General features: G+C 37.9%; 1 protein-coding gene and 1 non-coding gene across 5 annotated transcripts; both read right to left on the reverse strand.

Annotated features, from left to right (window-relative positions):
• Window positions 1-10941: 10941 nt before the first annotated feature.
• Window positions 10942-204384, reverse strand: BCKDHB (branched chain keto acid dehydrogenase E1 subunit beta). Of its 4 annotated transcripts, XM_036413219.2 has the most exons (11): window positions 204129-204383; window positions 195837-195914; window positions 194679-194747; window positions 167720-167853; window positions 167347-167502; window positions 165077-165185; window positions 137032-137129; window positions 134495-134605; window positions 73279-73365; window positions 12679-12823; window positions 10942-11237 (listed from the first exon to the last, which is right to left on the reverse strand). In XM_036413219.2, the coding sequence occupies exons 1-10, from the start codon at window positions 204322-204324 to the stop codon at window positions 12683-12685; spliced, it is 1179 nt and encodes a 392-aa protein (XP_036269112.1). In that variant the 5' UTR covers window positions 204325-204383; the 3' UTR covers window positions 10942-11237; window positions 12679-12682. The 4 variants fall into 4 exon arrangements, with proteins under 4 accessions (XP_036269112.1, XP_036269116.1, XP_036269115.1 ...); XM_036413223.2 differs by lacking the exons at window positions 10942-11237; window positions 12679-12823 and adding an exon at window positions 69165-69570 and having other exon boundaries at window positions 204129-204384; XM_036413222.2 differs by lacking the exons at window positions 10942-11237; window positions 12679-12823 and adding an exon at window positions 69622-69863 and having other exon boundaries at window positions 204129-204384.
• LOC118706276 lies at window positions 108419-108521 on the reverse strand. The gene has a single exon (XR_004983981.1). It is a non-coding gene; the product is annotated as a U6 spliceosomal RNA (small nuclear RNA).
• Window positions 204385-236246: the final 31862 nt, after the last annotated feature.

Consider the following 236246-nt stretch of genomic DNA (forward strand, 5'->3'; position numbering starts at 1 on the left):
GGGAAGGGAGGCCCCGGCCAGCAGCTGGAAGGCCCTGATCAGCCCTGATCACTGGCCAGGCTTAGGGACCTTACTTGTGCATGAATTTTGTGCACCGGGCCTCTAAAATACACACACACACACACACACACACACACACACACACACACTAATGACAGCCTTAAATTAAGAAAAGGATGATGTGAGAAAAATGCAAAGATTTTTTTTAAATTGGCCAAATAAATAAATAAATAAATAATGTATAAAAGGTTAAAAGATTAGGTTAAGGAAATACCCCAAAAAGTCTGACCAAGTGACAAATTCTGAAAGAAATAATAAGAGACAAGTGTGAAAAGTAAAGTATGCAATATCTTAACTATCCTGAAACAAAAATGTTTCTTAGCCTAAAGTTTTACACGCAGCCAAACCATTAGTCACGGGTGAGAGTACAGCCATTTTCTGACATGAAGGGCTCAGAAAACATGTGTCCCATGAAGGCCTTCCAAGTAATCTCCTGGAGGATGTTTCCTGAGAGACGAAAGGGAAAAGCGTGGGCCCAGGGAAGAGAGGGAGCTGGCAAACAGCACAAGGAGCAGCCGCCTGGCCCTGGGCACGGGCTGGGAGCACAGCCAGCCCCAAGTTCTGCAGGAAGACAGGACACACACAGCATCGCTGCGAATACAGGGCATAGATGCTCTGCCATAACTTTTTCTCAAAGGATCTACACTTTTCATTGGCTTAAAAAATAGTAAGCTTGCAGTTAAACTAGTATCTCCCTGGTGGCCTACTATGACTTGGGGTCCCTTGGCTGGTTCTTCTCCCTTAGCCCTCTAAATCCATCTCCACCCTTCTTTGCCCTGCTCTGTCTCAGGAGAGGCTGCCTTCTAGGGCCTGCCTCACCAGGCTGCCTTGGCCTCTGGGCTTGAAATAGGGTTTTGTCAATGGGCCCACTCCTCTCCCTCCCCATGCTAGTCCAGCCACTCTTTCGTTTCTCTGTGGCCACACCTGTCCAGCAGTGCTGCCTCCATGGCTATGGCTGCCACCAGGCTCCAGACCACACCTCCCCACCCCTGCTCCTTCAGGTGAGGGATGGCTATGAATTCCCACAGTTGCCAGTTCCTAGGTGCTCCACCCTTCCTTCCCAGTCTTCTATATCTGACATACTTTTGTAAATTGTCACTTTGTTAAACTCTTTTCAATTAAAACCTTTAAATGTGACATCTTACTAGTACTTTCTGCTGTGACCCTAATAAATGTATACATCTTAAAAGAAAGAGTCAAACTTTTACAAAGGTAATACTACAGTACTGTAGAAGATGATTATTTCTTTTTAATCTTCCCTTCTGAGATTATCTAACAAATCATTCACAATGAGAGAGAGAGAGAGAGAGAGAGAGAGAGAGAGAGAGAGAGAATGAGAACAAGAGATAGGAGGGGGAAGAACATATGGGGGGAAAGTTTAAGAGAGAGAGAAAGAAAAAACATTTTATTTTGGGTTCTTGCAGATATACAAAAACATTATTTAGTGTTGGTGCTCAGGGGCTGTTTGAAAGACTAGGCAGGCTGAAACGGGTATGGTTCAGTAGATAGAGCATCAACCTGAGGACTGAAGGGTCCCAGGTTCGATTCCAGTCAAGGGAATGTACCTTGGTTGCGGGCACATCCCCAGTAGGAGGTATGCAGGAGGCAGCTGATCGATGTTTCCCTCTCATCGATGTTTCTGACTCTCTGTCCCTCTCCCTTCCTCTCTGTAAAATATCAATAAATTTTTTTTTAAATCAACAAAATATATTTAAAAAATAAAGACTAGGCAGGTTACACAATGCTTAACACTTGCTAACAGTTAAGTATATATTCCATATTTTATTACTTTAAAAAAACAAACATGCTAAGGAAGACAATCTTTTTTTATGATATGTCCTCTCTCTCACAGTGCTATCATGGTCTCTATTCCTATGCAAGAAAATCTTAAGTAATAATAGTTGTAATTATATACATATAATTTTGCATCCTGATTTTTCCACTTAAAAGTATATAATGAGCATGTTGCTAAATAATTTTCATAATCATTACTTGCAAATTCCACACTGTATCTGAGCATACGGATGTACCATTAATCACAAACCACAGCTGTTCCATTTTCTCTAGGCAATTTTCCCATAATCTATATGAAAATGTTTACTGTGCACAAAGTAACATCAAAGAATCTGACAGCCATGAGGTCTTTCTTTAGAAGAGTAAACCAAGTTAGGACTAACGTGTACTTGCTGGGAGATGCGCCTGGCCTGCAGGAGCGGCAGGGGTGGGCCAGTGGTCTGTGTGTGGAGAAAGAGGAGCCTGTGGGGAAACCGTCTCCAAGAAGGTGAAGCGGGGCCCCTGGCTCAGCCCCAGGCAGGGACAGAGGTTCTGAGTACCACTGGTCGTCACCGTGGCCTGTCTCACCAGATACCCAGGAGACGCCGGGGGCACGCAGCCACACTATTCCGGGATCCACAGATGTCAATGGCAGATAAATGCTTCCTGCTCCAGGGAGGACACAGGGCACGTCACCGATTCAGGGGCCCAAACACAAACAGCTTCAATGTCATCCACACCTACCCTAGTCCCTGTGGGAGCTGAGGGCTTCAGGGCAGGTGCCTTCCAGAGCTGCAGACAGCAGACACATCTGCAGGAAGCTGGAGCTGCAGCCGAGCACCCTGGACTCCCCGTGGCTGTTCAAATGACTGTTCAAAAATAACCAATGGACACAAACAGTAGGGGGGTGAGGGCATGTGCTGAAAGGTGGGAGCAGCTGGGGAGAGATCAATAGGGGAAAAAGAAGATATATGTAATACTTTCAACAATAAAGAATTTAAATTTAAAAAAAAAAGCAACCCTCTAGCAATTCCCCCAAATAATTAGGGAAACTCTGTGAGGCTGTCTGGCAATTGGGACAGGATTTTTTCCAAAAACACTACTTGTTACTATTAATGGAGCTTTCCATTTTTCCTCTAAGTGAGGGTAGTCTAGGCAAGATAAATTATATATTCCAATGTTCGTTAGGTACATAAACATTCATGTTGTTCTCTAACCTCTTTGAAAACTATATATATAAAAGCCTAAGTGATCATTCAACCAGTCACTATAATGCACCCTGACCACCAGATGCTCAATGCAGAAGCTGTCCCTGGTGGTCAGTGCAATTCCTACAGTGGGAGCACTGCTCAGACACTGGGCTCACAGCTGGCAAGCACAGCTGCTGCAGCACAAGCCTCTTCTGCAGACACTTCTCCTACACGTCTCTCTCCCATCAGGACCGGGACCAGGATTGGGACTGGCATCAGGGCTGACTGGGCACAAGCCCGCAGCCTCTTCTCAGTCATGGGCACTCCAGTAATGCCCCAGGATGGGAGCGCAGAGACCACAGCGGAGCAGCAGTGAGCCTGTCGAGTGGTGGCGGTGGCAGGCACAACAGGGCCAGGATGAGCGGGAGCAGCTCCCCGGCCACCTGCCGCTTCACACACTACCCCATCCCTCAGGGGATGCTGGACTGCCACTTTCAGCCCGAATCCCACAGGCCATGCCATGGGACCCCACCGGTGCATGAATCCATGCACTGAACCTCTAGTTCAGCGTTTTTCAACCACTGTTCCGCGGCACACTAGTGTGCCGCAAGATGTTGCCTGGTGTGCCGTAGGTGCAGACAAGACAAAAATTTTATAATTTTTCACTATTTTGTTTACTTAATATTTCATAATAAAGTAATTATAAAATACTTTCTTTGTGTTTATTTGATTCCTATTCAAGAGAATTACTTTATATATAGTCAATATAGGCACAGAGTTAAATTTTTTAACATTTTCTAATGGTGGTGTGCCTCATGATTTTTTTCATGAAACAAGTGTGCCTTTGCCCAAAAAAGGTTGAAAAACACTGCTCTAGTTGTTCACATAAAAGATAAAATAAGGGTGAAAGTAAATCTATGCTTCAACAAAAGGACGGTAAATATGGGGAATTTACACAAAGTATTACACAAAGTATTCTCAAAGAAAAACTTGCTCTTAGACTGAAAACAGGCATATTAAACTTCTTTGAAAAAGAAACTCCCAAGGGCTGCTTTTCAGCTACATGGGGAAGTTTAACAACAGTTGTAAGGTCTTAGGACTTCATTAAGAACTTTATAGGAACAAGCCCTCCAGAGGCACCTGTGGAACTGTTCATTCTCCTGCCCCAGGAGGAGGCTGCCAGCACTCAACGATCAGGCAGGAAGTGTAAATTCATTCTTTTGATGGCTAAGACAGTTGACATTAACCCAATATCTGTAGCTAATTTGCATGTCATAGATAAGGAAAAAAAAATATCAAGCATAATATATAGAACAATCTCAAAGGTGAAAGGTTTTCCTTGAGTATTTTAAAAACAGGTGGACTTTCTTCTTTCAAATTGAATATATTCGTAAGCATTTAGAATAATTGAATTACGATGCTTTGGGTTGTGACAGAAATCCAACTTGAACAAAGAAAAAGATAGTTTATTGGAAGGATCCTGGGGTAGTTCCTCAGAGAAGGAGAAGGAGAATGAACAGCTGAGGTTTCCTGTGTCAGACCTGGAGCTGATTGTGGTGACTCCAGAGATTAGAACCTGGACTGACTAAGTCCTGCACTTCAGTTTTGCTCTTTCCTCGGTGAACTGGTTCCATTCTTTTCCAGAAAAAGATGGCCTTCCTCAGTAGGAAAGGTGACCATAGCTCCCTCCACAATAGCATTTTTAAAAATCTATTTGTTTGAAAAATTCTGAAGATTCTGACTGACCCAATTTTGGTCACCTTCCATCCATCAACCAGTCATTGTGGCCAAGGGGATGGAGTCCTACCTCTAGCCCAGTCTGAAGTCTGCAGATTCTACCAATTGGGGAAGTAGCACAGATAGGGCCACTGGGAGGTTACTTTGAGTCAAGTTGGCTCTCCATTGGTGACTGAGAACAGAGTCTAGGAGGATAATGAAAAATGACCACCAATTGCACCATCCTCAAATTAAGAGTTTTGAATGAGCATTTTTGCTGGGTTTGTCCGTTTGCATATATATGCATATTAACGTACAATATTGTCATAGAGCCACTTTAAAAAATACATGGTTTTGATTTCTATAATATTTGAAGAAAGAGGCCAAAAAAACACAAAAACAATGCTCATCTCTTGGGAATCCTAGCCCTACATAAAGGGCTGTTTCTGTTCCTGATATCAATTACTATCAAAGCACCACTTTAAATATCTACAAAGTGGGCTCTATCTACCTGCTTTTCTGGTACAAGGTCTGATTCAAGTACAGGCCTGCATTTCCTTTCACCTGTTTGTTCAGAAACACAGAGAATGTCTCTGTGGACCAGGCACTGTCCCGGGCACTGTCCCGGGCTCTGCAGAATTCAGAGCAGACAAACAGACCAAAACCCCCTGCCTTTTTGGAATAAGTAAAACATTGTGGATAAAGAAAAAACAATTTCAGGATAGTAATAAGTAGGAAGATGAACCAAGAGATCGACATGACATTTTAAACCTCATTATTCTAATTCTTTAAAGTCACCATATCTTTAAAAAAAAACAACTATTTTTTTATTGATTTCAGAGAGGAAGGGAAAGGGAGATAGAAACATCAATGATGAGAGAGTATCCTTGTTTGGCTGCCTCCTGCATGCCCCCTACTGGGGATCGAGTCTTCAAACACGACCATGTGCCCTTGATTTGAATAGAAGCTGGGACCTTCCAGTCTGCAGTCCAATGCTCTATCCACTGAGCCAAAACAGCTAGGGCTAAAGTCACCATATCTTATGAAAACTCATAGTAAGTAAAATACTTAGAGTAGCCAAGTAAGCCTCAGCAAGAAAACAGGATTTTTAGCAAAACGAGACCTTAATAATTATTTCTTAAAATGATGTAATAAAATATCCTACTAATAAAGACCTCTGCTTATCAATACTTCCAATAAATGTTTAGGTTTTGCTAAATAACTTCCTCCCCTCAAACAAAGGGACCTTAATGATATTAGCTGATGCCATCATTGAGGGGCCTTTCTTTGGTGGTATCATGATCACATATAAGCATAGCACCATTTTCACAGGACACAGGCATCCTATATGATAAAAGGCTAATATGCAAATCAGCCAAACTGCAGAAGGACCAATTGCTATGATGCACACTGACCACCAGTGGCAGACACTTAATGCAGGAGCACTGCTCAGCCAGAGGCCAGGCTCACAGCTGGGAACACAGAGATGGTGGCAGGAGCCTTTCCCACCTCCATGGCAGCACTAAGGATGTCCAACTGATGGTTTAAGGGAGCGGGCGTAAGCCATCAGTCAGACATCCCCAAGGACTCCCCAACTGTAAGAAAGCACAGGCTGGGCTGAGTGATACCGCCCCCCCCCCAGCCCCGAGTGCATGAATTTCATGCACCAGGCCTCTAGCTATAAATAAAAGGAAAGTTTTCATTTTTATAAAAATATTTATCTTACAGTTTATTCTCATTTGGAACTTTCTGCTTTTAACTTTTTTCTTTCTTCTGTGCTTCCTCGTCTTTATTCTTACATTCTTGTATTTTCAGTTTTTATTTTTGTAAGATTTAAAGTCTACGAATTTGCCTCTGAGGAAAACCCTGGCAGAGGCGCATCAGTGATCCTATGTTATAAATATTCTATAATTGTTTTACATTTCCTCCGTGGCTCCACAGTTATGAAGCTGGGTGCTTTTTTACTTCTAAGTAGTTGAATATATGTCATTAATTTGGGATGTGGTCAGAAAATGTGCCTTTTAATACTCTTTGAGGAATTTACTGCGCGTTTGTGTTTTTGGTAACTTAGTGTATGATCCTTTTCTTAACTGCTCATGCATACTTTAAAATGTAATTATTCTATGTTCATGGAGGCACAAAGTTTAAAATATATTTCTACGGACCCAACCCTATTACTTATGATTGTCCACTTTATCTAGCAAAGTGAAAGCAGGATGACAAAGCCTTGTACAACTTTTCTGTACATATCTTCTGTATTCATAAGTTTTGTTTACATTTTACTATTACACATTTACAATATAAAGAATTTAACTATGACATATTCCTTTGCCAAATGTGGAACATTTGTTACATAAAAGTTTATATATGGAATTTAAGAAACTGAACTACCAAGCATAATAGAGACAGACTCAGAGAGCAGGCTGACAGCTCTAGTGTGTGTGTGTGTGTGGGGCGGGGGGGATAGTTGGGGAAAGTGGAGGGAGAGGTGAAGAGGTTGAGCAAAAAAGAAGAAAAAGAGAACTCATGGACATAGATAACAGTGGTGATTGTGGGGTAGAAGGGAGTGGGGGCAGGGGAGGTGGAGGAGGGCATATAGAGGATAAATGCTGAAGGAAAAAATAAAAAAATAAAAAGTGTATTCAATAAAATTATTTAGATGTATCATTTTGTTCCCATTCTTACATCTGATCCTTTCTAGCTGTGATTTCCTCATCCTTGTTCTAATTATTTCTCATTTTCTAGGCAAATATCTTTAATTACCATATTGAGGGGGGTATCAGATATCAGGATTTCAAAATCTTTGCCCACATTTGAATATTTTCTATTTCTTTCCAAACTAGGTGGGCTAACAAAGCATATCAGAGACTCCAAACTTCACATCTCTCTGGAAATTCCTACATGTTCCTGACCCCAAAGAATTTCTGCTGTAGGTTAATGCTGTGTGACTAGCTGGTTCATACCTATCAGTTGTATTCTCAGTGACCTTAGAACAGGTAAGGTTTGAGGCACAGTCTTGTAGAATTCAGTGTTGTTGACAAGACCGAGCCTGCTTCTTGGGTCTTCACCGGTCACCTGGCTTTCTATGCTGAGGTCCTCGCTGGAGCCTGGGCCAGGGCCATCCCTGTGGCCAGTGCTGGTCGGCACTGGGGTTGGCAGCCCCTCCAGAGCCACATGCGGTGGGGAGAGGGGGTTCTCCAAACAAACAGCAGCGCTGTTACTAGAAGGTGGGGCAGGGATGCCAGGCAGCCAGAGACCACACGTGTCCACCACAAGCAGGCTGATGGGAAAGGGATTTCACTAAACCGAATGGAATGTCTATGGGATTCCCAACAAGACTTTGTAGATTATGTGACTTAACCCTGAGGGACTGGACTGAGGTCATTTCTGGACCTTGTGCATTTCTTTTGCTAATGTACACAGGTCTGTTTACTCTGGGTGGATATCTATTAGTTGTACAGAATGTAAATGTTATATTTTTTTCCAAACAAAACTGTATAACTTTGAGCTACAGAAGATTATATTCACTTATATATCCACGTTCTCACAGGAAGCAGACTTATTACTCAGCACAGGCCAAGTGTGGGGGATTCTGGCTTTGGCGTTCATTTAACATCTCTGATGTGTCTTCTTCTCATCAGAAATTGTTTAAAATACATTTATTTACTTGAAACAAATGTTCCTTATTGTGAAAATAAGAAAATCTCTCATCAGAAGAAGACACATCAGACATTTTCTTATTTTCACAATAAGGAACATTTGTTTCAAGTAAATAAATGTATTTTAAACAATTTCTTAGATGCATATGCACATCTTGTGCAGACTGAGCTCAGAATTAACCAGAAGAGAAGGAGTATTTACTGCTGGGGACTGTGGGGCTAACTGGAGGGGAAAATGCTTTCAAGCTCAGGCAGTTACTGCAAAGATGATCCCCACAGTTGTCTCATGCTTGTTATTTCAAAAACAACACTAAAATAACATTGAAATACCTACAGGAAAATTGTACAATACCAAGTAAGTTTAAAAAAAAAAAAAGTATTAAACAATTATCAATGGCAACAAAACTTTAACTAAAATCATAAATAATAGCCACTAAAAAAAATAAGTTCAACTAAAACAAATATGTTCAAACAGAACCCACTGTAGGCCGAGATGTGGTTGACTACTGCATATTTTCTGCTCTGTGGGCTGACCGTGTGAGTGCGAACCTCCCAGCGAGGGCACCTGAGCCTTCCGAGGGAACAGAGACCAAAGCCAAAGTCCATACTGAGTTTTGGTGCCTTACACTCAGAAAGTCCTGGACAGCAAGCCAAATGGATTCCCTAAATCCTTCCCCAACGTGTTGCTGACAAGTACATCTTTCCCACCCTACACTACACAGGTGTTCCTATTTTTAAACCAAGGGCAGGCCTGCATTTTTACCCCTAACAAATGCTTTGGTTCTTCATTTCAGCCCACTGCTCTCTGGAATCTGCATTTAAGTGCCGTTCCTTTATCTCCAAATTTGTGGCAATTGATAAATGTTACTTTCGTATTCTCCTCCAAATTTCTGATAAAAATAAATAGGACACTTTTAAAACTGCAGTTTTAATATGACATATACATCTGTAAGTCTAAGAAAATGTCCGCTTTTTTCAATGTTTATAGAGCAAGAAAACACTCTATCACCCTGTTTCTCTGCTGTTTGGGAGGGTGGAACTTTCTGCTAAGCTGATGGTAGGGGGGCCAGATAACAGCACACCCCTGAGGACAGGGTCAAGGCTGAGCATTTTACAAAGGGACTCCTTGGCAGGTCAGGCCTGTCTAAAACTGTGAAGAAAGGCAGAAGAGGCAAAAGAAGATAAAGAGGTCCTGGCAAAGTCCCCAACAAGAAGGCTTCCTCCTCCAATTTGAGCCTTTTGTTGTTGCTAATGTTTTTCTTTTCAGCTATACTCTATATAATAAAAGCCTCATACACAAATTGACCAGATGGTAGAATGACAATAGGAATGACTGGTCACTATGACGCACACTGACCAGCAGGCAGCAGACACTCAACACAGGAGCTACCCCTGTGGTCAGTGCACCACAGGGGGAGTTTTGCTCAGCCAGAAGCCAGGCTCACGGCTGGCGAGCGCAGCAGAGGCAGCACTAAGGAGCAGGAGCAGGCGGGTGGACACCCCCTGGAGGGGTCCTGGACTGCCAGAGGGTGCAGGCCGGGCTGAGGGACCTCGTGCCTCGGCCTGGGCCTCTAGTAATAATATGAAGAACAGGGGGGAAATATTTACTTTGTAACATCACGGCAAAAAAGTATGACGACAGCCAAAGCTTGGCTCTTTTATAACTAAGACAGGCACATGCTTTCCGTGAAGAGAGGCAGCATGGCTGATCCTACCTCCATACTGGGGGAAGAGTGAGCACGCCCATCCGGGCCTTGTGAGGCAAGAGGGAAGATGAGGAAAAACATCCCAGAAGTGCTATCAATATACAAACATCCATCTTAGCCGTAAAAAAAAACAAAAAAACTAAAGTTGAAAAGTCAGCATTTCTAAACATTTCATTTTACTCAGATCTAATTAGCAGGTTAACAATTAGTCTGTATGAGGGCTAAAAAAAATATTAATACTTTCCCTCACATCTTATAAGTTCATCTGGCTGGGCTAATAATCAAGTGAAGAGAAACAAATTAAAGGAGTAAAATCAAAGTTTTAATACACATGCATGGAAAATTCACATAGGCATGAAGATCCCATAAAGATTTCAAAGACAGCGAGGCAACATTTGGTATGTAAAACACTTTTGGACAAAGGGAAAAAGGGAGGAACAGGGTCTTAGATTTCAGAAGAGACAAAGGGCAATCTGCATGTAGCTGAGGAAGTGGGGAACAGACATGGCAGAAAAATCCTTGCTAGACCACACAGAAACAGTGGGACACAGGGTATCCAGCTAACAGGCATCTGCCTGAGTCCTCCTTGTTTACCATATCAATTCAAGGTAGGCTATGGGAACATCCCAAGGTCTTCCTGAAGCAGGTTACTCTGTCTGAATCTCTGAGGCAGGAGGAAGGAGGATGGGGAGGGCCAAAGGCTCCCTGAGTCTTATTTCTTAATAAGCAGCTTAAAATCAATTTCTTAAAAGAGCAATTTCAGGGTAGGAGAATTTTGGTTCCTTTCATCTGCAACAAAAATTCTTATTACTAATGGGGAAAAAAAGACACACAATCTGAAGACCAATCTGATTTTGCTTTATTGAATATTTTCCCCCATACCCAATATTTACAGATGTAAATAAGTGGAATTTATGACTATCATATAAACATTTAAAAAAGTTAATCTAAAACACTCTTAACGGAAATAAATTCATGTGTGTTAATACAATAACTAATTCAAATTTTTAGCCAATATCCATCATGCTTCATTTCATAAAAATTCTATTTTCAAGGAGAGATAAATCTGAGAAAATGTAAAAAAATTCAGAAAAATATTTCCGTATCTAGTCACAATCTTCCAGTTTTTCTGTAAAAGAAATCAATAACAATTATAGACATATGGGCTACTGTGAATTAAATTAAAAAATTTCTTAATTGAATAATTACTTTCTTTAATGCCATATTTAACTTTTAGATTAGAAAACTTTATGCATCTTTTATCATATTTTCATAATAGGCTAATATCTTTTGTTGTTTAAAAGGACATACATACCCAAACTTAAAACCACCACCTAAGTATTACCTTCAAAATGGCTACAAGGCATATATGAGGCTACCTTGACTCTCCATTATGATGGTCCATAGGAGGGAACAAGATGGACAACAAAATGAGGGAGTCTCCTAACCAGTCTTCATGCTGCATGCTCTAGAAGCCAGCTGCTTTCACAGACATGAAGAGGACATCAGAAATAAAGCATCCCCCTCTGCATGTCTGAGAGATGCCGGGATATGGGGACTAATGAACCTAACTTAATAGTATTCTCAGAATAGAACTCCAAACCCTTTGGTGTGGAGATCAGTGAGAAAGGAGGAGGACATTATTTTCTCTATCTGCACAAATTAAGGTTTCTCTCTCTGGTTCAGGAGAGCTAGCTTTACTACCCGAATACAGTATTTCTTACCTTTAAAAAGTATGGCTGTGTTATTACAGCATTTAATTCCTTCCTACGCATTTTTGAATAATTTCAAAATTGCCAAAGACAAAATAAGTCAGTATGTCATAGTGACAGCAACTTCTATAGTATTAAAAACCCTAAAAACTCACTTAGCAGTGTTTAATGGTATTCTTTGTTGCTAGACTAACATGCTGAAGAAGCATATAAGCACAACTTAGAAAATCATAGTGAATAAATATTGTTTATTATCCACAATGTAAAAACATCCACTTGCCAAAAAAATCCTTGTAATGGTGGTTGTGCTGAATATTTTATTGTGTGTGTTTTTTTTAAGTAAAAATTTACCTTATAGACAATTTGTAGGTTTCCTGTTCAACAAAGTTATTTTTTCAAGTAATATAAAGGCAAATTTCAGAATGTTATGTAAGGGTCACCAGAGTCCAAATCACTATAGACCAAATTGATGACGCTTAAAGGGCCATTTTAAAATAACAGAAATTACCCCTATTGGTGAAAAGTCTAAATAGCTAATAAAAATATAATAGAAATGAGGGTAAAAATTAGAACACAGGGTGTTTTTGCAATTAAACCATGGCAGAGAACCCTCATCTAGTGCCTATTCAATGTTAACAAATTCAAGCATCTGTTTTAGAGAAATCAGACAATACACATGCTTACTATGTCTCCATTAAATGCAAATATACTATGGATTTAATTTTTTTTAAGTCCACATTTTGTTCTGGTATTTGCCATTCACCAAAACACAACACAATGATGGCCACTGATATTTAGGCAACAGAATATTATGGTCGGGGGCACATGCTAGCTTTCTCAAAATGCAGGGCTGACTTACCTTGTGATCAATAATTGATCATCTTTCGAAGGGCATCATAGCATTTCCATTTGTCTGGGATATAGAATGGCTCAAAAATGTGAGGAAAGGGTGTGTCATACCCACATACTCTGGATATAGGAGCCTCCAGGTTCAGAAAGCATTCTTCCTGCAGATATGAATACAGGTGGTTAACTTCAAGAAGATATCTTTTTTTTCATTTACAGAAATGAAACATTCCAACTTAAAATACAATTGCATCCAAGGGCATTAAAATAAATCTATTGTAATGTGACAATAGCAAGTTAAAAAAAGGTCACAAATAGCATGTTCGCCATGATCCCAGTTTTACTTAAAATGTTTTCATATATGTATATGCATTTCATGCCTAGATACATATCTATTGTTCAAGCCAAACGTGGACTATACCAAACATGCTGTTCTACAAATACAAATGTAAGGCATGACAATCAGAACAATATGTTCACAGTAAACTCTGTAGCTTGAAATTAGTGAGCATATGCTTTCTCATTTCCTGACTTTTTTAAGTTTTATATATAATAAACATAATATTATCATAATAAATGTTTATAATTATTCTATGCAGCCACACTGAACTTCCACCGGTTACTTGACTTTGTTCCAGTCTCTCACTAGCGGGCTTCTGTAGATCCCTTGACCCTTGGCCACTGAGCTCCTAGGACCATTGCTCTTTGCCTGACTAATGAGCAAATATTCTCAGGTATCACTTAAGGAGCCGTCTCTGCTGGGAAGTCTTTCTGACACCACCCCAGCCCTGCACCACCACCAACAAAGGAAGGACTTCTGCCCTGGACTACAGCACTGCACTCAGCACAGTCAACGGCAGCTGCCTAACTGTCTGTCTCCTCGGAGACCATGGACTCTGTGAGGCTAGCAGCCTGGTGAAAAACTATAGAGTCTCAGCTACAGAAAAATCCTGTAGTAAATTATCTTCAGGGGAAAAAACATGTTATAACAGTGACAAATTCAAATTTGAAAACAGAATTTTTAGAGCATTAAAAAAAAAGTCTAAAAGAGAGATATATAAAACCTTTGGGTTTTGTTTTATATATATATATATATATATATATATATATATATATATATATATATATATATATATATAGACACACAAACACACACACTTGATTTTTACATTGCTTTCCTTCACAAAGGATTTGCGGAGAACCACATTTTCTTACATATTTTGCTAACTGTATTTTCACATTAAATTCGAGGGGAAAATTTTACATTAAAGAATCCTGATGCTTGATGCATAATCCCTACCCTCTGTGCATATTTCTTCTGGTGACAAGTATATCAGAGCAGAAAGGCCACAGAAACAGGGCAAATTAGATCCAAAGAGCACCAATTGGCCATTTGCATACCCCCACTGCCTCCAGTAAGCATGGTGACTTACAGTATCCAGCACTAAATAAGTGTTAGCTTCTCCTAGCAACAGGAAATCTCAGTATCAACTTGAGAACCTTACATACATATGATTTAAAGAGTCACCTAAGAAATTCTACTACTAATAAGCTTAAAAGAAATGACAGATTGAGTGGATTGTTTCTTGATTTCGACAAGTAATTTTAAAAGGATTTAAATTGTCAATTTGGGATTAACTCAGTTTTATTACATTAGTTGACACGGGCTGATTTTCCATTTTCCCTGAATACTGCACTTTTCATACACAAACTATCCATGGATACTGCAAAATACAGAAAATCAAGGGCCTAGTCCTGGGAAGCTGGCATATAACAAAATAATCTGTATTTGTGAAAATCACTCCTTTTAGCAAAAGGACTAAAATCATCAAACCAAAATGTTTTTCAAATAGCAATGCTTCTAATTCCCCAAGAATGAGAATCACTTTTTATAAGAATGCATCTATGGTTACGTGGGCGTAGAAAAAGGTCCACAAGGTCATACTTCAACTATAAACAGTGTTTACCCTTTGACACTGGGAATGGCAGGAGGTGAGAAAGGACTTCACTTCGTACTTTGAAAGTATTGTTGGAGATTTTATGACACAGTATTATTTTTGTAATTAAAAGGACTAAAATAAAGGGAAAGAGTAAAGTGATGAGTTAGCTTTTATGTGAATAATAGTTCCTATTTTATATAATTAACAAACACAAATTTGTTATTTTATATACAGCACTTCCTTAATTTGAAAACAATTACTGTAAATTATATGGAATTAAATGATTATAACACATTATGTAGAAGCACGTAAAAATTATAGAAGATAATTCAAGGACATGGAAGACTGTGATTAATTTTATAAGGCTATTCCCCTGAACAAACCAAAAGTTTAAAATTTTAACACTTTGCTATAACTAAAATGTATTAAAGAGATTTAAATGTTTTCTTCCACAGACTTCTATTAAACTTCCTTTAAAGCAATTGTAAATACGATGTTTGGTCAGCAGCTGTACAGTTACTTCCCAGTGAACTGGTGCGTGTACAAATGATTTATGTGTGTGTAGTCTTTCTTTGTTCTGCATTCGTTTTGTCTTCATACAGAAGCTGTACACACAGGAAAACACCCACACTCACACACTCTTAGAAAAGTGTTGAATCTCATTGGCAGATTTGTAGATCAATGTACCCGATTAATCCTCCTCAAAGTATCTCTCGCTTTTATATACCACGGTATGACACCATAACTATAGAAACCATGTGCTCTATAGTTTCCAAACAACCCAGATTAATTGTTCTTCTTTTCCATTAATCATATTCTTCTTTGTATTCCATAACACACTCATATTTTAAAAACTGCATTTGATGAGTTTTGATTCAGAAATAGTAATCCATAGAAAACTGGGAAGAAATAATTACCTAGCCCACTAGTTCTTGTGAGGATTACAGGTGTATCCTGCACAGGAGTTAAGATGGGGATTATCAGTTGCTGGCTCTCTCCCAGGGGAGCTTGACATGGAAAACACTGACAGATGTGACGGCGAGGTTCCAAAGCAGATCACAGTGGAACATGTAACCAGGGGCAACAGGAGAGAACTCAGAGGAACTTCTCTCCAGCCACTTGTGGTTCAAAGTTTCACCTGATTCTGGTTAAAAGGACTGAAAGTGAACCCTAAGCCAGTTAGGTAGTAACACCTACATATATTTTGTTGTGCTGTGTGCTTTTGAATAAATAATTAGGTATTTAATGAAAAAGCAGATATTCCTTCCAAAAGCCCCTTGCATGGCATTTTATGTATGGTATTTGAATTTACTGCTATGTCTAATTATGAGAATTTTCTTATAAGAATAGTGACCAGTACACTTTATGATATAATAGACATGGTGCTAAATGAGTTCTGTTTTAACCTATTTAATCATTTTGTAAATCCTTGAGGTAGGTTCTAAATTTCATTTCACAGATAAGGAAACCAAGGTAATGGAACTTGCCAAGGTCAAGTAGCTCCATACTTAGCCAAGTAAGAGTCCAACAAAGCCCATGTTCTTAGTCACTCTTCTATAGTTTTGAAGCACTACTGTTGAGAATAGCAATATTAAGAAAAATAAAACAGGAATAAATATAAGAACAGTGACATGTAAGGCAGAATGGGATTAAGGCTTTGCAAGAGAACCTCGAGAGGCATGATGGGTTAAGTAAAGACACTGAAAACATACTTCAGCTTGAAGGAAAGACCTGAGAGCAACAAGCTGATGGGCCTGCTATCAAGAACCTTTTAGGCCAGTGATTGGCAAAACTCTTTGGTCAACAGAGCCATATATCAACAGTACAACGATTGAAATTTCTTTTGAGAGCCAAATTTTTTAAACTTAGACTTCTTCTAACTTCACTTCTTCAAAATAGACTCGCCCAGGCATTTTGTGCAAGAGCCCCACTCAAGGGGCCAAAGAGCTGCATGTGGCTCGCGAGCCGCAGTTTACCGACCATCTAGGCCATCCTAAATGATTCCAAGAAGCACATCTCAAACTGTTTACACATCAGCCATCTGGCTTGCTGTGCATATTATAACCAGGAAAGGAAGAAGATAATGTGGAAGAACAATTTCAAGTCATAAAAATAATAGACTTAGGCAAAATCAATTCTTTATTGGCCCATTTTCTGTAACAAAACAAATGAATTAGTATCTCACTGAAATAGAAAAGGACAGGGATCTATAAAGTAAAAATAAAATATGATCCATTATTGTTTTAAGATAAATATCACAGATACGCTTTAAAAAATTAATTGTATTGCAATTATTTCTGTTTTGGTGAATATAATGTAGGTTATACGTATATGTATGTGCATGTAAAGGCACCCATATGAGGGCTTCTGTGGGATCACTCAGGATCACTCAGCACTTAACCCCATCTCCCATCGAAGTTTGAAGTACATCAACCCTAAATTCTCCTGTCACCACGTCACAGGAGTTACATCACTGAAATCAGTCTCAGGCATTCCACACTGTGGCTTCAGTCATCCTCAACAAATCTTTTTGTTTTTATGGCAGGGCTGATAATATAATTGATACAGCATGGGATTTGGAATTCTGTCTGAAGGGAATCTATGCTCTACTGTGATTTAACCTCTCCTAGCCTCAGATTACTCAACAGCAAAATAGAAGTATTAGGAATTCTGCTATAGTATCTTCCTACTGTTGTGTGACACTATTGTCCCCTTACCTGTTTGCTTCCCTAGATTGTGAAGTAGCCTATGAGAAGCACCTAGTTGCATGCTTGACACATCACAGTGACTCAATAACTGTGAGGTGTTGGTTTTTCTCTTAAGACTTTCCAAGTTATAGCAAACACAAGGTATCGGAAATGACAGAACAAGTCATCATTAAAGACAAGACTCTGGTACACAGAAGAATCAACGGTGAGAAGTAATATCTCTTACAAGCACAGATCCTGAACAGCTACCATTTATTGGACACTTACTAAGCCTTTTAAAAATGTAAAGAAATATCAAAACTAAGTTTCAGTGTTGTATGAGTAAGGAGGGTGGTAACCACTGAGAGTCTGTGGGGCTGCTCTCAGGCCCAGTGCTGCCCCCTGGTGGGAAGCAGGGACCTAGACATTAATTACCAGTTCCTGAGACTATAGTTAAGAGCTATGGAAACGGTTTTAAAATTTCCTCTAAAAAGAACATAATTTCTAATAGTGCTACTATAGAAAAATAGCCTCTCAGTAAGCTACTGGAAGGTTACAAGTAAAAGTAGATAAAAGAATGTAATCAAGACATACATACATCAAAAAATTGAATCAAAAATAAAGACCATAAAATATTATTTTTTTTAAAAGCAATCATTTCACTTTTTTTTTAATTGAGGCAATTCCAGATTCATGTTTATTTCTAAGAACAATTTTAGAATAATTTTTATTCAGGTCTTCAATGACATAAAGTTGGAGATAGCCCACTTTGTAAGAATACATGCATATGATCTTAAATTGAAATTATGAAGTTTAAAGTGAGATAGAAAAATTTAGGTCTTTTATGTGTGTTTCTCCTTTCTTAAAGATGACATTGGCTGATGAAATTCCTTTCCCTGAAAAAATATTGAATGAATTTTTCTAAACATTTAATGGAAAGGCAGAAAAGCAGGACACTGTAATGAGAAACACATCACAAGTCAAAATAGACACGCACAGCCTATGGGATTACTGAATAAATCAGGATTTTATGATCCTCCTTGGATCAACAAGAAATATCAGTCCACAACTTATTCTTGAAGTAATAACTCAAAAACTGATTTTTAAATTACTTTCAAACAAAAAGATCCAGGTTTTACCACATAATTGTTATTATGCCACCATAAACTCTGAGAATATATTTTTGTTTCCAAGAGGGGGATCTGGGAGGGTAAATTAAGCTGTAAATGTAATGAGCATTGAACAAGATATATAGATTATAAAGTGATTTCTTCTCTCGGAGAAAACATTAAGAGCTTTTAATTACTTGTGAAAGTATTTTTAAAAATTAAATTCCAATACTGCTTGGTACTTGTCTATTATTAACAATAAAACAATAGAGACTTTGCTTCTAAATGTAATTAGATGTCCAGATGTCATAATGAGCACTCAAAGAGGTGAACTCTAAAACTATGAGAAAAATGAATATACTATAATAAAAATATTTGATAGCTTTAAAGTTCATGAACTTAGAAACTTATTTTTTATTAAAAGTTGATTAGTCCTAATTATTTATGTAAGGTTAGACTTCCCCCAGCTTCCAAATATTATCAGAGAATATTTGTTTTAAATTGGTTTTAAATCTGTCATGAAAACTTCCCATAGCCTAAACATGAGTTGTAGCACATACGAAAAAATGATTCTGGTGTCTTAAATCATACTTTCTCAGCGAAAGAGTCAAAGAAACCTGAAAGGCATTCTGTCAGCAATTCCAAACTACTTTCATTTACTGAATTAAGTAAATATAATTTTATTCATGTATTTTTCATTTAAGCAAATTATTTAAATATTATATGTCATATTTTGAAAAAGCTTAAAACAAATTAGTTCATACCTTTCTCTGGAGCACAAGCTTATGAAATTAATTCTTCAGACAGCAGAGTCCCTAATCTACCCCCAAACTAACAGAATGCTCCCAAACATTAGAACTATGTTTATTTTATTTTTCTAATATCACTCACATGAGCTTTCTTCAGCAAACACTTGTTGATATGAGGTATCTCACTTTTAAAACACAAATGAACTTTTATAACCAAATAAAACAGTATATGACTAATATAATTTTATCCAGATTTGTAGAATACCTGAATCATTACAGTCAAGCCAAACTATTTCAGCAAAACTTCCATGTAAAATCATAATCTTGACTAAATTAAAAGCTGAGATCTCTATTACTCAGCTTCAATGGACTGTATTCAATGCCTGCTGACTTTTTTTTTTTTAATCCATTTTTTTCTCTTCAATGCAAATTATTGACAAATTAGGTACAATTGTTGTTTTCTAAGTTTTTTTCCAGTAATTAAAGAATGAAACTGAATTCTAAATAGAATTTTCATTTAAATTCCAATTCCATTTTTAAAATGGAAGCTTATTTTCGAAGTTAGAAATACTACTTCTGATCTAAACAGGTCTCTCTGGATATAGTCTAGCTGTCTAAAACAAAGTTGAAATATGATATTAAAATATGTGTAGAAATGATTTGTGGTGCAAATTCAATCCTCATGTCAGAACACAAGCATCTTAATGTAGATTTATCTATGAATCTCAATACATCAACTGTTCAAATTGAAATAGAGCAAATTTCAATATCAAAACATTAAAATTAGTAATTTACTATATAATATAGATTGCTTTCTTTTCAAAATGATAGCTTTATAAATTTCATTATTTTTAAAATCTGAAATGAATGAAAGCAAGTGACAAGTTTCTAGATATTATCTTACCTAAAGTCACTTAAAAATAACAGTGCTCATTATGGTCTAGGAATGATACTAAATGTTTTATAAATATTAATTCATTTTAATGTTCATAAAAACTAAATTAGCAATCACAAAGGTAAAACCAGCACCCCATCCAAACCACTGTGGTTTTCCAGGTAAACCTATAAAAGCGTGGTTCTGCTTTCAAAGGTTCCCCTAGCTACAGCCTTGAGCTATGATCCAAAGCTGCCTCACAATGAAAACAGTGTCTAAAATAACCATTTCTTCATTAAATCTTTCTACAACACATTTGTTTATTTGCTGCAATCAAGTCTCCAACAATGTTCTGATATTTTAAAAGTTTAAAGTATAAAGTTGATGTTTTTTTAACTATACTATGTGCAAACTTGACATTTAACATGTACTGTGGCTCCATTGCTTTTGTTAAAATAATTTATATTCAATATAGTAGGAAAAAAAACGGCAATGCTCTCAAATTTCCACAGGCCCTGAAGCTTCTTAACTTTTACCATTCCAAGTCTTCCTATAGAAACAGCATGAACGGCAGCAAAGCTCGAAAGTGAAATTGCTTTCGAATGTGGATGCATAACGATAAACATAGCCACTTGCAGCCTTGAGTCATCGCATGAACAAATCGCTCTCTGTAAGGTAGGATTTTTTCTTGGCTGGGCACCAGGAAATTCAAAATACTCAGGCAGAGCAACATTTGAGGATCCTACAAAGCATTCACTTTTTCTGCTTGTTTTTTTCCATGAAATTCTTCATTTAGCATTCCAACACCACTACATGGTGCTCGGAAGGCAGAAATGAATCCTGGCTAAAGCAACCTGACGGTTCCTTTGTCTCATGACATGGAAAGTACGTTCTCTTAGAATTTGGGAACTGAACCTGCACTAAACATTTCTGTTAGGAATTGTCAGTCTCCCAATTTTGCAACCTGTTTTTAAGTTTCAAGACTAATTATAAAACGAAACTACTAGAATAATGATTTCCCCCTATTGGGCACCATCTTTCTAAAAAGTTTGAAAAGCTGAATTGAAAACATATTGCTAAAATATTTTCTATTTTAAAAATAATATGTTTTTGTTGTAATATAGGCTTTTATTGCTTTTCCTTCTATTTAAAAATGTTTGATTTCTAGTTTGTCTTAATTTATGTTTAAAAGAATTCTTGTTAAATAAGTTAAGAAAAAGGGGAAAATCAACTTAATGCCAAAGAGATGTGTCAATGTTTTTACTGATATTAAGCATATTTTTTAAAGTTAATCTTGGGTATCATAGCAACACAGACTTCAAGCTTGCTTTTGCTGAGTGAATAAATCATATTATTTTCAGCAATTTAATTTGGTCACTGGATCACTGCAATTTTACTAGGAAAAGCATAGCAGAAATAAATGTACTAGGCTATCATCAATAATTACGGAGATGTGGTCAAAACCCGTTAATTGAATCCCAGTAGTAGTTGCACTTCCAAAGTTTAATAATGGAACAAATTAACAATGCAAACAAGTTTCTGGCAGCAACCTGATATAAGTAAGGAAAGGCTTATAAATGCTCTCATTATTTATATGAGGATGGTATTCGCTAACATAATGAATTTGACCTATTCATTAAGTCTTGCAATTGTAATTACTGTCTGTATCAAATTAAAATAAAATGCAGAATCCCAAGTAAAATTTCCTCTTTACTATATTTATATATCTATGTTTCTACTTGCAAAGGTGGTTAACATTTCTTACAAAGAATTTGTTCAGATTGAATGTCAATGCATTTGCATAAATATATTTTCATATTAGAATTTCAAGAATGGAGAGATATTTCAGAATTAGAGGGTTAAATATAGATGCCTCTCTTTTTGCTCCCAATATTGGGTAAACTGTGTGCTAATCAGAACCCAAGTCTTCACTTATTGAATGTTATGTATGGTCAAATTTCTATTAAGTCTGATAAAACCACAGATATATTTGCAAAGGGTGGTTAGGGAGTGGACCTAGCTCAGGGTACTTTTATAGTTAAGTGTACTATTTATTGCCTAAAGGTACTATTTATTAATAAATTTAGATAAACTAAACTTATAGCTCATATAAAATGGTAATGTTTACATAATTTATTTAGACAGACCAGAGCACTGATGTGCTATTCTTTTATTTACTTATTTGAGTCTGAACTATATCAATTCAATCAGCTCCCACAATTAGGAATCAGACGCTAACACACACAGCACTGACTCTCTGAAAGAGACTGCAGGAATTTCCCTATGTGTCATATAACACACACGATGATGTGCATCACACACATGGACATAAACAAGCAATTCTGTGTTCAATCAACATATTCTGGCGAATATCCACGTGGCCTACAGGAAAAGAAATGTTTGTCCATATGCCTATGGGTTCAGAAAAAGGAGTATGGACATGCATACAAGAGAACAGAAAAGCCAGACATTCACTAAACAGTAACCAAGAAGATGCTCTTATTTAGTGATTAAACAAGTGTAATTATTTGTATAATCTCAATCCTTTCAACAACTCTGTGGTGGCACAAGAGAAGCGCTGATTCTGGCCAAGTTTAAGGTGCTCCAGTTTTGTTGGTATTTAAACCAGCTATCCTAGTTAATCTCTAGTGTACTGATATTTAAGATGAAATAGTGGACCAAAGAGTCTTTCTTGAATACACGATAATATTTGTATTTAGCATTATCATTATATCTGTGAAAGAAAAACTGTTTGAACTGTCTTTATATTTGTCAGGTCCAATCAAGCCTTTAAAAAACTTTAACGAAAAGCTTTAAAAGCCTTTGCTACATCGCTGGTTAAGCTGTATGCCTTGTACGCTAGACTGGAAATACAATAACTTATAGGCTACAAAAAATAAGGGTGGGCTAAATTTGGGCCATGGCCAGAATTTGCTAGCCCTTGCCTTTCAGTAATCATATAAAAGTACGAGTTACTCCTTTTTTAGAAGGCATGGACTAGAATTAAGGTGAAAGTAACACAACTTTAAATATATTTCTAGAATTCTTTCTCTTGTTTCACAAGAGCCATGGAGCTCTCCCTTTCTCTGCTGTGTAGGTTTTTAGGAGACACATGGGCAAAAATAAAAACAAACAAACAAACAAAAAGCTATAAACAGTTTAGTACCTCTTTCTTGAGGTGGGGCAGAGGAGAAATGGGTCTTTTAAATTAGGATTACAGTAGGTTAGGCTCAGATTTACGTATGCTCCTTTTAGGCACTGGCTGGGAAGATGTGCAAATGAGGGGGAGGGTGGACATGAGTGGACTTGTTTTTGTTTTATTACTAGCAGCTTGCTGGAGTGCAAGGCGTGAGCTGTCACTTTGAGTCCTGAAGCAGTGAAGTCTCAAGAAAACGGGTGTTCAACCAATGGTGGGCTCTAAGTTTAAATAAAAGAATCAAAGTGTGCCGGAGCCGGTTTGGCTCAGTGGTAGAGCGTAGGTCTGAGGACTGAAAGGTCCCAGGTTTGATTCCGGTCAAGGACATGTACATTGGTTGCAGGCACATCCCCAATGATGTTTCTCTCTCATTGACATTTCTATCTCTTTCCCTTCCTCTCTGTAAAAAAATCAATAAAATATATCTTTAAAAAAAAAATCAAAGTGCTCCACTAGAAAATTTAATTTGCTCCCTTTCATTTATTTCCGTATCTATGATAGAAATTACATGATCGTAGGCAGCAATATAATCTGATATGAATGTGACACCTTTTTGATAGATTAAAAAAAATATTTTAAATGAACATAGGTTACAAATTTTATCCTAGCCTTAACTTAAATGGGAATATGAAACTCAATCCTCTTCTCCCATTAAATACTTATAGCTATTCCCATAGTTAACTCACTTTGTAGAATTCTAAAACCACAGAAGAAAATTTCTGAAGTATTTCAATAAATGTCTCTTAAGAATAAAATTCTTTTTATGCAGTTAAAACAACAGACAACAGGCAAGATATTGCAATTAAATTAATCTTAAATTAAGATGTATGTTTAAGTGCGGTATGTATTTCCCTGTCTCAGACTCTGCTTGCCAGCTTCGATTAGTGGTTATTGGCAGTCTCCACAGCTGCGCTGGGGTGTTTATTAATAGCTGTGGGTTCTCACATTATAAGTGCATAGCTAGTTACACACATATAAGTGCGGTCGTGGCTGTGCGCACATGGGCCCTCTCCGTGAACGTAAACAGATGGGTCCCAGTTGTCAGGACAAGCATTTCAGTCATCCCTGGGAAAGTATTGCTTTTAAAAGTGCAATTAAAAAAAACATGTAATATAACTGGGTTATGATGCGTTAGAATTTCACCATTTTCAATTCCCTTTTCCCTAAATGAGCATGTCTATACTTGACATACAAATCACCAACCCACAAGGATTTTCCTTGTGTTTCCTCAAATACTGATTATGTAGCAAATCTAATTAAATACATATGATTCACTTCAGCAGTAGGTGCTTCAGATACCTCAGAATTGCCAAAAGGGATCTAAAGTGTCTACTAGTATTCTCCCTCCAAAACAATCATGCTGTGCGCCAAACTGATACCATTCAACACAGCTGCAGAGCAAATGTGCAGTCTCGGTCCTGTAAACACAGTGTTCACACATCAAGCTGCCTGCGAGCAATTTCAACTACCGATGGCAGGTTTATATTACTGTTGTACAATTATTATACATGAGTATTAAGTCACTTAGCACATGTCTTTAATGCCACGACTTCCCTCTACCTCAGAACACTTGCTGAACTCTGAAACCCCAAATAATGATAAATACATTTGAAAGGCATCTTGTTGAATTAGTTTTCAAGTCTATAGATCACATGAAAATAGTAAAGGTTGTTTGTTTGCAAACGTATTTATGAAATAATTAACATGCAATATATTTAACCTCATTCTTGAAGAGAATCAAATATATTGTATTTATTATAAATGCTTTTATTTTCATTAAAGAAGGCGATTGTGCAAAACAAACCTATGGACAAATATGAGCTACAGAAATGGAACTACTGATTTATTTCAGTAAATCAATTTCCACGAAAGGAAATCCTTTTCAGAGGGGCTTTCCAAACAGGGTGGGTTGCCGATGCTTAAGGCCATGACCGCATTCCCTCGGAGACTGTTAGATTACTATGGCAACTCCCCTTTCCCTATCAATAAGCAACAGCTCTGAGCACTAATATTCAGGCAAAGGTTACTTTTCTGTGGCAACAACAATACGAACTAGTTTCAAGACTAAAACATATCACTTTTGTGTAAAACAAACAATATGTTTGCTAACTGAATTATTTCACTAGAATTCAGCTAGATAACAAATGCAAAATTAGTGAAACCAGTCATTGTATTCCAGTTTCAAAACAAGATAAAATGTGTGATGAAAGGAATCTAAGAATGTTACAGCCAGAGCGGGCTTTGTGTGTAGGTCCAGGCAGAAGAAGAAAATCTGTCTCCAGGGAGCAAATGACACATAAGAAGCAAAACTGACAAGAAAACAACATATGCTTCCACGCAGCTCTTGAGTTTCTTAAAAGAAACAACATTTTCAATGGTTATATTTATCTGTGGTTGTTTCCAGATATCTAAGTATTCCTGTGCAGAGTAATAAAGAAATTTATTACATTTATTAACTTAAATATACTTCCCTCTTCTTTCCCCTCCTATCCCCCCATTTAGAAAGACTTTTTTTTTTTGCCAGCTTTGTCTTCACTGGCTCAAGTATCAACAGGCTAATCTTTGAGTTGTATCTCAAGGTAGGTGTGCAAAACCAACATTGCAAAGTGTCATATACATTGGTTTCACAGCCCACTGCTTTAGGGGTATAATACCTGAAACAGAGTAGGCATCAATAAGCAATTGCTGACCAGATAACTCAAGTTTTGACTTCTGTTCAGATTCACTCTAGGGCATTAATGAGCTTAGTCGCTGATGAGGCAAAAAATCAGCAAGACAGAAAGTGGGGTGTGGAGATTTTTACCACTTAGCAATTACTGCACACTGTCTTATTCATCTACCAGACTCCACACTGTTACCATTGTGATCATGTCCCTCCCCTAATTAGAAGTTTTTCTTGGCTCCCCAAAGCTGCTTCTTTATTTATACCTACTTCCCTCACAACCCTGTACAGACATGCACAGACCTCCCTCCATTGCAAAGCTTACTTATTTTATAACATACTAAAGGCCCAGTGCATGAAATTCATACATGGAGAGGGAGGTGTCCCTCAGCCCAGGGATCCCTTGAGGACAGTCAGACAATCCCTCTCACAATCCAGGACTGCTAGCTCCCAACCACTTGTCTGCCTGCCTGATTGCCCCTAACCGCTTCTGCCTGACAGCTTGATCAACCCCTAACCATTCCCCTGCCAGCCTGATTGATACTTAACTGCTCCCCTGATGACCAAATTGGTCCTAACCACCCTCCTCTACTGGCCTGGTCACCCCTAACTGCCCTCCCCTACTGACCTGGTCGCCTCAAAGTGTCCTCCACTGGAGGCCTGGGTCCCCCCCAACCACCCTCCCTTGCAGGTCTGGTCCCCCACAACTGTCCTCCCCTAAGGCCTGGTCACCCCAAACTTCCCTCCTCTGCCAGCCCGATCACCTCTAACTGCCTTCCCCTACAGGCCTGGTCGCCCCCAACTGCCCTCCCCTGCTGGCCTGATCACCCCCAACTGCCCTCCCCTGTGGGCCTTGTCCCTCCCAACTGACCTCCCTTGCAGGCCTGGTCCCTCCCTTGCAGGCCTAGTCCCTTCCAACTGCCCTCCCTTGCAGGCCTGATTCCCCCTAACTTCCCGCCCCTCCTGGCCATCTTGTGGTGGTCATCTTGTGTCCACATGGGGGCAGCCATCTTGTGTGTTGGAGTGACAGTCAATTTGCATATTACCTACTTATTATATAGGAAAGCCTCTCTTCTCAAACTCTGATTTTCCTATCCCCTGCTATCTTCACAGGTCCATGCTTCAAATACAGCTCAAATGCCCTTTTTAGGAACCTTCAGGACCTTAATTTTGATTTTTCAAAATTCATTTATTCAACCATTTGCCAATTAAATATTTCAGAGCCCATAATGTCCCTACCTCCACAGAGTTCTATATTACAGTGGGTTAAAGTCCTAGAAAGGACATCCACAAATGTTTGCAGAAGACATAATAGCAAGCTCTTAGTAGTATAGAGTTCTCAGGGAAAGTGTTAAAATAAGTAGAAACACATGGAGGCAGAAAAGAACCTGATGTGATCTAGAGGTGGAGAGAAAGCCCTTGGACTTCAGCATAGACAGGAGGGGAGAGTGGACCACAAGGAGCAACAGAGCAATGAAAGGGAGAAGGAACAGCCAGGCAGCCAAATGGCCAACAGACCAGCCTGATAGGGATAGATGGTTTTCATATTTTATATATCTACTAGGGGGCTAGTGCACAAATTCGTGCACCTTGAAAGGAACTGTGGGCCTCAAGGTTGCAATAGGCACAGGGGTGCGTCTCGTCCCATCCTCTGTGCCCCCACCTTGCCTCTCCCTTCATGGCCCCTGGTCTCCTCTGCTGGCACTCCCACAAGTGTGGAGCAATTGGGGCCAGCACCGGAAGTGGGTATGAGCAGTGGCTCCGGTGCCAGCTGTTGGTGTGAGTGGGGCCAGCGCTAGCAGTGGGTGCAAGTGATGGCTTCAGTGCTGGCAGCAGGTGGGAGCGCCTGGCAGAACAGCAGTGTGTGGGAGCAAAGAATTTTCAGTAACCACCAGATGCTCACCCTGATGATAGAAACCTGTGCCCCACTTTGGTCTGGCATATCTGCTCAACTGCTCTACCATCCTGCCATCCACCATGTTCTGCATACACTCCCTAGTGGTCAGCACATGTCATAGTGACCTTTTGATTGTTCCTGTTGTTTTGCAGTTCAGTCTATTTGCATATTAGCCTTTTACTATATTGGATATGTAATAAAGCAGATGAAAGAGTGCCTACTACGAATTATAAGATTCTCCAGGTGAATCAGGCTCATTTACAGGAAATCCAATATATCTTTAGAGATGAATACCAGGGTTGATGAGGATCTCAGTGAGATAAGAAACAACATGGGGTTGAGGGTACTAAGTCACCAAGATGAGTGGATCACTTTTTTGTTTAATTTGGGGGAAATTATCATTGCACTAAAAAAAAAATGTTTTAAGGATCAACACCAAAATACCCATCTCTGAGGACGTTAGAAAAATAAAAATAGGGGCTTTAAAATTGAAGTACTTTACTATAGTTTGTAATTAACTGGAATCCTTTATTGGCTAGAGTTCAAATGTATTTCTTCTTCTAATAATCTATTTATTATCATATCCAGTGTCTTAATGATAATAACAATTTCCCATATATTCATATTACTGATTTCCTCTTCTTATTTCTTATCTCTGCATCTCTCTCAGGTATTTTTTTTTAATGATTATGTATTGTAAGAAAGGCTCAAAATTGAGTAGCCTAGCAACATGCACAAACATCCTATTTTTATAAATGGTATCTATTATTCCTTTGGTAAGGAGTAGGAATTCACTGCAGACTGGAACAGATTTTCATTTGCTTTATCTAGGGGCAATAGAGAAAAACCTCTCTCTCTCCTACCCCCAAAATAGCAAATTCTGAGCTAGTCCCAAAATAATTTTGCCACCCAGCAACTCAGGGTGATTGTCAGGGTAATCTAAAAATGAAGGCAAAATATAACTAGAAAATGTTCTAGATACCCAATTATACAAAGTGCAAATACTTTGTATAATTTTTTACAAATAAATGCTCTATTTGCTGAGCATTTATTCTAATACTGATTTATAAAATTTTGGATTGTTTGACAATTCCATCATTTGGAATCATTAATTGAAATCCCTACATACAGACTAATTTCTTAGAAAGTTGAAGTAAATTCTAATTAGTTATCTATTCATGCTGCGGGGGAAAAATGTTTCTTTTGTGAAATAAAATATGACAAAACATCTCGATTTTTTTGGTTTTCAGACTCATGCTATACAGGAAAGTAGAGGATGTGGGTCCTTGCCTGACTGTTATCAGCAGGGTAAGTGACAAGACAGCATGGCTCTAGCTTCCATTCAATCAGCCACACTGCCAGTGTGCATTGAGCAGCATGATAACAAAGGAAATCAAACTCCAGTCGCTGCAAAAGTAAATGCCTCCTGGCTCCTGAGAGCAGAAGTCGTCAGAGAATACAATGTCTGGCACAGCAGTAAGTCTGAGGTTGACCTGAAAACTTCCAGTTTTCACTTATCTTCATATTTCTCAAGCTGGGAGGAAGGCAAGGGTTTAATAATCATAGCCCTTCAATACTGATAACAGAAGCCAGCAGATTTTGAACAAAAATAATTTTACTTCTGAATTCCTGACAAAGCTTGAACTCAGGTGGTTGTCAGCTGATCAATTTGATACACAAATGGAAAAAAAATGATTAAATATAGTCACAAAACCAAAACAAAATAAACTCACAATAACAACACAGAAACTAAAAGAGAGTGAAACAAAGAAACAAAAGAAAGCCAAGGACCTTAAAAAGTCACAAAATGCTTTTTGTTTAAGGTTAATTATGAATAAATACTGAAAGGGGTAACTTCATAGTAATGAGATTAAAAAGTATATTAGACTTCCGATTAAGATGGACACATAGGTAAATGTGGTACTTCCCACAACTACATCAAATACTTGATCCTTCCACAATCACATCAACATTACAACTCAAGGGCAGAACAACCACCATTCAAACTGCATGAAATTGAACTGAATGGAAGTCCTACAACTATAGAATTAAAGAAGCCACATAGAGACTAGAAGAAGGGGCAGAGACTTGGAAAAGGCTGGTCCCACACATACGTGTTGAAGATTTATTTCATTTTATTAATTTTTACAGAAAGGAGGGATAGGGAGAGAGAGTTAGAAACATTGATGAGAGAGAAACATCAATCATTGCTTCCTGTACACCTCCTATTGAGGATGTGCCAGCAACCAAGGTACATGGCCTTGACCGGAATTGAACCTGGGACCCTTGAGTCCACAGGCCGAAGCTCTATCCACTGAGCCAAACCATTTAGGACCGTGTTGAGGACTAAAATCAGGAGATCCTGGCTGTGGAAGTCCCTCCTGAGGAGCAAAGGGTATAAGCCCCATACCAGACCTCCAATTTCAAATGTACCAACTTTCACATTAAGGTAGTGCTAGAAAGAGATGTCCCCATAACTTCTGGTTATAAAAACCAGTGGAGATTGTGGCTGAGTGAGATGGAGGACTGCTGGAGTCCCAAGCAGTTCTTCTTAAAGGGCCTTCAGATAAACTTATTCAGATACACTCCCTCTGAGCTCCAGCACTGGGGCAGCAGCTCAAAAGGCACCAGGGACATATGAGAAGGAACTAAAGTGCCTGGTATCAAGAACAGAGCTAGAGGGGCAACTTTCTGCTAGATATAAATGCTGGCAGATGCCATTATTCCTTCTGTGAGAGCTCTGCCCCACAGAGCCATTGGGAGGGTGGGGGTGGGCACTACATCTGAGTCTCCATCAACCTGGCTCACACTGTTCACCCCTCTCTAGTGATTCCCTGAGACCAGACCCCACCAATTTGCAAGCCCACCCAAGTTGTTTCCAATGGCTTTTCTATGTGAATAGCCTGTCTTGACTCATTCTTCAGACTTTCCTAAAATCCTATATAATAAAAGTCTAATATGAAAATAGTCCAAATGGCAGAACAACTGGTGGAATGACCAGTTGCTATGATGCACATTGACTACCAGGGGGCAGATGCTCGATGCAGGAGCTGCCCCCAGCCCACAGGCCCCGACTGGCAGCAGCGGCAAGGCCAGTGAACCAGTGGCATCAGGCCAGCCAAAGTGGGTACCAGCAGCCCTCCTTTGCCTCCCCCCCCCCCAATCATCCTGCCAGTCACCTCGTAAAAGGAGGCAACTGATGGCAGCGGTGGGGGCAGGGCCAGCAAGCAGGCGGCACTAGGCCAGCCATGGCAGGTGCAAGCAGGGGCCCTGATCACCCTGCTAGTCACCCTACAGATTGGCCCTGATCACTGGCCAGGCCTAGGGATCCTATCCATGCACAAATTTTTGCACTGGGACTCTAGTCTCAAATAAGCAACATCTGAACTCAGCAAGCCCCATACCTCTTGCTAAGTGATCCCAGGCCCTGCACTAGGAGCCACTGGCTTTGGCTGGCAGCTTGGTCTTGCCTGGGCACTTCCATGTCCAGCACAAGTAGCAGCATCTACAGATAGTTCTGTAGCTCATGCTGGGTGGTGCAGAGCAGAACACGGGCAGTGGATGAACTTGGTCTACACCTCTCAAGAGGCCCAGTGGAGCACAAATGACAGAATGACAGAATGTTGAAGGACCAACACAAGTGACACATTCAAGGGGTGGACTCAGCAGGCACCAGAGCCCCGCTGAAGTAAGTCCTGCTATTGGGATGGCTCCCTGCAAAGGTGATCCTCCACAGTGGTCCATGGTTACAGCCACTCATTGTAGCTGATTGACCTGGGGGTAAACCCCTCCCATCAAGGTGCCATCAGCAATCAAGGCTCAACTACAACATTAAGGTGTAGTTGACACAGCCCACATGAGAATGATGATGGTGGTGGCACCTGGAGTGCCCAGTTTGGGTGACTGAAAAGGCTATACCACTGGACCATATATCATAGAACACCTATACATAAGGCCACTCTACAAAGCTACAGAGGCACAGTAGCTCTACCTAATTAGAGAAATAAACAGAGAGGCTTTCAAAATGAGGATACAAATGTCCAATATAAAAGAACAGAACAACACTCCAGAAAAAGAGCTTAAGAAAATGGAGACAAGAAAACTACTAGATGCAGAATTAAAAACATTGGTTATAAGGATGCTCAATGAACTTAATGAGAACTTTCAAGAGCATAAAAAAAGAACATGGAAATCATAAATAAAAAATAAAAAAAACCAGCTGGTTTGGTTCAATGGATAGAGCATCAGCCTGCAGACTGAGGGGTCCCAGGTTTGATTCCAGCCAAGGGCACTTGCCTGGATTGCAGGACTAATCCCCCAGTTGGGGGTGTGCAAGAGGCAGCCAATCAATGATTCTCTCTCATCATTGATGTTTCTATCTCTCTCTCCCTCTTCCTTCCTCTCTAAAATAAAAAAAAAAATATATATATATATATATATATATATATATATATATATATATATATATAGAGAGAGAGAGAGAGAGAGAGAGAGAGAGAGAGAGGGAGAACCAGTCCAAAATGAAAGATACACTAACTGAAATGAAGAATAATTTATAGGGAATCAACAGTAGAGTAGATGAACCTGAGAATAGAATTGGTAATTTGGAATATATAAGAAAGCAAAAAAGAGCAGAAAGAAAAAAGAATCCAAAAAAATTGAAAGTAGGGTAAAGAGCCTCAGGGACAATTTCAAGTGTACCAACATTCACATTAGGGGGCTACCAAAGGGTAATCAGAGAGAGAAAGAAATTGAAAACCTACTTGAAAAAAATGACAGAAAAATTTCCTAACACAGTGAAGGAAATAGACACACAAGTCCAAAAAGTACAGAGAGTTCCAATAAGATGAACCCCGAAACACCCACACCAAGACACATCATCACAATTAAAATGCAAAAGGTTAAAGACAAAGAAAGAATCTTAAAAAGAGCATGAGAAAAGTTGTTACCTAAAGGGAGCTCCCATAAGACTATCAACTAATTTCTCAATAAAAACTGTGCAGGCCAAAAGGGAATGACAAGAAATATTCATGTACCTGCAACCAAGATTGCTCTACCCAGCAAAGCTATTATTCAGAATTAAAGGACAGATAAAGAGCTTTCTAGACAAGAAAAAGCTAAAGGAGTTCATCACCTGCAAACCAGTATGACATGAAATGATAAGAAAAAGATAAAACAGCTCTAGCTGGTTTGCTCAGTGGATAGAGCCTCAGCCTATGGATGAAAAGGTCCTGGGCTTGATTTCAGCTAAGAGCACATGCCCAGGTTGCAGGCTCGGTCATCAATGGGGAGCGTGTAGGAGGCAGCCAACCAATGATTCTCTCTCACCAGTGATGTTTCTTATCTCCCTCTCCCTTCCTTTCTGAAATCAATAAAAGAAATATATATATTTTTAAAAGTAAAAGATAAAACCTATGAACAATAAAATGGCAATAAGTGCAGACCTATTAGAATTGAATCTAAAAACAAAGTAAATGAACAAGCAGAACAGAAATAGACTCATAGATACAGAGAACATTTTAAAAGTTGAGGTGGAAAAAGTACACGAGAGCTGGCCATATTGGTGAAAATAATTGAATCATCATAAACAAAATGAACAGGAAAAGACATCCTCAAAAGTGTCAAAATCTCTATAATAGGGAGTGAAGGTGGGAAAACACTATTTCTTTTGTAATTAGAATCCAGAAAGTTTGACCCCTGAGGTTAAAAGGTAAAGGGAAAATCAGAACCTCTAGGAAATGGTAAGATTTACAGATTTAGTAAGGCCAGCAAAGGACAGACTGTAAGAAAATATTTGTAAACTATATATCTGACATATCATGAATCATAACATATGTAAACAATTCTTAAAACTCAACAGTTACAAAAAAGAAATGATCTCACTTGGAAAAGTAGGAAAAGACTGAAACATTTCACCAAAGAGGGGATAGATGACAAATAAGTACATGAAAAGATGTTCAACCTCATTAGCTATTAGGGAAATAAACATTAAAACCACAATGTGATATTACTACAGACCTACTGGAACAGAAAAACAATGATAGTGACAACACCAAGCTCAGGGAAAAGCATGGTGATCTCACATATATCACCGGAGGGAATGTAATATAGTACTGCCACTCTGGAAAATAACTTGGCAGTTTCTTATAAAACTAAACATGCACATACGTACCATATGACCCAGCAATTTCACACTCTTGAGTATTTATTGCACAGAAATAAAAACATATCTACACAAATATGTGCAGAAAAACAGCAGCTTTTCATAATGGCAAAAATTGAAGGTAACTAAATGTTCTTCAATGGGAGAATGTTAAAAAAAAATGTGGTTAATTCATACCTACCATGAAAACTTAATTAGCCATACAAAAAGAACAAACTTTTGACATAGACAAAATCTGGATGGAGTTGAAGGGCATTGTGCTTGGTTAAAAAAAAAAGTCTCAAAAAATAACATATTGTATGATTCCATATATATAAATACTTTTGAAATGACAGAACTATGGCGATGGAGGAAAGATTAATGATGTCCAGTGGATTGAAGGAGGGAGAGCATGAAACTATAAAAGGATGTTGTAAGGGAACAGTTCTATATCTTAATTGTGGTGGTGATTATTCAAATCTAAAACTGCATAAAATTACACACACATACACACAAATATATAAGTTAAACAAATGGTGAAAAGTATTGTAATCTAATTACTAGTACTGTACCAATGTTAATTTCCTGGTTTGATATTGTAATAGAGTTATGTAAGATGTCATTATGGAGGGAGACTGGGTGAAGGGTACACTGGACTGTAATTAATATTTCTGCAACTTTGTGAGTGCTTATAATTATTTCAAAAAGTTTAAAACTTAAAAAAGAAAATAGGTTAAAAATATCTTGATGGCCGAAACCGGTTTGGCTCAGTGGATAGAGCGTCAGCCTGCGGACTGAAGGGTCCCAGTTTTGATTCTGGTCAAGGGCATGTACCTTGGTTGCGGGCATATCCCCAGTAGGGGTGTGCAAGAGGCAGCTGATCGATGACTCTCTCTCATCGATGTATCTAACTCACTATCCCTCTCCCTTCCTCTCTGTAAAAAAATCAATAAAATATATATTTAAAAAAATATCTTGATGTACATCTTCTCATAACAAAGATGACAGAGACAAGGATGCAGAGAGTCCCGGAGTTGATGTGCACAGTCTCAGTGCACAGTTTGTCAGGAGGCATCTCTGTGGTTCTGGGAAAGTTCATTTCGTCTTCCGAGTCTCAGTTTCCCTCAGCTTATCTCACAGGCTTCTAAACACTGGAAGTATTAATTGTAGAGAATTCCAGTATATGCCTGGCACATTGTAAATATTAGTTTCCTTGTTTCTTAACCTACATCCACTATAGTGAAACTGACAGGCCAATAGACTGTCAAACAGGAGGTCAAAGACTCAGAATAAGGGTGTAAAAAGGCCAGATCTAAGGAGCACTACAGAGAAGACCTTAAACAACACAGGACTTCTGGCTTTAGTAGGCGGTAGCACCGAGGTTCTGTACCAGTTACTTTGAGGTAGAAATGCTTTCTTTTCTGCAAAATTTATCCCCAAATTTATAAAAATTACTTTAAAGATAGTATTAGATTAACAGAAAAATTGTGGAGACAGTAGAGAGTTCTCAAACATCCCATGGCCAGTTTCCACTGTTATTAACATCTCACATTAGTATGATAGACTTATCAAATTCACAAACCAATCCTATATAATAAAAGCCTAGTATGCTAAGTGTCTGGTTCTCCAGTTGTCAGTTCAACCAATCAAAAAGTAATATGCTAATGATATGCTGAGGCTCCTCAACTGCTCACTATGACGTGCACTGACCACTAGGGGGTAGAGAGTCAATCAGAAGGTTAGCTTGCTGTTGGGGTCTGGCTGATCATGACTGAGCAAGACAGACCAAACATGCCCTCCTCCTGTGGTCCTCCACCAGCTGGCTAACCTCCTGCATCTGTCTCCAGCCCTGATCATGCACCAGTGGGGTCCCTCGGCCTGGCCTGTGCCTTCTCACAATCCAGAAAATCTCAGGGGATGTTGGAGAGCTGGTTTTTGGCCCAATCATACAGGCCAGACTGAGGGACACCACTGGTGCACAAATTTGTGCACTGGGCTTCTAGTAATGATATAGTATCACTAACTAAAGTCCATCTTTTATTCACATTTCTTCAATTTTCCCCAATGTCCTTTTTCCATTCCAGAACCACCCTTCAGGATCCCACATTACATTTAGTCATCCTGTTTCCTTAGGATCTCCTTGGCTGTGACAGTTGCTCAGACTTGCATATGGTTTTGTATAACTCTGACAGTTAAGGAATACTAGTCAAGTATTCTGTAGAATATCCCTCTTTGGGGATTTGTCTAATGATTCTCTCATAATTAGATTTGAGTTATAGGGTTTTTTTCCCCTCAAGTATTTTTAATCCCAAACTTTAATTCTAAATTGAAGAGAAGATACTGAAGTCTCGCAATTTAAACTTCTAGAAACTAACAAGTAGTTTTCTATTCACTCTTCTGTTAAAAACAAAACAAAACAAAACAAAACTGTTCTGTTTCTTCTGATGGACATAATTATCACCACTAAACAGTTCAAATCAAAAGTGTGTCAATTATGACTATATACAAAATAGTCCTAAGAGTGATAGCTTTCTCTTAGTCTTCAAACATCTTATGAACAACCTCCTTTAATTCTATTTTGCTGGTGTATTTGACAGTCTTTTAAATATCTGATTAGCATGTGTTCAATTTTCTAGACAGAGAGTTTGCAGACTTTTAAAATGATACATCCAGTAACCACATTTTTCCATAAAATAGTAACCAGAAAAAGGACAGCTATGCATTTGCCTGATGATTTCCAGAAATACAATGACAGAGGCCAGATTCTGCCGCAAGACCAATGTTGTCAAGTAATAGGGTTTTCACATCAGTAAGACATGATGCAGATTGCTGTATGCTCAGTGTTTAAGTGAATAAATGATTTTGTTATATCAAATTATTATTTTTTATATATCACATGTTCTAATCACCACAGAAAGATTATTTTTTTCTGAGATATCTGATATTAGCAAAATACTATCACTAGTTTCCGTATGCCATTCAAAATATCCCCATAAAACAGTATCAATAATTTGTATATGTAAAATATTTCATTATACTGAGTCACTGTGGCATCTATCAATGTAGTTAGCAGAACTGGCTATCTATCCATAATGGTCAATTAATATTTGACAAAGGAGGGAAGAACATATAATGGAGTAAAGTCTCTTTAACAAATGGTACTGGGAAAACTAGACAGACACATGCAAAAAGATGAAACTAGACCACCAAGTTACACCATACACAAGAATAAACTCAAGGTGGATATAAAAGACGTAAATGTAAGGCATGAAACCATAAAAATCTTAGAAGAAAACATAGGCAGTAAAATCTCAGACATCTCACATAGCAATATGTTTATGAATACATTTCCTAGGGCAAATGAAAATAAACAAATGGGACTACATCAAAATAAAAGGCTTCCGAAAAAAAAAAAAAAAAAAAAAACTGCCATCAAATTGAAAAGGAAACTCACTGACTGGAAGAACATACTTGCCAATGATACCCTGATAAAGGGTTAATATCCAAAATATATAAAGTACTCATACAACTCAACAAAAAGAGGAAAAACAATCTAATTTTAAAATGGGCAGAAGACCTGAATAGATATTTCTCCAAAGAGGACATACAAATAGCCAAGGAACACATGAAAAAATGCTCAAAATCACTAATCATCAGAGAAATGCAAATTTAAACTACAATGAAATATCACCTCACACCTGTCATAATGGCTAACATCAAAAAAATCAACAAACAACAAATGTGGAGAAAACGGAACATTCATTCACTTCTGATGGGAATGCAGACTGGTGTAGCCACTTTGGAAAATATTATGGAGTTTCCTCAAAAAAATTATCCTTACACCTTTTACATTTAAATGATTAACTAATTAAATTTCTTGTCTGGTTTTAGGAGCCCCAAACTGAACTGTACAGAGAAAAGCTTCAACGGAAGGGGATAGAGGGTGACAGGGTAGTGGATTACTGCCCACACACCTACAACTGATGGGATTTGACTGTCATTTCTACAAAGTACAATGTATGCCCTGTCATGGAAATGAGGAAAGTTGCAGGCAGGATACTGGCCAGCTCACTGAGGACTCAGTGTGTCAAACATTTCAAAACAAGTCCCAGAGTTGCTGGAGGAAAGTAGAGGGAGAGATAGCCAAAAACCCTGTCTATCAAATAGAAGGGAAACAATGAGGTTGAGAAGCCCTGGTCTGGAGCGAGAGGCACTGGGTTGTGTGCTTTTAAAATGACTATATACTGGGCCCATTGTAATGTGGAAGAGGGGTGGGTGGTCTCCCCCAAATCCTCAGAATAATAGAAGAAAAAATCTCCACTCAAAAAAGAGGAAATTGTGGTAGGAAGAATACTTGCCTGAAAAATGCATAAGTCCTAAATCCCAGAAACTGTGAATATGTTATCTTTAAAGGCAAAGAGGCTTTGTAAAAATGATTAAGATTAAGAACCTTAAAATGGGAAAATTACCAGGGATTATCCAGGTGGGCCCAATCTAATTACATGTACCCTTCAATTTGGAAGCTCCCCAACTGTGGTCAGTAAAAGAGGAAGAGAGATGCAGGAGTTCTGGCTTTAAAGATGAAAAAGGCACCATAAACCAAGAAATGTATGCTGCCTCTTGAAGCTGGAAAAGACCAGGAAGATCCCCTGGAGAGTCCTCCAAAAAGGAACTCAGCCCTGTGACACCTTGGTTTTAGCAGTGAGACATGCATCAGACTCCAGCCCTACAGAACTGACAAGTAACTAATCTGTGCTGTGTTAAAGCACCAAGTTTGTGGTACCTTATTACGGCAGCAATAGAAAATTAATACAGGGAAATTCAAATCCTCGGTCAATTCTGCCCCCTGGAGGGTGGAGGGAAGAAAACTAAAGATGCATAGTGAGTGTGTGTGTGTGTGTGTGTGTGTGTGTGTTAAAAGCCCAGGCAGAGAGGAAGGTCAGCTCAAGGAAAGCTGAATGGAATAAAAAGACAACTTTTTAAAGAATTAGAGCAAGTCAAGAGAGAATGCCTAACAAAAGGTTGATATGGTAAATCTCGTTTATCTTTGGAGAAATGTTGTTCTAATTCTAAACTTCACCCCAAGGTTCTCTTCTGAGAAGCCTAATTTGAGCTAACTTAGAATGCCTAAAAGCAAACAGAATAAAAGCCACACTGTTCTGTGCTCCTAAATAGTGTCTGCCCTAGATTGCAAGCCAAGGTCAAGAGTAGTCTGTGTTTGAGATAGGGAGGTAGTATACAAAGCATTCTGCAACAAAGCTCCCAACTGGGCTTCAGAGAAACAATAGCTAGCCACTGAGGGGTTAATAAGATCACTTTCCTCTCATTTCTGCCAGTACTTCTAGGCAAAGAAAGCAGAAATCACAAGACAACAGTCAGTGATATGAGGCACTGTATTTTAAGAACTCGTGGGAAGTATCTTGATTTCATAATTTTCTCCATTAATTGAAGAGTAAATTAAAGGAAGAATGGACATCATAAACACATTAGCTTATGCTGCTACCCAGCCTATGGTAATGAGGTATAAACCTAGTTGTTGTTTGGAAAGGAGAGTGCTGATGGAAAGGAGTGTGCTTTCATCTGGAAAAGAATCAGACTAGTGACCAGGCAATGTGAAAACAGAGAATGATGCAGAATGAAAAAAAAAAGAAAAAAAAAAATTTGTGTTAGTTTCACTGAATATTTTGTCACATAATGGTACAGAACTAAAATTACATTTTTATATATAAATTAAATCATTATGATTTGAGGAAAACCTAGGACAATTATAGCTTATGTTCTTAAAATGACTGAACTCAATTAAAATATAATTCATTAAGGTTTGTAAATGTTTTAACATCTGTTTTATAATTCAACTGTCAAACTAAATTATCCAAAACTTGAGACTGCTAACCAAGCAGACTAGTTATTTTTACTGTTTTAGAATTTTGGAATTGGAGAATGTGAATAAAAACTTAGTCCAACAACTTGCCTGATGGGAACGATATCCCTAAAAGACACTTTCATTTCTCATTTCATTTTTCCTGATAGAATCTTCTACAGACCAGTTTATGCTCTAACTTGGGGGAGGGGAGGAAGTTTGGAGAGAGAAAGAGACTGAGAATGATGTGGTCATTTATTGTGTACCTACTTTATGTCAGATGTTCTGATAGGTGCTTTAGATATTTTTAAATAATTCACTCTATATCATTCCAGTAAAATACTATGAGCTACATTTTATAGATAAAAAAGGCCAAAATAGAGAATACTACTACTTCCTCTCTAAATAAATAACTAAATGTCAATGTTATAGAACAAGTAAATAATTTTTTAAATATTTTTAATAACGTTAATAAGGCTAACAAATGTATATGAGACAAAAATAGATTAAATGCATTCTTGATATTCAAATTTACTGTCAATAATCTATATTTAAATAGTAGACCAAAAGAAATATTTTTAAAATAATAAAATAATACTAAGATAAATAATAGCAGGTACACATTAAATTATCTTAATTTGGGTAAAATTATGAAAATCATGTTGTTATATACAGTATATGTATATATGTGAATGGAAAGCTAATTATAAAATCTACCTTTCAAAATTTAGTTTAAATAGTACTCTTTAAGATTAATATGTTAATATAATGTTAAATAGTACAACATAAAGGTCTAACTTTGATAGTAACAAATATCTTTAAATATATTCCATATAAAAATCAATGTTAGTGAAGTTTGCTCTTTCATTTCTGCTGAGGCTTGAAGTGGTGAATACATGAACTAAAAGGTCAACAATAGAAGACTATTTAAACTACTGGCATATGATGGCCATTAAACACTATTTCTTGAACATAATTAAGATATGAGATATGCTCATGATATAATCAATGCTAAGTGGAAAAAAAAACAGGAAACAAAAACACACATACAAAGCGCAATTGCAGAAGTGTAAAAATAAAATGACACACATATACACTTAGGTACACAGGGACACATATGATAATAGCCAGTGCTTTATGAACTTTATAGTTTTAGTGTAATCTTTTATTTTTTTAAATATGGTTCATCTTATTCAACTTCATATTTGATTTAATTTGTATATTTATTTTATTTCTATTAGACCATCCCTTACTTGCAATTATAGAGACCTTTGCTATATTTGGCATTCAAAAAATTTTGCTAGACTAAATTGAATGAAATGTAAGGTAAATATATCCTGTTGCCACAACCAACAGCTTCTTTTTATGAATAGAATTCCAGTCATATCAGCCCTACTGGTGTATCTACTTACTGATATTTCTCTCATAAGTATTTTTGTAGTTATTTAATGAACATATCTGGAGACTTAAGTTTCATTTTACTGAAAATTCAAGAGGCATGCTCCTTTTGTGATATGTGTGTGGGGAAAAAATGTAATGGAAAGTCATTAGGACAGAACACCACAGAAAGGGTATAGGGACATATAATATTAATACGGTCCAATTTTAGAAAATGTACAAAAATAAACAATTTGCTGCATTCCTATTATGTATTTAGCAATGCATTGGGCACTTTGCATATATTATCTTATGCAATCCTTTGTTATATTGCTGTCCTCATTTTACAGATAAGGAAAACATTACTAAAAGAGGAATAATTTCCCTAAGTAAATACAGCCTTACCTAATAGAGTATAACTTCAGACTGTCTAATTAAATAAAGCCTTTTTCTCCAAGTCCATTATGCCTCTGGGGAAAGAAAGTTGGTGGTGGAGACTAGTTGAAAGACTGAGAAGCCAGCCTCAGGACAAGCTGCTAGTTATGTAATTTAAGGTTCTCCTTCAAGAGCAGAGATGTTTTTCATGAAGAGACCTCAGATGGGTGGAGGTTGGCCTGATGAGAAATGCTTCTGGACAATAACCTTCACCTCACTAGTCTCATGGTAAACACCATTCAAAAATGTGTTGTGTTCACCTGTACCAGCCACTCACTCTGATTAGTGGGTGGAGCTGGGGCTAGTCTCCAGAAGGAGAGTCTCCAATGGGCATGGAGCCAGCTCTCAGGAGGAAGTTGGGTCAGGACAAAGAGAAGGGTCAGGATAAAGTGAGCACTCATGCCTGCAATCAGCCCACGGCTGCATGACTCCATGGAAAAATGCAAAGTTCTATTTCCATATGAGAACATGCTGTCATCACCTGATTTATTTGTTTCCATAAATTCCTGTATCATTTCCATTACTTAACCTATATTCTTTATCTGTGTCAGATGGTGTCTTTCTATCATCACATGTCCTGTTGCCACAACCAACAGCTTCTTTTTATGAATAGAATTCCAGTCATATCAGCCCTGCTGGTGTATCTGCTTACATGCTGAAGACACTTACTCATCTTCAGACCTCAGAGAAAGCCCCACATTCTTCATGCGTCTTCCAGACTCGATTTTCGTAGAATCAGGTGCCTTTTCTCTATGTTTATATTGTAGTGTGCACAAATTCCCATTATACTGGTGACTTAGTAATCATGTTGTTCATTGATAAATGTCTCTTTCCACTAGAGTGATACCTTTGACCTGAAAGTTTTTTAAACTCCAGCCTATAGTACAGTGTTCAATCGTTAACTAAACCTGCTATTTGTTGATGTTATCATATAAGATGTATATTGGTACCAACAATTTGACATCGAATTAAGCCTAATACGAAGTATTTTCAAAAGATGACACAAGGATTAAAGCATTTTTAGGAAAAGAATAACAGAAATAGTAATAGCTAATACTTCCTAAGAACTGTGTGCCCTACTTTTACATGTATTAATTCATTTGATCTTCACAATAACATTTTGCATAATGTACTACCATTTCCCGTATTTTCCAGATGAGAAAACTGAAGCAGAGGAAAATTAAATAACCAACTAGATCATACAACAACTAAGAGGTGAAGCTGGGATTCAAACCCAGGCAGTCTGCCTAGAGAGTAGTTTCTCTCTCTCTCTCTCTCTCTCTCTCTCTCTCTCTCTCTCTCTCACTCTCTCTCTCTCTCTCTCAATATATTGTATTGATTTTTTTACAGAGAGAAAGGGAGAAGGATAGAGAGTTAGAAACATTGATGAGAGGGAAACATCAATCAGCTACCTCCTGCACGCCCCCTACTGGGGATATGCCCGCAACCAAGGTACATGGCCTTGATCGGAATCGAACCTTTCAGTCCGCAGGTTCTATCAACTGAGCCAAATCGGTTTTGGCAAGAGTAGTTTCTCTTAACCACTGTCAGCAATAGTTCTTCCTGTGCTAGTGATTTCTTTTCATTCCATGGGTGAACATCCAGGCCCATGGGCAATATTATTTGGTCTGGCTTTGCCAAAGCAATTGCAGGCAGGACTTGAAGTTCAATAAATCTGGGAGTTTTTTTCAGAGCAACATCATTTTTAAGTTGATAATTTTGTATGGCCTGATAATGATGTTATAAATGTATAGATGGTTCTTGGCACATAAAAAGTTCTCCACCCCTGAGAGCAGTTCTATAAGACAGAAGGAATATACTATAATAGGAGGCCAAGTTGAACTGACTTGGTCTGGCCCCTGGGCTCTGCAGGTGAGTGAGCAGCAGGGCAGGTACAATGAGTGCTGTGTGTCTGAGTGCTTTGTGATAAGTACAAAGACAGAGACATGGATGCAAGCATTATCTACACTGGGATGATCCTACTATGCCAACATGTAACACATTATCCCTCATATAATCCTTCCTAATTAGAGTATTTTGAGCTCTTACTCTCCCACAACATTTTAGAATCAGCTTGTCAAATTTCAAGGAAAAAAAAAAAAGCCTGCTTGGACTTTGTTTAAAGTTGGACTGAATCTACAGATCAGTTAGACAACAACTTGCTATTGTAGTAAATTTCCCTATCAACAAACATAGTATTTTTAAAATAATCATTTGTTTTTTCATGATTTTAAGTTTTGTAATTTTTCCATAAAGGTCTTAAACTGGCCTACAGTTTTCTGTTCTTGAATTGTCTTTGTCTGGTTTTGAAGTTATAATAACTTCATAAAATGAGATGGGCCAGGTTCTCAATTCTATTTTACATAAGCATTTGTATATAAAATATTTAACCCCAGAAAAAGTTGCCTATAAAATAAATTGGGTCCAATGCTTTTTTAAAAGAAAATAAAGTTACTAGTTTAATTTCTTTCATATGAAACCATATTTAGTTTGGTTCTATTTTTTACTCATTCCCTTTTAAATTATTATTCCAACTTAAGGAAGATGTTAACCAAATTGCATGAAACAATACACTAAGTAAAGTTTGTGCCTATCTTAACTAAAATTGAGCATTAGGTTTTCATAAATGTTAATCATAAATAAAATTATAAATCTATAATATATGTGTCTGATATGTTTTAGTGACATCTCCTTAAAATTCTTGAAGAGAAGTGGGATAGAGTAAATAGACCTTCACCTAAGAAACTTGTGCTTTAAAAATTTTACACAACTCTAAAAAAGCAATCCCATTTACCAGTGCACAAAAAAAAAAATTTTAAGATACCTAGGAATAAACTAAACTAAGGAGGTAAAAGACCTATATGCGGAAAATTGCAGGACACTGAAAAAAAGAGATAGAGAAAGATGTAAACAGATGGAAGAATGTACTACCGTGTTTCCCCGAAAATACGACATCCTCTGAAAATAAGACCTAATTAGAGGTTTCCTTCTGAGTGAAATATAAGGCATCCCCCCGAAAATAAGGCCCCCCTAGGCTAAACATGAGAGATTTGGACTACTGATTCTAAAAGAAATGGAGTCACAAGAAATTCACCAGGAAATTCAGGAATTGGATTGTTATGATGATGTTCCAAAAGATGACGACATGATTGTCATTGAATAAATGGGTAAATTCTTGATACTGTAGGATTCACAGTTTGTCTGGTTTGTGTTGACAACTACTATACTACCATACCGTATACAGGTAATAAATTTCCTTTATTTTCATTTAATAATAATTGTGTACCGTATTCTTCTTCATGGAAAAATAAGACATCCCCTGAAAATAAGACCTAGTGCATCTTTGAGAGCAAAAATTAATATAAGACACTGTCTTATTTTCGGAGAAACAGGGTATGTTCATGGGTTGGTAGAATCAACATCATCAAAATGTTCATACTACCCAAAGCAATATATAGATTCAATGCACTCCTCATTAAAATACCAACAGCATATTTCAAAACCTAGAGAGAACTTGCCAAAAATTCATCTGGAATTAAAAAAAAAGACCCTGAATAGCTGCAATAATCCTGAGAAAGAAGAACAAAGTAGGTGGGAATCTCAATACCAGATATCTAGCTGTATTACAAAGCCACTGTTCTAAAAAATGCCAGGTACTGGCACAAGAACAGACATATAGATTAATGGAATAGTAAGTCGGTGGTCTAGTTTCATTTTCTTTGCATGTATCTATCCAATTTTTCCAACATCATTTATTGAAGATACTGTCTTGACTCAACTGTATGTTCATGCCTCCTTTGTCAAATATTAGTGGAGTCAAGACAGTATCTTCAATAAATGGACAGATACATGCAAAGAAAATGAAACTAGACCACCGACTTACACCATACACAAAAATAAACTCAAAATGGATAAAGGACTTAAACATAAGATGGGAAACCATAAAAATAACAGAAGAATCCACAGGCAGCAAAATCTCAGACATATGCCAAAGCAATTTCTTCACCAAGACCACTCCTAAGGCAATGGAAACTAAAGAGAAAATAAATGGGACTATATCAAAATAAAAAGCTTTGCACAGCAAAAAACAACAACAACAACAACAAACAAACAAACAAAAAACCAACAACAAGAAAGCCCACTGCATGGGAGAACATATTTTCCAATGTTATCACCCATAAGAGTTTAATCTCCAATATTTACATGGAACTCATACAATTTAACAAAAGGAAGATAAATAGCCCAATCAAAAAATAAGCAATGGACCCTAATGGATATTTTCAAAATAAGACAGAAGTAAGTCCAAGAGATATATGAAAACATGCTCAAAGTCACTAATTACCTGAGAAATCCAAATCAAAACGACAATACGGTACCATCTCACACCTGTCAGAATGGCTATCATCAACAAATTAATAAATGAAAAATGCTGATGAGAATGTAGAGAAAAAGGAATCCTTGTGCACTGCTGCTGCAAATGTAGACTGGTGTAGCCACTGTAGAGAACAGTATGGAGTTTCCTCAAAAAAATAAAAATGGAACTCTCATTTGACCTAGCAATCCCACTTCTAGGAATATATCCCAAGAAATTAGAAACACCAAACAGAAAGGATATATGCACCCTTATGTTCATAGCAGCACAATTTACAATAGCCAAGATTTGGAAACAGACTAAATGCCCATCAGCATTTGAGTGGATTAAAAACTGTGACACATCTACACAACGGAATACAATGCTGCGGTAAAAAAAAAAAGAGGGAATTCTTACCATTTGCAACAGCATGGATGGAACTGGAGAGCATTATGCTAAGTAAAATAAGCTTGTCAGGGAAAGATAAATATCACATGACCTCATTCATTTATAGAATATAATGTACAACATAAACTTATGAACAAAAACAGATCCAGAGACAGAGAAGCATCAAATCAGACCATCAAACCTCAGAGGGAAGGTAGTGGAGATTGGGGGAAGGGAGAGAGATCAACTAAAGGACTTGTATGCATGCATATAAGCCTCGCCAATGGACACAGACATCAGGGGGATGAGCGCATGAATGGGGAGGAGGGGGGGTAAAGGGAGATAAAGACACATATGTAACACCTTAATCAATAAAGAAATTTAAAAAAAAATTACACAGCATCACTCGTGACACCTCCAATTAACCCTCCCGGCTCCAAGTCTCACACTAGAGAACTGACCTGTTACCTTAAATATTTGTATGTCATAAGCGTCTATAGACACAAGCAGCAGACTTTTTTAAATTAAATTAAAAATATCATGGCTAAAGACTCATTTAGAATCTTGGAAGACAACATTACTGCTTGCTAAGTTTTCACAATGGCTTTCTTTAAGTGCAATCTGCTCATCTTTAAAACCAAGGTCAATTAAGTCAGTGGTCACATTGTGCTCCCAAACTTCTAAAGCAACTAAGAAGCCTCCAGAATGATACTTAACAATGGCCAATAAAATAATTACATTTTAAAGGCATATGGGAGAAAAGTCAATGTCTAGGAGGCTGTAGATAAGGAGAGCATTGGGAAGAGAGAGATCATGAATAGGGAGGAAAGAGGAAATAATAAATGACTGAATCTCAAAAGAATTCATGGATTGTGTTAAATTTCATGCAATTTTTCTTTAGCTGGAGGTCATGTCCAATTTTCTCACTCTGACATCTTAGATGTTCCTGTAACCTCTATCATCATGGTGCAGGTTGAAAAGATTAGCTGATAACCCTAAAACATCAGCCGAGGGAAATAGCCTAATCTAAGAATCACTATTTCCACACTTACTTCTCTCCACTTGCACAATTAATAGAAAATATAAATATGGCACAATAACAAGAGAATTAGGGCAATGGGAAGCTAAAAATAAAGCTGAGAATAAAAAAAACCTGAAGCAAGCAGCCAAATAGCTTCTTCCATGCCTAGAGGGGAATTTATCACTTCAGGCTGTAACAAGATCCTTTCCTTGGGAATAAAGTTATAAGCTCTCCCTGGGGCCATAAATCACCAATCCCAATGAATACAATGCCCCAAATAAAGTGAGATGCAATTTTACTAAAGGTTTTATGAATACTTCAAGTCAGTTCAACAACTAATTCAAATAAAATGATCACTACTAAAACTAAAACCGGACACATAATAGAAATCAGTTAGTGACTAGAAACTACTTGGCACAGAATGGGTAGTTTGCTTTTTAAATGTTCTTGTTAACGGAGTACTTTTAACTGAGTTAACAAAAGTAAAAAACATAAAATAAAAAATTATATATTCCTTTCCAAAGTATTTATATCATCACAATGAATCTTATCTGCCTGGTAGTTTTTGTTCATGGTTGTTGATAATGTAAAAACAACTTTTTAAAAAGTAGCAGTCAATTAACTTGTATTTCATTTTTATAGTTAATTTGAGGCCTGGTGAATGAATTTCGGGGTGGGGGTGTCCCTCAGCCCAACCTGCATCCTCTCCAATCTGTGACACCTTGAGGGATGTCCACTGGGATCGGGCCTAAACCAGCAGTCAGACATCCCTCTCACAATCCAGGACTGCTGGCTCCAAACTACTCACCTGCCTGCCTGATTGTCCCTAACTGCTTCAGCCTACCAGCCTGATCATCCCCTAACCACTCTCTTGCCAGTCTGATCAATACCTAACTGTTCCCCTGCAGGCCTGATCGCTCCCAACTGCCCTCCCCTGCTGGCCATCTTGTGGTGGCCATCTTGTGTCCACATGGAGGCATCCATCTTTGACCACATTGGGGGGCCATCTTGTGTGTTGGAGTGATGGTCAATTTTCATGTCACTTCTTTATTATATAGGATGTTGATTTTTAAATTCCTGCTTTATCGTTCTTCCAGAGCAAAGTAAAATAAAAATTTTAAAGGGTATTAAAATATAGAAAAGATTCCTTCAGTTATGTTTCTATTTTTTAAATGAAGATCTGGTTATCTTATAAAATAAGGTTATTATCTAATGTTGGGAAATGGCATTACAAGTTGAACATCAAACTAAAGATAAAAAATTTCACTTCTAAAGCTCACAACATATAGACATGTCATGTAACAATTAGTTATCTATATTTTTTGAAAAACTGTAAACTAAGAACTTACTTGCCAAATATTTTTTATGAGTAATATAGAAGTTTACTAGTATTTGAAAACTTACATTACAGATCTTTTAAAATTATTCTAGTTCTTAGAGAACAAAACAACAATATCACAAATATGATGTTACAAATAATGCATACTTATGTTTTAAAAACTGGCCCAAACTTATGATAAATAAAATATGGTACAATTTGATAATTGTATAAAGCTTGCAAAATTATCTTGCTAATTAAAAACAAAAAGAAAAACAAAAAGAAATCATTATTCAAGTAGGGTTATTTAAGTATTTGTTTTTCTATCAGTAAAACTGGTATTAGTCATGCATTAAAACAAACTAAAAATAAATTGTAAGACTAATACTAATGGTCCCTAAACATTCTCACAAATATTTTTTAATGTTTTATTGACTTTTTTTAGGAGAGGGAAAGAGAAAAACATCAATCAGAGAAAAAAATCTATTGGCTGCCTCCTACATGCCCCCTCCTAGGGATTGAATCTGAAACCCAGACATGTATCCTGAATCGGAATCGAATCACTGACCGCTTAGTAACTTGGGACAATGCTCAACCAACTGAGCTACAGACCAGAACTCTCACAAATATTTAATAGAAGTGTCTTAAACTTACTAGAGATACTTTTTCTGTTTTTCTATCACAGACAAATGTTAGGAGAACTTAGTCTGGAAATGGATGGCCAATGTTCAAATCTGTTACCTACTAACTGTGATATTAATCAAGTTGCTAAACTTTTCTGTGCCTGTTTCTCCATCTGTAAAATGAAGACGACAGTAGTTCCTATTTTATAGTATCCAATTGCCCATTTAGGCCCCATCTCATTGGACATCCCTCTCATAATCCAGGACTGCTGGCTGCAAATCATTCACCTGCCTGCCTGCCTGATTGCCCCTAACTGCTTCTGCCTGCCAGCCTGATCACTCCCCTAATTACTCCCCTGCCAGCCTGATCTACACTTAACTGCTGCCCTACTGGCCCGATTTCCCCTAACTGCCCTCCCCTAATGGCCTAGTCATTCCTAACTGGCCTCCCCTGCTAGCCTGGTCACCCCTAACTATCCTCTCCTGAAGACCTGATTGCGCCCAACTGCCATCCTCTACAGGACTGGTCCCCCCTATTTCCCTCCTCTGCAGGCCTGGTCCCCCCCAACTGCCCTCCCCTGCAGGCCTGATCATCCCCAACTGCCCTCCTTTGAAGGCCTGTTCCTGCCCAACTGCCCTCCTTTCCTGGCCTGATTTCACACAACTGGTGTCCTCTGCCAGCCATCTTGTGGTGGTCATCTTTTGTCCACATGGAGGCAGCCATCTTTGACCACATGGGGAGGCCATCTTGTGTGTTGGAGTGATGGTCAATTTGTATATTATTCTTTTATTAGATAGGATTCTGTTAATAGTTTTGTGTTAATAGTAAATATTTATGTTAATATGTCAATATGTAAATGAAATAACCCAGGTTAAGATATTAGAATGCTATCTGGCAAAACAAATGTTGGCTCTATGCCCTTTACCATATTTTTACTTTTTATATTCCCTATTTTCCCTAAACAAAACCAGTATCACATAGTTAAAAAAAAATGAGCAAAAAAGAAAAATAAAATACTTTAGAAAAAAAAAAGTATCTCTTTCAAATTAATTACCTAACTTAGACTTCAATGGCCCAATATTATCTGTAATTTAATTCCTTATTACTTAGCTACAATATTTTAAAAACCTTTAAATGTGTGTCATTTTTAAAAAATTACTGAAAAACTTGAACATTCTTAGAACACGCCTTTTAGGATAGGCTGTTCCTATTAGTAATATCTTGGAGATCCACTTAAATAGACCTGTTATTTGTGTAATAAAAAGGAGAGAAAAAATAGAGACACAGCCCTAAGAAGTTAAAGCATCTCTGTGACAATGAAAAAAGTGGCCCATGGCATCATCTTATGAATTGGTGCAATTTTCTAAATAAAGGCAAAGGAAGGGGTGATGGACATCAGGTTGATTTATTAACAAAAACATTAAAACAAAATTAACATAATTTGTAAGAATAAAAGAAGATGAACAAAATTACAGAATGAAAGATGTGGATGTTTGAAGAGTTTCTATTTTCATTAAATAAAGGGAGGGAAAGAAGAAAGTAGCAGAAGGGGGAGGGGAGAGAGACAGCACTCTTGCTGTTCTCTTTTTATTGTGGACTAGTTCTTTGAAAAAAGAGGTACAGGCAGCCTTGACTCTCTGTAGAGTCTTTTTAACTTGCTCTAGGCCTTGCTGATCCTTATGAAGAAGCCGCCGGTGTCTGCTCCATGTCAGGTTTGTGTGGCACACTCATTGGTATGCAAGACATCAGAACAGAGAAAGTAGAAAGTTGGGTTGGACAGTCTAAGATTTTTTTTTTTTCATATGTTTTGCCCTAATTCTTAGTTTCTTTTGTCTCTCTATCATCTATTTTTACCAGACTTATTCAGTTATAACTCATAAGTGGACTTAGTTAGTTTTAAAAATGCTTTGTTTTCTCCATCTGTCTGCTAGATTTATTACAGTAGCATTACCTCAACACTACAGGATCTTGACATAGGATTATGTAAATCCTACTAACTGAAGCCATAAGATACAGCAGAACTCCCCTCTGAGTAGGTAATATCATGTGGAGACTTTTCCCCTAAATGACTTGTACTTCCTAGTTTTAATAAAATAAAGAGCATTTCCTGCCATGCACAATAGAAATTCTGCCCTTTTAAGAGTGTCATCATCCCATTTACACTGACACTATGAATCTCAAACATAAATAGTGCTGCCACCCAACAGATGTTTTTTCTAAAAAAGACTGTTTTGTTCCATATGTTCCCATTATAATGTTTGTTTCACAGCATTGCTCATATTTCACTTTATTCCAGAATTTTGTTCCAGCACAACTTCATGTTATTTTCCTTTACACTGTAACTGAAAACTGTAAATCTACACTATAGTTTAAAGCTAAACAAATGTAAAAGCACAATTAAGGATAGAACTAGTCTTATCAAGGTCTGACTAGCTAGAAAATTCAAATAGGTTTACACTAACATATAACAGACAGGCCTAGTGCTAGTTAGTTATGCACACTGTAGGAGAAAATGCTTCTATTACCTGCTTGACAACATATGGCTTTGCCAGAAAAGTCAACATGTCAAACATTTACTCCTCAATATCCTTCATGATGATTACATCATGATTACAGAACTAAACATTAAACAAAATAAAAAGGTGTGTCGTATGTTTTTGGCATTTACAAGAGATCAGTTACATAATTCCTTAGAAAAATTCTAAGATTTGTTCTCAAAAATAAGTTGCTCTGTCTTTATGACAAGCTTCCTATTTAGGCACTACGTAATGGGAATTGTTCAAAATGGAATTAACTTTGCTTAATAGTTGGACAAACTAAGTGGTCTAACTTCCTACTTTCTATAGATCATTTCTCCTTAGCCTAACGTGGAAGCTGAAACTCTACAGTCACTTACTTTACATATCTGAACATTTCTTCTCTAGATAAATGTGTTCTAAGATATCAGCTCTATTTGCATACAGATGACCAAAAGCTTCATGAAAACCAATGCAAATAAGAAATCACACTTAAAATATGATCATACTCTACCTCTATGACAGCAAAAGGCAAAAGGAACATTCACTAATAAATAAGGACTTTAGATTTCATCAATGAAATTGTTATCAGTTATAAAATATTATAGACAGTAGAGAGACTTGGTTTCATAGTTGTAAAGAAAAAGGCTTGCAACAAACAAACTAGCATTCACCTGATAGGCCCACCACCTACCCTTCCCAATTATCTCAAGAGAAGCGCCTCTATTGCTACAACATGAAATTCTATCCTCTTGGAAAACATTACTTTAGAGGTTGTGTCCCCAAAGAAAACAAATTATTAGCTGGTAGCAAGTGAGCCAAGATTTGATACTTAAATAACCTATTTTAATAGAGGTAACACAATGCTGATATTAGAAACAACTTTGTTTCAGACCATTAATTAAATGCTTCTTCACTGATGAACAAATAATATTATGTTCCAATTTTAAGTAACAAAGAAAGCAGTAAGAAAAGTCATACAAAATAAACTTTTCAAGTACCTAGCAACTTTCTTCAAATAGCATAGCATTTCAAAATGGGATTTCTTTTTTTCTTTTTTTTTCTTTTTTTAGGACATTTGTTCTGAAGGGGGAAAAAATGAAAATTGGACTTATTCTTAGGAAAAATTATTTAAAGCTGTTTTATGGACCCCACTTTCTTTGCATCTTCATTTCAGATTTGGAGAATGTCTTTTAATTATGTGTCATAATAATCTCCCTCTTTTCAATTTTAGCAAATTATCCTCTAACAGCACCATTAAAACCACGGTTAGCGATGCTATTCCTGAAAGCAATTAACAACATAGCAGAAGTTCCATGTGTAAGACCTTATACTAGGGGTGTCGAACTCAATCAGAGAAGGGGCCAAAATCTAAAATCCAGCCTAAATCGCGGGCCGAATGGTTTACTGAACAGTCATAAACTGTCATTGTGATGGAAACGCAGCGGAGTGCAGTGATGACAGCGCGGTGCAGGCCACATTGCAAGGCCTGGCAGGACGGATTTGGCCCGCGGGCCTTGTGTTTGACACATGTGCCTTATACCATCACACCATTTCAAAAGAAATCAGTAAAAAAGTTAATTATTTGGAGGGAAACACAAACGTACACACTTCATATTGACAAATAATTCACCTTAAAAATGCTTTTCAAATGGTATTAAGTAATTCTATAACATTTTTGATCAACCATGTGAAAAAGAAAATATTTAACTACATCCAGCCTCATTCCTTTACTTTCTTCCAGTATTACAGGGTACTTCTAATTCTTGCCTACTAGAATGGAGAAGGCTTTCATAAACACAAACTACCTAGAATAATGCTAAGTTTGTCCAAGGTGAGAAGAGTTATAGTTTTGTTGTCAAGATTCACATGTTTGCTGATGCTAGCATAGAGAAAACTGTTAAGAAAGGTAAAGGAAAAGAGATGGAGGAAAGTGAGGAAGGAAAAGAGGAAAAAAATACCGCGGTTATCTGAAGCTAAAAAGGTATATAAGCTGCATGCTCACTAATAGGAGGACTTAGCTTCATCTATTGCAGTGGTTCTCAACCTTTCTAATACCGCGACCCTTTAATACAGTTCCTCATGTTATGGTGATCCCCAACCATAAAATTATTTTCGTTCTACTTCATAACTGTAATTTTGCTCCTGTTATGAATCATAATGTAAATGTCTGTGTTTTCTGATGGTCTTAGGTGACCCTGCTAACGGTTCTCAACCTGTGGGTCGCAAGCCTAAGACCATCAGAAAACACAGATATTTACATTATGATTCATAAGTAGCAAAATTACAGTTATGAAGTAACAACGAAAATAATTTTATGGTTGGGGGTCACCACAACATGAGGAACTGTATTAAAGGGTCTAAGCATTAGAAAGGTTGAGAACCACTGATCTATTGTTACTGTGGCTCCCATGACTCTGTAAAAACACAGGTTAGTCAAGGTCCAATTTTGTAAAATATATGGGTTTTATTAAAATAAATACTGAATTTAATTTAGCTGCATACATAATAAAACATTCCATCATATCAAAAGACTATTTTATCAACAATTGTATGGAGTACTTCATTATTTTATTGTACCTGAACTATTGTTTTTGGAACTGCCACAGGAAAGCTGGTTTTAATAAACTATAGGATTGTGTCATGTTGGAATATTATTCACAAAATTCAATTTGGTCTGCTATGCATACTTAGATAGAACTCAATGCCCAGAAACGTTCCTAGTTTAAAAAAAAAAAAAAAAAAAAAGCATAAATTTATTGTCAGGGTGCAGAGGCAGGATATTCTTCAGTGAGGAGTTATAAAGGTAAGAATATTTTGATTTACCTGCTAATATAGAGCTAAATAAAAGACTTTTATAATATTTAAAAGACTTTTGGAGTAAAGGGAAAAAATGGTGCTAGAAATTATAAAAATACAAGCCATCTCAGGGAAAACTGAGATTCTGTCTGAGTGGTTCAGAAAGCACCAAAGGATACAAGCATGATGAGTATTTTATACTATTCATATTTTAAGATGCAAACATAAAATCAATCCAGGAAAGAAATGCAGAAATGTACCAATGAAAAGGCAAACTAATCCTTTCAATAGATAAGAAATAATTACATTATCAGCAGTGCCTGGACCAGAATGGTTGTCAGTTGAAAACAGGCACTGACAAAAAAAATTATTTCTGCAGATTCATTTAAATTTTGAAAATGAATTGTATGGTAATAAACACTAATTTTATAATCAGTAAAAGTGTATATACACTTTTTGGGACACCCTGTAGTTAGATGCTCTTAAAAGAATAGTCATGAATTACACTTTTCACCTAAATAGTTTTGATAAAGACAAATAGATTCTTGGTGCTATCAGCAATAGAACTATCTTAATAATAAATATTATATGATACTCTTAAGGACTGAAACAGAAAAGTCTCTTCAAATGGATAAAAAATTAAAAATAAAGTGCCTTCTTCAACATTAACTTGAAAGAAAATCAAATATTCAACACTTCTCCAATCAAATGCTAATTTTCAGACATTTCTGCAAACTAAAACATCTTGAACACTTTCGTTAATATTGATAGATCTTAAAAACCAAAACAATTATAAACTAAATGGTTCCTGCTTACACCTTTCATTTTCAATTGCTCATTTTGGCATTAAGTGATGATTGTAACTTGTCTTAATTTTTACAAGTGTTTAGATTCAAATAGACCAGAAAATTCATTAGCAGTAGTTAATCTCTTTTAATCTGTTTTCAACTCAACAATGTTTTGGTAATCTGTGAACTCATTCATGAAAACAGATGATGACCCTTTAACAAAACCTAAACTAAGTTGGGATATAAATCTAATTATACTAAATTATATAAATAAAATGTGCTTTCAACAGCAGCAACTTTAATGCCCACAAAGATGCATGACAAACTAGCTGATAAAATTTAACTCTTGTCCCCAGGAGGCCAACCCAGTCCCTCACTGACTGTGAATACAACACTGACAATGCATGCCTACCATTTCTTTAAGAATTTAATGTGCTTCTCCATATTTGCCTAAAATGTTGTACTAAGATGGTGTCTAAGGTGTTGTACTTTGCCTCAGGTGGCCAAGAGGATTTGAAGGAGAATATAGGGGGTAACCTGGGGGGTAGGGGAAGGATAGCAATCTGAATCTATGCCAGTAACCAGTATCCTAATGCACATTCTCATTAGCTTATACTAATTAATTAAGTCATCGCCCCTTTCTGGGCAATAATCTGTTTTCCTAAATACTCCCAGTTTACAAGGACCACAAACCAAGAATTTAACAGCTTAGCCAGAGGGGAGATCATTGGCATCACCCAGGCCAGGCCTTTAGCTGTAATCTCACTTCCCCATTCTAACTAATTTAGGTAAGGATGAAAATGCCTACCACAAAAGCCCGGAAGTTAGGAAACAAAGAATTTTAGGAATATATATAAGGAGTAATCTCATTGTATAAGTTGTTCAGGCTTTGGAGCTTTAAATACCCTGAGCCAGCAGCACTGCTTTAAATAAAGGTTTCATTTTTGTTTTTCTTTTTTGTTTACTTTCCTGAATCTTCTGAATATCCCTTGTGTGTTTTCCAGTCACCTGATAAGTTCTGCCACAGAATGGCAACTCATTGGACACAGGCTCTCTCATTTATAATATTTTAAATAAACTTATTATAGTTTAAAAAACTTTAAAACAAGGTTATACATTTTTTAAAAATATTTTGAAATATTTCACACCAAATAAGAGAATGAAACATTTTAAACCAATTATACTTAATTTTCTTTGAGAATACAGCCAGATGTTCAAGAACTCTGAGAGGAAATTATAACTCTTTAGGTACTAGAATACAATTTAAAGGTATCAAATTATAGAAACCACTAACTTTTTATTATTTTTATTTATTTATTTATTTATTTATTTTTATTTTATTTTATTAGAAATCACTGACTTTTTAAAGAAAGTTATATTTTCCATCATTTTACTCATTCATTCTATGAAACTTCATTGGCAACTATGTAAGATTTAGCCTCACTAGAGAAATATGAGGGAAAAAGCAATAATCACTTTGAAAGAAATAACACTTTGTCAAAATGTAAAGGATAAGAGCATATATAATAATATCAGTAACTTTACACACAAAAAAATGTATTTTTATTTTTGGTAAGCATATTGAAGTGGTGGTGTATAAAGGGCCGCAATGCAACCTATCTGTCTTTATGACTAGAAATATCTATATACAACATAAACTAGCAATAATATCACGCCCCAGCCGAAACTGGTTTGGCTCAGTGGATAGAGTGTCGGTCTGAGGACTGAAGGGTCCCAGGTTCGATTCTGGTCAAGGGCATGTACATTGGCTGCGGCACATCCCGGGTGGGGCATGTGCAGGAGGTAGCTGGTCGATGTTTCTCTCTCATCGATGTTTCTAGCTCTCTATCCCTCTCCCTTCCTCTCTGTAAAAAAATAAAATATATTAAAAAAAAAAAAGAATATCATACTCCAAGAAATGGCTAATAACAGTGATGTTTGGGGGGCAAACAATTCATTTAAATTGCTCAGTGCCTGCTTAGTGCAAGGCATGATTCAGGGCCCCAGGATTATAGGGGTGAACAAGTCAGACATGGTGTTCAAACTCAGGAAGCTTGCCTTCTAAGGAGGGAAGAAGGACATTTCAAGGGCTTGAGGGCAGTTGGACAAAGTCATATTAGGGAGGAAGACTCTGGGCAGAGAAGCTACTGTAAATGGGGCATCAAGGATATCTTTTCTGAGGAAGTGCTATTTCAAAACATGTTACGGGAGAATTCACATTCTCCTGTCTCCCTTGTGATGAAGGACCACATTTTTTTAACATAAGATTTTAGTTGATCACATTTCCTTTCAAACATTCCAGCAGAGTTCACCTTTTCCATCTAACTGAAAGATAAGTAAGATGGACAGGAGTGGTCTTGGAACATCACCAAAGGGACATACCAAAATGCTAACCAGAGGTTACAAAGAAAGGGAGAAAAAAGCGTGTGTGGTGAGTTAGTATGAATGCACCCCTGAATTCAAAGGGGACTATATCTGATTAGAAAAAATACCAAGGATTGAGTGAGACAAACTGGTACACTTAATCACCACCCAGACACTTGAAATGTGGATGATTTTCTTTCTAATTGGCTTATGTCCAAGAGATTTCAGAAAAAAAATGATGACCATACATCATAAAGCTAATACCAAGAGGGAGGGAAAATAAGAAGGGATCCAATGTTCATATCATTACATGTTAGTTATTAGTCTCAGTATCACTGACCAATTAACAGAGGAAAATTAAATAATTTGACTATCCCAATATAATGCTGCTTTCACTTTTAAAATGAGGGCAATAAATCAAATATTCCATGGGTGTAGGGGGCAGACTAACCTTCAGAATAACAAGATCTATGCATGGGGTTAGACTGGTTTTAAAACTATACCACATCACAAATGTGAGTAACTTAATAACAATATGAATGACAATTCACAAAGCTCAAATGATTATGATTAAAAAAACAATTCAAAACAAAACATAAAATTTTTAAAATAAACTTTATGAACAAAATGGGCTTTCATTTTTAAAATAATTTAGAAAAAATTGTAAGATTTATGCCATGTGGAAATACATCTAATTATAATAAAACTTTTAATTATTATGCTGTATGTTCATAAAAAATACAGAAATAATTAGAAAGAAAATATAAATCAACAAAAGTCTTATTTTCCTAGACATAAGAAAAAAAAAGTCATATGTATAGGTTTTTCTCTTTTCAAAAAATTGGGCAAGTAAAATACCTGTAGATTTGCATAGTGAATTTTTCATTTAATAGCATGTGTATACAAATGTGTCGACTATTCTTTTAATGTTTTTAGTGAATCTACAACATTCATGATTTTTCAACTATATTCCTATTGCCAAACATTTTCTTATCAAGTGAACAACACTGAGAAAATGTCCTTATGTGTTCTTGTGTGAGATGCCAAAGTGACAATTGCTACATTCCTGAATCAGAGGAAGTCTTGATACACATTTCTAAACTGGTTTCCTGAAAAAAGGGAATCAATTTCTACATTCACTCTGCACCACCTCAACACTACACATAATTAAGTTTTTAAGTAGTACCACCCTTATGAGTAACAAATGATATTGATACCTCAATTTTGAAATGTGCATTTTTAGTCTTAAAAAATTGCATTTGATTTCATGTTTACTTGCCATTAATAGTTCTAAAATTAATCTGACTCTGACCTTTTAAATAAAGGAGTTATTAATTTCCTTATCAATATTTAAGGATGTTTAATATAGTACACATATTAATCTTTTATTGTGTGTTTCAACAGTTTCCTGGTTGCCATTTTCCTATTAATTGTGCTTGTTTTAATAACTAAATTTTTCATTTTGTGAAAATATATTAATCTTTGACACTATGACTGATCCTGTTGCTTTATTTTTTTGCTAAAAAATTTCTTACCTATCTCAACATCAGTTATTTCCTACATTTTCTTTTAGATTGGGGAGTTGGGTTTTCTTTTCTTTCTCCTCAAACCCCCCTCACCCCAGTGCATTTAGAGTTTATTAGGGGAATGGAAGCCAAAGAACAGACTTGAGAGATATTTAAAACAAAAATTCTAGATGGGCTGGAAGTAGAAGGGAAAGGGCTAGGAAAGGGAGAAATTAAGGAGGTTACCAGGAAGTGGTTCATACTGAGAGAATGGCATTCCATGCTGAGTAAATAGTATTAAGAGATTGAACCCATTTCTAACTACTTTATTTCTCTCCTTTCCTTAAAACTTGTGTTTCCTGAAACAGTAGTCTATATGCTTTACAAATTTTCACCATTCATTCACTCACCAGCCCAAATAAAATATGGCTCCCAACTTGGCTACTCCTCTGCTTTCATCAAAGCCACCAATGTCTTCCAGTTGCCATGTACAAGGTACAACCATCAGTATTTAGTCAACAAACTCCAGAAGCACATAATAATGTTGCCTGTATACTCCAGGGTAAAACTCTCCGTACATGTCTTCCTGCCTACTCTCTGCCACTCCATCCCACTCATTTCACAGTTCTCCTTTCTCTCTTTCTCTTAAATGTTGGTATACCTAGGAACTTCTTCAGAAACAAACTTCTAAAGATTATCCTTTTCTGTGTGACCATCCCCATATTCTTGGCCTCAGCGATCACCACAAGATGATGATTCATTCCATAATCTTTCCCTGTACCTTGGTTTCTCTCCTGAGCTGCAGACATATTTTCATCCTCATTTCAAATCCTAGAAGTGTAAAATGAATTAATCATCTTCCATAAAATATGTTCTTAAGCCTGTTTTCCAATGATATGCCTCAGCTCAGTGAAACTGCACCTCCATGCGAAAATCATCCAACCTGAAACCAAGCTAAGTCTTATCTTGCATTTCTGCCTGCCTCACTGTCACCCATTTCAGTCCCTGCCCTACTCTACCTAATCAGTCAGCAAGCCTTCCAGATTCTCCCTCCTATCATAGTTTAAAACTCACCTTTCTCTCCAACCCCTCTCCCATGTCCTCCGTTTAGGAGACATTTAAGTCTCTCACCTAAACTACTCAAATAATTTCTTAACTAATTTCTACAACTTCCTGCCACCTAATACATCCTCAACTTAGTGCCAGAGTTTTTCTAAATTGTAAATCTTTCAGTGTTATTATCCAGCTTAAAATATTTTAATTACATCCTCTGGCCTTAAATGATAATATTGTGACCATTATTTTTTGAGTTTCTACTACTTCCTATTTGCCAAGAACTTTATAAAATGTATTTTAAATGCATTATATGGAAATAAACCGGATTTATTTCTTTGTGAGCGGATTCTACTTCTTCCATACAAAAACAAATTCCTCAGTATTACATATAAGATTCTTAGGATTTAATTCTTACCTACTTGTTGATCCTTAGTATATAGTAAGGATCAACAAGTAGGTAAGAATTAAATCCTAAGATTACTATTCTTCAATTGTACCAAAAGCTCTTTAAAGCCTAGAATAGCAAATATTTTTCTTGCCTTTTTATTCATATTGTTCCTTCTGCCTGGAATCCCCACCCACCTTCACTCACAGTATCCTATTTATCCTCCAAGTGTTAACTCAGCTGTCACACCTGGGTTAGATGAATAACTAATTTATAATTACACAGATTTCTGAATATTTCTCCATCCTGGCATAGGATTACTATCTGTTTACTATAGTATCTATTTCTTCTACTAAATTCTTAGTATGTCTAAATAAGGTCTCTATTTCTTGAGTGAAATGCCCAAAGTTAAGCCTGTACCCAGAATACTCAATAAAGGCTGACTGAAAGAACAAGTGTGGGCACACTGGAGTCATAAAAGGATGAAAGAAATAACACTGAAAACCTTGGTTTGGACAAAGGAGGATCTGAAAGGTTACCAAAAAACATCTATTTCTACAGCCACAGAAGATCTATTGAAGGTTTTCAAACAGGGAATGGACAAGATTTGATCTTTTGTCTTTTTATTCTATTTCTTTTCCTTTTATTTTATTTTATTATTACTTTTATATGCAATAAACATTGATATTTCAAGATAACCATTCTAAGTATAATAATGTTACATGCAATAAACATTAATGTCTCAAGGAAAATTATTTTAAATATAAGATTAGATGCAATAAAAGTTAATATTCCAAGAAAAAAATTTAAATATAATATTACCAAAACTGTACTAACATAGTATAATACTACAAAAGTTGTAGGAAATATTAAAAATCTGCAAATAATAGGATTACTTCTATTATAGTCTAAAATATTTTCTTCTTCTTGCTCTATTTTGGTCCAGCAGATTATGTTGCTCCTTATATTCCATAAATAAAAACATGTGATATTTATGTTTCTCTGACTGGCTTATTTCACTTAGCATAATGCTCTCAGGTCCATCCATGCTGTTGTAAATGGTAAGAGTTCCTTCTTTTTTTTATAGCAGTGTAGTATTCCATTGTGTAGATGTACCACAATTTTTTAATCCACTCATCTGCTGATGGGCACTTAAGCTGTTTCCAAATCTTAGCTATTGTAAATTGTGCTGCTATAAATATAGGGGTGCATATATCCTTTCTGATTGATATTTCTGATTTCTTGGTATTTATTCCTAGAAGTAGGATTACTGGATCAAACGGGAACTCCATTTTTAACTTTTTTGAGGAACCTCCATAGTGCTTGCTCAGTGGCTGCACCAATCTGTATTCCCACCAGCAGTGCAAGAGGGTTCCTTTTTCTCCACATCCTCGCCAGCAATTGTCATTTGTTGATGAAAGCTATTCTGACAGGAGTGAGACAGAATCTCATTGTCATTTTGATTTGCATCAAATTAGTGACTTTGAGCGTGTTTTCATGTCTCTTGGCCTCTGTAGGTCAACTTTCAAAAAATGTCTATTTAGGTCCTTTGCCCATTTTTTAATTGGATTGTTTATCTTTTTTTTTTGTTTTTTTGTTTTTTTTTTTTGTTAAGTTGTATGAGTGCCCTGTAAATGTTGGAGATTAAACACTTACCGGATATAACATTGGCAAACAGGTTCTCCCATGCAGTGGGCTTCCTTGTTTCATTGATGGTTTCTTTTACTGTGCAGAGCTTTTTATTTTAATGTAGTCCCATTTGTTTATTTTCTTCTTAGTTTTCATTGTCTTAGGAGCTGTATCAGTAAAGATATTGCTATGTCATTTTTCTGATAGTTTGCTTCCTATGGATTCCTCTAAGATCTTTATTGTTTCCATCTTACGTTTAAGTCTTTTATCCATTTTGAGTTTGTGATTGTGTATGGTGTAAGTTAGTGGTCTAGTTTCATTTTTTTCCATGTTTCTGTTCAATTTTCCCAACACCATTTATTAAGATATTATCTTGACTCCATTGTATGCCCTTGCCTCTTCTGTCAAATATTAATTGAGCATAATGGCTTGGGTTAACATTTGGGTTCTCTGTTCTATTCCATTGGTTAATATGTGTGTTCTTGTGCCAGGACCAGGCAGTTTTGAAAACAGTGGCTTTGAAATATAGCTTGATATCTGTTATTGTGATCCCTCCAACTTTGTTCTTCTTTTTCAAGATTGTTGCAGCTTTTTTGGGTCTTTTTTTATTCCATCTGAATTGTTGGAGAGTTTGTTCTAGGTCTGTGAAATATCCCATTGGTTTCTTAATGGAGATTGCATTAAATCTATAGATTGCTTTGGGTAGTATGGACATTTTCATTAAGTTGATTCTATCAATCCATGAGCATGGTGTATCCTTCCATTTCTTTGTCTTCCTCTATCTCTTTTTTAAATGTCCTGTAGTTTATGAGTACAGGTCTTTTACTTCCTTAAGTTTATTCCTAGGTACATTAATTTTTTTGTTGCAATGATAAATGGGATTGTATATGTAGTTTCTCTTTCAGTGAGTTCATTATTGGTATATAAAAAAAGCCATATATTTCTGGGTGTTAATTTTGTATCTTGCTACATTGCCAAATTCATTTATTAAGTCTAGTACTTTTATAATGGAGTCTTTATAAAAGACTTGGGGTTTTCTATTTACAATATCTTGTCTTCTGGGTATAATGACAATGTTACTTCTATTCCAATTTGGATGCCTTTTATTTCTTCTTCTTGTCTAATCACAATGGCTAGCACTTCCAGTACCATGTCAAACAGGAGTGGTGAAAGTATATATCACTGTCTTGCTCCTGTTCTTTGGGGAAATGGTTTCAGTATTTGTCCACTGAATATAATATTGGCTGTAGGTTTGTCATATGTGACCTTTATCTTGTTGAGATATCCCCGCTCTATTCCCACTTTGCTGAGAGTTTTTATGAAAAATGGGTGCTGGATATTGTCAAATGCTTTTCCTGCATCTATCGATATGATCATGTGATTTCTTTCTTTCAATTTGTTTATGTGAGGTATCACGTTTATTGACTTGTGGATACTGTACCAACCAAATTCCACTTGATCATGGTGTATGATCTCTTTTACATATTGCTGGATGTGATTTGCTAATATTTTGTTAAGGATTTTAGCATCTATGTTCATCAAGGATATTGGCCTGTAGTTCTCTTACTTTGTATTGTCTTTATCTGGTTTTGTAATTAGGATAATGCTGGCCTCATAAAAAGAATTTGGAATTGTTTCTTCCTCTTGAAATTTCTGAAATAATTTGAGAAGTATATGTGTTAGTTCTTCTTTGAATGTTTGGTAAAACTTCCCTGTGAAGCCATATCGACCTGAGCTTTTGTTTGGTGGGAGTTGTGTCTCTTTTTAATTACTGCTTCTATTTCATCTGTGGTTTTTGGCCTATTCAATTTTTTTTTTTCTTCCTGATTCAGTTTGGGGAGTTTGTATTTTTCTAGGAATTTGTCTATTTCTTCCACATTCTCCAGCTTGTTGGCAAAGAGTTGTTGATAGTGTTTTCTTAGTATTCTTTGTATTTTTGTGGTGTCAATGGTTACTCCTCCATTTTCATTTCTGATTTTATTTATTTGGGTCCTCTCTGTTTCTTGATGAGTCTGGCTAATGATTTATCAATTTTGTTTATTATTTCAAAGTATCAGCTCTTGGTTTCACTGGGTGTGTTTTGTGTGTGTATTTTTCTTTGGTCTCTATATTATTTATTTCTGCTCTGGTCTTCATTATTTCCTTACTTCTAATTACTCTGGGCTTTCCTTGTTGTTGTCTTTCTAGTTATTTAAGTTGTAGGATTAAATAATTTATTGCTGATTTTTCTTGTTTTTTGAGGTATACCTGTAGTGCTACAAACTTCCCTCTCAGGACTGCTTTTGCTGTGTCCCAGAGATTTGGGGTTGCTGTGTGTTCATTTTCATTTGTTTCCAAAAATTTTTTTATTTATTTCTTGTTCTTATTGGTAACCCATTCATGGTTTAATAACATGTTATTTAGTATCCATGCATTTGAGTATTTGTGGGTGTTTTTACTATAGTTGATTTCTAATTTCATTCCACTGTGATCTGAGAGAAGATGGTTGATATGATTTCAATCTTCTTGAACTCGTAGACTTGTTTTGTGTCCTAACAGATGTTCTATCTTTCTGAATGATCCATGTGTACTTGAGAAGAATGTATATGCTGTTGTTTTGAGGTGAAATTTTCTAAAATGTCCATTAAATACATCTGATCCAGTGTGCCCTGTAGAGTCTCTTTTTCTCTGTTAAGTTTTTGTCTGGAAGACCTATCCAGGGAAATCAGAGGGGTGTTAAAGTCCCCTACTACGACAGCCTTGTTGTTGATCTCTCCATTCAAGTCCTCTAGAAAAATTTTTAAATATATTTAGGCACTCCTACATTGGGTGCATATATATTTACTAGGGTTATATCTTCTTGTTGGATCAATCCCTTTAATACTATGTAGTGATCTTTGTTGTCTCTTGGGATGGCCTTCGTTTTAAGTCTATTTTGTCAGATATGAGTATTGCTACTCCAGCTATTTTTTTCTTTTCTATTTGCATGGAAAGTTTTTTCCATTCCTTCACTCTCATCCTGTGTGTGTCTTTTGTTTTGAAGTGGGTCTCTTGTAGACAGCATATAGTTCGGACATGTTTTTCTATCCATTCCGCTACCTTACAGCTTTTAACTGAAACATTTAGTTTACTTACATTTAGGGTTATTATTGAGATACTTGTTTATTGTCATTATATTTCTTCATGGCTAGGTTTCTCTCTCTTGTTTCTTCTTCTCATTACAGCAATTCCTTTAGTATTTCTTGTAATGCTGCCTTGATGGTGGTGCACTCATTCAGCCTTTTTTGTTTGTTTGTTTGTTTGTGAAGCTCTTTGACCATCTGTTTCTGTTTTGAATAATAGCTTGGCCTGATATGATTATAGTTATCTTGCTGGATATAATAATCTTGTCCTTAGATCCTTGCTTTTTATTACCTTGAATAATTCATGCTATTCCCTTCATACTGTAGAGTTTCTGATGAAAAATCAGGTGTCAGCTTTATGGGAATTCTTTTTTAGGTAACAGTTTTCTTTTCTCTTGCTGCCTTTAAGATTCTCTCTTTGTCTTTAATTTTTGGTATTTTTACCATGTGTCTGGGCATGGGCCTGTTTGGGTTCTTCTGTTTGGGATTCTCTGTACCTCCTGAACTTGTGTGACTTTTTCCTTTACCAGGTTAGGAAAATTTTCTGCCATTATTTCTTCAAATACCTTCTATGCCTTTCTCTCTTTCTGCCTCTTTTGGCACACCTGCCATTCCAATATTGTTACAATTCACATTGTCCACAGCTCCGTTAAACTGTCCTCCTGTTTTTTAATTCTTTTTATTTTCTGGTTTCCTGATTAATTGGTATTTTCAACACTGTCTTCTAATTCATTGATTTGATCCTCAGCTTCCCCTAATCTGCTGTGTATTCCTTCCAATGTGTTCTTTATTTGTGTTATGTTATTCTTTATCTCAGACTATTCTTTTCTCATAGTTATTATATCTTTCTTCATGCTGCTGAGCATCTTTACCTGAAACTGTTTCAGATAAATTTCTTATCTCTGCTTCATTTATCTCTTCTTCTGAATAATTCTCTAATTCTTTCATTTGGGAGTTGTCTGTCTGTCTCATTTTGGCTTTCTATTTGGGTTTGTGACTATGTATTAGGTATATCCTCTATACCTCTTAATCTCTAGTGCAGGACAGTGTTAAGGGCTATTTCTGACAAATTAGATCACGCATAGACTCAAAGCCTCCAGAGACTGCCTCTACCTCCAGATTGATAGGATTCAGACTTGAATTGCCCCTCAGGCAATTGTCCTCAAGTGTGGTGAGAGTGTTTTTCAAGACTGGGGCAGTTACTACTGCCTGAAGGCTAATTGTTATTTTTAATCTCTTAAGTGGCTTCAGGGCAAAATGTTTTCTAATAGTGTGTGTCAATTGTCTTCCCCCCAGACTAGGAAGGCAGATGCCTAAGTGGGAAAGATGTCCTCAGCTGTGTAAGGGAATGACTCAGTCCAGGAAACTTAGAGTGTCTGCCTTCTACTGTCTTCTGCCCTCACAGCTCCAGTCCACTTCATCCACACCCTGGCAGAGGACTAGAAGGGTGGCTCCACAGGGAATTTTGTCTATTGGAACTTTAAGATGGTACCTGAATTTCCAGCTATTATTCCCTGGCAGACAGCATCCCATTGCTTTTCACAGCTCGATGTTATGGGGGTACCCTCCTCAGTTTAATGCTCTCTGCTGAAGAGCCCAGCTTGAGGATTAGATCTCAGAGTTCTCAGTAACAACCCCCATAGCTGAGATATCTCTCCGGGACTTCAGTTGCTGTTGTGGGCACCTGGCTAGCCTTTTCCTGCCTCTGCTCCTCCTAGCAGTTTTTATGTGGTCTCCAGTCCTCGGGTGTCAGGGTTCTCTCCTGTGAGTTTTCTGTTGACTATCAGCAAGTTTTTCTATATATTGAGTTGTTCCTGGGAGCATGTCTGTGCAGTATCCACTTACTCTGCCACCATTTTTAATCCTTTCTTGATGTGTGTTTTAAGAAAACAATACTTAGTAATGTGATAAAATGTGAGAGACTAAAGAAGATAATTTAAAGGGTCCAGAAAAATATTGAGAAATAGAGCTGGTCTTGATACAAGCTGATTTCTACAAAATGGCAGAGAGCCAAACCATGTGCTGATATTTCTTTTACTCTTTCACATTAAAATCCTTCCTTCCATATAAATTATTTTATCATACCAAATTTCTTTTTTTAATTAATTTCTTTATTGATTAAGGTATCACATATATGTCCTCAAACCCCTATTCCAACCCCCCCCCCCACTCATGCCCCCACCTCCCTATTGTCCTTGACCACTGATTAGGCTCATATGTGAGCACATAAGTTCTTTGGTTGATCTCTTCCTTTTATCCCCACCCTCCTTTTGAGGTCCAACAGTCTGACGCATAGCTCCTTATCTCTGCCTCTGTTCTCACTACAGATTGATGTATATGCCTTTCAGCATAACGATTATTGCTTGTCTCATTTTTGATTCTCATAAATATATTTCCAGTAGGACATACCAAATTTCTTATCACTGCCAAACTTAACATGAATTGGAGCAAATTTTGAAAGTTTTGCATTTAAAAGTTTCAAGAATAGCCATGCATATGGTTGATCCTTCCCAAGGAAAAATGGGGAGAATGAAAGGGCTGGTGGTAGAACCTTGGCATTTATACTAATGAACAAAGGAGAAAGAGACATGGTGTGGTCAGGGTAAGTAGGAAGACCAAAAGAGTACAATATGGGTTGAACACAGTGATATCAGCAGCCCCATCCATGATGCAGCCCTGAAAGATTTTAGTCTATAGTTCAGCTCTATGACTACAAATCCCATTTGTTTAATGAACATTCAACAGGCTTTAGGGCAAAATGCCAATCTATATCTGAACATTCTGTGTTTAACTGCTTTTCTAATGCTCTGGCTCCATCTAAATAGATTTTAGTACAAAAGCACACTTTTCCTGATTATCATAGCTGTTGTCAGCAAATGCTTTGCCATCACTAGTTAAAAAAAAATTCAGATTACAAAATTGCAGTAAATTATTCATCAAATTACTACTCTGACAGTTTTCTCTGATGACTTACTTTACCAACAAAGTAATTTTAACTAAACATATTTCCACAATGGTAAAAACTCAAGATTACACAGGACCTTTTCCCTCTTCTTCAAATTGATGCTTTTAAAAGTGCTTATAAATTTAGTAGTAATATTAAATCCACTAGATAAAATCCTTCTGTATAATCCTATCTAACATGAAAAAGTAAGAAAAGAAAATTCCTTTACTTGAAATTATGAAAATTTTCCTTTCATGATGATTTGTATAAACCCTAAAAAATCTTTTCAAACTAGTAGAATATTATTTCCTTTAAAAATATATGTTGGTATGTATAATTTCCTCATTCTTATTCTTTGAAAAGAGACCGCACAGAAAGGATGAAACAATGGTATGGAAACTTACCATCCTCTCCAAATGGACTCTTTATTACAGACTTATTGCTTCCATGTGTTTAAAAAAAAAAAGGAAACCTTTAAGCCAATCCCAATCCCTAAAATTTTTGGCATTCATATTAAGCATTGAATCCAGAAAAAACATTTTTTTTTTTATCATAGCCTATCAGAGTCAAAATTTATTTCATTATGAGAATGTGTTAGAAATTAAAAATAAAGGTTGGTTTCTATATGGCTTAAATAAAGTATTATTATTTAAAACTTAAAGCTGTTAAAATATCACAAATTACTTGGTCTCAACATTTAAACAAATAATGCCTATTTTTAATAGTGTGTTCTAGAATATATAAATTCATTTGGAGAAATATTAAAATAGGTGATATTAACACTTCTTTAGCACAATAAAGATTTTTTATTTACAGCTGTGGTTACATAAAGCTGAGAAATACAAGCACCACATAAAATTAATTTATATACTTTTCTAAACAACGAAATATTTGCTCAAACTAAATATCGCAATCAGTGAATTCTCTAAACTCTTGTCTTTGCACTTTTCCACAGATCACGGTGCACAATGGGAATGCTTAACTCCCTAAAAGAAGCACATTTCCAAGTTTTGTGTGTCAAATGAAAAAGGAAAAAGTTCCCTCACCCCAAAATGAGAACAGATGGGAATGTAAAATTATGTGGGAAGAGACAGTGTAGTTTTGGATGACCGACCAAAAAATCTCCCCTTGAGGGGAGCCAAATATACCAGACCTCGGTTTACTCTGCTCCCAGTCGACTTTCAAATTAAATCTAGTAGGAATGTAAAGAAGTTCGAAGATTCAATGTATTAGCTTTGATTTTTGTAAGCATATATTTTATAAAGAAACTATTGATAAATATAAGTAAAATTTTTTATATTCAATATAAAGAAATCTAATCACTTGTGAGTTTAATATACCTTCAAACTTAGAATGTTAATAATACTTTTTTTAATAAATAAACAAATGGCTTTATGAAAAACAGGCAACAAGCTTGAAAAAACTTAAGAGGTTGATACTGAGTTCCTTGTATTATGGAAATGACATCTGCCTTAAGTTCAAAAACTATGTAAATAAAATATAAATATATTTTCATTCTTTTCATATTTTATCTGTATAACTAAAAATAATCTTAATGGTAATGCCAGTAATATTTCCTATACCTACCAAAAAAGCCCCTTTCCTTGATATCCAATTTAATATAGCATGACAATTTTTCTATCTAAAAATACCAACTACAACATTAAAAGAATACCCCCATATTGCTGCATTCTCCTCCAATTTTTAAATTTTTAATATGAGTAATAATTTAGAACATTAGAAAAACAAAAAATCACGCTATCAGATTTTAATGCACTTAAAATAGTTTTATTATTAATAATCATTGTATTATTAAACTATGATAAAATATTTGTATAAATAATACTTTGATAAAAAATTAATAACCATTAAAGTATAATTTTAAGAGCACCTTTCTAAGATTTGTCTTGAGCTTTTAAAGAGGTACCAAGTATCTTCCACAAAATATTATTTATTGATATTATTTTGTATTTGCTCATTTTCATGTGGAATTTACAAGTGCTGATACAAGAAGAATAATTTAGTCTTTTAATCAATAGTGCTCAAATTTATAGATCATTCTCATCCATAATTTCAAAGTTCTTTTTCAAGACAACAGTTAAAAGTTCTCTGTGTACCTTTTCCCTGCCATCCCAGAAAATTGGCTTTCAATTTCTTAACCCTGTTTTACCTTTTTTAACCTAGCTAAGTATACACAGCAAAAAGAAATATAGAAATGACTCGTTCCAAGACATGAAAGCAACTGCACCTCACACTTAAGTGATTTTCGTTTAAATACTAGGCACTAGTAATTTGACACAGGCTTCACTTTTCATAAGGCTTACAGCCTTCTATGAAGAAGATGCTCAATATAGTACATTGTATTTAATTGAATATGTTTCATAAATTACTGAAAATTAGATTTTTCTTATTCAGAATACACTAAATTATATGAAATCATTATTACCAAAAAAAGAATAAAATCTCTCAAGGTATCTAGCTTTACTTCTTTTGTTTTCTCCTTTATCACTACATTAAAGCCAACAGGCAAACTTTCTTATTAAAATTCATTTTCCATACTTCCCATTTGTGCAAATAAAATCTGAATTAAACACTTAGGTAGAATCATTTTCAAAATCATTTGAATATTAATAAATCAAATTCTAATTCCCCAAAATATCAAATGCAGATCCCCCTATCAATTTTACAATATTGTCTTAATTCATTTTCTTGTTATTTGGTTGAATGATTTTAAAAGAGAAAACAGAATATTTTATAATGAATCTAAAACTGCTATCTTCCCCTTGGAGGTGAGGACTTTGAATAAAGAATGTGCATGCATACATACAATATTTACTTAATATTCCTGTCCAAGTCCCAGAGTTTTCACTGTCCTTTTAAACCAGATAAATCACGAGCATTCTAGATGACAAACACTTAACTATAAAAGAAACATGGCTGAGGTAGGTTGTCAGGATTTCTCCAACAACAGACACCTGAAGACCTCAGAGCAAATTCTCAGAAATATGAGAGTATTACAAAGTGTCTTGTTTTGTTTTGTCTTTATATTATGATATAATTATATTCTGGTAATTTCTTTCATAACTTTTAGCACCTATCAATATCACAATTTCAGGATCTGATTTTGATTCAGTGTTATTATCTAGTTGGTGCCAGCTTCTTATACTAACTGTGTCTAATTCACAGTACAGTGTTCCTCAAACTGGAATTCATTCATGTGTTCTTGGGGCCTCAGAAACATTTTTCTGTCAACACAAGTCCAAATATTATTCAAAACAAAGAAACACTACATGAGATACTCTTCCTAATTCTAATTCCTTCCCAGTTTAAAAAATACATTTCATCCTACTGCAGCTTATTAATAATTTATGGAGATCAAATTTAAGAAGTGCACAGAGAAAGGTAACTTCACAAGAGGAGTTTGTACAGGTTCTACTTGTTTTCCTTTTATACTCAAATGCAAATAAAATGTTTGAACTAGAAGAAGATGGCATTCAGATAACAAAACAAAAGGAGGCTGTCAGATAAAGATTCTATGAGCAACAATCACTATCATTTCAAATGGATTAGTGGACTACACATTAACTAGAAATCAGAAAATCCCGGTTTCTTTTTTTCAATCTTGTATCTAACTTGAAATAACATCTTGGTGTTGAAATAATTCATCCCTGCAACCTTCATTTTTTACAAAGTTAGAACAGTATGCTACTATATTAGTAATATGTACAATAAATACCGGGTACTTGTTTTATATGAAAAGCAGTATGTTTTAAATTTTAATTTATATAATAAATGGGAAAACAACAAATCTATAAAAAACACTCAATTTTTTTTTCTTAAGTTTGTGACTATATATAACATGTAAAAAAACAGTATATTTTGTTTCTGAATGTACTTATGAATTATTTTGATCTAGCTTTAAACTTTATGTTTAAATTGGCTTCATCTAATTTAAAAATATTTAGAGTGTTGTCAATTAGAATTTAAAGATATTTCATCGGTAGAAATCATTATTTATTAGTTAAATGATTAAAAATAAAAACTTATCATTTCTTATATGTCACAATCTTAATTAGCAACCAAGTTACTAAACCATATATTCTTAAAGAAATTCTCAATTTGTATGTATTAACAACAAGTTATCTTAACACCCATAAAGTAAAATGTTTGCAAACTGCAAAAATATTCTGAATTTAAAATGCATATATTTTACATTTAAAATATAGTTATATCATTTTTAATTTTAAAAATGAGGAAAAATGAAACCCATTTAAATCATCTTATTCATACCTGTGATACAAATGGAAATAAAACTTTTAACTAAAAATTTTCCATATGGAGGTAGCTAGGAAGTTTCCCTGATATGCAGCATTTTAACTAAATATTTTAAAAACAGACATACATTTTTAAACCATTTCTAAAGGATTACCAATAACATAACAAAAATTACTAATTTAATAAGTTAAATTATTGATTTTGAAATTATTTATTGAATTTACATTATTACATTTTGACAGGTGAATTTTTTGTTAGGTGAAGGCAGGAGAATCTAAAATCAATTTTATAACAACACATTTCATAATAAGCTTATGTTTTATCAAGAAAGAAATATCACATTCAAATATAAAGTTTTGTTATCCCAGAAACATGTGACATTAGTTTATTAAACTCATTTGAAACATTCTTCTTCCTATAAAGAAATTTTCAGCTTTTATTATTTTAAGATTTCTTTTTTAGATGATGTAATTAGACCATTACTAAAAGAGTGAGGTGGAGTCAAATGAAAAATGTGCACTTCCAAAAAGTGCATATTTTTATATATTGTGACAAGTGATTTTTTCTTGGACTAGACATGTGCAATTGCACAAATGTTAAAATCAATGCCAAGAAGTTACTGTACCTGAACTGTAGAGCTGATCTCCGATGCAAAGCCGCCCGTCAAGGGAGCTTCGTGACTGATTAGCAGTCGCCCTGTTTTGATCACAGACTGAAAAAGAAAAGGAAAACCTAATGTGAACAGAATACATATTGTCAAGTATATGACTGCAGTTTTGATTAAGTAATAAAATGAATTATTTAATTTCAATAAATGATAAAAAATTAGTAATTCAATCCTATGTCTAATAAGTTACAGCACAACTATTTCAAGTAGACAGTCATTTGATTTTTACCGGGCTAAAAAATTTTATAATGCTACTATAAAATAGAGATTTTTAATTCTATGTATGTCATCAAAAATGCACTTCATTATATAAAATATTCTTGTTATAAAATGAATTACTGTATTTCACATATTCATATATCAATCTTTTTTATTTTTCAAATTACATTAATAAAAGTATTTTTAACACTTTTTGAGGTATATTTACATATAAACAAATAGTCTTAGGAAATACTGTTTTGGAGAGAAGAAAAACACAAAAATGGCATGTAAACTCTGTAGCAAAGTAAATGTTCATTGAGAGTTAGAAGGGAGAAATCACTGAAAAAGTAAAAGGTTTACAACTCTCTTCTACCATATGCATTAATATCTGGTTAAGAACCTCAATTCTATTTTAACGTAGAAAATGTCACAAATAATAAAGAGCATTCTCAATACTGGCTCAGCATGGTTGTTCACAGAGTAGGCATGACATAATCTATGCAGTAATAAATCAAAACATATAGCTATGACATCATAGCAGAATACCAGCTTTGTTGAAAGGTAAAAAATATTAAAGTCAACAGCTGGTTATTACTTAAAATATGTTAAACAATTACCATATTACCAAAGAGAAGTGGTAATTCTTCCTCTACATGTCTAATAATGTATTACCTTCCTTAAATTCTACATTATTATTTTAGAAATATGAAATAAATATCTCCCAAGCAAAAATATGCATATAAATCAATTCTTTTCCTTCATTCTAGGCAATTGGGAGTTGAGAATTTTAAAAATATGCAGTAGTTTAAATGAGCAGATGTTAAACTCTAAGATATAGCCTGTAGCCACAACAAAAATAAATTACTATTATATCTACTAAGTAAATAGTGACTGAAGAACATAAAATTTTATGAATGTCATACCCAACCCCAATGAAATGCTGACTGTGAAATATTGATGTTTGAATTTTTAGAACTATGATTAATTTTGCTATTTATGATGGTCACAATTAAATTTTTTCCATGAGTTTTTTTTTCTTTTTTGCTCAATCCCTCCACCCCCCAACAGCCTCCCCACCAGAAATATCGCAAATTAAACTTTAATACGCCAGTTAGACATATAAAGAAACAAAAATATTACACAATTGCAAGAAAACAAATGTATTCTCAAAAAATTCTCCAAAAGATGTTCTGATCTAAAGAATTCTTAATTTTTAAAAAAGGATTTGTCATACTATATAGATCAAAAGCCCAGACCACTGCCAATATAATAGTATCCTATCTAATAGAAGACTAATGTGCAAATTGACCATCACTCCAACACAGAAGATGGCCACCCCATGTGGACACAAGATGGCCACCACAAGATGGCTGATAGGGGAGGGCAGTTGTGGATGATTAGGCCAGGAAGGGAGGGCAGTTAGGAGTGACCAGGCTGGCAGAGGAGGGAAGTTGGGGGCGACCAGGCCTGCAGGGGAGGACAGTTTGGTGAAACCCAGGTCTGCAGGGGAAGGCAGTTAGGGGGGGGTTGGGGAGGGGGGAGACCCAGGCCTGCAGGAGAGGACAGTTAGGGACAACCAGGCTGGCAGGGGAGGGCAGTTAGGCATCAATCAGGCTAGCAGGGGAGTGGTTAGGGGATGATCAGGCAGACAGGGCAGGCAAGCAGTTGAGAGCCAGCAGTCCTGGATTGTGAATGGGATGTCCGACTGCCCATTTAGGCCCGATCCGTTGGGGGGTCCCAAATTGGATAGGGTGCAGGCTGGGCTGAAAGACACCCCCCCCCCCCCGCCTCCATGCACGAATTTCATACACCGGGCCTCTAGTCTAAAGGAACAGCTAAAAAAATCCTCTTGAGTTAGGCAATGCATTTTAAATTTCTAAGAGGTAAGAATGAGAAACTTCCATAATACTGCTACTGTTACCTGAAAACTCCATACAACAGAACTGGTACTCTGAACTGAAGCCTATCCAAGATCAAATGAATTCCAGTAAGCAACCTAGTCTTCCTATAGCCTGCACAGTGTAGTTGGGAAACTAAGCTTTCAACCATGGAGTTCATACAACATGATGTGCAAGCAGAGACCTTGAATATCTTTTCACCAGAGAGGGCTAAATAAACCAAGATATATCAATATAGTCAAGTATTACACAGACATGAAAAAGACTGAGGATATAAAATGATGCCCATACGTTTGACAAAATGAGCAAATTCCAGAACAATACAATCTCATTTTTGTGAAAAACAACCAGTGAAAAACAACAGTGGGGAAACAAAAACAAACAAACAAAAACAGCCATGTATACACTGAGCCACAGGTGTCAATAGTCTGGAAGGATTCATTCCAAACTATCAAAACTTATTTCTCCTGAAAAAATGACAGTAAAGGAATTAGAGGGAAGGGACTTTTGTTTTTTTTACTTTATATAAAAGATATTTTTAATTACTAAAAGTATTTTTAGTAAGTCTAAAATAAATAGTCTAAAATAAAGTAATGTACTTGAATTAATGCTGAAAGTAACAAATATATTTTATAGTGCAGCCATAATTTCCTCAGAAAAACATATAATGTTTTTCTTGTTATTATAGGACTAGTTTAAGATACAGAGAACCCAAACTCCCACAGCAAATAAATACACTAAAAACACAGGGAATCAGCCTTGCCATGCCAGTATCTGTATGATCTGCTGCAGGTCAGGATCATATCCAGCTTATCTCTTGATCCACAAGCTCTTGGAAATAAGCTACTGGTATTAGAGAAAGTGAAGTTCTTTAACACATATGTGTGTGTGTTATGTAAACATGTGTGTTCTGGAGCAACAGTTATGTACTGACAGTTAAAGAAGTAATACCAGAAATTTCTTAAACATCAAGAGCTAGAAGGTAGACACAATGAAAATTAATAATACTGTGAGTTTATGGAAATTGTCAGGTATACAAACCAGTGAGAGACTGTGGCAAGGAGACAGGAGTTAGAAATAACCATCATAATCATAAACTGATTATCATAGGAGTTGCTATATGCTAGGTTTTGAGTTCAGCACTTTACATTGGTCACTTCATTTAATTTGGAAAGTACCTAAGTTTTATTTTTGCTTCTTAAAATCAACTCTGATATCTGAAAAGTATTAAAATAGATAAAACAAATTACATCAAAATTCTGAAAAATGCCAAAATTTAGAAGTAACACTGATATTTCAAAGTCACACCCTAAAATATAATTAACATATATCATTAAAAGGTTGAGTCTATGAATACAGTTCAATGATTTTGTAAGGTATAATATAAATTCAACTTAGTATATGCTTTTTATCCTTCACAACCTTAATTTACTAAAATTTCTGAAGATGGCTCTTTTACTATTTTGGAAATCATGAAAGCTTTGGTGATATTATGATGAGATTTTACAAATCTACAAGTTTGAAGAGAGTGATAGTCTTCCTATTTTCTATGATTAAATAAGATATTTTTATTAAACTATGTATTTCTGTCAACTGTAATAAGCAATTAATTTTTATACTCTGAGGCACAAATGATATATAACTGCTAGGAAATTTTTATAGTCCAATTTAGCATTTTGGTGTACTTAGTTAAAAATTAATATTGTGCCTTTCAATGGAGGTGGCTGTTAAGTTTTTTAAAATGATAACTATAGATATAAATATAAATAATACTTTAAAATTGATTTTACTAATTTTCAAGTTTCAAGTTTTCTTTTGAGATAAATATATATCACAACTTGAAAAAATTATAAAGGTTTAAACAACTTTTCAATGTGAAAGCTGAACTTATCAAAGACACGAATGATCACATAAGCCTGGATTTTCCAGTATCTGCTTCTTCAACTTCATACCACTAAAACCTGCTCCAAGGACCCTGGCCTTAGGCAAATGGAGCACCAATAAGTTAGAAGGGACAGATGTACCAGGGAAACCTGTGCCAATAAAAGATTGGGCAAATAATTGTTCTTCACGTCCTCTGCCACAAAATAAAAGGTCTTTGTTCCTTACAGGACCTCAAGAAAAAGTGCCAAGAAAACTTTAAAAAGCAATTCTAAAAGGCAAGCAGTGAAACAGACTGTGGGCTGCTAAGTCAGTCAGTACTGGTCTGTCCTGCATTTGTCCCAAGGAATCTCATTCTTTCTCACTATTTCAGTTAATAACTCCCTTCTCCAGGGCAACACAGAATACTATAACAAGAGGAGCTATCAAAATCTCGATTTCACCAATAATAGACAGATCACAATACCTGTTCTGATAAAACCCTAAAAGATACCTTGGTTCCCAGTTGGGCCACGTCACGACTGTTTCCCAGTGTTCATCTTCTACCTAGATGCTATCACTAATAGCCATAACCTCAAGTTATCCAGGCAGGATATCAGCACAATGCTCAAAATATGGTAGACAGTAAAAAAAACTTAATTAGTTAAAAAATATCTTAAAATAATTAAACTATATTAAGCAAGTTCTTGTTTAACTTACGAAACTATTGCTTTCTTGGCAAAATCCATTTTAAAATAGTGCAAAAGTATTGTTCAGCACATCCCAGAACAATTTAAATAAGGACTCCAAATTGAGGATATTTTAATAGAGCTCTAACAATAAGATATCTGTGATAATAGCAGAGTTGCTAAGTTATACTCCATTAAAAAGATTGCACAGATTTTGGCTGTCCAAACATTGGACATGTGTTTTAGTTAATGTAGCCTTTAAAGATTTTAATATAATCCAACCAGGAATACTGTGAAACTGTCATTCCAGGAGAAAGTAAACAGACAGACCATTAAGCCTGCATATGCCTGCAAGTGCAACAGTGACATTCAAAAAGCAAATATATAAGTATATATTACTTATTGTTTACTCAAAATCTACAGCAAGATTTTTCCCCACAGAGCCATTCAGCCTGTAGGGGAAAACACCAAGTTTGGCCACCTTTTCTGACTGCAATAAGTAGGAAACTAACACTTTGGATAGGCAACTCATAGCTCTTTTAACATTTTTCTGCTAAATGTAAAGCTAATGAAAAGCAAAATTTTTTAAAAATCACAACTGACCTTTTCCACTTCCTTTTGGAATCAAATCTGTTTATAAATACATATGAGCAGAAGTAATAGTAAAATCATATACTTGTGTTTCATTAATCAAATATACTAATTAATGCTTATTTATATAATTTACAATCATTAAAGACCTGATTTAAATAAGCTTCAGATATCATTGCAAATGAATTAAGTTTTTTAAATGATCTCTTGTTTAGAAACCAAATTCATTAGAAAAATTAACCAGAAAAACTCACAATCAATCCCAGGCTAACAAATGTATTAATATATGCCTTGTAATCATTATAACCAGCATGGTCTTCACACATAATCAGATTACAAACTAATATTCTACTGGAGAAATGCCAATGCTAAAAGAGAAAGAAGTCACAAACTTCAGAGAAAGTTCAGAAAAGTCCATTTTGGCAAGGATATTAGTGATGGTGTCATGAATATTGGGTATTATAGGAAAGTGGTGTAAGCTGAGAAAACCTAAATCCTGATAGCTTTATACCTGTTGGAAAAAGTAGGTAAGGGAGCAAACAGAGCATAAAGAGAAGTGAATAAAGTCAACAGGAGAAAAATGAACAAATAATACTGAAAAGGCTTAAAATATTTGGGGAAATTTCACACATTCTCACTGATTCATTATTGCCTGATCAGAGCTGAAACACTTTTGCAAAAATTAGAAGTGGAAAGATTTTGAATGCTACATCCAGACATGTCAAATAAATATGTTCTGACAATCAACCGTACCCTTCCAGCTTGTTTCCTCACAGTCCCTCTGCGCTCCAGTCATGTCAGGCTGCTCTCCCTCCTCTGACTTCCTTTCCCGAATTGGTAGGCCTTCATTCCCTCCCTCAATCACAATACCTCAAGACCCACTGCAGACAACACCTTCTCAGAGGTCCCCCCAACTAGCTAGGCTTAAATCCCATAGTAATTTTTTCCTTTTCTTTTCATGATTCTAGCAGCCATTTCCTGATAGAATTTGAGGTAGGTGACAATGCGGGTACAAGGGCAAAGGTCAAGTACTAGGATCAAGGCAGCACTCACTGCTATACCTCTGGTTAAGAACACTATTAATTTACCTCATGGGACAGTCCTGTGGACATCTGTCTTATTAACCCTTTCAACCACACTCAAAATTATTTGTCTTGCCGAAGCCGGTTTGGTTCCGTGGTAGAGCGTGGATCTGCGGACTGAAAGGTCCTAGGTTCCAGTAGATTCCGGTCAAGGGCATGTACCTTGGTTGCAGGCACATCCCCAGTAGGGGGTGTGCAGGAGGCAGCTAGTCGATGTTTCTCTCTCATTTACGTTTCTAGCTCTCTATCTCTCTCCCTTCCTCTCTGTAAAAAATCAATAAAATATATTTTTAAAAAATTGTAAGTCTTAAGACAGGAATTCTTAAGATTTATAATTTATATCTATACCTTCTGCAGAATATAGTATATGACAAATGTGCATTAAGTTGAGCAAATTATGCTCATTTCATTATTGTGGAACAAATTTACATGTTATCTACACTAATAAAAGAGAAAAATGCCCACCAATGAGTATGCAAATTAATCCAACAATGATGGTGGGTTAATTTGCATACACAGGTACTGAGCAGCCAGGGGAGGGACACTTGCATCGTCACCATGGTGACTATGCAGGCATTCCATACTGCTCCAGCTGCTGCAGGCCTCTGGGCAGCATGGGAAGGCGAAAAGGCAGCTCTGGGTTGGAGCAAAGGCAGAGATTGGCTCCAGGCTGGAACAAAGGCAGAAAGGTGGCTCCAGCCAGAATGAAGGCGATGCCGGCAGCCAGAGGAAGGAAGGCCCATTCTTGCATGAATCTTTGTGCATCAGGCCTCTAGTATATAATAATAAAATTGTAATATGCTAATTAGATCAGAGAGCTGGATGACCTTCCAGACACAGCTGGGGCTGCGAGGACCAAGGCCAGCCATTGCCGCTGCGAGGGCCGAGTTCCTTGCACAAATTTCATGCATTGGGCCGCTGTTATAAACAGTTTGAAAAGTTCTTATGTATCACCTATTTTATAAACAGTTTGAAAAGTTCTTATGTATCACCTATTATTTGTTTTGGAGGGTATTCTTTTTTGTAGGGTATGTGTGCATAAGTCTGTACTGTCTCCTCCAGCAAATTCTAAATCATTCATAAGCACAAATTCAGAAGGTATCAAATATTCAGTAGCTAATCACAATACCTAATGAATGGTTGTGATTGTTCAACAAATGTTCCTAACATTTTTTATAAAGCACATAGTGATTAAAATGAATCACTGACAAGCTTCCAATTTTCTGATGTCTTGAAGCTCTTAAGAAAGACTAATAATGCTATGAAAGGCATTAAAAGGGAAGTCCTAAAAACTAAGCTCTAATCATTATTCTAATTCTAATAGAGAACTAATCTGGGCCAACTTTTTTCACCTATATTTTCTGCTCTAGATTGTTTTTAGAATAGGGAGTTAGCAGTACATTTTAATGTACATTTTTAAGTGCATGGTTGCAAGGCACAAACACACAGAAAACATCCTTCCTTTCTACTGAGATGAAGTTTCCTTTCCATTGACAAACGGTCATGTCTCTGTGATGATAAGAGTATTGTACTGGACTAGTGGACATTTATGATATGTAGTGAAACATGACATGGGTAAGTATATAAATAAATCTGTCTTAAAAGTTTTTTCCCACGTCCCCATTAGGTTAAGAATCATGAAAAGCATAACCATTTCTAGGAGTCAATATAATTTTTTGATTGCCAAAAAATTTTTCAAAGATTAAAATAGCCACTTTAAGTTGTTTTTGTGTTTTCATTCTTATTATTGCTCTATGATTTCTGAGCAGGACTTAAAATATTTTTATAATACCTGCATTCAATCTCTGCTTCAACTTTATCAATTTATCTTTTTGTGATTGACTTATTTCACTTACAACAATGTCTTCAAGGGTCATCCTTGTTGTAGGATGTGTCAAAATGTCTCTCCTTGAGATAATGGCTATTTCAAACTTTGAAAAATTGTTTTTGGCAAATAAAAATTATACTAACTCCTAGAAGTGGTTATGCTTTGCATAATATTCCATTGTATGTATATACAACATTTTTTTTATCCATTCATCTCTTGAATAAGTGGATTACTTCTACCTTTTGCCTATTATGAATAATGCTGTTATGAACTTATTCAAACCTCTACTTTCACTTCTTTTGGGTATATATTCAGAAGTGGAATTGCTAAACACTATGTTTAATTTTTTTCAGAACTAGCCATACCATTTCCACAGTAATTGCACCATTTTATATTCCCACCACCAATGCCACAGAGGTTCCGATTTCCCTATGGTCTCACTAACACTTGTTATTTCTTCTCTCTCTCTCTCTCTCTCCCCTAATTCATTCATATTGGAAACATACTAATGGATGTGGGTAGTATCTTGTGGTTTTGATTGGCATTTCTCTAATGATTACCGATGGAAAATCACTAACCATTTTTCAATCTGTTTCTTCTCAATTTTAAATCAGGCTCTTTGAATTTTGTTGTTATACAAAGAGTGTTTTAAGAGTGCTAATACATCTAATTTCTTAAATTGATCTCCTTACGGACTGAAAATAACATCTTTTCAGAATATGATATTCCATATGGAAAAAGATATAATCAAACTCAGTGGTTCACCATGTCCTTCTTCCTGCAAAAAAATTCACATCTGGCTTCCTCACCATCCTCTATTCCAAAACAGACACAAGGACATTTCTCCTCTCCTGAGAAATCTTCAATGGAGATTGAAGCCAGAATCACAAAGATAACTTACAAAATGCAATAGTAGCTGCAATCCACTGCCCAAGGAAACAATGGAGTCTAGTTACATACTATAGAACCTTCTGAGCCCTGTATCTTTGTCCCACACATACTCTATCAACAATTAGGACAGAATAATGCCAACAAAAAAAGTTTGTAACACTGGCACAAACCAGAAAATCACCTTCACCATCTTGAGAATTATATGCTATTTCGCAATTAAATTTTAATGTTATGGGGGACTCTTTCCCCCTACCCACGTGGGAGTCTGTACTTGTTCTTCAATAAATTTTCATTTTGGCCAAAACCGGTTTGGCTCAATGGATAGAGCGTCGGCTTGGAGACTGAAGGGACCCGGGTTCGATTCCAGTCAAGAGCATGTACCTTGGTTGCGGGCATATCCCCAGTAGGGGGTATGCAAGAGGCAGCTGATCGATGACTCTCTCTCATCGATGTTTCTAACTCTCTATCTCTCTCCCTTCCTCTCTGTACAAAATCAATAAAATATATATTTTTAAAAATAAATATTCATTTTGCTATAATATATAAATTCCAAAGGTCACTGGTTCATATCAAAATGAGTATCGTGAGCCACTCACATGTGCCAATATTGGGGAAACAAAGATGAATTAACCAAGGTCCTTAAAGGTTTCTAATATGGGCTCCCACATGTCCTACCTAGGGCAAAGCATATCCAAACAGAAGAAAAGTACCTAGCTTAAAGATTGCTAAGGCAGAATTCTCTCTTTCTCTCTCTTTCTCTCTCTCTCTCTTTCTCTCTCTCTCTCTTTCTCTCTCTCCCTCCCTCTCTCTCTCTCTCTCTCTCTCTCTCTCTCTCTCTCTCTCTCTCTCTGTCTCTCCGCCCCAACCCCTCATTTCTCTAAAATTGATTTTTAGGGAAAGAATTTAAAAAAACAAAAAAAGCACTGTCCAGTGTAGCTCAGAGTATTATACTATACATCAAAAGTTGGTGGGTTCAATTCCTGGTCACGGCACATACTCAGGTTATGGATCCAAACCCAAGTATGTGCAGGAAGCAACCTGCAGGAAGCAACCAATCAATGTTTCTCTCTCATATTGGTGTTTCTCTTTTTCTCTCTTTCCCTCCCTTCTTCCCTACCTCCTTCTCTCCCTCTCTCTAAAATCAATTTTTTTAAAGTATTTTAAAAATCAAGTTATAATTATTAAAAACAATGTTTTTCAGAATTTAAAGTTTCAACTCCTGAGGTCTTTTGCAAATAACATTGAAAAATGAATTTTTCTTTTCATAAATAATTACTAATATTTTCTCTTTTACCAATCACCAGTCTCCATTTGGCAAATTTTTCTCAAGTGTTGACAAGAGAGGGAAATGCTGTCTGGCCATCATAAGAGTTCTAAAGGGTAGAAACTGACATCATCCCTTGTGCTTCCAACATACTGTGTAATAAGAAAGTGACTTTAACCAAAAACCAGGATTGTCAGCAGTTACATTTTACACTGCTGTTTTAAGCACATATCAAGGGTATAATTTTGCCTAAAGCCAGCTGGTTGTCTACCAAGGTAATTCCTCTCTAAGGAAAGATCAAAAGTATAAACATTGCTATGCTGCGGAATCACCATGGATAAATGCTTTTATTTTCTAAAGCCTGGTCCAATTCTATTGGAGTAAATGGATTTTTAGTGCATTATGAAACAAAAAATCCTGTGTAGTTCATAATGCATGGGCAAAGCTTAAGATCTTTTGGGTCTTTTGGGGGTATGACTCAAAAGATGTTTCTGTAAAAGTTACTCATGTTTTTGAGTATATATAACTAAGGTAGTATGAAGTGAAAGTGCATAATTTTCTTGATCTTATTAAAACCAAGATGATAATGAGAAATTAGTATAGAGGAGGTAAGGGGCAGAGATTAGATCTCAGGGTCAAGAATTACTGTATCAAATTCATTGCCAATGGACTAATAGTGATGAGTTAAGATGCAATAGTATTGGTTGAACAGAAATATAAATCAATATTTAAAAATCAATTTATATTTACGGTTAAGCCCCTCCTTTGTTTTCAGGGGAAAACTCTGAAATGTTCTTTCCTTATAAACAATGTCTCAGCGCTCAAAGTAATGTGAATAGTAGAGGCAGTAGCAAGTGGCGCTCAATGTGATCAGCCAGGGAACACAGTCTCAGATGTGGGTGGTCAAACTCCTTTTTTTTTTTTTTTTTTTTTTTTTTTTTTTTTTTTTAAGTATTGTGAAAGCTGAGACATGTCTCCAGGCTGGATTCTACCCAAGACTTTGCAACATATACTTTAAGGAAACATCTTTCTGGCAAAACAATGCATTTTTTTCAAATGTCAAGATGTACTTTCTGCCATGCTATCTTTACCCACAAAATTATACACTGAATACACATCTTTCCATTCTGGCCTTCCCAAACATTTTGTGAATATTTACCAATATAAACATCCATTTCATTGAACAGTACATTTAGCAGAGCAGACCCAGTTTCAAAAGAAAGATATTTGAGCCATTTCTTCACCACGTGTTTCAAAAACCCAGAAAAACAAAAAGCTATCCAAGATCGCTTCAAGTTCTCAGTAGTCCTGTTGTACTATAATAGTATGTTCCAAAATGACATCATACGTGGAAATTACAGCATTTGAAATTTTAAATGTACAAGAAGAAAAGTAGCCTACTGTTCTTAAATTCTGGCTCAAAGACACTGGGCAACACTGCACTCCTGAGGCCTTCACAGTGCCCATCAATCCTACCAGGAGGCCTCCAATGTGTTTATATGCCAGTGGAAGTGAAAATCAGCTTGCCAATTATTTTCAGTCCTTCATAGGAGAAATATGGTAACAAATTTTTCTGTTTTGTTTCATTTCAGTCAAATAAGGAAAAGAAAAAAGTTTGTAGCCCTGCTGGCTTGGCTCAGTGGGTGAGCATTGACCTATAAACCAGGAAGTCATGGTTCCATTTCTAATCAGGGTTGTGGGCTCCATCCCCAGAGGTGGGCGGATAGGAGGCATCCAATCAACGATTCTCTCTCATCATTGATATTTCTATATCTCTCTCCCCTTCCTTTCCTCTCAGAAATCTATCATATCCTATATAATAAAAGCCTAATATTCTAAGTGTCTGGTCGACTGGTTAGCCCAGTGGTCAGCAAACTGCAGCTCACAAGCCACATGCAGCTCTTTGGCCTCTTGAGTGTGGCTCTTCCACAAAATATTATGTGCGGGCGCGCACATACAGTGCGATTGAAACTTCGTGGCCCATGAGCAGAAGTCAGTTTTCGGCTCTCAAAAGAAATTTCAGTCATTGTACTGTTGATATTTGGCTCTGTTGACTAATGAGTTTGCTGAACACTGAGTTAGCTGTTCAACCAATAAAAGCGTAATATGGCAATGATGTGCTAAGGCTGCTCGACTGCTTGCTATGACATGCACTGACCACCAGGGAGCAGAAAGTCGACCAGTCAACCAGTCGCTATGATGTTGCTGTGGGGTCCCTCCCCAGCTGGCCAAACTCCCACGTCTCTCCCTGGCCCCAATCATGCACTGGTGGGGTCCCTCTTCCTGGCCTTACCTTCTCACAATCTGGGACCCCTTGGAGGATGTCAGTTTTGACCTGATCCTGAAGGCCAGGCCAAGGGACCCCACTGGTGCATTAATTCGTGTACTGGGCCTCTAGTATATATATATACATATGTGTGTATATGTATATGTATATGTATGATATATGTATATGTATATGTATGATATATGTATATGCATATGTATATGTATATGTGTGTATGTGTATATGTGTATATGTATGTGTGTATGTGTATGTATATGTGTATATATATATGTGTGTGTATATATGTGTGTGTGTGTATATACTCGAATGAATGCACCAATGGGGTCCCTTGAACCAGTAAATATACATATATATGTATGTATATATATTTACATATATTCACACACACACACACACACACACACACACATATATAATGTCTGACAACAAATTAATGTGGAAAATAGACATATTATAGAGCCAGAACATTAAGTGGGGCATTTGGTGGGACATTCGGAATACATAATAAGAAATATTTAAAGGCAGAATTCAGCCGGGACCGGTTTGGCTCAATGGATAGAGCGTCGGCTTGGGGACTGAAGGGCCCCAGGTTCGATTCCGGTCAAGGGCATGTACCTTGGTTGTGGGCATATCCCCAGTAGGGGGTGTGCAAGAGGCAACTGATCGATGACTCTCTTTCATTGATGTTTCTAACTCTCTATCTCTCTCCCTTCCTTTCTGTACAAAAAACCAATAAAATATATTTAAATATATATATATATATTTAAAGGCAGAATTCAAATTTTAAAAATGTACATTATTCTCATATATAATTAATTCCCTGATTTGTAGGTTTTACCATAAAAACAGAGAAATGTATGTTAAGTTACACCACACAAGATATTTATACTGTTATATTATATATATTATCTGCATATACATACATATAACTATATGATATCATACCTATAATGTGTATGCAAATGTGTATATATATATATATATATATATATATATATATATATATATATATATTTTGGGGGTTGGTATACAGGTGTGTGTGGACAGAGGGAAAAGGATATTAAAGATAAGAGAAACTAGAATTTTAAACCAAAATCAGTCATTCAGCCTATCATAAATTTAAGCTCTAAGACAGGAGGCACTTTGTTTTTTCACTGCTGTACCTTGGTGCCTCAGGACATAATAGTTGCTCAATAAACTCATTTTCTGAAGGGCTAAACATTAATATTTTTTTCCTTTTTAAGAGTCTCATAAATAACTTTAAATGGACTATAACAATAATGGGCAAATTTATTTTTTCCCCCAGCTTCATTCAGATACTAGAGGCCCGGTGCACGGATTCATGCACGTGGAAAGAAAATTAATTAGAAGGTGGCCAGCCGAGCGGGGCTGGGTGAGATGGGTCAGACAGGCCTTGGAGTCAATCTCCCATGGTCCCTCCCTGTCTGGCTGCAACTGGGGTGGCACCAGGGCTCAAAGGGCATCTGTGGAGTGAGCAGGATCCCTCTGGCAGGTGGGATCTCTTGGCCTGGCCTGTGGCAATCAGACCAAAACTGGCAGCCCGAAATCCCCCGAAGGGGTCCCGGAGTACGAGAGGGCACTCTGCAAAGCTGTTGTCGCTCAGCAGCTCCTGCATTGAGCGTCTGCTGCCTGGTGGTCAGTGTGTGTCATAACTACCAGCTAGTCCACCAGTCAGCTGGTCAGCAGGTCGCTTAGGCTTTTGTATATATAGATAAGTGATATATAACATTGGGTAAGTTTAAGGTATGCAAGGTAATGATTTAATAAATGTATATGTGGTGAAGTGATTACCACAATAAGGTTAGTTAACATTTCTATCACCTCACATAGCTACAAATGTGTGTGTGTGTGTGTGTGTGTGTGTTAAGAACTTTTAAGATCTATTATCTTAGCAACTTTTAGTACTGTTAACTAAAGGCATACTGCACATTACATCCCTAGAACTTACCTTATACTAGTAAGTAGCAGTGTGTACCATTTGACCACCTTCACTCTTCCCCCCACCTCCTACACATGCTGCCTACCCTTGGAAACCACAAATCTGTTCTCTATTTCTATGAGTTAGGGTGTTTTTAGATTCCATATATGAGTGAGATCATACAGTATTTAATTTCTCTGTGTGAAAATTTAACCATGATAAATGTAGTTGTCTTATTCGGATTGCTTTAAATATTAATTTATTCTTAATAATGTGGGTATCCATATTTGTTAAAAACTATAAGACTGAATCAGAAAACATCTAGATTTTAGAATAAAACCATCCACCATAAGCATACAAGTTTGAAAATATCCTCTGCATATTACTTTTTTATTAGATAGGATAGAGGCCTGGTGCATGGTTGGGGCCTAGCTGGTTTGCCCTGAAGGGTGTTTCAGGTCAGGGTGTGGTTCCCTTGGGGTGTGGGGCGACCTGAGCAAGGGGCATGTGGTGGTTTACAGGCCAACCAGGACCCTAGTGACCCAAGCAGAGGCCCTGATATCTGGGATATATTTACTTTTTACAATTGAAACTTTGTAGCCTGGAGTGGAGCCAAGCCTCCTGCTTGCTTAGTGGGGCAGCCATTTCTGTTTGGATTTGTTTACCTTCTATAATTGAAACTTTGTAGCCTTGAGTGGAGGCTTAGGCCGGCAAGGGCAGGCAGAATACTTGGCTTCCTCCATTGCCTGGGATACCCAAGCCTCCTTTCTGCTCTCTGTGGCTATAGCCATCTTGGTTTGGTTTATTTGCATACTCACTCTGATTGGCTTGTGGGTATGGATTGTGGGCATGGCTTGTGGATCGGAGTAATGATTAATTTGCATATTCCTCTTTTATTAGGTAGGATATAATTATTCCTTGTTAAAATTTCAGTGTTAATAAATTAGGTTAGGATTGTTTTAAATATTAAACATTATATTTTCATAAATAACTTATGACCAATAACCTTGTCAAAATACAATTGAGATTGACAGTAAGTGGAAAATTAAGGTACTCAATTTGCCACTTCATTTGACTTAAACATAAATAAGTCCCAGTGTTGAACTGAAGAAAATTTAGGAAATTTTATTTTAAAATGCCACTTCAGCATGGCCTTTGGACTTGGGCTGCCTGATCAACCCCTACTTCTGTTGCTCACTAGTTTGAACATAGGCAAGTTTCTTTATCTGAGTCTCATTTCTTTGTCTATAAAATGGATGGAATGATAACAACTGCCTAGGAGAATTGTTGGAGTGTTTAAATGAAATAGTGCATATCAAGTTTTTTAACATAATGCCTAGCACACAGTGAGCATTCTACTGTAACTATCCTATCTCATAAAGAGGGAACATGCGAATTGACCCTCACGCCATTGTAAAGATGGCAGTCCCCATAGCCAATAAGGAGGGAATATGCTAATTGACTGTCCCACCCTCAAAGATGGCAACACCCACAGCCAATAAGGAGGGAATATGCTAATGGACTGTCACGCCCTCAAAGATGGCTCACAAAATGATGACTGTCACCTCAAAGATGTCACACCCACAGTCACAAAAATGGACTCTTGCCTCCAAAGTCCCCCAGTCTTCTCGGCCCCTGCAGCCACCCAGTGGCAGCAGCCGAGGTGTGATGGGGCATTGCTTTCCGCTGATCATGGGGTCATTTCCCTCCCCTGAGAGCCCCTGGACTGTGAGAGGGGGCAGGCTGGGTTGAGGGATCCCTCCTTCTAGTGCATGAATTTTCATGCACCGGGCCTCTAGTCATAGTATAAATGAGATTTTGTTCTGTGTCAATTCATATTCTCTTTGCATATTAGTTTTGAAATATTTATATTATGTTTCTACTCACTTTTATTTAGCAGCAGATCCAATAAGTTAATAACTTGATAAAAATTTTGTGCACAGCTTATGTTGAAAATATTTTGTAGGTTAGATTTGAGGGTTAATAGCTCCCTATCATTACCTTAAAAATTATACATGAAAGCACAAACCATCTGTTGATGTTGGTTGCTGCAAACACTATTAACAAACAGAAATACATAACAGAAAAATATGGTCTTTAAGACACTAAGAGTAGTTTTCCATGAGAATAGAGAATGTGAGTGATGCCTGGAGTGAGAGTTGTTGCCTCTTAATTGTACATAATCTCCTTGGTTTATACAATAAACATATGGCAGAAGGGAAAAAAATCTAAACACAGAAAGGACACATGATTCACCTCCCTACAGCAACAGATTGCTTGGAAATTATGAGCATTTGGTTACAAATATTACCTTAATAGAATTTTGCATTAGTCATGTATCTCAGTGATAAGCTGGGTGTTCTGGATACATTTTAAATAAGTTTATACTATCCCTTAACCTTGACTAGGACTCATTAATACTTATTAACTTGCAAGACATCAATTAAGCTATTCTATTTGCACACACGTACCTGAAAAATGGCAGGATTATTTATAAAAGACTCACAGTTACTATGGCTATTTAAATCTAGCAGATTAATCTAAATCAAATTAATTGATAGATATATTTTTAACAAAATGAGAGCTAGGTTTTTAAATAGAAAAATAAAATAGAATTTCAGAGCTTAGAAAATGAAAGACCGTCAATTTCAATAGTTTGAATACATGGACTCCAGGGTCCACAAAGTTAAATGACTTAACCAATGATACTACTTAGTTTGTGGTAATACCAAAACAATTCTTGTAATTTCCTACAACAACCAGGAAGTAATTCTGAAATAGTTATCACATAATTCCTGAGCAAACAAACAATCTATACATTCACCATTTAAAAATAAAAAATGCTGCTACAACTACTGCTTTACACAATGAACACATGAAATCCTCACAGATCTGAGTGGGTTTCATCGATGAGGAGTCAGGAATAGAGAGGTTAAGTCACCCAAGTACACCCAAGCCAGCACTTACTCTTGGAGAAGTGCACATTTATACTCTAATAGAATAATTAACAGCATCAGTTCAGAGCAAGTGCTTGCAATTAACATACCTTATAAATGTTTCTGTAAATTTGAGTAACTAATTCTAATAGGAATGTTTTAAGCTATAAATCAATTCAGCTACACGGCAGGTAATTTATTAAGTTACTTTCTTATGTTTTTTCTTTCTTTATGAGCTATAAAAAGTGTAAGTTTAAAAATATTAAGTACTAGTTCTTATGTGTTTGCTTTTTAAATTACTATAACAAACATCATGTTTTCTTAACTTGAACCCCACTCTCTTACCTGCATCCGTAAGAGTTTTCTCAGGTAACTCTTTTGGATGTTCTGCCTTAAATGTTTGACACGTAGGGAACTGAAAGCAATTCTTGTGAAATAGCTGCCACAGGCCATTTCCTTATTTGGAGTAAAGCACCCCCTTCATTCACATATGATACACAACACAGGAAACAAGATTTGATTTGAAATTAGTAGTTATCTGTGCTTTTATGTGCAGATTTCTTTAACTAAAATTTCTTAATCCTTCTAAATGAATAAGCTGCAGAAGTAAAGTTTTGGGGGGGGTTGTTTTTTGTTCTTTTTGTTTTTGGCTATTTTGGAACAAAAAAGCTAACACAGCTCCTCCCAAAATGCTTTTCATAAACAAAGAAAAACTTGCTCTGGTGGCATTATCTACCCATGGGACACTTAGCAATGTCTGCAGACAGTTTTGGCTATCACTACTAGAGTGGGAGAGGGAGGGAATGGAATGCTATCACTATCTGGTAGAAAGCAGAGATGTTGCTAAACAATCTATAATGCACAGGACAGCTTCCACAACAAATAATTATCTACACTAATAAAAGAGAAACATGTAAATTGACCATACCTCTGCTACACCCACAACCAATCAGGAGAGAGTGTGCAAATTAACTCAATAAAGCTGGTGGTTAATTTGCGTATGCAGGCACTGGAGTGAAGACTGAAGACGGTAGAAGGAAGCCAAGCACTGCAGAAGGGAGCAATGCTGTGGAGAAGGAGCAAGGCAGTGGAGACAGGAGGGGAGTGAGGCAGTGGAGATGCGCCCTTCTCTGCTTCGCTCCGGCTGCAGGAAGCCCTATTCTTATAGGAATAGGCCCTAGGAAGCCGTATTCTTGCAGGAATCTTCCTGCAATGGGCCTCTAGTCTACATAGAAAAGGTTAATGTGCTAACTGTCTGACCATTCAACTGGTAGCTATGACATGCACTGACCACCAGGGGATGGGCACTCAGGGCACAGCATAAAAACATGGAACAGAATGATAAATCTCAGAAGAAAAGAGGAAGAGGAGATGGCAGGAAGAGATTAATCAAGGTATTATATGTATACTAGAGGCCCGGTGCATAGATTCATGCATCATTGGGGTCCCTCAGCCTGGCCTTCGGGGATCAGGCTAAGTCCATGTACCGGACCTCTGACATCCCTCCAGGGATCCCGGATTGTGAGAGGGCGCAGGTTGGGCTAAGGGACCCCATGGGTACACCTGGCTTCTAGTCTGAAATAAAATTCAAACAGTGCTCAGGCTGAGACAATCTACTCTAAGAGTGTCACTGATTGTTAAACTGTAGATTCCAGAAAGCCTATCAAGGAAACTCAACACATAAATACCTTGACATCACCATAACTATTTGAGGGGTCCTCCCCAACCAGGATATCTGTTTACAGAAGAATAACCAAACTCCCAAAAGGGAATTTATCTATCTTTTCTTTCATCCATTCCCTTCTTTCAATCACAGTCTTATGTTAATGACTCCCAAATCTGATACTGGGAGTCAGGGCCTCTCCCAGGTATCACATCTTGGACACTTCCTGTTACCCCCAAGATCCAAAGCTAGCAGCAATCTCTGATCACCCCAACTCTACCCCAACCTCCTCTCCTTCTCCACTCCACCTCTTGTATTCCCAGCCTTGGTGAATGCACCACCACTGACTGGTACTCAAACAGGAAGCCTGGGTACCGTGGGCTCATTCCCCTCCCCAGTACTATCACTGTATTGTGCACATAATTGGCACTTGATCCAAATGTTAAATATGAGTCAAATTTTTTCAAACCAATTTAAATTGATAAGCCCAGAGAAGAATAGAGTTAAAAAAACACAACAACAACAAAAACACTGCAAAGAATGTAGTGCAGTATAAAATAGCAGCATATTTGGAAGTGTATCCATGTTAAAAATATATATATATATTTTTTAAAAAATCACAGGCCCCAAAAGAGCCAAAAACCCACGACATGACTTACACAGTGAAAAAGATGCTGAGATGACAGATGATACTGACCAGGTGGGTGCTGACTCTGAGAAAAGATCACTTTCTTTAAAAATCAACCTTTACAGGCAAGGCTATCCCAAAGTATTGAAAATAAAAAAAACAATATATATAAAAGAAAAACAGAGAACAATGGGGATGGGTAGTAAAAATTAGTAACAACAGCCTAACACTTTCATTGAGTTGAAGTTTGCAATGTTCACATATTTTATCTAATTTTATTCTTTAAAAAATTTTGAGGCAAGTAGGTCTTATAATTACTGGACAATGATACTAGTACTTGAAACTGATAAAACACTGGAATTTTTAATAGCAATTTAAGAAGAGCTGTGGATCATTCGGAATGTTAAGTAGTAGAAAGCATCAAAACCCTGACAGGACCAGTGTTCACACTTCCTCATCACCCCAGACTTCCACTAACACAGCTGTGAGCAGCAATCCACAATGGTGATTATCCAAGGAGCTGCTATTTCAGGAACTGAACAGGGGTCACTTCAAGAGCCATTTCTAGTCATTTTGCATGTTTAACAACAGAATTTGGTCATCTGCTGACATCTTTCCATAGAGATTTCAAAAGTACAGACAGTCTGCTTTATTATTGTAAGTGAGTCACTGTCTCTTTGAGATAAGGTTCCGGAAGGTTTAATAAACGTAAAGATATCCAAGTGAATCAGAGAGGAGTCAGTATGTAAATGCTGACCAACAGCTTCCCCTCTACATCTAACTAACATCAGCTCACCTATAACACATCTGTGACAAACTAACAATTCTGTTTATAAAATATGCATGGATATTAGCCTGACTCGTTACCATAATTAGGGCTGTGAATGACTGAGTGCTCTCCTGTGGTGTAGCAACTCAGGTCTAGGCAATACGATTTTAAAAAAAAACAGTATTTCTGAAATATTATCTGATTTCATTCCTACTGAGATAGCTTCTGCTTTGGCAGACAGGCAGATACAACCAAGAACAAAGACTTTGTTGTTCAGTTCTAACTTTCCAAACAAAAGTTAGAATTTTTAAAATTAGATCAATAGAAGCAATTGTTTTAAAAACTACTTTCTCTATTGAAAGAGTTTGAGAGATGGTATGTTTTGATATTCCAAAAGCATTTGGCTTGTAACATTTAGTATTGAGAGTTTATATGCAAGTTATTCAGATTATGGCAATAGCACAATATGATATTAGAGCAGTTTTCCTGGCTCTGAGAAGAGACGAATATCTGATTGGCTGGTAGAGTTTAGACATTAGAGTTTAGACATTGTCTGGTCTTTGAAGGTATGTTGGTGTGTGCATACACACGCAAGTGTGTGTCTGGAGTGGGATGAACAGGAGACAGGGTAACAAATTTAGATGAATTGAGGGTAGCTACAAATATTAGGGGCTTGTGCCTGTTCCCTAACTAAACCCTCTAGGAGAACCACGTTGATGGGTCCTCTGAGTCAGAGCAGCAATGATGGGGAAATTTGCCAGGCAGAATAGGATTGAGAGCTCTGAGCCTCCCCGTCTTCCTGGCTACAGTGGGGTGTCAGAGAGATCCGAAGTACTCCCATGGCCCCTCCCAGGGATGTCTGATAAAGCTTTTCTTGCAGCAGTGCGGTTAGGGGGTGGACTGAGCAGGGAGAACTATGGGGGCAGTTGATGGATCAGCAAGCAGTCAACATTCTATCTTACTCCCCAAAATCACAATAAGATACAGCAATAGGGGACTACATGAAGGCAAAGGCCAAAGCCCAAGCAGGATGAGATACACAGGAAAGACCAGGAGGCCTAGGAACAATGGATTACATGGATACCTCCCTTCTCACAATGTTCCCCTACACTGAGACCCCATCTGGTGTATATTGTGGTGGCGGTGAGGGTAGGGATGGAGAAAGAATGAGCACGACAGCCCTAAGAAGGACTATGAATTTTGAAGACTGTTACATCTTGCATAGGACTGAATATTTACCCAAAATGTTAACTTAAAGTAGCAATATATAACATGTTTCCTCAGTAGGAGCAGAAAAGAAGGTTCTAGGTTCAGGTACAAAGAAATAAAGTCACATTTCTGCACATATTGCTTAACAGTGTACAGTTTTTACAGTTTAGAGCACACATGTCAAACACAAGGCCCGCGGGCCAAATCCTTGATAGCATGTGAGTTGGTTAACAGCACTGTTAAGGAAAAGATTGTTCCACTCATTTTAAATTCACATTTCTGGTTAACATTGTCAGTTTATGACTGTTCAGTAAACCATTCGGCCCGCGATTTAGGCTGGATTTTAGATTTTGGCCCCTTCTCTGATTGAGTTCGACATCCCTAGTTTAGAGAATCACAAATTAATGTCAAGATTATCTTACAGCATGATTCCCACATGCTTTATTCTAGACAAGATATACTCATGTCTTTTCCTCTTAATTCATTACAACTGACAAAGAAGGCCATGACATGCAAGTGCTGTTCCTTCTTCGTGGCATTCTTCTAACCCAACCAAGAAGCTAATACTTTGTCTAGAGTATGGAGAGCTCTATACTAAGGAAAAGTCACCTGCCATTCCAATCATTCCAATTTGATTAAATTCAATTAGACTCTGTAATTGATAGTACAAATAAGAAGGGAATCAGAATTCAGAATGATCACCATCATACTGTTACCAAGTGTCTAAGTAGTGATCACATGCTGTGGTAGACCCAGCAAGAAAGGAAGCTTAAAATGCAACAAATTGATGTGTCCCAGCCTCCAGCTTCATCTACATTTTCTTTATTGGACTTTTTGGAGGAATCTTTTCTCCTTTCCTACAGAAAATGATTCTTGATTTTACTCCAGAAAACTCTCTTACTAAAATTGTTATTTATTCCACCTCTATGTCCCCACAGCAACCTTTTTAAAAATATATCTTTATTGATTTCAGAGAGGAAGGGAGAGGGAGAGATAGAAACATCAATGATAAGAGAGAATCATTGACTGACTGCCTTCTGCATGCCTCACACTGGGGATCGAGCTGGTAACCTGGGCATGTGCCCTGATTGGGAATCGAACCATGACCTCCTGGTTCATAGGTTAACACTCAACCACCAACCCACACCGGTTGGGCCCCACACAACCTTTTGATAAACATTTTCTTGGCATCATCAGTAAAATACTGAAACTGTTGGATCACTTGACTATCTCTCCCACCAAGAGAGTGTTAGCATCTTTAAATTGCCAGACTCTAATTCGTTGACCTTCTATGTTAATATGGCAGGCAAACATGGTTAAATACTTTACATGCATTATAATTCAGTTCATCCTCAAAATAACCAGAGGATAAGGGCTATTATCACTTTTATTTCAGAAATGAGGATATAAATACACAGAGAGATAGAATAATAGAACTGAGAATCAAACTTGGGCTGTTTGAGTCAGAGTAGATGCTCAATAAAGTTTATTAAATTGAACCCAAGCTGTAAAAATTATGATTCAGAAATTCAAAGTTCCTTTCTTCCAGATACTGTCTTTGGTCAGCACATTTAGTAGTCCATGAGAATCCAATTAAAGGAACACTGTATCTTTTGTTTAAATAATTTGTCTGTTGTAGTACAGATGTCTTTCTTCCATTGCCATATTCCTTCACTTTTTCCAAGATATCATTATTTTCTTGAGCCAAAAATCATAATGTAATGACTTTTGTCAGCTTCCACAAGGCTAGCTTTTTGGTAGAGAAAAAAAAACTAATTCTTTCCATGAGCTGTTAAAAGACATTATCTGATACTATTATAGTCGATGCACACACATAAAGCACAAACCACACAAACAAAAGGCCTGTTATCCATTTATCCCTCAGAACAAAGACAAATCTGTTCTCTATTTAGATAGTAACAAAACAAAAAGATTTATGCCTAATTCTTTTAATGGTAATTTTAACAGAGCTATTTTTTATATATATAATTATGTTGGAGCCCTTCAGGATTTGATTTATGAGCAACCCCTTTTAGAATCACTATGGGGTACTACCTCTAAAGGAAGCTTAATTTTCAAACATGGTTTTGAAACCACTCATTGCCTAGCTATTTCTTATCATAACATATAGCATTAGTTATGCTATTTCATGGTTCAAGATATATAATTACACACATGGCAAAATAACCTCAAAACTCTGTCCTTCCCTCTCTACATCTCTCCAGTCTCCACTTTCATCTGTCATCCAACACCTCAGTCTTCCCCAAATATACATACGTCACATGTGTTTCCCAATTACAGTTTCTCCAACATAAAAACCCAGTAGCTTCTATCATTTGATAGACTCAGGTTGACAGAAGCAGTAATCAGAAAATAGTGTTCTTTTTTCATAGACACTTTGCTTATTATATTTAGAGCTTATAACTTCTCTCTGTCACAGTATCCTGAAAAAAAGATGAGTTGTTCATTCATTCTTACACAAATTTATCAAAATAGGCAAATATAAACACATGCTTCATAATTCTAATTTCCTATACTTACACTGAGATCCATATAGAGTAAGATTTTTTTTTTTTAAATACAGATACTTGAGAACTTGTCTCACTAATTGATAGCTATTGACAGGCAATGCTTAATTTAGCCTGGTATTATCCAGACATGAGGTTAAACTATTCTTTTTATGCACCCTGAATCTTCCCATATCAGATATATACAGATATACAGATTCCACACCTATCACCTCATCAATGAGCAAAGTATGTCATGAACCATGGGCTCCATTAACCCCTCCCAAGTGGGACACTCCTGCCTTTGGGATTACACCCACTGACATTGCAGCCTTCATGTTCATGCTGAAGAACAAAGCATAATAACTTTTGCCTGGAAATCAGCAGGCTCAGTATCACTCTAACATCCCTGTACTTCTAGTTGGGAGTCAGTACTCCGTCGTGCTTCCTTTTGCTTTGTCTCTTTGTAGCTATATTTTATCTTGTCATCCAGTCCTTTAATGACTAGTTAGTCTGGTATATGATACATGGAGTATATGGTATTAGAGCCCTGATGTTCCATGACTGAATCATTTTCCCTTAACCCCTGATCAAGAGATAGAACACTTTGCCTGTTAAAGAGATGCCAGACTCACCCCTGCCAGGGTATCTCAGTTGGTCTGAGCATCATTGCACTATATACCAACATTGTGGATTCAATCCCTGGTCAGGACACCTATAAGAATCAATCAATGACCAAAACCGGTTTGGCTCAGTGAATAGAGCATCAGCCTTCGGACTGAAAGGTCCCGGGTTCGATTCTGGTCAAGGGCATGTACATTGGTTGCGGGCACATCCCCAGTGGGAGGTGTGCAGGAGGCAGCTTGTTGATGATTCTCTCGCATTGATGTTTCTAACTCTCTATCCCTCTCCTTTCCTCTCTGTAAAAAATCAATAAAATATATTTTTTTAAAAAGAATCAACCAATGAATGCATAAATAAGTGGAACAACAAATCAATGTTCTCTCTCTCTCTCTCTTTTTCTCTCTCTCCCTCATCAATACAATTTTAAAAAGATGCCAATCTCTATCACCTGCAAACCATTCTTTATTGATCCTTAGCTGAATACTCAAGACCCCAGATCTACCTTTATCCCTGTTTGACTTGGGTCTCTGGACACCTACCTAAATGGCATAATTTAAGTGTTCTCTTCCTTTTAGTAGGAGACCTCATTACCAGTGGACTATCTCGGGACATCTCACATTTTTCAAGTCCACAATTACTATACCTTAGGTCTACTAGAAGTGCTACTTACACCCTAGCCTAATTGATCATCACCACACACATCACTCATAGTATCTGCTTTCAGAATAAGTCACATTCTGTAGGCCTGGGTGACTAATGAGCAGTGAAACCAAATTCAGTTTTGAGAAGGGGTTATTATTATTTATTCTGGAACAACAATTATGCTGGGAAAACTAGGATGTGTAGTCATTTTACAAAGGATTGAACAAAGGGTAAGCATATGACAAACAAAAAAAAAAAAGCCAATTTATAGACTGGCCATCAACTTTAATCTGTGCTGTTTATTGGGAAGATGATTTCTTTAAAATAAAGAAAACAACATTCTTTTGAACCTATTTCCACAATCCTACGTAGTATATAATATTTATCTTCACCTCCCCTTTGCCAAAAAAAACTCCTTGATAATTTTCTACATTAGCAATTTTCAATTCTTCTCTTTTTATTTATCTTCAACACACCTCAGTCAGGTTTTCTCCCTGATATTTCACTAAATTTTTTTTCAAATTCACCAATGGTCTCAGTACTCATCTACAGATCCTATCAGCATTGTTTGGCACGGCTGACCATATGCTCTTCTTCTTTTGGCTACCAGGATTTCATACTCCCTGGTGTATCCTACCTCAATGATCACTCCTCAGTCTCCTCTGTTGGTGTCTTCTCTTGCCCCTTAAAGGATGGAGGGTTCCAAGGCTGCCTTTCTCTCTATCTGATTTCTATATATTACACTCAATCCCTTGGTGATTGTATCCAGTCTCATGGATTATACCACCTATATGCTGATGACTCTCATCTCAAATGTATATCCCCAGTTCAGAAAATTTCCCCAAACTTTAGACTCATAAAGGACATGTGAAACACAACACAGTCAAAACTCAGTTCCTTATCTTCCCTCCAAAAGCATATCCTTGCAGTCATCTCATTTCAGTTGGCAGCAACTCCACCCTCCAATAGCTCTGGTCAAAAAGTTTGAGTCATCCTTGACTCCTCTTTCCCAATCCCTACATCCAATCTGTCAGTAAATCTTATTGTTTCTGCCTTTAAAACCACCCAGAATCTGACCACTTCTCTCACCACCTCTATTCTTACCCACTATGGTCCAAGCACCATCATGTCTCTTCCAAGTTGCCACAATAATCTCCAAATTGATCTCACTGACTCAGTCCAATGTATTCCAATACAGCAATGTGATCAAGCCTTTTGCAATATATTACATGATTTTATTCCACAATAGCCCGACTTTCACTCAGAGTAAAAACCAAAGGACTAACACTCCACTCTCCAACCTCACCACTGACTACACCTGCTGTCACTATCAATGCTCCAGCCACATAGACTTCTTTGGCATTTCCTAAGTACAGTAGGCACACTTCTGCTTTTAGTGCTTGCACTGACTTTTTTCTGTGTGGAACATTCTTCCTCCAGGAGTGACATTCTGAGATGCACACTGCCTCTACACTCAGGCATCAACATCCAGGACTGCAGATTCACCACAGAGGAACCAATTTCCTTTCTTAAAGATGGTCCATAATTACCTGTTGTTTAATGAGTAATTTAGAGATAATCTCAACACCTATTTTTTATTTTTTTAAAGAGTTAGTTTATAAAGACAGTTCCCAATGCCAGTGCTCATGGAAGCATCAACTCCCAACACAGAATCACAATTAGTCTTTTTTTAGTGTAAGCAATGCCTACTTTCCTCTGGCTGTTTACAAATCAATGTAACTAGTCACCACAGAACACAACTGACTGTAGAAGAAAAATTGACTATATTAAAGCCAAAAGATACTGTAATTTCCATATTCTAAAGCTCACTCACATTGATCTTACAAAAGGCCTATGGGATCTCAATTTGTATACAATACCAACTCCAGGTCTCTCTTTCCTATTTAAGAAGCAGAGATACAAAGAGAAATAAAGAAATATAATGAGAAAGAGATATTGCTTGACAGCAAAGGAGAAAAAAGACCAGTATAAAAAACATTTTATCCACACATCACTGAATTCCTGCACTTTGATATTCAGAGTACTAGACAGAAATCACAGTGTTAACACACAACCCATTCAGGATGCTTTGTTTAAATTAAGCTGACAGATTCCTCTAATCTGCACCAGTTCCAAACCAGCTGCTAGGCACTGTGGGGGTTTGGGGAAGAGAAATTGGTGACATTGTAGATATAACACCAAAAACACAATCCATGAAAGAAGTAATTGATAAGCTGAACTTCATTAACATCCAAAACTTCTGCTCTGCAACATAGAGTATCAAGAGAATGAAAAGACAAGCCATAAATGGAGAAATATTTACAAAAGGTACATCTGATAAAAAGACAGTTACCCAATATATATAAACAACTCTTAAAACTCAATAATAAGAAATAAATAATCCAATTAAAAATGGGTCAAAGATCTTAAGAGATATAAAAAAAAGATATGCAAATGCAAAATAAGCATCTAAAAGATGTTCCACATCATGTCATCAGAGAAATGCAAATTAAAACAACAATAAGATACTACTACATACCTATTAGAATGACAAAATCTAGAAACCAGCAATTAATGTTAGTGAAAACTTGGAGCAACAAGAACTCTCTTTCATTCGTTGCTGGTAGGAATGCAAAATGGTACAGCCACTTTGGAAGATGGCAGTTTCTTACAAAACTAAACCTACTCATACAAACCAACACTCATGCTCCTTGGAATTTACCTAAAGGAGCTGAAAACGTATGCCCACAAGGAAACCTGCACACAGAGGTTTATAGCAGCTTTATTCTTAATGCCGAATGTCTTTGATTATGTATAAACTGTGGTACATCCAAACAATGGAATATTTGGTGCTCAAAAGAAATGAGCTATCAAGCCATGAAAAGATGTAACGCATAGTAGTAAGTGAAAGCAGCCAATCTAAAAAGTTTACATAATATGTGATTTTAACTTTATGACATTCTGGAAAAGATAAAACTATAAAGATGGTAAAAAAGTTAAAAATTCAGTGTTTGCCAGTAGTTGTGAGAGTGGAGAGAAGTGATAAATAAACTGAGCACAGAGTATTTTTAGGGCAGTGAAAATATGCTATATCAGCTATTTTCACTGGTATGTCACAAAAATTGTTTAAAAATGCAATATTGCTGTAAGTAAGAAAAATTCATCTACTTTCCCTTAGGTTATCAAATAAGAAAATGACAACAGCCATCTGGTACAAAATACTAGCCATCTGGTGTGAATGAATCAAAATGATACCTTTTTTTCTGTCAGATCAGCAAAAAACACTGTATATAGTTTGGTGTGCCACAGAATTTTAGTAATTAGGTTATATATGCCATGAGATGAAATAGGTTGAAAATTACTGTTCTATATAATACTATTACAATGGATATATATAATATTATATATTTGTCCAAATCCACAGAATGTACAATACCAAGAATGACTCTGACAGTAAACTATAGACTTTGGGTGCTGTAATGTATCAATGTAGTTCATCCTTGATTTAAAAAAAAAGAAAAGTACCTTTCTGATGGAGAATGTTTACAGTGGGGGAGGTATGCATGTATATGAGAAATCTCTGCATGTTCCTCAACTTTTGCTAACCTGAAACTGCTCTAAAAAAATAAAGTCTTTTAAAAAAAAAAAAAAAGCAGGAGTATCATAAAAGCTAGGGAGTCAATGGCAAATACCTTTACTCTTTAATTCTTTGAAAACATTCTGGTATTTTAACCTAGAACAAGAATTTATGGTTTAATGACCTTGAGTTTAATATTGAGAGATTAATATTAAAAGGGGTGAAAGAAGGCAATGACATATATAGTGTGATTTTAGAATGTCGTGCATCAAAATGGTGATTTTTTAAAAGTATATTTTTATTGACTTGAGAGAGAGGAAAGGAGAGAAACATTGATCTGCTGCCTCCTACACACCATCTACTGGGGATCAAGCCCACAACCTGGGTATATGCCCTGACCCAGAAACTAAGTGGCAACCTCTCAGCACTGGGAACAAAACAGCCTCCTAAGGGACACTAGCCAGAGCAAAATGGTAGCTTTTAAGTGTAGAAATGTAATAGTTCAGCACCATATAAAAACATTTCAAAGGATATTTGCCGTATCATTCTATAAAACTGAAACCATCATAAACCAGTTTCTAACCTATGGATAGTTCCTTGCACTGACCAGTGTGGCTCAATTGGATGAGCATCATCCTGTGCACCAAAAGGTCCCCGGTTTGATTCCTGCTCAGGTTACATGCCTGGGTTGCTAGTTCAATCCTGGATCAGGAAATGGACAGGAGGCAACTGATCTGTCCCTCTTCCTTCCTCTCACTCAAAAAAAAAAAAAAAAAAAAAAAGGCTCTTTTACTTAAACCTAAGGATATAATTTAAACTATTTTTAACAATGGCATAAAATTCCATAGTAATGATATACAAATTATCCAATTATTTCCTATTTATGGGCCATTCAGTTTTCTTTCCAAATATTCTCAACTACAACCACTACTACAATAGCTATCCTTTCACAACAATCCTTACCTACTCATGTTGTATTTCTACAGGGCAATAAACTAGCATTTAATGAGCACATACTGTGTGCCAAGCACTGTAATATCTTATTTGCGTTATCTGATTTATCCCTCCCAGCTACAGCATGAAGTAGGTACTATACTTATCCTTTTTTACAGAAGAATAACATAGATTCTGTGATGCCGAGCATCTCATCCTATAGCCACTGGCTATTTGATTTCTCTTTGCAAGAATTATCCTTTTTGCCTTTTTTTTCTGCTGGAACAACTATAAAGGTACTTTGCCCTTTTTCTTCACATGTCACAAACTGCCATTTTTATTTCTTTGTCAAATTTTGTCTGTAAGTTATCAATTCTGTAACTTTGCCATAAATAAAATTTCTCATATATTTAGTCAAATATCTTTTTTTTATAACTTCTATATTTTCTCTCTTGTTTAAAACTATTCCCTCCAGTACTAGATTTTACAATATTCTCTTAAATTTTCTTGTATTTTATTGTTTCATTTTTATATTTATATCTTTATATGCCAAGAAATAATGTTTATGTATTAGGTAGGAATATAACGTTATTTTTTTTTTAGATTAACTATACTTTGTCAGCACCTGTTATTAAATAAGTTGAACTTTGCAAATTATGTGAAATATCACCTTTGTTGCAATCATGGAACCCCCAATTGATTGACCCGCTGGCCAGTGACCTGGGCCTCCCTCTGTGGGGTGATCACGGGGTGATAATGGCCGGGCCCCCAACTAATCGCATTGCACCAACCTTGGCTGGCCTGGCACGATTGGGGTCATAGCGTGGTCCCAGATCATCATGAGGATACTCATTCGGCTGTTTGGTCGTTTGATCGATTTGCATATTATGCTTTTATTATATAGGATTCTTTTATTAATTCTCAACTGTTTACTTAAAGTCTCCTGAGTTTTACTCTTCAAAGATGTCATCTAAAATACTAGTAACTATTTTTCTTTTTTACATTTACAACAATTTTTAAATTTTTCTAGTCTTATATCATTATTTAACACTCCAGAAAAAGTATTGATAAATAATGGTGAGAGCAGACATCCCTATTTCGTTCCTGACCTGGCTGCTGGTTATTTCAACTACCTCATTTCCTACAAGCACATCCACCTTGTTCCTGTTATTCCATCAGGCCACGCATATTCCTGCCTCAGGCCTTCTGCACATACTATTATTATCTTCATCCCCAGATACAGGCATACCTTGTTTTATTGCTCTCCTTTTATTGTGCCTAACTTATGTTGGCATTTTTTTTAAATAAAATGAAGGCAAGTCCCTCCACCAGCAGGAAGATTGAGACTTGCTTTCTCGTTGTGGTATGGAACCAAACTTGCAATATCTCCAATATATACCTATATTTACATAGATTTCTTCTTTAAGTCAAATATCTTCTCAAATAAAAGCCACCTGAGTGGTCATCCCTCTGTAACACAGCACCTCCCTTTACCTTGCTATCCCTCTAAACTTCATCATTCTTCATAAATTTATTGTGATCTGACTTAGATATAGTGATGTACATACAGATTTGCTGATTGTCTCCCCAGTAGGGGATAAAATACTGTCTGTTCTGTTTGCTGCTATGCCCTCTATTTCTAGCACACCTATACAGTGCTAGAAGATGCTCAATGAATACTTGTACAAAAAATAAACTGAATGAATAGATAATCTTAATGAGCCTTTAGCACATCCTAGTTTTGTTCCTTAGTATTTTAGTGAAGAGTCATTGACATAGGACTACTGGGCAGGTGCCAAGCTCCCCTGAGGAGTTCTCAGGCTCCTGGGCAGCTCTGAAGTCCAGGTACTTATACTAGGTCTCTCCACTGCTATTATTTTGCCCTCCCATCCTGCAGAGGGGAGAATAAAGTTCTGAGGTCTTAAGAGTTAGAATCTCTGCACACATGCCTGTTCTGGCTTGGGTCTGGTCTGAAGAGACGTGAGGCACCAAAGGCTGGCTATGACAGATGTACAGCGCCCACCCCAATGGTACATAAAGAAAACACCATTTCAGGGCAAGTCTGTAAGGTGTTCCCTACTTAAACCCCAAGTTCCTTCTTCTAGAAATTCTGAAGCTGCTGTTTTAGGTGGTTGAACAGGATTTCTGAAGCATAAGTTTAGATGTCACCTTCCCAGAATTCCCTTAGGAACTGGATTTCATTCCACTGTATGTAAAATATAATTTAATTTACAAAATTCTATCAGTTACTAAACATTTGGGGAAAATAAGCCACAGCAAAGTGCACAACATGCTTAGATGTTTGTGAATATCTGGAAACAAAGACTCTATAATAGCTCAAATAGACTAGTAGTTCACTAAAGTTTTTCGGTTTTATCAATCAATGTATTTTCTAAGTAATTCCAAAAATCATGAAAACAACATTTAAATGTATTAAGTCATATATTCTCACCTGAAAAGGAGTTTGCTTATTTCTAACAGCAGGAGTGCTTTATCTATCTAGTCATTTCCCAAATTTTGCTGTAGGTCATTTTATATTATTCCTCTACTATTAAACATTACATCTGGCAAGGGAAAATGTCTTAACATTCATTATTTATTGTACATTCCTTGGAATGCTGTTGCTGTTTGCTCAGAGAGTGTCCCATGTCATTCCAGAGAGCAGAATCACCACATGTGGTGGTTGGAAAAAGCAATCACTGTGTCATCCCACAATCAGAAGAAAGACTATTTCCAACCCCCTACAGTGGGTTTCTTCAATTGCTCACGAGAATAAAAAGCAAGGAAAGCTACAATGAGTCACAGACTTATTCTTATTAGAACTCAGTTCTACCATTATAGATTTATAATTTTCAAAACCCTTCTCACATTATACTTTAGCTTGTTACCCCAAGTACAACACTTTTAGGTCCATAAACAGAAGATTTACTTCAAAGAGTTTTATGGTCATACACCTAAAACAAGGTTGCATTAATAACTGCAGATTAGAGTTCAGGTTACTTAAGTTTATATGTTTACAGGGCATCCAAAAATGAAAAGTGAAGTATTAATGAGCTAATAGGATTTTAAAGACATAATAGAAATAGACTTTTAGGACACAAAAACTTAGGTTAAATTTATGTAAACTGGAACACAAATACTTTTTCAAGAATTAGCTTATTTCATTCACTGGTTTGTTTATTTAATTAAATTAAAAAGTGATGACACTAAAGAGATTAAATAATCCTGATGCAATTTAAAATTTTGGTTAACTAGATGATTTTGAAGGGTCCACATGAATGTTCACAAGCAGTCCTCCTGAAGAGACTATAGGATTTAAATGACTAAACCCTGTATCTTGTTAAATTCTTTGTTATAATACAATTTACGTGGACAACATAAATAACTACATTGCCTTTCCTCAAGAAATTGAAATTATTTAAACAAACTAAACCAAACTTACATCTTTTATTTCACATAGACAATCTGGGATACATATTAAACACATTTGGAGCATTTTGTTAAATTATTTATAGTAACTAATTATAGTAACTAATATATCCAGATAAGTGTTAATTCACTCACTCTTATTACCTTTTCTGTAATTATTGTGACCTTTTTTTTTTTAAAAGACTAAGGACTAAGAGAAAGTCTCAATTTTATAAAGTTAGGAAAGAAAACAGAGAACAGGTTGACTCATTTGCCCAAGGTTATCCAGCAACTAGTGGAAAACCCAGGCTTGAGATCCCACCCTCTCCATGCCACTAAGCTCTGTGCACTAACCAGACCAGGCAGTTGGCCTTATAGCCTGGGGGCTACAAAAGCCAGGACAGAGCACTTCCTGGTAGCAAAATAAGGAAGCAGTATATCAGGTTATCCTTACAAAAGGCTAAAAGTGGGCATCTGCTATAGGAAATAACCAACAGCTCCAGCTGGAAGCTTTTCTCAACCATTCTCCAAAACAAGTTTAGTGAGCCAAGCAAATTCAACTTCTTACTATATATTTCTGGTGAGTGACTTTAGGGAGACAATTGGTAAAATGAAGAAAAGGAGACTAGTCATGACTCACGCCTACACATACTTGTCAAAAGACCCAACACCATCCATGCACACCAACAACCATCTTCATTTTGATTACCAGGCCAAAACGAGATTTAAATTGACCCTACTTGTGTAGCCCTGGCTTGATAAGATGGCTCCCGGCTTTGGTCCAACAAGACGATACATGTTCTTTCTCAAGATTAATAGTCATGGAAGTTTCAACAAGCCTCCCTTCCCCAAGGGTGAAACTGTTACAGACCACAATTTACTTGAGAGATTTTGGTTTTTAACAACCTTTCCTTGTAAAACAAGAACCCTCTCATTGAATGTCTTTATATGCAACATATTATTGGACTAAATAGTTCAGAACAGCCACACATTTTAAAAATTACTTCATGGAAAAAAATAAATCAGACTATATGGTGGAATGTTGTTATCATGGTCACTAAAGAACTACTTGTCCTAAAACAGACTCCACAAAAACTGTCACTACCATAGGGTCTGGCAAAATCTACCAGCTAAGCCTGAATTTATAGTAAGGTCAATACATATTTCAATAACTTAATATTTAGATTAAGAGTAAACAATACTCCATTTACAAAAGTGTCATTGATAAATGACAGATAATCTAATAAAGCATAGTTAACATTATCCTAGCAAAGGAAATGGCTAAGTAGGTGGTAATGGATAAAACAATGCTAGTAACAAAGGTTTTTTTAAAAAGGTTGTAACAACCTTTTTTGCCCCAAATCTTTTCTCTATAAAGAATTAAACAATATGGGCAAATATGGAGAAAACTAAAGTGCTGTATGTTGATATGAAGGGAAAATGTTGATGAAATTTTTGTGAACTAAAAGTTTTGACAAAGATACAGTGTTTCACAGATGCAAAATATCCTCACAAGTTCATTTGGTGGTTGATCAAAAGACAAAACTATCTAAATGCTCTTCTAAGAGAAGAATATTCACTCAAGTATTATTCCCAATATTATGCATTCTACTACACCCTATATTGTATAGCTGGTTGTTCCATGAAGGTGGTTTCTTTTCTGATTTCTTTTTTTAATATGGAATGCTTCATGAATTTGTGTGTCATCCTTGTGCAGCGGCCATGCTAATCTTCTCTGTATCATTCAAATTTTAGTATATATGCTGCCAAAGCAAGTACTAACGGTAATGTGTTGGTTTTGTTTGTTGTTGTTGTTTTTTTAAACACAACAATTTTAATTTATTTTGTAAGGACATCACACACTCAACACCCTTTCTATTAGTTTTTATCTAAAAGATCCATGACATATATAATATAGCTTCTGATTAACATATCCAATGACATGAAACTCGCTACTTTTTCAGGTATTCCAGAACTGAAACATAAATAGATCTTCTTCTTCTAGGTCATGACAGAGCTGACCTCTGAGGAGAAAACAAGTCCTACTGAGCATTTGACTAACTGGCAATATCTCAAGTATCATTTCAAGTTATTTGAAGTTAAAAAGGTCATTGACCAATGAGAGTATGTCCAGAGAATATCGGGATAGGAGGAATTTGGAAATCAAAAGATTTAGTAACAGTTGAAAAGACTGAATGGAATATTTAACCTAAAGATGAGAAGATTACAATGAAGCTTGGAAGGTATCCAAATATTTTAAGACAAGTCTTATAGAAGTAAATACAAACATGGTCTTTTAAAAGGAAAAATCAGAATCAAAAGGTGGAAGTTATAGAAAAGCAAATTTTAGCTACAACCTTTCTAACAACTATAATAGAACTGCACAACATGAGAACTGGCTACCTTACTTCAGAGGAAGGCTCTACTGGGAACTAGATGACCGTCAGAGTGTTACAACACAGTGCCCAGGGAACCAAACCTGGGGACTTCCAAAGTCCGTTCACTTTTGGTTACTTCTCTTTTTCCCTACAGAATCTTGAGCAAAACAACCAATCCCTTTGCTTCTTAAGTTGTAAAGCTGTGGTAATACAGCAGCATTGTAATTTTACTAGAGGCCCGATGCACAAAATTTATGAATGAAGAGGAGGGGGGGGTCCCTCAGCCCAGCCTGCACCCTCTTGCACCCTCTGCACCCACTGGCTCCTAACCACTCATCTGCCTGCCTGTCTGATCACCTCTAACCCCTCTGCCTGCTTGCCTGATCGCCTCTAACTCCTCTGCCTGTCTGCCTGATCACCCCTAAACACTCACCTGCCTGCCTCATCACCCCTAACGACTAACCTGTCTGCCTCATTGCCCCTAATCACCACTGCATAGACCCCCACTGCCACAGTATCAACCGGAAAGATGTCTGGAATTATATGTCCAAAAGATCGTTCGGCTGTCCAGTCTAATTAGCATATTTTGCTTTTATTATTATAGACTAGAGGCCTGGTGCACGAAATTCATGCATAGTCCCTCAGCCAGACCTGTACATTCTCCAATGTGGGATCCCTCAGGGGATGTCCAACTGCCTGGTTCAGACCCGATCCTGCAGTTGGACCAGCATTCAGACATCCCTCTCACAATCAGGAACTGCTGACTCCTAACTGCTTGCCTGCCTGCTTGCTTGATTGTTCCTAACTGCTTCTGTCCGACAGCCTGATTACCCACAACTGCCCTCCCCTGCAGGCCTGGTCGCCCCTAACTGCCCTCCTTTGCAGGCCTAGTCACCCCAAATGCCCTCCCCTGCAAGCCTGGTCCCTTCCAACTACCCTCCCCTACAAGCCTGGTCACACCCGAGTGCCCTCCCCAGCTGGCCTGATGGCCCACAACTGCCATTCCCTGCCAGCCTGGTCACACCCTACTGCCCTCTCCTGCCAGACTGGTTGCCCCCAACTGCCGTCCCCTGAAGCCTGATCCCCCATAACTGCCCTCTCCTGCTGGCCTGATCACCCCCAATTACCCTACCCTGCTGGCCTGTTTGCCCCCCCACAGCACCCCACACCCCCTGCTGGCCTGATTGCCCATAACTGCACTCCCCTGCCAGCCATCTTGTTGTGGCCATTCTGTGATGATGGGAGGGTGCTATGCAATGGCACGAAGACAATCTAGGCTTTTATTAGCATAGATGGTGGTATAAGAGAAGAGGACAAATATCTTAGAGAGATAATGAAGCATTGAACAGCCTGATGCCTGTGGCAGATAGCAAATGATCTAATTCAAATGCATACAAAACAGAACGGTATTGAAGATCTTTGTAATGTACAGGATGGAAGGACAAAGCCCCATGAAAGCCTTTGGAGCCATTAGAGAAGAAAAAGCATAAAAGTCCCATGAGCAAAGTAGGGATAAAGATTACCCATAAGTCTAACTCCCAAAGAGCAGCTTAGCTACGGGAAAATCTGGCTCTAATTCCTATTTGTGAAATCTTTTCAACTGCCAATGTTTTCAGTCACATGGGAAATGAGCTTGTCAGGCTTTCTTAAAATTCCATTCTTCAAAAATAATCCTCTCTTCCCTAGAGAGACTAATTAAAAACAAAAATCCCTATTTCCAACCATTTCCTTTTGGTCAGAAACACCAATGAGAAACTAGATGTTCAGATAAAAGGCTACTTAGCAGATTAGTCAAAACGCACCCCACCCTTTGGCACCACCAACCCAACCTGCTCTAGAAGAGTGTAACCACACTGGAAGACAACAAACACTTCTCAAGTGATTCACACCAAGAAGATCAATAGTCCCAAGCCCCAGCACAGGGACTTTTAGTATTGTTACTATAAAATATGCCACACCTCAACCTTAATGTCTCAAACTATAAAAATGTAGGATTAATCTCTCCCCAATTTTTCCTCTACCAATCCACTTACAGTTTGGAAAATGTCAGAGGGAGTTCATGCAAAATAGTATCAGTTCCATGATTAAAAGAACTAAAGAATAATAAGAGCCAAGAAGAAAGGGTCATTTTATTAGTTTCCAAGTGTGACATGTGAATCAGAAATTAATAGAAAAAAATGCTCTAACAAAAATAGCTACATAATATTATTAGTAATGTTAATGTAACCAAAGGAAAATTAATTATTAGAAGCAAATAATTAACTGGTACCCTGCAGCTTTTAGAGAGAATGTCAGCAAGAACTCATTTATTTAGCACTATAGGGGTTGAGTTATTCAACATATTTCAGAGTTCACCCTTCTCGTACCTTTAAGCAATAATATTGTATTTCAAGCTAGTATACAGAACAGAAATTAATCTATTCATGGTGACAGGTAGAATTTGAAATTAAATACCAATTATAATACCATTGGATCAAAGAAGAAGTCAACCTTGTTTCTACATTAAATCGCTAAAAACAGCTGTAATTTTTTGAAAATATTCATATGCATTTTTTATTGTTTGTTTTTTATTTTATTTTCTTATAGAGTGCCTTTTTCTCAGGCTATAAATATATCAGCTTTAGTCTTGCCAATATCCTTATCTCTGTTAACATAACTTTCCCCCATCTTCTAAAGTGCTGTTTCTAAATCTAATAATGTGAGATATAGCACTATGTAAAGAAGTTTTTTAGCCAAGGCTGGTTTGGCTCAATGGGTAGAGTGTCGGCTTGGGGACTGAAGGGTCCCAGGTTCGATTCCGGTCAAGGGCATGTACCATGGTTGCGGGCATATCCCCAGTAGGGGTTCTGCAAGAGGCAGCTGATCGATGACTCTCTCTCATCGATGTTTCTAACTCTCTATCTCTCTTCCTTCCTCTCTGTACAAAATCAATAAAATATATATTTTTTTTTAAAAGAAGTTTTTTAGAATTCTATGCAAAGCAAAAGTTGAAGAGATATAATTAAGGGCCTCATAGACTCTCCTACAGAATTCTTGTTTGTGTTCTTTTATACATGGGTTTTATGGCAACCACCTCAGCTACTAAGAATCCTATTCTATAATACCTGCTTCAATACTCAGCCGCAACCTGAAAAAAATAAGATTCTAAGAAACTTAATCTCTGATAAGTTCATATGTTACAACACAAGAAACAAATTTTTTTTTAAATCTACTATATGCCGCTACACATTCTAGTAGTTGTGAAGATACAGATACAAAAGGCAGGGTCTACTGAAAGAACTAACCTAGGACATTAAGACAACATGAAGGGAAACCTGCTCTGAGTGAGTTATGTGCAAAGTGCCTGCCCTGCAAACACTGAGAAAACAATGCCAGTGCAGACTTTGAAGGCAGGTCAGAGAAAGCTTCCTGGAGGGAAATACTGTAAACTGAGTGTTAAAAGACTACACAGATCTCAGGTCCATCCAAAAAGAAGGAGCAGATAAGCCAGCATGTGCCAAGGCACTACAGTAACAAAGAACCACAAATAGTATTGTATAACTAGACTACCACAAATGTGTGGAGAAAATGGCAAAAAATGAAATGCGATAGTAGACGTGCATCAGATAATGGAGGACCAAATATTCCATCTAATAAAAGAGTAACATGCAAATTAAAAATCACTCCACTACACCAATAAGAAGCTAATATGCAAATAAACCTAACCAAGATGGCTACAGCCACAGAGAGCAGGAGGAAAGCTTGGGTTTCCCAGGCAATGGAGGAAAACAAGCTTTCCGCCTGCCCTTGCTGGCTTAGGCCTCCACTCAAGGCTATAAAGTTTCAATGATAGAAGATACATAAATCTAAACAGAAATGGTGTCAGCCATGGTGCTGGAAAGAGGAGGAGGCTAGGGTTGCCCCCTGGCAATGAAGAAGCCAAGCTTTCTGCACAACCTGACCAGCCCAGGCCTCCGCTTAAGGCTACAGAGTTTCAATTGTAGAAGATAAATAAACCCCAGATACCAGGGCTTCCACTTGGGTCACCAAGGGGTGTGGCCAGCCTGCAAACCACCACAGGCACTTCGCCCAGGCAACCCCATGTCCCAAGGGAACCCCCACCCTGATCCGGGACATCCTTCAGGGCAAACCAGCCGGCCCCCACCCATGCACCAGGCCTCTATCCTATCTAATAAAAGAGTAATATGCAGATTGACCATCACTCCAACACACAAGATGGCCACCCCAATGTGGTCAAAGATCCTGCCCCCATGTGGACACAAGATGGCCACCACAAAGATGGCCAGCAGAAGAGGGAAGCTGGGGGCAAACAGGCTGGCAGGGGACCATTTAGGCATCAATCAGGCTGGCAGTTAGGTATAAATAAGGCTGGGGGTGAGGGAACAGCGTAGATCACATGTGTCAAAAACAAGGCCCGCGGGCCAAATCCGTCCCGCCAGGCCTTGCAATGTGGCCCGCACCGCGCTGTCATCACTGCACTCCACTGCATTTCCATCACAATGACAGTTTATGACTGTTCAGTAAACCATTCGGCCCGCGATTTAGGCTGGATTTTAGATTTTGGCCCCTTCTCTGATTGAGTTCGACACCCCTAGCGTAGATAATAGCAAACAAATATGGAAAGTTAAAAAGGCATATGCCAGAGGTGTTATTTTTTTAAAAAGCCATAAAACTTGGCTAATAGATGTCTGTTCTACTTACAAAATTGGCTCAATAATTTACCATTTGAAAAAGAAGATTAAGCTAGCAAAAAGAGCCCTAGGTATGATCAGGCTGGCTGGTAGAAGCGGTTAGGGGAAATCAAGAAGGCAGGCAGGCAAGCAGTTTGGAGCCAGCAGTCCCAAATTGGAGAGGGTGCAGGCAGGGCTAAGGGACACCCTCCCATCCCGTGCATGAATTTCATGCACCGGGCCTCTAGTATAATAATAAGATTTTACATTTTGTCTTGAGAACAATCCAAAACCATCGGCAGAACTGAACTATAAGTATAGGAATCCAGTTCTTCAGTTTATAAAACATTACTTTGACAAGAAGGAAAGTCTTAAAAGGAGCAAGAGGACACTATGTCCTAAGTAATCACTATGGCTTGACTAAAACAACAAATGGTTCAAGAGGTTCTGCAGGTGGTTCAGTATAAATCAAAATAGGTTTAAACCTGGGGGTGAGGGAACAGCGTAGATAATAGCAACTATGGAAAGTTAAAAAGGCATATGCCAGAGGTGTTATTTAAAAAAAAAAAAAAAAAAAGTCATAAAACTTGGCTAATAGATGTCTGTTCTACTTACAAAATTGATCAATAATTTTCCATTTGAAAAAGAAGATTATGCTAGCAAAATGAGCCCTAACTGATTTGGCTCAGTGGATAAAGCATGGGCCTGAGGACTGAAGGGTCCCATTATCGATTCCTGTCAAGAGCACATGCGCAGGAGGAGGTAAGATGGCGGAAGAATAGAAGGGCGGATTCTGAGCCCTCTCCCGAAGCAGAAAGAGAGAGCAACTGAGGGTCTTGTGCTGTGAGTGTTTATTAGCAAGCTGGGAGACAGTGAACACCAGAAGAAACTGCTGGGGGGCCGCTGACAGAGGTGCCCCTCACAGGGAAGCACCCACGCGGGCTACGTCACTGCCTGGAGCTACCTACTGGCTTGGACAGGAAACCTCGCCATCTTGAGAGGAAGATAGGATGGTGTCAGAGGCCTGAATATCCACAGCCGCAGTGACCACCAAGCATCTGTGACCCCCAGAATGCGGATCCCAGTCGGCGCGAACACCTGGCCGCACTAGAGTGCCCCACTGCTCTGCAAAAAGGTCAGATTTCGTGGGGAGAGGGTGGAGAGTGCTGACGGCAAAGACAGCCTGTACGCACAGAGCACGCAGAAGCTGGAGGACAGGGGCGGTGATTACAAGTAGAAGCCCCCGCTGCTGGGCGGGTGTCACCTGTGAAAGTGGACGGGGCTCCTAACAGGGGATATATCTAAATAGCAACACATTTGGATCTGGCTCGGAAGGATATCGGAGAGTTGTGGGAGACTGCAGTTGCTCGGACCTGCCCCCTCGAACCTCCGTAGTTCCTGCTTCAGAGAGGACAAAAAAAAAAAAAAAAAAAAAAAGCTGGAGAGGCTCTAGAGCAGGGGTCTTCAAACTACGGCCCGCGGGCCACATGCAGCCCGCAGAGGAGTCTGATCCGGCCCACCAGGTTTTTAGGGCAGTGAGCGCAGCCGAGGTGTTACAGTAGGAATTAGTAGTTCATATAGTCCGGCCCTCCAGCTCTCTGAGGGACCGTGATCTGGCCCCCACTTTAAAAAGTTTGAGGACCCCTGCTCTAGAGTCTGGGAAGTCAACCTAGAAACACTGCAACCAGAGGCTAATTCACAAATTGACTCTAGTGTAATAAAAACAAAGCAAAACCTGCCTAAAAATAAGGACTGGATCATAACAATAGAGGAAGCGAATGACCTTCATTACTGCAAATTTTATTTAAATTTTATTATTATTTTTTTAATTTTTGTTTTTTATTTTTGTTTTCATTATTTGCAACGTTTACTCAAGAAACTATTTTTTTTTCTTTTTCCTCACTTGATTTTATCTTTATAATTATTACATTGTATATGTAATCAACATTATTACTACTAATAATTTACCTTTTTCATCTTATTTTTTTGTTTATTTTTATTATTTTTATTTCATTTGATTATATATATTTTTTTTTATTTCAGGATTACTGTTCCACAGTCTTTATCTATCTTTCCTTCTCCAACGCTTTATTCTATATCTCAACCCTACCTTTATGCCTTCACCCTCTTTCCGATCTTTTCCTTTGGTACCCCGTTTATCTTAACCCTTTCCTGCTCTAGATTTTCCCCATTCCTTCTGTCTACCCCTTCCTAAAATTTCACCCTACTTGTATATATCTAATTTCCAACTACCTGCTCCAAACCCATTCACACCTCCCTCGCAATTGTCCTAAAAACAAAACAAAACAAAACAAAACAACAGTCTTTCTCTCTAACTCTTTGAAGTTGTATGTTGAATGTTAACTATACTGAAGTTGTATGCTTTTATTATAAGATTGATTTGCCTATGCTTTTTGTTTGATTGTATGTTTTTGTTAGCTGGGTTCTAGTCACCCTTATTGGTGGTTATTAATATCGCAAACACATTTCTGTTCAGTACCTTGTGTGTTGTACCTGGTTGTGTTGTATTTTGTGCCTTTAAATCAAAGCAGGAGAGAGAGAACTACACAACCAGACATCCTAGATCATGGGGAGACCAAAAAACAGCCCACATATGAAAGAAAAGCAGGCTTCACCAGAGAGGAAGTAAATCAGATAGAGGCAAGCAACCTACAAGAGCAAGAATTCAGAGTAATGATCATAAGATGGCTAAAAAGAATGGAAGACAAATTTGACAATATGAGTAAGAACCAAGAGGAAATGAAGAAAAACCAAGAAGAAATGAAAAATGACATTGCTACTGTAAAGAACTCAATAGAAAGCATCAAGAGTAGATTAGAAGAAGCAGAGGACCGCATCAGCGAGCTAGAAGACAAGATGGAAAAAAATACCCAATTAGAACAGCTTCTGAAAAAAAAAATTAAAAAACAGGAGGAAAGTCTAAGGGAACTTTGGGACAATACAAAACAAAACAATATTAGAATAATAGGGGTTCCAGAAGGAAAGGGAATTGAGGAAGACATGGAAAACGTATTTCAAGCAATAATGACAGAAAACTTTCCTGAGATAGAGAAGAAAAAACCCACACAAATCCAAGATGCTCATAGAGTCCCAAGCAAAATGAACCCCAGAAAACCGGCCCCTAGGCACATTATAATTAAGCTGGCAAACACCGACGACAAAAAAAAGAATCTTAAAAGCAGCCAGAGAGAGACAGAAAGTTGCATATAAAGGAACCCCCATCAGACTAGCAACTGATTTCTCCACAGAAACTTATCAGGCCAGAAGGGAATGGGATGAAATATACTAAGTCATGCAAAGGAAGGGTCTGAATCCAAGAATACTGTACCCAGCAAGGCTATCAATCAAAAGTGAAGGTGAAATCAGGAGCTTCACAGACAAAAACAGACTAAGGGAATTTATCTCCACCAAACCAGCAATGCAAGAAATCCTAAAGGGTCTACTGTAAAATTAAAGAAATAGAAAGCAAAGAAGGAACACAGGGGTATAGAATAAAAATGGCGTCAAATAAGTATCCATCAGTAATAACTTTAAATGTAAATGGACTAAATGCTCCAATCAAAAGATATAGGGTGTCAGATTGGATAAGAAAACAAGACCCATATATCTGTTGTCTACAAGAAACCCACCTCAGAAAAAAAGATGCACACAGACTGAGGGTGAAGGGATGGAAAAAGGTTTTCCAGGCGAATGGAAATGAAAAAAAAGCTGGGGTACCAATACTTATATCTGACAAATTAGATCTCAGAGTGAAGGACATAACAAGAGATAATGAAGGCCACTTCATAATACTAAAGGGAACAATCCAACAAGAAGAAATAACCCTGGTACATATATATGCACCCAATACTGGAGCACCCCAATATATAAAAAAAACTGCTGGAGGATATTAAGGGAGAGATTAATAGCAATACAATCATAGTCGGAGATTTTAATACCCCACTGTCACCCTTTGACAAATCATCTAAACAAAAAATCAGCAAAGAAATATCAATCCTAAATGACTAGCTAGACCAGATGGAATTAATCAACATCTTCAGAACATTCCACCCCAAAGCCACAGAATATACATTCTTCTAAAGCGCACATGGGACATTCTCAAAGATAGACCACATTTTGGGACATAGGCAAAGTCTCTTCAAATTCAAGAAGATAGAAATCATATCAATCATCTTCTCAGATCATAGTGGCATAAAACTGGAAATTAACCACAATGAAAAAAATACAAAGAAATCAAACACATGGAGACTAAACAGCATGCTATTAAACAAGGACTGCGTTACCAAAGAAATCAAGGAAGAAATTAAAAACATCCTGGAAACAAATGACAATGAAAACACAACTATCCAAAATCTATGGGACACAGTAAAAGCAGTTTTGAGAGGGAAGTTCATATCCCTACAAGCCTATTATAAAAAAACAGAAAAAAATGGTAACAAATGATCTAACTCTACAACTCAAAGAGTTAGAAAAAGAGCAACAAGAAAAGCCCAGTGTAAGCAGAAGGAAGGAAATAACAAAAATCAGAGCACAGATAAATGACATAGAGACCAAAGAAACAATACATAAGATCAACAAAACCAAGAGCTGGTTCTTTGAAAGAATAAACAAGATAGATGAACCTCTAGCCAGGCTAACCAAGAAACAAAGAGAGAGGACCCAAATAAACAAAATCAGAAACGAAAGAGGTGAAATAACAACAGACCCCGCTGAAATACAAAGGATTGTTACAAAATACTACGAACAACTCTATTCCAACAAACTGAACAACCTGGAGGAAATGGACATATTCCTAGAAAAATACAAACTTCCAAAACTCAATCAGGAAGAATCTAAAAATCTCAATAGAGCAGTGACTTGGGATGAAATTGAAACAGTCATCAGAAAGCTTCCAGCAAACAAAAGCCCAGGGCCAGATGGCTTCACAGGAGAGTTTTACCAAACATTCAAGGAAGAACTAAAACCTATCCTCCTCAGACTTTTCCAAAAAATTCAAGAGGAAGGAACACTTCCAAACTCCTTCCATGAAGCCAGCATCACCCTAATACCAAAACCAGATAAAGACAACTCAATGAAAGAGAATTACAGGCCAATATCCCTCATGAACATAGATGCCAAAATCCTCAACAAAATTCTAGCAAATCGGCTCCAGCAGAGCATCACAAAGATCATACACCATGACCAAGTAGGATTTATTCCAGGAATGCAAGGTTGGTACAATATCCGCAAATCAATAAACGTGATACATCACATAAACAAATTGAAAGATAAAAATCATATAGTCATATCAATTGATGCAGAAAAAGCATTTGATAAAATACAACACCCTTTCCTGATAAAAACTCTTAACAAGGTGGGAGTACAAGGATCATACCTCAACATAATAAAAGCTATATATGATAAACCCACAGCCAACATCATATTCAATGGGCAAAAATAAAACCATTCCCTCTAAGAACAGGAACAAGACAGGGATGCCCACTATCACCACTCCTCTTTGACATAGTACTGGAAGTACTAGTCATTGCAATTAGACAAGAGGAGGAAATAAAAGGCATCCAAATTGGAAAAGAAGAAGTAAAGTTATCCTTATTTGCAGACGACATGATATTGTATATAAAAAACCCAAAAGACTCCATTAAAAAACTAATTGGCTTAATAAATGAATTTGACAATGTAGCAGGATACAAAATTAACGCCAAGAAATCTATGGCATTTCTATACACCAACAGCGAATTTATAGAAACAGAGACTAAAAAAGCAATTCCATTTACCATCGCACCAAAAAAATTAAGATGCCTAGAAATAAACTTAACTAAGAAAGTAAAGGACCTATACGCGGAAAACTACACGACACTGAAAAAAGAGATAGAGGATAATGGAAGGAGATGGAAGAACATACCATGTTCATGGATTGGTAGAATCAACATCATCAAAATGTCCATACTTCCTAAAGCAATCTATAGGTTCAATGCACTCCCCATTAAAATTCCAAAGGCATATTTCACTGACCTAGAAAGAACTCTCCAAAAGTTCATTTGAAACAATAAAAGACCCCGAGAAAGAAGAGTAAAGTAGGAGGGATCTCAATACCAGACTTCAAACTGTATTACAAAGCCACTGTTCTCAAAACAGCCTGGTACTGGCACAAAAACAGACATATAGATCAATGGAATCGAATTGAGAACCCAGATATCAACCCAAATCACTATGCTCAATTAATATTTGACAAAGGAGCCAGGAATATACAATGGAGTCAAGACAGTCTCTTCAACAAATGGTGTTGGGAAAATTGGACAGACACATGCAAAAGAATGAAACTAGATCACCAACTTACACCATACACAAAAATAAACTCAAAATGGATACAGGACTTAAATATCAGACGGGAAACCATAAAAATACTAGAAGCATCCACAGGCAACAAAATCTCAGACATATGCAAAAAGAACTTCTTCACTGATACTGCCCCTAGGGTAATGGAAGCTAAAGAGAAAATAAACAAATGGGACTACATCAAAATAAAAAGCTTTTTTACAGCAAAAGAAACCATCAACAAAACAACAAGAAAGCCCACTGTGTGGGAGAACATATTTGCAAATGTTACCACTGATAAAGGTTTAATCTCCAACATCTACAAACAGCTAATACAACTAAATAAAAGGAAGATGAATGATCCAATTAAAAAATGGGCAATGGACCTAAATAGAATATTTTCAAAAGAAGACAGAAGGAAGGCCAAAAGGCACATGAAAACATGCTCAAAGTCACTGTTTATCCGAGAGATGCAAATCAAAACAACAATGCGGTACCATCTCACACCTGTCAGAATGGCCAACATCAACAAATCAACAAACGACAAGTGTTCGAGAGGTTGTGGAGAAAAAGGAACCCTCGTGCACTGCTGGTGGGAATGCAGACTGGTGCAACCACTGTGGAGAACAGTGTGGAGTTTCCTCAAAAAACTGAAAATGGAACTCCCATTTGACCCAGTAATCCCACTTTTAGGAATATATCCCAAGAAACTAGAAACACCAATCAGAAAGGATATATGCACCCCTATGTTCATAGCAGCACAATCTACAATAGCTAGAATCTGGAAACAGCCTAGGTGCCCATCAGCAGATGATTGGATCCAAAAACCATGGTACATCTACACAATGGAATACTATGCTGCCATAAAAAAGAAGGAATTCTCATCATTTGCAGCAACCTGGATAGAACTAGAGAACATCATGCTGAGTGAAATAAGCCAGTCAATGAAAGAGAAATACCATATGGCCTCACTCATTTATGGATATTAAAAAACATTATAAACTGACAAACCAAAAGATAGATAGAAAGACAGGAAAGCAACAAGCAGACTGTAAAATTACAGCGGGGAGAGTAGGGAGATCTGGGGGAGATAAGAGATCAACCGAAGGACTTGTATACATACATATAAGTACAACCAATGGACACAAAACTCTGGGTTGGGAGGTTATATATGGGGGGGATGGGCAATGTTAAAATATGTACACAGATAATAATTTAATTAATAAAAAAAATAGGAAAAAAAAAGAGCACATGCGCAGGTTGCAAGCTCTATCCCCAGTGTGGGGTGTAGAGGAGGCAGCCAATCAATGATTCTCTCTGATCATTGATGTTTCTCTCTCTCTCTTCCTCTTCCTTCCTCTCTGAAATCAATAAAAAATATTTTTTTTAAAAGCTAGCAAAAGAAAAGTTTAAAGACACAAGGCATTTTACCAGAAATGTGAAAGATAAATCCTATATAAAATATATGGTAAATTAATAACTTCTTATAATATCTGTATTATTTTATTATAGTATTTAATTTAATACTTATTATATTCCAAAATACTAAAGGATTGTTTTCCTTTATTTCATACAACCTTTGATGTAGAAGGCATTATGTAGGCTATCCTCCGCAATCCTTCTCTTAACCACTCTGATAGATGATCATCAAGTTTCTCCCGTTGATGAGGGTCTCATGACCACAAAAGGCCACTTATTTAGTTTTTTGACAATCCCATCAGATATAAAGTCCCTTTATGGATACATCTGATATACAATCTTTTCTCTTTGACATAAAATCTCTTCTCTACAACTACACCAAGCACTACCAAGTACTATACTGAGAACTTTCACACCATGAATCTATTTTGATATCTACAAGGCGATTCTTAAAGCACCTCTAAAAAATAAAAATAAATCAAGAAGTAAATTTCTTCTACATAAAACCAATAACCATATATTTTTGTCCTTGCAACAACCCATAGGCAAGCAGGTGGGCTTTATTTATCACATGCAGGTATCTCTCCAGTGATGGCTGTTTCACTAGGTGCTCATTCACTCCAGGGTAGAAGATCCATTTTTACTACCCCTAAATGACTTGTTTTTCTTGATTTACTGTCAAGAAGTAAGATTAATTTCACTGCCCAAAAATGATTTACCAACTGAGTCATCTAAAATTTGATTAACTCTACTGAGAGAATTTATTATTTGACAAAGCTGACTTTCCCTTCTTTTCCATCTCCAATTCTAAATTGTGGTTATTGGCATAAGAAGTATAACAGGTATTCAGGCCATAAGTGACAAATCCACTCACTCAAAAACACTACCTGAGCAGGAAATTCTGATACTTTTCTCAATAAGCCAGAAACTCATGTAATGTACTTTCCATTTTCTACTTAATAATTCAATAAGTTCAAGATGGTGCTTAAGAAATATCCCATTCAATGTCTATTATCATCCCTGTCATTTAACAATGTTCAGTGTTTCTCACCAAATAAGAATATAGACTAATAGATAAAACTGGTCTTACTTGATGAATAAGATTACCAATTTAGAAATCTGAGAAAATCGACTAAGAAACTATTGAAATAGATAAGCTTTTGGTAAAATAACAATACATAGATGCAAGTATACAAATCATCATGCTTTCTATTAAAAAATAAAAATATGTAATAGAGAAGTTTTCCAACTCAAAATGATAGACTGAACATAGTACATGCTTTATTTCCTTTGCTTTCCCAAGACAGGAAATGATTACAAAAAGGGAAAAAAAAAAACAGAACAGCCAAAACATCTTAAGCTGGAGAGAGGCAGTGACTATTAGACATAAGAGACTAAGATAGGTCTCCTGTGGATGTGTGACAAAAATGTAAGCCAAGCAAAGGAAGCTAAAGCCCAGACACATGAGGGGAGGGGAAGGAGGGTGCACAAGGGGAGAAGAAGCCAACTAATCTCCCCATAGATCCGAGATGGGCTCAGCAGCAAGTATGAAAAATGGATATAAGAATGGGGAATGAAAACATGAAAATTAAATCAAGCAGCTGTACCAACTGTCCCTCTTTCTCCAATGAAATATCTATCTAACCCTGATCCCAGAGACAATCCAGGCAAAGAAGCTAGTTGCTGATAAAACTAATCAAATGGCCTACAAAAATAGGCCTATACCATGAGGGCTGATATCAAAGAGGCAAGCCTAGCTTATCTGCACATCTAGAGGCCTAAAGACAGACCTCTCTCTCATTCCCTCACCCTAAAGCACAGTCTCACCCATGTGCACAGATCTACTCATTTTTTTCCATATAATGGAGATGCCTACTACAGTCAGCTACCCAGAATAATCATCAAAAAGAAAAAGTATTACAAAAGAAACAAACTATTGAAGAAACAGTGGTAATTTATAGAACAGAACTTTTTAAAATTATTGTTCTTTTACTTTATAATATATAAGCATAATTTATATTATATGCCCAGAATAATTGAAGATACAACATAAAACAAACAGCATGCTACAAAAAGAACTAAGCATAAGAAAACAACGTTTGTTTGCTGGAATTAAAATATTCAGAGTAAGAATTAAAAGAGAAAATAGAGAAAATGTCCCAAATGTTGCAAGAACACAATTGGATAACTAGCACAGAAAATATGTGAAACAAGGAATCAATCTAGAAAGTCTATTATTCAACTAATATGAGTGTGTTTTTCTGTGTACTAGTATACAAAGAGAAAGGGTATAATTATTTTTAAATCAGTAATAAATTCCTAGAGGAAAGTCACACCTGTGGCATTTCACCATAAAAGGACCAAAATAATCATAAAAGTTTCTAGAAAAACAAAACAAAAATCACCTATACAAGAATGAGAACCACACTAATAGAAATTTTTTTTTACAGAGCATTATCTTCAAAATCCTAAGTGAAAGTAACTGTGAAACTAGAATTCTATATCAAGCCAAATATCAAGTCTGACTGCAAAATAAATATATATTTTCCAAATACAAGTGTTGAAAGCCTCCCTCGTCTATTTACTTAAAGAAGTTAAGTACATCCCTCATCAAAATAAGGGCAAAAACCATGAAAGAGAAAGTCATAGAACCCTGAAAATGTCTTTAAGAGTAAAATGGAGAAACATCCTTGAAGACTGTTGTAAGGGAGATTTAGAGAATGATAGTCAAGACTGGGACAGGGACTATCATTCCTAAGAAGACAAGATTCCAAGACATAGCATTAATTTTCAAGATATATTAAAGACTGGTTATGTTTTTTTTCAAGGAGAAAAGGAAAGGTTATTACAAACTCTAGAGGATCCAAAAGAACCTAAAAGAATGCCATGCCCAAGTATGAAACATCTGAAATGTGGCAAGATTTTATGGAATTGATGCACTATAAGGAAAGGCAAACCATTAGATCTAGATGCCAAGAGCATCTCCTTTAAGGAGCCTATGGGCTGACACACTTGGCCTGCAATTAAAAATAAATAAAATTTTACCCCCTCCCAGGCCATCACAGTGGTGAAAAATACCTATTTTATCATAATAATATCAAGAGTGTCACTGATTTTTAACTCTTAGAATCAACCTATAGAAGAAAAAAAAAAAGCTGAAGAATTTAAATGTGGTTACAGAATACAATTTATTGTTATCAGTCTTGGCACTGTAAAAATAAATAACAGAAAATATGAATGGGCAGGGGAAAAAGGCAGTGAAGATAGGGGTAGAGGGCATTAATGTCACTTTCACACAGTGAAAGGTTGAGACATACTGAGAAAAGTTAACAGAACAAGATAATAGAGATTTAAATGATTAAAAATCAAAAGGCAATGCATTTAAGAAAGTAAAATACTATAACTCAAAATTGGGGAAATGATGAAATGAAAATAACAGGTTAACAGGTAATGTAAGCACATTTTGACACTTCATTATCAAAGTGTAAAATAAATGATGCTCAAGTCTGATAAATAAAGACATATGTACAATGATACACAAAAAGGTATCACACATGTGTGCTAAGCCCCATATTCCTGAGTAACCCAAAACTTTTAAAACATATTCTCCACATTTTCATAGTTGCCCTAATTATTAATCCCACTTTTTCAAGGTAGAATGTAAAAAACTATATTTTCCAGTCTTAATCATAGCTAAAATAAAGATGTGACTACACTTTGTCAATCAAACCTAATTCAGCACTGAGTCACAGGAGTGAGTAGACTGGGCAAGGGGAGTCCATTTTTTGGCACAGGTATAAAATGTGTTTTAGGGTCAAAGGAAGCAGCAACTGACTTAATCATATTGGCATATATGCAATTTGTTCCAGCACATTAGAGATTCCTGTAACTAAGAAACAATAAAAGACATGGCATAATCACAGCGCTGAGTCTCAGAAATTCAGTTCCATACACTATGCCTTTTGGCTCAGGCTGGCCCATCTGCTCCATTTCAAAAGTGTTTATTTCATGGTTCTCCCCAACTTTTATGCATTTTGCTCTTAACTCTATAACTCAGCAGATTCAATCCTTCCTGACTCTAATTGCAAACCCTTACAAAGTTGTATAAGTTTTAAGTGGTCCACCAATCTATTTTTTCCATAGACCCTGTTTGTTTTAGTGAGTATTTCTATAGAATGAAGGACTTTGCAGAAATGAATAAATTGTGCTATAGCCAAAATAGTGGTACAATGTTTTACTTAGAGATACGGAAATAGCCATCAGAAGAACAAAATAGAGAAATGGTTAAAAGGGACCGTGTTTAGGAAGTGAACCTAGGGATAGGGATGAAAATGTTGCTTTGCATTATAAGCTCTGCTGAACTATATGTGTTGTTGACATGTTTACGTATTACTCTAATTTTTAAAATCTTTTACTGCCATACATAGAAAAGGGAAAAAATGGGAGGTGAAGAAGTATAACAACAATGATAATATTCACAATATCAACAAAAATACACAAAATATTAAAAAAATAAACTTCTCAAGATGTGGAACAGCTATGCAAGAAACTATATAACATAGTCAAAGTTGTAAAAGAAAAAAGATAAATAGAAAAAAAAAAAAAGTTCGTGGAAGAAACAGCAACAGAAGTGGCAGGGAGTGTATATGTTTGCAAAGGCTGATTATCCATGACTGATAAAAGTGCTGAAATTTTGGAGTAGATAAATTATAGAGGTAAAATGGTATACTTCCTAATTTCATTTTTCAAAACCTCTGTAGAAAAGTTTCAATAAATTTTTAAATTAAATTAAAACAGCTAGATACCACAAAACCACAGTATTATAGAAAAGACAAGAAAATATTACCAGTTATAGCACAAAAGTTATAATTTTTTAAAAGTGTAATTACCATTTTAATGGGAAAGTAAGTTACATGACCATCAAAGTGAAGAACAGAAAGTCAACAAATGCAAATTTCTTACTTAACACTTAAAATGTTAAAACTTTTTCAACATGAAATGAGGTAATGATTTCTTTCTTTTCATTGCTGTTGCTAATAGCAAAAGCACAAGTTTAAACAAAAGGAAAATCTTGAGTGAAACTCAAATAATTTAAGTGTATAAGGGGGCACATCAAAAATAATTAGAAACAGAAACACATAATTATATAATCTAATCTTGCTTTCTCCAGTTCCATGTAGAAGGAAAAAAGAGCCAAATGAAATGAAATGTGAGAGTATAATTTACAAGGTGTGTACAGTATTCAGAAATATTATATATTTTTAATGTTATAAAGGTGGGCAAATGTGAAAGTAAATTCCTAAAATGTTATAAAAGATGTCGCAAGTTCAAATTTAGAAGCATATCATCAGCAAAATTCACAATAATTATTAAGGCATGAAGTTAGTTAACTGCAAAAGAACTATCTAACATGAGGCCCTGTTGTACTATGAAAATATCAGGACTCAAAAATTTAAGATGTGAGATTGAACTGCAGTTCTACCACTTATTAGCTGAGGGACTTAGAGAAGTTCCTAATCTTTATGAGTCTCGGCTTTCTCATCACTAAAACAGGAGCAATAATTCTTAGCACACAAGGCAACTGAAAGGATTAAACCAGAACACATAGATTTGTGATAGCTCTACCCAAAATAAACATGAACATAAAAAGTAGTACCCCTCCCCATAAATACATTTCTATTGCCAATATCTCTTTTACTTTCAATTTATATTCAAATCACATCTGAAAATTATTTACAAATTGTGTGCAAACTCTGCTTGAGAAGCTGCATGCTTCTTAATAAAAGCAATAAAATAAAAAAGAAAAGGTTCTAGAGTCTAGCAATCTGGTAGAGCCAGTTCTGTGAGCTGTGAGGCCTGGAACAATTACTCTACTTTCTCTAAACCTAAACTTTCTCACCTATAATAAATGACATGGATGTCTAATTCAAAGAACAGCTGTGAACACTAAGAGAGATAGGCATAAAACATGTCATTTAACTTTTTTTATTTACACTATGCTAAACTTTGTTATATAAAATATACTATACAAAATTAAATCAGGTTCCATTATTTTAATCTTCTTCAAAGCATATCTAAAACATAAGTCATAGCAAAAATAGGCCAGGTTGCAGGAGTGACACACTCAGCTCAGTGTATATTTTTTTTCTATAGGAATTATCAGCTTCTCCTTTAATTTCTTTCACTGAAAAACCAAATTATTATTATATGTTATTTTTGAAATTCCATAAGAGCATTCAATAAATATGTATAAGTATCTTGTACATATTGGACATCTTCATGCTATTTTAGGATACAGCAATAAAAATATACAAATGTCCTGCCCTTACGGAATTCAGAAGAACTGACCAAGGGTCACTACACAGAGCAATAGTGTTGTAGTCACATCTCAAACACAGCGTCCAAGGATTTAAAACTTGTTCCAATTAGTAAAACTAAATAGTTGTGGTCATGACAAAAATCCTATGGGAACAATGACTTGGCAAAAGTGGAACGAGGTTCCTAGCTGTCAGCTTTCTTCATTTGGGGCAGGATAACTATCTATCAGTTAGGACAACATTGCTCTGTCTGCCTGTTGTCTCAGCAAAGTTAACCTGCATCCAAAACAACCTCAAACTAAAAGAAGCTTATTTTCATTACTCTTTAAAAAAAAAAAAGTTTCATTTACCCCAGATAATATTAAGTCTAAAAAGAATTTTGACTCGTTTCTTAAATAGGTTTTTGCTATAAAAGTTTATTATAATCACAAGTGAAGTACACAATTTTTAACATAGAATTTAAAATAACTTTACTTTTAGATTACCATCAGAAAACAATAAACTATTCTCAACAATTAAACACATCCTAAATCAGTAATAATTTTAAAACCAAATATACTTGTATTGTCAAAGAAACATAATTTTCACCTGGCCATTCTTTGACTACATATTTTTAATAAAAGCTCAGTTAGAGAAAAACAGAGAGCACAAATTTCCAATTGGTTTTTAGTCCAATAGGTAATCAATTATTCTGATATAACATACATATTAAAGAAAACATCTAGGTTACATTATAATATATGCTCTAGAACAAAAATACTTTCATGTTACTTCAGAACAATACATAAAAGATGCTTAATGACACAGCCAGACCCCACTATGTAAACCTGGTGATATTAGCCATGAAACTTGGCTTAAGAGAGGCCTCTAGTGGTTGTCTGTAGATGTTAGCTCCCCTTCCCACCACCAACTTCTTCCAAGCTCTTATTCTTATTCTTCAGTCATTCTCCCTCCTCTCCCTCCCCAATTAAAAACCTCAAGTAAAATAGCTAGTATTTTATCATTGAATTATTCAATTAAGTGCCAGAAATCAATGAAAATATGTATACAAATTGGTGGCATTAAATTATTAAGGATTTTCTAAAAGTAAATACTTCAACTTCCCCATAAAACAAATTTAGAGAATTCAGTATAATAGAGACCCTAAACATTACCTTCCTAGTGTTAACAATCTTAATAAAAATGAAATCTACAATAGTCTTTAAAAAAAAAACTACGAAAATAAAAAAACAAAGTCTACAAATTAGAATTCAAGACATAAAATACTCTGGTTTCTCTTCAGATCACATAAATCTTTCGCCTTTTTAGAATTCAAGATATAAAATATAACATGTTTTTATGTTTACCTTCAGTAGCTCTATGGAAATTCTAAACATGTTTTGCACTATTCACAAATACTTAATACTAACATTGGATGCAAATCCAAGTCTAAACTTGGTTCTCTCTATATAAATGATTAACCACATTCAGATGACTATGGTGTAACTCCTTTGCAGTTCCACTTCTAAAATGTTCCTTTCCTTTATTTTTGAAGGCCACTCAGCTTCCAGAACCACCACAAACCCACCCCACCATGCCAGGCTTAGGAATTGCCTTATCTTTATCCAAGGCCCCAATGAAGACTTTTGAAGCAAAAATGGAAATAGCTTGAATGCAAGGGTAGAAGTATGCTGAATCTAGGAATGCCGAACCCTCACTCCCAACTATCTTCACTCCCTCATGCCACAGTGATTCACTCCCAGCCTTGTCCCACACTGAGCTATTGCTGAGGACTTGCCCTGCTATAGTGATAGTCTACTCCGAAAATATTCTGAGGCAATGGATACCTCAATATATAGCCAAAGAAGAACCATTTGCATCTATGAGCACAGCATCTTTTGCAACATAACTTAGCTTTAAAAGATAAAGAAGGGAAGCAAGGGGCAGGGTGGAGAAAAGAGTAGAGGCAATAGAGAGAAGATTCTTTCCATGACATTTCCTAACTTTGTTAAAAAATTGAAAAGAAAAAAAACACCACCCAAGTACCTCAAAAGAAGTAGATTATTCCTGGGTAGGGAGCTCTGTTTCAATATCTTGTACCACAGATATTGAAACAGATAAAAATCCTGATAAGAAGCACTATATTTTAGTGATGGATGAAAAATTCACAGGTTACCCCTGGGACCAGCAAGAAGGCCAAAAGGAACAGGCCCAGGCTGACCTCTTCCAACTCTAAATTCCATGACAATGGCCCACCTGCAGACAAGGAAATGCAAGGAGAAAGGTTGTGGAAAGCCCAAATTGTTTTCATAAGGTTTGAAGGGTAAAACATTTGTTCTTGATTCATAAGAAAACATTACAGAGAGAAACCAAGATGGTGGCATAGGTAAACATCTGAACTGCTGCCTTGCACAACAATTTCAAAACTACAACTATAAGGAAAGGGAAAAGTACACTGACACTCACAGGAGCTGTGGAAGGCAGAGGTATAGAGGAGCGCATGCAGAAAGGGCTGGCAACTGAGTATGCAGCTGGCTTTCTCAATCAGGAGGGAGCCAAAAGCTCCCAACTGCTCTGAACTCCAGTTCCAGGCGAGACTCTGGGGACCCAGACTCATACGGGGAGAAACTGGACTATCTGGCAGAAGGTGAAACTCAGGGGTGGCTTTCTTTCAGAAGTGCTTGCAGCGATTACTGTAGGACACTGAGACCCAGGGGCCTCTTAGGGCAGGTCTGACAGGAAACCATTGCTGTATGCTCACTCCCAGACTCTGCCCCATTCAAGCTTAGCACAGAGGCTTTTGCAAATGAATTTTCTGGTCCTTTGAATTCTAAACTTACCTAACAAACTGCTGCTGAGTCACTGAGACCCATAGCATTCAAAATAAGGCCCAAGGCCCCACAGCAGCTTGCACTGCTTCACAGCTGGGCCTCATCTGGGCATCTCCAAAACCAAAACAAAGAAAAGGAATCTGCAGATCTCTCCGTAGCTCCTGCTGGGTGGCCTCAGGCAGAGGCTAAATTAGCACATCCTTGGACATCGAAGAGCCAGTGTATCCAGGGGTCAGAATAGGACCATCCAGATTACAACTTTTTTCAGATCCATAAGGGACACATTCAGGGGGCAGACTCAGTGAGTACGAAAGACCCACTGAAGTAAGTCTTGCCTCATAAGGGTGTCTCCAGCACAGAAGTTCTCCCAGAGTAGACACAGCTGATTTCACAGCCAATTGGCCTGGAGGTCAATTCCTCCCAGTGATACCAACAACAATCAAGGCTTAACTACAAAACTGTGCACAAAGCCCACGGAGGGGTGCACCTAGAGTGTCCACCTCAGGTAACTGGGGGGGCTGAGCCACTAGACCCTGTAAAAATCCTAGCACAAAAAGCCACTCTATCAACTCAGGGAAGCAGGCAAAATGAGGAGACAAATGAACAGGTCACAAATGAAAGAAATGGAGGAAAGCAAATGACTGGATATAAAGTTCAAAACAACGATTATAAGGTTACTCAAGAATCTTTTAGGAACCGCCGATAAATTTAGTGAGACCCTCAAGGATATGAAAAAGGACCAATTAGAAATTAAGCATACACTGACTGAAATAAAAATAATATACAGAGATCCAATAGCAGACTAGAGGAATGCAAGAATGAAGTCAAAGATTTGAAACACAAAGAAGCAAAAAACACCCAAGTGGAAAAGAAAAAAGAAAAAAGAATCCAAAAATATGAAGATAGTGTAAGGAGCCTCTGGGACAACTTCAGGTGTACTAACATCCAAATTATGGAGATGCCAGAAGAAAAGAGAGAACAAGATACTGAAAACCTATTTGAAAAAATAATGACAGAAACTTCCCCCACCTGGTGAAAGAAATAGACTTAAAAGTCTAGGAACTACAGAGAAACCCAAACAAAAGGAATCCAGCCGAAACTGGTTTGGCTCAGTGGATAGAGCATCGGCCTGCTGACTGAAAGGTCCCAGGTTCGATTCCAGTCAAGGGCTTGTACGTACTTTGGTTGTGGGCACATCCCCAGTAGGGGGTGTGCAAAAGGCAGCTGATCAATGATTCACTCTCATCAATGTTTCTATCTCTCTATCCCTCTCTCTTCCTCTCTGTAAAAAATCAATAAAATATATCTTATAAAAAAAAAAAGAATCCAAAGAGGACCATAAGACGACACATCATAATTAAAATGCCAAGGGCAAAAGACAAAGAGAGAATATTAAAAGCAGCAAGAGAAAAAGTTAGTTACCTACAAGGGAGCACCCATTTGATTGTCAGCTGATTTCTCAACAGAAATTATGCAGGCCAGATGGGAGTGGCAAGAAATATTCAAAGTGTTCAATAGGCAAGAACCTACAACCAAGATTACTCTACCCAGCAAAGCTATCATTCAGAATTGAAGGTCAGATAAAGAGCTTCACAAATAAGAAAAAGCTAAAGGAGTTTATCACCACCAAACTTTAGTATTATATGAAATGCTAAAAGGTATTCTTTAAGAAGAGGAAAAAGAAGAAAAAGGTAAAGATAAAAATTATGAACAACAAATACATATCTATTGACAAGTTAATCTAAAAATCAAGTGAATAAAAAATCTGATTAACAGAATAAACTGGTGAATATAATAGAATCAGGAGCATTGAAAGGGAGTGGACTGACAATTCTTGGGGGGAAAAGGATGTAGGGGGGGAAGGGGTTAAGGGCAGAGGATGGGGTAGGAACCGGGTGGAGGGGAGCTATGGGGGAGGGGGGGAGAACCACAATTGTATATAATAATCTCTCTCCCTCTCCCTTCCTCACTAAAATCAATGAAAATATATATTAAAAATAATAAATCTTTGACTACACAAGACTATAGAGATAGTCACCTATGCTTTTTTCCCCAAGAACTTTATCATTTTTTCTTTTCCACTCTGAATGCAATTTCACCTTTTTCTTGAATCAGATGACACAACAAACTGTTTCTGGACTCTTATTCTTTTTTTTCTTTTTTTAAATATATTTTATTGATTTTTTACAGAGAGGAAGAGAGAGGGATAGAGAGCCAGAAACATCGATGAGAGACATCGATCAGCTGCCTCCTGCACACCCCCCACTGGGGATGTGCCCGCAACCAAGTACATGCCCTTGACTGGAATCGAACCCAGGACCTTTGAGTCCGCAAGCCGATGCTCTATCCACTGAGCCAAACTGGTCTTGGCTGGACTTTTATTCTGTTTCATTGGTCTATGTGTCTATCTTTACACCAATACAACATTATGATTACTATAGCCTTATAACACATTTTGAAACCTGGTAATTACATCCTCCAGCTTTATTCTTCAATTGCCTTGGCTATTCTTGGCTTTAAAAAATTGTTAACATGGTATGTGGTTCAGTTATTTGGATCTTCTCTATTCTCATTGAGTGATACTTTGTGATTTTTCTATATAAAGTTCTTACATATGCATCACCATCTTCACCTAAAAACACTCTATATGACCTAGCCAGTTTGGCACAGTGGATAGAGCGTCTGCCCATGGACTGAAGGGTCCTGGGTTCGTTTCTAGGCAGGGCATGTATCTTGGTTGCAGGCTTGATCTCTGGCCCATACAGGAGGGTAACCAATCAATGTGCCTCTTTCATATCAATGTTTCCCTCTCTCTGTCTCTCCCTCTTCCCTCCACTCTCTCTAAACATCAATGAAAAAATATCATATGATGATTAACAATAAATAAATAAATAAATAAATAAATAAATAAATAAATCTATTCTACACTATACTTTTATAGTAGGAGTAACTGCAGATGATTTTCATGTAACTAACCTATGAAACAGCCTGTAAAGCTATGATAATGCCAAAGTTCCTAAAAATAGTAAGTGTAAAATACCCTAAGGTCATAAGACTTATTTGCTATAGCAATAAATCAAGAAAAAAAGAACACATGCAATGTTACCCAAGATTTAGTAGATAAAACCATTACAAAAAAGAGCTTAACCTTACTTATGTACCAGTAAAGGAGTAGATGATATTGGCCATAGCCCAGTAAATTAGGACTAAATTGTACCCTTGAGAATGGGTTATGTGAATCATCGGAATAGTAAGCAACAAAATCAATCTAATCAGGCCAGAGTTTAAGAGAAAGCTTAGATAGAAAACTATAGGTTAGAGCAGCCAGAATCCCACAACAAAAACATTAAAACTATGATCCACACATTAAGACTATATAAAGAGTTAGTTTTTTAAAATAATCCATCTCTATTTCTTTTAGAGAAGAGACAAAAGGAAATTTAACCAAACTATTTCTAACTATATTAAACCTAGCTTATTAAATTATAACTAATCAGAAGTTAAAAACTCAGATGACCTCCCTGTGTTTTTTCACATTACTCCATTACTCACACAAGTCAACCCAAGCTGGGGATATAAAGAACACAGTTATACAGTATTTTCAAATCAACATAGAGAACTATGGGAAGAAAAACACCTAAGTGATTTGTTTTATTAATTTGGCTTATTATATAACATACATATCTTTTATGGTATAAATTTTTAAAATTTAAAATCAGTCCAAAATGCTCACAAGGTTAAAATTTCAAAATAATTATTTGCAAATATTTAACAAATTTTTCCCAAGATTTTTAAAAAATGACGCTCTATATTCTCACCTTACAAACTGTATCCACATCCCAAGGTAGTATAGTCCTCAGATCAATGATTTCACAAGACACTCCAAGCTTTTCTTGAGCCATGGAAGCCACCTCTCGGATTACATGAACCTGAAATAAGGAGAAAAATATGTAGAGAAAGAATACAGAAATTCAAGCCTAAAACATTAGTTGAGTTCTGACATTATTAATAGAAGTACTATTTAAAGTCGGAGGAATTGAATTTCATAGAGAATTAATAAATTTGTTTTACACATGTTGAACTCAATATTCCACCAAAATAATAAAGTATAAATGTCTATAAAACAGGTGTAAAGAGGTTCCTAGAGAAAGTGAGAGGAGTCATTACTAGAAATACTGGTTTCAAATACTGAGGTCAAGTCACAGGAGTAAGTGGGATTTCTAGGGAAAGCTTTCAGAGGGAAGAGTTAAAAGCAGAATCATGGAACCCTGCAGATAACCAACAAGTAAGGGGGAAATAGATGAAAATGAGCTTCAAAAACAACAAAACAAAACAAAAAAAAAGAAAGAAGCAGGAAGAAAATAAGGAGACTATGTATTCCAGAAGCTAAATAAAGAGAGTATCAAGTGCCATATACCATAGAAATATGGGATAGAGTTAGATTTAACAATTAGAAGGTGAGTGATATTAACAGAATAGTTGTAGTGACTTAATGGGAACAGAATTCATAAGGTGAAAAATCATAAGAAGTTAACAAATTAAATACTGGGGAAGAAATTGTTCAAGATTAGTAATCAAAGAAAGGAGGAAACTATACTAATACTAAAAAGAAAAATAAGATGGAAAAAATGTACTTTTTAGATAATGAAGAGATACACATTTTTAATAAAATGGACATGGAAAGAAGAAACTAAAGATGAGGAGAGAGAGGAACCGTTTGATACATCACAGTACTAAAAAAAAAATGTAATATAATATGAAACAGATTGGAGAGGTAGCTATGACAGACACCTCCCTTTAGAAGACAAAAAAACAAAACAAAACAGGAAATGACTGAAAGAGATGATAGGTATAAAGGGAAAACAAGTAATGGAAGTTACTTTCTAATGCACACTAATTTCCCTATTTAAAAGAGAGGCAAAGCCTGGCAGGTGTGGCTTAGTGGCTGAGCATGAACCCCTGAACCAAGAAATCATGGTTTTATTCCAGGTCAGGGCACATGCAGGGCACATCGAGGTTGCAGGCTTGATCCCCAGAAGAGGGCATGCAGGAGGCAGCCAATCAATGATTCTCTGTCATCACTGATGTTTCTATCCCTCTCTCTCTTTCTCTTTTTTCTCTGAAATAAATAAGAAACAATTTTTTTTTTTTAAATAGAGAGATAAAGAGAGAAGTACACATGTTGAGAGTGTCAGGGATGTGGATCAAAAGGTTTCCCACAAGAGGCAAGAAACAATGAGGACTGGAAAAGAAAGGAGGAGGTTGTGATACTGCAAATAATTTGCATTATCTTCTTTATACTACCATATTAAAGTTTAAAATAAACAAATATTTCCTTTACACAGAAAAAAAAAGAAAAACTGAGCACTCCTGTAAAAGGTGAAAAGGTAAGAGAGAGATTTCTATGGCCAGAGAAAGAGCTTTGAGCTTTAATGCTTGGAGATAGAGCAATGAGACAACCAGCACTGGGAAAAGTAGGTACAGATTATGGTGAAGTTTACTAGAAAAGAGAACGGTATGGAATTCTAAGGTTGGACCAGTGAATGGTCCACACGGTCAGTAAAGTAACCATGTTAGATAGCAGCAGATGAGATGAAAAAGAAAATATTAAAGTGTAGTAACAAGTAGTGAATAGGTAAAATGCACTACAAAAGAAACAAGTGTTTTAATTAATTCATCTTTGTAAACTCAACCTATTTTTAATGGCTTCGCAAGCCTATATAATAAAAGCCTAAGTGTCCAGTCATCTGGTCAACCATTCAACCAATCAAAGCATAATATGTTAATGATATGCTAAGGCCACTCAACTTTCCACTATGACATGCACTGACCACCAGGGGGCAAACAATCAACTGGTCAACCAGTTGCTATGACATGAACTGACCAACAGGAGGCAGATGCTCTGCCTGGTAGGTTAGCTTGCTTTTGGGGTCTGGCTGATCAGGATCCAGATGGGCCGGACACACTCTGGAGCCCTCCCATGGTCCCTCCCCATCTGATCAACCTCCTGCATCTTTCCCCAGCCCTGATCATGCACTAGTGGAGTCTCTCAGCCTGGCCTATACCCTCTCACAATCTGGGACCCCTCAGGAGATGTCAGAGAGCCGGTTTTGGCCCGATCCTGCAGGCCAGGACAAGAGACCCCACTGGTGCATGAATTTGTGCACTGGGCCTCTAGTATGCATGTATACTTTAATGACTGAATAAGCACCTGACCTTCCATCAAAAATCAGTACTAGCAACAAGACAAATCAGACACAAGGAAAGCATTGTTTTTAATTCTTCATAGTATCAGAATTAAAAGTAAGAGCTTCTAAGCACAAGAATTTTACCAGTTGGTATAAATGTTACTCACCTGAGTGCCCCAGGCAACTAGAGTAACATCACTCCCTTCCTGTATGACCTCAGCCTGGGACAAAGGGATGTTGTATGGTTCCACAGGAACTTGTTCCACTGAATATGAAACAGGGAGGTGGGGGGGAATGAAAGGTTAATTAGTTTCTCTTGTGTGACATTTGTACATAAAAGAATATAAGAAACTCATTGTGGCAAAGCTTTATTTATTCTTCCATAAATGTCAGGTCATTTATAACAGAAATGGCATTTACCATACAGCTTTGTGATATGACTACAAAGATGAAAAATACAATATAAATGTATGAAATATAGCAGCTATCCTGGAACAGAAAAAGCATGTTAGGTAAAAACTAAGGCTTTACACAATAATAGTTAGGCTATACACAATAATAATGTATCAAACTGTAACATACTAATGTAAGATGTTAGTAACAGGGAAAACTGGGTGTGGGATATATGGAAACTCTGTACTACCTTCAAACTTTTTTCTATAAATCTAAAACTGACCTGAATAATAAAGCTAAAAAATGTAATATATCTGCTAAAACTTTATTGGAATAAATTAAGTTCCCAGACAAGTTTTCTATTAAGGAGCAAATTTATAAAAGTCTGGGGGGGAGAGATAAAACCATATAGCACTGCCCAAAAGTAATCAATGCCAACAATTTCCTGGGTGTCTGCAGTGGACAGCTTTTTCTCTGTGGCATTCAGGTTTCTTAATCCTATTGCTACAATTTGGGAAATGCCCCATCTTATGAGGGAGGACCCTTTCTCCACTATAAAAGTGAAGTCCGTGTATTCAGTTTCTCATCTTCTCTTGTGGCTAGGGCATAAAACATGGGCTCTGCCAATCAAATGCATCCATGCCAAACTCTGAATTGGAAACTGTTCAGAATCTATTCCAGAGTACTAATAACAGTGGAGGCAGGTCTGTTATCCAGGCTCAGGGGTATTCATGATTCAGACTGTAGTTCCATGTCCACTGACAACTGCTAGGGAATATCTGCAGAGCCAATTATGCAGCGGAATTGGGGGCACTGTTTCTAGATAGATATACAGCCTCTAAGCCAGGTTCTCAGGCACATACAAAGACATATGTAATTTTTTTCTTTTCACAGAATCACATCATACATGCTGTTAAGAACAAGTTAAGAACCCTTCTATAATATCCCTTTTTCCCCACTTAGCAATATACCTTGGCCATATTTTCAGGTCAAAAATAAGATTTTTTTAAATCATAATTAAAAGTAAAAACTATAAATTTGTTATCAGTGATATAATAGAAAATTTTGTTCCTTGTATTTTTTTGTATATTTTCAATCCCATGACATTTCTATAACCAATACTAGAGAGAGAGAATTTTTTCAATCACCAATATCCTATATAATAAAAGGCTAATATGCAAATAGACCAAAAGGGGGAACAAACGAACATTCGAACAACTGATCACTATGACATGCACTGACCACTGGGGGGTAGGGAGGAGGCTCACACAGAGCATGGCAAGCATTGGCAGTAGGTGGCAGAGTGTGGAACATGGTGGGCTTTGGCTGTAGAGGGATGGTGAAGCAGGTGAGCAGGGGCGCCAGACCAGCAGGGCACTGGTTACTGAAAATTCCTTGCTCCCGTGCAACATAGACCCGCTTGGCGCTTGCACCTACTGCTGGTGCAGGCCCCGCTTGCACCCATAGCGGACACGGAGCTATCATTTGCACCCACTGCCAGTGCCTGGTGCTGGCCCCAATCACTCAATGCTGTCAGTGGGTGCAAGTGTTGGCTGCCAGCCCTGGTCGCCCCTCAGGAGCAGGGGGAGGTGGAAAAGCCCTGAAAGGCAATCGGGGCTGGCAGCTGCCTCTCACACCAGCTGATGGGAATGGCTCCCCTCACACCTACAGCCATTGCCAGAGCACCCCTCACATCTGCTGCTGGCACCCAGCACCAGCTCCAATCGCTTGGCGCCGTCAATGGGTGCAAGCAGCAGGTGCTGGCACTGATTACCCCTGAGGGCTTCTCCACCTGCTTCTGAAGGGTGATCGAGGCAGCAATCCTAAAATATTATTGTCTATCCCGGTGGTCGGCAAACTCAATAGTCAACTGAGCCAAATATCAACAGTACAATGATTGAAATTTCTTTTGAGAGCCAAATTTTTTAAACTTAAACTTCTTCTAACACCACTTCTTAAAAATAGACTCGCCCAGACGATGGTATTTTGTGTAAGAGCCACCCTCAAGGAGCCAAAGAGTGTGTGGCTCATGAACCGCAGTTTTCCAACCATGGGTCTATCCCTTTACAATAAGGTGACCAGACGTCCGTCCCTCTTTTGGCGGAATTTTTTTTAAAAATTCCGATTTTTAACAATTTGTCCCGCGTCCTGCGACGTTTTAAAAAAGTCCTGATTTTTGTAAAGATTCTTTTAAATCTTTTGGACTTTTTAAATACGCCACAGGACGCAGAACAAATTGTTAAAAATCGGGACTGTCCCGCCAAAAGCGGGACGTCTGGTCGCCTTACTTTACAGTAGGGGTGTCGAACTCAATCAGAAAAGGGGCCAAAATCTAAAATCCAGCCTAAATCGCGGGCCGAATGGTTTACTGAACAGTCATAAACTGTCATTGTGATGGAAATGCAGCGGAGTGCAGTGATGACTGCGCGCGGTGCGGGCCACATTGCAAGGCCTGGCGGGACGGATTTGGCCCGCGGGCCTTGTGTTTGACACATGTGCTTTACAGGAAAGGTTTGCCAACCTCAGTTCTAAGCAATGGTTTCAGAGGTGAATTCCAGCCCATACTTCTATCCCATACATTGACAGCTTAAATACAATATGAGATGGATGGATAGACCGATGGCTATATGGTTGGCTGGATGATGAATGTGTGGATGAGGATGAATAGAGAAACAAAGGAAGAGACAAACAGGAAGACAGATATATTCAAACGTATATCCTACATGGCTGTTCTCTGTGGCTAAACCAAAGTGAGGGTCAAGAACAACACGATGACATCTGGCAAAGATGCCAAAGGTGGCACATAGACTATCTGACAACATCAAATCTTTGCCAGCAGCAAGATCTGCAAGCCCATAGACAAGGCTTGAAGCCAGTACACACTCTGTCTTACTGGTCAGTGGCCATCATTCAAGAGTCCTGTCTTTCCTGCTTTGTAAATCAGTTACCAGCTAGTGATTAGTAAATCCCTGAAACACACAACTCTAAAGGCTGGCACACCAAAAAGGTTGTGCGTGCACCTCCTTTGGAAAGTTCAAATGAGAGACCGTTTCAAAGTATCAAATTACCCAAAATAGTAAAACCTCATTATTTTATCAATTAATTAAGGAACAAAATGGCAAAATTTAACCCCCCATCAAGAAAATATTCAGAGAATTAAATTCAAGAAGAATCTTCGATAAAAAAAAATCTCGCAGAAACTGGTTTGGCTCAGTGGGTAGAGAGTCAGCCTGTGGACTGAAAGGTCCCAGGTTCGATTCCGGTAGAGAGCATGTACCTTGGTTGCAGGCACATCCCCAGCAGGGGGTGTGCAGGAGGCAGCTGATCAATGATTCTCTCTCATTGATGTTTCTAACTCTCTATCCCTCTCTCTTCCTCTCTGTAAAAAATCAATATATATATATATATATATATATATATATATATATTTTTAATCTCTTAATTTTTGCATAAATTTAACCCTGAAAGGAGAGAACTTTAATGTGTTCAATTTCTCAAAACTTTGCAAATAGGCAACCCAGAGAGGAAGCTATAATTCACAGATACTTTTTAGTTACATTAATTTAAAAAATGTTTATAATAAAAGAAAGTTATTTCAAATCAACCTTCTTGCATTCCTATCCTATAGCAATGCGCTTTTTGAAAGAGGGCAGGTAAGAGGAGTTAGAGCATGAAACTTCAGGAAGTAAGGTGCACCCTATACAATAATATTACAGATTCCTGTCTTCACAGCAGTGGTACAGAGACCACTCCTTTATACCACATGCTGAATACATTTTGATCCATGAACTAATGAGTGGTCCACAGAGAAATCCTTCAGCATCAAGTATATGTTGACAAAAATGTAACTTAGAAAATAAGAAATCCAGCACTGGCCAGGTAGCTTGGCTGATTAGAGCACCATCCTAATACACCAGTTGTAGGTTCTATCCTCAGTCAGGTTACACACAAAGAATCAACCAATGAATGCATAACTAAGTGGGACAACAAAATGATATCCCTCACTCTAAAATCAATAACTTTAAAAAGAAAAAAAAAAGTTATTTCCAAGGCCAAAATAAGATATGCAATTTTTTGTTCAACTATCACATAAGATAGCTTTTCATGTATTTTGTAAGTTCCATATATATGCTCCCTCTGTAATTGCAAATATACTTATATTCATATTAGTTATATACTTATAGATTCATGGCATTACTTAGTTCATGCCTAGTCCCATTTTACTTACCATTCTCCTCCTTTTTCCTTCTAGTTTTCTTCTAAATTACTGTTTTGCTTTTGATATCTAGTAAATATATTTTTAAAATAAGGGAGAATATACAAATATAAATACTTTTATATATATGTATTCATTTAATACTTATTGCATAACCAATATTTGCAGACATAATGCAAGATGCTAGACTATGAAATTGTAAGAGGCAGTCCCTGTACTTGACAAACACACACTCAACTGGGAGTAAAAAGATGGAAAGAGATGATCAGGAAACAAACAAGAACATGACACAGCAGTAAAGACACATGGCTCTAGGAATACAAAGGGAAGCAACAACCTGATTAAAAGGATTGAGAAGACTTTGCCACCAAGGAGGGCACAAGCAATAGGAGTCTGAAAGATAAAGAGAAAATAAAAAAGGTATTCCGTGTAGAAACAAAAGGTGTATACAAAGACATGGAGGTGTGAAATTGTGTGTGTGTGTGTGTGTGTGTGTGTATACACACATCTACAAACACAGGTAAACACAGATTTACATGATTTTTCAAGTAAAGCTCAATACTCCCAAGTTCCTAAAAAAAACTTTTCCAATTCCTTCTGATTTCATGTATTAACAACTCAAGTAGAAAGCATCTGCAAGAGAATAATTCCTTCTTAAGGCTGTAAGTTCCCTTATGGGGTACAATCTTACCATTACAGAGATAATAGGGTCATTTTTCTGCCCTAGCACTAATCTACCATTAATGTTCATAATTGTGAAACTCGGTAGGGCTTTATTCATGTTGCATTATACATGATGCAGTGATCAAACATAAATGTTCTTTTTAAAGAGAGTTTATTTCTAAAATATACATTACTTCATGCTGCATGATTATGAATAACACAGTCAAAGTCTCCAGACCTGAGAAAGCCTATCTTACTCATCAGAATTTATGGTGCAATGGGAAAGGGGTGGGCAAATCCACCCAACCAGAGCCCAGGACTGGCTCTACTTCTGTATCTCTGTATCTAATTAACTTGATGATCTCTGACAAAGCATTATATTGCGTTTCTGTTTCACCTGTAAACAGTGAAAGCAGCATGTGGCTATCTACCACACCATAGGGTCAAAATGAGGCCATATTACAGTTATTGATGTAGACATCTTTCAGTTTTTAGAAGATCAGCTTCATAAGTTAAAATAATTCAATGGTATAGTCATTAAGACTATAAGAGGAAGTTTTCGAGGGCGGAGCTTGAAGATGGCGACCGAACAGTCGGACTTGTTCTGACTCTGGTCCCAGAACAGATAGAAGCAGCGTCTGAGTCGCTCAGGGAATGTTGATTGGCAGCTAAGGGGCAGCGGAATTATCAAGGAAGGTAAGGAAAGGTCCGCTGGACAGGATTTCCTGACCAAGTGGCCAGCACTGCCGCGGCCGCGGCGAGCTCTCCCAGCGAGCTCTCCTGGAGGGAAGGCTGCGCCATTTTACCAGGAAAGGAGGAGCCTCTCTGAGGCCTGGAAAGCCCACAGCGGGGAGGTCCATCGAGCAGCTGAGACGCCCTAATCGGCGCAGACACGTGGATTCAAGGGAGTTCATCAGTCACCCACGGAAAGGAGAAGGAATACCACATAACCAGACATCCTGAGAAGAGAGGCCATGGGGAGACAAAAACATAGTCCGCACATGAAAGAAAACCAGGCATCACCAGAAAAGGAAGTAAACGAGTCAGAGGTAAGCAGCCTACCAGAGCAAGAATTCAGAATAATGATCATAGGATGGCTAAAAAGCATGGAAGAGAAATTTGACAATAACCAAGAAGAAATGAGGAAGAACCATGAGGAATTGAAGAAGAACCATGAGGAATTGAAGAACCAAGAAGAAATGAAAAATGACATCGCTACCATGAAGAACTCAATAGAAAGCATCAAGAGTAGACTAGATGAAGCAGAGGACCGCATCAGTGACCTAGAAGATAAGATGGAAAAAAATACCCAAGTAGAGCAGCTTCTAGAAAAAAAGATTAAAAAGCAGGAGGAGAGCCTACGGGAGCTTTGGGACAATACAAAACAAAATAATATTCGAATAATAGGGGTTCCAGAAGGAAAGGAAACTGAGGTAGACATGGAAAAAGTATTTCAAGAAATAATGACAGAAAACTTTCCTGAAATAGAGAAGAAAAAACTCACACAAATCCAAGATGCTCGCAGAGCCCCAAGCAAAATGAATCCCAGAAGACAGACTCCAAGGCACATTATAATCAAATTGGCAAACAACAACGACAAAGTAAGAATCTTAAAAGCAGCCAGAGAGAGACAGAAAGTTACATACAAAGGAACCCCCATCAGACTAGCAACTGATTTCTCCACAGAAACTTATCAGACCAGAAGGGAATGGGATGAAATATACAAAGTCATACAAAGGAAGGGTCTGAATCCAAGAATACTGTACCCAGCAAGGCTATCAATCAAAATTGAAGGGGAAATCAGGAGCTTCACAGACAAAAAAAGACTGAAGGAATTTATCTCCACCAAACCAGCAATGCAAGAAATGCTAAAGGGTCTACTATAAAAATAAAGAAATAGGAAGTGAAGAAGGAACACAGGTATAGAATAAAAATGGCATCAAATATGTACCTATCAATAATAACCTTAAATGTAAATGGATTAAATGCTCCAATCAAAAGGCATAGGGTAACAGATTGGATAAGAAAACAAGACCCATACATCTGTTGTCTACAAGAAACCCACCTCAGGAAAAAAGATGCACACAGACTGAGGGTGAAGGGATGGAAAAAAGTTTTCCAGGCAAATGGAAATGAAAAAAAAGCTGGGGTACCAATACTTATATCTGACAAATTAGATCTCAGAGTGAAGGACATAATAAGAGATAATGAAGGCCACTTCATAATACTAAAGGGAACAATCCAACAAGAAGAACTAACCCTGGTAAATATATATGCACCAAATATAGGAGCAACCAAATATATAAAAAAAACTGCTGGAGGACATTAAGAGAGAGATTAATAGCAATACAATCATTGTAGGAGATTTTAATACCCCACTGTCACCCCTCTACAAATCATCTAAACAAAAAATCAGCAAAGAAATATCAATCCTAAATGACTCACTAGACCAGATGGAATTAATTGACATCTTCAGAACACTCCACCCAAAGCCACAGAATATACATTCTTCTCAAGTGCACATGGGACATTCTCAAAGATAGACCACATTTTGGGACATAGACAAAGTCTCTTCAAATTCAAGAAGATAGAAATCATATCAAGTATCTTCTCAGACCATAAAGGCATAAAACTGGAAATTAACTACAATAAAAATAATCCAAAGAAATCAAACACATGGAGACTAAACAGCATGCTATTAAACAAGGACTGCATTACCAGAGAAATCAAGGAAGAAATTAAAAACATCCTGGAAACAAATGACAATGAAAACACAACAATCCAAAATCTATGGGACACAGCAAAAGCAATTTTGAGAGGGAAGTTCATATCCTTACAAGCCCATTGCAAAAAAACTAGAAAAAAGGGTAACAGATGATCTAACTCTACAACTCAAAGAGTTAGAAAAAGAGCAACAAGAAAAGCCCAGTGTAAGCAGAAGGAAGGAAATAACAAAAATCAGAGCACAGATAAATGACATAGAGACCAAAAAAACAATACATAAGATCAACAAAACCAAGAGCTGGTTCTTTGAAAGAATAAACAAGATAGATGAACCTCTAGCCAGGCTAACTAAGAAACAAAGAGAGAGGACCCAAATAAATAAAATCAGAAATGAAAGAGGTGAAATAACAGACCCCACCGAAATACAACGGATTGTTACAAAATACTACGAACAACTCTATTCCAACAAACTGAACAACCTGGAGGAAATGGACATATTCCTAGAAAAATACAAACTTCCAAAACTCGATCAGGAAGAATATAAAAATCTCAATAGACCGGTGACTTGGGAAGAAATTGAAACAGTCATCAAAAAGCTTCCAGCAAACAAAAGCCCAGGGCCAGATGGCTTCATAGGAGAGTTTTACCAAATATTCAAGGAAGAACTAAAACCTATCCTCCTCAGACTTTTCCAAAAAATTCAAGAGGAAGGAACACTTCCAAACTCCTTCTATGAAGCCAGCATCACCCTAATACCAAAACCAGATAAAGACAACTCAATGAAAGAGAATTACAGACCAATATCCCTCATGAACATAGATGCCAAAATTCTCAACAAAATTCTAGCAAATCAGCTCCAGCAGAGCATCACAAAGATCATACACCATGACCAAGTAGGATTTATTCCAAGAATGCAAGGTTGGTACAATATCCGCAAATCAATAAATGTGATACATCACATAAACAAATTGAAAGATAAAAATCTATAGTCATATCAATTGATGCAGAAAAAGCATTTGATAAAATACAACACCCTTTCCTGATAAAAACTCTTAACAAGGTGGGAGTACAAGGATCATACCTCAACATAATAAAAGCTATATATGATAAACCCACAGCCAACATCATATTCAATGGGCAAAAACTAAAACCATTCCCTTTAAGAACAGGAACAAGACAGGGATGCCCACTCTCGCCACTCCTGTTTGACATAGTACGGGAAGTACTAGCCATTGCAATTAGACAAGAGGAGGAAATAAAAGGCATCCAAATTGGAAAAGAAGAAGTAAAGTTATCCTTATTTGCAGATGACATGATATTGTACATAAAAAACCCAAAAGACTCCCTTAAGAAACTAATTGTCTTAATAAATGAATTTGGCAATGTAGCAGGATACAAAATTAAGGCCAAGAAATCCATGGCATTTCTATACACCAACAGTGAAACTACAGAAACAGAGACTAAGAAAGCAATTCCATTTACCATCGCACCAAAAAAATTAAGATACCTAGGAATAAACTTAACTAAGGAAGTAAAGGACCCATATGCAGAAAACTACACGACACCGAAAAAAGAGATAGAGGATGATGGAAGGAGATGGAAGAACATACCATGTTCATGGATTGGTAGAATTAATATCATCAAAATGTCCATACTTCCTAAAGCAATCTATAGGTTCAATGCACTCCCCATTAAAATACCAACGGCATATTTCACTGACCTAGAAAGAACTCTCCGAAAGTTCATTTGGAACAATAAAAGACCTCGAATAGCCACAGCAATCCTGAGAAAGAAGAGTAAAGTAGGAGGGATCTCAATACCAGACTTCAAACTGTATTACAAAGCCACTGTTCTCAAAACAGCCTGGTACTGGCACAAGAACAGACATATAGATCAATGGAATAGAATCGAGAACCCAGATATCAACCCAAATCAATATGCTCAACTAATATTTGACAAAGGAAGTACGAATATACAATGGAGTCAAGACAGTTTCTTCAATAAATGGTGTTGGGAAAATTGGGCAGACACATGCAAAAGAATGAAACTAGATCACCAACTTACACCATACACAAAAAAAAACTCAAAATGGATACAGGACTTAAACATCAGACGGGAAACCATAAAAATACTAGAAGCATCCACAGGCAGCAAAATCTCAGACGTTTGCCAAAAGAACTTCTTCACTGATACTGCCCCTAGGGCAATGGAAGCTAAAGAGAAAATAAACAAATGGGACTACATCAAAATAAAAAGCTTTTTTACTGCAAAAGAAACCATCAACAAAACAACAAGAAAGCCCATGGTGTGGGAGAACATATTTGCTAATAACACCACTGATAAAGGTTTAATCTCCAACATCTACAAACAGCTGATACAACTAAATAAAAGGAAGATGAATGATCCAATTAAAAAATGGGCAATGGACCTAAATAGAATATTTTCAAAAGAAGACAGAAGGAAGGCCAAAAGGCACATGAAAACATGCTCAAAGTCACTAATTATACGAGAGATGCAAATCAAAACAACAATGCGGTACCATCTCACACCTGTCAGAATGGCCAACATCAACAAATCAACAAATGACAAGTGTTGGCGAGGTTGTGGAGAAAAAGGAACCCTCGTGCACTGCTGGTGGGAATGCAGACTGGTGCAACCACTGTGGAGAACAGTGTGGAGTTTCCTCAAAAAACTGAAAATGGAACTCCCATTTGACCCAGTAATCCCACTCCTAGGAATATATCCCAAGAAACTAGAAACACCAATCAGAAAGGATATATGCACCCCTATGTTCATAGCAGCACAATCTACAATAGCCAGAATTTGGAAACAGCCTAGGTGCCCCTCAGCAGATGAGTGGATCCAAAATCTATGGTACATCTACACAATGGAATACTATGCTGCCATAAAAAAGAAGGAATTCTCATCATTTGCAGCAACCTGGATGGAATTGAAGAACATCATGCTGAGTGAAATAAGCCAATCAATGAAAGAAAAACATGACCCCACTCATTTGTGGATAATAAAGATCATTATAAACTGATGAACCAAAAGATAGATATAGAGACAGTAAAGCAACAAGCAGATTGTCAAATTACAGTGGGGAGGAGAGGAGGATCTGGGGGAGATAATAGATCAACCGAAGGACTTGTATACATGCATATAAGTACAACCAATGGACATAAAACTCTGGGGATGGAGGAGATGTGTGGGAAGGAGGGAGGGGGGCAAAAAAAATCAATAAAATATGTAAAAATAAATAAATAAATAAATAAATGATTAAAAATAAAAAAAATTTTAAAAAGACTATAAGAGGAAGTTTTCATTCTAGAAACAGTAATTGTGACTCTTATTATCATTTGCTGTATAAAACTGATATTTAACTTATATTAGCTGTTATCTTTCGGAATAATCTCCTTTCAGATTTGCAGTTATTAATCATGGTGATGATTTTTTGATAATCCTTACTTCTATACCAAAAATTACTTTTAACACTGATGTTAAAAAGTATACAAACAGCCGAAACCAGTTTGGCTCAGTGGTAGAGTGTCGGTCTGCGGACTGAAAGGTCCCAGGTTCGATTCCGGTCAGGGGCATGCACGTTGGTTGCGGGCACATCCCCAGTAGGTGTGCAGGAGGCAGCTGGTTGATGTTTCTCGCTTATCAACGTTTCTAGCTCTCTATCTCTCTCCCTTCCTGTCTGTAAAAAATCAATAAAATCTATTTTAAAAGAAAAAAAAAGTATACAAACAGCCTTAGCTGGTTTGGCTTAGTGGATAAAGCGTCAGCCTGTGTTTGTTTCAGAAGGTATTCTTATTACTAAAATATCACTGAAAAATTTAAAAACTCACCAATTATTTTCAACTGAATAGCAATGCTAAATTGAAACAGCGAAGTCCTGGATCTATTTCAAATCAAATGCATTTGAATTCCTTTTCCTTTGATAATTAATTACTTTGAAAACCCCACATTTGTCATTCTTTTGCATAATGAGACAAACTAGATTTCTTTTCAAAACAGTTTGCAAACATATATCATAAAAGCAAATCTGATAAAGCAGCCAGTTTTCCTTACAAAACTTCAAAATTAACCTATTTTCTATAATTTAATGTAATAAGATTTTATGAGATGACTAGATGCCTGGTGCATGAAACTTGTGCATGGGGCCTGGGGCTGGGGGGGTGGGAGGTAATTCCTCAGCCCAGCCTGCACCCTCTCCAATCTGGGATCCTTCTCACAATCCAGGACTCTTGGCTCCCAACTGCTTGCCTGCCTGCCTTCCTGACTGCCCCTAACAGCTTCTGCCTGCCAGCCTGATCTCCCCCTAACCACTCCCATTCCAGCCTGATTGATGTCTAACTGCTCCCTTGCCAGCCTGTTTGCCCCCAATTTCCCTCCTCTGCCGGTCTGGTCTCCCCTAACTACCCTCCCCTGCAGGGTTGATTGCCTCCAACTGCACTTCCTTGCAGGCCTGATGGCTCCCAACTGCCTTCCCCTGCTGCTCATCTTATGGTGGCCATCTTATGTCCACATAGGGGCAGGATCTTTGACCACATGGGGGCAGCCTACTGTATGTTGGAAGATGGTCAATCTGCATATTACACTTTTATTAGATAGGATAGAGGCCTGGTGCATGGGTGGGGGGCAGCTGATTTACCCTGAAGGGTGTCCCGGATCAGGGTGGGGGTTCCCTTGGGGCGTGGGGTGGTCTGGGTGAGGGGCCTGTGGTGGTTTGCAGGCCAGCCACACCCCCTGGTGACCCAAGCGGAGGCCTTGGTATCTGTAATTTATTTACTATCTACAATTGAAACTTTGCAGCCTTGAGTGAAGGCTTAGGCTGTCTAGGGCAGGCAGAAAGCTTGGCTTCTTCCATTGCCTGGAAAACCCAAGCCTCTCTCCCACTCTTTGTGGCTGTAGCTATCTTGGTTGGGTTTATTTGCATATTTGCTCTGATTGGCTGGTGGGCATGGCTGGTGGGCATAGCTTGTGTGTGTAGAGGAGTGATGGTTAATTTGCATATTACTCTTTTATTGGGTAGGATATTATTGTATAATATGCATCAGCATATTTAATATATACTAAAATTTAACTATATTTATAATATATCTTGTTTACTCTTGGCATATCTGAACTACCAGACTCACTACTATTTCATTTGGGGATCATTATTAATTTAAATAAAGGCTTAAAATAAAATAATAATTTTGCAATTACTCTTAGCATTTTTTTCATGTGCTCTCCTGCCAGAATTTCATAATTTGACAAAAGTTCTCTCTTCAACAATTTTATCAGCAATTATCTATCTTTCGAGTTTAATATATTAGAATTTCTTTAGTAAATATTTTTCAATGCATTTTCTATAGTAAGTAGCTATATATGGGTTAACTTGATTCACGTAGACAGATTCTAACAAGGTAAACTGGCATCTACCTGAAAAAGTAAATAATTCACTGCTGAATTAAAGGGCACTAGTTTAAAGACATACTCCATCAGCACATGGAAAGTTTAAAAAGAAAATAACCACCTAATAAAAATAATTATGTGGAAATGGCCAGGACCAGTTTGGCTCAATGGACAGAGCGTCGGCTTGGGGACTGAAGGGTCCCGGGTTCGATTCCGGTCAAGAGCATGTACCTTGGTTGCGGGCATATCCCCAGTAGGGGGTGTGCAAGAGGCAGCTGATCGATGACTCTCTCTCGTCAATGTTTCTAACTCTCTATCTCTCTCCCTTCCTCTCTGTACAAAATCAATAAAATATTTAAAAATAAATAAATAAATAAATAATTATGTGGAAATGAAAAAGAAATATATTAATTTTCACTGTCAATTATAAGATATATCATTATTTTATGAACCACTAAGAATGAAAATACTGCCAATTAAACTGACGCAAGTACCATTTAGAATTATTTTATTCTTTCTGAAAGAAAAGTATACGCACACACACACACATATATATAAAATTTATAAGCAAAAAACTTATCAACAGATAATTCTAGTTACCCAAACAGATCTAGAGCACTGAAAAAAGAAATTAGCCCAATTCATTCTGTAAGACTGGCATAGCTTGGCTGGTGTGGCTGAGATTGAACGTTAACCTATGAACCAGGAGGTCATCATTTGATTCCTGGGTTTTGAGCTCGATCCCCAGTGGAAGGGAGCCAATCAATGATTTTCTCATCACTGATGTTTCTATCTGTCTCTCTCGTCTTCTCTGAAATCAATAAAAACATATTTAAAGCACACACACACACACACACACACACACACAAAAAGACAGCATAATGCCGAGTCTCAAACCTAACCAGGCCTAGGGAGAGGATCAATGGGGGAAAGGGTAATATATGTAATACTTTCAACAATAAAGATTTTAAAAAATAAATTTAAAGCTTTTCTGAAACCAATGATAATCATTTAGAAAACAGTAAGAAATAATATCCTATCTATATAGAAAAACAAAACAAAACAAAACATGAAACATCTAGTAATAATCTTAACAACAAATGTGTCAAACCTAATGAAAATACCTACACAAGTTATTCATGGAAATAAAAGAAGTCTAAATAAATGGAGATAGCAATGATCTTGGAAATTAAGAATCATTACAGTGAAGATGAAAAATAGGGGGGAAAACTTTAAAAACTCTATGTTTGTATTTGTGTTTATATTTATATTTATACTTAAATTTAAATTTATACAAATAGGTTAAACGCTGCTCTCAATGACAACCAGTACATGGGCATAAATATAATCGTGATATTTCCAGAAGGCAGCATTAAATTGTTGGGAATCCAGCTGTTTCAAGGTGGACTTCTATTAAACATACTAGCAAAGAACTTTATGACAAAATTCAGAAAAAAAGTTTAGAATTCAAAAATTCAATAATAGGCAAAATTCTGATACATAAGAGAATAAAAATGCAAAAAGCATAAAAATTTTTATGCTTAGTATTCCCAAGTGACATGTCTTACAAACATTTCCAGCTTTCATTTTTAGCTTGGAGACTATAAATACTTACATTTTGGGTCTTGTCATTGCCTAGAAACTGCGTCAAAAATACCCTATCCTTCCAGTTTTTCACTAACTGACATTTAGAGACTTGCAGAATTTGGCTTCATCAGTCATTTATTGTGCAGGGCTTAATCAAAGAACAGGAAACAAGCATGGAATTAAAAAATATAGGTTTATAGTTTTACTGTAAGAAACAGTGATCTATAATTTTCTCCTTCTACATGCCCAAATATATATAAACATGGATGTTTACTCCAACATAGTTTGGAGTAGGCAGAATTTAGAAGTAACTCAAAATTCCATAATAGGGGAAAGGACAAATTATGGAACATTCCTCAAAATTATATGAACTAAAAATTAGCTAAATCTTTGTGCATTGAATTGAAATATGTCCAAAATGAATTGGTAAGAAAAGTAAGTTACAAAACAGTGTTTAAAGTATGACTTTATATAACTCAGTTTATATGTAAATATGTTATAAACATTCACATACGTATATCAATGCAAATGCAGGAAAAGGTCTAAGGACAGGAGTAGAACAAAGAAAAGGCACTTTCACTTTTCATTTTATAGTGCTATGCTACTTGAAGTTTTTGCAAAGAGTGCATATGATTCATGACATTAAATTTTATTTAAAAAAATAAATAAAATAAATAAATCACTCTTTTCCATGTAGTATAACCTTAGTCATTGAGAATGTATCCAGTTAAATTAAGACAACGATCAAAAATAGACATCAGTATAATGCCCCAAATTAGTCTGAAAGTGCATGTGAATAATATAAAGAATATGCCAGAAGCACACAAAAATTCTACTGTCGCATTCCACAAATATTTCATTTTATCATGTCAACCACAGAAGATACATGAACAAATTCAAAGGCAATTTTGCACTTCAAATTGATTGAAAACCTTTTGATTCTTCTTGCTACTAGATCAGGCCTTTTGGTCACAAAATAGAACAATAATCTGCATCCCCTGCCTGTTTTAGGTTTACAATAAATGCCACTCAACAAGGTTAAGACAGAAATTTACATGTACAATGTAAACTTAGAAGTGAAAGAATATGAAAAAACAAACAAACTGTAAAAAGTCTGTAATCAAATAAATGAAAACAAATAAATTACAGTAATAATATATGTTTAAAAATATAGATAAAAATCTGGTAGTATATATAAGAAAATGGCAACAGTAGCTAGGGGATAGATTTATGAGGTCTTTTTATCTTCTCTTTTGTGTTTTTCAAGAGTTCACAAGCATACATAAAAAAATGAAAAATAGCCATAATCTTTTAAACCTTCCTGTATCCACAGTCTTTCACAATGCGACTTGCCCATCTTTTAAAGATGGGCTGACCTGTGACTTACTTTGGCCAACACTCTATTAACAGAAGTGATGTGTGCTAGTTTCTAGTCTGTACTTCAAGAACCTTGGATGCTGCTACTTGTCCCCGTGAAACCTCTGCTTCCACCATGTGAACAAGGCCAAGCTAGCCTGCTGGAGGATTAGGGAGAAGTAGACCACAGTTTTACCAGTCCCAGCCCCAGATATTTGAGACAGCCCAGCTAAAACCAACAAATCCAAGCCACATGGCCTGCAATTGACAACTGATCTATGAGGAGCGTAGATGAAATCTGAGCTGGCCAGCTGAGCTCAGCCTAAACTGCAGGTCTGCACATGAACTATATAAAAAAGTTGATTTAATCCAGTAAATTTTATGGGTGGCTTGCTTAGCATCAGTAGCCTGCTGACAGAACATGACTTTTATAAAAAATAAAAAAAATAAAATACTAGGAGCCCAACGTGCAAAATCACTCAGCCTCACCCACCCACCCGCCACCCTGCCTGGACACCCAAATCTCTCCACACAGAGCTCCAGCATGCCTGGCCCAGCCCCTGAGCCCTCTGGCCTTCTCTGGCCGCTTCAAGCCCTACCCCCAGTCCGTTGAGTCTTCTTGGGCTGTTCCTGCCTTCTCTGGGCACCTCCCTGCATCTGCCCCATCTCCAGAGCAATGCAGTGGCTCTGCCCCATCATGGCACCAGAGTAGAGCATGGAAGACTCCCGCCTGCTGTGCTGTGCTCCTTCCCTTGGCAGATGGGCGATGGGGCACTCTGAGTGCCAGTGGTAGGTGGCGAAGGATTGGTGAGGGTCCCACCTCCTCCGGGTGCCTTCCCGCTTCTGTCCCATCTCCAGAACAACACCCCACCACGCATGCGCAGGCAGCCTCCTGCAACCGGTCATTATGTGTTACAGAGTCCTGACCATTAGCATATTGGCTCTTTATTATTATAAATAAGCTTAAAAAAATAAAAGGCATTGTTCATTTTTAATTATAACATTGTTTACCATACAATATTAAAATATCATATTTTCAGGTGTGTATCTTTTTCTTTATTTAAAATAACATTTTTATTTTATTTTATTAAATATATTGGGGTGACATTGGTTAGTAAGATAATGTAGGTTTCAAATGTATAGATTTCTATAATATATATCCTGCATATTGTATTGTGTGCCCACCACCCAAAGTCAAATCACCATATATTTGGCCCCATTAACCCTTTACTAACTTTCAACCCCCTTCCCTCTGATAACAATCATTCTACTGTCTGTATCTATGAGGTTTTTTTTTGTTTTTGTTTTTGTTTTGGGGGGGGTTTGTTTTTAATCATCATGTTGTCTTGCTACCAAGTTTTTGTGTTTGTGTGTGTGTTTGTGTGTGTGTGTGTGTGTGTTCTTTATTGATTAAGGTATTACATGTGTCTTTATCCCCCCATTGCTCCTCTTCCCACACTTGTGCCCTCACCCCACTAGTGTCTGTGTCCATTGATTATGCTTATATGCATGCATACAAGTCCTTTGGTTGATCTCCTCCTTTTCCTCCTACTCTGCCCTACTTTCCTTCTGAGGTTTGACAGTCTGATCGATTATTCTCTGTCTCTGGATCTGTTTTTGTTCATAAATTTATGTTGTTCATTATATTCCATAAATTAGTGAGATCATGTGGTATTTATCTTACTCTGACTGCTTTATTTCACTTAGCATAATGTTCTCCATGTCCATCCATGCTTTTCAAATGGTAGAAGTTCCTTTCTTTCTACATCAGGGTAGTATTCCATTGTGTAGCTGTACCACAGAAAAATTAAATTAGCTCAATAGTGCAATGGAACTACTTTATAGTGAAGAATCCAAGTTCACATTTAGCAAACCTTTTTACTTCCTTGTACCTCTGTATATAAAAGGCTAAGCGACTGTCCGACTGGTAGCTATGATGCGCAATGACCACTAGGGGCAAATGCTCAACACAGGAGCTGTTGAGCTGCGATGACTTGGCAGCGGCAGTTCTTGGGTGACACACCCCAGAACCAGAGAGGAGGGAGCCTGATCCTGGGGTGCGTCACCCAAGAACCACTCTCTCGCCATTCAAGACTCCTTGGGATGTCAGAGATCTGGTTTTGTCAGATCTGGTTTTGTCAGAGCCAGGTGGAGGGACCCTACCTACCAGAGGGACCCTGCTCACTCCACAAACACCCTCTGGGGTGCAGCACTGCCACAGATGTGGCTGGCCAGGGAGGGACGATGGGAGGTTGGCTCCAGGGTGTGTCCAGCCCATCTCGCGCAGTCCCACCCTGCCAGCCACCTTCTAGTTAATTTCCTTTCAATGTGCATGATACCATGCACCAGAGCACTAGTGTATAGATAAAAAAAAAAAAAAAAAAAAAAAAAAAAAAAAAAAAAACCTAGTGTGTGACAAAATTTGTTTCAATTACATATCAAAGACTAATGATAGAACTAACTTATCCCTGGAAAGAACAGTCACATCAATCACAATAGGCATTAAGAAATTTCTCTGTGCCAGGTTGGATACTCAGAGCCTTTAACTCTACTCAGTCATCCATTTTATCTTTAAATAAATTAGATAGGAGCTAAGTATTGTCACTGTCCTGGTGGCACAGGTGAGAAAACTAAAGCATAGGAAGGTTAAGTTGCTTGCCAAAGTCACCCAGTTAGTAACTAGTAGAGCAGTATCCAGAACCCATGTTCTTAACCATGTTATTAGACTGAGGGCATAGGGATGAAGATGGAGAAAAGAGCTGATTGGCCACCTAATATGTCCAAACATAATGAAAATAGATCATATTAAGAAAATTAGGAACCATGTGAAATTAAGCAAATAAAAACAGAGAAAAAAGTATTGTATTCAGAGAAAACAATTGCATACTGAAGAGGAGATGAAAGAATGTTTTATTTATTTATTTTGGGGGACTCTGTTGTGAATCATACTATTATTGTAACAGCAATGTAAACACTAAATAATTACCTGAAAAAATTTATACTGTAACTCTAGAAAGATATTAAAGAAAATTTGTATATGTTGAGGGAAAGATAGCAGCTGCTGGGGAAAAGGTGAGACAAAATAACTAACAGGAAGATAAACCAACAGTTTAAGTATACTATTTATAAACTAGAGGCCTGGTGCACAAAATGTGTAAATGGGGTTGGGAGGGGTGGTGTCCCTCAGCCCAGCCTGCACACTCTCCAATCTAGAGTCCCTCTCACAATCCAAGACTGCTGGCTCCCAACTGCTCACCTGTTTGCCTGCCTGCCTGCCTGCCTGATTGTCCCTAACTGATTCTGCCTGCAGCCTGATCACTCCTAACCACTCCTATGACAGTCTGATCGACACCTGACAGCTCCCCTGCTGGCCTGAATGCCCCCAACAACTGCCCTCCCCTTCTGGCCCAGTCACCCCTAACTGCCTTCCTCTGAAGGCCTGGTTGCCCCCAATTGTCCTCCCCTGCAGGCCTGATCCATCCAAACTTCCCTCCACTTCAGGCCTGCTCCCTCCCCCCAATTGCCCTCCCCTGCAGACCTGGTCCTCCTCCAACTGTCCTCCCCGATAGGCCTGGTCCCCCCTAACTGCCCTTCCCTGCTGGCCTGATTGCCCCCAACTGCCTTCCCTTGCAGGCCTGATCCCTCCCAACTGCCTCCCCTGCCAGCCATCTTATAGTAGCCATCTTGTGTCCACATGGTGGCACCCATCTTTGACCACATGGGGGCAGCCATATAGTGTGTTGGAGTGATGGTCAATTTGCATATTACTTTTATTACATAGGATATGATAATAATTTGAGTTGAAAAGGCTTGTCTATGAGTAAGAAGCACGCATTTGTTACAAGATATATTATTTGGCTATCTAAAATCTGTAGAAGTATTATTTCAATTTAAAAACAAATTTAAAAATATAAATTAAATTCCCTCTCATTACTGGATCAAACAATTCTTATCAGTGAGTGTACTATTAATGTACCAGCCTGCATAAAAATAATCAGCTTAATGATGCCAACCAAAACAAATTTAAATGTGAAATACTAATTCCTTGCTTTTGTGTATACTGCTATTGGGCAAAAATAACTTCAAAGTCATCTACAATTTACACATAATTAGTGTAGCTGCTAATAAGAAAAAAGGAATCAGTATCATTAGGACCTATTTTTGCCTGAAAGGATAATTTAAATTCTGGAAATAAAGCAGCATAAGGCTTTTACCCTTACTTTTTTTCTCACTAGACTAAGGATAAAAACCATGGTTACTTCGATATCACCGGTGTCATCAGTCATTCAATTAAATAACCAAAGAGTTCAAGACATGCAAGAACAGCTTCTCCACAGATGCCTATATCTTATAATGTCTCACTGACTCATTCTTTTTGAATTATAACTATTGTATACATTTTGACACTGTCTTCCTTATCTATCTTTACTAAGTATCCCTCTGCCATTTTTAAGTTTATTTGTATTTAAATGCCATATTTATTAATAATCCAGAAATATTCACTATTTCTGTCTAAATTTAGAAAATACGTTTTATATCTATAATATATTCATAATAATAGAAGAAAATTACTGCATTACCTATTTTCACTTTTATCTTTGTAGTTTATAAAGTTAATGGCTGAACTTGAAGAAGTTATTTCAATGTGTTATAGACCAGACCTGTGAAAGTCACTACAGCACAGATGTTTGAATATAGAACAGTATATGGAGACCAGGTCCAAAAATGAGGGTGTCAGAGAGGTCCGGAAGAGCTGCAATGGCCAGTACTGTGCATTCACCAGTTTTATCCCTCTCCCAAAAATGTAGGAAGGCTACATTTCTCAGCTACCTTAGCCACTAGAAGGGGACATGTGACTAGGCCCCTAAAAGAGCATGGAGCAGACATTCCCAAACCCCATCTGTGACTAACTAGACTTGTGGCATGTATAGTTTTTATAACTCTCAAAGAATCGAATTAATCCTATGCCTATACTCTGTAATATGAGGGATATACTACCTTAATAAAGAGCTACTGATAATATATATTTTCATTCAATTAGAAAGTGAATCATTTTAATTGTGGAAGAATAAATAGCACAGATTTTGGCATGAAACTAGACCTCTGGAAGAATTTGTTTCACGTATGCCCTACATTCATTAAATGTTTAAATATGTTGCAACATATTCTAATGTTAGAAAGATAGCAGCTTTGGGTCAGAACAAATTCATTTAAACCTAACTCTATCACTTAGTTCTCTACGAGCAGGTTTCTTATGCTCTATAAAACTTCAGTTTCAGGGTCCCACCAACTCATGGGGCTTTTGTGAAAATTAAATGGAACCATCTTCACCATAAGTGCCCAATACCTGGGTTTGAAAATGAGCTTTGAGCAAGTTGCTTAACTTCCCTAATGCTCAGGTTCTTATAGCAGTGGCAGAACTTTTCTGATGAGGTTGTTGTGAGAATTAAATGAAATAGTCCAATTATCTACACATCCTAGCACAGTGTCTAGTACTCTGTCTAAACAGTGCTTAAAGATGATACAGATACACACATGATTTATCTCAAGCCCCTCAGCAACACTGTGAGTACCATTAAGTACTATCCTCTATAATAAAAGGCTAATATTTTATTATATTAGACCGAATGGCAGAACAACTGAACTGGTCGCTATGACATGCACTGACCACCAGGGAGCACGCAGAACATGGCAGGTGTCAGCAACAGGTGGCAGAGCATGGTACATGGCAGGCGGCAGCCGCGGCAGGATGATGGAACGAGTGGGGGCACCAGACCAAGGCAAGAAGCCTGTCGCTGTCATCAGAGCCAGCCTCTGATGGTTAGTGAAAATTCTTTGCTTCCACTCACTGCAGTCCCGCCTGGTGCTTGCACCTGCTGCAGGCCCCGCTCATACCTCCTACTGGCACAAGAGCTGCTACTCATACCCACTGCCAGTGCCCGTTGCTGGCCCCAACTGCCCCTGAGGGCTTCTCCACCACCCTCTGCTCCTGAGGGGCCATCTGGGCAGCAGCCACCACTTGCACCTGCTGATGATGCTGGCCCCAATCACACCCGCTGCTGGTACTGGCCCCAATAGCTCTGCACTGTCAGCAGGTGCAAGCAGGGCTGGCACCATTAGCACATGGGAGCAGCAGCAGCAGGAGTGGGGCTGCTGGCAGATAAGGGACCGGGGATCACAGTGGGAGGGGCTGGGCGGGGGTGCAGAGGATGGGCCGAGAACTGCCCCTGTACCTACCACAGCCTTGCGGCCCACAGTTCCTTTCAAGATGCACGATTTGTGCACTGGACCCCTAGTTAAGTATAAATAGATGGATTCCAGCTGCAGCTATTAGGACAAACATAGATTTTATATTATGTTTATAAAAGGCTGCTGTTAATTGTGCTAGTGAAACTGGGAATGTTTCCATCTTATGAGAGAAGCATCTTTGCTCTAAACAAGATTATGTATTATATCAGCCAAGATTATTAAGTTTATTAAAGTCTACAGGGGACTGAAACTCAAAGGAAGTTGAACCTAAAATGTGATTAATAAGTTTCCCCAAAAATCTTCCATTTATCAAAGGAAGATTAAAGAAGTAAGAATAACTCAACAAACTTTAAAAATTAACCTAATGAAATAGTGAAAATCTTCACTTTGGATTTCTATTTCCCTCCTTTCCTCCCATTTTCAATGAACATATCTGCTTGGCCTCACAATCTTCTACTAGCAACTCTCATTCATTAAGTGACAGGGGCCTTGGCCTTATTCTCATGTCATCTCAGGCAAACCACATATAGAAAGGACAGCTCTATGTCCACATATCGATATAAAATCCCAAAGAAGTAACAAAGCTGGGAAGAGTCGCATGTCCATCACATAACATCATACAGGATGACTTACACATGGAGAGGAGTAAGAGTAGTGGCCATAGGAAGAATATGTCCTACACAGAAAATAATGGACCAATAGATGCCAAAAGATGAACTAATGAGGGAAAGATGTGCACTACAACTATAAGCTAAAGCCTTGAATAACTATAACGGAATCAATCCTGAACAGGATTTACTGACATAGATAAAAATTAGAGGGAAATTCTTTGAGTTAGCAAGTTAACTCTTTACCTAGTATCCTATTTACTTCAGGAATTATGTATAGAATTGACTCTAGACTTGGGAAAATCACATCTTATCTTAATGATGCTGGAGGAAAAAGCAGGTAATAGTTGATACTTTCCTAAAATATTTCCTACTGTATCACTCTAGTCCTGATGGAGCAGAATGGCAAACATATGACAGAATTACTTTTCTGCCCACAAAATTGTATTAATGAACATTATTAGAAAATATACTCATCTCTGTTCCTTAAGTATATTTACTCACTCCCCCTTCATACTCGACATCTTTCATGTTTTCCTTCTCTTTATTTCTCTACACTATATTCTGGTCATTTCTTTGGCTTTAATCTTCCAGTGTATTAATCCTCCCTTTATCTGTTTAAAATGTCTGGTTAAACTTCCAGAGATTATCTTTTCCTTTCACTTATATTTTTCTTTTATAGACAGAAGAGTCCTGGAACTCTGACAATTGAGGAGCCACAACCTCAGCCATGAACTGGCAATCTGGAGATTAATGTGAGAGAAATAAAATGTCCATTTAATTTACAGTTTTATTATGGGGTAAGCCTAACTAATATATCTAAATGTTTTGGGATTGCCTAATTCATGAATATTTCTATATCATCCTACAAATAAAATGTAAGGGCTTCAGTGCATCAATTTTATAAACATTGCCTTAAACTACTCAAAGGTTATATTTACTTATATTCAACTACTTTCCATTTAGTTAATGCTACTGAATAATTAACCTAACTGAGCTTTATGTAATAAACACCACTCCTAATTATTTTCACAAAGATTACTCTATGAATCTTCACAAAATGAAACCTTTTTTCAAAAATCTAAACATAAACAGCAATATCTTTAGTCCCCAAGATTTTAACTATTCCCTAGCGTATGTTGGAAATTCAAAAAGAAAGACTGTAAGAAAAAGTCCATTAAATGATTATTTACAAACTAGAGGCCCGGTGCATGAGATTAATGCATGGGAGGCGAGGGGGGGGGGAGACAATGGGAGATTGCGAGGAGGTCCCCTCAGCCCAGCCTGCACCCTCTCACAGTCCAGGAGCCCTCGGGGGATGTCAGTCAGAAATCCGTAGCACTGCAGTGAAGGCGGAAGAAGCTCCCTCCATCTGTGAGCTGAGAGCTGTGAGCCTGGCTTCTGGCTGAACAGCACTCCCCCTGTGGGAGCACACTGAATACCAGAGGGCAGCTCCTACATTGAGCATCTGCCCCCTGGTGGTCAGTGCATGTCATAGTGACCGGTCATTCTGCCATTCAGTCAATTTGCATATCACCTTTTTATTATATAGGATACCGAAAGTTTTCCTATTACTGCCACTTAGAAATCATCAAGCTACTCTGGTCTTTGAAATTAAAGCACCTTCTTTTATAGATCCATTTGATTGTCAACACAGACATGAGGTACCTCAGATACCTAAATCACAATGCTCCGTTTCTTTTCATATCATTCCAAACAAGTGGAAGTTTGGCATTTACTTCACTGTGAAGAAGATCTGAGAGATTAGCAGACAGAGCTGGAGAAGAGCTGGCTGCATGTAGACAGCAATTGAAGAATCAATGTCAGACCATTCAACTCCCCTCCACCACACCCTACCCCAAAAAAAGCAAAAGCCAGGATATAGTCAGCTGCAAGATACTGATTCAAACCAGAGGCCAACTCAAATAAAACCATGGGTTAAAAGCATCCCAAATTCTACCCAAAAAAATCCTAAATAATAAAAGCCTAATATGCAAATCAACTGAACAGCGGAACAACAGGCAGAATGGCTGGTCGCTATGACACGCACTGACCACCGGGGGGAAAGAGGGGAGGAAGAGAGGCAGACTCTCGACACAGGCACTGCCTCCAGCCTGCAGGCCCCAGGTCATCCAAGGCGGGTGCCAGCAGGGTTCCCCCAATGACTCTGCCAGTTGCCCCACAGAGGGAGGTGACCGGTGGCAGCGGCAGGGGGTAGGCCAGCAAGCAGGTGGTGCCAGGCCAGCCATGGCAGTGCAAGCGGGTGGCCCCACAGATCAGCCCTGATCGCCGGCCAGGTCTAGGGACCCTACCCAGCCACGGATTTCATGCTCTGGGCCTCTAGTTTATATATATAAAAGGCTAAGCGACCATTTGACCATTCGACCATTTGACCAGTAATTATTATGCGCACTGACCACCAGGGGACAGATGCTCTAACCAGTAGTTACCTTGCTGACTGGAGTGGGCAAGACAGGCTGGACACACCCTGGAGCCCTCCTGTGGTCCCTCCCCTCCAGCCCTGATCATGCACCAGTAAGGTTCCTCAGCCTGGTCTGTACCCTCTTGCAATCTGGGACCCCAGGCTTCTAGTAATTAAAATAAAGTAAATGTAGATAAGCAACTGACCTTAAGCAGTGGTTCTCAAAATTTAGTATGAGTCAGAATTACCAGGAGTACTACTAAGATAGAGACATCTGGGCCTCGCTGTCTCTAATTCAGTAGGTCATGAATGAAGACTGACAATTTGTTTTTCTAATAAGCTCTCATGAATCTTATGCTGCTGGCCCTAGGTTCAACTTTGATCACCACCTAGAGAACATTCATATGAAGACTTGGGTGGGTAACATTTTTTTTCTCTTTCTTCTGCAGAAAAGCTCTCTAGTTGTGAAAAAATTAGAGACTTTGTGGTCTCTACTGAGCCATTGGGGGGTCAAGAAAACATTCAGAGTGAGTGTTCTTGCAACAGCACATAATCAATCATGGGGAAACTTCTGAAAAACTTGTGATCCATGATCCTCATCAGAGACTTCATAATCTCCCACAGGACTAAATCTACAACAAATTTCTCAAGCTCATTCACTTAACTGGAATCTTATAGCATTAAACATTCCCCTAACCAGTCCTGATTTCAAAATTTCCGCAAAGTGAATTACTTTTTCAAATGTTTCTTATGAATTTTCCATTTATGAAATACTGAAAAAAATCTGCACTAATTGATTAGCTATATAACAACTGGTTGGCCTTACAAATATAATTCTCATAAGGGTATCCAAATTATTACAAATCAAATAGCTACTCAGTATATACCATCGATGTTTTCCTATTCACCTAAATATTTTAAATTCTTACATTAATTATTTTTTATCCCATGAGAGGATATTGGTGACAATACATTTTCTAAAAAGTAGAGAGATTCCATTTATAATATGTTTAACTTAAGACCAAGTTGTTTTTAACTTAGAACTCTCATAAATTTCTAATGGAAGTATAAAATAGCACAATTACTTTGAAAAACTCTCTTAAATGGGTTCTTTAAAGTTAAATTTACATCTACCATGTGACACAATGACTCTATTCCTGGATGTTTATTACCCAAAAGAAATTTTACAATGTTCACAAAAACATATATACAGCCCCAGTCAGTTTGACTCAGTTGATAGAGCATTGGCCTGTGGACTGAAGGGTCCCAGATTTGATTCCAGTCAAGGTTACATCACCTTGGTTGCAGGCTAGATCCCTGGCCCAGTAGGGGCAAGTGTGAGAGGCAACCAATCCATGTGTCTATCTCACTTCAATGTTTCTGTCTCTCCCCCTCCTTTTTACTCTCTCTAAAAATCAATGGAAAAATATCCCCAGGTGAGGATTAATAAAAACAAAACAAAACTTATGTACAATAATTTCCCTAGCTTAACTCAAGCTCTGAGACAGGCTACACACACACACATACACACACACACACACACACACACACACACACAAAGTTCTTGTACAAAATAGTCAAAAACTAACAAATTATGATCTATTCATACAATGGAATCGTACTTAGCAATGAAAAAGGAATATATTACTAATATAAGCACCAATATGAATGAATCTCAAAAGCATTAGGTTGAAAAAGCCAAACACAAAAGAACATATACAGCACTGTGTGATTTCATTAATACAAAGCCCCAAATGTGCAACAACCTATGGTAATAGCAAGCATAAAGTGGCTAAGTTTGGGACATGGATAATGAACTGGCAGGGAAGATGGATTAACTCATCATTCCTAAAATGATGAAAATGCTCTATGTCATATTTTGCACAGTGGTTACATTGATGTGTAAGATTGCCAAAAAAGCTATCAAATTGAACACTTAATATCTTGCATTTTATTATATGCAAATGATACTGCACTAAAACAAGATATTCTTAAGCTTAACTATTCAAAGAAAAGAATGATTTGCCAAAGTACTGTTTCCTGAATTCAAAATATACATTAAACAGAACAAATCATTTGATGTCACAGAGGAGTGTTTACAGAATCATGATTTTAAGCTAAAAGGAGCATGACTATACACCAGTTTTCCTTAGTCATCCCAATGTAGTCCTGACGTCACAGCATTAATAGTGCCTCCTTCACCATCAAAGTATTCTAATTTAGATTAACATTTATATGGACACTTCAACTATAAGAGCATTTAATGTTATTTATTATAATAAGCTCATTCACTTTTTCATTCAATCCACATTTACAAGCATCTACTATGTAGATGGCTATAGTCCCTATGTTCTCAAATAATTCACATTGCTTCTTTTTCCACAATCAAAATATAAAATAGCTAGATTTCCTCTAAACTTAACATATTATAAAATATACAACTGAGAACAAACTAAATATGGAACAAATCAGAATTTTTTCTACAAGGTAAGTAAGTATAAACCAAACTTACATGGAAAAAAATATTTTTGAACAGTAAATAACAAAAAATATGAAAATATTCACAAATATAAAATAAAGAAAACCTTTACCTGCTGCCCTGTAAAGTATTTTAGGTTCAAAAAATATACAAGGATTTTTATCCTCTATGCATGACAAAAGAAGTCCCTTGGCCTGGAAAGGGCTTCTGGGTATAACCACCTGCAAAAACAGATTTTTTTTAAGACAATTTCAGTAAAAAATGTATCCCAGCAAACTCATTATAAGAAGAGTTGACATTTAAATAACCAATTGTTACTAATTAAAAATAGAAATCTGGCATTTTTGGCCTAATTACAATTCTTAATAAAAATTTACATTCTGTCCCAAAATAAAATCAACATTTTTTTAGATGCCTATCACATTCTGGTGACTAAAAATGCTCTTCTCCTAAGGAGCTAAACCTGCATATACATAAAAATAAAAGTATTCTACAAAGAGCATTCATCAAAACAAAAAAGTAAAGTTGTCAGTATCTTTCTGTATTTATCTATAAATAAATAAATATTTTCTACTAATAATCTACAGCTAATTTCGAAGGGTATGCAACTCTCCTCCAATTTTAAATATCAAAATCTCCTTTTCCATAAAAAACATGGTCTGCATTTCCTACAGGAAAGGGTAATACTCTGAACTTTATAATCGAGCACTTTAAAGTAGTTAATGCAAAGGTAAAGAAAAGTGTGGATACTGCACACTTCCCGCTGACCGGGACAGACTCCAGGACCTTCCTGGGAATGAGGCTGATAAAGAAGAAAATGGTAATGACAGGAGGTACCACATGTGTTAAGTGGGTCAAGAACACTTTGTGGACTAATTCATCTACTGTGCACAGCAACTCCACAAGGTAGTTATTGTTATTTTCCCCAATTTAGAAATGCAGACTACAGCTTAAAGAGAGATCAAAGAGTTCACCCAAGGTTACATCGCTTGCTACACCAGAGATTCTCACCCAGTTCTGACTGATACACAGCTCAAGTTTCTACACCATTTTCTCTCAAATGATAAACTTCACCTAATTTTCAACGATTACTAAATAATTGCATAAAATAAAGAGTTATATAGAAAAAGTTACCATTAAAATAAACCTGAATTTATCACAAAGGCTTAAATAAGGTTCCTTGAAGCAAGCTATATTTAGCTTTCAAAACTCATCTTCATATAATTTTTATTGGAGGACACTATTCCACTTTCTATAAACTGACTCCTGAATATAGTGCTTACCACATCACAATGTCTTTATCTTAAGTTCCCACTTTATTTTTTTTCTTCTGCTTTCTTCATGTATTTATTTTTAGCATTTTGTACTATATGTACAATTTTCATTTGGGATTAAAGAAAGAGAAAGGGAGGGTAGAAAAAGTAGAGGATTGAGAGAAAAGATTTATTCTTAAAAATACTGGGTAACATCATAAACATTAAATGTGAATCAATGTTCAGCTCAAGCACAAAAATAACTATTTCCTCAAATGTGGCTTCTGTCTCAACTTACCACTTCCAGCTTACACTGAAAAATTATGCAACCTGTACCCTACTGGAAAAACTTTATGACTTTGCTCTAGTAGGAAAAAAAATTTTTTTTAATATAAACACATGTTCACAACCAGTTCATGTTATCAAAAAACAGACACACAGCTGTGGGTGAACATATCTATGACTTTTTATAATGATTCCCTAAAAGGCTCTTTAGTAAATAAAACTAGAAAAGAAGATAATGTAAAAAATTAAGATAAAATATGCAAAATGTTTTTATTAAAAGACCCAAGTTATTATAGAAATTGAAGATTGTTGTGGAAGGCAAAGAAAGATATTTCAACTTTCACTGTTTGAGCAAATATTACCTTGCCTGGAGTGAAAAGCACAGCTGGATAACAGAGGCCTCTGTTGGTCTATTTAAAAAGACACAGACTAAAAATAAAAGTCTATCCCTCTGACTAGGAATTAAACAGGTTTATAAATGTATCCCAGAAAAAGATTTATTAATTTACATGAAAAACATCTATTAGAAGGAAACAGAGCTTTGAAACAGATGAAGATAAAGCAATTATGTTCTCAGTCTTACTCTTTGAAGCCTAAAATTAATATCAGGTACTATTAATATCAAGCCAGGTACTGTTTCAAAAAGAATACTCTATAAACCTGAGCAATGGGTTAATGAATATACATATAAAAAAAAAATTGTGCCATTTTTTTTAAAGGTTTACATATATTCCCAAAATCCTGTTTTGTTTTCCTCTAGTTAAGCATTTTAGTTAATATTAATAGAATGAACCAAAATGAAAATCTCAAATGAAGATCAAATAAAATACATAAATGAGTATACCTTGATTCCGGGGCAGTGGGCAAAAAAAGCTTCAGGACTCTGAGAATGGTAGAGAGCCCCATGGCCAACACAGCCCCAAGGGGAACGGATGGTAAGGCTTCCACAATTAAAAAGATCCCCAGAGCGATATCGATACTTGGCGGCTTCATTAACAATCTGAGAAGGGAAAAGAGAAGGGACATGTCACAGGGAGTCCTTCATTCCCATCCATTTCTTTCGACCCTTTATTAGATCTTTACATATATGCCATAACAACATAACTTGCAATGCACTAGCTCAAGAGTAGCACAAAGTTCTTAAGATAGGAGGAGTAGAGGAAAAACTTCAATACTTCATGGACTTAACCAATTATAGTAAAATGCAATCTTCCTACCTGATCAAAAGCTGGGAAAATATAATCTGCAAACTGAATTTCTGCAATGGCAGTAGCACCAGTGACTGCAATTCCAATCCCAAATCCAACAATTCCTTGTTCACACAAAGGGGTGTTAAAAACTCTATCTTTTCCTAAAATAAGAAAATAAAATCATTTTACTATCACAAATGAGTGTAATGTAATGCACAATACAACTTAAAAGCCAATGATTTGGTATTGGTAAGATGGATAAAAAAAGCAAAGGACAGGTGAAAAAAATAGAAAGTAACTAGTATGATAGCTGCTTTAAATGCAAACATAGTAATTATATTAACTAAGTAATCTAAATGTTACAATTAAAAGACAGGGTGTCACACTGAGATTTTTTTAAAAAGCAAAATCCAACTACTTAAAATGAAATAAAGAGTAAAGATATCAGAAAGTTATAAATAAAACACACACACACACACACACACACACACACACACACTAAAAATAAAAATTAAAAAAACAAAGAAAGTTGCTACATTAATAGTAGACAAAGTAGACTTTAAAGGAAAAAGCATTACCAGAGATAAAAAGGGAAAATTCATTCTCTAAAAGAGTTCAACTCACAAAGAGGATATAATTCTAAATTTAAACTCTTATGACAACATGGACTTCAAATAAATAAATAAATAAACAGAACTGAAAAAGAAATAGATAAATTCCCAAGATAGTGGGCAATTTTGACATATCAATCTCAGTAACTGATAAAACATACCAAAATAAAAGTAAAGACTATGTAAGATTTGAACACCATCAACAAATATGATTTAACTGATAAAGACAACAGAGAACACTGGTGTTAATTAACCACATACTGAGTTATAAATCTAATCTCAACAAATTTCAAAGAATTGAAATAATATAGAGTATATTCTCTGACCATTATGGAATTAAGCTAAAAATTATTAACAAAAAGATAATTAGAAAATCCTTACATTAGAAAAAGTTTTAAACATGTGTTGAAGTATCTCATGACTCAAAGACTACGTTATAATGAAAATTAGAAGGCATTTTGACCGGAATGATAATAACAACACTATGTATTCCAAGCTATGGAAGTTCCAATTTCAATAATCGCAGAGTAACCCTCACACATCTAATGATTACAAACTCTGAACAAAATATGACAAAACAACTACTTAAAGGCACTGGAGAGGGGGGGAAAAAAAAAAAGCCTAAACTGAAAGAGATTGGATCCTTAGAAGAATAGCAGTGTATGAGCATGGTATATATAAAGCATATCCCTTGAGGTGACTCCCCAGTTTCTGTAACATGAGACAGCTAGAATTCAAACAGACACAGTCTTATTGGCATGAGGTGTCAGAGAATGGAGTATGGAGCTGCTAGTAGCTGGAAATTGAGGCACTGGTCCCTAAAAAAAAAAAGGCACTACATGTGAGGGCAATCCAAAAAGTGTGCATTAAATCTTCTTAAATCCTTGGTTGATCCCTGTGTCTATGAGAGACTCCAAAAGCACAGGAAGTAGCAGCTGAAAGCTCAAAGAGCTGAGCATAGATTTCAGCTCTGCTCACTAAAAAGCAGGCAGAATTTGGAATTTGAGATTCTGTCAAATAAAGGAGCTTGATAAACAAACACCTTAGGCTTTCCACTGAAACAACAAGGTATAATGTTACTAACATACACAATTCAATTCTCATCTGAAATTTTATCACCTCTCAAACCATATTAGCATTTCATGAAAAATTCTAATTTCAGGGACATGGATGGATAGACACAAGCAATAGCCACAGTCCGAAAGTTTGGGCATAGATCTATGACATATTTCAGTTCCATAATATAGGGATACTATTATAGTTCTTTTTGGCACATAGAATTTACTTTCAGCTCAATCAGTCCTTTTGAATATGAACCATAAATAGAGCAGGTGCTAGAAAATGCCAACTAGCAACATCTAAAAGCAGCTGCAAAAACTTAAAGCATGATTCATACTCATCCCAATCTGTGACTACCTTCTGACTGTGACCTCTATCCCTCATCAGTTCCCTATCTGACCATGAGTTGCTTGATAATTTCTGAAAATGTATGATTTCATTGAATTAAGAACAATTCACTGGTAGAAAATGAACAGATTCCAGCTGCCACCTGTGGAATCCACACCTGTGGAATACCTGAACCATCTGAACCACAAGAGTATTGTTTACTAGAGGCCCGGTGCACAAAATTCATGCACTCAGGGGGGCCTGCATCCACTTGCAGTTTGGGAGCCCTCAGGGGATGTCTGACTGATGGCTTGGGCATTCTCTCCATAAAAAGTGAGCCTTAAGCCATCAGTTGGACATTCTTATCACTGCCACGGAGATGGGAGAGGCTTCTACTACCACCTCCCACTACCACCACTGCGCTTGCCAGCTGTGAACCCAGCTTCCTGCTGAGCAGCACTCCCCCCGTGGGAGTGCACTGACCACCAGGGGACAGCTCCTGCATTGAGCATCTGACGCCTGGTGGTCAGTGCACGTCATAGCAACTGGTCATTCCACTCTTCAGTTGATTTGCATATTAGCCTTTTATTGTATAGAATTCCTTACTACTTCTAGTTCCCTGAATTCAGATATTTTTCATCTCAGTAAGTATAGTCCATTTTGCTCCTAGAAGGCAGAAAAGTTGAGTTTATCAGAATTCTTACTCCAAAAGATGCTTTATTTGAGGAAATAGCTTTACTCTTTTCATGTTTCTATGATCTAGGGGGAAAAACAAAACAAAACAAAACAAAATAAACAAAACCCTGCTTCAACATGAATTAAATGTTAAAAAATCTATTTCTATTTTCTCCCAAACAGGTAATGATTGAGAGGAGAGCTCACATAAAATGTAAAATACTGATGACTTTCTATATTATAATGCAATTAACCTGGTATAAAATTCATACCGAATGGGTAAATTAATAATACATTCAATGATTATACCATTAGCCAAGACAGATGTGAGTTTAAGTGTAATCTCCACAAATTACTAACTCCTAAGGCTCAATTTCTATTTGTAACAGAAAAATCATGATACTGAAGACTAAAAATTCACACCTTTTTCAAACATTTACAAAATACTTAATACTATGTAGACATTATTCTAGATGCAGAAGATACAGCAGAAAAATAATTCTATTCTTATATAATTTATATTCCAATCAGGAAAAGGACAAGAACAAAATAAATGAGTAAAATATATAGTGTGTTAAATGACAACAAGTAGAATGGAGAATAGTAAAGCAGGAAGTAGGTGACTGGGACCGCAGGTGGAACTACTATGATTTTAAACAGGATGATGGGAAAAGACCCACTGAGATGTGACAGCTAAACGAAGAAATGAAGCGTGAGGAAGCATACATGCATACACGCAAGGGAATATATGTTCCAGGCAGAGGGACCAGCTAGCGCAAAGGTCCTGAGGTATAAGCATGTTTTAGCACATCAGGGGAAAGACAAAAAGTTCAGAATGGTCTGGAGTAAGAAATAGTGAGAGAAGATAAAACTGAAGAGTTAATGGAAAGGTACGGGAAGATGGCACAGAGAGAGGGCCTTGTAGGTCACTGTAAACTTTAACTGTGAGAATGAGTCACTGTAAACTTTTAACTGTGAGAATGAGTAGGTAAGCTGGACAGGAAGCCGATGAGCAAAATCATGGCATTCTCTGACATGGCATTTCAATAGGATCCCTCTGGCTGGTATTTGGTGAATAGCCTATAAAAAGACAAGGATGGACACAGCAAAATTGATTACAGGATATCACAATAATTCAGTAAGAATGATGAATCATAAAAGCAGAAAAGGTGTGAGACTTTGGATATAGTCTAAAGATAGAGTCTAAAAGATTTGCTGATGAGTTGGATGTGAAGTATGAGTCAGAGAAATGCTAAAGATGATTCAAAGGTTTTTGCCCTGAGCAACTTGAAGAAGAGAGTTGCCATTAACTAAAAAAAGGAAAACCACAAAGAAGGATGTTAAGATATCAGAAGTTAAGTTTTGGAAATACTAAGTTAGGAATACCTTCAGATATTAAGATAAGCTATTAATTTGACTGTTGGATATATGAAACTCTTAACCATAAAAATAACATTAAAGAAAACAAGGGACTAGATGAGATTACCAAGTAAATTTAGATGAGCATATAGAGAGAAAAAATTCAATGTTACAAAGGCAAGAAGTAAGAAATAAATCAGCAAAATTGAAAAGAAAAAGAAAAGAAAAAAGCCAAAGAGTTTGCATGAGAACAAGGAGAATGTGCTGGCCTAGAAGAAAGTGCTTCTAAGAGAGAGTGTAATCAACTTATGCTGTATGCTACCAATAGAAGGGAAGACGAGGCTGAAAATGTTAACTGGTGACCTTAACATAACAGTGTCTGCAAGTAGGAAGGAGGGAAAAACAAAACTCCATTTCAATAGGGAATGGGAGAGAGAAATTGAAGACCATGTGTAATGGCAATTATTTGCAGATATTTTACTGTAAGGGGCGGGGGGGGGGGGCGAAGAGAGGAGCAAACAACTAGTAAAAACGGGAAAATTGATGATTTTGGGAAAAATTAATGAAATAGAGAAGAAAGAATGACTAGAAAGAACCATGTCTTTTAAAAGGTGACAAAAGCCGAAACCGGTTTGGCTCAGTGGTAGAGCGTCATCGGTCTGCGGACTGAAGGGTACCAGGTTCGATTCAAGTCAAGGGCATGTACATTGGTTGCGGGCACATCCCCAGTAGGGGGTGTGCAAGAGGCAGCTGGTCGATGTTTCTCTCTCATCAATGTTTCTAGCTCTCTATCCCTCTCCCTTTCTCTCTGTAAAAAAAAACCCAATAAAATATATATTTTTTTAAATTAAAAAAATAAAAGGTGACAAAAAAGGAAGGAGTCTAGTGTGGAGATGTTAACAGAAACCTTTACATTCATTCCAAACAAGAATAAAGAATGCGAGCACTGATGCTGGAACATGGATATACTGCATACAATGTTGAGAGCTGGTCAAAGTTCTATTAGTTGCATCTATCTTCTTAATAAAATATGAAAAATTAGAATATTATCAAGAGGAAGAATAGAGAAGACAGTGTGAGAGGGGGAAAAAGTATAAAAGAGAGAATAGCCCAGAACATGCAGCATGATGGTAGACAGCATGAGCCAGCCTTGGAGAATACTAGTCTTGAAATTAAAGTGATGTCAATTGACAAGATGACATGTACTGTTCCAACAATGTTCAGCTCCGGAATTTAAGATCTAGACAGAGAGATAGACTGAATTAGAATTGGATTTTGCCAAGCAAATAATAACATGAAATGTAAACTAGATATAAAGGGAAGAGAGGCCCTCAGGGAAGTAATAAACTACCCTGTTTCCCCGAAAATAAGACAGTGTCTTATATTAATTTTTTCTCCCAAAGTTGCGCTAAGTCTTATTTTCAGGGGATGTCTTATCTTTCCATGTGCTAGGTCTTATTTTCGGAGGATGTCTTATTTGGGGGGAACATGGTATGATAGGTCAGTAGAATTCATGAATTTTAAGAATCAATATGGTCAAAAGATTGTTGGGATGGAGGTACTAGAAGCAGTTAACTGAAGAGATTTGAGATGGAGGTCTGAGTTGGGGATGCTTAAAGTGGAGACTATAAAGAACTGTAGTTACTGCAATGACAAAGTCAGGGGTATGACTACGAGTGAGAAGATGAGGTAGGATGGATGACAAGACCACTACAATAGAAAAAAAATAAAACACTGAGAAGCCAGAATATTGAGAAGACCACCCATGTGGTTACTGAAAGGAGTAGTAAAGACACTGCCAGTGAGCCAGCCTAGGAAGACAGAGGACTGGCCTAGGATCAACAAATGACAGGGAAGGATAGTGTGGCAATTGTTTAAAAGCCCTACCATTGGGAACCAAAGTTTTTTCTTTTTAATTACACGATTAATTGGGAAAGAAAGTATCATAGGGTTAATTAACCTTTCACTTAAATAAAGATTTCTAAATTAAAGAGAATATAGGGGCACTCTAAATTGTATCAACTGGAGGGGTGGGGAGGGAAATTCCAAGTTATAACTATAAGAAATTCAAAAGGGATAAAAATATGTTCTTTATATAAATCAAAAGGAAAAAGTAAGTAGGGAATCCATGAGATAATGATCATGTAAAACTTATGACTGGGTATGAAAAATTAATTACAGAATTACAAAACCCTAGCACTACTGAAGAGCTGACCAGCAGACCCACATTCTTTAAATAGGGAAACCAAGTCTTGATTTAAGTGACTTACCCAAAGTCAACAGCCAACAGTCCTGGTACTCTAACTAAGGCTTGCTCCATTGTACTAGAGAAATTTCTTTCCTAAATTGTCTATTTCAAACTACTCAACTCATAAGTGCTAAAATAAATCAAATTAAACCTAAATTATCTGGCACCACAGCCAAAGATGAAAAAAAAAAAAAAATGGCACTTAACATGTAATCTGGATATAGTAAATCTTCATAGATAATTCCTAAAATCCCCTCAAATGACACTTGGAATAGACTGGCTAGTGCCCAAGGGGATAGTGGTGAGGATGACTGGATAAGAAGATGATAGAATTAGTTAAAGAACATATATGCATATCCAATGGACAACAGACAATAGTTTGATGAAGGCCAAGGGAGGGGGAAGTGACAGTAGGTAGTAAAGAGCAAATAGTGGGGAGAGGGGAAGAAGACCACCAGCAATAATGTCAACATTAATACTTTTTCATTAAAAAAAAAAAGAAGAAGCTAAATCAAATAAGAAAGTTGGGTTAAATTTTCACAGAATATGGCCTAGTTGCCAACAGTTAAATAAAATAAAAAGCATCTTTAAATAACATGATAAAAATATTGGACAAGTAAAAATGCTTGAGAATTTTTTTAAAAAAACTTTTTGAAGGACTGCTTCAAACTTTGATTAAATAATTAATTGAATAACAAGATAGCACTATCCTATATAATAACAGCCTAATATGCTGTGTCCAGTCGTCTGGTCTGCTGTTCAACCAATCAAAGCATAATGTGCTAATATGCTAAGGACACTCAACTGCTCACTATGACCTGCACTGACCACCAGGGGGCAGACACTCCAACCAGTAGGTAGCTAACCTACTGGTTGGAGTGTCTGCCCCCTGGTGGTCAGTGCAGGTCATAGCCAATGCAGGGGTCTAGCCAATCGGGCCTGAGCAAGAAGGGCCAAACATGCCGCAGAGTCCTCCCACAGTCCCTCCCTGGCCCCAATCATGTATTGGTGGGGTCCCCTGGCCTGACCTGCACCCTCTTGCAATCCAGGACCCCTCGAAGAATGTCAGAGAGCCAGTTTTGGCCCGATCCCAGAGGCCAAGCAAAAGGACCCTACTGGTGCATGAATTTGTACACTGGGCCTCTAGTTACTATATATAAGTATACACATGTTTCTATTTCCAAAAGGTAGCATAAAATTGCCAAACTTGTGCATAAAACTAAAATATCACTGATACTGAAGTGACATAGTTCTCACACTGTCCACTCTTATGGAAAAAGGTGGTGAAAGAAAAGAGAAGCAATTAACTATATGTGAGGGAAAATCCTCATATTAATTTGGATTCAAGTAAGTATCTCCAACTGACTATATCAATGTCACAATTCAGATTATCTTAATTTTACCAAGTTATTCAAAAACATTTTAATTATATTCAACATTTCTTTCTCACTATGCTCTTAAAGTTAGGTAAAAACTTTAGATTTTTACTTTGTAATGAATTACAAAGAGATCTTGAAGGGTAAAATAAAAATTATTTTGGCACTAAAAGTCAGATCTTCTTTTGTTTGCCAAGAAATTCAATTACTACCAGCAAATACCACATTAGAGACTGCTAAAAATATGAAATATTGGAATAAAATTATTTTCAAATGAACAAAGTACTCAATTTGTCACAATTTAGATGAGATCTTTAATGAATATGTTATATCCTAAGAGGTAGAGCAAACTGAGGACATAATGAGAAAGATACTTCAAATATACCTTCCTAAGCTCATTGGATAGATGTGGCAAAGGATAATATTGAACCTTCCCATTCCCTTTTGACACCATCAGAGGTTTTAATTCTGTCCTACCAAAAATATAACTTGATATTATTTGTTTTCAACCAATGGAATAGCTATGTACTTGACCATCTACAAGGCACTGTTGTTGGATGCTACAAATGATATAAAGATGAGATACCATTTAAACAACTTTAAACATTCAAACAATTTATGCAATAAGGAGATAAGTCAAATACAAATAACTATAACACAAAGAAGTGTCATAAAAGTAAAAGAATGTTAGAGAAGAGGGGATTATTTCAGGCTTGGAGAAATCCTGCTAAGTTTCATGGAAGAGAAGGCACTGGAATTGAGCACTAAAGGATTGGCAGAATTTTGACACTTCAGTTGTCTTGGTCACCCTGAGTAATGCTGCAATGACATAGGGGTGCATATATCTTTGCAAATAAATGTTTTCAAATTCTTCAGGTAGATACCCAAAAGGGGTCTGCAACAATATGAATGAATCTTGATAATATCAACTCAGTGAAATGTCAGATAAAAAAAGTTAAGAACCATATGACTTCACTTATTGAGGGATATAAAACTGAGGGGAACAAATGAACAAAAAAAAAAAAAACCTCATAGACACAGACAATAGTATGGTGGTTACTAGAGAGAAGAGGGTCGGTGGGGTTGTAAAGAGTAATGGTGGTCAAATATATGGTGATAGAAGAAGTCTGGACTTTGGGTGGTGGACACACAACGCAATATACAAATCATGTATCATAGAATTATACACTTGAAATCTATATAATCTTACAAACCAACTAGAGGTCTGGTGCATGGGCTGGTTCCCTCTGGGTGGCCTGCAAAAATCAGGAGGCAGCCGTCAATGATTCGCTCTCATCATTGATGTTTCTATCCCTCTCTCCTTCCCCCTTCCTCTCTGAAATCAAATCAGGCCAAAACCTGCAGGCCAATGCCACCTGCAGCTCCTACCACTCATCCCAGCCCCACTGTGTCTGCCATGGGCTAGCGCCCAATCAGTTCCAATTGGGAGAGGCTGGTGCTGCCGCAGCAGCACTTGCCAGCCATGAGCCCTGTGCCTGGCACCCTCCCAAGTGGAGTGGCCTTCTGGACCAGGCTGAAACCAGATCTCCAACATCCCCCCAGGGATCCCAGATTGTGAGAGGGTACTGGCCAGGCTGAGGGACCCCACAGATGCACAATCAGGCCAGGGAAGGACCTCCAGAGGGCTCCAGGGCATGTCCAGCCTATCTTGATCGCTCAGTCCTGACAGGCCAAACCCCAGCAGCATGCTATCCTATTGGTCGGAGCATCTGCCCCATGATCAATGTGATTTAAGAATATAAAATTCCCACTTATGAAATCACCTTATGAAATGGAATATAACAAGTGTAATTTTAATGTTTGGGGTCCAGGGAATACGAACCATACAATTACTTAAGTTAAACTCTTCTTTAAGTGGCACTCGGAAATAAAAATAAAAAAACAGAAACCCTTTCAATCAAATTGATATTTACTATGTCTTTTAAATAGAGAACCACAGTTTTCTCGTGGAAGATGAACTCTTTGGCTCTTCTTTTATTAAAATAAAATTCACAAGATTATTGACATGATTGTAAAACTTTCTTAAGATATCTATAAAACTAAGAGATTAAAGTTGGAGTTTAGAGAAATGTACACTGAAAATGTAATTTTTAAAATAAATGTACAGATAGCTGATACTAAAAAATGATTCATAAAATGAACACAAAGGTATTTCTGAATAAACTTCTAATGACTTCACTTTGCTTGAACACAACCAAAGCTGTTTTTCCAGAAAGTCAAAAGAAATATTTTCATCATCCTTGTGATACCAGCTGGAATTTAAGAGCAAGCCTTCCAAATTATTTTTTTAATCTTCCTTCATTTATATGGAAATGAGATGTTTCCTAAAACATATCTGTATACCAAGTACCTACGTCAACACCAAAGCCCAAAGCACACAAATTCCTCCAGCTAATTCCTAACTATAAGTGAAAACAGCATGCTAACATCATCTAAAACCCATGTGCGTCATTCACCAAGGAGGACATTACCACGCTGTCAACTTAAATTAACCTGCCTCGCTTTATAAATAGCCTAAATTTCCCTATCTAAATAGGTTATTGCCCTTTTCTCAGAAGCAAAGGGAACATGACAAAGTATGAAAAATAAATGAGCTTTCCCCTTTGCAAACAGGAGAAAGTTGACATTAAACCAATTCTAAGTCCAAATTGAAGAGCTATTAATAAAATAAAGCTCAAAAGAATAAAAAATCAATTTAACTGAAAATAAACAACATTCACTAAATATATGCTCTTTTTAAAATACCTGTTTTTCTGATTTTCTAAGAAATTCAAGGCCCACGTGTAAGTAGAGCTAAACACAAATACCATAATTCTGATCCTTAATATGATTCCAAAAGCAAGAGTCTAAAAAATCCCAAATTATTGATGTTTGGTCAAAAAGAAACAAGTTTAAAAAAATTAGTTTTGAAAATTCAATTGTATCATTCTACTCTAAATCTGAAATGTTTTATAATTTTTATAACTTATAGCACTATAAATTCTTATGCTAGAGTTAGATGTTTCTTTCTCTACACATCACTTCTACAGTTTGACTACTGGCACTTTTCCAGTGCACATTCCCATTAGTAACCAAAAGCAAAATCAGAAAATACGTCAACGGAATTAATCAAAAGGCAGAAAATAACTGGTACAGATCATTGCTCTAACTAGTGAAACCATTCATAACATCTAACTAATAACCACTGTGTGGGAAAACACAGTTGTCCCCCATATTAATCTCAGGTAAAAATATGTGTGAATCCATGTCTGTGTCTATATGTGTACTTAAACACATAACATCTAAGTGGTGCTTAGCAAGCTTGCCATAAACATCATAATATGATACCTTACGGGAAGTATTCAGGTCACAATAAAATACAAAAAAAACGTTAAAATAAAAAGATTTCTGATTCAGCTGGTATGGTTCAGTGATTGAGCATCAACCTATGAACCAGGAGGTAAGGGTTCAATTCCCAGTCAGGATACATGCCCAGATTCTGGGCTCATTCTCCAGTAGCGGGTATGCAGAAATCACTGATGTTTCTATCTCTCCCTCTCCCTTCCTCTCTGAAATCAATATAAATATAAAAGATTTCTGAACAATCAACCAATATATGACAAAGCTAATAGACTATATTTAGAAGAGGTCCCTTAAACACTCACTCACAGCAGCATTAGAAAATTCCAATGGAAGTCATTCACTGATACACAATACTCTAAAAACTGTCAGTTAAATGAATCAACACTTTATTTGCACTAAATCATGACCACTAGCTTCCCATTGTTTCATTCATTCAACCAGTTTCTATGTTTGGGATTATTATGAGCATCATCGGAGATATGAAGATGAATTTTATATTTTAGTAAAATATGGGGACAAAATAATTATAATGAGTTATAGATGTAGTGCCAGATGAAAACTGCTAAGAACAATTGGGAGAAAAGAAAGGAAATTCTGAGGGGTAGAAGCTGTAAGGAAAGCAGAAGGGCAGGGAAGCTTTGGTGCATTTGCTGAGTAGTACGGACTCAGTGCAGAACATGAGGTTAAAAACTAAAGTCAGAAAGAAAAGTGAAAGCCGGTTCACTTAAGATCTTAAATGCTAAGCTGAGAAAACTGGACTTTACTATTAAGCATGGGGAATGTTTTAAACAAGTAATTATTATGATAGGAGCTGTATTCCAGGAAAATTTTATATTAATGTGAACTAGAATAGGAAAGAGTGAGAACACTCTTGTCATGAATACATAATCATTTAAGTAAAAAATACTGAGGGCATGAACTATGATAGTAACAATAGAACAGCAGTGAGAGAAACCCCAAGGTAAGTCCAACAGAACTGACAACTCTGAAGTTTTTAATGACTTCTCTGGAGCATCCATAAGTAGAATCAACAGGCAGACAGAGCTTGAAAGCCACTGTGCACAACAAAATACAAAGAAAACAGCTTCTACTTGGATGTAAAACTAATGCATATATGCAGAAGGATGAATTTCACTTGAAATAAACTGGATATAGAAACTTTTTAAATTGTCAGATCCATTTTAAACAAATGGTTGAGGAAAAGCCAGAAAGTATCATGATGCATAACATGATGGAACCCTTTAGTCTGGTCCAATGCAAATAGCCAGCTAAAATGAGCAGTGGTACAGAATATAATCTAGTGTTTCAAAATAAAGAAATCCATATTTTCAAGCTACTAGAGAATAGTCAGATTCCCTCAAAGATTCGGCCTATCAAGTAGTCTCTGCCTCACTTTCTACATCTGAAAAATGGGATAACAGAATCAATGTCACAGGATTGTGAGTGTTAAGTGAGTTAATACACTTAAAGTTTCTAGAATAGTGCTGGGCATGTAGAAAGCAATACAGGAGTTCACTACTACTACTGTCATTACCATTATTATTGTTATTATTATACTAACGTAGCCAATGCCTGTATATTTAAGCACAGTACTGACTGCTAATTATCCCCCATTATTCATTCTTTCTTGTACAATAACAGAACCCCAGAGGTTTAGCTGAGCACATATCCACACAAAATAAAGACTATATTTCCAAGGCCTGCCCCCCGCCCTCCCTTTACCTCTAGATGGGTTAACATCTGCCCTCTTATGAAGAATTAACCTCAGGAATTTCCCAGGCAATAGAAAAAAGTTGGAGATCTGAGGGCTTCTTAAAAAGACTCAATTAATTCTCCTTATTCTGAAGCGAACACTCTTCACCCCTATTCCCAGAAGTACTAGGTGTTGCCAAGTCCTGAGCCTTTGGGTTATTCTGTGACATAAACCAGGCTGGTTCTTGGCTGCCCCACTGCCCATTCCAGGTTCTGATTTTCCAAGCCTAAGCCCTTTGCCTTCTAGCTTCCAGCACTTTGTTCATATTGTCTCCAGTCCCAATCTCCCATCCTTGTGGATTTAGGCCTTTACAAAAGAAGATCCCTGGACATTTTAGTGGAGAGTTTTCGGAGAAAAGTAGATACCTATGTTCAACTGTTTCTTTTCCCACAACTCTCAGCTGTCATTTTCTATTAAAACTGTCAGTGCACAATTTAGCTTACTTTCTGTCATTTAAATTCTGACCTAAATTTTTTTAAAAAAAGCAAAGTTTTGGGCACTTCTTATATCGTTTTTATGTTATTTCACTTTTACACTTTTATTTTACCTACCATGTAATTATGCTTTGGCCTATCAAGTGTATTGGGATTTCCTTAAAGGCAGGGTTCACATCTTAAAATGTATAGTAACTTATAGAGTAGTTCTCAAACTTGGCTGCGTATTTGAATCACCTGGGGACCTTTTAAAAATCCAACACCTAGCCATGCTCCAAACCAGTAACTTAGAAACTCTGAGGGGAGACCTAAGCATCAGTTCTGCAACATGCAGGCTAGGATGAAAAGCAGTATTATGAAGTGAATCCTGGTGTCACTGTCTGGAGACCTATTTCAAACTCATCCTGTACGTACACACTCATAAGTACACACACAACTGAAAGGCACCTATCTTCCTCAGATAGCATCTCCACAAGCACCCCACCTAGTAAGTTGGTCTCTGTAACCTGAAAAATAACCTGAGTAATCCCAGGACATACCAAAGAAGTGCCTTAGCCCAAGACCAAATTCAGGGACATTTTTTCTGCTTATCAGATGACACTTTAATACTAATCACCTACTTCCTTGTGTCCACTGGTCAATGTGGCAGTGGTTACAGTCCACGCCAGCCTTTTTCTATTGAGAGCACTTCAACCTATCACTGCCTTCATATCCATCATTACTTGCAGCAGTTGGCCTACAAGTCATATCACATGCTTATATGGAGCCAGGACTATTTTGAATGGAAACCTTCCAGTTCTGCAGAAACTTAAAAATGACCCAAACAGAAACTGATGAAGTTGGCAGGCAGCAGAAACTCCAGAATATCTATCTATGTAGGAGGAGCTCAGGAGAAGCATTCTAGTTGGAGACAAAAGTCAGATGTTTGTCTTAATCTTATATTTGCATAGCAAGCCCGTTGTTTTTATTTACCCTTTGCACTCCGCTGTCCCCTCTCAGGGGACATTCTAGCATATCACTCGGATGTACATTGCAGTTTATTAGTGATTACGGGGAATTGAGTTAATTCAACACACGTGTCTGCCGCAAAGTAGCGTCAAGTAGCTGGTAGCCAATGTCCAGAATGGTTTGGAGTGCAAAGGGTTAGATACTAGAGGCCCAGTGCACAAAATTTGTGCACTGGGGCAGGGGGTTTTCCCTCAGCTGGGCTTGCACCCTCTCGCAGTCCTGACCTCTCTCACAGTCCAGGATCCCTCACTCCTTACCGCCCGCCTGATCATTCCTTATCACTCAGCTCACTGCTCCTTAGCAGCAGGCTCCTTACCACTCAGCTCACTGCTCCTTAGCACTGTCAGGGAGGTGGGAGAGGATCCTGCCACTGTCACTGCACTTGCCAGATTCTGACTGAGCAGCACTCCCGCTATATGAGTGACTGATCACCATGGGCAGCTCCTGTGTTGAGCATTTGCCGTCTGGTGGTCAGTATGTGTCATAGTGACTGATTGTTCTGGACATTCCACTACAATGGTCACTGGGCTTTTATAAAATAGACTAGAGGCCTGGTGCACAAGATTCATGCACTGGGGCGGGGAGGGGCCCTCACCCAGCCTGTGCCCTCTCGTAATCTGGGAACCCTCACAGGATGTCTGCCTAGGCAGTCTGAAATCCTTCCCAAAATTTGGGGCTCTCGCAGTCTGAGACCCTAGCTCCTTACCACGCCCCTGCAGTGGAGGCGGGAGAGGCTCCTGACACTGCCACTACGATTGCCAGCCATGAGCCCAGCTTCTGGCTGATGGGCGCTCTCCCTATGGGAGCTCACTGACCACGAGGGGGTAGCTCCTGCGTTGAGCGTCATAGCAACCAGTCATTCTGTCATTTCGTCAATTTGCATATTAGGCTTTTGTTCTATAGAATTATATGTGCATGAGGTGATCTGGGGGAATTGATAAAAATTAAAGTCACCTTAGGCACCCAATACCACAACGTTAGCAAAGGCAAGGTTCATAGATCCTTATGTTGTTGCACCATCCAAAAGACCTCTTGATCCATATCTCTCTCTCTTTGTCTCTCTCTTTTTTTCTCTTTCTCTCTAACTATTCTTTAGAGTAGGGGTGTCGAACTCAATCAGAGAAGGGGCCAAAATCTAAAATCCAGCCTAAATCACGGGCCGAATGGTTTACTGAACAGTCATAAACTGTCAATGTGATGGAAACGCAGCGGAATGCAGTGATGACAGCGCGGTGCAGGCCACATTGCAAGGCCTGGCGGGACGGATTTGGCCCGCGGGCCTTGTGTTTGACACATGTGCTTTAGAGGATGGACACTATATCACTTAAGGATGCATACACAGTGAGGGCAAGAAGAGGACAAGCAAGGAGAAATAGGAAAAAATTGTTAAAGACGCCACGAAAGGGACTCACGATGTAAAAATAGTATCATGTGGCCCGGAAGGGGAAAAAAATACATCAAATGCTAACTATTGGACTTAATCTTTCAGCAGTCCACCAGAAATTAGGGAGAAAAGGCTCACGATGTTAAACAAAGACCCCACTAGAGATCAAACAGAAAATACTATCAGAATGTACCTGTGAAAATAAAACTAAGCAGGAAATCCTGATATGTTAGGCTCTTGAAAGTCATAGACCTATCGATAACTCTTACAAAGAACAATGTCTTTCCTCTGATCTTGTAATTCCTGGCAACACAGAGATTATTCTGAGAGAAATGGGACATAGAGTGGAAATAAGTGCAGTAGCACTATACAGATACAAGAAAATTTAAATAGTGAAAGATAATGCAATAACTTGCCTATTGCTCCCTGAGTAAAATATTGACAGCCAAGAATCACCTAGCCTAGAAAACACATTTTTCTGAAATTGTACTTTACTAAAATTTTTAAGTGAAATGGCTGCTAAAGCTGAGTGGTCAGCTGCCCCAGGCCTGAAGAAAGAAATAGCATGCTATCGCCGAAACCGGTTTGGCTCAGTGGATAGAGCGTCGGCCTGCGGACTGAAAGGTCCCGGGTTCGATTCCAGTCAAGGGCATGTACCTTGGTTGCGGGCACATCCCCAGTAGGGGGTGGGCAGGAGGCAGCTGATCAATGTCTCTCTTTCATCGATGTTTCTAAATCTCTATCCCTCTCCTTTCTTCTCTGTAAAAAATCAATAAAATACATTTTAAAAAAAAGAAAAAGAAAAAGAAATAGCATGCTATCAACAATAAAAATAAATTTTTTAAAAAATAAAAAAATAGATAATAGCATGAAGTAGATATGAGAGCAAATAAAAGTAATTTGGCAAGAACTGAATGAGGGAGACACTTCCTGAAGACTATCTGGCTCAAATTCCACTTACAAGTTATCTAAGAGAAACTAGGAGAGGCTGGGTAGGTCAGAGGCGCACAATGGATGCTGGTTCCCTTCCTGATTCACTTTCAATAGATTCTTGGGTGATTGAAGCCATTTAAGAGAACACAATTTGTGCAATAATTGTAATCCATGATATCTTACTTTTCTCTTTTTGTATAGAGTTAAACATTGTGAGCAGCATTATAAACATAAAACCATATAACCATATACATACAGAATAACTAAAAGCTAAATAAATGCCTAAATGGTCTGTGGGCATAAACTCCATAGACTCTTTACTTAACAAAAGAAAAGGTGACTTCGGCCACCTGGTATAGGGTCATGGGTTCAATTCAGCCAGGATATTATACATGGCCATGTTCTGGGCACAATCCCCTGTAGGGAGCATGCAGGAGCCAATAGATGCTTCTCTCTCATTGATGTTTCTATCTCTCTCTCCCTCTCCCTTTCTCTCTCTCTAAAACCAATAAAAACAATTTAAAAAAAATAAAAAGAAAAGGTGCCTTCTTCAGGCAAATGATCCAGGTGACCTACTGGACTTAGGAATTTGTGAAAATGTTGTGGAACTTTTTAATGTCTATGCTATCACTGTTTAATTTAGATTTTAATAGATACAATGGGTTTATGCCATTTAATATGTTCCTTTCTTCCTTTAAGAATTAACATGTTCCTAAAGTGATGTAAAAGTTTCCTTTTTGAGTTTTGAGGAACCTCCACTTTCCAAGAATGAAATGCTCAAATTCACCCACTACAGGATCTTGATTAAGAATGTAATGCAGTGTTTGTGTGTTTCCTTTCGGCTTAGAAAATAAGTATCTTTGTTTGTGCTGGACACCAATCTGGCAGACACGAGAAGAAGAAAACAAGAGGGTTAAATGAACAGCCTGCCCAGAGATTGTGATGAGGAGAAATCCTTTATTACCAATGATGCTTAAGTGTCTGGGAGCCAAAACTACAGAAAAAGAATCTTTTGGGTAATTTACGGTTGGCCGGATGCCACCACTTCTGGCTGGTAGCCAGAGGACCGCGGGAGGGAGAGGGATGGCAGAATGCCACTGGAGAAGGTCATGTATTTCACTGCTACAGCTGCCTTTGGGTGTAGCTGCTCACTAGGAAACTGAAAACTTTTTGTCCAACAAACTTCCCAAGTGATTCCTTAGTACATGACATTTGCCAACCTTGACCTAACTCATCCCTCGTCCCCTCTGCCAATCAAAGCAACTGAGAACCTCATCCAAGCTAAACAGGGACAGAAAACAAAAGCATTATGCTCCAATGCTCTAAGAGTTTGCATCTGGCAAATGGCATGAATGCTATAGTCCATGCAGGATTGTTTTTACTGGCTACTCCCAATTTGGCTGAAAAGTCATTTTTCATGGTAAATTTAATTAGTATGTGACTTTATAACTGTATCAAAGGTGCTACCCAGTGGAATTCCAAGTTAGAATTAAAACACAGAATGTCTAGCTTGTAATAATCTATGCATTTAGATTTAAATCTCTTACAACAAATACATGATTTCAGGTAAGTGACAACATCAACTAAATACCTGAGCACAATGTCAACATAAAGCTACTAGTAAGCTGCCACAGACATCAGGCATGTAACTTCTAGAAGGAACAGCATCCTTAGTTGTAATTTAACAAACTGTGATGTTTCCACAAGATAAACAAAATAGGATGGGTGAATCCAGGGATTCAGGTACTGAGCAATTTCAACTATCTATACAAAAACTAGTAGCCCGGTGCACAAAATTCACGTACATTAAAAGGGAATTAATTAGAGGAAATATTTTAATATTGCTATTTGCCCTTTCTCTATAATAGAAGTGTCAGAGATGAAAGAAAATTAGTAAAATGTCTATGAAAATCTCCCTCCTGTCAGAGTCTAGGGCACACCACACCATGGGACCTAGAGTCATGTCCCTGCCCACCACCCACATGTGCTTTAAAAATGCAGGAGACCAGACCTGGCCGGCCCCACCCCCGTCAAGCCCCTCCAGGTGGGGGGCACAGCCTCAGATCACCCAGCTCAGCACCAGGCCCCACCCAGCACCAGGTGGAGGTCACAGTCTCAGGTCCCCTGTCAAGCCCCACCAGGTAAAGGGAAGAGCCTTAGGTCCCCCTCCATGGTGCTGGGGTGGGGGGCACAGTTGAGGTCTCCCAACCCAGCACTGGGACAGGAGGGGCATGGCCTGAGGTGCCCCGTCAAACCTTGCCAGGCAAGGGGTGCAGCCTGAGGGCCCCATTAAGCCCCACTGGGCAGGGGGCATGGCCAGAAGTCTTCCCCACCCCCCATCAAGCCCCACTGGATGAGGGGCATGGCCTGAGGTCCTCATCAAACTCCATGGGGTGGGGAGTGCAGCCTGAGGTCCCTCGCCCCAGCCAGGTGCCATGCAATATGAGGTCCCTGCTATTGCATTGTGAATTTACGGCATCCAGGCTAATTTGCATATTTCTCTATTATATAGATAGATTGTTATACTGATCTCCTTTCAGCCCTGATAATTTCTGGGATCTAAAAAGAAAAGTCTCTTAATTCAAAATTATATTTGAGTCAAATAATATAGATTGTAAATATAGAAAAAAGTGTTTTTTAATAAAGAAATAAATCACTGGCTCCAATGTATATAAATTATAAAATCAGCTGTCCAAAATACAACTAAATATGTCTAATGAATTCTAAGTCAAGAAATACTAAATACTAAAGAGAAAAATGCGTGTTCTTCCCTCTGTTAAAAGTGTCATCTGGCCCTGGCCAGTGTGGTTCAGTAGGTTGGGTGTTCTTCTGTACTCCAAAGGTGGATGGTGCAATTCCTCTGGTTCAGTCAGGCACATGCCAAGGTTGTAGGCTCAACAGGGAGTGTGCAGATGGCAGCCAACTGATGTTTTGTTCTCACAACTATATTTCTCTCTCTCTCTCTCCCTTCCTCTCTTTCTAAATATCAATTAAAAAAATAAAGTGCAGTCTGAAAGAGAGTTTTCATATGATTCAGCACTGGATTTGGGAAGCTAACTTAGCATTATCATACCTAAAAGTAAATGAACATAAAATATGTGTCACAACTGACAGTGAAAATATAAAACAAAAAGAGCTTTTACACTCTCTTTATATTTTTCTTAATAAAATATAATTTTATTTTTCTAATTCTTAATAGTGATTTAAAAAGTAAATCAATTTTATACTTTGTGACAATAATGATCTATAGTCCCATTTTTCCTAGTCTACTAGTCCTAGCCTATCTCTTAAGCCCCTATTGTACACATTTAATAATTCTAAAAGCCTGCTGTTGATGAATAAGGTTGAGAAAAACTGGCTTGAAGACATTACATTGATGCTTAAAATGTCAGGGAGATCACCTGTGGACAGTTCTAACATTTATTGTTTAATCAACTAAGGAAAAAAATATTGTCAAAGCAGCAGCTGCCACCCCAAAACAACTTAATACACTAATCAAAACACTTGTTCACAAAAAAAAAAAAAAAATCAAAGAAAACCAAAATGAGAATTTTTTACAACTTTTTTTTTAAATATATTTTATTGATTTTTTACAGAGAGGAAGGGAGAGAGATAGAGAGCTGGAAACATCTATGAGAGAAAAACAATGACCAGCTGCCTCTTGCACACCCCCTACCGGGGATGTGCCCACAACCAATGTACTTGCCCTTGACTGGAATCAAACCTGGGACCTTTCAGTCCGCAGACCAACGCTCTACCACTGAACCAAACCGGTTTCGGCGAATTTTTTACAACTTTAACATGGATTACTAGCTTCTTTTCATTCCCTGAATAATCAAAATCACTGAGCTTTGTTTATTAAAATTCTTTATATATTTCTTACATATCTCATGTTTTTATATAAATGAGTTGCCACTTATATATAAGAAGGAAAAACAATGTAGTTCAAAAAACTCAGAACTGTGCAGTAGGAAGCCTGAACTTGGGATCTGGCTCATCCACCTGCCAATGGGTAAACTGGTAATATTTGACCTCTTAGAACTTCAGCTTCCACATCCCATGGAGACGGATTGGATCAGGGTTTCTGAACCCTGACACTGTTGGCATTTTGCTTCATATAATTCTTTGTTTGATGGGAGAGGGCTGCCCTGTGCATCATGGGTCAGTAATCCTGACCTGCACCCACTAGATATCAACTGGCAAGCTCCAATCATGACAACCAAAAATGACTCTAGACATGGCCAGATGCTACCAAGAGGGCAAAGTCACACCCAGCTGAGATCCACAGAACTAGATATATCCTCCATTTCTCTCCAGTTCTGATATTCTACAAAATATATTAAATATCTTATTTTCTTAAATGTTATTTGTTAAGCTACAATGTTTAGAGAAATTGAAATACAGTGACCGCTTATACCAATTTTTATTTTAGTAGATTCTAAAATCTTTTTTTGGAATGAAAGTTCACAAAAGGACATCAAAGCAATATATAAGGGAAACTAACATAGCTCATGCAGTTCATGTCAATGTTTTTATCCCATTTTCTAGGATAACTCTTTCAATTGGTTAAAAAAGAAGAGACAAAAAGAAGGGTACATTAAACATGTTCTTTAACTAATTCTACATTTGTATTTTTAGAAAATAAGGTGCCTTGTATTATTAGAAGCAATTTAAAGTGTCCAACTTTGGGGAAGTGTAAAAATACCTAAAGCTACTAGCAATTCTTTAAAAATATTTTAATAGGCATATTATAAAAAAAAAAAAAAAAAAAAAAGTTTACACCATCTTAGTATCTTAGTGATAGTTGTTTCCACTCCCAGTTTATGGAACAGTTAGACATCTTACAATCCATAACTGGCATTCAATCTTCTCTGAAGTCATAAATGCACCCACTTCAATAGGGGAAATAAACTATGTACTTTCATTCCCTGAAGAATTATCATTAATTTATATGTTTTTTTCTTCAGTAAAATTAATTTCAACTCTTCAAAGGGCAAACCCATTTCACAGATTGCCATTCTTCAATGGAACCCTGACACTTAACCCAAGAATATGATTATCACCCAAGTAACCATTTCTTTGCAGTAGGAATCTATATATATAAAAACCTAACTACTGATAGATCAGTTGCTGTGAGGCGCACTGACCACCAAAGGGCAGACGCTTAATGCAGGAGCTGCCCCCTGGTGGTCAGTGAGCTCCCAAAGGGGAGAACCACTCAGCCAGAAACCAAGCTCATGGCTGGCAAATGTAGCAGTGGTGGTTGGAGCCTCTCCCGCCTCCACAGCAGCTCTAAGGATGTCTATCAGTCAGACATCCCCTGAGGGCTCGTGGACTGCAAGAGGGCACAGGCCAAGCTGAGGGACCCAGTGAGTGCATGAATTTTGTACACCAGGCCTCTAATGTATAATAAAAGGTCATTTTCTGTTGAGGTTATTTCATAATTCATATAAAAGTATAAGAGACTTGTTAAAGGATTTTGCTTATAAATTACACTGGAAAGGGGACATATTAAGAGAACAATAATACCTAAGGTTGCCTAGGGTTCTAAGATGATATAGCAACTGTTATAATAAGTAGACCTCTAAATGTAAAGTAAATCAAAGCATAAAGCAAATGTGTTTCACTTTAAGAAGAAAATAAAAGCACAAAGATGACCCAGATGTGTCCATGAGGATCACCTGGTCCTTTCATTTTACTGATGAGGACACCGAGGCTGAGTCGACTCCCAAATATTGGCATATTATAAATGAAGTCTTACCCTCTCCACACACCTGTCCTACTTCCCCTTCCTGAATTCAGTGTATTAAAGTATCTGGTTATACAATTTCTATAATGTTTACATGAGAAATGGTTATATTCATTTTCCCAAGTTACTACGACAGCCTGCAGCTGGTATAGAGGAATGAATACAGTAATGGAAACACCTCAGATCCCATGAAAAGGCAGATGTTTAGGCCTGGAGACTAATTCAGTAAGTCCTCTGCTGTTCCTTTTCTCACCTAAGTCTCCTCTCCTCCAATGAGTGGACCAAAATACAGCCTTAGAAATCACAGCCCAGTTGTGTTCCTATCAGTACAGAATCTTATGTAATAAAAGCATAATATGCAAATGGACCAAAAGGTGAAACTACCAGTCAGCAGGGGGGAGGAGGAGGGCGTGCTAGCAGGCAGCACCAGCCAAGGTGCATGCCAGCAGACAGAGGGATGGGCAGGCAATGGGGGGAGGGAAGGGAGGAGGAGGCAGCAACCAGGGTCAGCAGAGGGGCGATGGGGGCGGGCAGGGCGATGGGGGGTGGGAGGCAGGGAGGGCAGGGCCACACCAGTAGGTGCTATCCCCTGATTGGCCACCTGGTTGCCTCCCAAGGAGGGAGGCCAGCAGCAGCAGCAGGGTGATGGGGGCAGCACTGTCCCCTGATTGCCCGCCTGCCTGGTCACCTCCCACAGAGAGAAGCTGGCAGCAGCAGAGCATCAGTGGCAGGGTGATGGGGGAAGCACCATACCGATCACCCACCCAATCCCCTCCCACAGAGGGAGCCAGACTGTGGCTAAGCCGTCAGTAGGACATCCCCTCAGGGCTCCCAAACTGTGAGAGGGCGCAGACTGGGCTGAGGGACCCTCACCCCCACTCCAGTGCACAAATTTTCGTGCACCAGGCCTCTAATATGTTAAATAAAAACACACCCTGAACCTGACCTACCAAAGTCTTATCTGACTAAACTACACACACGCTCTATTGAGGACAGATTTTGCATATGGCTTGTGGAATCTGTCTCAAACAGAAATGAAAGAACGTGTGTTATTCAGCATAAAAATCACACACACCCTAAAATCAACTACCTTTAATTGCCCTCTTCTATTCAATGCTTCCCTAGAATTCTCTAAGTTCCAATGTTTGCTCCAGATCAAGGGATCTCCTTGCTGAGTTTAAAATTGCCATTTGGTATGCAATGTGTTGATAAGGTTATACTACTCAATTTTAGGTTTTCAAAGGACTATTATTTTGTTCTATCAAAGGACAAGAAAGGAGAAAAGCAGTTTAGTGGCTCTAAACCCACACTCACCTGGATTATCTGGAATACAACAGAATTCTATCTACTTCTTTCATAGCATTGTCCTTATTCATACAATTCCTTCTTTTTTATATTAAGTAGTATACAGCTTTACAGTATTATATCAGTAACCCTAATACTTCAAATTCTCCCTCTCGATGGGATTTAAACTGTTTCTCCACAGTTCCAGAACATTGGTAAAATGCCAACACAGACAGTCTCATTTCAAAGTGCAGGCTGCCACCTACTGACTGACTGTGATTCCCACTCCACACTCCGCCTTCCCCAGAGAGCTCATCAATTCCTCATAAAACATTGCCTTTGCTGTCATTTAATGCTATCTTTGTTATGTCATTTCATGCAATGCATTCAATATATCAAAATAATATTTTAATTAATTAACTTTGGGGAAAAAAACACTAAACAGACATGTTTCCATATAACTGAAAATTCCCACTCAAAAGGGCAGATGAGTATTTTTAAAAGGCAAGTGATACTTTTTAATATGCAGAAAGCTTTTTAATAACATATTTCTCTTCTTAATTTTCTTTATTCTTCACTTCCGACACTGAAGCTCACCTCCTCTCATTAGAGAAAGTAGTGGTGACTAAATTGTTCCTATTGATCAACCTGGAATCATAGTCCTAAAGCTGTTATGAAAATTCACAGCAGTTGCTGACAATAAAGCCAAGAGAGCCGTTCATTAGCTCAGCCCCTTGTCATATAAACATAAATCTGCAGTGCCCTCTAAAAGCAATGGGCTTAGTTTCTCCCTTTTCTTAACCATTTTTTAAGAAAGAGAATCAGACCAACAAAAAATCATTAAAGAGAGATAAGCAAATCCCCTTTCTGAGGCCATAGGTCACTTCTTGATATTCACCGACACTATGTTAAGAGCTAGGAATACACAAACATTTTAAATACCTGTTGCCTTTAAGAAGTTGCCCGGTACACAGATTTGGTGGAAAGACAATTACAACATTACTTGCAAGATGCAAAATCTGAGCAGTGATTAAGTAGCATCTGGGTCTTCTTGAGGGTCAAGAAGCTTTACAGAGGACCCATCATGGTTGTCTCTAGAAGTACAGACAATTTTTTCCATCTTCTATAAAGATGGAAATACTGAAAAGTATAAACTTTTCGGTATTTTCCAAATTGTCTATAATGCACATGCGTTACTTTTTTAAATTAAATGTAGAAAGGCTTTTACATTTTTTTAAGATCTAAAGTTTTAGGTGTCTAAATTAGCTAGAATTAACTTAAATAGTCTGAGACAGTTGAGGCTGGCCCAACTATGTCAAACTCTAAACAGCTGTTGGAAACAGACAGCTAGGCAAAAGCAGAGGGATAGGATCCAGGAAGTCAACCTGATATTAAAGAGAAGAGAGAAGAACTGGTAAGTGATGTGGAATGTGCTATGGTTTCCTGAATTCACAGAAGAATGAAATAAGAAGAAACAATTAGAAAAAGTTTCTTAGAGACCTTCACCCTTTACTCTGCTAGCACACAGAAGCCTTGCAGGGCATTGCCAATTGTAAGAAGAAAGATAAATGTCAACTCCCCCAGCCCATCTTAACTGCTTTGCCAGATTAGATAAAACCGAGAGAAGAAATAAATGGTCAAAAGTATAGCAAGGCATCCCTCACAATAGGTGGCAGTGAAACATTCCTGACATAAAAAATCAGGAGTAGGAAGGCTGGGATGGGCCACAGTGCATTCTGAGAGTCTGAGTCAAATGAAACGAAAGAAAGCAAGAGGCAGAAATGAATCACATGCTTACAAAAGACACCCATCAGCTGGGATGAAAGGTAATGTAATAGTTCATTTTATGTATTCACTTGGTAAAGCAATGATGCCCAGTTGTTTGATCGAATGCCAGTCTATATATTGCCGTGAAGGTATATTTTCGATGTGATTAACATTTAAGTCAGAATTTAAGTAAAGAGGATTGCCCTTCATAATGTAGCTGGACCTCAACCAGCCACAGGAAGGCCTTAGGCGAAAAGACTGCAGAAGAAGAAATTTGTCCTAGAGACTGCAATATAGAAACCAGGCCTAGGTTCCCAGCTGCTCGCTTGCCGTGGAGATTTCAGACTTGCCAGTCCCCACAATTGTGTGTAAATCTCTGTATTTTTCTCTCCCTCTCTCTCTCTGTCGAGATATATATATATATATATATATATATATATATATATATATATATATATATATAGAGAGAGAGAGAGAGAGAGAGAGAGAGAGAGAGAGAATACAAATACATATATAAATTATAGATACATATATACATATACACACAGAAATATAGATATATCCTAATACTTCTATATTCTGAAGAACCCTAATTCTATATAATAAAAAGGTAATATGCAAATTGACCATGACTTCAACACACAAGATGGCCACCCCCATATGGTCAAAGATGGCCCCCATGTGGACACAAGATGGCCACCGCAATATGGCCTGCAGGGGAGGGCAATTGTGAGCAATCAGGCCAGCATGGGAGGGCAATTGGGAGGGACCAGGCCTGTAAGGGAGGGCAGTTGGGAGTGACCAAGTCTGCAGGGGAGGGCAGTTGAGATGACCAGGCCAGCAGGGGAGAGCAGTTAGGGGCAACCAGGCCGGCAGTGGAGGGCATTTAGGAGGTACCAGGCCTGCAGGGGAAGGTATTTGGGAGGGACCAGGCCTGCAGGGGAAGGCAGTTAGGGGTGGCCAGGCTGGCAGGGAAGGGTACTTAGGGGCAATCAGGCCAGCAGGGCAGCAGTTAGGCATCAATCAGGCTGGCAGGGGAGTAGTTAGGGGGTGATCAGGCTGGCAGGCAGAAGTGGTTAGGGGCAATTAGGCAGGCAAACAGTTGGGAGCCAGCAGTCCTGGATTGTGAAAGGGATATCTACCAGGATCTGGCTTAAACGGACAGCAGACATCCCTTGAGGGGTCCCAGATTGGAGAGGGTGCAGGCTGGACTGAGGGACACACACACACATCCCTGCCCCATGCACACATTTTTGTGCACCGGGCCTCTAGTGCAGGTAATAAAAGATGAAAGATGAACTGTATTAACAGAGACCAATAGGGTAGAATCTTAAATTAGAGGCAATGGAAGTGAAATGGACTAAGTCAAGCAGCAACAATATCAAAGATTTCTGGACATATGAATGAGGTGATAAGCAATACATTTAATGAAGATTATTTTGAAATCTATAATGTGTAACATGAACCAGATCAAAGGGATGCTACACTTGGAGAAATCTAGGCCAAAGGATTCTATGGGTGGCTATGGGAATGAAAAAGAAGCCCCTTCATACAATAAGAATATAGCAATAATATAACAGGTATATTTTATATTCTCAAGATCTTTAAGTCAAAGTTCTACAAGAATATTGTTCATATGTCAAGATATTAACTTACCATACTTGTCTCGCAAGCCAACGGTACATCTAAAGACTCCACCAAAGGCAACATCTTCACCAAATATTACTGAAAAACAATGTTTAAAGAACATGTTTTATTTAATAACTAGGGCCCCGTTGCAGAAAGATTCTTGCAACAACAGGGCTTCCAGTGGGCTTCCCTCCCCCATAGCCACCTCTCCTGCCCTCCACCTCTCCCACTGCGGCAGGCAGGGCAGGGTGAGCAGCGGCAGTGGTGGCAGCACGCCCCGCCCACCTGCCCACCCCACCGCGCTCGCAGCCACCTGAGGGACCCCACCAGTGCACGATCAGGGCCAGGGAGGGACACAGGAGGTTGGCCAGCCAGGAGGGACTGCAGGAGGGCTCCAGAGCATGCCTGGCCCGTCTCGTTCAGTTCTGATTGGCTGCACCCCCAGTAACAAGCTAACCTACCAGTCAGAGCATCTGCCTCCTGGTGGTCAGTGCATGTCATATCAAGCAGTTGAGCAGCCTTAGCATATCATTAGCATATTACACTTCAATTGATTGAATGGACGACACTTAGCATATTAGGCTTTTACTATATAGGAAGGATGGCTGAACAAAGTGGTACTTTCTAGTTTTTCCTATATGCTAAAGCAGTGGTCGGCAAACTATGGCTCTCAAGCCACATGTGGCTCTTTGGCCCCTTGAGTGTGGCTCTTCCACAAAATACCACATGTGGGTGCTCACGTACAGTGCAACTGAAACTTCGTGGCCCATGCACAGAAGTCAGTTTCGGCCTGGATGAGTCTATTTTGAAGAAGCAGCATTAGGACACTCCAGGGGCCAAAGAGCCACATACAGCTTGTGAGCTGTGGTTTGCCAACCACTGTGCTAGAGAAACATAGTACACAGTAGGTATTAATCAGAAGGTGTTAATATAGTATCATACATACCATGAGAGAAAGTTAATTTGATGATGTTAAAGATAAATGAGAACTAATTCATAATGAGTGGATTAAAACATGTTAACATCATGATTACACTATGGAACCTTAACCATTTGGTCAGGTGTTTTATAAATTTCAGGTACATACTAGTGTAAAGTTAACCACTGACCTCCATACAAATATTTCCAGTAAATCTTCAATTCTGAAGTAACCCAGGAACCACAAGAAGCACAAAGGAAGTTTACCTGCAGTAGGATCTTTAGCCAGTGAGTTATCCAAAGCACTTGTTATTGCCTGGAAAAGGTTCATTTTCTGAGTTTGTCCTATAAAAATAAAAATTTTAAGTCACATTTCATACATAATAAAATATATAAAAATAACTCCTTTTAAGGATTAAAACTTGATTAAAATCAAAGTAAAAAAAAAGAAGGTAGAGAACACATTACATTAATTTATTGTATTATTTAAAATTATGATGGCTCTATAGAAGATACAAAAGCAACACAGACTTCTAGAAGGCTGGTGAAGAGGCAAAGTTTACACATATTAAACAATCAAAAAAAACAAGTATAAAAAAAGGAAGAAGGCATATAGTCAAGTGGCCAAATGTATGTTGAAAATAAATACAGGCTTAGCAAAGTCAGGAAAGTTACCAACCAGAGTGAGAGTAGCCTGGGAATATGCCCTAAGGGATGTTGGGAACATAAGCCATAAGAATGTACGTGACCACAGTGGCATGTGTTAATTATGCCAATGAAAGCAAATGGTCATGGGCCATAAAACAATGAAGAAGATTAACAATAAACTTCAGTACCCAGAACTGCTGGTGTTTGGAGAATACAGAACTCCAGGACTACACAAACCACACACTTGGTTCTTCCTATTATCTTATTGCTCCAAACAGAATCTCTGCAAGCCAACCTCTATCTCTCTAAAATTAGGGGTGTCGAACTCAATCAGAGAAGGGGCCAAAATCTAAAATCCAGCCTAAATCGCGGGCCGAATGGTTTACTGAACAGTCATAAACTGTCATTGTGATGGAAACGCAGTGGAGTGCAGTGATGACAGCGAGGTGCGGGCCACATTGCAAGGCCTGGCGGGACGGATTTGGCCCAAGGGCCTTGTGTTTGACACATGTGCATGGATTAAATGGATAATACATGTAAAGCACAAAGAATGATGCCAGATATAGTGACTGCTGAGTAAATATTAGTTATTTATTCTTAGATTCTGGACTTTGTCCATGACCTTCAACTTGGTCTGGGCACTATTCTGAAGGGTACAAAGCTTTATTTGATAAAGTTCCAAATGTAAAATTTCAAAAACATTATGACTTCAGAGCTATGATTTAAGCTTTGATGCTGCCCAGTGACCACAGTCATCCTATAACTTTGGGTCAACTCCTTTCCAAAACCACTATTCAGAGCAGAGAATGGCTTCTGCCTAAATCTTCTCTGATCCACAGGCCCAGTCTTCATTTTAGTGTGCATCTATGCACTGGTGCTCACTTTAGCCCATATCTATGCTGGTATCAAATCCCTTCAACACCTGCTGCCTACCCTGACTACTGCCCCCTCTAATCTCTGTGCTCCTCAGTAGCCTGGTCTGTTCCAAAATCCAGGTTCTAATTCCCACTTTGGGTCACAGCAGCTATTGCTGTTGCCTTCAGCCCTCTAGCCATCAGACACTGGTCACTCACTTCTTTTCCTAGAAAAAATGTTTTCCATGGCAGGCTCCGATCTATGACATCTTGAATCTTCTATTATCTACTGACATACCGCCTACTGTTTCTCTATCTACTCTAACCCCATCAATACTGCTAAATGCACAGACTGCAGGTCTTGACGATCCCCAATCAGATCTTCCCTGCTGCCCTCCTGCCCAAAATAAAGGCCTGTTTCTACTCTTATTTTTGATAGAGATAACAGGAATTTATTAAAGAAAATATTGTTTTATCAACTATGTCAAAGAAAAAATAATCATACCACATCCATAATTTATTTTTCTTCAGGCTAAGGCTATATAATTTAACAGTTTCTTTAAATCCTTCTCCAGGCTATAAAAATTATTTAAAGTACTTATTAGTGCCCAGCATCAGATTACAATTGTTTAGGTTAAATTTTTTTTCTCCAAACACCATGGCATTCCCATTCTTTCTCCTATTTCAGACATTTCCTAAAGCAAGATTTTTATTTGCCAATTAGGATTTTCATAGGTAATACCTAGGAAGATGAAAAATGCCTAAACATCTAAGCTTCTATCTATTTCAAGTCTGCTGACCATTAGAATTAATATTGAATGCTTCATTGCTGCTCAGCAAATTTCCAGTGGGAATAAAGCAAAGATTTTAACAATAGAAATCATATCAAGGAAACTTGGAAAGTACTGCTTGATAACCACAAAGAATTTACTCATATGAAAATAATTTACAAGGTTATTTAAAGGTTATATTTCCATGTAAGCACATAAACTTTCACTCCTGAATACTTTTTTTCAAATAAATTCAAAATTTTAGGGTTTGGGATTAACTGCTATTCTACCAAATGCTTTTAAAAGTTTTAAATGTCAATATTTTACTGATTTTTTGAGGGAGAGAGAAATATTTGTTGTTCCACTTAATATGCATTCATTCATTGATCCTTGTATGTGTCCTGACTGAAGACTGAATCCACAACCTTGGAGTATTGGAACATTCTAAACACAGGGCTACCTGGCCAGGGCAGACAACTTTTAAAATTTTTTAAATAACTTATTTTTAAAGTTGTATAATATAATATTATATTAGTTTCAGGTATTCAACCCAGTGATTAAACATCTATATAACTGAAGAAGTGATCACCCCAATACATTGTTATTAAAATATTACTGACTATATTTTGCATTCCCATGACTATTTCATAGCAACCAATTTGAACTTCTTAATCCCTTTATCTTTTCCACCCATCTGCTCCAACATCCTCCCACCTGGCAACTATCAACATATTATTAAATGACAATTTTTAATACAGCAACATCTACTTTCAATTCTTTTTAAAGTTGTAGTATGCTTTGTAAATGGGTCAGGAAGAAATCACAAGTTATTCATAGGTAAGATCATTTTAAGTATTTAATTTCCTTATAACTATTTATTCTCCTACTAGAGGCCCAGTGCACAAATTTATGCACATTGAAAGGAAAATACTTGGAAGAAATATTTTAATATTGCTATTTGTTTGCCCTTTCTCTGTAATGGATGCTGGTCGCCACCTGCGGGGTGATCTTCGGGGCGATCAGGCCACGCTCATACCCCCACCTTGGCCTGGTGCCACCTGCTCACCTGCTCCACCATCCCTCTGCTGCCCCACTCTCATCAGGGCCCATCAGGGAGGGCAGCATCTCCATTGCACCTGCTGCCAGCGCTGTGTCACTGACACCCGCCATGTTCTGCACCACCCCCTGATGGTCAGCACACCTCATAGTAAGCAGTCGAACTCCCAGTAGAGGGAATAATTTGCATCTTAGGCTTTTGTTATATAGGATAGGTTATGTCAAAGACCATTCATAAAATATGCCTGTGTTCCCTCATAATAAGATAAGTGCACCTCTAGCACATCTAACGAAAGTTGTGCCACTGGCAAGACTTTTTAAAAGAAAAAAGGCCTGGCTGGCATAGCTCAATGAATGAGTGTCATCCTATGAACCAGGAGGTCACAGTTGGATTCCAGGTCAAGGCACATGCCCAGGTTGCGGGCTCATTCCCCAGTGTGGAGAATGCAGGCGGCAATAGATCAATGATTCTCTCTTGTCATTGATGTTTTTAATCTCTGCCTCCCTCTTCCTTTCTCTCTGAAATCAATAGAAAGTTTTTAAAAAAAAAGGAAAAGGAAAAGGAAGAAAGGTAGTCTGTGAACACCATTAAAATTGCTATTCAGCGCATCATGAATAATGATCATCACTGCTAAACAGATAAGTGGCATGCGGGTGGAATGGAAGGGACACAATAGAACATGAGCTCTAAGCGGTCAGGGATTTTTATCTGCCTTTGACCAGAGTTATATGCTGTGTTTATTTTTTTTTTTAAGATTTATTTTTTTAAAATATATTTTATTGATTTTGTACAGAGAGGAAGGGAGAGATAGAGAGTTAGAAACATCGATGAGAGAGAGTCATCGATCAGCTGCCTCTTGCACACCCCCTACTGGGGATATGCCCGCAACCAAGGTACATGCCCTTGACCGGAATCAAACCTGGGACCTTTCAGTCCCCAAGCCAACGCTCTATCCATTGAGCCAAACCGGTTTCGGCTATATATGCTGTGTTTATAAGTGTCTGGCATATGGTCAATAACTGAACAAATAAATACAAGCAGCTGTTTCCATAAAGACAAAATATACACAAATCAAATTGTTAAAAACCACTTAAAGAAGTGGGAATGGAGAAGGGGGTAAAAAATCTACCAAAGTCACAATTCAAAGAGACTGCAGGAAAGGCAGGGAGAAGGGATATTGCTATAACAGGATGATGGAGTATTCAATTATTTTGAATACCTCCAGTAGGCAGTAGTGTTGAAGGGAGAGAGAAGCCTTCCACAGAGCCAGACCACTTAAGACAAAAGAGGCAAATGGGTCCCTAGGAGCAGTCTTCAGAAATAAATAAGGTCAAGAGTAGGGCATGTCAACAGTAAGTATATTTGTAGTTAGACCCTAAATAAATAATACACAGCTATGATATGGAAAATTAGGGTCTAGTTTCAGAAAAATGAGGGTTCTGCCAGCACTCTGAGCTGCTTAGTCCTTGTTGGAGACCTGGGTATTATAACACAGTCTCACTCTATTCCTTAGAAATCTCAGCATTTCACACAGTGCCTACCACATACATGACCATCAGTATGTGCTTATGAAGCATGATGAATGACTATTTCAGTGGCTTACAGTGACACTAACCCCACTGTGAAATGAGAAGATGCCTAAGAAACTACCTGTTTTCCCCCAACAAAACCTCTTCCACCTCTCTAAATACCCTACTGTCCAGAAATCCCTTTCTATGTGCTAGGTGCTCTGCCCCATTCTAAGCTCTATTAAACATACTATATATCCCATATAGAACGTTTCAGAGAGAGTCCAATATTAGGGACAAAAACATTTGATATTAAAATGTAAATGAAGGATCTGTAAACACAAATGTCTTTTAAGGTGCCAGTGTATATTGCATATCCAGTCAAACGAAGAAAGTAAACACAGGCTGGCAAGGAGAGTGATGGGGTAACCAAATAGGGAGGCCCTAAGTTTCTTAAAGTTGAAGAGACAGTGACTAGAGCCCCGAGGCTGCCCCTCTCAGGACTCCTGGTAACTTCAATAATGATATGATAAGCGATGTCACTTCCTTTTGTTTTGCTGGCTCCTTCTCTACTCAATTTCTAACTGTTTTTTAAGCGCATCTACATACCGGTAACTCCCAAATGGATATCTATAACCCAGATCTCTCCTCTGAGCTCCTGATTTTATATCTGTAAGTGAATAAAAAAGGTTCTTTGCAAAGGTGATCTGATCATAATTCCTAAAGGGGAAGGTGATGGTGGGCAGTCACAGCCCAGGCATATAACTTTTGGCCTTAAGCAAGCCCTGGCTGTTGTTTTGGTGCACCTAAGTTCATATGTCTTTGAAATGCTCTTCAGACCTCACCTTCTAATATTATTCTTTTCAAACCCCTCCTTCCAAAGCATCGATTTTCAACTAATGTGTCTCAAGATCTTTTAAAACATGCAATACCTGACTATGCAAAACATGCACTGACTTCTTTTTCCCTTAGATTATTAAAAAAAAAAAAAGCCAACACAATAGTCATCCAGTGTGAATCAATAAAAATTATACCTATTTTGTCAGACTGACAAAAAATATAACACATTTTTTAGTGTGTCATAGAATTTTAGTATTAGTTTATGTGTGCCATGAGATGAAAAAGGTTGAAAAGCACTGTTCTAAAGCATGCAAGAGAGCACATAATCTTAACTCTCCTGTAATTCCCATCATGTTGCTTTCTCCCACCTTTATGTAATATTCCTTAGTTCCCTCTTTAATCTCAAATGCAGAAAAGCAACTGCAAACTATTATTCTCCAAAGCACTCATCGTCTGTCGGTATCTTGCTTCCCTGTATATCTTTTTTGGATAAAATAAATTTTTATAAAAATTATCTACAGGTTTGGGTGTTCTTACATCAACATATCCAACAGCAGTTCTCCACTTGGGTATCTTGGGCTTTTGTTTGCATTTTTTGTTGTCATAAATCCTCTCCCCAGGATATTTTCCATTGATTTTTAGATAGAGTGAGAGGAAGAGAGGGAGGGAGGTAGAAAGGGAAGCAGGGAGGGAGGAAGAAACATCAATATGGGGGGAGGGGGTCATTAAGTAATATTTTCAACAATAAAGAATTTAAATTTAAAAAACAACAACAAAAAAAGAAACATCGTTGTGAGAGAGACACATCTATCAGTTGCCTGAATGCCCCCAACCAGGGCCAGGGATTGAACCTGAGACTCTTCTGTGTGCAGGTCAATGCTCTAATCCTCAGTGTTTCCCAAACTTTTGACATGTGTGTACCCCTTCTATAATTTTCGTAACGCTGAGTACCCCTCGTACTCAGGATAACGTAGAATTAGGCGCAGCTAAGCACGTTGCAGTGCGTATCCCCACCAAACTCTTCCCGTACCCCTAGGGGTACACATACCACACTTTGGGAAACACTGCTCTAGAGACCAGCTCCCATCCTTGCAGGCGTCTTCAAACTACGGCCCGCAGAGGAGTCTGATCCGGCCCGCCAGGTTTTTTGGGCAGTGAGCGCAGCTGTGGTGTTACAGTAGGAATTAGTAGTTCATATAGTCCGGCCCTCCAGCTCTCTGAGGGACCGTGATCTGGCCCCCACTTTAAAAAGTTTGAGGACCCCTGCTTAAGAGACTTAGGGACTTTGCAAAAGTCAACATTAACATAACAAGACACCTTTATTGCTCCATCACAAGAAATTTCAGGTTTCAGTAGCTCAGTGCCAGTAGTGGAACAAAGACTGAATATGTATTCTTTATTATAAATCACAGTATCACAGTACACCTGGGATTTTAGCATGATACCCAACACTCACCCTCATACATACCAATGGAAGTGTAAAATGGAAATCTGAGCTATGCAATAAAATCCATTAAAGTGTTCCTTCTTCAAGTCAGAAATATCCTCCCCGGGATTTTATCCTTAAGAAATAATGTTACATGAATGGCACATGAAATGTTTCTAAATGCATTATGTATAACACTGCAAAAGTGTACTATCTAAAGCATAATGGTAATTATTTAAAGTTTCCACTTATTGCTGAGTGTAGTCAGAGACTGTGTTAAGTATACCATGCTTAATTTAGTCCTCATAACAAAACCCTCTGAAGTAGGTATTATTATTAACTCTTTACTTATAAAGAAATAGAGGCTTACGGAGGGTAAGTGATGAGTCCAAAGTTACAGGTACCAGGGCCTAGACAGAACCTAGGACAATCTGATTCACGGACCAGGATTTGTAGCCATGCAATCAGTGTTCCTACTCCAGAGCACATGTCTTCTAAAGGACGATTACAAAAACTATATAACAACATGGGAGATGCTTTCGATTAAATAGTGCAGACTATATTTGTATTGAGACTACAATAAAAAATGGAGAACTTTAATTCCACTAATGTATCTTCGTAACCTTGGGCAAACTATCTCAAGACCTCAAATAGCCTAACTGAAAATGGGGATTTCGACATTACCAGCCTCTTTAAGGTTGTCCTAAGCGTCAAAGGCGTGCCTGCCAATCGTAAGCCCTCGAAGTCCTTTCTGACTTATTCACAAAGACACACTTTCAGCTGCAGCACCAGAGACGTTTTTAGACAAGGAAAAGGTAACCGTTTTGTTTCTGATATTCTGATGACATACACTGGATGTCTGAAGATTACACGGAACTTGCAGAATAAATCGTACAAGTCCTGTCCGGACTGTGGGGTGTGCTTTAGGTCCTTTCTACCTCGGGCAGCTCTGGGTGCCTCCCTCCTCCCTCCACCTGCAGCCCAGCGCAGCCCAGGGCTCGGGACTAGACTTAGCTAGGAAGCCTGGATCCTTTCCCATCTCCAGAAAGCACCTACTCTGTGACCTTGGAAAAATCAACCCAATGACTTCCTCTGTTTGCTCTAAATCTGCCAAAGGAAGAAATAAACATCAATCTTCCTTTGGAAACACGGCAGCCTGTGGTGAGTGGCCCAGGCCTGGGCAAGCAGGACCATAATACCTGAGGCCAGGGAAGAGAGAAGAAGCAAGGATGGGGAGCAAAGAAAGGGGGTGAACCCTGGGCGACACCCCTTCACCCTCGGGCCCTCCCAGGCTCCCACCCGTGTCGAGGGTGCAGAAGGTCTCCTCCCAAGAGTTCAGCTGTCACAAAATCAGAGCCAGGAGGAGACCCCCATCACCGGACCCAAAGGCAGGGCGAGGCTCCAGGGGGCAGGCAGGGCTGCGGTTCCAAGCCCAGGGCAGCCTCTCCTCGCTCACCGTGCTCCTGGGACTCCGGGTCGGGCTGGAAAGTGAAGTGAGCCACCTGCCGCCGCGGGGCCGCCTCCCCGCCGGCCGAGGCGGGCTGCAGGAAGCCCCGCAGCAGCCCCGCGCCGCACAGCCCGCGCCAGGGGCCCTCGGCCCTGGCCGCACGCAGCCTCCACAGGCGGCCCGCACTCGCCGTTACAGCAGCCATCCCCGCACGCCGCCGCCGCCGCCGGGTTTGCGAGTTGCGCCGCCGCACACCGGCCGCAGGGGGGGGCGGAGCCCCAGGGCAGCTCCCCCATTGGTGCGGCCGAAGGGGCGGTTCCGTGAAGCGAGCCAATCGGAGCTCGGCATTCGGAGGTGGGAAAGGCAAGGAGCAAAGCCAAGCGGCGTGGGCCCGCGGCACGCACGCACGCGGAAGCGGGCCTGGGCGTGAGAGCCCATGACATGGTCCCCCTCCCAGCGGAGCCTCCCCGAAGTCAGCTGGGCCGGCTGGGCTGCTCGGGGACGCGGTCCTGCAATGGGCCACCCCGTCCCCGGGTTTGTTCTTTTCCAGTGTCACTTGTCAGTGTCGATGGCTTTTTCCCTTTTAACATTTATACTTTCTTTCTGAAGTGTAACCCCTGTTGGTTCTCTCCTATTCTTTCTCTCTAGATCCTCCTAGAAGGAAGGGGTTGAAAGGTTGCTGATGGGCATTCGTTATTGGTCTTGAGTTACAAACCTTCCTTGAAGGTTTAATCATCCTCTATAGAATATTGTTTTTGTTTAGATGGCAGTTTAAAGAGATATACTTGGATATCATTCCGAAAAATCCAATTAATAGAGATATTTGGTACATTTTTTGCCCAGGTGCAGGGGGCGGGAAAAAATGACTGCTGTATTGTAATTAGCCTAAAAACCTGAAGGATTCGTGTCATTAATTTACATTTAAAATAATCGGTTTGGTAAACTTCCCTTTTCAAAATCCAGATGTTTTAAAGGATGCTTTCCCTGTCCGTGAATTTACAAGTCGTAGTAAAATATGCCAGAAACTAGAGTGAAAGTGTTTCCGTCAGATAAAGATAGGAGGGTGGGAAAGGACAGATCAAAAATGTTGAAGGTCTTCATATGCTCGTTAAGAAGTTTCACGGCCAACTATATGCAGTCAAGCACAGCATGGAGAGTACCAACAGATTTGTCTGCCTGACAAATCACTTTTTAGTTTTATTTTTTCGCAATCTCCACCACACCATCTGCCTAGTACCTTGGAAATGTATGTACGTAATTAACGTGGGACCCACCCTGGCCACATTTCATTGGTATTAGGTTGGGAAACTGTCATTTTCAGGAAATTTTGGAAATGTAATTTAGAAAGATAGGCAAAATTGCTGTTCACTCTTCAGAATAACTCTTAGCTCACTATCTGTCACTGAGTTTCACTACCTGTGCAACATGTACCTGTTTAGACTCAGCTTTTGGATACCCTTTCATATCCTATATAATAAAGAAATAATATGCAAATTGACCCTCATGTCCTTGTGTCACAAGATGGCCAGCAGGAGAGGGCTGTGGGGAGAGGGGGGGTGCCAGGCCTGCAGAGGAGGGCAGTTGGAGGTTATTGGGCCAACAGGGGAGTAGTTACGTGTCAATCAGGCCAGCAGGGGAGTGGTTAGGGGGCTATCAGGCAACCAGCAGGCGAATGGTTACTAGTCAGCAGTTCTGGATTGTGAGAGGATGCAGGCTGGGCTGAGGGACATCCCCCATACCCCCTGTCTCCACCCTATGCACAAATTTCTGCACCGGGCCTCTAGTAGCAACATAATATCTTGTAATATCTTATCCTTATATCTTGTTACCTGTTCCGATTCAAACTCAAGCAGAGACATCAGGAGGCAAGTAACATAAGAGTCAAATTCTTGCCCTTGAATTACAAAATAGATCTTTAAGCCAATGGCAGAGACAATTTTTAGAGAAAATAGCTTGGCCTTTAAAGACTGGTTTCTGAGTACTAAACCTCAAGAACCTGAATGATTTAGGGTACAAAATGTATGAGTTAAACAAAAGTTTATGAAGAGCATGCTAATTTAAGGGCCAGTTTTTCCCACCTTCCATAAAAGTAGAGCCATAAAACAGAACTGTAGGCATCTTTATTTGTAGATGGACCTGAAAGAGTATCACAGGTCCTCCAACTTATGGCCATGACATGGCATTTGGAACAGAAAAATGCTTCTCTCATATGCTGAGAGATGCAGATATGGTATCAAGGTTTAGGAAAAATGCTTTAAAAGTAAAGTCCATTGTTTTAAATGGGCAAGGTTTTGAATAGACATTTCTCTAAAGAAAATATGCAAGTGGCCAATAAACACATGAAAATGTGTTCAACATCATTAGAGAAATGCAAATCAAAACCACGATGAGATGACACTTCACATTCACTAAGATAGCCAAAATAAGACATCTATAACAAGTGTTGGTTAGGATACGGAGCAATTGAAACCCTTGTACATTGCTAATGGGAATATAAAATGGTGCAGCTGCTGTGGAAAAGAGCTTATAACTTCTATGGATGTTAAATAGATTTATCATATGACCCAGAAATTCCACTCTTAAGTACACACCCAGGAGAAATTAAAACTATGTACACACAAAAATCTGTACACAAATGTTCATAGCCGCATTGTTTATAAAGTAGCCGAAAGATGGAAACAATTCAAATCTCCATCTACAGATGTGGATGAGTAAAATATAATATATCAATATGATGAAATATTACTTAGTAGTAAAATTAATGGGGTAATGTTACATCAATGAACCTTGAAAACATTATGCTAAGTGAAAGAAGCCAGTCACAGGAGACGGGTTATTTTACAACTCCATTTATGCAAAATGCCCAGAAAAGTCAAATCAATGGAAACAGAAAATCAATTAGTGGTTGCCAGGGTCTGGGGTAAAGATGCAATGGGGAGTGACTGTTACTTGGTATGGAATTCTTTGGGGGAGTGAGGGAAATGTACTAAAATTAAACCATGGTAATGGTTACACAACTTTGTGAAAATTATATAAAAAATAAAAACACAAAAATGTGAATTTAATGCCATAAAAATTATATATCAGCAAAGCTTCTGTTTAAAAATCCAGTTATGGAAAAATAAAGAAGTTACATTTGTACACCTAAATATGTGGGTTAGAAGAATTATGCCCTACAGCATGTGTTTGACAGCATGCATGTTAGTTCACAGATTCTGTTTGAAATTGGTTTCAATTCAGGACTGGGAATATTTAGTTGGAAGAACTCATGATTCTCCTTTCTTTGCTGATTACTACATGGAATGATCCTGTTGGGATCCTTCTGAAAAGAAAGTCCAAATTATAGTCAAAGCCAGCATATTAGTTTCATTGGGCTGCTATAACGAGGTACCTCTGTGTACAGAAGTATATTGTCCCATAATTCTGGAGGCTTATATGTCCAAAATGAAAGGTAAAGTCATGCTCCCTCTGAAACCTGTGGAGGAACCCTTCTCTGCCTCTTCCTATTTTCTGCTGGTTAGTGGGCAATCTTTGGTATTCTTCAGCTTGCAGCTGTCTCTCCCTTTGTCATCACATGATGTTCTTACTCTTCTTTCTTTCTTGTCTCTGGTATCATCTTATAAGGACATCAGCCTTGTTGAATTAGGAACCCAGCCTGCTCCTGTATGATCTCATCCTAACTTAACTAATTACATACACAACTCTATTTCCCAATAAGGTCACATTCTGAGGCTCTAAGTGTCAGTGGCTGGGTTAGAGTTAACATACCTTCTGAGGGATGCATACAACTCAACCCACAACAGCCAAAAACTCAGTGGTAGAACACAACTGGAGGCTTTTATGAACTTTCTGGAGATGCTTGCATTATTCAAGAATTTTTATATACTGTCTAATAGATTTCTTTCAATATGATATTCTAATATTTTTGGAGGAGTTACTAGTATATAAACAAGATACTTGGTCTACAAATCTAATATGTTTGATTTTTAAAGTTCTCTTTAAATGCTTGATAGGCTCTCTTGTGGAAAAGGGATTAAGTTTGTTGTTTAGTTCCAGAGGGAAGAACAAGAAACAGAAGAAGGAAATCCAACTCAGTATAAAGAACTTCTTCCTAAATAGACTCTCTTGGTAAATAATGAATTATCTGTCAGTGGAGACGGTCAAGTACACGGTGGATGAACAATATTGGAGGAGCTTCTTGAGAGGATTCATGCTTCATTTAGGAGCTGTTTAATATTTTTCTAATTTTAAGATTCTGATTCTACTATTCACTAGTGTGTCTTGAGAACATGCATGAGCAAGGCACTATGTTTTAATGAACTTTTTTTTTAAGCCAACCCATGGGTCTGTCACCTGTACCATTCAGCATGTGAATTATCCCTCTTTCTCTGCTTCCCAAGCATCCAGGCAACTTCTCTCCGGCCTCTAGTCTCCTGCAGGGGCTTGAGGTACCCTGTGGTCAACGTTTTAAGAACCTGAACCATCCTACGTGGACAGAAAACCTAGGAGCAGTCACTGCAGACAGGGCATCCTTCAAAGTGACGTTATCTGGCATTTGTATTCAGCCTGGTGGAAGGATTATATACAAATGATGGCTCAGAACTCTGCTCCGAATATTTATATCTTCCCGATTGTATAATGTTTCAGAAAGAGCTTCTTATCTGTAAATAAAAATACATGCCAGCCGGGCAGTAGTGATTTTTTTTTCTTTTTTCCCAAGATAATTTGTGAGTATTTCCAGGTTTCTAAAAGCCTAATTAACGTTGTGGCTTACATATAATTGGGATGAAAAGAAATTTTTGAGAATTATATGTTAACTCACCTCCATTTCTTTTCTGTTGTGATTTTTATTCATTTATCTTATTTCAAAACTTTGAACAGCTAGCACTCCTGAAGGCATCAGAAACTTTGCAAGGATATTGGGAATGCTTGATGATGGCCAGTGTGGAAAAGCAGGTAAGAGAACAGCCCAGCCGGTGTTGCTCAGTGGCTGAGCATGGACCTATGAACCAGGAGGAGACAGCTGAATTCCCAGTCAGGGCACATGCCTGGTTTCCCCAGTAGGGGGCATGCAGGTGGCAGCAGATAAAAAATTCTCTCTCATCATTGATGTTTCTATTCCTTCCACTCCCTTCCTCTCTGAAATCGATATATATATATATATATATATATATATATATATATATATATATATATATATATATATTTTTTTTTTTTTTTTTTTTTTTTTTTTTTTAAGGAGGTAAGAGAACAGGAGCAAGTGGTCATCAACAATGACTCATGACCATTTGTTCTCTGCACCATGTAAAGCCACCCAAGGCACAGGCAAAGTAGAAGTTGGCCTATGTCATATCATGCACACACAAATTAACATGAAACTTGCAGGAGAAGAGGTAATTCTTCCCCCTCCTCCATTGAAAAATACAAACCCTCGACCAGTGATGTGCAACCCTGACTTCACATTGGAATCACCTATTGACAACCAGGCCCCATATAGTAAATATTAGTGACACTCACAAGTATTTCCATTCCTTCTACTTCTGAGATCTTGGGCAGATTGCACGTCCCAGTCACATGAAATTAGGCAGGCAGGCCAATGTGATTTGATTTGTCAATGAATTTAAGCACAAATTTAGACAGCTACTACTGAGTGGTAGAATTTAAGAACTGCTGGCCAGTTCTTTAGGCTAGCGGCATTCCAGACATTACAGCAGTCATCAGCCTGTTCCTGGAATGATACTATCCCCCACGCACTCTTGTTGGACATAGAGCATGCGAATGTAGTGTTTTTGTTTTTTTAATAGTACATGACTTCTAAGCACAAGCTAGTTACATTACATGGTGTTCAGCTGTTCTAATCTGTTCTAACTCATCAGGGAAATTCTTAGTTGTATAATTACTGAAAGACAGTATATTTATCCACAACATGATGCATAAATGTGGCCAAATGTTATTATTGTCTATTAAATTATTTTTAATCACAGTTTTGGCTGCTCATAAATTTTAACTTAGACATTAGAGTTTTGGAATCTAAACACCTACAAATGATGCAACTGTTTTCTATTGAGTCAACATGAAAATTTTTTACATACATATTCAATATTTCATAACAGTTTCATGAGCAAGTTCTTACTATCCTCATTTTGTGGATGAGAAGATAGGATCAGAGAAAGTAAATGACTAACCTCAGTTTAAATATCTTAAATCATTCTAATACACATTTTTAAAATTTAAGAACCTATGCCATTATACCATGTTTCTCAAATGTATTTTGTAAAATAGTCCCTGAGAAATTTCTTCAAATATCAGGTTTCCTAGACTCTACACTGAAAAATTCTTATTCTTTAGGCCTAGGGTAGAGCATCTGCTTTTTTTTTTTCTTTTTAATAAGTCTTTATTGTTCAGATTATTACAGTTGTTCCTCTTTTTTCTCCCCATAGCCTCCCTCCACCCAGTTCCCACCTTACCCCATGCCCTTACCCCCCCACCCCCATTATCTTCATCCATAGATGTTCAGTTTTTGTTCAGGTTCTTCCCACACCCCACACACACCTCTCCCCCGAGAACTGTCAGTCCACTCCCTTTCTATGCCTCTGATCCTATTATATTCATCAGACTTTTTATTCACTTGATTTTTAGATTCATTTGTTGATAGATATGTATTTGTTGTTCATAATTTTTTTTTTATCTTTACCTTTTTCTTCTTTCTCTTCTTAGACAATACCCTTCAGCATTTCATATAAAATAGTTTGGTGGTGATGAACTTCTTTAGCTTGTTCTTATCTGTGAAGCTCTTTATCTGACCTTCAATTCTAAATGATAGCTTTGCTGAGTAGAGTAATCTTTGTTGTAGGTTCTTGCTATTCATCACTTGGAATATTTCTTAACACTCCCTCTGGCCTGCATAGTTTCTGTTGAGAAATCAGCTGATCATCGTATGGGTGCTCCCTTGTAGGTAACTAACTGTTTTTCTCTTTCTGCTTTTAATATTTTCTCTTTGTCTTTTTCTCTTGGCATTTTAATTAAGTTGTGTCTTGGTGTGGTCCTTTTTGGATTCCTCTTGTTTGGGGTTCTCTGTGCTTCCTGGAGTTGTAAGTCTATTTCTTTCACCAGGTGTGGGGAGTTATCTGTCATTATTTCTTCAAATAGGTTTTCAATATCTTGCTCTCTCTCTTCTTCTGGCACCCAAAAAAATTGGTTGTTCAATTGTTCAGTCTCTTAGGCTTTTATAGATAAATAGAAAGATAGATATAGATAGATAGATAGATAGATAGATAGATAGATAGATAGATAGATTTTTTTATTGATTTCAGAGAGGAAGGGAGAGGGAGGGAGAGATGGAAACACTAATGATGAGAGAGAATCATTGATTGGCTGCCTCTTGCATACCCCCCACTGGGGATCAAGCCAGTAACCCAGGCATGTGCCCTTGACTGGAATCTAACCTGGGATGCTTCAGTCCACAGGGCGACACTTTATCCACTGAGCCAAACAAGCTAGGGCTCATTGCTGTCTCAATTAAGAAAGAAGTGGACATCTTATAAACCACAACTATATACAAAGTAAAAGAGATTACTCAAACATACATCAAGGAGCTGCTACCAACTAATGGGGGAATTGGTGTGTGAAAGCCAAAAGGAAACCTAATGACCATACAGTCATCCTGCCTGGAAGGTGCATGTCTGGTCCCTCCAGTCACAAAAATGTCACCATGAAAGACCTTCCTCAGGCTTCTAACAGACATCTATGGTCTCTCCCCCTGACAACACAGCAGACTGTGCATTCTTCTCAAGTGCACATGGAACATTCTCCAGGATACGCCATGTATTAGTGCTGGAACCGAAATCTAACATTGTCACTGGTAATAAAATGTAAAAAGAGCTAGGCAGGCTTGATGGCTCTGAATGGTCAGAGCTATTAACTCATTGTCTATTTGAGATAGTGGTGGTTGAGGCAACTTTAATTTGTTAATCATATGTAAATGTAAGTTGATTTTCTGTTGCTGGAACTTCCCGCCTAAGAGATGTCTTTGTTTCAGAATCTCAATAAAAGGAATGGTAAAAGGCCAGAGAGGGGTTAGTCTTCGCACTAGAGGTGGACTTCCCGCCTGGCCCCCATTTTCCCAAATTTACTCTTTTCCAGTCTCTCTCTTCATTTTAGTGTGCGGCCTTCTTCAGAAATCTCCTGAGTGGGCCCTGAACCATGCAGGTCGTGTTAAGGGATCCCACATATTAGACCACAAAATATATCTCAACATATTCAAAAGAATAGAAATAGTACAAAGTATGAAATAAAAATAGAAATCAATAACAAGGAAATTTTGGAAACCCTTAAGTATATGAAAATAAATAACATAATCCCAAATAACCAATGGGTAAAAAAAAAATAAAAAGGAAAATTATAAAATACTTTAAGATGAATGAAAGTGAAAATACAATATATCAAATTTATGGGATAAAACTAGAGCAGTACTTTTAGAAAAATTTATATCTGTTAATGCCTATTTAAAAAAAACAAGAACAGTCTGATCAACTACCAGTCTCCCACTTTAAAGCAATGGAAATTAGAGAGCAAACTAAACCTAAAGCAAGCAGGAAGAAGGAAATAATAAAGATATATTAGAAATTAATGAAAAAGAGGTTTAAAATAGAAAAAATCAATAAAACCAAAAGCTGTGGGGGTTTTTTTGTTTTTTTTTTAAAGATCAAGAAAATTAACAAACATTTAACTACAATGGCCAAGAGAAAAAAAAAGGAGATAAGAATCAAGTTACTAGAACAGAAATTAAAGAAAGAAAATTCAGATAGAAAGAATGAAGAAGATAAAAGAAACCATCAATGGTAAATAGGTGAATAAATACAAATGTTATCATACTTTTTCATTTCTTAATCTCATCAAAAGACAAATAATTACTTAAAGTAAAAATTATAACATTGTATTGTAGAGTGTATGATATGTTTAGATGTAAAATGTATGGCAAAGAATAGGGGTGAAATGAGATTACAGTGCTCAAGGATCTTGCATAAATAGTGTGATAGTAACCTAAGTATTTGGTGTTAAAAATTGATTGATAAAGTTGTTATTTTGGCAGCACCTTCATCATCATCCTGTAAAAGAAAAATAGCTACAGAAATAAGTTGGCGTAAATTAACTATTATATACTATACAGGCAGTGATAGAAATTGACTTAAATATCAGTTCCTCTATCTCTGGCTGTATGTCTGACATTGGGTGTATCACAACGTCTCTGAGTCTCATAGGGAGAACATTAAAACTCACCGAGAGGGATGTCACGATGGTAAAACCACATAATACATAAAAATTACTGGTACATGGAAGTTGCTCAATGAATATTTGTTTAATTAATTAATCAGATAATTGGCACATATAAAAGGTTTAATACAGTGCCTGGTTCAGAAAAAAAATCTAATAAATATAAACTCTGGTTTAAAAAGACACCAAGAAACAATTTACAATTATGGTTTGTAGTAACCTGGTCAAGGCACCAGGTGGCATGAGACAATAAAAATTATTGCCACTTGGTTATGCTCTTCAGAATGCAATTGTACAATGATTTGCATACTGCATGTGTTCTTGAAAGGTTGTGATTCAGATTTCTAAAGCAACCAACTAATTTCAAAATGAATTTATTAGTTCATCTTTTGGCAGCAATTTCAGCTTATCTGCCTTTACTTCTTAAAGTAATAATAGGCCAAGCCCCAAATATTGCAGACATTTATTTTATCCTCAACTTTTCTAGGAAGGAGGTATTAACTCTAGTTTTTAGATAAGAAAACAAGATTAGGGTGAAAATGGGATTCAAGTCAAGGCTTAACACAAATAGCTTTAAATTCTCTGAAGAAGTATGAATTAAATAATAGCTAAAGTAACTTTTCAAAAAAAATATAAGAAGCAATTTCCAAACTTATTATTTATAAGTTTGCATATAAATATACAGTATTTAAATTAGAAGCCATCTGTAAAGAAATATAAGCGAAAATATTAATGCAAAATGTTTATATAATGTCCATATCCAAAAGTCTTAAAATACTCCGCTGTTTAAAAATTAATACACACTAGACAGGCACCACAATATTCTATTTACAAATAAAAGAACACAGCACATACGGGGATAAGTCATTTAATCAAATTCATTCCCTTCAAACTCATTTTGGAATTGGTTTCAGAGTTTTTATATGCCTGGTTTCCCAGACCAAAGTAACATTTATTTATTTTCTCTTTCATTTAACAAACATTTATTGAATAAAGTGTCTGTCAGCCTGAGGGAGAAGCATTCCTGGACCTTGATAAGGTCCTTCCTGAGTCCATGGGATGAGAGGGTAGGGAGATGGATAGTAACTGCTACTACCTTTTCTGTATGTGGTTCACCAACCAACATAGACCTCCTTTCCAATTAAAAAACAAAACAAAACAAAAAAAACCTTGGTGCACAGAAATGTCCATTCATTGGAAACGTGTAAGCTAGGACAGCTATAGATAAGCCATTCCAAACACCATTATGCAACCCACATACTATGTAACACAAACTAGAAAGAAAGCACACCCTTAAAAATATGGCAGTGTTTCTCAGTGTGGTCCCTGACTAGTTCATCATTATCAATAAGATATGGAATCCACCCTGGCCAGTCTGGCTCCGTGAATGGACCATTGGACTGAAGACTAAAGGGTCCCAGGTTCGATTTCGGTAGGGGCACATGTCCAGGTTTTAAGTTCATTTCCCAGTGGGGGGCATGTAGAGGCAGCTGATCAATGATCCTCTCTCATCATAGATGTTTCTATCTCTCTCTCCCTCTTTCTTTCTCTCTGAAATCAATAAAGATATTTTTTTTAAAAAAGATATGGAATCCCAGCATCTACTGGAGACCTACCAAATCAGTAGTTCCTCCTGGGATAGAGCCTGGGAATTCACATTGCATTTTTAACAGGCTCATTAGGTGACTGTGGTGTAAAGGTTGAAAATTAAATATTGATTATTTATTTTAGCTCATGGTCAAGGAGAAGTAAATGAAGGTAGTGGCATGGAAACAAGGCCTTGAATAGAGAGAGAGAACTTTCCATTGGTTTATTTTCCATTCTGACTATCCTCTCAAGTTTTAATAAACTCAAGGCAGGGAATGCTTTTGTTGAAAAGAATCAGAAAATACTAGAGGGAAAAAAAGACATTACTAAGTATGGTAATCTTCAAAGTTCTGCTAACTCTAGTGCCATGTAGAAGGCCAGTCAAGTGGGGATCTGGGTCCCCCACCCTGTTTAACCAGTGTAGCCTTTAGTTTGAAGACACTGACTGCTTTAAATATTCTAGATTCCAAGGGAGAGAAGGGCACACATGTTCTGAATAAAAGAGATGGGCTCTTTAATGGTTTCTTTAGTAGGTGACACTATAAATATCTTTTTCATGGATAAATTCTGCATAAGATCCCAATGACACTTTTGTAGACTGTGTCTCAGATTACACATCTCAATAGATTTTTAGCTTTGCCTAAGATTTCATTCCACAAAGGAAACTCAGCCACAGCAAAGGATTCTCCAGCTCATTGACTCCCTCAGTGCAGTTAACTCACAAGTAAAACTGCACATGCAATGGTCAGAATGTGCATGAGGGACGGTCAGTTACCATCCAGAGACACTGCAGTGTCAGCCCACCTTTAGGCTGGCTGATGGAATTGATCTAGAGAAGATCTCTTTCTCTTCAGAGTGATAAACATAGTGTTCAACAGAGATAAGCACGCAAAAAAACAAACAAACAAAAAAAACTCATTCTGGCAAAAGCGGTGACGTGGTAGAAGTGACCTCAAATGCAGATCTAGGTTGGAGTCGTACTTGTTATACACCCATCTGGTTCTGAGAAACGTACTGCTTACTGGCTGAGCAAGCCTCACTCTCACTCTCTTTACAGCAAGGTGGAGCCTTATAACTAGTTCTAGACAACGGACAATGTGTAGAAGGGATACATCCTATTCCTGAGCCCAATGACTCTTCTGTTTCCTCTTCTCTTTGGGTGACAAGTTGACAACTATGTGTTTAGATATCCATTTCACAAGACCTTGTGACATGGAGGACAGCTTGATTAAGCAAGTAGGATTTATTACCACAGCATGGCCCAGCCTGCTCTAATACAACAACTGGTAGGAGGCTGAGGGTCACATAACCAACTGCTGCTCCTTTAACTGTACACAGAGATATCAATAGTATCATGGGAGTAGGGTATCAATATTTATTATACCTGTCAATAATTAATAATAATCCTATATAATAAAAGAATATAAGAATACTTATCCTATATAATAAAAATCTAATATGCAAATTGACTGAATGGTAGAAAGACCAGTGGAACGACTGGTTGCTATGATGTGCACTGACCACCAGGGGGAAGATGCTTAATGCAGGTGCTTCCCCCAGCCCGCAGGCCCCAGGCCAGCCAAGGTAGGTGCCAGCAGGCCCCCCTCCCCTCCCAGAACCACCCTGCTTATCACCCCACAGAGGGAGGCAACCACTAGCAGCAGTGGGACCAGCAGACAGATATCCCCTAAGGGGTCCCACCCCCCATCACCCCACTAGTTTCCCTGATCACCCTGCTGGTTGCCCCACAGATCAGCCATGATCACCAGCCAGGCCTAGGGACCCTATCCATGCACAAAATTCGTGTACTGTTGGGGGTTCCCTCAGCCCGGCCTGTGCCCTCTCACAGTCTGGGACCCCTCAGGGGATATCCGTCTGTCAGCTTAGGCCCAATCCCAAGGGAGTTTGGACCTAAGCTAGCAGTCAGACATCCCTCTTGCAGCCCAGACTGCAATAGACCTGGGTCTCTCCCAGTCTGGGTCCCTTGCTCCTTACCATCCACCTGCAGCAGAGCGTCTGCCCCCTGGTGGTCAGTGAGCATTATAGTGACTGGTTGTTCTGCTGGTTGTTCTGCCATTCGGTCAATTTGCATATTAGGGTTTTATTATATAGAATAATATTATAATTTATTGTTATGTTATCTTATATATTGCACTAGAGATGTGGGCACGATTTTGTGCATGGGTGGGGTCCCTTGGCCTGGCGGTGATGGAGCCAATTGGAACTGTCTCACCCAGTCCCAATTGGGCCAGCAGGCTGTGGGGAGAGACCATGGGAGGTTGGCTGTGGGAGCGCACTGACCACCTGGCGACAGCTCCTGCATTGAGAGTCTGACCCCTGGTGGTCAGTGCTCATCGGTCAGTGACCGGTCGCTAGGCTTTTATACATATACTAGAGGCCTGTTGCATGAAGATTCATGCAATAGGCCTTCCTTCCCCAAGCTACCGGCACCAGTTTTCCTCCAGCACCCGGGACCCAGGCCATCACTCCCGGCCACAGCGGTAAAGCCACGCCTCGAGGCTAGGCTTCTGTGTTCTGGCTGCAGCTGAGAAGCCAGGCCTCAGGGTTAGGCTTCTCTATTCCAGCTGCAGCAAGGCTTGGCTTCTTCAGTGTTCACTCCATGCCTGCGTATGCAAATTAACCCACCATCATTGTTGGGTTAATTTGCATACTCACTCCTGATTGTCTGGTGGTCAGTTTGCATCTTTCTCTTTTATTAATGTAGACTAGAGGCCTAAAGCATGAAAATTCATGCAAGAATAGGCCTTCCTTCCCTCAGCTGTTGGCACCAGCTTGCCTCCAGCACCCAGGACCTGGGCTGGCTTCCCTCCAGCCCCAGCTTTGTCAGGAAGGATGTCCGGAAGACATCCGGTCTAATTAGCATATTATCCTTTTATTATTATAGATATAGATTATATATTATGCCATTGTTTATTATATTGCTTAAAATAAATATCAACGCATTTCTTATACATCTAAAAATCAGCTCTTTATCTAATGCTTAAGGTATAATTGAAGATCTGTGTGTGTTTTTTGTGTTGTTTTTTTTTAAATATTTATTTTATTGATTTTTTACAGAGAGGAAGAGAGAGAGAAAGAGAGCTAGAAACATCGATGAGAGAGAAACATCGACCAGCTGCCTCTTGCACACCCACTACCGAGGATGTGCCCGCAACCAACGTACATGCCTCTGACCGGAATTGAACCCGGAACCTTTCAGTCCGCAGACCGACTCTCTACCACTGAGCCAAACCGGTTTGGGCTTGAAGATCTGTTTTAAGCAATAGGGCAGAAACCTAAATGAGAGATCCAGTCTTTTAGGAATTGTACTCCTTCTCATTGTTTGTTGGATTTCATGAGATTTCGGCCACTTCCTGAAAATTGAAGTGACCTAATAACAAGTGATGAATTAAAACTGAGGCTCAGAGAGTTTGGGTAACCTACCTCAGTTCACACAGGCATAACAAGGTGCTCCAGTGCCTTCAGTATAAAACAGCCTTGCTCAGGAAAGTAACTGAGGAGTGGGGAGAGCACATTTTGGCCTTCTCTACACATCTTCCAGAATCACCCCTTCTCACTGTGCTCCTCTGAGGCAGTAGATGTGTGTGGCTGGGGTAATACACTGATAATCTGCTTGGGGCCTAGAGTGAGACTCCAAGAGGCATGTATGAATAGCAAAAGATGAGTAATTCCTCAGCCACCTTTTGGGGTGGTTGTCCAATTTGCTGCTGGCCGCTGCATTTGCCATGTGTCTCTGGAGTGTACAGTTGGGGCCGGAGCTAAACTGCTTAGGACCTAGAGGAGAGAGGCCAGGCAGGCCATGCCTCCAAAAGGCTTCTCTAAGCTCTTCCCCCACTAACCCCTAGACCTCTCTTTGAAGTGCATGTGGAATAAATGTGAGTTTGAATGAGGGACAAATTATGACCCTATCTAGGGCACCCTAGATTTATGATTTCTGTAAATCTCAGAGGATTCCAGTTCCAGTTCCTTTTGCTATGTAAACTCAAGCACTTCTCCTTTATTCCCTCTGCTCAATTCAGGGACCAGCCTTCAAGAGAAAACTCCCCTTTGCCAACCCAGATATGCCCTTGCCAATCCTTGCACCCCAGACAACTGCACCAATTGCCTACACCGCTGTCCTGACATCTTTGTAATTGATGTATATGTTCTCCAAAAGAAGTCATCATTATTCAGAGAGGTTGGTAAACCGTGAATTCAGAAAAAAGAGGTCATGTCTTTTCCATCTTTGTGACTTAATCCTGACATTCCTGAAGGCAAAATTAATTACCAGCCAAGTCTGCAGGGAGTAAATGGGGTATGAGCTTCAGGTCCACAATGATGCAAGATGCCTTTCCACTGCTTTGGATTGCTCCAGAAAGCTCAGCCCAAAGCTGTCACAGACCTACTTCTGTTATGATAGTGTTATGGGTTACAGGTTAGAAATGCAACATAAGTAGGCAGGACTACACAACCACATCCTTGATCAATAAAGCAATTGGATTGGAATTTTTGGCAATAACTGTTTGACTTAGTTATGTATTTACTGAGCACCTACTGTGTTTAAAGCCAGAGCTAAGCCCCAGTGGGACACCAGGTTGTACAAGACACTTTAAAAGGATCATTTTTGAGGCTTAAATATTTTTTTTAAAGAAAATAAAATGCAATAAAAGGCTAAATAATGGAACACACAAAAATACACACACATATACATACATAAATAAATTGCTAAGGCAATTAAGAGATGCTTCTCTATTGGATGATACTCTTATGGTAATTCAGTGAACAAATAATTTATTTTGAAGATTTTCCTTTTTTAAAATATTTTTTTTTATTGATTTCAGAGAAGAAGAGAGAGGGAGAGAGAAAGAAACATCAATGATGAGAGAGAATCGTTGATTGGCTGCCTCCTGCATGCCCCCTACTGGGGATCAAGCCCACAACCCAGGAATATACCCTTGATCGAAATTAAACCTGGAATCTTCAGTCCACAGGCCAACACTCTATCCACTGATCCAAACCAACTAAGGCTATTTAGAAGATTTTCAAGGAAAAGCTCAAACTATTAAAAATAAAATTACATTTTAAAATCAATTATTAATGACACACAACATGATTCCATTTATATAAAATTCTAGAAATGGCAAAATTAATAGTCGAGCATAGACACTGGAGACAAACTGCCTGGGTTCAAATCCTATTTCTGCCACCATTTATTTATTTATTGTTTCACTTTGTCTATGTTATTCGCCTCCCTATGTCTCATTTTCTTATATGTAAAATGGGTTTCATAATAGCATATCAAAGGATTATCATCAGGCTTAAAGAAATTCCTACTTGTAAAATGTTCAGCACAATGCCCAGCATTACAGATATATTTAAAATAAATGCTAAGGAATTTCTGCTCTGCTGCTTCATGTGGTAATTAAGGGGCCATTATACATAAATAAAATTTCAGCTGAAGCCGGTTTGGCTCAGTGGTAGAGCGTTGGTCTGTGGCCTGAAAGGTCCCGGGTTCAAATCTGGTCAAGGGTATGTACCTTGGTTGTGGGCACATCCCCGGTAGGGGGTGTGCAAGAGGCAGCTGGTCGATGTTACTCTCATCGACATTTCTAGCTCTCTATCTCTCTCCCTTCCTCTCTGTAAAAAACCAATAAAATATATTTTTTTAAAAAAATTTTACAGAGAGCACACACAAATAGAATTTACTATTCTAATCACAAAGAGCAACCAAGTCAACATGATATGTAGAGAGATTATTATGCTGCATAATCATATACCATTTATCCTTAAAACTATAAGCATCTCACACAAGCGATTATACTTAGAATTCCTTCATATACTGAGCCTACTTTACAATTTTGCTCAGCTCATTTCAATTATATTCTGATGTCCCATGTTTGTCAGCATCTTCATTACAAACACACATTTTAAACACCACCTTGCCTAACAGCTAGAATTCCCAAGCTTTTGACACTTTCTCCACCTTCCTGTTAATTTAAATTCCCCTGGACATGTCTATCTCTTTAGATGCATGCTCTTCAGGATTCTGGGACATTTGTCCTCTACTCTGCCTCCTCTTGACAGAGAAGGTTCTGAGAATAGAAGGGCAAAAAGGCACCCAGACAGCACTAGAAACAAGAAAAGCCCTTGATCGTGTAAGAGATTCCTTGATTCTAGATCTTCAGGAATAAATCTACCTGTGCCCATTCAATTTTGCCCTGAAATTTGAAGCAAATTTCAGTAAGGAAAAATAGGATATTCGTGTCTTGTATTTTCAGTTCTTTAAGACTCTCACTGAATTTGTCTTAAGGTCCTGAGAGCCTATCTAGGCCTGTAGTTGCAAACATAAAGGAGGGCCAAGGTCATGGAAAGATGGTGTGGGAAGCGTGGGTAAAGAAGTGGAATACTGTAGAGAGGCAACTGAGTGTGTCCAATCTATTCGGAACCTCTCCCCTTAAGAGTCTTAAAGATTCGAGTGCTATTTCATGCATAAGGGCACACCTACCCTTACAAAATTGCCTAACACACCTGCCCAAATTCCCCGAAATGTCTTTCAGAATTGAGAATAAAGGGCTTAAAACCCACACTGGGAGAATTTGCCTGTTACTATGAATGAGTTTTGAAATGCAAATGATGATCCCAGATCTTTGATTGGGTTGAGGGAGAGACTCAGTAACTAGAAAGACCAAGAAAGCTGGGGGCTTAATCCTGTATCCAGGGTGTGTGTGGGGGGGAGGGGGAGTGATAAACACTGAAGAATAATAAATACAAAGCAAAGGCTCCAAAGAAACACTTCCTGGCATTTCACAAGGACTTGGTTCACCTTTATCTGTAGAGTCAAATCAGGCTATGGTGCAAGGGACACCAACTGGCCAGGTGCCCAGGTCCCATCCATTGCCCCGTACGAAGAAGTCTCCCAGGATGTGGCACTTTCAGTGCTAAAACCACCTCTTTGGTGAACCAGGACCATTACATGTATTTCATGCCCAGCGTGGTTCCAGGGAGGGCAGGTTAGCCTGACATTATTTCAGAGTAAGGGCCTGAGAACATGGTGCAGCATCCAAAGGCATGATTTATGGGCTATCATTTTTAGTTTATTGGAGCTCCTGCCTGAACTTCCTTCTGGTTCTCACCATGCATCGGTAACAGGCAATAGATCCACAATCTTTATAAGTAACACTTCAACCTTCAGTGAAAGACAAGCTAATCCCCAAATGGACAAATATTAAGCAAACTGATTATAATTAAAGCTTGGGTTTGATTAATGATTCTGGAATAATAAAACAGATCTTGGAGTTTTGTAAATAATGTAGTTCTGTCACCAGCTATACTACGACTTACTCGCTGCCTCTTGCCCAACGTACGCTGAGTTTTCCTTTTCTTGAATTTGTTTGGCTTTTTCATTTTTTTTTTTTAATATATTTTATTGATTTTTTTTTTTACAGAGAGGAAGGGAGAGGGATAGAGAGTTAGAAACATTAATGAGAGAGAAACATCAATCAGCTGCCTCTTGCACAATCCCTACTGGGGATGTGCCTGCAACCAAGGCACATGCCCTTGACCGGAATCAAACCTGGGACCCCCCCCCCCAATCCGCAGGTCGACTCTCTATCCACTGAGCCAAACTGGTTAGGGCATGGCATTTTCATTTTTAGAAGGGTGTCATATTTATTACATTGAGTATAATAGTTAAGGATCTGGTCTCAGTCTGTATAGTTGGAACCACTTACTAGCAAATGACATCAGGGAAATTTGTGATTCAGTTTCCTTATCTGCAAAATGGTCATAGTGTACATTAGTTTTTATCTCCATGAGATGTTATGATGATTAATGTGCTCAACACATTTTAGCTATTACTATTAACAAGAGAAAAATTCTGAGATATTCTTACATTGCAGCAGCTGGAGAGTGAGAAAGACAAGAATAATTAGCTAGTTAATAGCTGTGTACCAATTAACAAAAGGCTGCCACATTATTAAATATATGCTGCAGCTTTAAATCAATTCCAGGCTTCTATTAGCCAACCATGAGACTTAACATTGCCTGTATATGCATGACCTTGCAGGGCTGTTGACCTTCACCAATCAAAAGTAGTAAATATTTTTTTTGTTGCAGACTGTGCTCCTATCATAGAACTGCCCCCGCTTCACCTTCTCCCACCCTCCTTACCTGTAGCCAATGTAAATTCTTTCAAAACAACTTATATCTTTCTTCTCCAAAACATAATGTATATTAATAAAAGCACTTGCCAGCTTCAGGATGGTGGATAAGCTGCCTGCTCCGTGTAGCCTTGCTGCTGCTGGTTTAGACCTCATGCCCAAGGATCTAGCCCTTATCTGGTTAGCATAGGGTTCAATAAAGTCTTTCTTTAAAGAGGTTTTCAGCCTGGCCTGTGTGGCTCAGTGGTTGAGTGTTGACCCAGGCACCAAGAGGCTGCTGGTTCAATTCCCTGTCAGGGCATATGCTCCAGGTTTCCAGCCCCAGTGGGAGGCATGCAGCCAATCAATATTGATGTTTCTCTCTCATTGATGTTTCTGTCACTCTCTCCCTCTTTTTTCCTCTCTCTCTAAACCAATAAAAACTTTTTTTTTAAAGAAAAGCTCACTTATAAGAAGGTTTTCAGCCATAGAAGTTATGTTTTTTATTTGTTTGTTTGTTTGTTTGTTTTACATTATCTTTTGATTGGTCATTCATACACTCTGACTTTTTGTGTGACCTATGTTTGCAAAATGGTTGATCAGGAATAGGAGCTAGGAATTTAAAACATGGAACTTGAAGAAATAAATCAACTGTCCAGTGATGTTTTCAGCAGTTTGGTGTATTACCAGTCCCGGTGGTCGCTCTCTTAATGGTAACCAGCACAAATACCAACGCAGCACAGCACACTGCCATTCAGAATGGCTGGATCCAAGCACAGGAGCCCCGGCCTCTGATTCAAGCAATGAAGCCGTGTCCAAGGGCCTAAGTGTGAAAAGCATAGCCTGACCAGAGAAATATGATCCATTTTCCTGCTGTCTGATTAGAAGAGCAGTTTAAAGTAGTGTTTTCAGGATCTTGACTTTAAATAATCGTAAAGCTGACTTGAACTTTCAAACATAGTGTGGGAACCATGTCAGAGTCGCCGGACAGTCAAGGCAACTCAGAGCATGACAGGCCTGTTATTAATGTGCCAGATGGCTAGGCCGCTCCCAACATGGATGTCTTAATCAGAATGTTCAAGGCTCAGAGAGCATAAGCAGGTGCAAGGACTACAATCTCACAGTACACTGTGCACAAGTACCTTTCTGTAGCCAAATGATGGATGTCACTGTTGGCAACTGGCCTCTTTTGTCTACGTCAGTGGTCGGCAAACTCATTAGTAGTCAACAGAGCCAAATATTAACAGTACAACGATTGAAATTTCTTTTGAAAGCCAAATTTTTTAAACTTAAATTTCTTCTAATGCCACTTCTTTAAAATAGACTCGTCCAGGACGTGGTATTTTGTGGAAGAGCCACACTCAAGGGGCCAAAGAGCCACATGTGGCTCATGAGCTGCAGTTTGCCGACCATGGGTCTACTAAGTAATCTAATGCATGGTACTGACAAGCCAGTGTACTGGTGCTGCTGCGATGTGAAGCAAGGAGTGCAGGAGAGGCTGAGGAGAAAAGGCAGGCCCAGAGGATGGAGCTACTGTGTGTGCAGGAGAGGCTGGAAAGACTGGAGAAGCTACTAAGGCAGAGAGCTCAGGTGCTGCTGCTATGTGAGTCTGTGAGCACAGAGACAGCATGCAACTGCTCAGATAATAGCTATGGGTACAGAGACCACTGCTGCTTTATAGGAAAGATGTATGGTCTATTAGCCGGTGTGTGGCTACTTGTATGGGACTTTGCTATGAAGGATTGTTTGGTCTGATGGCTATATGGCCACTGGTTTCTATTATACAATAAAGGCTTTTTATATACACCCGCAACTTCTCATGGCTTCTCCATCCACCACCTTCCCCCAAGAAGGTCCAGTCCCTGGCAGAGGGACTTGGACCCGACAGCATAATTGGTAGGGTTTGAGAAGGAACCTGCCCTGACAGTTGGTGTAGTCGAGCAGAATTCAGAAGAATATATGGACTCAGAGCAGCTGTGCTCTGGCTGTTTCTGACACAAAGCTATTCCCAAGAGGTAGCTGCTCGTACATCTGGCTTCTTATTTCATGTTGCTCTGTGTTCCTTATTCCCTTAAACCCTGTCCAAGGCAGAAACCTGCAATTTCCCTTTCCCTTTTCCACCTTCCCCGATGAAATGAACCATTTTATTGATTTACCTTTTAGCGATTGAATCCATTTTCTGCATTCCTAGTCCACTGTCATAGCTTAAGCCCTCACTGTCCCAACCTAACCTTTAACAATAATCTATTTGCTTGTGTCCTCACTATTCCAATTCTCTCAAAGAATGAGACATTTTAAAGAATGTCTCAATGAAGGGTGCCTACAGGCATAATAACAGGCATGAACTTCATTTTTAAAAACTTTTAAGCTTTAGGTTTTTTATGAATGATTCAAATTTATTTCAGATTGTGAGAGTGAAACTTCAACGTCTATTCAAAGCTCAATTTGGGTTTAAGAGCTTCAACATCTATTCAAAGCTCAATAAGGGTTTAGGAACTGGACATAGAAACCATATTTTATAATACATGTGTACTAGTATACTTATATCTGTATACATATACCTGAATATACATGTGAGCATGTATACACACAGACATATTCCATAAAATATAAACATGTTTGTTTTAGAAATCCAAATATGTTAGTATGATAAATATGTTGACATTTGCATCTTTTTGCCAGATTAAAAAGTGGTATATTTTTTATTAAATGGTGGCAATTAAATGAACTTTTAAAGCAGGCATCTAGGCTTTGAGATCAGATAAGTTTCATAGTTAGAGAAAATTGAGAATAAAGAGATCCAAAGTCAGATTAAAAAAAAAAAAAAAAAAAAAGGCAAGGAGCTATTGCAACTGGCAGCCCAAAGAATAGGGATCAGGCCAAAAAATGTCACACCTAAACAAGTTGTGGCTGTGACCTGGTGTAATGTCTTGTTGACCTATGTGTGTGGCAACATATTGGACATCATTTCAAACAGCTGCACTGACTTTCATAGCCGAACTGAGTATATGCCTTGTGCCAAGCTCTGTTCTAGGCCACAGGAAGGCCTAGATAGCATGAACTAAGGTTATGGAATTAAGGAATTAACAATCCAGCAGGAGAGACAAATAAATAAGCCATTAATTATTACCATATGGTGGCATACTCAAAAAGCTATAAAATATTGAGAAGAAGCTACTGACTGAGTGATGGGACCAACAAAGAGCCCAAATCAAGGGAAGATTTTTAAGAGAGGCAACATAAACTGGACCTTTAAGGAGAAATAGTTTCTGGGGTTAGGGAGGAGTGTCCATCAGAGGAACCAGTGTGAGTATCAGCAAGAGAGTTTGTGACTTGTAGCATGTAAGGTGCTAGGTGGGAAGTGGGAGTAATGAGGAAACGAAGCTAGAGAAGTAAATTGAGGACAGATGATGCAATGTGAAGGGTAATCTAAATAATGGAGGATAGAAGTCACAAACATAAATGCTATTATGCTCCAGAGTTTATTCTGTTTCTTCACTGTTTTGGAGAGCTCTGCATGGTGGACCATGGACATTCCTTAGCAATAGTAATTATAATTACCAAGGGAAAATTTAAGTGAGAAATTCTCCTTGTAACAAAATAGATGAGCTATGACCTTTACTATCTAAGACAGGAAGAAAGAATAAAGAAAAAGTTAAAATTGTACACCTGAAACCTATATAATTCTAGTAACCAATGTCAACCGAATAAATTCAATGAAAACGTTTTTAAAAAGTTAGATCTATAGAAGAATTTAAATGTTTTTTTAAGTTTAAATAAAGGAAGATAATAGAAGAATTATCAATATAGATGTGAGTCTGGAGTGTGTAAGACAGGAAAGGGTATGGGAAAAGTGCCTGAATTATAGGAATATCCATTTTTCTTTTGATATTTCTGACGTATGAATAGTGGAAAATAAGGAAAATGAAAGATTGGCAAGATCCATGGTTGACTTTTGAAATTGATTTTTAAAAATATATATATTTCATTGTTTTTTTACAGAGAGGAAGGGAGAGGGACAGAGAGCTTGAAACATCGATGAGAGACATCGACCAGCTATCAGGGATGTGCCCACAACCAAGGTACATGCCCTTGACTAGAATTGAACCTGGGACCCTCCAGTCTGCAGGCCAACACTCTATCCACTGAACCAAACCGGTCTCAACTGAATTTTCTAACTAAAGTATAAACCCTGTTTTATTTTATCATATATTTGGCTAACCTACATCATTGTGTATCACAATTCACTCATTAGTGATAGTCTTTCCTTTTCTCTTGCAACTAGGTGTGTCAACAGCCAAGACTCCTACTTCTGCTCTGGGAACCCAGGACCTACTGGGCTTCCTTCCCAACTCTAGCAATGATTGGCCTCATGACATAATTTTCATGTCATGATTTCAGAGTTTAGGAACATATTCAGTCTCCTCATTCAGGGACATCTACTGTGCTAAATATAAGGCAAATTAACGCAACTAAAATATAATCATTACTTCCTCTGCATATTTATACTTTGATTGAAAAAGAGCAGTGACTTCTCTTCTGAGCAAATTTCAATAGTTTGATGAATTTGAGCAAGTTGAGAGTCCTATGGGATGCTGGTGTTTGATTTAAGGTTTAGTAGTGACCAAGGCATTTCACACTTATTTTTCTTGCTTCACAATTCCCCTTCCATTTATTGTGATTTTTCAAATAACAAGGAGAAAGTATGATTTAGAGAGCAAAGCCATTTATAGATGAGGAAAACAAGGTTAATCAAATTGTTGACATTAGAACATCTACCCTACTGTCAAAATTAGAATAGAGTTGCTCCTCATTTCCCTTAGTCTTTGCTTTGGTTAATAGTTTACATTCCCAATGTTCATGTTGTGACTCTAAAGCACATGTGTCAAACACAAGGCTCGCGGGCCAAATCCGTCCTGCCAGGCCTTGCAATGTGGCCCGCACCGCGCTGTCATCACTGCACTCCGCTGCGTTTCCATCACAATGACAGTTTATGACTGTTCAGTAAACCATTCAGCCCGCGATTTAGGCTGGATTTTAGATTTTGGCCCCTTCTCTGATTGAGTTCGACACCCCTACTCTAAAGTATGATGATGTAAAACTAGTTTGTAGATCCCCCTGGCAAGTACGCTCTTACCTGATTTCACTTGAATTGGTCTTGAAAGTATTTCATATTGACATTTCCCTCTTTGTCACCTGATCCAAATCTCAAGGCAAGTAGAAGGGAAAAACTAGGGGAATAGATATATCCTAGTCATTGAAATCACACATTCTGGGGTGAGAAGCTCACTTGTGTACATAAAAGTGCATCAAAGAGCAGTAAAACTTTGGTTGAATCTTAGGACATTTCTAGGCTTCTGTTTACTCATTTGTATAATGAGAATATCAGTGAGATGTGTTTTCCAGATGGTGTGCAATAAAATGGGAATGTCTTATAGTCAGAGAGAGAGAGAGAGAGAGAGAGAGAGAGAGAGAGAGAGAGAGAGAGAGAGGGCAAAACTAAGTGAATAAAGTAGTTCCTCTAAGTTGAGACTCTTTGGCCAGCTTCACAGAAGTAGTAGAACTTGAAGGTATGAGGTCTAGAGAGATGTCTTTCTCTAAGCAGAATGAGGGCTTTTATATTATTTAGGATGCTTCCAACTACATATAAGACATGAGATGACATACAACTCAGCTTGGCTTAAATACAGGAGTGGGCAAAAGTCGGTTTTCAGTTTTGAGCACGTGAAACACAGAGTTTATTCTTGTATTATTATTTACTAACTAGAGGCCCAGTGCATGAAATTTATGCACTGGGGTGGGGGAGTCGTCCCCTCTGCCTAGCCTGCACCCTTTCCAATCCAGAACCCCTCAAGGGATGTCCATCTGCCGGTTTAGGCCCGATCCCCAATCCTCAAGGTTGCAGGAAAGCTGCTGGAGTTCATGACATTAAATTCAGACCATACCCAGAAGAATAGGCACTGCTTTTTACCATGAATTTATTTTTAAGAACAACAATACATTTCCTAGAGGTCCCCAGCAGAGTTCCCTTCATGTTTCATTTGCCAGAATTAAGATATATACCCGGGGCCTAACCCAATCATTGGCAGATAATGAGAAGACCAAGTTGGCCTTTGGCCAGTCAGGATTGACGCCCAGAGCTGGGAATGCAGCCCCTCTTTTCTGGGTTCCTTGGAGGAGGTATGAACATCTTTGTAAAACCAGAACCCAGCCATCAGGCAGAACTGGGGAAGGGCTGTGAGCAGAGCAGCAGTTAAAGCGGCTACAGTGCACACAAAGACAGGGAGGTGGAAACGCTCCAGAAACTTGACACAGAGAGAGTACTAACATGAACAGGATGGGATCAGTAGATAAATACATCAAATTGAGAATTTTAGAAATGATTATTGAATATACAGAAGGTAGAAAGGAACAAATAAAAGAACGTATCTTTGGCAAAAAAAAAAAGATATATTATTGGCTATATTATTATTTCTTTTTCATACCTGGAAAATTGGACTAATTTCAAGAAATTTTAGCATAGTTTTTATTTTGTCTAGATCATTAACTCATCTTTTAATATCTCCTAATATTTCCTCTAGTTTTTTTTTTTCCAGACTTGCTCTAAACGTCTGACATATTGCCAGCATTGTTGTTCCTCTACTATTGATCATTTCTTTCATGCATAATTGGTTAATTTCTGATTATTGGGCAAAGGATTCTTTCAGCCTTAAGAAGAAAAAAGGAAGAGAAGAAATGACAGACTTGAAAGTATAGGCCAATAAAAATACACAGAAATAGACAAAAAGGAAAGTTCACCCTTAGCCAGAGAAAAGGACCTTCTCTTCAAAATCAGAAAAATCTCAAGGCCAATAGGTACAGAAATATTTATAATAATATGTTAAACTAATATTTATTGAGTATTTATGCAGTGTCATGCACTATACCAAACAATTTTTATATATAAACAACTCATTCATTTACCACAATGACCCTGCAAATCAGGTAGAGTGTCTTCATTTATAATACGGGGGCAAGAACTGAAGCATGGAATAGTTAAATAACATTTCCAAGACCACACAAGTAGTTAAGTGCTGGATCCAAGATTCAAATTCCAGTAGTTGGCTCAAATACCACTCTTTTTCCATTACTGCCTCTTTAGAAGAGGGGGCAGATCAGACTAAAGTTTTCTTGCAAATCAATAACAAAAATAACATATTCACTAAGGACTTACTAAATGTCTGGCATTATGCTAAACACTTTCAAACTCCAGCCTGTTAACTCTTCAGAACAATCATGCAAGGTTTTATTATTCCCATTTTGTAGGTAAGGAAACCAAGGCTTAGAGAGATTAAACAATATGAACAAAATCACATAGTGCATGGCAGAGCCAAGATTCAAATTCAGATCTGAATAACTCCAAAGTCAATACACTTAATTATGCAACAATGGAAATTGATGAACATTCAGGTGAGGATCTGAATTATAATTCAAAGGCTATAAGAATAGACAGGCATGAAAGGCCAGTCACTTTTACATAATTATTTATGTAATTATGTTATATCAGTTATTAACATTTTTTAAGGATTAGATCTCACTTCTGAAATTTTTGGATCAAGTTAGACATTATTCTTGTCTAGGAAAAAGGAGACTTAGTGACTCTTAAAAATCAATACAATTATTTTTTAAAATATATTTTATTGATCTTTTACAGAGAGGAAGAGAGAGGGATAGAGAGGTAGAAACATCGATAAGAGAGAAACATAGATCAGCTGCCTCCTACACACCCCTTCCTGGGGATGTGCCCGCAACCAAAGTACATGCCCTTGACTAGAATCAAACCTGGGTCTCTTCAGTCCACAATGTTCTACCCACTGAAACAAACTGGTCAGGACAATACAATTATTTTTAAAAAGAGGCCTAGAATGATTGAGTTAGAAGGCCTACATCCTAGTTTCCACTCTGAAAATAAAATGCAATACATTATTGGTCAAGTTGTTTACTTTCTGGGATCAGTTTTTTCATCTAGAAAGTGATACAGATTGGCCTGAATGTTATTCTAAAAAAATATATCATCTTCTTGGAAATTCTTGGCATGTATGGTTCCGGGGGAAAGCAATTCTTGGCTTCTGATGGTTCACAAATGTCAAAATCAGCTCACAGAGCGAGACACCATAAAAGGAATTTTTGTGTGTTTTTTTTTTTATCATTATCTCCCCTTTATTTTTACTCACATTCCCACTTTCCCACTTGGAGTCTACTCACCAGCTGGTACTGGGGTGGCACACCTCTTCTGAAGAGAAGCACGGTGTTATTTAAATCAGGCTGTTCAGTCCTGATCAGTGTGGCTCAGTTGGTTGAGCATCATCCAATGCCTGCAAGGTTGACGGTTCAGTTCCCGGCCGGGGCATGTGCCCAAGCTGGACTCCATCCCTGGCAGGGTGTGTGCAGGAGGCAATCGATCAATGTTTCTCTCTCTCTTTCCTTCTCCCTCCCTCTTTATAAAAGAAAAAAAATCAATAAAATCGTACTTTTTTAAATCAATCTTTATTGTTCATATTGTTACAAAGGTTCCTCATTTCTTCCCCCCTCCACCAGGTTCCCACCCCAACCCCCGCCCCCTCCCCATCCCCCACTGTCCTCACCCATAGGTGCACAGTTTATGTTCAGTCTCTTCCTCCCTCCCTTTCCCCGATAGTAAATCCCTTTTCAGATAGTAAATCAGTTACTTTGCGTTTTCTCATATCAATAATACCTCCACATGCCCAATGATACACTTCACACAAAAGACATTTCCAAATAGGTCAACCAGCCTCATCCAGGCCCCACCCAAGGCACTCACAGATCAACACCCCAGCGCTACACTAACTCAACACATCCAGATCTAAGCCTTCATCACTTGATTCAGCAGACCCTCAAGTTCCCACAAAAGTTTCCAGCCATGTCTGAGAGGCAGCCGTGGGGCAGGGGCAGGTGAGGAGCGAGCTGTTCCTGGCCTGGCTGCTCCGGGCCTGGCCTCTGTTGCTCTGGTTCATTCCACAACCAGCTGCTCCGGGTCTGGTCACTGCTGCTCCCAACCTAGTTGCTCTGGACTTGGCTGCTGCTGCTCCGGGCCTGGCTGCTCCCAGTCTGGCTGCTGCTGCTCCGGGCCTGGCCGCACCCAACCCGGCTGCTCTGGGCCCGGCTGCTTCGGGCCCGGCCGCTCCGGGCCTGGCCGCTCCCAGCCTGGCAGCTGCTGTTCCGGGCCTGGCCGCTCCCAGCCTGGCAACCGCTGCTTCAGGCCTGGCCGCACCAGACCTGGCTGCTCCGGGCCTGGCCACACCAGACCCGGAGAATTGTATTTTTATAAATCAACAAACATCCTATATAATAAAAGCCTAATATGCTAAGTGTCCGGTCAACCAGTCAGTCTTTCAACCAATCAAGGTGTAATATGTTAATGATATGCTAAGGCCGCTCAACCAGATGCTATGACGTGCACTGACCACCAGAGGGCAGATGCTCCAACCAATAGGTTAGCTTGCTTCTGTGGTCCAGCTGATCAGGACTGAGCTAGATGAGACAGACATGCACTGGAGCCCTCCAGAGGTCTCTAACAGGCTGGCCAACTTCCCGTGTTCTTCCCCAGTCCCAATCATGCAATGGTGGGATTCCTCAGCCTAGCCTGCACCCTCTCACAATCCGGGATCCTTGGGGGATGTCGGAAATCAAGTTTTGGCTCAATCCTGCCTAGATGGCTCTACCCTGGTCTGGCCCCCATTTGCCTTCCTTGATTGTTCCTCCCCAATTTTCTCTATAGACTCGGGCATTCAGCAAGTACTTAGGTGCTCACAGGGTGTGTCTATCAAAGGCTCTTCCCTTCCTGTTTGTTTCTTTCAATCAATGAACAAAATAAACAAACAAATTTAAAGGGTCTCAGACTCAGAGAGTGAACTGATGGTTGCCAGAGGGGAGGGGGTTTGAGGAACTGAGTGAAAGAGGTGAAGAATTACAAATTGATAGTTGCAGAATAGTTTTGGGATGTAAAGTACAGCATAGGGAATATAGTCAATAATACTGTGATAACTATGAATGGTGCCAGGTGGGTACTAGAAATATCAGAACACTTTGTAAAGTATATGATTGTCTAACCATTATGCTGTACACCTGAAACCAATACAAAAGAATATTAAAAATTAAAATTGAAAAAGAAAAAAAAACACTAAAAGAGTCATGTTTGAACATTTATTTAACTTATGGGTCATCAGGACCCTCCCCTGTTTTCCAATCCAGAAGGTCTATGGTGAGGCAAGAAGAAAAGAAAAGAAAAAAAAAATGTTGCCCGTAGAGCCATCTTAATTATAGGAAGGTGAAAATCTGTCTTCATCCTTATGAGTTGCCCCCTGAGTTAAATCATTCTTGCTTTGTTCCACATTGCCCCTAGTCCTAGAAAGTTAAGCAGTAAGGACAAGCTGGTGAGGACAAATGAATGCAGAGATCTGCAACAGTTACAGGAATGTGCTCTAAGTATTCACCACGTGGATTGGGTAAGTAGTGATGCACAATGTCTTCCAACCTGGCCTGACCCATTTAGCAAGCCTGTCCCTGGCTGAGCCCTTTGGCTTTTTCAGATCAGTCATTTGTACAGACAGACACCCAGACCAGAAATTCCTGCTTAAAACACTGGAACCAGTTTTGTCCCTGGCACTCTACACACAACTGGAGGCAGTGAACCTTGACTCACTAGGCCTCCAGCTGCCCAGCTTCCAGGATAGGCAGCACCCTCAGTACTTCTCCCCCTTACCACCAGAGGGCCCTTTCCAGCCCTCCGGAGAATTGGGCCAGCAGGAGAGTGTGGAAGGGGGAGCCTTCAGCCTGGGGTGGGGAGAATATCTGGTTATCATAGAGTCAGCCCTTGGGACATCCCTGCCAGAGAAGGGAGCCAGCAGAGACTGCAACAGAGTGGGAAAAGATGGCACTCCTTGCATCCCACCCTCACTGGCCTCCCTCACTGGCCTCCCAAAGCTGTGGGCATACACAGGCGCAATGCTTGTCCCTCCTGTCTTGTCAATACTCCCATGCATTTGCTCTACCATGCATGGTATCAGCAAGAACTAGAAAGTCAATGCCAGGACATTTGGGCTAGAGCCAAGAATATAAAACTTCCCCCTCATAACATATAATAGTAAGAGAGGAAACAGAAATAAGCACCTGGAGGGCAGGGACTTTCACTTACTTCCCTTTACTTGAACACAGAAACACTTCTAGGACCATGTACCATGTTATGCCTCTGTACAAAGGCAAATCCCTCATTCTCTATGTAACCCTCCCTGTCAGTCAAGAGCATGTCTGGAAAAGGTCTGCCTGTGAACAGCCTTCCTTCCTAAAATCCCAGTGCTGCAAGCTAGGTCACTTAAAATGGCGATACCCATAACAGACATCTCATTTGGTCTAGCACTCTATGGGTTACATCAGTCTGCAGGGTTAGCAGTTTGTTAATATGGCTAATGTTGTTTCTCTGTAAGAAACACTTTATAATGCTTTCTTTCCAGCAAAAAATAAATAAATAAATAAATAAGCCCTTTTTATTCATGTATTCAAGTGCTAACTATAAACTAGACATTAGGCACTGAGAATAGTGAACAAAATCCATCAAAAGGTTTCCATTCTGGCAACTGGTAGTATAGAGACTGTTATAAGGGTAACTCCTATCAAAATAAACCAAAGAAGAATATGGAGGACAGGGAGCAGTGGCGATATGATTTTAAATATGCTAATGAAGGCCTCATTAAGAAAATGCCACTTGAACAAACACAAGATAAGGAAACAAGCCTAATGACTGCAGTATTTGGAAAATGGATTTAGAAGCGGGAATGGTAAGCCCAAGGCCATAAGGCAGAAGTGTGACTAACATGTTCAAGAGACGGCAGCATTCGGCAGGAAAGGCCCATCTGGCAGGGGCTTGAGCATCTATTCTACATCAGATGGGACTCAGCTGGAAGGCATTGAGCAGAGGAGCAAAGTGCTTCTGAGATTCTTCTTCAGGATGGAGCCATCTAGTCCACCATTGCTCCTTGAACAATTATTACCCATATACTTTTTTTTAAAAAAGGATATTATATCCTTAGACTAAGTGGAGACTCTGTAACAGAGTTTGAACTGGATCCTCTGTTCCACATAATTGAATGCCAACTGTGTTCCTGTCTCACTTCATTCTTGCAGTGAGAATGTAAATAACCATCCACCATCTCCTCCTCCTCACCTCACCTGTGCCTACTGGGACCTTTCTGACCTAATTCTGTCAAATGTGCTAATTTAACATATTTCTAATAACATAGCATGCAAAATAATTCCATACACTGGTATATACATATGTGTATTAATGTATATGTGCCTCTACAAATATTGTAACACAAAAAACATTATGTATTACTTTATTAAGCAACTAATTAATGTAATCACTAATACAGTTTCCTCTTCAATACAATACAGGTTCTTTGTAGAGGTAAAAGTAGAAAAGTTGACCAAAAGGAAGAAAACAAACAGGAAGGGAGAATAACCATTAAGAGCATTCCAAGGTTTTAACTATTTTAGGAAAGTAGCATCAAAAACCACTAAAATGGCACAGCGAGAGAAAAAAAAAAGTATATGTACTTATATTCTCTCTCCTCCTAGGGGACCTGAACTATAGGATTAGAACCCTTGATTGAAGCAATGTTAAGAAAGCTGTATCTTTTTACAAATTTTAATTAGTGCTGTTCACCTTACACTTTGAGCTCTTCTTTCTAGACACAAGAATATTACATTAAAAACCATGTACCGTATCTAACCAATGAATTGTGAGAAGTAAAGAGTGTTCCACTCAAACAGTAATTTTAAGTGACTGTATAATTTATCATGCTTCTCCTTTCTGTCTGCCAGGACAACCAGATAGGGGGGTACCAGGTAGCCTGGATTCAAGAGTGAGGGCAGCCCAGAGCAGCTGTACTTCTCTCTCCCCACAGACATTAGTGAGAAACAGAATTTGGTTGTTTATAGTTTTAAATTTTATTTTTTTTTATATTTTATTGATTTTTCTTTACAGAGAGGAAGAGAGAGGGATAGAGAGTTAGAAACATCGATGAGAGAGAGTCATTGATCAGCTGCCTCTTGCACACCCCCTACTGGGGAT

Source organism: Pipistrellus kuhlii, unplaced genomic scaffold, assembly GCF_014108245.1.
Source record: "Pipistrellus kuhlii isolate mPipKuh1 unplaced genomic scaffold, mPipKuh1.p scaffold_m20_p_5, whole genome shotgun sequence".
Taxonomy (NCBI): Eukaryota; Metazoa; Chordata; class Mammalia; order Chiroptera; family Vespertilionidae; genus Pipistrellus; species Pipistrellus kuhlii.

Bases quoted from the DNA above. Each gene is read 5' to 3' on its own strand.
- BCKDHB (XM_036413219.2), bottom strand. From the start codon at position 204,324: ATGGCTGCTGTAACGGCGAGTGCGGGCCGCCTGTGGAGGCTGCGTGCG. The intron at 195,915-204,128 runs GTGAGCGAGGAG...TTATTTTTATAG, and splicing joins CCCGGAGTCCCAGGAGCACG to GACAAACTCAGAAAATGAAC. The intron at 167,503-167,719 runs GTAGGAAGATTG...TTCCCTTCTCAG, and splicing joins TTTTCCCAGCTTTTGATCAG to ATTGTTAATGAAGCCGCCAA.